The sequence below is a fragment of the Anabrus simplex genome, chromosome 1 (genome assembly GCF_040414725.1).
Source record: "Anabrus simplex isolate iqAnaSimp1 chromosome 1, ASM4041472v1, whole genome shotgun sequence".
In the NCBI taxonomy this organism is placed as follows: Eukaryota; Metazoa; Arthropoda; class Insecta; order Orthoptera; family Tettigoniidae; genus Anabrus; species Anabrus simplex.
Window position 1 is genome coordinate 517,629,574 of NC_090265.1, and position 256,658 is coordinate 517,886,231.

Here is a 256,658-nt window from a genome sequence, read left to right on the forward strand (position 1 = left end):
ATGTTCGCCTGAAAAATCGTTTGTTCATTGTTTACGGCACGGCTTTGTTGGGATTAAAGTTACTTTGTGGGCAAATTAGGTGTCCCATTGTCGTCCTGGTGAAACTCTGTCATGGTAGGTAGTTCATGGCATTGAACGACACATACGCCCAGTCCCCATGCCAGCGAAATTAACCAATTATGGTTAAAATTCCCGACCCTACAGGGAATCGAACCCGGAACCCCTGTGACCAAAGTTCAGTACGCTAACCATTCAGCCATGGAGCCGGACAATGTTTCTGATGAGTACAGTATCTGTTACCCGTGTCATACCTACAAACTGCCGTCACTTCTAGTCAGACGCAGATAGTAATGCTTTGATCTACGGTGTTTTGTAAGAAAGAAGTCAACTCCCGGACGAAATTATCTTCACATACAGTAGTTCTGTTTTCAGACCGACTTTACAATACGAGAGTTGAAAGCTGGGTGGACTCAATATACCCTATTCATAACTTATAAATAACGGACATAAACGTAGCGAGAATGATTGCTGATACAAACAGGTGGAAACAATGACTGGAGGGTACTCGAATTTAGAAAATAAAGACAGAGTTAGGAATGAACTCTATATGAAGCTGTGTGTATGGAACAGGTTTCGGTGGAGGGGTCATACGTACAGCTTCATCCATAGAGTTTATTCCTAACATTTATCTCCTCGTTTGAAAGATATTGTTAATGTATATGAACTAATTACACAGCTCTTCATACACGCACAAAAAATCTTATTACCAACCACCACAGAAACATGCAATAGCGAATACGTACCTTCACATAAGGTTGTCGTCAGGAAGGGCATCCGGCCGTAAAACTGGGTTTAGTGAAAAATTACAGGCAGAAAAATAAGTCATACCATGGCCTTGACAATCGAAATGCAAATATTTTAAGATGACACTACCATAAGAGTAAATTAGATCCTGTTCTAATTATTTTGTGCTCTTCTGACTGGTGCTTTTAAAACGTAGGTTTCATACGCTAAACTCTTTCGTTACGAATTACTAAGTTTTAAGAGATGCCATGCCCCTTGTGTTGCAGAAGACCAAGGAAAAGTTGTTCCACTTCCATGTTTTCACTCTACTGATCTAACTAAATGCATCATATAATGGTTGCGAGCCCGCCTGTTGGCCACGATCGTCAGGGCGTTGAAGTCTAAACGGTCTGACACCGTGGTTAGCCGGTTCAGTCAATCAATCAGTCACTACTGATCTGCATTTAGAGCAGTCGCCCAGGTGGAAGGATCCCTATCTGTTGTTTTCCTAGCCTTTTCTTAAATGATCGCAAAGAAATTGGAAAATTATTGAACATCTCCCTTGGTAAGTTATTCCAATCCCTAACTCCCCTTCCTATAAACGAATATTTGCCCCAATTTGTCCTCTTGAATTCCAACTTTATCCTCATATTGTGATATTTCCTACTTTTAAAGACTCCAATGAAACTTATTCATCTACTGATGTCCTCCCACGCCATCTCTCCACTGACAGCTGGGAACATGCCACTTAATCAAGCAGCTCGTCTGCTTTCTCCCGAGTCTTCCCAGCCCAAACTTTGCAACATTTTTGTAACGCTACTCTTTTGTCGGAAATCACCCAGAACAAATCGAGCTGCTTTTCTTTGGATTTTTTCCAGTTCTTGAATCAAGTAATCCTAGTGAGGGTCCCATACACTGGAACCATACTCTAGTTGGGGTCTTACCAGAGATATATATGCCCTCTCCTTTACATCCTTACTACAACCCCTAAATACCCTCATAACCATGTGCAGAAATCTGTACCTTTTATTAACAATCATATTTATGTGATTACCCCAATGGTCTTTTCTTATATTAACACCTAGGTACTTACAATGATCCCCAAAAGGAACTTTCACCCCATCAACGCAGTACTGTAATTAAAACTGCGAGGACTTTTCCTATTTGTGAAACTCACAACCTGACTTTTATCCCCATTTATCATCATACCATTGCCTACTGTCCATCTCACAACATTATCGAGGTCATTTTGCAGTTGCTCACAAACTTGTAAGTTATTTATTACTCTGTACAGAATAACATCTGCAAACAGCCTTATCTCTGATTCCACTTCTTTACACATATCATTGATATATATAAGAAAACATAAAGGTCCAATAATACTGCCTTGAGGAATTCCCCTCTTAATTATTACAGCGTCAGATAAAGCTTCGCCTACTCTAATTCTCCGAGTTCTATTTTCTAGAAATATAGCCACCCATTCAGTCACTCTTTTTTCTAGTCCAATAGCACTCATTTTTGCCAGTAGTCTTCCATGATCTACCCTATTAAATGCCTTAGATAGGTCAATTGCAATGCAGACCATTTGGCCTCCTGAATCCAGGATATCTGCTATATCTTGCTGAAATCCTACAAGCTGAGCTTCAGTGGAATAACCTTTCCTAAACCCAAACTGCCTTCTGTCAAACCATTCGAGTCCGTTGGTCGAAAAAATGTTCACCATCACAATGTTGGCCGGCAGGGTAGCAGAGGTATACAATTGCTAATCACTAGATTGCGTGCCCAAAGCCTGGATTAAATTCTGAATCTCTCCGCAGTGCTCATATGCAGTAAAGGTAAATTACACTGTTGATGGTGATTCGTCCGCCGAATGGAGACATTAAACCTTCAGCAGACTCCTTGGTGCTATACGACAGGAGTAGGCTATGTGCCAGCACTGGATTTCACGCTCTTCCTTCCTTATATAATGTATTCTATCTCATTAATTCCTCTTATGAGGTTGTCGTCAGGAAGATTCCTCTCACTTCAGCCCGACCTCTTAGAAGAACGGGACAAAAGTTGGACGCAATGGAGCCCATGTATGGGAGAATTTAACTTTAAATCCATTAATGGCTTTCCTTTCGGAGTGTACTAATGCACTGGAAACATCCTGTTTTTAGATTTGCATTTTAACGCCATACTGAACGTAGTGTGTTTTTAATCTTTTACCAATATCCCACGTCTATGAGACGGCTGCAAAATTGTTTATACCCATCTCTCTCTACCTCCACACCCAGAATCCTTTTTCCTCTCTTTCTCTCACACGTGGCTGTCAGTTTGCATTCGGGGTATAGTGCATTCGAGCCCCACTGTCGGCAGCTCTGAAGGTGGTTTTCCGTGGTTTCCCATTTTCACACCAAGAAAATGCTGGCTGGGGCTGTACCTTAATTAAGGGCACGATTGTTCCCTTCCCACTGCTAGCTCTTTCCTATCCCATCGTCTCATCCCCCTGTGGGTGGGGGCGGTAGAATAACACCCACGGTATCCTCTGCCTGTCGTAATAGGCAACTAAAAGGGGCCCCAGGGGCTCTGAACTTTGGAACATGGGATGGCGACCACGGGGCCCTTAGCTTAGTCCTGGCATTGCTTCCACTTACTTGTGCCAGGCTCCCCACCTTCATCTATCCTATCCGACCTCCCTTGGTCAACTCTTCTTCTTTTCCGACTCCGACGGTATTAGGTATCGTGGCCTAGGGAATCTTTAATTTTCATGCCCTTCGTGGCCCTTGTCTTCTTTTGGTCGATACCTTCAGTTTTCGAAGTGTCGAACTCCTTCCATTTTTTTCTCTCTGATTAGTGGTGTATAGAGGATGGTTGCCTAGTTGTACTTCCTCTTAAAACAATAATCACCACCATCACCACCATCGCCGCCATAAAAACCTAGCTGTGTCGGTGCGACTAAAAAAATTGGTTAAAAAGTGGTTCTTAAATTATCCATCAATGTCACTATAAATAAATCTACAAAAAATCACTTCACACATAATCAACAGGTAATAAAAATCCTAAAACTAAACGTTCAAAATAGTACCCAAGCAGCGCCTGGGCATTTTATTGATTGTTTACTTGTATGTATTTCATTACCTCTTAATTTTGTGTGAAGCGAATTTTTGTAGATTTCTTTATTGCGACGTTGACTGATATTTTAAGAACTATTTTGTAGAGTCAGAGTTATTGTTAGGGCAAGGTTGCCAATATCGCACCAGCTCTTAAATCGCACCACCACGTTTTTAAATAGACCGATCGTACTTATGCACTATCTAGTGATAGCAGGGCCGGATTAACGGGGGGCTAAAGGGGCTGCAGCCCCAGGCCCTGCGTGCCAAGGGGCCCCGGCCCTTGGTCGAACCTAAGATTGTATAAAAAGGCCTGCTGCTCCACCTCCGTGGATGTATATGAATATTTACGCTCGCAAAATATCGAACACGCACTCTTCCTTCTTTCTTATCAGCTGTCGGCGTTAATATTTCATCACTGCTAGAATCAGTTACCGTCCGGAGACACGAATCATCGCTACTTACGCGCTGTAATTATTGTAAACGTTGTTGTTGACGAAAAATTAAATCTGGCAACTTGCGAGTACGGGCAGAGGGGGAATGAGGAAGACGTCTAGGAAGTGAGCAGGAGGGGACAGGGGAAGCACGGTGGAATGCGCATGCTATACTATATCTTTGCATCAGGAAGAGAACTTCCAGTTCATCTCTGATTATTGAACCATTCATAAGTTACAAGTGTAATGTTCTTGTAAAATGGATAGAAAATATCCTAGTGGTGCCAAAAACGTAAGTTCTGTTTTGTATTGAACCCTTGAACTTACCATTCCATCGTTGGTCGGCCACGGCTGCTACAGTAGAACAATCTAGAACTCTTAAATCATGGGTCGTTGCGGGAATAAATTCGGTCACGATCTTAACCAAACGATGGGGTTAAGAAGAGAGCCTAACTACTTGAAATGAGGAGCAAAATGTGCTTACTAACTTTTATTAAATTGAAATAGCACGATAACATTATGAATTTAATATGCATTCTTGAAATTAAAAAAAATTATAAATTATTGATTTTTGAACGTTTCAAACACAGTCACATTACATAGCGTTGATTTGTTTCTTACACTATCGAAGAGTTACTTCGGAGAAGTTAATATGTTAGTGGACAGCGAAACTGAAAAACTGAAAAGGGGAAGACCTGAAAACCGGGCACCTATTATTCCAAACGAGAACTGAGAGTTAATCCACACGATCCGTGGAAAATCTGACTTTCAACAAGTAGAACGCCTGATTTTCTCTCAATTAAGTTTATCCACCAGTCGAATACCCTTAACGGATACGGAACACCCGCCGAATGGACCCTTAATCGAACCAAACTGACTATCAGTTGCTTTGGATAGGTTGCGAAATATTATGGGAAAGCATGGTGTTCACTACGAATTAACAGCATCATTCACAATTGAAATAAAATTACACCATGTATTTGTCATTCATGACACCCTTAAGTGATAAGGTAATCCCGATGCTAAATGTGCATCACCCCAAAACAGCTGTTCGGAAGGAACCAACAACAACAGGATCCGTGAGGATCTTACGTTATGTCGTTCTAAAGGAACAAAACTGCGAAATGCAGGAAACACTTACTAATCATGCATTTTGAAGAAATGCCAAACACTGAAGTTAATTAAAAAGTGGAAAGTCACTTGAAAAATATTATTATCGAACCGATTTTCAGGTTAGAAATGGGTTTGTTATGCTTAATAAAATTTACCAGTCCACGCTAAAATTTACTACAACTTTAAGGAATTCTTTCCCTTGAAAAACAATGCTACCCGTACAGATCTATCTATTTACTGTCTGTCCCAACACACTACTTATAAAGTGATACCTAATTACTTCAACTATGAACAAAACGACAGTACGACAAGATTGAAAATAAAATACTGTTACTGGCTGACGAATCGAAACCGCATTCGCAACTCAAGTCTCACACTAATACACTAAGTGTCAATATGCACACTATCAAACGAAACGGACGTCAAAACGAGAAAACAATAAAGCCCGTAAAAATAAATTAACATCTCGAAGTCATTAAAGCTTAGCACGCACGGAGAATCACAGTAAAAATATTTAATCTATATCGGGCCGATATCCAACATTTGGACAACCCTCATTCGCTGATAGCGGTCCCGTTATCTCAAGGAGAGCAACGCATTGACCCTCTTCATAAATCATATCATACTGTAGATGCTACCTTCGTCCAGGCCACTTCAACAACAAAAAAAACAAACAAAGGAAACATCTAAACTGAGACTTGAGTATGTACAGCTGACATCCCAGACCTATCGTCGGGCTCACTTGAAATCTGTACATCCTAACGCTAATCACTATGTACATGATACCTTCCAAATTCTATCGTCGGGCGTGAACTAGGACGTCTCATCATCAGTGACACCAAGGATAACATGTGACGTCCTAAATCTATCGTCGGGCGTCAAAATGGGTCGTACCACGCATCCCTTAACATATCAGGCGAACTAGCAATTTCAAACAACTCCGACATTTAATACTAAATCTGGTTAGACAAATAACGCGCGACGGAACCAACGTCTCTTACCATCAAATGAATGCAAGTCGAAAAATACAGTAAGTCTCTACCTCATTACAATACGTGAACTCAAAAATAAATATACGTGACGAACGATTCTCCACCTCGAACACAATCTCAGCCTGTGCATTGAAGTTTTAGGGAAGCAATGATAATTCCCAACACATGTTTACCATTTAGTGGATGCCTACAAAATAATAATCATCACTACCGCATTCAAAACTCTCCAATCGCCTATCATCAATTCCAACTATTTATATCAATGACATATCCAGTGAACAAATTCAATACAACACCAACCGTGTGTCCAAAGTGCTCCTTTTATCCTTGAGGTCGCATCATTTTAATATTCATACAGGCTTTACGTAACAAAATCACTGGACGTTTACTACCAAGATTTTAACCTTTTACTAGAATCGTTTTCACTTGGGATTTTACTAGAAAATTTTACGGTGCTTCACACAGTAGTCGTCTCAAATTCGGATTGGTAGCGGAAAACAATACAGCCTGCCTCAACACAGCCTGTTTCCTAAATACTTCCTCTTCAAAAATATAGCCTGTCTCAAACTCATTCTCCTCGCTTTATTCCAGCGGTATCACTTAAAATCCAGGCTTCATTTCATCCATCTCTCTCATCTCTACATACATATAAATTCGTCGCTCTCAATCCCTTTCTCTTATATTTCCAAGACCCTTTTTCATAATTCAATCCGCTGGTGAAAACAACCATTATTAAACACATCTCTTACTTTACTATTATTACGACTTTCAGACCTCGAGAATCCAAGAGCACACAGCGACTTTTCGTATCATTGATATACACGATGTCTCAAAATTTCCTTCCCATTAATAACGGTAACTCTATCAAATTTCACCGAAATTATCTAAATATACCTGCGATCCTTGAAAAAAAAAATATACTGGAAAAATGCACTTTAACATAGAAAAATTTCCTTATCCCGCGGTAGACATTATTATTATTATTATTATTATTATTATTATTATTATTATTATTATTATTATTATTATTATTATTATTATTATTATTATTATTATCGACAAACATTTCTGAATTCAACTGATATTTGAAATTTAGATATTCGCCACGACTAATTTACACTTATAACTTTCCAAAAATCCACGCTTTGGACACTATCTCATCGAACATTTAACACCAAAATTTAAACGTCGCATTTTACCGTTCTTGACATGAAATTTACACACTGAAATTTTCACACGCTGACCCAAAATTACAACACCTTTCGCCTGATAATTACGAATATCAACCCGACAATCATCTTGAAAAATTTGTTGGGACAGAACAATTTAAACTAACTACAACATAATATAAATATAGACAGACCTGCACATGGTACCATTCCCAGCATTCTGGTCACATTGTCACCAGCAGACCTCGTGCTTAGCCGTACATTTTCACAGATAACATTTTCATTTCCAAAATCTCACTCTTACAAACACTACCCTTCTCACACACGATATTAAAATTACCACATAAATCAGGCACTTTCTCTGTAATTTGCACCACGAACTTCCCTCGTTCTGCAGTCGGCTATGACTGTCTGACTCGTTCCCAGAGTTGTCTCTCTCCGTTACTCCAATAAACAGGTGTTCAACAGATAAAGGGAGCAGAACTACTCTGAATAGCTTCCCCAAACCCTCTTCACTTTCAAGCGTACATGAGATGATATAAATAAAACCTGCTGTGTATATTTCAACCAGCCTACACTTTCCTAGTTCGTCGGCAAACGTTCAGAACCTTTCCAATCACTTTCTCTTCTTACCCGAGTATGTGGACCTTAGCCACGGACATGTATTTAATTATTTGTCGATTAATCTGGCGCGAATTTCCAATGACGACGGGCACAAGCTCCCGCGGCTTCAAGTTCCAGATCGACACTGAAAAATATACGGTGGGGGGTTTCTTTTATAATCTCAGGAGGGACGCTATCCCCACTATGAGGCTTGATTGTGTAATCTGCTAAATTTGCGTCTAATAGACCGATTTTGATGAGACTTGTCCCAGACTTCCGGACAGGCTTGCACTTATTTTAGATGTTAATCTTATAATTTTACCACACTCACAACAGGGGAAATAAATTATTTCTGCCCGTGCGTTTCGCGCGTTTTCTTCATCCCCTGACCTTGGCACGTGTAGCTGGTTCACTGATCTGACGCTAACACGTCCTTAGGCTTAACTGCATTTAAATTTTTCCCTGGGGGCTCTGTCTTCACGTAGGGTGTACGAATGATTTAACTTATTTATTTCTTTATTTGCTGTATTGCCAAAATCCCTCGTTATGTAGAATTCCATGAATTTAAAGAATTGTCGGGCACTTGAGTTCCACCGAGGTGTCCCGGTATTTCACGAGCTTGCCGTGAGATCCTTCCCACGCGACATCGGGGCTCTTAGGAGCGCAACATGGCTGCCCTCAAACATAAAAGTAGTTTCTTGATACCAAATAAATATTGCGAAAAAATATTTTTCTCACCGTAGAATTATCGGTTCAGTATGTCGATTTGATAGTGATGATGAGACAAATGTAAAATATGTTTTGGCATTATGAAATATTAACATGAAAAATAGAGAAAAATTGTAGTCTATTTCAACACTTCCCTATTCATCAATTTAAGTGGAAGTAGTTCTATAACGACTTCAGTGTGCTAGTCATACGTGATGTTACGAAGAAGGGGCCCCACATTTTTAAATAGCCCAGGGCCCCCAAACACCTTAATCCGGCAGTGAGTGATAGTAATTTGAACTAAGGAACACTGCCATGATGCCATAGTGGTTTGGTCTCCATGTGTGTGCTAGTTTGTGTTTTATTTGTGTTACAAGAAAAGTGACCATTTGTATGTAAGATTTGTGTACTTTACGCAAGGGACCTGATATAGTATCGGGAAATTATTTAATGATAAGCCACGACTAGTTATTTCGGAGAGTTTAAGATATCTCAACCACAGGGCACACTGGGTGTAGACCTGGAGTTGGGCGCAGAGGGAGGTCCTAATTACAGTAAGTTAATTGTTTTTATAAGTTGAATGTATTCATATAAGGTTCACCTTACAATTGTGCTGGTTACAGTGAAGTTATCTCCATAGATCCTACTTGTTAAACAGCGACCCAACCATGGAAACACGATCCCTCGTGTTCAGCAATCAAACCATGGAACCACGATCCGTTGTAAGCTGGTCGTTGTTGATTCTAGAATGTCTCGGCGCGGGATAACCACTCACTGATCATGATTATGTTACGCGAGTGTCCACATTTTAAGTCCCCCGAGTATTAGAATGATTTCACGTAAACCACAGCACTTCGTAATCGTTAATATTTAATCATTGACTCAGCTCTGACTTAGAGCCAGAATGTTAGTTTGGTAAAATAATTTGCACTTATGTGAAAAAATTGTGGTTGTTTCCCCCCCCCACACACACACACACAAAATTTCACCTGCGTGATGTCTTCCCAATAAACTGGAAATTAACACTGTTCCTTTGCACTAATAACTGTATAGTTTATTCCTATTCGCAAAAGAAAATATGTCTGATGGAATAACTAACTTAGAATGATTCCTAAATGTTCTATAATTTGTAATGAAATTGAATGTCTGCGGCCACCTACCAAAAGCACTTGTGAGATGAAGTGTCAATTAGCACATCACAGTTCAAATGGAAATATCACTAGTAATTCTACAGGAATGTCTGAAGCGATCTACGACTGCACTTGTGACATCAAATGTCTATTCGCAAAGTACAATTCACTTGGAAATAGTATTTATTATTACTGCATTCTACACGAAACTTATTATTATTATTATTATTATTATTATTATTATTATTATTATTATTATTATTATTATTATTATTATTGTACCAGTTGGTACACCTATACGCCGCAAATTTGAATTTTCCGCCTTAAAGTACTTCTCTACAGCTGAAACTCTGAACTTTAAAACTGAATTAATTCAACCATTTATCAGAAGATGTCACTGTGTTAATTTCGAATTGTGTTTGTTTACTAATTATCAAGAAGTGTGGACATTCTCTCATAGATGTCTCTACCAAAAACTATGATCATGCACCCTGGTGCGAAGTGATGGAACTTTTCTTGAAGATATTTTATACTCATAAGTTTTCCTATAACTAAATTTCGTTCTTTTATTTGTAGGTTGGCAATATAAATCTTTCTTTCCGCCAGTTTTGAACTTAGCCAATCCCGAATTTCTTTAATTAATTTTGGACCAATCGTGTCCTTCTTCTTCACATTTGATGTGTAAACTTTAGCCGACCAATAAACGCATGTGGGTGTGTCTTAATTATTCATGAAAGGTCTCGAATCTTCCCCGAAAGTATAAATACTGCTGATTTTCCGGGCTCTCGGCCATTCGTACAACATCTAGCTTAGTGTATAGCAGGAGGCGGGAAGCGCCTCTTTCATCCGCCAGCAGCTCTTCAACAAGGTAATGGCCGTTTAACATCTTTCTTTTCCTTGCTAGCTCAGCAGTTTAACCCGCGGGGCAGGCCCGAAACCTTTAATATGTAACCTATAACTCAAAACATGTAAATTCTTTCCATTTTTGTAAGACTTCATATATCTTTAAATGTAAATCGGGGATAGAGAGTGCTTTACCCTCTCGAGCTCCCCTTCATTTCTGAATTGAGGAGACTATGTTTTCGTAACTTATTTTCTACTTTTCCCTAATGTGTTAAAATCTTTCTTATACGAGTCACCTCTATAGTATGGGAATAGCCCATGTGAATCGGCCTAGCGCCACTTAGGTTTTAACAAGCTTTCATGTAGGAGTGCAAGTACTCGCCTCCATTCAGCTTTGTATTTTGATCCATTAACTTAACCCGTTTTTGTTTTCCTTCCTGCGAAGGCCCAGTAGATTGGGTACGGGGTACCCCTGTTCCATTATAAGTTGTGCCTTGATGGCAGTTAAGTGTAATAATCTGGTATTGCCTTTAATAGGCTTGGACGATTGAGAGCAGGTCAGCTCTTTCTGATATTTTGGAAGGTGCCTCTAGGAGGCTTGACATTACGAAGTGAGAGCAAGTGCTCCATGTATTAGGGGTTTTCTGCCCTTTGGTAATTTGTGGTTGTGAGCCGAGAGCTCAAGGATTGTCAAATTGGGGCTCGAAGCCCAGGATTTGTAAAGACACCTTAACTTGTGTTTTCGCTTGTAAAATTATCATTGTACCTGAATATTCAATGTTATTTCACCTAGTGAAAAAATTGTTAAATCTTGTTGAAAAAAACCTACAACCTGTTTTCCAGTCTTTGACCGGGTGAGGGATGGAATGAATGAAGCAGATATAGGCTATTAGTACGATGGGGTCGCCACTCCCAAAGTGATTTATTAATGAATGATAGATGCTACGAAATGAGAATGGAGAGTGTTGCTGGAATGAAAGATGACAGGGAAAACCGGAGTACCCGGAGAAAAACCTGTCCCGCCTCCGCTTTGTCCAGCACAAATCTCACATGGAACGACCGGGATTTGAACCACGGTATCCAGCAGTGAGAGGCCGACGCGCTGCCGTCTGAGCCACGGAGGCTCCTTTAAATCTTGTTATCTGTTGAAAATATAACCTTTATTTAAAATTTAAATTCATCTTTCGGACTTGTAGTTAGACCCATTCCAGCCCGCACCTTCATTCACCTCTGTTGATTCACCAAAACACGGTAACAAGTGGTAGCAGAGCATGCTTGAATGGGTCTCAATTTAGCCCCTTTTGACGGCTAAACTTTGCTTTTGTTTTGAACTCTAATAATTTTCTCCGTCGCTGGAATCTTATTTTCTAAATTTGTCAATCTTTTGTCATCATGTCCGGCCCTCGCGATGACCTCCATCCCGGCCATTTGCGCAAGGAGGAATTAATTTATGAAATAACTATTAGAAATGTTCAATCTGGAGGCACGGTTGCGGCCGATACCACTAAACTTAAAGATTCTCTGGATTTGCCGATTAGTATCCCCATCTTGGGGGGAAAAGATATTGATGACGCTCTCTCCACGATCACGGATAATGCTACTGAGCTAGCATCAGTAGTTAGTTTTTTTGAAGGGGTGATCCATCACCTAATCAACTTAAACGTGTGCAAGCTAGATTGTTCCATTTTTACAATAGGGTTACTGATCTATTGTCTCTTAAGTTAAATGACATTCAAGGGAAGGAGGCTAGTGCTGTTCTCGAAAACCTTTCTAAATTGTCCAGTAAGGTTAACCTATTGTTAACTGGGGCAGTCCCCACCAAAACCAACCAACCCACTCTGGTAAACGTAGTTAGCGAGGAGCATTCTCCCACGGGGGAAGAGAATAGGAAATCTGTAGGATTCCAACAAACATCTGTCCCATTAGAAACTGAGTCCGGTCGTCGCACATCCATTCCACCCTTTGTGTTGAATAATGCACCCTCTGAAACCGCCTCTCCGCCCCTTAGGCCTTTACCTACTATGTCACCAGGGTTCAGTAGTTTGCCTCATCCTTTAACGATGTTGCTTAGGGGTACTTCTAAGTTTCCGTTAATTCTACGAATGACGTCATCACATTCTTAAGGTTTTTAGTTGAATTCCAAGATCACGCTCTTGTATTTTCTCTTTCTCCGTGTCAAATCCTACAGATTATTTACCCCTATTCCATTGGTGTTCTCTCAGACAAGGTAGTCAGAGCCATTGCTGAACAATCATCTACTGAAAACTTCCACGCCCACCTGCTAACTAACTTCATCCCGGCTCGAGCTAGGTCATCTCTAATACAGAAATACTACTATAGGGTACAGCGATTAGATGAAAACCTGGCAGACTTCATCCAAGACATTAAATTCTATACTAGGGTATTTGCTCTACATTTCCCTGAAGATCAAATTGTACAGGCTATTGTGGAAGGAATTTCACAATCTTATAGGTCATAATTGTGTTTTGCGTCGCGTCCGCAAACTTTTGCCGAATTAGAAGCTATGGCTGTCTCAGCCGAGGGAGTTAGATATGCGGACACATTACGTGTCGCGAAAGAGCCCCCTCCATTTTCTGGTAATGTTCGACCTCCACCTCGCCGAACCCTCACACCCCGCAAATGTTATGCTGTTGGGTCGTCTGACCGTCTCCGGAACAAGTGCCCTCCGATCAGATCCAACGGGACAAAGAATGGAGCAGGGTCATCTCGACGCTGTTTTAAATGCGGCGCCTTTTCCCATATTGCCAAGAATTGCCCGAATTCTAATAGCACTCCCTCCTGCTCAACTTCGGGTGCAACCTCCACCAATAATCAAAAGTGACTAGTGGCATCGGCTGAGTCGGCGTGCCCAACTTTTTCAGGCTCAGCCCCGGTTAAATTCGACCAAATCTCAGGGAAAACTCTGTCTTCTAATTTATCTTTTGAAGTTCCCAAAGAGTGTCTTAGGATTGCGGCGGATACCCCCACACCTGTACCATTTCTCAAAATTGAATTGAATAATGAACCGGTAACAGCTCTATTAGATTCTGGCAGTGTGTGTTCCATTATTTCGGCGGAATGGTATTCCAAATTAAAATCTGTTTGTAAATTTTCTGATTTTTGTTCGTCTTCGGTTCAATGCATTTCGGCTAACACTTCTCCATTAGAAATTTTAGGTCTTCTGTATGCCAAAATTAGAACTGCTAAATTTACTTGGAAAGTTAAACTGTTTGTGGCGAAGCATTTGTCTTGCCCCATTATATTAGGAGCGGATTTCATGTCGCACACCGGTCTAGTGCTCGACATTCAGAGCAAGTCGTGCACTTTCAAGTTTGCGAGTAATTTCAAAATCCCCTTACTTAAATGTAGTTCTGTGTCATGTTCATCTGTTTCGCCTACCCAGGATGAGATGTTGTTAGACCGTAGACATCTACCTGAGGAGCAGGCCGATAGTATTCGTAAGTTGTGTCAGTCGTTTCCAGAAGTTTCCTCCGATACTCTTGGTGTTACTGACCTTATCGAATACAAGATTGAGGTTACTGATGCGATCCCTGTTAGGTTTCCACCTTATAGGTTATCTCCACCTAAAATGAAGGCTCTGAAAGAAATCATAGATCAGATGTTGAAAGATAGTATAATTCGGCCCTCTAAGTCGGCGTATTCATCGCCTATTTTCCTAGTTCCAAAACCCCAAGGTGGCTTCAGGCCTGTGATTGATTATAGGGCTCTCAATCGGAAGGTGGTGTTACAATCTGTGCCCCTTCCCGACCTTCACTCTTGCTTTTCATGGTTTTGAAAAGCTAAGTTCTTCACCATCTTAGACCTCAATCAGGCGTATAATCAGATCCCTCTAGCTGAAGAATCCAAACATTTTACAGCGTTTGCCACGGATTGGAACTTGTACGAATACAACCGCGTGCCTTTCGGGCTCCCCACGGGAGCAGCTGTACTTACGAGACTGCTAGACAGGGTCTCCTCCGACATCAAATTTGAGTATCTATACCATTATCTTGATGATGTCGTATTTTCTGAGACCTTTGAAGAACATCATATGAAGATCATATGAAAGAGGTCCTGAGTCGCCTTCGTAAGGCAGGGTTAACGGTGAAGTTGTCCAAGGTTGCCTTCGCTAAGCCTTCCATGTCATTTCTAGGGCATATTGTGTTACCCGATGGTGTCGCTGTGGATCATTCTCGAACACATGCCATCCGTGATTTCAAACCTCCTACGGACATCAAAGGAATTGCCAGATTCACTGGCATAGTGAATTTCACTTTACAAAGGTGAAAAATGAGAGTATCCTCCTAATTCAATACAATATCTTGTAATGGTGAATTTCTTCAGGAAATTTATTCCTAACTTCTCTAATAGAGCGGCGCCCTTGAACTTACTTCGTAAGAAAGGCGTCAAATTTGAGTGGGGGCCTTCTCAACAAGCCGCTTTCGAAGATCTCAAATTAGCTCTGGGTAATGCCCCCGTTCTTGCCATGCCTGATTTCTCGAAGAAATTCATCGTCCAAACCGACGCGTCGTCGTCGGCAGTGGCTGCAGTCCTTCTTCAAGAGTCTGAACTAGGGAGGCGACCCATCGCCTATGCGTCTAGAACTTTATCGGCTCAATAAGCCAAGTATTCAATTTATGAACTTGAAGGTTTGGCAGTCTTATTTGCTCTAGAAAAGTTCCGCCTCTATCTGGAACATGTCAAGTTCGACTTGGAGACAGATAACCAAGCCTTAAGTTGGGTCTTAGGTAGGCCGCGTCGCACTGGTCGCATAGCCCGCTGGGCCATCAGAATTTCTGCCTTCCAGTTTGATGTTAGACATATAAGAGGCTCTGAAAATGTTGTTGCTGACGGACTAAGCCGTATGTTTTCCAATGAGGTAGAGCCCCTTGAACAGGAAGACAGTTCTTCACTTCCCGAGTCCATATCTCCTGGTGTTAATGCCATTCTAACTGATGCTCCCATGCTATTTATAGATATTGAAAAATATCAACGTGAAGATCCTCTGCTGGCTCCTATTATGGAAACCCTTTCTTCTGGGGAACATGTCGTCCCTTATGTATTGAGGTATGGTGTTTTATGTTGCCCGTCGGGGCATGATAAGAAGATGAAAGTTGTGGTTCCAGCTGTCCTTGTACCTATGATCTTCAAATACTACCATAAGACCCCATTAGGAGGGCATTTAGGCATCTTTAAAACTCGAGAAAAGATCCGAGAAATGTTCATATGGAAAGGTATGGACGGTGAAATTCGTGAATTGGTAAAAGCTTGTAAAACTTGTTGGCTGAGTAAACCTACCATGTCCACTAAGCTAAGTTTATTGTCTTCTCACCAAGCGTCGCGCCCCATGGAACGTCTTTACATCGACTACGTAGGACCCTTCCCCCAATCTAAGGGGAACGCCAACAAATTCATCCTTGTGTGTGTAGATGGTTTCACAAGATTTTCCTGGTTATTTCCGACTAAGCTTGCTACCACTCAGTCCACCATTTCGTGTTTAAATTCCATTTTCGCTTATTTTGGATGGTGTCAATATATTGTTTCTGACAATGCTAAAGCTTTCACCTCCAATCTCTTCCGTAAATTCTGTTTTCATCTGTCCATCTCTCATGTGACTACTTCTGCATACTATCCTCAATCATCTCTAGCTGAACGGGTCAATCGTAATCTTAGGTCGGCTCTAATTGCCTATCATCATGATGATCATTCCAGGTGGGACACGTCCTTGCATTGGTTAGCTTTTGCTTTGAATTCGGCGGTTCATGAATCTCATAAGTTTACTCCAGCTTCCTTGATGTTTAAGTTTGTACCCAACACGCCGCTCTCTAACCTTTGGTCTCTTAGTGATATTCTACCTGAGACAATAGATCCAGATAATATTAGAGATCTTTGGAAGAAGGCTAAGGCCAACCTTAAAATTTCTCACGAAAAGGTTAGGGAAAGATATGATCGTGGACGGAGGCCCAAGTTATGGTCAAAAACTTTGTTCCCGCGGGCAAGCTTGCCCCTAGATTTCATGGGCCGTGCACCGTTTTGGATTTTTTTTAAACCCCGGTGACATTATTAGTAAGCAATCCAGCCACTGAGAGGATCTTTAGGGTTCACCTGTCTCAGGTGAAACCTGTGTAATGTAATTGCTAACTTGCCATCTGTGTCTTCCAGCGGTGTAAATGTTATATCTTCTATTGATGTTAGGCCTTCTGCCCTTTGTTCCCTCATCTACCTTGTATATGTATGTAAAACCTTACCCGCCGGTTATTCTGCTGTCCTTTCCCGTACGGCCATTACCAAGCTCCCGTCTCCTGCTAAACCATACCAGTGGTTTAAAGAAAAAACATTTCTACGCCGCTGGCCCCTCAGCCTCTCCTCCAAGATAGTACCCTAAAGAACTAGTTCCAACAACAATTCTGCCGCCGAGATTTTATTGTTTCAGCGCCCCGCAGCCGTTCGGCGCCTTACCGCCACAGTGGTGAGGCAAGGGCCCACTCCACTACCGTGATGACTTTCTGTGTACGGCGCGCCGGAGTCTATCTCCCGGCACAGGCTGAAGTGCGGCGCACCAACCGCAAGCTTATCTGGGAACTGTAAACAAACTTCACATCTGCGGCGTCCTTCACCACGACTACCCCTCTCATAGTGCGGGAGAACGGTATCTCAGGGTACTTGAGGGGTCCGGGCAATCTCGACTGGATATTGGCAGCGGCGACTGGTCTGGCCGTCTAAATTAGCAACATCTACTTGGCAGCATACAACAAAAAAAGACGCTCTAAGTCTGGAATTTATCTAGTCATCCACCAAATGGACCTGGAAAAAAAATTGTTTTCCTTCTTCAAAATTCTGCTTCCATTCAACATTAAGTAACTATTTCATCTATTTATGTTTCTTCCATGTACTTCAACAAATCTATCACCAGGGAAGCAAAAACAAATTTTCTTCAAGTTGGGTTAAACAAACTTGGACTTTTGTTTTGGAAAATTATTTTCTTCAACATTCTTCTGTGTCACCCCTTCGAAGGACTTTTGGGGGCGGTCTGTACCAGTTGGTACACCTATACGCCTCAAATTTGAATTTTCCGCCTTAAAGTACTCCTCTACAGCTGAAACTCTGAACTTTAAAACTGAATTAATTCAACCATTTATCAGAAGATGTCACTGTGTTAATTTCGAATTGTGTTTGTTTACTAATTATCAAGAAGTGTGGACATTCTCTCATAGATGTCTCTACCAAAAACTATGATCATGCACCCTGGTGCGAAGTGATGGAACTTTTCTTGAAGATATTTTATACTCATAAGTTTTCCTATAACTAAATTTCGTTCTTTTATTTGTAGGTTGGCAATATAAATCTTTCTTTCCGCCAGTTTTGAACTTAGCCAATCCCGAATTTCTTTAATTAATTTTGGACCAATCGTGTCCTTCTTCTTCACATTTGATGTGTAAACTTTAGCCGACCAATAAACGCATGTGGGTGTGTCTTAATTATTCATGAAAGGTCTCGAATCTTCCCCGAAAGTATAAATACTGCTGATTTTCCGGGCTCTCGCCCACTCGTACAACATCTAGCTTAGTGTATAGCAGGAGGCGGGAAGCGCCTCTTTCATCCGCCAGCAGCTCTTCAACAAGGTAATGGCCGTTTAACATCTTTCTTTTTCCTTGCTAGCTCAGCAGTTTAACCCGCGGAGCAGGTTCGAAACCTTTAATATGTAACCTATAACTCAAAACATGTAAATTCTTTCCATTTTTGTAAGACTTCATATATCTTTAAATGTAAATCGGGGATAGAGAGTGCTTTACCCTCTCGAGCTCCCCTTCATTTCTGAAAGTGGTGGGGATGTTGGCTTGGGAAGCAAAGGAAATAGAAGATTGGAGGAGATCCTGAAGTGAATCAACTGTGGTCTGGTCGGTCAGGGGTAGGGAAGATTGTGGGAGCGTGTTGGAGAGGGCGGAGCGATATGAATGCCAATTGGCTTGAGCAAAATTGGGCTATGGTTGGGGTGATGGGTTTAAGGAGGGTTGGTGAGTGGGGATTTGTAACAGAACAGGGAGATGATCACTGCCATTGTTGGGAAGGAGTGTAATAGTGATGAGATGGGTGATAGAGTTATGTGTGATGATTGCATCAGGTGTGGTCTTGGATGAGGGGCGTGTTCTGCCAGGAAGGGGGAGAAGGGAGGAATCGATGTCACTGAGGAGGGAGTGGAGGCTGACAGTACCCTGAGTGGTGCCCTTTTTATATAGAACTCGCTCTAACGTGGGGGAGAAGGGAGGAATCGATGTCACTGAGGGAGTGGAGGCTGACAGTACCCAGAGTGGTGCCCTTTTTATATAGAACTCGCTCTGACGTGATATTTTACAAAGTATTGAATATCTCCGTAATCCCTGGATCAGTTTTTGAAAAAAAAATCAACATAAGGAGACGTTTGGAATGTGCACTATAAGATATCGTTGTTTTTAAATTGATATCTCAATTGGTTTAGGATTTGGAAAATTTTCTTGAATGGATGTTTCGAGAATGTATGATGCAACCTGTCCGAGCGCTGGCTAGACGATGACGCAAGCAGCGTTCTGCGGGTCGACTACTTGCTCCCGTGAGACTTTGTTTCTGTGAGCGCTCGAAAAAACACACACGCCACTCTATCAGTTCATTATGGTGTATAGTATTTAAGAAATACTTAATGTATGGTCAATCCCGGTACAATTAAGATGAGAAACATTCGTACGTTTACTTCTATTACATATAATTAGGATACATTTAGGTACTCTTTTTTTGATCAATCAATCAATCAATCAATCAATACTGATCTGCATTTAGGGCAGTCGCCCAGGTGGCAGATTCCCTATCTGTTGCTTTCCTAGCCTTTTCCTAAATGATTTCAAAGAAATTGGAAATTTATTGAACGTCTCCCTTGGTAAGTTATTCCAATCCCTAACTCCCCTTCCTATAAAAGAATATTTGCCCCAGTTTTTCCTCTTGAATTCCAACTTTATCTTCATATTGTGATTTTTCCTACTTTTATAAACGCCACTCAAACTTATTCGTCTACTAATGCCATTCCACGCCATCTCTCCGCTGACAGCTCGGAACATACCACTTAGTCGAGCAGCTCTCCTTCTTTCTCTCAGTTCTACCCAGCCCAAACTTTGCAACATTTTTGTAACGCTACTCTTTTGTCGGAAATCGCCCAGAACAAATCGAGCTGCTTTTCTTTGGATTTTTTCCAGTTCTTGAATCAGGTAATCCTGGTGAGGGTCCCATACACTGGAACCATACTCTAGTTGGGGTCTTACCAGAGACTTATATGCCCTCTCCTTTACATACTTACTACAACCCCTAAACACCCTCATAACCATGTGCAGAGATCTGTACCCTTTATTTACAATCATTTATGTGATTACCCCAATGAAGATCTTTCCTTATATTAACACCTAGATACTTACAATGATCCCCAAAAGGAACTTTCACCCCATCAACGCAGTAATTAAAACTGAGAGGACTTTTCCTATTTGTGAAACTCACAACCTGACTTTTAACCCCGTTTATCAACATACCATTGCCTGCTGTCCGTCTCACAACATTTTCGAGGTCACGTTGCAGTTGCTCACAATCTTGTAACTTATTTATTACTCTATAGAGAATAACATCATCCGCAAAAAGCCTTACCTCCGATTCCACTCCTTTACTCATATCATTGATATATATATAAGAAAACATAAAGGTCCAATAATACTGCCTTGAGGAATTCCCCTCTTAATTATTACAGGGTCAGATGAAGCTTCACCTACTCTAATTCTCTGAGATCTATTTTCTAGAAATATAGCAACCCATTGACATCGTTATATTTGTGATCCGTCCAAATGTTTGGGTTAGGGCATGAAAACTCACAAAATAGCTTGGTTGCTGAAATCGCACCACAATTGAGTTGCCTAAATAGCGCACCATTGAGGTGCGAGTTAGGAATCTTTACTGGTGCGATTTAGGAATCTTAGTAAATAAAGGTGCTTAGTCTACATGTTTGCCCACGGTACATTTACAGGATAAAATCATTTCAATAGTGGCCGTGAAAGTCAACGTTTCACATTGAGTTCAGGCCTAAAGTTTTTGTTTCTTTCTTTCTAGAATTCGGTTAATATGGCAGGGAGGCAGTACGGGAAATGGCCTCCGGAAAACATAACACCTGCATTGGTGGAGTATAAAGATGGGAATAAATTGAATGTTTGTTGCAGAAAATATGAAATACCAAAGGAAACTTTTCTAAGGCATATCCGAGGGGAAGTTAACCGTCGCAGCAACGCGGGAGTGAATGAAAGACAAATAGCGTACCCACTCGCAGCTGAAGAAGAACTTGTCAGTGTAATTTTAGAGTTCGAAGAGAGCATGTTCGGTCTTACGGTAACTGGCGTCAGGAAGTTAGGTTTTCAAATATTTGAGGCTAATTCCCGTCTTGATAATGCTTTTACCAAGGAGAAAAAGAAAGGCTGAAAAAATGGTTTTACGCTTTTATAAAACGTCACCCCACACTAGTTTTACGACAGCCTGAAAAATTGTCTATTGCTAGGAAGAAGCAGAAAAAAGCAGAAAAGCAACGAATCTACCACTTGCTCATCGGCATCATTTTCTCAAAATGTTGTCGTTGAAATTGCTGCAGATGACTGGTTCTGCATCATTTGTGAGGAAACTGCGATAGAGGACATGGTGCAATGCACAGTCTGCAGAAAAATGGGCTCATGGAACCTGCGCTGCTATTTTAAAACATGAACAACATTTCAGTGTGAGTAAGACTGGACCTTAACATTAATATAATTATGTTCCTGCTTTCAGTGGACTGATTTATGGACATTTAATCGAATAGCATTTTTGAATATATATTTTTAGGTTATGTTGTTTCATATTTAGTGCAATACATAGTGAGACCACTTGGGAGAATATTTTGTAAAACAAGTTTTCATCTGAAAACCACGTTATGGTTGGCATGAGTGCAATTTTGGAAACCTATGGTGCAATTTAGAAAACCAGTAGCCTAAATGGCACCACTCATAGACCTTTAGAAAAAAGCACCAAAATAGTATATGTTATAGTAAAAATTACTTAAAAGTCCTTTGGATATCCAAAATACACATAATCATTTCTATATATTTATATTACTGAAATAGAGCACTTTAAAGCTTCCATTACAATTTTTATGAAAAGTGGTGTGATTTAGGCTACCTTACCCTACGTGTTTAATTTCAAATTTTTAGTTATATATTATTCTGTTTCTCGGTCATTTTGGACATTTTATTCATCAACACTTCACACCATGCCAGCACCTGAACAAGTACTTAAACGGCATTCATAACGTCACAGTAAATCTCAGCGATCTCGGAAATTATGGATTCGACACTAATGTTATTCTTGTATGTCATTCCCTCCCCTAGGATTGCTAGGGGTGTCTAACCCCTCCAGCATCTTTTCGAGATAGTAAATCGTATTTGTACGAAGTTCGGTTGAGAGCTATTCTGAATGATACTGTAGACACATACATCTACAATCTCGGCCATTTTCGTCATTTTTTCTTTCACACCTTTTACTTTTAGGATTTGTATTACCTGTTTGAAGTGATTTTTTAAAGCTTTCTTTATTGTGACGATTAATAGTTCATGAGCTCTTTTCTAGATTTAGAAATATTGTTATGTGTATAATGTTACATTTTAGTTTGAGATTATTTAGTACCGCATTAAAGTATTTCCTATTGCCTTATGGTAGTGCAGATTTTGTGGGAAATAGTTGATCCTTTCAAACAAATAACAAAAATAAGCTATAACGTAATGTATTTACGCATCGCATTTTAAATATGATATACACGATTCTAACTGTCACTGGGACTGTCAGCAGTCAGCCAAGGGCCCCAAGAAAGTGTGTAATGAACACTAATCTCGGACAATTTGGACATTTTTCTTTTTCACCCCTTCCGAATCACCATGCCGATGGGTGCCGAACTTGGACTCAAATGACATCTGAAGTGTCCATTTGATAGGGTGGATCCTGGAAGATTACTGGCAAAAATGAATGCAGTTAGACTAGACAAAAGAGTGACTGAATGGGTTGCTATATTTCTAGAAAATAGATCTCAGAGAATTAGAGTAGGTGAAGCTTTATCTGTCCCTGTAATAATTAAGAGGGGAATTCCTCAAGGCAGTATTATTGGACCTTTATGTTTTCTTATATATATCAATGATATGAGTAAAGGAGTGGAATCGGAGGTAAGGCTTTTTGCGGATGATGTTATTCTCTATAGAGTGATAAATAAGTTACAAGATTGTGAGCAACTGCAACGTGACCTCGAAAATGTTGTGAGATGGACAGCAGGCAATGGTATGTTGATAAACGGGGTTAAAAGTCAGGTTGTGAGTTTCACAAATAGGAAAAGTCCTCTCAGTTTTAATTACTGCGTTGATGGGGTGAAAGTTCCTTTTGGAGATCATTGTAAGTATCTAGGTGTTAATATAAGGAAAGATCTTTATTGGGGTAATCACATAAATATGATTGTAAATAAATGGTACAGATCTCTGCACATGGTTATGAGGGTGTTTAGGGGTTGTAGTAAGGATGTAAAGGAGAGAGCATATAACTCTTTGGTAAGACCCCAACTAGAGTATGGTTCCAATGTATGGGACCCTCACCAGGATTACCTGATTCAAGAACTGAAAAAAATCCAAAGAAAAGCAGCTTGATTTGTTCTGGTTGATTTACGACAAAAGAGTAGCGTTACAAAAATGTTGCAAAGTTTGGGCTGGGTAGAACTGAGAGAAAGAAGGAGAGCTGCTCGACTAAGTGGTATGTTCCGAGCTGTCAGCGGAGAGATGGCGTGGAATGGCATTAGTAGACGAATAAGTTTGAGTGGCGTTTATAAAAGTAGGAAAAATCACAATATGAAGATAAAGGTGGAATTCAAGAGGACAAACTGGGGCAAATATTCATTTATCGGAAGGGGAGTTAGGGATTGGAATAACTTACCAAGGGAGACGTTCAATAAATTTCCAATTTCTTTGAAATCATTTAGAAAAAGGCTAGGAAAACAACAGATAGGGAATCTGCCACCTGGGCGACTGCCCTAAATGCAGATCAGTATTGATTGATTGATTGATTGATTGATTGATTATTCATCTCAGTGACCGCGAAAGCACGTTATGGTAGGCAACAGTATATTTTCGAGATAGTAATTCATATCCGTACCGAGTTTGGTTTAGAGCTATTCTGGAACATAATCATATACATACAGTACATCCATAATCTCGGATGTTTTGGTAATTTTCTTTATCACACCTTGTCACCCCCTTGACTATATGGGACGACCTTCAAGGCACCCGAAAACTATGGATTCGACGGTAATATTCGTCGTTTTCGATCATGTCTAATGTCATCCGCTCCTCTAGGGGTGGTAGGGATGTCTTACCCTCGATTTTTATTTTTCCAGATATATGGTAAGTCATGTTTTTACCAAGTTTAGTTGACATCTATGCTGGAATATAACACATACAGCCATAATCTCGGCCATTTTGGACATTCTTTTTCACCCCTTCTCAACCTGCTTTCCGACTGGGCCTGTCCAGGGGTGGATCCAGGATTCCCTAAAGGGAAGGGCTAACTTAAAACAATACCATACCAGTAATAATTGGAACATTTTATTTCCGTGGTGATGAAATTTCCCAAGTTTATTTTAAAGAAATTTTTACAGTAAGTTATAGTAAACACTAATGGATCCGCGAAATTCAGCAAGATCTGACAGCAGTTGGACTCGGGGTAGCAGATGCAGAGAAGAAACAAAATTAACACCCTTCTTAAGACACACATTTTCAGCAGATATGACACATGGAAGGGTTATAGCGATTTCAGACGAAATGAGAAAATTACGATCGGAACGAATGAAAAGGTACCGGGCAGATCACAAGAATCAAACAGTACAACCTTCAAAGAGAGAGTGAACGTGGAACGACTCAAGTGGTCCAATGTGGCCAATAAAGTTAATAATAATAGTAAATGCTAATTAATGTAATTCATTTATTTCACAACAAAAATTCATTAAATAATGTCTATAATACATTAACTTTACCTTGTAGAGTTACGTATTATTAGTTCACATCAATCAACATTTGACCAGTTATAAATATCCACCCTTCGTGGTTTCGACTAAAGAGATATTCCTTATGGCTGTTTGGTAATGCAAGGCCATTAAGCCGGTTTTATCCCATTGTACTTGTAGGTTTTTAGCTTACGTAGGGCCGAGAAACTTCTCTCTGTAGAGGATTTCATGACTGGCAAGGGGCAAATATTTGTAGCAATGGTCTAATATTGGTAAAGAAGTCTTTGTTACATAGGGCTAATAATGCGCAGTTTTGGCCTTCCTTCTGGATGAGACGTTGTCCAATATCTCTCCATAGTGATACTTCTGCTCTTGTTCCTGTGTACTCTGTTTCACACATCTCTGCTGCTTTAATAATTTTGTCTACTGAAAACTTAGAATAATAACCGGGAATTACCCTTGTAAAGGGGTCACTTTGTTACCATTATCACAAAGTTGTATTAAAAGGTCGACGAAAGACAAGAATAGCTTACTACCTTCCTGAAGTATTCATCAGGTTCCTTAGCTGACACATTCGTTCTTTGCGTTTGCCTGCCACAAATACATGGGAGATGGATTTCTTCACCCATTGAAGCAGCCGTGCCACTTGTTACAATAAAATTCCTTTACTTGGGTATTTTTTCTCGTTATATTCAACCTTCCTATTACGGCGGAAATGTAAGAAAATGAAGATAGCAAATATGTTTGGATCTTGCAAGAACTTGCTTAGTTTCACAGTGTGGGTCGAAGAGTGAACAGCTGTTTCCAAACCAATGATAAATTCACTTCTTCTCAAAGCTGCGCCTAAGGCAACAGCTCTACTTAAAGTCTCACTATCTGGATCTTCTTCTATTTGTTCAATAATCTTTACAACATGTAATATAAGTTCCTGATACAATGAAGTTATCATGTCTTTCCACCCAATGAGTAGGACGAAATGCTTTTTACTTGGTGTTTTTGACGCACTGATATGAGGTTCACTGGTAACTCTCTTTGAAGAGTAGCTATTCTTTTCTCAGAAGCAGAGACAGACGTTGTCACTGATGAGATAATCCCTAACATATTATTAATTCTTCTAATATCACAGCTTTTTGGAATGCGCAAGTTCAGTCGATGGCTGAAGCAGTGTATATAAAATGCCATAAACCAAACCAAACCAAACCCCATGGCACTACAGCCCTTGAAGGGCCTTGGCCTACCAAGCGACCGCTGCTCAGCCCGAAGGCCTGCAGATTACGAGGTGTCGTGTGGTCAGCACGACGAATCCTCTCGGCCGTTATTCTTGGCTTTCTAGACCGGGGCCGCCATCTCACCGTCAGATAGCTCCTCAATTCTAATCACGTAGGCTGAGTGGACCTCGAACCAGCCCTCAGGTCCAGGTAAAAATCCCTGACCTGGCCGGGAAGCGAACCCGGGGCCTCCGGGTAAGAGGCAGGCACGCTACCCCTACACCACGGGGCCGGCATGTAAAATGCCATAGGATGCTTATTTAAAATTAGTGCTTGGATTCCAATAAGTTTACCTGACATATTTGATTCGACATCAAAACCCTGAGCCCAAACATCGTGAAAGTTTAATCGAACTTTTAAACTTTTAACTGTTAAATATAACCAGAGGAGGGGGCTAAAGCCCCCCTTAACCCCACCCTGGATCCGCCTCTGGGCGTATGTGTACTGTGTTAGGTTGAGAGCTATGCTGGAATATGCACACATTCATCCGCAATCTCAGTTATTTTGGATATTTTCTTTTTCACCCCTCTCACTCCCGAGCCAATGCAGCTGAAATTGGACTTAAACGACATCTGTAGTGTTACTATTCATCTCAGCGACCCCGAAAGCTGTGGATTCGCCACTATTTTTTATTATTTTCATATGCCACCCTCGTCACTCCTCCACCTACAGGGCTGGCATACCCCCACAGTGGATTTTTCCAGACAGTCATATGTGTAGCAGAATCTCTCCTTGGGCTAGCCTATATTTACGCACGAGCCTACTTCGAACACCAGGCCTGTATTCTACTGCACCGGGCGAGTTGGCCGTGCGCGTAGAGGCGCGCGGCTGTGAGCTTGCATCCGGGAGATAGTAGGTTCGAATCCCACTATCGGCAGCCCTGAAGATGGTTTTCCGTGGTTTCCCATTTTCACACCAGGCAAATGCTGGGGCTGTACCTTAATTAAGGCCACGGCCGCTTCCTTCCAACTCCTAGGCCTTGCCTATCCCATCGTCGTCATAAGACCTATCTGTGTCGGTGCGACGTAAAGCCCCTAGCAAAAAACAAAACCAAAAAAAAAACCAAACAAATATTCTACTGTAGAATCCTTGAGCTGACGTTGCCACGGTTACTGCTGGTCATTTCTTCATCCAGTTCCTAGAGCGGGGTAGTGTGATGCCAGTATCTCCATAATGGTTAGTTTTAGGCCCTTAAAACATGGTTTTCGAGGGCTTTGCAGAATTTTGTTCTTAGCATCGTGGGACTTAAAATGAGCTTTGTCTCGTCTTTGTAGTACGACAAATTCGATATTTCGCCTATATTAGCCTATGTTAGATGTGTCAAGAGCCCAAATGTAGCGATTGGAGAGGGCCGTTAAAATTTCTTGTAGATGGAGTTACCCGCAGGATCCTAAAAGGTAAGTATACAAAAGTTGGTTCAGATTGGTGGAGCGGTATGGATTTGTATAAAGAACAGACGAACAGACAGACATTCTGCTTTTTTATGGGGGGGGGGGAGAGGGGGAGTTCGTTTTGGCCTACTAGGGACCACGGGGGTCGTGTTAACTCGTAGCTATGGTCTTCTGACTTTTCTTGGCCCAGTATGCTTTCATTTTCTGGTTGTGTGCCTGCTTCCTTCCATCCGTCCACTTAGGTCTGGTGGTCCCTGTACTCTTTTTGCTTGTGAGGGACAGTGGTAAGACTCCCTGTAGGATGGCTTGTCGGTGCTGAGATCGGTTCTCTGTGGTCTCTGCTTTATATAGATAGATAGAAGATTATGATATTTTCAATTTAACGTACAGTAATTATTTATTTATTGTTTATATTTCTCTTGGCTTATTAAAAGATTACTTTTGGATATTTTAATAGTGTGTGGTAGGAATAACCATTTCATACGACTATAAAGCGATATTTACATGGTTATTAAAGTTTATGATATTTTGTTTACAAGTGCATGGCCACGATATGTTATGTTACTGCGTGTGACCGTGTGGCTTAAGGTAGGTAGCCTATACTACATTACTGACAGTACATGGCATTCATGAGAACCTCAGTCCGGCTCCATGGCTAAATTGTTAGCGTGCTGACCTTTGGTTACAGGGGTCCCGGATTCGATTCCCGGCAAGGTCGGGAATTTTAACCATCATTGGTTAATTTCCCTGGCACGGGGGCTGGATGTATATGTTGTCTTCATCATTATTTGATCCTCATGACGACGCGCTGGTCGCCTACGGGAGTCAAATCAAAAGACCTGCACCTGGCGAGCCGAACCCGTCCTGGGATCTCCCGGCACTAGAAGCCATACGCCATTTTTTATGAGAACCTCTGTTTTACTTATAATATTATTTAATTACAATAGGGTAGGTTACGTAACCCGGATATATAAGCTTACATCTACGTGTACGACATAAGAGATTTTTCTTACTTTTTGGCCCTCATCAACCTCATTCGTAGAGGAGTAGTAAAATGTCCATTTTACCCCGTCACCATCCTCATTCTTGAAGTAGTCGCAAGAAGTGTTTTCATTTTTTACCCTCTCACCACCCTCACTTTTCGAGGAGTGGTAAGACATGCTTTTAACTTTTGACCCCTCACCACCATCATTCTTCTAGAAGTGGTAAGATATATTTTTGATCTCTGACCCCCTCACCACCATTATTCTTCAGTAGTGGTAAGTTAATACAGGCTTTTTTATTTTTCTATTTTTGACCCCCTCACTACCATCATTCTTCGAGGAGTGCTAAGGTATGCTTTTCATTTTCGATCCCCTTACCACCATCATTCGAGGGAAGATCTTTTTAATCCCCTCACCACCATCATTCCTCGAGGAGTGGTAAGGTTTGTTTTTAATTTTGACCCCCTTATCCCATCGTTTTTGGAGGAGTGATAAGATATATATTTTGTTTTTTACATTTTTGACCTCCTCACCACCATTATTCTTCAAGGAGTGATAAGGTATTTAAAATTTTTGACCCCCTCACCACCAATATTATTCGAGGAGTGATAACTTGATAAGATATGTTTTTAATTTTTGACCCCCTCACCACCATCGTTCTTTGATGAGTGGATAGATACAGTCTTAATTTTTGATCCCCCTAACTAACATCATTCTTCGAGATGTGCTAAGATATGTTTTTTATTGTTGATCCCCCTAACCACCATAATTCTTCGAGGAGTGGTAAGATATACTTTTAATTTTTGATCCCCTCACCACCATCATTCTTCGAGGAGTAGTAAGATGTGCTTTTAAAATTATTAAGAACATAAAAATTGAGAATGTAAATAGAAGAGAAACACGAGGTTTGATCTGGTAAATGATGGGAGTTTATAAAATTTAGCGATGGATTAGGGAAAATGATACATTTTTTGTTTACATTTTTTGTTTTTCTTACGAGTTGCTTTAAGTCGCACCGACACAGATAGGTCTTCTGGTGACGAAGTAATAGAAAAGGGCTGGGAGTGGGAAGGAAGCGGCCGTGGCCTTAATTAAGGGACAGTCCCAGCATTTGCCTGGTGTGAAAATGGAAAACCACGGAAAACCATCTTCAGGGCTGCCGACTGTGTGGTTCGAACCGACTATCTCCCGAATGATGGATACTGGCCGCACTTAAGCGACTGCAGCTATCGAGCTTGGTAAATGATACAGTAAGATCTCTTCTCTGTGGTGAGAATAGGCAAGAATTTCACTTGCTGAAATCTTGTAAAGCGACCCTAGCGGTTAGAGGGAACTGTATGAATAGTAATGAACGACATGTGTTAAGTCAGGATGAGAATGGCTATAGCATCCTCAGAATGATAAGCAAGGAATGGACCAAGCCTAGTAATCTAAATCAGTTATTATTAGTAATTGGAAACATATACACAAGAAAGTTGCAAGATCTTGAAATACATACAGGGCAGATTACAGGTAGATAGGTAGGTTTGGGTCATAAATCTGTTTATAAGAAAGAATGGGTTAATAATGGCAATTAGAATATTGATTATTCATTTTTAAATGTAATTAATTGTTAAATTGCATGTGAATTTGTTTAGGTTCCAATAGATTGAATGCTCCTTCCTCAGGTTTTGGAGTTCCATAGCTGTAGGCTGATAATATTTATTCATTCATTCATTCATTCATTCATTCATTCATTCATTCATTCATTCATTCATTCATTCATTCATTCATTCATTCGACCTGTTGTATTTATCTTTCAAATTCTGCGCCTTGTTTGTTCCCAGCGCAGAGCTATATATTTTATTTATTATTCATGGCTGATGCTCAGCTTAAGTACCCGCCATGTTGGTTTCATATTTGCGCATGGACGTACCTATTGTATTCTTTGATCTGTCTTGGGTTTGATTGGTCCATGGAGGCTGTGCTCAGTCTCAACTGTCGTTATTCTTATCTGCCTTTTGTTCTCCGGCACGGCTTATTGTTGTGCTAACGTTTCACATTGTTAGTTGCCTGATGTAATATGTGGTGCAGTGCCTTGGATATGTAAATCCTGGCAAAACGGGCGACCTGCTTGAATAGTTTATGATGAAAGGAAGGTGCTGGTAATGTAATAGCGATGTGTCGAGGTGCAGCGAGCATTTTAAATTACGTATCAACATTTTTTTTGAAGAGTATTAGTTTGAGTTCACGCCATGTTTCAACAATGTGAAAAAGAACAAGGTATGTCCATGATTATTACGATTAATTTCCTTATTTATTTTGTGTGATTTTCTTCTCTTGGTTTAAAATTTTTTTCTCTCATATTTATTTAATAAATCCCCTGGTTTAAACCATTTCTTCTTTTATTTCAAATAGATGTAGTCTTGCCCTTCAGAAATGAAGGGGAGCTCGAGAGGGTAAAGCACTCTCTATCCCCGATTTACATTTAAAGATATATGAAGTCTTACAAAAATGGAAAGAATTTACATGTTTTGAGTTATAGGTTACATATTAAAGGTTTCGGACCTGCTCCGCGGGTTAAACTGCTGAGCTAGCAAGGAAAAAGAAAGATGTTAAACGGCCATTACCTTGTTGAAGAGCTGCTGGCGGATGAAAGAGGCGCTTCCCGCCTCCTGCTATACACTAAGCTAGATGTTGTACGAGTGGGCGAGAGCCCGGAAAATCAGCAGTTTTTATAGTCTCGGGGAAGATTCTAGACCTTTCATAAATAATTAAGACACACCCACATGCGTTTATTGGTCGGCTAAAGTTTACACATCAAATGTGAAGAAGAAGGACACGATTGGTCCAAAATTAATTAAAGAAATTCGGGATTGGCTAAGTTCAAAACTGGCGGAAAGAAAGGTTTATATTGCCAACCTACAAATAAAAGGACGAAATTTAGTTATAGGAAAACTTATGAGTATAAAATATCTTCAAGAAAAGTTCCATCACTTCGCACCAGGGTGCATGATCATAATTTTTGGTAGAGACATCTATGAGAGAATGTCCACACTTCTTAATAATTAGTAAACAAACACAATTCGAAATTAACACAGTGACATCTTCTGATAAATGGTTGAATTAATTCAGTTTTAAAGTTCAGAGTTTCAGCTGTAGAGGAGTACTTTAAGGCGGAAAATTCAAATGTGCGGCGTATAGGTGTACCAACTGGTACAATAATAATAATAATAATAATAATAATAATAATAATAATAATAATAATAATAATAATAATAATAATAATAAGTTTCGTGTAGAATGCAGTAATTATAAATACTATTTCCAAGTGAATTGTACTTTGCGAATAGACATTTGATGTCACAAGTGCAGTCGTAGATCGCTTCAGACATTCCTGTAGAATTACTAGTGATATTTCCATTTGAACTGTGATGTGCTAATTGACACTTCATCTCACAAGTGCTTTTGGTAGGTGGTCGCAGACATTCAATTTCATTACAAATTATAGAACATTTAGGAAACATTCTAAGTTAGTTATTCCATCAGACATTTTATTTTCTTTTGCGAATAGGAATAAACTATGCAGTTATTAGTGCAAAGGAACAGTATTAATTTCCAGGTTATTGGGAAGTCATCGCGCAGGTGAATTTTTTGTGTGTGTGTGTGGGGGGGGGGGACAACCACAATTTTTTCACATAAGTGCAAATTATTTTACCAAACTAACATTCTGGCTCTAAGTCAGAGCTGAGTCAATGATTAAATATTAACGATTACGAAGTGCTGTGGTTTACGTGAAATCATTCCAAGACTGTGGGGACTTAAATGTGGACACTCGCGTAACATAATCATAATTAGTGAGTGGTTATCCCGCGTCGAGACATTCTAGAATCAACAACGACCAGCTTACAACGGATCGTGGTTCCATGGTTTGATTGCTGAACACGAGGGATCGTGTTTCTATGGTTGGGTCGCTGTTCAACAAGTAGGATCTATGGAGATAACTTCACTGTAACCAGCACAATTGTAAGGTGAACCTTATATGAATAAATTCAACTTATAAAAACAATAAACTCACTGTAATTAGGACCTCTCTCTGTACCCAACTCCAGGTCTACCCTCCTCAGTCCTGATGTCTCCTGTAGGAGACACTAACAATGCACTTTTGAAATTAGCGGTAGACCATCAAATAATTATTATAATAGTTTGGTACCACTGCGTGATAATAACAACAGTTGGCGCTATTTTCTGAGAGTGAGTTGGACATCCTGGAGGTACTGGCGAAGTGATGCCAACTGTTTGAAAATGGCGGTTTCTAGGAGGAAGGATGGAGCAGAAGTTCGTGCTGGTATGTAATTATTTTGTTGGCAATTTCTCTTCATAAGATCTGATTTCCACCAAATATTTAACCTAAGATACTGATAATTATAAATACCATATTACTTTTGCGTTAGTCTTATCCTCTAGGCTAGAAACATTCACTTTTGTCTAGTGTAGGAGTGTGTAGGAGACATTAGGCCATAAGCTAGTACGGTTTGACTTTCATGAATGTAAGTTGTGTGTTCTATCATTTGGTCCTCAACAATAACATACATTGAAGAATACGTCATTATAGGCAACAACAATTCCATCAACAGCAATAATAGTAATAATGGGCATGACTGAAGTTACAGAGGCAACAATAATTCCAATATTATTAGTACTGTTATGTTTGATATATTACTCCTTTCTTTTCAAATTATGCGGTAATTTGTCTATTAACTATACTTAATCCCCTTATTTTTTATAATTGTTATGTTAATATTTCTTTATTATGTTATTAATAGTATTATAGAAATTGCAAACAAACATCTGTCAACAATTAACAAAGTCTGACTTTACTTTGCAGACGACCCACACTTCAGTGAGTTTGTGATGGAAAACCTGAATGGAGATGTCTCTGTGATCTATTTTCCGATGGCGAGGATATAATAGATCCAGCTTATATTACTCAGGATGACGCTTTATCACCTTCTACTGACGAAAGTGAAGATGATCTAGATTCTTGTGAAACATCTATCATGTCCATAACTCCGACTACCACACATAGTTCACTATCGAAGGATGCATTTCGGATATGTCCTGAGTCATCAAATTCTTGTCCTTCTTCACCCCTCAGGACCTCACAAAGGAAGCTAACATTTCCACAAGAAACATCTCCTCCTGCAGACTCTGTTTCTCCAGCTATGGATACTAATACATCTAGAAGAACTTACTGGAAGAATGTGGCATCACGTGCTTTCAATCCTTTACCCCCAGCTCCTCGTTTTGAAGACAACGCTGTTATCGGCATAGAATTACAGCCACAGGACTACTTCCATAAATACATTCCAGACGATCTCATAAAAACACTAACACAACACACAAACCAGAGATATCTAAGAGACACCGGCAGGAACTTAGGTCTAACAGAAACAGAAACAACAACTTTCTTAGGAATTACAATAGTTATGTCCTATCTGAAGTATCCCAGGATCCGCATGTACTGGGCCCGGAGAACTAAAGTTCCTGAAATCGCTGATAACATGTTGAGCCACACCCACCCCATCTATCACTACATAAATCAGTGATCCAAGCAATACCTTAGTGAAATATTCATGGGGAACAACATTTGAGGGCCGGATCGTGCCAACTGGGCAAGGCGCAGACATAACCCTGAGCTGAAATCCCCCCTTGTAATCAGGTAACAAGGGCCTTCATATTATGGAGGAGCCACTCGGTTTGGGGAAATAGATGGAGGTTTACACCAGAGTGTCAAGAAGGAAGTTGCGCGGAAATGTAAGGTGGTGAAGTGTTGAAGCGATGTGATAAAGTACAGTTATGAGGTGGGAGATGTGCAAAGGTAGGCAGGGAGAGATTAGCAGAGGAAGTAGGTGGACGGACATGGAAAGAACGTTGAAAGCGTGGATGATCTGGCCGGGTATGGCGACGAGATGTGGAGGTGCGATGGCTAAGGCGGGGAGGTGAGCGAGAGGGTTAGACGGTATGATGACGGCCGTAGAGAAGTGCTCCGTTGGAGATCAGGTGGGCGACGGCTGCTGCGCTTTGAAGCTGAAGTCTGAATAAGGATGTCGGGCCGGTGGAGTTGTGGGTACGGAACTCCCTCTTGACGGGTATGGCATGAAGGCGGAGTTGTTCTTGAATGTCGGTTGCTTGGATGAGTGGGCTTACGCCGCGGACGACGCAACTGAAGACTTCGTTTGTGGCTGTTGTTGCTGACGGTGATGGAAGTTGATGAGCGGCTGCTGCTGGTACGCCGGATGGTGGTGGTGACGTAGTGGTTGGCAAGGCAGATGTAGACGGTGTAAAAGGGCGGGTGAAGTAGCGGGCAGGAATACGTAATAGTCGAGGTGGATCAACAGGAGGTAGCGCGGGAAGAGAGGTGGACAGAAGCGGCGATGAATGGGACGACGTAACAGTTGTGACGGAAAGGAAGGAGAAGGTGTGAGCAGGAGTCGCAAAGGTAGTAGTGATGGTGGTGGTCGTCATGGTGGTTGATGGTAGGGAGGCTGACATCCAACGAGGAATCGGCCTATATGCTTTGTTGGCTCGGCGCGAGCGGATAGTAAAGATGTGCAGCCACCCGGCCGATCAAAAATAGCAGGAGAGTCTTCTGCGACGAGTTGTGTAATCCACTTGAGAGACGTCGATGTGATGTGTGTTGTACACATATAGCGGCCACGCGTGTCCGTTTGCTTCATCTCTGGCAGCACTTTGGTGATGTGTTCTATCTTATTTTGTTCCCGTTGGCTGGCACTGATGATATTGTTGATTGATTAAAACAAAACTCGGCTTCAGCCAGCGAATTCATTGTAGCATGTTTCACCTTCTCTATTTGTCCGTTTGAATGACGTCCCACGAGCACCCAAAAGAAAGCCGCGTACCTTCAAAGCCTGCTAGGTACCTTCCATGTAAAATCAGCTGTGGATGGAGATGATGATGATGATGATAATAATTTCGTTTGGTTATTTCTAGCCGAGTGCAGCCCTTGCAAGGCAGACTCTCCGATGAGGGTGGGCGGCATCCGCCATGTGTAGGTAACTGCGTGTCATTGTGGTGGAGGATAGTGTTATGTGTGGTGTGTGAGTTGCAGGGATGTTGGGGACAGCACAAACACCCAGCCCCCGGGCCATTGGAATTAACCAATGAAGGTTAAAATCCCTGACCCGGCCGGGAATCGAACTCGGGACCCTCTGAACCGAAGGCAAGTACTCTGACCAATCAGCCAACGAGTCGGACATGATGATGATGATAACATAGGACTATGCGACGCAAGACACTCCTTGGCAGCAATATACAATATCGGACACGTCGAGGCATACCTCGACAGGTAAACTCACTATAGGGAGATTTCACGCTCCTCTATGAATCCGTAGTCAAAATATAAATAAAACATTGACTGTTCAATTTTAGGTCCCAATGCGACACTGGGTCTACTGTAATACAATGAGACATTAGCCTAAATCGACAATGAAAGCTTGTTGACGTCTCGTGCAATTCGTAAACAATATTCACTGAACTTTAGCTGATGACTCAAATATGTACTATCAACACAATACCGCGACGATCCACACGCCCTATATGATATTTCTACCCACGATTTGATATTATTTTGTTTATTCTCAGCTTGAAGTGATTAGGCTACATGTAATGTGATTACATGTTCCAGCGACTGGTCTGTGTTTATTAATTTAGGTGTGTTTTTCAGATGTGTTTTTAATTTAAGTGTAAAGTAAGTGGCTCGAATCTACGAGTGCTATAGGCCCTATTTGAGATTTAATCATTTGATTTATGAAGTTTAAAGGAATGTATTTTAAGGTTCATTATCGACCCACTCATTTGGATAGCAATCTTGGTAATGGGTAATCCCCTAGGTGCGTCAAAAAGCATGGCTATTATTCCCACTACGATGTTACACGGAAATGGGATAGAATATTCATCCAACATAACTTAGAATAATCACCAACTCGCCAGTTACCTGAATACTTTATCACTTATCTTGAGTGCATCTGATTTAAATCAATACAATTTCTGTGTATTAAACCTGTTTGCCTGATTGAGAGTTTATTTGTACCTGTTATTATGCATCTAGCTGTTTCCCATTTTAGACATGTTCCCCAGCTTAGCCAAATTACTTTTTTTAGTTTGAACTGAGCACGCCTGAGTTTTAATCTAGACCGGAGCATTAGCAGGTTTTAGAGATATACGGAGACAGTATATATCGGGCTATGATTTTTCTGTATACAGTATTAGAAGCAGACTTTTGGAAAAAAAAAAAGAAAAAAAAAAAAGGATATGGGATGAAATTCTACAATTGCCAGAGGAAAGTAAACTGCAAGTAATATTCCCAGTACTTGGGTTATTTCTGTATATTCTACATAAATAATCAGGAAATAATTCACTAATGTTATGTATTTCAACTTGACCATTTTTCTCGCCATTTAAAGACAGTTAATAATAATTCTATTGATTTTACGTCCCAGTAACTACGTTTACGGTTTTCGGAGATGCCGATGTGCCGGAATTTTATTCGCTGGAGTTCTTTAACGTACCAGTAAATCTACCGATACGAGACTGACGTATTTGAGCACCTTCAAATACCACCGGACTGAGCCAGGATCGAACCTGCCAAGTTGGGGTCAGAAGGCCAGTGTTCTACCGCCTGAGCTACTCAGCCCGGCCTGAAACTCTTCTTGGACGCGTGCACACGGATGATCTTAGGATTGCAGAATCATGGGTTACCCCACAGTATAGAGGTTTCTGGCTGATACTTCACTAGACCTAGCTCTTTCGTAGGTCTCGGTTATAGGTAAGATAAAAACAATAAGCTTGACACAAGTAAATACTGCTAGACTCATCACAAGACTCCGTAATCACAGCCTCACACATTCAATCTGAGAGCCTCTTGAAAGGGGTTCCGAGGGCTTTAGAACGATCGAAGACGAGTACCCAAATCAATCACAGCATAGAACCAAATCAAACTCCATGGTGTTACAGCCTGATGTGCCTTGCCTTACCAATCGACGATTGTCCAGCCTGAAGGTCTGCAGACTACGCGATGACCCGTGGTCAGCACGACAAGTCCGACGAATCATCTTTGGCGTTATTAGACCGAGGCCGCTAGCTCCATTGCTTCTCAATTGTTTTCACGTAGGCTGAGTGGACCTCGAACCAGCCCTCAGATCCAGGTGGAAGTTCCTGAACTGGCCGGGATTCGACCTCGGGGCGCCCGTATAAGAGGCAGGCTCGTGCGTTGTACAAATTTACGTACAGCCAAACGTATAATATTCGCAATGTAGAGAGAGTGGTCTTTGTTTGGTTCTGTCATAAAAACCGACTGCAAGAGAATTGTGTTGTGTTGGAATGTTCTAGAGATAAGTATTAACAACCTGTGTTCACGAGCATGTATAGCTAGAGTCTGAAGTATGTTTAAAACAAGATAAGATAACATAGTTAAACATCATTCAGTGCACTCAAGACACCATCGTTCGTGTGTTACCCTAACTAGGTCTGCGTGATGTTAGCCATATTGAACATGGTTTATTGATACCTTCTAACCTGTTGCATCTCTCGTAACTTGTTGCGGGCTAGGTAAGGACGATCACTCCCGAACTTGAAGCATAATAATGGCATGTGTCCTTCGGAGAGGCCTGTTTTGACGCTCGTAGGCGACCTGCACGTCGTGAAGAGGATGAAATGATGATGAAGACGCACATACACCCAGTCCCCGTGCTAGGGAATTAACCAATTATGCTGAAAATTTCCGACCCTGCCGGGAATCGAACCCGGGACCCCTGTGACCATAGACCAGCACGTTATTTAGCCATGGAGTCGGTCACCTTAAAGCAGGTTAAATGCTCAAATGTCAAATGTATTTAGCGTATGGCCTCTTTCTTAGTGCCGGGAGTGTCCGAGAACACGTTCGGTTCGTAACAGGTTCTATATGAATAATAATAATAATAATAATAATAATAATAATAATAATAATAATAATAATAATAATAATAATAATAATAATAATATACCGGGCGAGTTGGCCCTGCGCTTAGGGGTGCGCAGCTTGCATCCGGGAGATAATGGGTTCGAACCCCAATGCCGGCAGCCCTGAAGATGGTTTTCCGTGGTTTCCCATTTTCACACCAGGCAAATGGTGGGGCTGTACCTTAATTAAGGCTACGGTCCCTTCCTTCCCACTATTAGCCCTTCCTTATCCCATCGTGGCCATAAGACCTATCTTTGTCGGTGCGACGTAAGACAGATTCCTAAAATAATAATAATAATAATAATAATAATAATAATAATAATAATAATAATAATAATAATAATAATAATAATAATAATAATAATAATAATAATAATAATAATTGTACCAGGCGGTACACCTCCACGCCGCTAGTTCAAATATTGCGCCAATTTAAACTCCTCTACAGGAGAAGTTTGGAACCTTGAAAACTGAACTAATTCTACTATTTCTTAAAAGATGTCACTACGGTAAATGGTGTAATTTGGAAATTTTCTGAACTGTGTCTATTCCGACGTGTTTTTGTTTACTATCTAGCAAGAAGTGTGGACGTCCTCTTCTAGATGTCACTGCCTAAGAACTATAATTATGCACCCTAGTGCGAAGTGAAGGAACTGTTTTTTGAAGAAATTTGGTATTCATAAGTTTGTTCTTTGTTAAATTTCTTTCATTCATTTTTTGGGTTGGCAGTATAACCCTTCTCTTTCCGCCAGTTTTGAATTTAACCAATCAGTAATTTCTGTAATTAATATTCCTCCAATCATAGCTTTCTTCCTCAGGTTTCCACGTGTAATTCCTAGTCTACCAATAAAGTTGAAGGGGTGTGTCTATTCATTCTTGAAAGGTCTCGAATTTTCCACGAGGGTATAAAAACTGCTGATTTTCTTGTCTCCGGGCCACTTCATCGACAACTTGCTTAGTGTGTGATTATGTAGCAGGGGGCGGGAAGCGCCTCTTTCTTCGGGCAGCAGTTCATCAACAAGGTAATGGCCTGTTAACATCTTATTTCTTGCTAGCTCAGCAGTTTTAACCCGCAGGGGAAGGTTCGAATCCTTTTCAATGTAAACGTTACTATATTCATGTAAATTAACCGCAATTTGGGATAGAGAGTGCTTAACCCTCTCGAGCTCCCACTCATGTTGTTTTGAGGTGACTACGTTTTCATACCCGATTTTCTTCTCTTCTTAGTGTAATAAATTATTCTTCTACGAGTCACCTCCTTAGTATGGGATTAGCCCCTGTATAACTGGCCGAGTGCCACCTAGGTTTTAAGAAGTTTCATGTAGGAGTGCAAGCTACGTCTCCAGTCAATTTGCTTTTTTGGGCCATGTAATTAACCCAGAGTTTGTTTTCTTCATGTGAAGGTCCTGTAGGTTGGGTACAAGATACCCCTATTTCACTGTATGTGTGCCTTAAGGACAGTTAGGAATGAAGTTTGTTGTAGCCTTTGATAGGCTTGTAAAATTGAGAGCTGGTCTGCTCTTTTTCTCTTAACATTGTAATTAGGAGCAAGTGCTCCTCGTACTTAGGGGTTTTCTGCCCTTCGGCTATGGTGGTTGTGAAGCTGAGAGCTCAGGAATTAAACTTGGGGCTCGAAGCCCAAATCTTGTAACGACTGTAATCTGTAACTTCTTAAATTGTTGATCTGCTACTTGGCACCTGTTACACTTTTGTTATTTGTTGTCATTTGTTGTTTTTGAAAAGAAAATATAACCTTTGTTAAAGTTTTAAATTAACTTTAATTCTGTAGTTGAGACCTATTCCCGCCCGAACCTTCTTTCACCTCTAACTACCACGGATAACTCCGTAACAAGTGGTAGCAGAGCGTGGTTGAATGGGTCTCATTTTAGCCCCTGTTGATGGCTAATTATTGCATTTATTTCGAACTCTAACAATTTTCTCCGTTGCTGGAAATTTTTCTTTTCTAAATTTGTAAATCATTCGTCATCATGTCCGGCCCTCGCGATGTCCTCCATCCCTTCTATTTGCGTAAGGAGGAATTATTTTATGAATTATCTATTAGAAACATTCAATCTGGAGCCACGGTTGTGGTGGATGCCAACAAACTTAAAGATTCCCTCACTTTGGCAATTAACTCCCCAACTTTGGGAGAGAAAGAGATTGACGACGCTCTCTCCACGATCAATGACAATGTTACTGAACTAGCATCCGTAGTTTGTTTTTTGAAGAAGGGATTCCATCACCTAACCAACTTAAACGTGTGCAAGCTCGATTATTCCATTTTTATAATAGGCTTCATGATCTATTGTCTCTCAAATTGAGTGACATTCAGGGAAAGGAGGCTAGTGCCCTCATTGAAAACATTTCTAAATTGTCCAGTACTGTTGGTCAATTGTTATCGGGGGTAACGGCTCCCAAGACTGACCCGCCCATGGCGGTAAACACTGTCAGTGAGAAAACTTCTTCCAAAGGGGAAGAAAATGGAACATCTGCAGTTACTCAAAAGACACCTGCCCCTCTAGAAACCGAGCCTGATCGTCGGCCCTCAATTCCGCCCTTCTTTTTGAATAATGCTCCCTCCGAGCCTCCGTCACCCCCTAGGCAGTTCCCTACTATGTCACCTGGCTTCAGTAGTTTGCCTCATCCATTATCAATGTTACTTAGGGGTATTTCCAAGTTTTCGGTTAACTCTACCAGTGAGGTAATTTCATTTTTGAGATTTTTGGTCGAGTTCCAAGATCATGCCCTAGTATTTTCCCTCTCTGCCTCCCAAATTCTTCAAATTATTTATTCGTATGCCATAGGTGTCCTCTCAGACAAAATAGTTAGGGCAATTGCTGAACAGTCATCTATTGAAGACTTTCACGCCCACCTTCTCGCAAACTTCATTCCGGCTCGAGCTAGGTCATCTCTTATTCAAAAGCACTATTATCGTGTACAGCGTCTGGACGAAAGCCTGGCCGACTTCATCCAGGATATCAAATTCTATACCAGGGTGTTTGCTCTTCATTTTCCAGAAGATCAAATTGTTCATGCTATTGTGGAAGGAATATCACCATCCTATAGGTCATATCTGTGTTTTGCGGCGCGCCCGCAAACCTTTTCTGAGCTTGAAGCATTGGCCGTATCAGCCGAAGGGGTTAGATATGCTGATATATTACGTGTCGCGAGGGAGCCACCTCCGTCATCAAGTACCTTTCGGTCTACTCCTCGCCGAACCGTCACAACCCGTAAATGTTATGCTTGCAGGTCGCCTGACCATCTTCGCAATAAATGTCCATTGATCAAATCTAGTAGGACAAATAATGGAGCAGGTTCATCCCAAGGCTGCTTTAAATGCGGCGCGTTTTCACATATTGCCAAGAACTGCCCTAATGCTAGTAGCACTCCCTCCTGCTCAACTTCGGGTGCAACTTCCACCAACAATCAAAAATGACTAGTGGCTCCGGCTGAGTCGGTAGATTCATCCTTTCAAGGCTCAGCACAAATTAAATCTGACGAAAATGCAGGAAAAAGTCAGAACAATTTTACATTACCATTTGAATGTCCCATAGAATGTCTTAGGATTGCGGCGGATTCACCCGTACCGGTTCCCTTCCTCAAAATTGAATTAAATAATGAACCTGTAACAGCTCTGTTAGATTCTAGTAGTGTGTGTTCCATTATTTCGGATGAATGGTATTCGAAATTGAAATCTGTTTGTAAACTTCCTGACTATTGCTCGTCTTCGGTTCAATATGTTTCGGCTAATTTTTCTCCATTAGAAATTTTAGGTTCCTTAAATGTCAAAATTCGTATTTCTAAATTTACTTGGAAGGTTAAACTATTGGTGGCAAACCACTTGTCTTGCCCCATTATATTGGGAGCAGACTTCATGTCCTATACTGGTCTAGTGCTCGATCTTCAGAGCAAGTCGTGCACTTTCAAATTTGACAGTAATTCCAAAATCCCTTTGCTAAAATGTAGTTCTGTGTCATGTTCATCTATTTCGCCTACCCAGGATGAGATGTTGTTAGATCTTAGTCATCTACCTGAGGAGCAGGCTTATAGTATTCGTAAGCTGTGTCAGTCGTTTCCAGAGGTTTTCTCGGATACTCTTGGTGTTACTGACCTTATTGAATACAAGATTGAGGTTACGGATTCCATCCCCGTTAGATTTCCACCTTATAGGCTATCTCCGCCTAAAATGAAGGCTCTGAAGGAGATCATTGATCAGATGTTGAAGGATGGCATTACTCGGCCCTCTAAGTCGGCGTATTCATCGCCTATTTTCCTAGTCCCGAAACCCCAAGGTGGCTTCAGGCCCGTGATTGATTATAGGGCTCTCAATCGGAAGGTGGTGTTACAATCTGTGCCCCTTCCCGACCTTCATTCTTGTTTTTCATGGTTTCGTAAAGCTAAGTTCTTCACCATCTTAGACCTCAATCAGGCTTATAACCAGATTCCGCTAGCAGAGGAATCCAAACACCTGACAGCTTTTGCCACAGATTGGAACTTGTACGAATACAACCGCGTGCCTTTTGGGCTCCCCACGGGAGCAGCTGTACTCACTAGACTGCTAGATAGGGTCTTCTCCGACATCAAGTTTGAGTACTTGTACCACTATCTTGATGATGTCGTATTTTCGGAGACCTTCGAAGAACACCTAGATCATCTGAGAGAAGTTCTCAATCGCCTTCGTAAGGCTGGGTTAACTGTGAAGTTGTCCAAGGTCGCCTTCGCTAAACCTTCCATGTCATTCCTAGGGCATATTGTGTCGCCCGATGGTGTTGCAGTCGATCACTCTAGAACACAGGCCATCCGTGATTTCAAGCCTCCCAAGGACATCAAAGGTATTGCTAGGTTCATTGGTATGGTGAATTTCTTCAGGAAATTTATTCCTAATTTCGCTAATAGAGCGGCGCCTTGAACTTACTTCGTAGGAAAGGCATCAAATTTGAGTGGGGACCTTCTCAACAAGCCGCTTTTGAAGATCTTAAATTAGCTCTGTGTAATGCCCCTGTTCTTGCCATGCCCGATTTCTCGAAGAAATTCATCGTCCAAACCGACGCGTCGTCGTCGGCAGTGGCTGCGGTCCTTCTTCAAGAGACCGAACTAGGGAGGCGACCCATCGCCTATGCATCTAGGACTCTTTCAGTTCAAGTAGCCAAGTATTCCATCTATAAACTTGAGGGTTTGGCTGTCTTGTTTGCGCTAGAAAAGTTCCGCCTTTATCTGGAACATATCAATTTCGACTTGGAGACTGATAACCAAGCCTTAAGTTGGGTCTTAGGTAGGCCGCGTCGTACAGGTCGTATAGCCCGGTGGGCCATCCGAATTTCTGCCTTTCAATTTGACGTTAGGCATATCAGAGGTACTGAAAATGTTGTGGCAGACGGACTAAGCCGCATGTTTTCCAATGATGTAGAGACCCATGAACTGGTCGATAGTTCTTCACCTCCCGAGTCCATACGACCTGAGGTTAATGCCATTTTAACTGATGCTCCCATGTTGTTAGGGATCTTGAGAAATATCAACGTGAAGATCCGACGCTGGCCCCTATCATGGAAACCCTTTCTTCTGGGGAACATGTTGTCCCTTATGTGCTGAGGAATGGTGTTTTAAGTTGCCCGTCGAAGCATGATAATAAGATGAAGGTGGTGGTTCCAGCCGTTCTTGTGCCCATGATCTTCAAGTACTATCATGAGACCCCATTATGGGGGCATTTAGGTATCTTTAAAACTAGAGAAAAGATCCGGGAGATGTTCATTTGGAAAGGTATGGACGGTGAAATTCGTGAACTAGTTAAAGCTTGTGAAACTTGTTGGATTAGTAAACCCTCCATGTCCACTAAGCAAGGGCTTTTGTCTTCTCATCAAGCGTCGCGCCCCATGGAACGTCTTTATATCGACTACGTAGGACCGTTCCCCCCGTCAAAGGGGAATACCAACAAGTTCATCCTTGTGTGTGTAGATGGCTTCACTAGATTTTCTTGGTTATTTCCGACTAAGCTGGCTACCGCTCAGCCCACTATTTCCTGTTTAAATTCCATTTTTGCTTCTTTTGGTCCATGTCAATATATTGTGTCGGATAATGCTAAAGCTTCCGCATCCAATCTCTTTCGTAAATTCTGTTTTGATTTGTCCATCTCTCATGTGACTACTTCTGCTTATTATCCTCAACCATCTCTAGCTGAACGGGTCAATCGTAATCTGAGGTCGGCTCTTATTGCCTATCATCACGACGATCATTCTAGGTGGGACACGTCCCTGCACTGGTTAGCTTTCGCCTTGAATTCGGCGGTTCATGAATCTCATAAATTTACTCCAGCTTCTTTGATGTTCAAGTTTGTTCCCAACACGCCGCTCTCTAACCTTTGGTCTCTTAGTGATATTCTACCCGAGACAATAGATCCTGATAACATTAAAGATCTTTGGAAGAAGGCTAAGGCCAATCTTAAAGTGTCTCATGAAAAGGTTAGGGAAAGATATGATCGTGGACGGAGACCCACCCATTTGAAGGTAGGCGACCAGGTTATGGTCAAGAATTTTGTTCCCGCGGGCAAGCTTGCCCCCAGATTTCATGGGCTGTGCGTCATTTTAGATTTCCTTACCCCGGTGACGTTGTTACTAAGCAATCCAGCCACCGAGAGAATATTTAGGGTTCACCTGTCGCAGGTGAAACCTGTGTAATTTCCGTGCTAACTTGGTCCTTATAATTTTGTAAGAATCCTGAAGGTTATATTTTTAATTTCATTTTAAGGCCTTCTGCCCCTTATTGTTTTACATTTGCTTGAATCTGCCTTGTATAAATTGTGTGAAACCTTCCCTGAGGTTACTCTGCTGTCCTCTCCGTAAGGCCATTACCAAGCTCCCGTCTCCTGCTAAACCACACCAGTGGCTAATTAAAATGAAATAAAAACTTCCACGCCGCTGGCCCCTCAGCCTCACCACAAAGACTGTACCCTAAAACCATTATGGTCCAACAAAATTCTGCCGCCGAGATCTTAATATTTCAGTGCCCCCGCAGCCGTGCGGCGCCGTACCACCACTGAGGTGGGGTACGGGCCCGCTCCACTCCAGTGGGTCAACCAGTGTACGGCGAGTCGGAGTCCTCCTTCCGGCCAAGGCTGATGTGCGGCGCACCACCTGCAAACTGCCCGCGGACTGTAAACAATCGTCGCGTGTGCGGCGTGCTTCACCACCACTACCTCTCTCATAGAAGCGGGAGAGGTGTATTTCCGAGTACTTGAGGGGTCCGAGCGGCCTCCTCTGAACACAAGCAGCGGCGGCTGGTCTGGCCGTCAAACTTAATCAACAGCTAAAGTTCTTCTTCAGCTACGTGGAAACCTTATTGCTACAATTAATAATTTTCTGCTTCAAATCAACCTTTGGTGGACTTAAAAAAGATTTTTTTCTTTCGAAAATTAAAGTGTTTTTTGAATTCAACTCCTACAAACATAGAGACCTTTCATCAAAATCTACTACAAAAGTTTAAAAACTGGACTTAATCTAGTCGCACCCACCAATATCAAATCTATTAAGAGATCTCTGACTACTGAAAAATTGGTATTTTCTCAGCTAAATTTCTCTTCATCCAATCTGCAAAAGACTTGGACTTTGTTTTAAAACAAATATTTTTGTTTTCTTCGGTGTCACCCCTTGGAAGGACTTTTGTTTTGGGGGGGGGGGGGGTTCTGTACCGGGCGGACCTCCACGCCGCTAGTTCAAATATTGCGCCAATTTAAACTCCTCTACAGGAGAAGTTTGGAACCTTGAGAACTGAAATAATTCTACTATTTCTTAAAAGATGTCACTACGGTAAATGGTGTAATTTGGAAATTTTCTGAACTGTCTATTCCGACGTGTTTTTGTTTACTATCTAGCAAGAAGTGTGGACGTCCTCTTCTAGATGTCACTGCCTAAGAAACTATAATTATGCACCCTAGTGCGAAGTGAAGGAACTGTTTTTTGAAGAAATTTGGTATTCATAAGTTTGTTCTTTGTTAAATTTCTTTCATTCATTTTTTGGGTTGGCAGTATAACCCTTCTCTTTCCGCCAGTTTTGAATTTAACCAATCAGTAATTTCTGTAATTAATTTTCCTCCAATCATAGCTTTCTTCCTCAGGTTTCTATGTGTAATTCCTAGTCTACCAATAAAGTTGAATGGGTGTGTCTATTCATTCTTGAAAGGTCTCGAATTTTCCACGAGGGTATAAAAACTGCTGATTTTCTTGTCTCCGGGCCACTTCATCGACAACTTGCTTAGTGTGTGATTATGTAGCAGGGGGCGGGAAGCGCCTCTTTCTTCGGGCAGCAGTTCATCAACAAGGTAATGGCCTGTTAACATCTTATTTCTTGCTAGCTCAGCAGTTTTAACCCGCGGGGGAAGGTTCGAATCCTTTTCAATGTAAACCTTACTATATTCATGTAAATTAACCGCAATTTGGGATAGAGAGTGCTTAACCCTCTCGAGCTCCCACTCATGTTGTTTTGAGGTGACTACGTTTTCATACCCGACTTTCTTCTCTTCTTAGTGTAATAAATTATTCTTCTACGAGTCACCTCCTTAGTATGGGATTAGCCCCTGTATAACTGGCCGAGTGCCACCTAGGTTTTAAGAAGTTTCATGTAGGAGTGCAAGCTACGCCTCCAGTCAATTTGGTTTTTTGGGCCATTTAATTAACCCAGAGTTTGTTTTCTTCATGTGAAGGCCCTGTAGGTTGGGTACAAGATACCCCTATTTCACTGTATGTGTGCCTTAAGGGCAGTTAGGAATGAAGTTTGTTGTAGCCTCTGATAGGCTTGTAAAATTGAGAGCTGGTCTGCTCTTTTTCTCTTAACATTGTAATTAGGAGCAAGTGCTCCTCGTACTTAGGGGTTTTCTGCCCTTCAGCTATGGTGGTTGTGAAGCTGAGAGCTCAGGAATTAAACTTGGGGCTCGAAGCCCAAATCTTGTAACGACTGTAATCTGTAACTTCTTAAATTGTTGATCTGCTACTTGGTACCTGTTACACTTTTGTTATTTGTTGTCATTTGTTGTTTTTGAAAAGAAAATATAACCTTTGTTAAAGTTTTAAATTAATTTTAATTCTGTAGTTGAGACCTATTCCCGCCCGCACCTTCTTTCACCTCTAACTACCACGGATAACTCCGTAACAATAATAATAATAATAATAATAATAATAATAATAATAATAATAATAATAATAATAATAATAATAATAATAATAATAATGATAATAATAATAATAATAATAATAATAATAATAATAACTGTACCGGGAGGTACACCTCAAATCCGCTCATTCAAAAGAAGCGCCTTAATAAACTCTATCTATCCAACAAAATTTGAAACTGCTACTACATGAAGTTGGGACTTTCATCAGAAGATGTCTCTACTGAAGTACTGAGTAATTGTGTTATTGTGAAGTTGCCTAAACTGACTGGATTTAGTTGCTTTGTGTTTGTTTACTTCAAGAAGTTTGGACATTTCTCCATAGATGTCACTACCAAAAACTGTGGTCATGCACTCTGGTGCAAGTTAAAAGAAGTTGTTATTAAAAGAAATGTTGTGTTCATGGGTTTTCTCAAAAAAATCATCTTTCATTTGTTTTTCTTAGATATTTCAAGGTTTGCAACACTTCTTTCTCATTCCGCCAGTTTAAAATCTGGCCAATGGCAATTTTCTGTAATTATTTTTCAGCATATCAAAGGCTTATTTTTGGCTCTTTGGGCGTAACTTTTGAATTTGCCAATAAAATTGAGAGGGTGTGTCCGGATTAGTCCAGAATCCTCTCGAACCTTCCCTTCGGGTATATAAACTGCGGCTGCTCTGGCTACCTGGTCTCATTGATCGTCGTCTTTCTGAGTGTGTGTGTTGAGACAGGAGGCGGGGCGCCTCATCTTTGGCAGGCAGAACATCGGCCAGGTAATGGCCAATCATACTCTATCTTTCTAGCTGTCTCTGCAAACGTATCCGAGGGGAAGGTCCCAATTTCTGACTATGTAACCGTTTGGTGTAAACTTCTTCCTTTTCATGTAAAAATTTCATAAATCTTTGACTGTAAATCGGGGATAGAGAGTGCGTTACCCTCTCGAATTCCCCTTCATCTTGGTTTGAGGTGACTACGTCTTCGTAACTGGTTTCTTTCCTGTAATGTATTAAATTAACTTTCATTCGAGTCACCTCAGTAGCTTGGGATTAGTCCCTGTATCGTCGGGTCGAGAGCCCTGTTAGGATTTTAATACTTCATTATCTAGGAGCGCAAGAGTACGCCTCCATTCAGTTTGTGTTCGGGCCATTTATTTAACCTATTCTTTTTCCACAAAGGCCCAGCAGTTTGGGCACTAGATACCACTCTGTACTGACTTTTGTTAGGTGTAAATGGCGCCTAGGGAGGCCAGAGATTGTAAGGTTTTGTAATGTCGCCTTAAGCGGGCTGGAAGAAATTTGGTCCTAAATTTCTGTTATATTGAGGAGTGCCTCTGGAAGGCTGTGATTTGTTGGAGTAAAGTGCTCTTAAATTGGGATATTCCTGTCCTTGTCCAAACAGTGAGTTTTTGCAAAGTTGTGTAAACTGGATCCGGTATCTTAGAATTTGTAAACTAAGGGCTTGAAGCCCCAAATCTGTAAAATTCACTAATCTTGGATTTTCCAAGTCTTGTTTCAAGATTGCTATTTGTACCTGTCATGTTGCTATGTTCACTCAGTGAAAAAGATTGATAAGTTTTTTGAAAAGAAATATAGCCTTTTAAAGTTTTAATTCAATTTTGATATCGTAGTTAGACCCATTCAACACTATCACCTTCATTCTCCTCTTTCTGCTCCACGGATAAACCGGAATAATAATAATAATAATAATAATAATAATAATAATAATAATAATAATAATAATAATAATAATAATAATAATAATAATTGATTTACGTCCCACTAACTACTTTTGCGGTTTTCCTAGACGTCGAGGTACCTGAATTTAGTCCCGCAGGAGTCCTTTACGTTCCAGTAAATCAATCGACACGTGGCTGACGTATTTGAAACACCTTCATATACCACCGGACTGAGCCAGGATCGAACCTGCCAAGCTGGGGTCAGAAGGCCAGCACCTCAACCGTCTGAGCCACTCAGCCCGGCCTTTCTATTTGACGCCCATCGGTGACCTGTGCGTCTTGTTATCAGATGATGTAGGGATAGGGATGGAACCCGGTGCTGGTGCATAGTTTACTTCTGTCGAACAACACTAAGGGGGCTTCACAAGGCTTAACGTCTCCATCCGATGGAAGAATCATGGTCATGATCAACAGCATCATATGCTCTCACTCCATACAAACACTGCGGAGAGGTTTAGAATTGAATTCAGGTTTTTGACATGCAGTTAAGTGATTAGATTGATTAAAAATTGTATACCACCACCTGTGCTATCCTACCGGCCAATATTCTGATGGTGAAAATTGTTTCCACCGATGGAACTCGAAGCCGGCCTTGTGGTGTAGGGATAGCGTGCCTGCTTCTCACCCAAAGACCCCGGGTTCGATTCCCGGCCAGGTCGAGGATTTTTACCTGGACCTGAGGGCTGGTTCGAGGTCCACTCAGCCTACGTGATTTCAATTGAGGAGCTATCTGACGGTGAGATAGCGGCCCCGGTCTAGAAAGCCAAGAATAACTGCTGACAGGATTCGTCGTGCTGACCACACTACACCTCGTAATCTGCAGGCCTTCGGGCTGAGCAGTGGTCGCTTGGTAGGCCAAGGCCCTTCAATCACTGTACTGCCATGGGGTTTGGTTTGGTTTTGATGGAACTCGAACAGGCTAATCACGGTTGTCGGACCGAATTGACTTCACGCCTCAACGATCATAGCCACCACGCGGTCTAACATGTCATATAAATTAGCTCAAAGAAAATATCTTATCATTTGAAATCATTATTACCGGCAGGCATGTGGGAGCCATGTTGGCTGAATGACTTAACTGCTGGCTTTTCATCTGCACGACAGAGGTTCGGATCCTGTTCCTGGTGAACTTCAGCTGGGGCCGATGACCTAGCTGTTAGGCCCCTTTAAACAACAAGCATTGTCATTATGAAGGGGCTGCCTGGCCGAGGTGGTAAAGGCGTGCTCGGTTCGCCCAGAAGGAAGTCGTAAAATTTAAGAAACGAAATTTCCACTTCCGGATGTGCACATGGCCCCGAGGTTCACTCAGCCTACACCAAAAATGAGTACCAGGTTAATTCCTGGGGGCAAAGGCGGCCGGGCGTAAAGCAAACCACCCTACCCCACCAAGAGCCGAGGTTACGGATAGTGGAAGCCTTATCTTCCACTCCTCCAAGGACCTTCATGGCCTGTACGGAGATGGCTTTGCTTTTTATCATCATCATGAACTTCAGCTGAATAACATGGAATGAAATCTCAAACTCCTGGCAAAGGCACAAACTGATCTAGGGTGACAGGTGGTGGTGATTATCGTTTCAAGAGGAAGTACCACTAGGCAACCATCCTCTATATAACACTAATCAGAAAGAAAAAAAATGGAAGGGATCCGACATTTCAAAAAATGAAGATATCGACCAAAGAAAGACAAGGGTCACGAGGGGCGTTAAAATGAAAGACTCCCTAGGCCTCCATACGTAACATCGTCGGAGTTGGAAAAGAAAGAGTTGACCAAGGGAAGTCGGATAGGATAGATGAAAGTGAGGAGACTGGTACAAGTGGAAGCAATGCCAGGGCTCAGCTAGGGGGACTCCAACGACCCCAGAAATAACTGAGATTAGAGGAGCTGAGAGAACCAATACCCTCCCTTGTTTATACCAACATTTATACCAGATTATACAATCTCTCTTCTTGGTCAAACTTTGGTGATCCAGGTGGTATTGCAATACAAGGGCTGGTCTCAACTTCTCTTGGTGGTTATTATTTTAAGAGGAAACATCCTCTCTTAACACCAATCAGAGAAAGGAAGAGGTCCGACACTTAGAAGAAGGAAGGTACTGTATCGGCAAAGGAAAAGAAAGGACGCGAAAACCGTGAAAATGGAGGACTTCCTAGGCCTTGCAAAAATACAATCGGACTCATAAATGAATAAGAATTGGCCAAAGGAGGTCAGACAGTAAAGATGAAAGTGAGCAACCTGTCACAAGTAGGGGAGCGTCAACCCAGGCTCCCAAGTAAGGAATCCTTATAGTCTCCTTTCGGTCCCCTTTTACGACAGGCAGGGGATACCGTGGATGTATTCTATTACCCCTACCCATAGGTGTAACCCTATTCCTCCCATTTTTCTTCGTTCATCACCGCCAGTGGCGGTGTTGATTGTTTTTAATGAGGAACACAAGGGGATTATTTTTCCCTTCCCCAACACGAATAATTATAGAAAAAAACTTCTTCATGATTCGAGAAATATATGCTAAATAGGAGAGATGGGCGCGGTGGTCGCCACTTTATGCTCGCAAGTTGAGAGCCACGTCTCTTACAACAGGCAGGGGATACCGTCGATGTGGTCTATGCTCATACCCATATCAAAGGACATGAACACAACTATGTTCATTTTCTCGTAAAATGAATATAAATAGAAATGAAGCCCGGGGCGCAGCAGCCTATTAGGACAGTTGCCATCCAGATTGCGTGCAGATGCCGGAGTTGCATGCGGTCAGCGTGTTGACAACCTCAGTCGTATTGCTTGGCTTTCTTGATCAGGTCCACTGTGTCTTATATCAGAAAACTCCTCACTTACCCTTACGAAGCTGAGGGAACCCTGTTCCAGCCCTTAGTCTCGCCGGGAATTGAAATCGGGGCTTCCGAATGACAGGCCGGCGCGTTACTTGTACACCACGGGGCTCTAAAATATAACTATTCTCTACGATTATAAAAGAACGGTAAGATCTATATATCAGTTCACCTTTATTTTAGAAACACGAAAAGATGGGTCCTCAACCTCCCCTAGAACAGCTGAAAGACATGCAAGTGTAGAAGTGTTGTGTCCCGATTAAGATGGCGACAAGAAAGAACCTCAAGGAAGTAATTATCATATTCGACCCGCTGTATAAAATCTAGGCTGTGCATGTAAGCAAGCAGAACTTGACGAACTTATTTCTCGCGACTGCAATCGATAAATCTTAGAAATCGCTACTGAGGAAAAGAGAGAGAAACAATGTAATGTGGGCGGTGACGACGGGACATACAGCGCCACGGACATTTTAATCACAAGGTTGCACTAGAAGTAAAGCCAGTTTCTACTTTTACAAGTGTGTTGATATAGTTTTAGTTTTATGCTAATAATCTGAACGCCAAGGAGATGGGTTTTGCAGTCTTACCAGAGACTTACACGCCCTCACTTTTACATTCCTACTACAACGCCTGTATACTCTCATAACTATGTGAAGAGATCTGTGACCTTTCTTAACAACCTCGTCGATACGATTACCCCAATGAAGATCATTCCTTACTTTAACACCTAGGTACTTACATGGTTCCCCATGAGTTCCCCATCAACACAATAATTAAAACAGAGGGATTAGGTGATTAGCGGAGTGAAGGGGCGGGGGTGTAGTCGCCCCCGCCCAGTTTGTGGAGAAAACATTACATTTTTATTCCATATCAGCCGACTGAAACTAGGAACTATATTTAAACAAAGGCAAATTGTACAAGCCCTGTTGTCTTATCGGCTAATTTTTTCCTTTATTTTCTTTAATTATTAACAATAGACTATTATTTGCGGTAATACGCACAAAATGTCGTTCGTCGCGGCTAATCGATTTGTATAGCGCCACAGCAAGTAGTGGAGACTGTAGGCTATGTGCTGTGAGGAAGGCTAGCAGGGGTGTATATAAATAAATTCGTATGTTCCTCATCGCCAGAAGTTTCATTCCAGGTTTGTGTCAATGTCATACACCTGTCAATGTTACATACACATGTTATGTGAACCTCTTAGACTGATTCTGATGGTTCGGTCAGCTTCCGTTTCGAACGCCAGCGCTTTGCCACGTCCGGGGAGCCATCTGGTGGCGAATGCACGTTTCATTTCCACTTCTATTATAACGTCTAAATTTAAAGAGTCATGGTTTAAGAAGCCTTTCTCGTGGACAGTCGAGATTTTCTTCTGATGACGCAGAGCACAGTTTTCTGCAAAACGTAAAGAATTTCACGTTATTTTCTTGACACAGCATAAGCCCAAAAGCCTATACAGTATCATGTCTATATATATTTGCCAAGGTCGTGGACACTGAGGTTTGATTCACTCACTTACCGCGCGCATTCGTCAGTCTGGCAGTCTTTACAGTTTGTTAGTTTCTAAGTGTGTAGTCAAATACTAAATAATTTAATTGTATAATCACGCCGTACTTCTATTTAATCGTAATACATGGGTAATATTGCTCCATTGATGAAACTTTTATTGTATAGTATTATATTAAAATCTCAAAAAAAAAAATATTATTACTGCATACGTATACCCCCCCCCCACCCCCGGCCGTTATATCCTACATTTTTGTCCCCCACCCCCTTCGAATTCCCTATCGCCGCTACTGCCTCTTGGTAAAACTTACAACTTGACTTTTCATCACATTTACATTCATACCATTTGCTGTCCTCACAACATCATAAAGGATGTACAAAAATAACAATAGGTGAGAATGTATTTTAATTTTACCTTAGCTTAAAATAATAATACTGCAGGGGATATCAAACCGAGGTGATAAAGTCGTGCTCGGTTCGTTTGAAAGGACGTAGATTCGATTGCCCGTCAGAAAATCGAAACATTTACAAGAGAGATGTCAACTTCTGGAGAGGCACGCTCCTTGAGGTTCACTCAGCCTACACCGAAAATGAGTAGGGGCATAAGTTGGGCGGGCATAACATAAATACCAGTGTCAAGGGCGCCGGGTTTTGAATATCAGTAGGGGTGCTCTAACTCACGGTCTAAAAGAGGAGAGGCCAAAGCATTTTTCAAAAGTTTAACTCCCATGAAAATGAAGTTTTAAGTGCTTTTGAACGAGCAATACTTGATGGAAAAAACAGTTTTATTATAATGAATGAGTACAAACAAAAGTTTACCCACATAAAAGGCAAAGGTATGTTTTAATAATGAAAAGTAAGAGATTTTGCATATATATATATATATATCACTTAAAAGGATTGAATCTAAATAAATAATACTTGTGTCTCTAAAATCACAAAAATGTTGCAAAGTTTGGCCTGGGAAGACATGGGAGAAAGGAGACGAGCTGTCAGTGGATAGATGGCGTGGAATGACAGTAGTAGACGAAGTTTGAGTGGTGTCTTTAAAAGTAGGAAAGATCACAATATGAAGATAAAGTTGGAATTCAAAAGGGCAAATTGGGGCAAATATTCGTTTATAGGAAAGGGGAGTTAGGGATTGGAATAGCTTACCAAGGGAGATGTTCAATAAATTTCCAATTTCTTTGAAATCATTCAAAAAAAGGCTAGGAAAACAACAGATAGGGAATCTGCCACCTGAGCGACTGCTCTAAATGCAGATCAGTAGTGATTGATTGTAGTGATTGATCTTCAGGTAAAACACATAGTAGACTAGTTTTGTCTTGTACGCCAAATTGAGTTAAATATAAAGTAAACTTTACCTTATTTTCACACCAGAGCATGTGATCACTGATCATTGCCATCAGGATATTTCCCAATTACGATGTATTTGTTAATACTACTACTAATACTCAAATATGGACCTTGTTGTTAATTTAAAATTGAAAGAGAAACTGAAAGTCGTATGTCTTTAGTACAAAATTTAAAATCTTTGCGAAATTTTTGATTCTGGCCCATAAAAAAAAAAGAAAATGTTCGCGCGAACAGTCAGATAAAAACTTTCACCACAGTTTCGAGGTTCGTTTTATTTGTGAACCATTACGCAGAAAGGGACCCAAAGACAGCAATGGAAATTTTACAGTAGAGTAGAACATAAGTGTATGGGTGTAAACATTGTATGTCTGTGTTTTGATTTCTTGCGCTACCTATGGGTCTTCTTAACAAACTAAGTTACGCGGCACTTTGAGTCTTCACCACTCGATGACATGAAAACTTGGTACAATTGCTAAGAAAATTAGGGAAAGCTGTAACTGAGTTTTTCTCAAAATACAGTTTTCTTAATAGCAACATCTTTCTTTCTGAATCCGCTTACCATCTAGGGTTAGTTTTCCCCTCGGATTCAGCGATGGATCCCATCTCTCCCGCTACAAGGGCAGTGTCCTCGAGCGTGAGAATTTAGAACAGGGATACAACTGAGCAGGAGAACCATTACTTCGTGCAGGTGTCCTCACCTGCTATGCTAATAGGGGCTTTATCAATCAATCAATCAATACTGATCTGCATTTAGGGCAGTCGCCCAGATGGCAGATTCACTATGTGTTGTTTTCCTAGCCTTCCTTAAATGATTTCAAAGAAATTGGAAATTTATTGAACAACTCCCTTGATAAGTTATTCCCATCCCTAACTCCCATTCCTATGAATGAATGTTTCCCCAGTTTGTCCTCTTGAATTCCAACTTTATCTTCATATTGTGATCTTACCTACTTTTTTTTGGTTGCTATTTTCTTTACGTCGCACCGACACGGATAGGTCTTATGGCGACGATGGGATGGGAAAGGCTTAGGAAGTGGAAGGAAGCGGCCGTGGCCTTAATTAAGGTACAGCCCCGGCATTTGCCTGGTGTGAAAATGGGAAACCACGGAAAACCATCTTCAGGGCTGCCGACAGTGGGGCTCAAACCCACGATCTCCCGATTACTGGATACTGGCCGCACTTAAGCGACTGCAGCTATCGAGCTCGGTTTTTCTACTTTTAAAGACGCCGCTCAAACTTATTCGTCTACTAATGTCATTCCACGCCATCTCTCCGCTGACAGCTCGGAACATACCACATAGTCGATCAGCTCGTCTCCTTTCTCCCAATTCTTTCCAGCCTAAACTTTGCAACATATTTGTAACGCTACTCTTTTGTCGGATTTCACCCAGAACAAATCGAGATGCTTTTCTTTGGATTTTTTCCAGTTCTTGAATCAGGTAATCCTGGTGAGGGTCCCATACATTGGAACCATACTCTAGTTGGGGTCTTACCAGAGATTTATATGCCTCCTCCTTTACATCCTTACTACAACCCCTAAATATCCTCATAACCATGTGCAGAGATTTTTACCCTTTATATACAATCCCATTTATGTGAATACCCCAATGAAGATCTTTCCTTATATTAAGACCTAGATACTTACAATGATCCCCAAAAGGAACTTTCGCCCCATCAACGCAGTAATTAAAACTGAGAGGACTTTTCATATTTGTGAAACTCACAACCTGACTTTTAACCCCGTTTATCAACATACCATTGTCTGCTGACCATCTTACAACATTGTCGAGGTCACGTTGCAGTTGCTCACAATCTTTCAACTTATTTATTACTCTATAGAGAATAACATCATCCGCAAGAAGCCTTACCTCTGATTGCACTTGTTTACTCATATGGGATAGGAAGGTTGGACGGGACAGACAACGAAGAGAGAAGGAAGTGGCCGTGGCCTTAAGTTGGGTGACATATCGGCGTTTGCCTGGAGAAGTGGGCAACCGCTTCGAGGATGGTTGAGGTAGGAATCGAACGTCCCTCTACTCAGTTGAACTCCCGAGGCTGAGTGGACCCTCCAGCCCTCGTACCACTTTTAAAATTATCAAGCTCGATAGCTGCAGTCGCTTAAATGCATCCAGTATCCAGTATTCGGGAGATAGTGGGTTCGAACCCCTCTGTCGGAATTCATGAAGATGGTTTTCCGTGGTTTTCCATTTTCACACCAGGCAAATTAATTAAGGCCACGGCCACTTCCTTTCGTGTCCCATCGTCGCCATAAGACCTATCTGGATCGGTGCGACGTAAAGCAACTTGTATATATATATATAAAAGAACACTTTTCAAATTTCGTAGCAGAGCCGGAAATCGGGTGGCAGCCAATCACACTAACCACTACGTCATCGAGGCGAACTAATAGCAACATTCAATAATTCATATCTTCTTAAGACCGAGCTCGATAGCTGCAGTCGCTTAAGTGCGGCCAGTGTCCAGTATTCGGGAGATAGTAGGTTCGAACCCCACTGTCGGCAGCCCTGAAAATGGTTTTCCGTGATTTCCCATTTTCACACCAGGCAAATGCTGGGGCTGTACCTTAATTAAGGCCACGGCCGCTTCCTTCCCACTCCTAGCCCTTTCCTGTCCCATCGTCGCCATAAGACCTATCTGTGTCGGTGCGACGTAAAGCAACTAGCAAAAAAAAAAAAAAAAAAAAAAAATCTTCTTAAGCATTGCACCTAGAAGCTCGAGCTGTTTCTTTTAAATGCCAATTTCAGAACAACAAAAATCTCAAAAATGAAACATCCGATTTTAGATCCCTTTCCGGGCAACGGATTACATTGCACGATAGCATTGTCGTTCAATTTTCCTCGCGTCATGGTGCTGTGCAGGTAAGTGTTTAATCTTCTCAGGGAGGAAAAATAACGTTATGATGTACATGTAGAAACGGATATACTTGAAGCTGTCTTTATCAATTTAACCACTTCTGGAATCAATTCGCCGAGACGTGTTTATTTGAGGGAAAGATGTGCCTGTCATAAGATGCAACTGAAAGGGGAGTCGCTAGGGGCTCTCATCTTGATAGCGTGGGTTGGCCCCTGTTGAAGTCTGGTATTGATTTCTCTTACTTGTGCAAGCATCTTCCCTTTCCGACCTCTCGTAGTCAATTCTTGTTCTCTTCCGACCCCGCCGGCATTAGGTTTACGAGGCCTAGGGAGTCTTATCATTGTCAAGCTCGTCGTAGCCTTTCACTTCCTTGTGCTGAAACAGTCATTCTTCGAAGGGTCAGACCTCCTGTATCTATTCCTCTGGTTAATGTTAATGTTTGCTCACTTGTACTCTTGTGAACTGAACTCAAGTCATCTTTACTACTCGGCAATTAGTGGCTGAATCATCGAACTTCGGATGCCAAGCCCCCAGACCACTGTCTCCATATCAACCATATCAAACCATCAGTTGCTATGTTGATTGCCATTTTTTGAAGGCGAATGCTCAAGTCTTCCGTTTAGGTACTTCTAAATCTCATGTTTTCTTTTTAAAAAATGATAGTAGTTTATGTCTAAAAAAGAGAGACAAGTTCAGAGAATAAACCTACTGAGTTAAATTCTGAGATACCGTACAAGTGCTTTGTGAATGTACAGTACAGTATGACGGCCATATAAACTCGTTGGCACTTGAAGTGAGTTCGCAGGCAGCCAGGCCAGGCGCGCGCATCAGTTTGGCTGGCAGTGCTGTATCGGGGGCCGTGCTTGCCTGTTGGTGTGTGAAGAGCCTGCTAATAGCTCGGATATGAGTGACAGTGGGTCGTGAAGACTACAATAGATCAGTAAACGGTTCGGGAAGGGAAGTGATTGGATCAGTCTTCAATAGACACAACTTTCTGCTATACAGATCAGGTCAGTAATACAATTAAAGCTTCTTGTTGACTTTTTGCATGACTGACACGATTGTATTTTAATTTAAATGGATGGTCTTTTAAAATGTACTGATTTAGTCGCTAGAAGGCGACAGTTTTGATCATCAAAATGAATTTCACACCCCCTCTTGATGTGGGGTGGTCTGCGACCAATCGATCGGTCGGTACGTGCCAAGCGAGCAGGCACCCCTGCGACGCACGCCCGTGCCGTGCGTGGAAGTGTCCGTACTGCTTAGAGCATTGTTAGATAAGTTTGAAATCATTTATATATTGTTACAGTCTGTTTATCCTTCCCCGATACTGAGCTTTATCCATGGAGAAGTGCCAAATGTGCGGATGCTTTGCCAATAACACTGTCACGCGATTTCGTGTCAAACCTCGGAGTTAAAAAGTATTTTTATACTAGATCTGAGATTTACAACATGCGAACGTCATGAGCCTTTTCATTTGACGTAAGTTGTACTGACCGATTTTCTATTGTTATGACTGGGCTAGATTTGTATAACACAACAGGTATTTTAATTTACCATTGTCACCAGTGTTTTAACTACAGTAATAACTTTTTTTTTTCATTATCGCTACAGTAATTAACAATCCAGTACGTGTAGGAATCTTCTACGAATTGAAAAACGCTCTTGAACCGATATGTTGTGTAAATGACAAGAATTACTTGGAAGTAGACATTTAAATCAATATAAGTCTGCAATGTTGTCATATATCAGTGTCCGTTCTAAGATGCCTGCAAGTATGCACTCCCGTCGTATTCTGACTGAAGGTTTTCAGTGTTTAGAAAACTGCCGTAAAGTCCGTTATGTAAGACAAAGTCAGTAGACCATTCAGAAGTCGCGCTCTTTTCTTGGCACTGATTTCGGCAATTTGTTTTTGGCTGTCTTTGATTTGAAAAATGTTGGGAAATCGTGATCACTAACTTCGTTAACTTGACATGTGGAATTAGTACTGATATGTGAATTACTGATTCTTTTTTTGAATAAGGGTTTGTCTAGCTGAGACAGTAAAGGCGAGAAACGAGACCATCACTTCTGGAGTGAAGATCACTCAGCCTACATCAGAAAAGAGTATCAGGTTAATTCATGAGAACGAAACCCGCTGGGCGCAAAACTACCACTCTTTCCCGCTGTGTACTAGGGTTGCGAATAATAGGAACCTCCGAAGATGGCTTTGTCCCTTCTAAAAATAAAATACAAAATGTGCAGTCGACACACTGGAGATTGTAATTTGATGGGAACCTCTCTACTGTATGTGTCTGGATGTTTGTTATGATACTTTACCTGGGGTGGTTGTCAGTAGTGTTACTTGATGTCTACTTGACTCAGATAAAAATGTATTCTTCACTGATTTAAAAAAAAAAACCCTGCATTTTAAATGTGCAAATTCGAACATTTCATTCGTGACGAAGTAGCAGTTCGTTCTTCCCAACACGAAGGAGCGAATTGGCTGCACAGTTCGGGTCGTGTAGCTGTTGGCTTTTATTCGAGAGATGACAGGTTCGACCCCCACTGTCGGTAGCCCTGAAGATAGTTTTCTGTCGTTTCCCATTCTCTTACGGTCGTTTTCTTCCTAGTCGTATGCCTTTCCTATCACTGAATCAATCAATCAATCAATCAATCAATCAATGATCTGCATTTACGGCTGTCGCCCAAGTGGCAGATTCCCTATCAGTTGTTTGCCTAGCTTTTTCTATCCCATCGTCGCCAGAAAATCTGTCTATATTGGTGCGACATAAAATTACTCGAAAATAAATATATTACATTCGGTTCATAATAAGCTTGAAATTGAGTAAAAACTCGGGACGACCGGGCGAGTTGGCCGTGCGATTAGGGGCGCGTGGCTGTGAGCTTGCACCCAGGAGATAGTGGTTAGAACCCCATTGTCGGCAGCCCTGGAGATGGTTTTCCGTAGTTTCCCATTTTCACACCAGGCAAATGCCGGGACTGCACCTTAATAGAGGCCACGGCCGCTTCCTTCTCACTCCTAGCCCTATCCTATCCCATCGTCGCCATAAGACCTATCTGTGTCGGTGCGACGTAAAGCAAATAGCACAGAAAAAGAAAAAAAAAGAAAAAAACCTCGGGACGAAGAGGACTATTTGTGTTAACACAGCAATCCTCTGTTAGACCCAAAAGAAAAGGGATTTTTTTTTCCGCATTATTTCTTCCGACTTAGTTTTATATCTGACACACGATTGCTGTTTGGTGACTTTGGCGTCTGAACAGATTCCTATTTTACAATTTTAAATCGTATTTGAATGTTTATTTTCCTGCCGTTCTTTACGACCAGCAAGGTTGGCGACATTACGCTGTACGTTAGTAGCATTTCATATTTTATTACAGTATTGCTGGGATAGTATCAAGCATATAGATTACGACTATTTCCTCTCCTAATCGTTATCATTTTAAACTCCACATCAACGCAGGTTATCTCTAGAGCCTTGCGCGGATATACAAAATAGGTAACATGAACATGGAATAAATGTACCGTATTATGCCTTTGCTGGTGAGATGTAGTGTTTACAATGCACTGCGTCTTCTGGTATGGGCTATATCAAATTTGTTACTTTCATTGACCTGTCTCAGTCTCATCCTTGGCTTTGACAATATGAAAGTGAGGTATGCGTGATGCTAGTAATACCATTCCTTATGCAGCCAGTCCCTGTTATGAATGGTGTGAAAGTATCGCTCAGGGTCGGTTCGTGCATGTATTTCAGTGGGCTTGGCAGACTGAGATGTAATAGCAACATGTGGTTCAGTGAGGAAAGCAACGGGAAACTACCTCACTCCTCCTTTCCCTGGTACGCCTCTTCAGTGACGCCTAGGCTATTATGACAGCCTTTGGTGGAGCTGCAGAGGATCAAACCAGCCTTCGTGCTGAATACCCAACATACACATACATTTCATAATTATTTTACATGTTGGGGGTAATACAGCATAACCATATTATTTTTTGTATTTTCCAAAACATTAGGTAATGCACTGTTTAGAAACAATTTGAATCACCGGGCGAGTTTGCCGTGCGGTTAGGAGCGCGCAGCTGTGAGCTTGCATCCGAGAGATAGTGGGTTCGAATCCCACTGTCGGCAGCGCTGAAAATGTTCAAAACTACTATCTCCCGAATGCAAGCTCACAGCGGCGCTCCCCTAACCGCATGGCAAACTAGCACGATAGGAAAAAATGAAGATGAGAAGTCGGGGCTTAAATAAGCCAACCCACGTCCCCGAGTTCAGGATACTGCGGATTTATTCTGTTACACCAATCAGAAAGAAAGAAGAAACAGTGAAAGCAACTCAGGATTTATCTACTCACCTCACCGTCACAACTGGACTAGCAAGATGCCCCTGTTCGAGAGATTCGAGATTCGATTCTGGGCACAGAAAACTACTATCATGAGAAATAAGAAAAAAAAAAAAGTAATTTGCCTAAATTACAGTTACCTGAGAAATATTTTACTCAATTAAAAATTACATCTTCAACCAAGTCAGTAAAATTACATTTACTCTACAGAAGGAAATCATTGATTTTTTGGAATGATACCAAAGTTCACAAGGAAAAGTATATTAGTTCATTTTGTGTGTTTGTTTTAGCTCTTACTCTAAGTGGCTATCACTAAGTGACACAAAACATGATACCTTCCAACTTTCAACATGAATTTTCTTCTCCTTCTTCTTTATCTGTTTACCCTCCAGGGTCGGTTTTTTTCCTCGGACGCAGCGAGGGTTCCCACCTCTACCGCCTCAAGGGCAGTGTCCTGGAGCTTCAGACTCTGGGTCGGGGATACAACTGGGGAGGATGACCAGTACCTCGCCCGGGCGGCCTCACCTGCTATGCTGAACAGGGGCCTGGTGTGGGGGTGGGAAGACTGGAAGGGATAGACAAGGAAGAGGGAAAGAAGCGGCCGTGGCCTTAAGTTAGGAACTATCCCGGCATTTGCCTGGAGGGTAAGTGGGGAACCATGGAAAACCACTTCAGGGATGGCTGAGGTGGGAATCGAACCCATCTCTACTCAGTTGACCTCCCGAGGCTGAGTGGACCCCGTTCCAGCCCTCGTACCACCTTTCAAATTTCGTGGCAGAGCCGGGAATCGATCCGGGCCTCCGTGGGTGGCAGCTAATCACACTAACCACTACACCACAGAGGCGGACATGATTTTTCCCGTATTTGTAATACTTGAGTTAGTGACTTTTAGCTTTTCAAATAATTTACCAATTCTTTCTTTCTTAAGCCGTTTACCTTCCAAGGTTGGTTTTCCCCTCGAATTTAGCGAGGGATCCTACCTCCACCGCCTCAAGGGCAGTGTCCTAGAGCATGAGACTTTAGGTCGGGGTATACACTGGGGAGGCGGTCTCACCTGCTATGCTGAACAGGAGTCTTGTGTGGGAAAGGGAAGATCGGAAGGGATAGACAAGGAAGAGAGAGGGAAGGAAGCGGCTATGGCCTTAAGTTAGGTATCATCCAGGCATTTGCCTGGAGGAGAAGTGGGAAACCACGGACAACCACTTCGAGGATGGCTGAGGTGGGAATCGAACCCCCTCTACTCAGTTGACCTCCCGAGGCTGAGTGGATCCCGCTCCAGTCCTCGTACCATTTTTTAAATTTCGTGGTGGAGTCTGTGGGGGTGGCAGCTAATCACACTTACCAGTACACCACTGAGGCGGTAATTTACCAATTACATCAGAAAATAACTCATTGCTAAGGTTCGACCTCTTGGGGGAAAGTACAGCACTTTCTGGCCCAGCGAGGAAATCAATGGCAAATCATCTTGCTTAGTAGGTCACATATTGGCCCCACCCTGAGGATCCAAGCGCCCTTCGGACTGATGACCTAACAGACACCAAGGTCAGAAAGGGATATGAACAGCGAGACGTTAGAAGTCAAGTCGATTATGATTACTCTTTATCCGGAAGCTGTGCCGGCCGCGCGGTGTAGGAGTAGCGTGCCTGCCTCTTACCCGGAGGCTTCGGATTCGATTCCCGGCCAGACAGGGATTTATATATGCATCAGAGGGCTGGTTCGAGGTCCACTCAGCCTACGTGATTAGAATTGGGGAGCTGTCTGACGGTGAGATAGCGTCTCCGGTCTAGGAAGTCAAGAATAACGGCCGAGAGGATTCGTCGTGCTGACCACACGGCCCCTCGTAATCTGCAGGCCTTCGAGTTCAGCAGCGGTCGCTGAGTACGGGAGTTGCGCCATGGGGTTTTGTTCTGTTTTATATCTAGAAACTAGATGTTAGATATGGCAGCCTTGTTAATGCCATTAACGCCCAAACTAAGTGCATGGAGTTAATTGAAGCTAACAGTTTGACATGTGATCATAACCACGGGACATACAGGTTTCGTGAATCCGAATCACAGGGACAGACTTTCATTTCAAAAATCCCACGCGCATTGGCAGAGGTTTGAATCGTGGTCATCTTGGTTAAAGCTGAGTAGCTCAGACGGTTGAGGCGCTGGCCTTCTGACCTTAACTTGGCAGGTTCGATCCAGTCCGGTGGTATTTGAAGGTGCTCAAATACGTCAGTTTCGTGTCGATAGATTTACTGGGACCTGAAAGATCTCTTGCGGGACTAAATTCCGACACTTCGGCGTCTCCACCGTAAAAGTAGTTAGTGGGATGGGACGTAAAGCCAATAACATTATTATCACTATTATAATGTCAAAGTGCTCAAATGCATCAGTCTCGTGTCAGGGGATTTACCGGGCACGTAAATGAACTTCTACGGAACAAAATTCCGACACCTTGGCATCTTCGAAAACCTTCAGAAGTAGTTAATGGGACGTAAAATTATTATTAGTTCGTGAGACGTTAAACTAATGCACTAATGCATGTGTGCACTAACGGAAGAACGTCATGAATCCCTAGTCTCATTACATGGAAATTTTATTCAGTTCACACATTATAGGTACTTACCGTAGGCCTACATAATAGTTCTCCCAAGGCTACACCCGTTGAATCCATGACTGTCTAATGACTGCTTCAGTGCTTTGTATACGCTCATGCAGGCCACAACTCTCGCTTGGAAACGGTAATAGAAGTGACGAATATAATCCTGTGGAACGGAGTTCCATGGACACATGATGATACTACAGGGTGTCCAGAAAGTAACTATGCAGTACAGTGTAGAGAACGTTTAGAAAGGACATGATGGTTTCATCTGTCCGGCTACATTAACAATCAGAATACTCGTGTCTGGAACACTGACAACCCTCACGAGTAGAAGGAAATGCCTCTACACTATCAGAAGAACAGGGTATGGTGTACCTTAAGTCGGCGACGTGTTATTGGGTCTTTACTCCACGACACCATCAGCGCACTAACATTCTGGAACCTTTCGTGGCTCAATGTAATGAGCGTGAGATTCAAGAAGGCTGGTTGTAACTGCATCCTCCAGAAAGTGTTCAACAATATGCAGAGTCATGTGTAGACATATCTGTGGGGCGCAGGGCGTTTCCAATATCTCCTCTAGGGAAAGTACACTACCACTTCAAATTTCAGATGTCAAATTTCGGCTGCACAATTACAGTATGTTTTCGACACATTAGGCAAGGGTTGTCGTCGTGTCGAAGACTGGGTAAGATGACGTCCAGTCCACTTCTACATATGGTCAGTGGGTTTGTGCTGGCTAGAACATTCGATTAACATCTTGTTGAGTTTACTAGGTTGCACAAGCATACTGTGGACGAATATTATCCTATTGGGATATCATAACTTCCTTGTATTGCTCGAATGACAGCAGAACGATTTGAAGACGTTCTATGTATACTGTGTAATGTTCAACACCAGAAGCGAAGGGCTCCTTGCGTCATAATTGCTGGCGTTAGTCCTGGGTATCGCTGCCTTATACATTATGGAAGGTATCATGTTCACGCATGCAAATGACCTTCATTAGTATCACGGCAGAATCCTCTCTTAAACACAAAGCTTCATCATTCGTTTCTCTAGGCGCTTTTTTCGCGACGTAACTGGAGGAGACCTGTGCTGTAGCGAGGCGGAAATGGAAGTTTGTCTTTCGTCATCCTTGAGCGTCGCCCAGCGAGGCAAATGCATATTACAGCCTTCAAACTGCACCATCATCATCATTCGGCGCTCAGTCTGCAAGCCTCTGTGAATTAATTATGCGCCTCCACAATCCTCTGTTTGCAACTATGTAGTTTCGTGGTCTCTTTTATAAGCACTTGTTTGCCACATGTCCTTCCCAGAGCCAAGAACAGAAGAAAACACTCGTTTGATTTTAAACAAACCTATGAAACTCACTACACCTTACATATTTCGTGTTGTATTTACAGATGCTAGTGTTAATCTATTCTTTCCCTCTGTTCCTTGGACTAACACAAGAGAAAACACCCTCTCTATATTCGGATTATGCTCAGGAACAGACAAATAATACCCTACAGTTGTTAGCAGTTCGCCAGGAGCATAATAATACCCATTTTTGTTGTTGGATTTAATATTCTCAAAATTTTAAACCTGTGTGTCTGCTAAACAACATTCTAATTTTACATCTTGGTCAAAGGGAGGTCTCCCATCTAATTTGCAAGCTATACTTTTTTCTACAATTTAATATCGGGGATTTTTTCATTTTGGCCCGGACATTTTTCTTACTGTATAAAATCGCGGACTGTCTGTGAAATCCGCGTTAGGAAATGAGAATATCTGTTAAGATGAAACTAATACTACAATTTACAAGTAGTGATCTATATAAAATAACAAGTCCTGACTGACTGACTTGATTCATCATCGCCGAGCCAAAACTACTGGACATAATGAAATGAAATTTTGAGGATGCATTTATATTACAATGTAGGTGCTCGCTAAGGGAGGATTATTGGATATTTAAAAGGGGGCTGAATTTTAAAATGAGTGTTTCTATATCTCAAAATTTAAAAGTTTACAGATGTAAAAATTGGTATTTAGAATCTTCTTTAAAAATAAAGAAATACGTATTTTTTGTTTTCGGAAAATTTTTAATAGGAGGGGTGGAAAAGGGTGAAAAGGGGGTTGAATACCTAACGAGGCTACTTATATTTCAGAAACTGAAGATATTTCAGACATGAAAATTGGTGTTTGGGATCTCCTTTAAAAATAAAGGAGCTCGCATCCTTTTGTTTTTGGAAAATACAAATAATGGGGGTGAAAGGGGGGGGGGGGGTGAATTTTTAAAATGAGTGTATCTATATCTCAAAACTTTAAAAGTTTACAGATGTAAAAATTGGTATTTAGAATCTCCTTTAAGAATAAAGAAACACGTATTTTTTGTTTTCGGAAAATCTCAATAGGAGGGGTGAATAAGGGGTTGAATGCCTTTAATGAGGATATTTATATCTCAGAAACTGAAGATATTACAGACCTGAAAATTGGTATACGGTATCTCCTTTTTTGTTTTTGGAAAATTCAGTTAATGGGGGTTAAACAGGAGCGACAAATTGGGGTGAATTTTTAGAAAGACTATATCTATAGTGTCCCGGTCCAGAAAGCCAAGAGTAACGGCTGAGAGGATTCGTCGTGTTGACCTCACGACACCTCGTAATCTGCAGGCCTTCGGGCTGAGCAGCGGTTGCTTGGTAGGCCAAGGCCTTTCAAGGGCTGTAGTGCCATGGGGTTTGGTTTGGTTTATATCTATAGAATATCTCAGAAGCGTAAAAAGTTACAGACGTAAAAATTGGTATTTGGAATCTCCTATAGAAGTAAAGAAACATAGGTGATTTGTTTTTGCAAACTCCACTTAAGGGGAACTAAAAAGATGGTTAAATTTTAAAATAAGAATTTCTACAGTATATCTCAAAAACTTAACATCTTACAGAAGTGAAAAATTGTATTTTTTCTCTGTATTAGCCAACGGCCGTAGCCGTGTTGAAACACCGGATCCCGTGAGATCTCCGAAGTTGAGCAACATTGGGCGTGGTCAGGAGTTGGATGGGTTGCCACGCGCTGTTGGTTGGGGGTAAGGGAATAGAGGAGCGGAAAGGAACTGGCCACCCTACCGCACGTAAACACCGGCTCAGGAACACCTCTGCGGAGGTTCGGACTTGCCTTCGGGCAGAACAACCCTTACCTTACCTTCTCTGTATTAAAAATAAAGAAACGTGTATTTTTAGATTTCGGAAAAACCACTTGGGTGGGGGTGAGGGGTAGAAGTGACTGAGAATGGGGTTGGATTCTTTTAATTAGGATACTGATATCTCAAAAACTGAAGATGTTACAGACGTAAAATTTGGTATTCGGAATCTGCTTTAAAAGTAAATAAACGCGTATTCTCGGAAAATCCAATGACCGGGGCGGGGGGGGGGGGGGGGGGATGGGGAGGGAGGGAGGTGAAAGAATTGAAAAATTAATTGATTTAATTGTATGAGGATACTTAAAACTAGAATCTAAAGTTGTTACAGACGTGAAAATTGGTATTTGGATCTCCTTTAAAAACAAGGAAAGACGCGTTTGGGGGGGGGGGGGCGGGATCATCTTCTGGGGCGGGAGTGAAAAGGAGTTGAATTCCTTTCATGAGGACACATATCTCAAAAACTGAAGGAGTTGTGATAATTGGTATTTAGAAGATCCTTTACTATTAAAGAAACAACCATTTCTTGTCGGAAAATTCACTTAAGGGGGGGGTGAAAGGAAGTGAAAAAAAAAAAAGCACTCCATTGGTGTGCTGGACAAAGCGGAGGCGGGACAGGTTTTCTCCCGGTACTCCGGTTTTCCCCGTCATCATTCATTCCAGCAACACTCTCCAATATCATTTCATTTCATTTGTCATTCATTAATCATTGCCCCAGAGCAGTGCGACAGGCTTCGGCAGCCGGCACAACTCCTATCCTCGCCACCAGATGGGGGCTTTATTCATTCCATTCCTGACCCGGTCGAATGACTGGAAACAAGCTGTGGATTTTCAATGTACTTATCATTTTTAATCTTTCCTGGGTTCGCTTTTCAAGAGCCACCTTTTCCTTTGGAGAACGTTCTTAGATTACAGTAGATTCTCCTGGCATATAAATACAAATTTTAACACATTTGAAATAAAAGATAAGAATGAGATTGACCGTGTAATTGTTCACCTCTATAATAAGGTCAAAATGCACGGAAATATGTCATTCGCATCGCCAGAAATCCCGCGCACTTGCCTACGCGCGACAATGGTGCTGGTCACATTGTCAGCAATGACAATGGCAGCAGATGTAATTTACCGCCAAGTAGCGGTCTTGCATCTTGCTGTGGGGTCCATAAAACCAATAATAATAATAATAATAATAATAATAATAATAATAATAATAATAATAATATTCTGGCCCGTCGTCAAAATGTGCGGACCGCGCTGGAAACGGGTCCTGGCCGTGTAATGACTAAGAATGCAGTCCGGCCGCGGTTTCAGGACCGCCAAGGCACCCAAGACGACACCACGCCGGATCTCCTCAAGGATTTGATCCATATTAAAAATGCTTATAGGAAAAGATGGCAAAGATTTAGGGACCCAACTGACCGCGTGGAATACTTGGACATAGCCCGAGAAGTACGGAATCGATTGCTGGAAAGAAAGATGGAAAAATGGGAGGAACTTTGTCGTAATCTCTCAGAAAACGAGTCAGATCGCAAATTTTGGCGGATTCTCTCAGAAAACGACTCAGATCGCGAATTTCGGCGGATTATATATAAAACGTTAAGCATTCAATTATAAATTTCAGTATAATACCGTAGCGAAGCACGGGTATCTTGCTAGTAATTATTATATTACAAGTTGCTTTACGTCGCACCAACACAGATAGGTCTTATGGAGACGATGTGATAGGAAAGGGCTTCGAGTAGGAAGGAAGCGGCCATGGCCTTAATTAAGGTACAGCCCAGCATTTGCCTGGTGTGGCATGTATGTAATCCATATTTTGAGACTTTTTAGTCCATATGTATGCATTTAGCCGTTTTATTACATAATTCCTAATCCTGATTCTTCTTCTTCTTCTTCTTATTATTATTATTATTTTAAGGTCGTAGACAAACTGACATATCAAGTTAGTTTTAATAAATTTATTGTATGCTATTGTCAAGGCAAGGTCTGCACTTCTGGACTGTATCACCAAAAAAAAAAAAAAAAAATCTGAATTTTAAATCTACGAGAACGATATTCAGGAAAGATGTAACGGCACACTCAAAACAATTCAGCTGGTATGTAACGAATAAACTGGAGTTTCTTTCAAGAAGTTTTGTATTCTCACTTCATATGTCGCGGAAAAATAGTTTGAAAATGGAATCGACGTCTATGGTCCATTATTTTGGAATAATATACTGTTGACTCCAGTACCCTGACGGTCAATATTCCAGCTTGGGAAAATAATGTCTTCACAGTTGGCAATTAAATAACTAACTTCCTGGAAGAATATTTCTGTTTTAATAGTCTGTGTGGTTTATTATTGGCAGTTTTCTCGGCGAACAATTATCTCTGTTGCCACATAGTTTCTTAATGTCCTTGCTCGTCGTATGCCAGATTAAAAATGGTTATAGCCTTTTCTTGGAATTCACTGCGTCGCATTGTCGAGCAACGTGGGTAAGCTACGGTTATCATGTTGTAGCCGTTGAGAGATATGAGTGATTAGGTTCAGATAATGATCAGATCCCAGCCATCTGTTAAATTTTGATGAGGTTTCTCCTACTATATTCTGGTTAGAAATGTAAAGCTTCCTAGAAATATCACCACAGAGGGTTGCATTATCGAGCGAATTAAAAGAGTATGCTCGGTTTTACAAAACACAATTAACATTCCGTAAAGGTGCATGAAATTAAACAGTCTACCTTCAGTGCAGCGAGGTCTTGAATGATCCTCTGTCCACCTGGTGGCTATGATCGTTATGGCGTGAAGTATAACTGGCACTGTGGTTGTTCAGTTCGAGTCCCCTTGTTGGAAAACTTTTCACCATCCGAATGTTGGCCGGCAGGGTAGGAGAGATGGTGGTATGCAATTTCTAATCACTAGATTGCGTGCTAAAAGCCTGGATTCAGTTACAAACCTCTCCACAGTGCTCGTATGGAGTAATGGCATATGACGCTGGTGACAGTGATTCGTCCGTCGGATGGAGACATCAAGCCTTGAACAGACCCCTTGGGTGTTATTCGACAGGAGGAGGCTATGTGTCGACACGGAACTTCACCCTCTCCCTACCTAATCATCATAATCTCACATCCAGATGCTGAGGTCGCCCATGGCTGTCAAGTAGAAAGACTTGCACCAGGTGAGTAAAACATGTCCTCGGACACTCCCAGCACTAAAAGGCCTTACGCTAAACAAACAAACAATGATCCTCAGAGACACTTAGGGTGGTGGTTGTTATTGTTTTAAAGGAAAGTACAGCCTCTTAACACTAATCAGAATGGTATCCTCCGAAGGGCCCTAGATCACGTAAACCTCAAGCTGCCGGGCCGAAAGCGTACAAGAGTTGAGCAAGGAAGGTCTGATAGGTAATATGAAAGTGAGGAGCCTGACACAAGTGGTCGTCAACCAACGCTACCAAATTTAGAGCCCCTAGTGATTACCCATTTAAGTCGCCTCTTACGATAGGCCGAGAATACCGTGTATGTATGCAACATGCTACCGCCCCTATCCACTGGGAATCAATGACACTTCAGTAAAAGTCGAAGTTTATATTGAGATTTGCAAGGGATTCCCCAGCACCTCGAGGAAAATACTAAACCAAATACAGTAGAGATAATACGCGAGACTTAGGGATTTCGCCTTGCTAAAATGGGAGACAATTCGATGGTGGCGCTCCTAGTGACTTGACCTGAACAAATCGCGCTAAATTCAAATATCAATGGAAATGTATATACGGAAATGGATAAATAAATTACGTCTAGAAAGAAAGTGTTATTGAGATATTAACTTCGAAGTTGCTAAAGCAATTCTGGATAAATGAATGAAGAATTATTTAAAAGGTTATTATTCAAAGACTGAAATTAGACATATAAACAAGAAGTGAAATGGACTGGTGTGAAATGGCTTGATCTTTCATTTATGCATTACTTTTTTAGCTTTAGCATTCCTGCCTGAACTCTTACGGTTGGATTTGTCTTTTTTCTCATTTAAAAACAATGTATCATCACATTAAGACACTTGTCAATAAAAATATCGGCACATTCCTTACACATATGATGCAATGAATTAACATTTAATAATAATAATAATAATAATAATAATAATAATAATAATAATAATAATAATAATAATAATAATAATAATAATAATAATGTTTTTGTTTTACGTCCCACTAACTACTCTTTTACGGTTTTCGGAGACGGCGAGGTGCCGGAATTTAGTCCCGCAGGAGTTCTTTTACGTGCCAATAAATCTACCGACACGATGCTGATGTATTTGAGCACCTTCAAATACCACCGGACTGAGCCAGGATCGAACCTGCCAAGTTGGGGTCAGAAGGCCAGCGAATTAACATTTAATAGCTGGACAATTTTCCTCCTAACATGAAGCCTACTAACAGAAAGATAATCTATAAAATCCCGGCTTTAATCTGAGAAGAGGGATAAAGAAAGGAAAGTATGAAAATGTTGTCGATAGTGAAGCTTTAAAGAATATTTACGTACAATTAGAGCAAAAATGTAACATACCCTTGGCTGTATTGTCGAGGATTTCTAAAGTCGTTGGCCTGGAAATGATCTGAACAGATCTTATAATTCTTATATAAGCGTAACGTCCCTTCTTTCTTGTACACTTTATCCAAATCGCTTCTGTGACATTTCAAAACCCACAGATCACACCTACAACAACACATCAGTATTGAAGGTTAACTGCTGCACTATAGAATAAAATATGCGTATTACATTTTATGCCAGTTAAAATATGGGTCGAGCAGGACAGAAGATTATGAAGTACTATAAAAATCTCTTTGTCACTGGAAGAATATTATGCAAACACAATATTACTTACATGTTCTTGTCACGAGGGAACCTGAAGAACGACCGCGCATTTTTCTCTACTTCGTAATTACTGCAGCCAAACACAGCACATACCTTTCACCTCATGTTGAGAGAAGATATCAAGGAATGACACACACTACTATTTATTTATGTCAACTCACTGAAAACGCATAAATAACACCAAAAACTTCACACAAAAATACACGTGCTCTTATGAGAGAATGAGTACTGTTCAGGTCTATCCGCTAGAGTGAGCTCCAGTAGCTGTCGCTCGATATCTCGCTCAGTGTCGCGTATTATCTCTACTGTATTTGACTAAACACACCTGTTAGAGTCTGGGGGCCACTATACTAGTGACGCAGTTTGTCATCTCCTTTCAGATCAGAAACAACCCTGAAGGGCCTTGGCCTATCAAGCGACTGCTCCTTAGCCAGAAGGCCTGCAGTCTATGAAGTGCCGCGTGGTCAGCTCGACAAACTCTCTAGGTCATTATTCTTGGTTTTATAGACCGCGGCCACTGTCTCACCGTCAGATAGCTTCTTAACTGCAACCATGTCGGCTGAGTGGACCTCGAACCAGCCTTCAGAACCAAGTAAAAATTCTTGACCTGACCGTTAATCGAACTCACACCTCCGAGGACGGCAGTTAATAGCACCAACAGTTACACTTTCTTCCTTAATCCATTTACCATCCAGGGTTGGTTTTTTTTCCTCGGACTCAGCGAGGGATCCCACCTCTACCGCCTCAGGGACAATGTCCTTGAGCGTGAGACTTTGGGGTCGCGGGGATAAAACTGGGGAGGAGGATCAGTACCTCGCCCAGGCGGCCTCACGTGCTATGCTGGGCAGTGGCCTTGTGGGGAAGATATTATTATTATTATTATTATTATTATTATTATTATTATTATTAACAAATACATTGCAAATGGGAAGTATCCCGGTGGCAATAGTCACTTAGAGTAATGTAATAATAAAGTAAAGTGAACATAATTACCCAACAACAACAAACAAACAACAAGAGTACAACAAGCATATCCATGGAAAGAAAATATTACAATAATTACTACTAGTTTAACATTCTAAATCCAGCATCACGTACAGTTTCATACACAACTTAATTATTTCCAATACTTAACACTATGGCTTACAAAACTATAGATTGAGCTTACTACTAGCTTAACGTTACAAGTTATAATATAGTAAGGTTAAAACAGAACTACCCAACAACAACAGAGTTGAAGGAAGGGGTAGATAAGGAAGAGACAGGGGGAATGAAGTATAAAGTGGTGGAACTCTTGTAGTTTAGGGTTACCGCCGCAAGGCAGTACCAGTGTCAATTGGTCTTAACGCGACTTTATAGCGCAATAATTATGAACCAGTTGGACTTGCTGCTTGTCGGCGCTATATTGCTCGACTTCTTCACACAATTGAAATGCAGATTAATGCGCCTATTATTGAGTAGTCTATATAATGTACTGCAGTACTGTTTGCAGGAAGAAATGAACAAAAATATATGCAGAGTATACACAGTTATTGAAAATTATCACTTCCGGTTGGAAAGAAAAAACCTTTTCTTGCTGTTTTACAAGATGACCTGGACTTCGTCTGTTTTGATATTTCCTTCACCCGAAAAATAAATCTGGAATTAATGTAATACAATACCATTTTCGGTAAAAGATAACATGATGGCAAGCATAATTGACAGTCATACAAATGTTAGTGACAAATGGAAGGGTATGCATAGATACTATAAGGCAGAAACGGGTTCCAAGGATGACTTTCCAGGAATCATTAATGCACAAGGGAAGTGCGTATGCGAGGATCTTCAAAAAGCAGAAGTATTCAGTCAGCAGTATGTAAAAATTGTTGGTTACAAGGATAATGTCCAGATAGAGGAGGTGACTAATGCTAAAGAAGTATTAACATTTACATTTACCCATGATAACAGTGATATTTACAATAAGATACAAAAGTTGAAAACTAGAAAAATGACTAGAATTGATAAGATTTCTGGGGATATACTAAAGACGATGGGTTGGGATATAGTACCATATCTGAAGTACTTATTTAATTATTGTTTGCATGAAGGAGCTATACCAAATGAATGAAGAGTTGCTATATTAGCCCCTGTGTATAAAGGAAAGGGTGATACACATAGCTGAAAATTACAGGTCAGTAAGTTTGACATGCTTTGCATGTAAGCTTGGGAACGTATTCTTTCTGATTATATTAGACATGTCTGCGAAATTAATAACTGGTTCGATAAAAGGAAGTTCGGGTTTAGGAAAGGTTATTCCACTGATGCTCAACTTGTAGGATTCCAGCAAGATATAGCAGATATCTTGGATTCAGGAGGTCAAATGGACTGTATCGCGATTGACTTATCTAAGGCATTTGATAGGGTAGGTCATGGGATACTACTGGCAAAAATGAGTGCAATTGGACTAGACAAAAGAGTGACTGAATTGGTGGCTATATTTCTAGAAAATACAACTCAGAGAATTAGAGTAGGTGAAGCTTGATCTGATCCGGTAATAATTAAGAAGGGAATTCATCAAGACAGTATTATTGGACATTTATGTTTTCTTATATACCAATGATAGGAATAAAGAAGTGGAATCATAGATACAGTTTTTGCGGATGATATTATTCTGTATAGAGAAATAAATAAGTTACAAGGTTGTCAGCAGCTGCAAAAAGACCTCGACAATGTTGTGAGATGGACAGCGGGCAATGGTTACGTAAACGGGGTTAAAAGTCAGGTTGTGAGTTCACTAATAGGAAAAATCCTGTTAGTTTTAATTACTGCGTTGATGGGGTGAAAGTTCCTTATGGGGATCACTGTAAGTACGTAGGTGTTAATATAAGAAAAGATCTTCATTGCGGTAATCACATGAATGCGAGTGTAAATAAAGGGTACAGATTTCTGCACATTATTATAAGGGCATATATGGGTTGTAGTAAGGATGTAAAGGAGAGGGCAGCGTGCGAGTTGGCCGTGCGGTCAGGGGCACGTGGCTGTGAGCTTGTATCAGGGAGGTAGTAGGTTCGAATCCCACTGTCGGCAGCCCTGAAGATGGTTTTGCGTGATTTCCCATTTCCACACCAGGCAAATGCTGGGACTGTACCTTTAAGGCCACGGCCGCTTCCTTCCAACTCCTAGGCCTTTCCTATCCATCGTCGCCATAAGACCTATCTGTGTCGGTGCGACGTAAAGCAACTACCAAAAGGGGAGGGCATATAAGTCTGGTAAGACCCCAACTAAAGTATGGCTCCAGTGTATGGGACACTCATCAGGAATTTTTGATTCGAGAACTGGAAAAAATTCCAAAGAAAACAGCTCGATTTGTTCTGTTTGATTTCCGACAAAACAGTAGCGTAACAAAAATGTTGCAAAGTTTGGGCTGGGAAGACTTGGGAGAAAAGAGACGAGCTGTTCGACTAAGTGGTGTATTCCGAGCTGTCAGTGGAGAGATGGCGTGGAATGACATTAGTAGACGAATAAATTTGAGTGGTGTTTGTAAAAGTAGAATAGATCACGAAAAGGAAATAATGTGATAGATGATTCTCTGAAGAGCAAAAATTTTCGAAATACTTTTAAGTTCATACGTCATATCCATGCAGTCTAAAAACGTATCACCCCACAGAGGGTCTTATCACTTTTAGCTTTTTTTCCATTGTAACGTCTGCAGGTTTCTCCACGTCATAGAAGGCTAACGAAGGATATGAGACGTTTGGAGGTACTACCGGCAAAATCTCCTAATTTGGAAGAAACACTTGCATCACTAATGACACACTGACTTTCAGAATCATATTCTCACACACCCATCGCTCGGATCAGTTTTATTTACTGTTCTGTGAATCAAGCAGCCACATAAATAAAACACTTGATTATCGCCTGCTCTAGCTGAACCGTTATCATTAACCGGCAAATCTATAGGATTGAGCGTGGTCAATGAAATACTGTCTTTTATCTGTTCATGAATACCTTTACCTCCGTACTTTACCGTCTTTTATCCTGTGCCATTGATCCTATATTTTGCGTCACCATCTTGTGGCCAATAACAATGAACTCGGATCGAATTCATTTCATGGTACGTAGTCCATATAGGCCGACACAAAAGGAGATTAAAAAACTAGAAGTGGGTTGGTCATCACTGATTAAGCCCCGTATAAGACCAAAAGAAGTCGGTAAAATCTAGTGTGTGTTCTTAATGGTGACTCCTCGAGTTACATTAGATGTAACTGTTATCACTACGTTGGATAAGTTCGTGGACCATTTTCAGTGTGTTTTGATGTTTGTCGTCATTTTAGACCCCCTCAATCGACAATTTCAAGTCCATAGCATCAAAAATGTTGCTTATATCACGTGTAAGTTTCTTCTCTGTTTTCGAAGCCCTACACACCAAGTGCCTTATACCTATCGCAACTGACCTGCTAAAAAGCTGCATTGCCTACTTGACATTCATCTTTAGAAAAACCTTAGGATTGATGTGTCTTAACTTTTAGATCCTGGCACAAAACAGTCCGGCATGATGCTGACTGCATTTAATAACAACACTCAATTCGCACGCAAACAATATTAAACTGTGCGTCGTGCCTACACAACATTGCATTCAACTGCTACTCGTTCAGACCAAACGATCTGTGTGGTGCATGCTGTTGGAATATGGTACTAACTTCTCTGGACTAACACTAATTGTTAATCTACTCGCCCTGGAAGAGATAAGGATACCATCCCCGGCATTTTCCAGGAGGAGAAGTGGGAAACCACGGAAAACCACTTCCAGGATGGCTGAGGTGGGAATCGAACCCCCCCCCCTGCACGTACCACTTTTCAAATTTCGTGACAGAGCCTGGAATCGAACCCGGGCCTCCGGGGGTGGCAGATAATCATGCTAATCACTACACCACAGAGACGGGTATGTGTTCGTTTATTAGTAAACTGCCTCGTAGTCAATGACTGCTAAACGCTCTACTACAGGTAGGGCATTCTCACTCTTGATTGACATTAATGTTCCCTGTAATCAGCGCCACCACAATTGATTTAGGTTTCACGACTGTATTTGGCCGCCACGGTGACTTACTACTGCCAGGCTGCTGTCTTTAATCTCTACTGTTTGACGTCCCTTGGTTTATCTTAGTGTCTTATGACACCGGCACAGGCCTAGAAACTCTCTCAAATCCTTACCTTTCATGGTTCTTAAATACATTCGAGAAATAACTCTTGATCTGTGTCGCGAGGGATTGAGAACCAAGTTCTTTTACCACTTTATAAAAGTACATTCACTACCACTGATTCCTGCTAACCTTTAAACCCCTGATCCAGGTAACACTTTGTTAAGACCTAAATATTCCTCCAAATTCCCTGTCGTATTCGCATTTCAACAGACAAACCTTCATCCTGTCTTAAAATATATGTTGATAGGGAGAACATTAACCTAGTTAGCCCATCACCCTTCGTGAAGGATGACTTAACATTAAAAGGAAATTTCATTAATTATCGTGGGGCATATTTTTAATTGTTGGCACTATTTTATGTTTAGATGTAAAAATGTTCTATTTGTTTCAACAATGTAACATTCATTAGTAGTCGTGTCTGCTGCATGAAAAATATAGCGTGAACTTCATTGCAATATACGTCAGGATTATCTGGGTTAAACACAATGTAAACATCTTGGCCCGCTTTCTCCTTCGTAGGCCTGTGTTCTCGTGTTTTAGCCTCATAAAATAATAGCTGGAGCTGGACAAAATAGAACATGTATTCAGTGACAGCTACAGAGGAACTGTAATTGTGTCAGACATGTTTATTACTAATGATAGTAATATCGAACAGAAGCAGGGTAAGATTATCTCCTTTGGGGAGGTGTATTACAGTTCTGAGAATCTTGGCTGCTGAAAGAGCAGTGCAGTAGATAATGTGAACTCCCACACGCCGAACCTCTTTGGCCAGCCAGGGTGTGGAGTGGCACGGAATACTAGTCAGTCAAGTGGTGACCACACAATCAACAGTGAAATATAATACAGGAGTATATATTTCTCACAAAAGAAGGAGGCTAGAAGAAATCTACACCCTAAAGCTCCGAAGGCTCTATCAAAGTTTCTGTTCTCTAGAGCAGTCCCCTTTAGCGTCTTTTCATAAATGTCGTTAGTCCGTACATTAAAAGAGTTTACTAAAAGCAGCTTTGGCAAATCCGTCCGTTTGTTCTACTGGAACGATTTGCTTCACTTCTGTTTTATTCTCTCCGGAATCACCTGCCGGTGAATCACGAGACATTGATAGGTCTCTAAGTTCAGTCAACTTTGAGTAATCATAAAATCAAGTCATTAAATAATGATCACTCCAATAATTGCAGGCGAAGGCTTGCTCTGACCCGCAATACCTACATTCTCTACTTAGCAGGTTGCTAGGCGACTAACACATTCATATTCTGACATATGTGATTTTGAACCTACCGAGCTCGATAGCTGCAGTCGCTTAATTGTGGCCAGTATCCAGTATTCGGGAGATAGTAGGTTCGAACCCCACTGTCGGCAGCCCTGAAAATGGTTTCCCGTGGTTTCCCATTTTCACACCAGGCAAATGCTGGGGCTGTACCTTAATTAAGGCCACGGCCGCTTCCTTCCCACTCCTAGCCCTTTCCTATCCCATCGTCGCCATAAAACCTATCTGTGTCGATGCGACGTAAAGCAGCTTGCAAAAAAAAAAAACGAAAAAAGAAAATAAAACAGTCTACGTACAGACGGGAAGATATCAAGTCGACTAGCCTTCTGTATGCCCATTAACAAAGCGCAGCGACAAACTCTTGAAAAAGTGGGTAGTCTACTTACCCGAACCAGTATTCAGTCACGGCCAATTGTATGTTGAACTATCTCGGGCAAGATCGGTAGAAAATGTTAAGATCCAGATACGGCCGAATGGTCAAAGCACAGAGAATATTGTATGGCAAGAAGTGTAATAAACTATACATTGCCGGTATTACATGTTCATAAATCTATTGAAAAGGGCATGCAAAACAATATGACTGCGATACGCATGTCAAGACGAGTTATCTGACCTATTTATAAGAAACCACTACTAATTTGATTAATTAATCAATTTCTTGGCCTTCAAAGTCTTTACGTTCATTCACGAAACGACCGTCGTTATTTGTTTTGAGCTAGCTACCATGACGCCCAGGTCCATTTCTGGTGAAATCCAGTGTACAGAATGTACTTTGACTCCTGGCATGGGCTAGACGAAGCTTGTTACTTATATTTTTCTGTCTTTCTCAATCTCGTCCTTCGCTTTGACAAAAGTGAGCGATAACCGAGCGAGTTGGCCGTGCGTTTAGGATCGAGTAGCTGTGAGCTTGCATTCGGGAGAGGGTGGGTTCAAATCCCACCGTCGGCAGCCCTGAAGATAGTTTTCCGTGGTTTCCCATTTTCACACCAGGCACATGCTGGGGCTGTACCTTAATTAAGGCCACGGCCGATACCTTCCCATTCCTAGCCCTTTCCTATTGTTGCATCGACGAAAACCTTCAGTTTGTTAGTGCGACGTTAAACCACTAGCAAAAGAATGAAAGAAAAGAAAGCAATACACGTAATGATATTCCTTATATCGCCATCCCTGTGATGAGTGATGTAAAACTGTTCCTCATAGGGTCAGTGGGGTAGAAAGACTGATACGCAATAGTACTTTCTGGTTCAGTGAGGAAACCAACGGACTACTTCACTCCTTATTGCCTTAGTGCGCCTTCTCCGTGACACCTTGACTCAGATCACGGAATCTGTGAAGTGGCAGTGAGAAAACAAGTCTTCTGCGCAGCCAACGCCATAGCTAGCTGGTCCAATGAGTAGTCAGCGCGAAAGGAATAAGGTGGGAAAGGGAGCGTCACGTTGACGCTGACTGGCTTGGAGAGAGTAAGGAAGCACGTCCGCGGTCAGGCTTCACCCTCACCTGAATGATATCATGCACGACCTTACTTCACAGATTCCGATCGAACCAGCCTTCAGGCTTGGGCTCAACAACAGCTATCATGAATATATATATATATTAGGAAATATTTCGATTCCCGATAAGTTACAGCCACGGTATCTTATTTCTCAACCCTTTGAATGTGACATTTCGTTCCTTTTTATATCTCTTCTCTTGAAAACTATTCGTAATTTCTTCTTCTTCTTCTTCTTCTTCTTCTATGGCACTACAACATTATAGTCTTCGCCTTTTCAAGAATCTTCTTCCTCTCATTCCTCCTGTTCCATCCTTTCACTCTCAGAACTTTCAGATCTTCATCTACATTATCTAACCAGCGTAGTTTTTGGTTTTCCCTAGAGGTCGATGGTTTTTGCTTTACGATTTCAAATTAAGAGTTGTAGGACTACGTAAATTCGAGCCCTCGTCCCAAGCTCTTTTCAGAGACACCTACAATGGAGGTGAGCTGCATGTACTATTCCACATACCAATCCTCCTGCCATTCTTAAATATGGCATTAACAGGACTCGAATCCCGGCCTCCGAGAAGGCCGATAATAGTGCTATAACAGTTACGCTTACAAAGGCGGACGGATTAGATGATACAGTGCTGGTTGCAAATAGAGTTAGTAAGGCACTTAGTTCATTTACACAGGCTCGCAGACTGAATACTGGAAGGATAACAGGCCGTGGTTATTGTTTTAAGGGGAAGTACAATTGGGCAACTATACTCCCTTGACAACAATCATCAGTCTGGAAGACATTTGGCTGATGTTTCTAATCCTCGCCATTTCACTCTGTCCATCCCTTAACTCGGAACTATATATTTGTGCTGTCCCGAACATTTCTGCAATTCACACATCATCCTCGTTGCTACCTCCCACCACATTAACATGCTCTTTACAATACACGGCAGAAGCCGCCGACCCTCGCAAGTGCTGTACCAGGCTAATAATAGATAATAATAATCCGGAGAGGCCTGGTGCAAGTCTTTTGATTTGACCCCCGTAGGCGACCTGCACGTCGTGATGAGATTGAAATGATGATGAATACGGCACATACACCCAGTCCCAGGGCCAGGGGAATTGACCAATTATGGTTAAAATTCCCGACCCTGCCGGGAATCGAAACCGGGATCTCTGTGACCAAAGGCCAGCACAATAACCATTTAACATGGAGCAGGACATAATAGATTATTATTACTACCATTATTGTATTAAGCAGGCTCTACGGAATACCATACGAGCCAGTTTTTCCTTTAACAAAGAATAAGGAGGGATTAAAGCGGCACCCAAAAATTATGTTTGTTTGAGAACGTTTACCAATCACTGCTCTACATAAATGTGATACATCCAACGCGTCATAGAGTTAACCAGACATATATCACTTCCTCTCTGTTGGTATGACCGAACAAGTGACTGTGTGGTGTGGGTCACGTGGCTATCAGCGAGAGATAGTGGGTTCGAACCACACTGTCGGCAGCCCTGAAGACGGTTTTCTGTGGTTTCCTATTTTAATACCAGGAAAATGCTGGGGCTGTACCTTTATTAAGGCTACGGCCTCTTCATACCCACTCCTAGCCCTTTCCTATCGCATCGTCGCCATAAGACCTATCTGTGTCGGTGTGACGTAAAGCAAGTTGTAAAAAAATCTGTTGGTATGAACTGTATATTGATTCGTAAGAAAGCTTAATGTATTCTGGACTACGACACTGAAGAGTGCCTGATTTCATTCATAAGTTTATTCTCTTTCGCCTGGGTGGAGCTGCTTGCTATTGATCTTGTGCCATCAGCTGTTATCACGGCCTCACCTTTACTTTCCTTACGTCACCACCACAAATATTCCTCTTCACGTCGAGAGGAGTGGCTTCCAACATCAGCTGCGGCCTGTACCTTTAAATATCACTTCATCATGAGCTCATACTCCCACTTCCTATAATAGCGCTGGATGTATTCTTCTACACATTCATTTGTATTTCATGTTTCTACGAATGGTGCGAGTCGGTAGGCAAATAGAGTTGGTAAGGCCTTCCGTCTCCTGCGCTCGAGGTTGCAAAATGAAATCCCGATACAGGTAATCGGCATTTAAGGGGAGTTTGAAAGGCAAAAATGAGAATTTTTTAACATTTTACAAAACATGCCCTAAAGTATTTATTAGTGTTTCATTAATAAAATGGTATATAATTTATCTCTGTGTAACTGCCAGAAGTATTTTATTTTTTGTAAAAATTCAGAGTTGTATCTTCATTGGTTCCAAAAATATAGGAACATAATCTTGGCTTATTTAAGAGTGTCAGTCCCGTTGGTCGGATACAAAAAAATCACCATCAGAATAGCCAATTTCGTTTTGGACTAAATTATGTTCATTGTTTATATTTAAAGCATTAAGCCAAAAGTATTAGTGTGTGTGCAAGCACATCGTGCACACCCAGCAGCGCAAATTTATTCAACCGCCGAAACTGAAAGCATTGAAGTATTCAGATATTACATTCCGCAATAATAAAAATAACGTTTTAATGATTACTTCAAAAACACTAGGAACAGTCCACAATATTTACATATCATTAACACAAATCCTAATTTTAAATTTATGTCTATCTCTAAGGATAACAGGCATACGGGCCGCGGAAAAATAATATTATATGATAACGTTAGGGTCTTTTTGTATGGCTGCTATTACAGTTAGGATTTTTGTACAAAATCCTGATTTTTAACGCTTTTGTACATCTAGTTTAATTTTTTCAAGCAACAGTTAAAAAACCCACTAAAACGAAAATAGTTGAAATAATGTGGGCATCAGTTGGCCAAAACGAGAATTATTATTATTATTATTATTATTATTATTATTATTATTATTATTATTATTATTATTATTATTGATGCGGAAATTTCATGGCTTACAGAGGTGTAAGAAGGTGCTGGGGTGAATGGGTGGTCAAGGAACTGACCAGAGCGTAAGTTAGTGCACTAAGTTTTGAAATTGTATTTCTTTCCCCTTTTATTGACTTTAAAATCTTATAAATAGATCTGAATAAACAATAACAATATAACAGTGAGCTCGTCAGCTCCAACAACAATGACTTAAAAGTCCAACAATCAGGTACAAAACTAGAGAGAATTATCAACATGAATGTACGAAGGAATGAGCATTATGGCTCTGAAACAGGCGCACTATTTTATAAGAGAACATTTGCTCCCTTTACTTACATAGCCCAGGAGTCTGAGATCCAAAATTAATACAGTCCAGCCTGTCAGAGGAATAAGCTCTTAATAGCGCTCTTACAACCTGTAGATTGTTCTAAAGGTGTATCCCGGTACAATTACTATTATTATTATTATTATTATTATTATTATTATTATTATTATTATTATTGTTGTTGTTTTACGTCCTACTGTATACTTCAAAGGTTTCTGGAGACGCCGAGGTGCCGGAAACTTTGCCCCGCACGAATTCTTGTAAGTGCCAGTAACCCTATCGCCACGAGGCTGTAGTTCTTGAGCCTCTTCAAATACTACTGGACTGACTCGGGATCGATCGAACCTGTCACCTATTATTATCAGCTGCTTGCTATTTTAGGCCCATGGGCTGCTCTGAGATCACTCAACAAGCTTCTTCGAGAAATATGTGAAAACCACTAATGAAACTAGATTTTGTTATATTCATTTCCGTAATTATTTTTCTTAGACGAGGATAAATATGTACCTAACACTTTTTAAGTCTCCAATTACCACTTCCATGGTTCTCCGGACAGACTTCACGCATTGTGATTTATCACCAATGAGGAATACAAATTCATTCTTTGTTAACAATAATTGAGGTTTATAAGATCTGGGATGTTGTCGGTTCATCCCCCTGTGGGTGGGGGCGATGGAATAACACCCGCGGTATCCCCTGCCTGTCGTAAGAGGTGACTAAAAGGGCCCCAGGGGGTTCTTAACTTGGGGAGTGTGGATTGGCGACCATGAGGCCATTATCTGAGTCCTGGCATTGCTTCCACTTACTTGTGCCAGGCTCCTCACTTTCATCTATTTTATACGACCTCCCTTGGTCAACTCTTGATCTTTTCTACCGGGCGAGTTGGCCGTGCGGTTAGGGGAGCGCAGCTGTGAGCTTGTATCCAGGAGAGAGTAGGTTCGAACCCGACTGTCAGCAGCCTTGAAGATGGTTTTCCATGTTTCCCATTTTCACACCAGGCAAATTCTGGGTCTGTACCTTAATTAAGGACACGGCCGTTTCCTTCCCACTTCTAGGCCTTTCCTAATCCATTATCGCCATAAGACCTACCTGTGACGGTGCGACGTAAAATTATAAAATTATAAAAAAGAAAAACAAACCAACCTTTTCTAGTTCCGACGGTATTACGTATGGAGGCCTCGGGATTTCATTTTCACGCCCTTGGCGGTCCTTGTTTTCTTTGGCTGATATCTTAATTTTTTGAAATGTTGGACCCCTTCAATTTTTTCCCTACTGATGTTTGCCCAGTTGTACTTCCTCTTAAAACAATAATCACCACCACCACCTGTTGTCGGTTCAAATTTACATATAACGTTATAAACACTGACATATTGATCATATGATTTTTTCTTTTAAAAGGAATGTAGTATCAATATTTGTTGATCGGAATTCATTTATTTCTCGTTAATGTAAAACTTACAGACATTTGACGAAATTTTATTGGAATAAAATACATTATTTAATGTTAACGCTTTCATCACATGAAAAACACATCGGTCAGTGCCACCATAAATTAAAATGAAATACACATTACGGTATTTATACACCAACACTTAGGTAAATACAATGTTGACCTTTAGTGTATTTACAGTACATCCTATGTGCTATAGGAGAAGTCTAGCGACAGAAACATTGCTATCATTTTCGTTGTGGTGTAGTGCCATGTAGTGTTACTAAACAATAGTGACTTGTTAGTCTCTCTCTTCACTGCGGTATGAGTGGTCGAGGGTTGTTGAGGGAGCAACGTCACTTGATATTCCTGCCTGACTCACGGGGATGGAAATTTAGGCGTACCCTCGTGATGACGTCATTTCGAGTAATCTAATCTTGTCGGCCGTGACAGTCAAGATTTATCTTTGGACTATCCCTTTCCTAAGGTAGAAGACGAGATAATTAATTGATTACAGTCCAGAAAAGCTGAATACAAAATAGTGTACGTATTTCTTGCAGGCCGAGAAAACGTAGAATAAGTAATCTGGTATTGAGTAATAATATACATTATACATATTCATTACTGTTATGCCTTTCAGCGTTCAGCCTGCAAACCTCTGTTAATTTACTAACTACAATTCTCTAATAATAATAATAATAGTAATAATAATATATGTTCCTTTTTATACTTAAAAATTAGGTTAACGGAATCGTAAGTACTATATTGTTGGCTCAGATTTGTAATAATAATCTATTACACCAGGCGCTCTCAAATTGGTGTTCTTTAAATTACATCTGGTGCTCTTGTCATGCGAGTAAGTAGAGTTGGCAAAACTTTTCAAAATATCGATATATCGGCTTTTCGATACATCGGTGTTAAAATATCGATGTCATTGAAAATATCGGTCTTCAAAATATCGATATATCGCCGATATATCCGTTTGTAAAATATTGGTGCTGTTATCCATTATTGTATGTCTAGTTTTAGATTTAACACAATGATTAAATGATGCATTTAGGTTTAATAAGTCTTGACACAGATCAGAAAACAAGCTTAAAACAATGGCCAAGTAACATGACTTTTTCACTACAATGACACATTATAAAAACATTTACAGCCGAAAGATGTTATGATACATAGAAAAACAGTATATGAAAGGTGTCTAGTAACGAGCTAATAACTTACACCGAAAAGCTATAAGAAAACACTACAAACGTATAATTTGTGTACGAAGTACATCTGATAATTATCAGAGCTCTATAAAATAATAAAACATTTTCTTCCGAACTTCTTCTTCAGCACTGCAATTCCATTTGTTCGTGAAAAGAAAAAAACGTGATGATGATCTTAGTTCAATTTCCAATACCTTTTAGGTAAGCCATTTAGAAAAAGCAGCTTGGATAACATTTTGCCATTTAATTGGCTTCTCTTTTCCGTAATGGTGTTACCGGCCTTTTAAAACAGTCCCTCTGCTGGGACAGAGGTCGCTATAATACTTAAGTATTGCCTAGCTAACGCGTAAAGCTATGCATATAAGGTGTGCACGATAAATGAGTCGTGATATTATCACTGTTTAGCTGCCACTCCCGGAGGCCCGGGTTCGATTCCCGGCTCTGCCACGAAATTTGAAAAGTGGTACGAGGGCTGGAACGGGGTCCACTCAGCCTCGGGAGGTCAACTGAGTAGAGGTGGGTTCGATTCCCACCTCAGCCATCCTGGAAGTGGTTTTCCGTGGTTTCCCACTTCTCCTCCAGGCGAATGCTGGGATGGTTCCTAACTTAAGGCCACGGCCGCTTCCTTCCCTCTTCCTTGCCTATCCCTTCCAATCTTCCCATCCCTCCACAAGGCCCCTGTTCAGCATAGCAGGTGAGGCCGCCTGGGCGAGGTACTGGTCATTCTCCCCAGTTGTATCCCCCGACCAAGAGTCTGAAGCTCCAGGACACTGCCCTTGAGGCGGTAGAGGTGGGATCCCTCGCTAAGTCCGAGGGAAAAACCGAACCTGGAGGGTAAACAGATGATGATGATGATGATGATGATATTATCACTGTATTTACTGAAGTGAATTTAGAAATGAAAATTCAAATTTCGTAACTGTAGCATGCAAATATTGAAAGGGTCTGACAAAGAATCAAATCGTAGCCAAAAGTATTGAATTAGACAGAAATATCGATATATTGGACACAAAATATCGATATCGACAATATATCGGACCTCAAAATATCGATGCCGGTATGTCGATACTTCTATCTCAAAATATCGATATTCGTTTGCCACCTCTACTGTGTTCGTGAGCACGAACGCCTCCGAGATCCTCCACTTTTCATTCGAACATTTTTGTAAGAACCGGAATAATAGTGTTACTATTCATCCATTATATTTTTTTTAGCATTCAGCAGCTTTAAAGTTGTTAAATTGGTTGTGTTAACCATGAAAAAATTAAATGGCGTATGGCTTTTAGTGCCGGGAGTGTCCGAGGACATGTTCGGCTCGCCAGATGGAGGTCTTTCGATTTGACACCCGTAGGCGACCTGCGCATCTTGATGAGGATGAAATGATGATGAAGACAACACATACACCCAGCCCCGTGCCAGAGAAATTAACCAATGATGGTTAAAATTCCCGACCCTGCCGGGAATCGAATCCGAGACCCCTGTGACCAAAGGCCAGCACGCTAACCATTTAGCCATGGATCCAGACTATGTTAACTATAATCTCATCTTTCCTATAGCTCTATATTTTGAAATTTGACACAATTCGGCTGTTCGTGCGGAACCTATTTGTAGATTCCCAGTCCTCCTGGACGCTGTAATAATGGCAAGTGCCTCCGGAAAGGCCTGGTGCAGATCGTTCGAGTTAACGTCGATGGGCGACCGGCGTGTCTGTGAGGATGGAACCCTACCAAGGATGAAGTCTACTGTTGACGACAGCACAAATACCCGCTCCCAGAACCGGAGACAATAACCAGTTATGATTAAAATCCCTGACCCACTCGGAAAAGAACCGGGGACCCTCCAGCATGCTAACCGGTTAGGCACGATCACAGTTAACTCATTCATATCTGACGGAATGTTTGCATGTAACTGCAGACAACTTATCCCTGAACATAACAGCAATTCTGAGTAGCATTTAAGCTCCATGTTCGCATGAACTTCGTGAGAGTTTTAGTATACAGTATATATACATATAAATGGCGCTCTCCAGGAAACTATACCTTAAGTCGGAAAATCTCACTTTTAATTTATTTTATAATTTGATAGTAGGTAAATTTGCGATAATTTTCGTGAAAACCAGAAGTCTCTAGCTTAAGAACTGATCACTTTATGTAATTTTGAAGTTGTAAGACAGAATTTATTGAATTTCGAGAAAATCAGTTTGAAAATGGGGTATAGTACTCCGAAAATATATTAAGGATTTAAGAAAATCTGACTGTTTCACTGAATAAAGGAATATCAGCTCTACGTATTAAAATAATTTTCATAAATATTTGGGAGTTTTATTCTCCGGAAATTAAATATGTAAACATTTTCAAATTTTGAAAAAAAGTGAAAAAAGGAAGTTTTAGTCTTGCCTTTTTCCTTCGGAGCGTAAAATTTTGTCACTCGACTTAAGGTATGGTTTCCTCTTTAATTTTTTATTAAAGCTATTCAATTTCACGGTGCTCGGATACTTGGTATAACATGTATGTAGTGCTCACTGTCTTAAGAATATTGAGAACCTCTGTGTTACAGGAAAATTTTGAATATTATCGTTTAAAAAAAGAATATGCCTCCGTGCATCAGTAGGAGTGTCAGGCCTCCGGATTTGCAGATCACAGAGGTAATCGGATTGTTGATGATGGGCTGAAGAAGTCAATTCGCCACTCCATGTCGTACGACGTAAGGCATTCAGATCTCTGGCGACACATTCGGTGTTTACCCAACACAATTTAAAACTCAACCACAGGTCGTCGAACAGAGTCCTGGTTACTCTGATGGAGCTGGTGGAGTAAGAGGAAACGTCGAACGTTTTACAATTATGCAACCTGAATGACGTCAAATCAATGTCTGATCACAGATTATTATTATTATTATTATTATTATTATTATTATTATTATTATTATTAATGTTATATGCTTTACATCCCACTAACTACTTTTACGGTTTTCGGAGATGCCAAGGTACTGCAATTTAGTCCCGCAAGAGTTCTTTTTCGTGCCAGTAAATCTACCGACACGAGGCTGACGTATTTGAGTACTTCAAATACCACCGGACTAAGCCAGGATTGAACCTGCCAAGTTGGGGTCAGGAGGCCAGCGCCTCAACGGTCTGAGCCACTCAGCCTGGTTATTATTATTATTATTATTATTATTATTATTATTATTATTATTATTATTATTATTATTATTACCATTATTATCGGATTTACGTTTCACTAACTACTTTTGTGGTTCATTTGTTATGTGTCAGAAAGTTGGAATATTCAATCACGCTGTCCGAAATAACAAATTATGAACAGCAGTCTGTATTTAGGGAAATGGTTACTTTGGAAGGAACTACGTATTTACGGTACTGTAGTTAATTCTAAGTACCGTAGGAAATTGTCTGGCTTCGTGGCTAAGTCCAAGACGTCCCACGTTCGATTCCCGGACAGGTCGGGATTATTGACCTTCAGTTAATTCTTTTGCCTCGGGGACTGGGTATGTGTGTGCCATCTTCAACATTAGCATTCGTCCTACGTAGAGCCCCATCCTCATAGACACGCAGGTCATCCATGGGAGTCAACTTGAAAATCTTGCAGCAGGACCCTCCGCAGGCCATACGCCATTATTATTATTATTATTATTATTATTATTATTATTATTATTATTATTATTATTATTATTATTATTATGTAATTTTTCGATCCCTCGCAGTAAAGGCTCTATTTCATTTTCAAAATTAACGGTTCCGTAAACATACTTTCGTACTAACCGTGAACGAGGACAAATAACTAAACTGGAAATTCTTCTTTTTCTTCTTTTCCCCCCCACACGTTGTTGAAGTCGCGGGTGCGAGTTGTCGCAATATATGGACTCGGCGCAGTTTTACATCCCTTCCTGACGTCAATTCTGAGAGGAGCGATGTATTCTCCATTACGTATTTATGTAATGGTTAGTTCGGCGCAGTTTTACATCCCTTCCTGACGTCAACTCTGAGAGGAGCGATGTATTCCCCATTACGTATTTATGTAGTGGTTAGTAGTGTGATGGGTTTGGATAAACACAAACAGCGTATCAGAGGAATTAACCAGACGCGGCTAAAATCGCTGACCCGGCCGGGAATCGAAACCAATACCTTCTGAACACGAAGGCTACTTGACTGATCATTTTGTCGAAGAGCCGGACAAAGAACTAAATTGGAAATAATGTATACAAATTACTGCCGAAGGCGGTAGTGAGATGCGACTTGTATCCATGCCGTAGAATGTTCAATGCGCGTTGCTTCATGTTGAAGTGGAGAAGTAATGTACTGTAAGTATTTTTGTTCTTTATTCAGGAAGTCTATTCTAACTGAGTGAAGGCCACGACAAAAAGAGTCAAGATAAACCGGAGTTCGTCGTCACAGTGAGGATATGCATTTACACATAGCGGCGTTGTTTACAGTGAGGCTTATGTCATAGCCCCATATACCTGATGTCGTCATGACGCGCAACGCTTATCTCATACATATCGCGAAAGTGGGCCACAGGTCATTTAAAATCAGCCAGCACCCAAGCTAACCGCGTTAAAGAGGAACGCACAAGACATCGTGCGTGCGTGCGTGCGTTTAACTCATACTAGGATGTTTCTGTCGATGTAGTCATCATCATGATAATTTTCAATCTGTAAGCCTTTGTGAATCAACTAAGGTCCTCTACAACCCTCTATTTGTAGTTCCACATTTCTTATCGTCATATCATTAAAAATTCGAACCATCGTTCTCCCATTGGCCCCCTCTACTTCTCTTACCCTTCATGGTCGATAGATTATTATCCTGAGTAACCTATCCTTCTCCATTCGTCTCATATGATCCCACCATCGAAACCAGCTTATATATACAGCCTTATCCATCAAATGAATTCCGAAGTTCCTAGTACCTTCCTGCTGTTGTACCAGCAAGCATTTTTGCTACCTTCACGTGTGTTACTTTCGACTTATGAATAACATACCCAGAGACCACCCAGCTTTTAGGCCCGTATAATAAAATTGTTATGAAGACTGACCATTGTAAAGATAATTTCGTCAGAGAGCTGACTTCTATCTGACAGAATACTGATGATCGCAATGCGGCATAATGTCCGAAAATGATATTACGCATCATACCATCTCAGTTTATTGTTTGAGCCCCTTTTCGATCATAACAGAAATGTATGTTAGACGGAGCTGAACTAGGAGATTGTCCGAACCCTCAAAGAAGTTACGGTGTCTGCTAAAGAAAGTGTAGGGATATAAAGATACAGTAGTGATGATTAGGGGGGGGGGGGCGGCGTGGTGGGGGAGGTACAGTCACCCTCTCGCTTTCTGGAGAAAACCTTACATTTTATTCCATTTTAGTTAGCTGAAACTAGGAATTATAAAAAAATAAGCAATTTGTACAAGTCTTGTCGTAATTTTTTCGTTTAATTTCTTTAATTATTAACATTTTTTGCGGAAATACCCACGAAATATAGTTCGTCGCAGCTAACCGATCTGCATAGCAGCCAATCTAGCAGTTACTTAGCGTGTAGTCAAATACTAAATGATTTTTAATTATATAATCACGCCGTAAATATATTTAATTGTAATACATGTGTAATATTGTTCATTTGGTGAAAGTTTTATTGGGGCCGATGACCTTCGATGTTAGGCCCCTTAAAACAACAAGCATCATCATCAAAGTTTTATTGTATGGTATTGCATCAAAATCTCAACAAACTATTATTACTGCACTTAAGTTGGTAAACTGTCTACCTTCATGCCTCTGTCGAAATTCGTTCAGAGAACATCAGAAAACTTACAGTTGTGTAGCTTCTTTTTTATGTATATACCCCACCCCGCCCCCGCCCCCCCCGTCTGTAAAAGTTTTTCCCCCACTCCCCTTCTAATTCCCAATCGCCGCTACTGTAAAGACACGTGAAGATGGAAGATTTCGTAGGTCTCATAAACCAACCACTGTCAGGGTTGGGGAAAAGATCAAACGGTAAAACGAAAGATCGAACAGGAAAGGTGAGAAATAATAATAATAATAATAATAATAATAATAATAATAATAATAATAATAATAATAATAATAATAATAATAAAGGAAAGCATAACCATCTCCGTACAGGCCACAAAGGCCCTTGGAGGCTTATTCGTAATCATAGCACAAAATGGGATAGAGTGCTTTTGCCTCTAGAAATAAATCTGTCATGATACGGTACTTTTATGTAGGCTGAGTGCAACCCAGCGTCATGTGCTCTCGCTTCTGAATTTTTCGACTTCCTTACGGGGAATCGAACCTATGTCCTTCCGATGTAGGCTCTGTACTCAACTAGGAGGTTGACAGTTCGAACCTCTATTGTAATTTAATGCACGATACGATACTTTGCCAGAGGTTTCTTGCCACAATGTGGAACGCGTACCCACCTCCATATTCGAGGTGTTGTCAAACTTCGACGGCCCACGGCGTTCAAATCGTGCATTTCCGGACATTGGTTCCCGGTAAAAAAAAAACAAAATGATCATTTTGTCGTTTCGCACAGCATACTAAGCGTCATCTGTGTTGTTTTGAATCATCCTGTATACACATGTTAGACTCATCAATACTGCGTCGCCGGGATGAGTGACTCAGACCGTTGAGGCGCCGGCCTTCTGACCCCATCTTGGCAGGTTCGATCCTGGCTCGGTCCGGTGGTATTTGAAGGTGCTCAAATACGTCAGTCTCGTGTCGATAGATTTACTGGCACACAAAAGAACTCCTGCGGCACTAAATAACCGCACCTCGGTGTCTCCAAAAACCGTAAAAGTAGTTAGTGGAACGTAAAGTCAGTAACATTATTATTATTATTATTATTATTATTATTATTATTATTATTATTATTATTATTATTATTATTATTATTATACAAGTTCCATTACGTCGCACCGACACAGATAGGTCTTATGGTGACTATGGGATAGGAAAGGGCTAGGAGTGGGAAGGAAGTGGCCGTGGCCTTAATTAAGGTTCAGCCCCAGCGTTTGCTAGTTGTGAAGATGCGAAACCGCGGAAAATCATCTTCAGGGCTGGCGACAGTGGGGTTCGAACCCACTATCTTCCGAATACTGGATACTGGCCGCACTTAAGCGACTGCAGCTACCGAGCTTGGTGGCTTCGAGATCACTTATACCATCTATCACTTCGGTTTCTCTGTAGAGCTCATCTGGTTTTATTATCGGGCTTTCAAGGGTGTAACGTCCGACTCGGCTGAATGGTCAGCGTACTGGCCTTCGGTTCAGAGGGTCCCGGGTTCGATTCCCTCCTGTGTCGGGGATTTTAACCTTCATTAGTTAATTCCATTGGCTCGGGGGCTGGATGTTTGTGCTGTCCCCAACATTCCTGCAACTCACACACAGCACATAACACTATCCTCCACCACAGTAACACGCAGTTACCTACACATGGCAGATGTCGCCCACCCTCATCGGAGGGTCTGCCTTACAAGGGCTGCACTCGGCTAGAAATAGTCACAAGAAATTATTATTATTATTATTATTATTATTATTATTATTATTATTATTATTATTATTATTATTATTATTAAGGGTGTAATAATGCATTTTGAAGAATAAAATTTGAATCAGCACACTAGCCTGCGAGGTAGCCTATTTTAAGGCTGAATTGTTTTGAGTATACTGGATTAACTGTTGTGTACCGTCGTTGACGGGTTAGGTTTTGAAATCGCATCAATAATGTCGTCTAGCAGAGATGAGTGTCAGAAGATATAGAGCACACTTCAACTAACGGCGCTGGCCTTCTGACCCCAACTTAGCAGGTTCGATCCTGGCTCAGTCCAGTGGTATTTAAAGGTCAGCTCCGTGTCGATAGATTTACTGGCACGTAAAAGAACTCCTGCGGTACAAAATTCCAGCACCTCGGCGTCTCCGAAAACTGTAAAAGTAGTTAGTGGCACGTAAGGCAAATAAGGTATGTTACAGAAGGCATCACGGATGAAGCTGGTTCAGTATTGTATTGCGGGACAGGTTCCGTTGTAGGCGCCGTATTTATTCCAGCTTGGAGCTTTTAAAGGAAACAGACTCGTCCGTGCGCTAGGGGAGCCGTTGTGACTTGCGCAGTGTAAATCGGATCTTGCTGTGATACATCTAAAATATTAAGGAGAATTACCTGAACATCAGATTGGGACTGAGCTAGATGGAAGTTGAGCACATAAATAAATAAGTAAATTAAAAGGAACCATTAGACATTGGGTTCAGAAGGAATTGTAACAGAGAACCTCTTTCGGTAGCATTTATTGATTACGGAAAGGCTTCCTACTGAAGACAAACGTTTGACACACACAGACCGTATCCTATATCCGTTTAACTGCTGTTGCCGTTGGCGCTGGGGGCTTTGTGTGTGTGTGTTAACTTTTATTGTAGTGTGTGGAACTGTGATTAATTGACCTAGTTTGTCTATCAAATCCTGGTTTCGTCCCTTGGTATTTGGAGTACAATAACTCACTGTTATTCGGCGAAAATCAGTGACAATCGTGGGTATTCAAGTACGAGAACTCCTATCTTTATCTTGCAGCAATTTAAGGGACTCCTTCAAAACAAAATTCAACTCCACCATCTTTTATAATCTGTAACAATTAAAGGGACATTAAATACTTTATTATTATTATTATTATTATTATTATTATTATTATTATTATTATTATTATTATTATTATTATTAAAGCAATAGCTGGCCGGTAGGAAGAAAATGTATCCTAAAGGGAGGACTTGGCTTTTTGAGGTATAGAAAGTGTCGATAAGACTTTGTCTGCAAATCAGTGCAAGAACGTTTATTGCTATGCACACTACTTTGACGTTAGGGCTTAAAATCTTTAACGAGGGAGAATTATAATTTCTCTTAACATACGTTTCAGGTTCATTTTCTCACATATTAGTTTCTCTAAACCGTTTATCTGATACAAAGTTTTTTAAAAACACTAGAATTAAATTTTACATGCATGTATTCATCTACAATAGGCAAAATAATTCTACTTTATTTAAGGGAGAGAGTGTTGGTTTAAACTTTATAGCTGCTTCTGTTTAAAAAACCAGATTAATATTTTGCTGGAGTTTAATTTAGCAAAAACATCTAGCCTTCGAGAATTTCAATTAGGTTTTCAATTTGTAACTACAATATTAATTATCTTAGGAAATGTTAATCATTGAAGAAGATTGATATTAGTGTTATAAATCATCAGGAAAAGGCGAAGCAGTGTACAGTAAATAGCTGCCATATTGAATACCTAATTTTGTTAAGGCAGAGGTTTTGTTATATATACATGAATACAACATACAGAGAGAGTGGTGGTGGTGGAAGTACAACTGGGCAACCACCCTCTATACAATAGGCCTAATAATCAGAGAGAAAAAATGGAAGGAATACGACACTTCGAAAAATGTGGGTATCGATCAAAGAAAGGCAAGGACTACGAAGGGCGTGAAAATGAAAGACTTCCTAGTCCTCCATACGTAATACTGCCGGGGGGAAAAACAGCAAGAGTTGACCAAGGGAGGTTGGATAGGATAGATGAAAGTGGGGAGCCTGGGACAAGTGAAAGCAAAGCCAGGACTCAGATAACGACCCCGTGGTCGTCAACCCACGCTCCTAAGTTAAGAGCTCTTACGACAGGCAGGGGATACCGTGGGCGTTATTCTACCGCCCCCACCCACAGCAGGTCATATAGAGATGGTTCTGTGTTTTAGCTTACCAAATTGAGTATCAAGATTGCAATCTGTTTAGGAAGAAAGATAGTAACAAACAAACAAACAAACAAACAAAAATTAACTAAGTTCCTCCGCTACACGGAGAAACATAGAAGCATGGATATTATGCTTTTTTCGTGTCCTAGTATACAGAGATGGCGTACATTGATTGCCATGGTTACCGGAGTGTCGGAAAAATGTTTACACTAATTCTACGTATAACTCCAGCCCAAAAATATATCCATGTTTAAAAATAAACAAACTAACTGTAAGCGCATGTGGAAGAAAAGTACTTTATCTGCGCTATTTCGACTTCTGTCATTAATGTTTATTTAATCTTCCCGAGTCGTTTGCTCCAATGGACGAAGGCATAGAATACATTCATGGCATCCTCAGTCTGTTGTAAGAGGCGACTAAAAGGGGAACCCTACGGGCTTTCAACTTGCGAGCGCCGGGCTGAATGTTTCTGACGGTAGAAGCATTGGCCTTCTGAGCCAGAGGTGACGAATTTCATCTCAGCTCTGTCCAGTGATATGTGAAAGTGCTCAAATAAGCTGTCAATAGATCGTCTGGTGCGTAAAAAATCTCCTGTGGGACAAAATTCCTGCACCTCGGTGTCTCAGAACCTGCGAGCGTGAGTTTCCAATTGCAGGCGCCCAGCTGAGTCTGGCATTACTTCCACTTCTGCCAGGCTCCTCACTTTCATACTTTTTAACTTTTTATTAGTTTATTATTGTTATTATTATTTACAATTTGCTTTCCGTCGCACCGACACAGATTGGCCTTATGGCGACGATAGGATAGGAAAGAGATGGGAGTGGGAAGGAAGCGACCGTGGCCTTAATTAAGGTACAGCCCCAGCATTTGCTTGGTGTGAAAATAAGGAAACCATGGAAAACCATCGTCATGCTGCCGACAGTGAGGTTCGATTCCACTATCTCCTGAATGCAAGTTGAGACCTAGGGAGACTCGTTTCACGCCCTTCGTCTCCTTCCCATCCTGTTTTTTTCTTTGCTATTTGCTTTATGTCGCACCGACATAGATAGGTCTTATGACGATGATGGGACATGAAAGGGCTGGGAGTGTGAAGGAACATCCCATTCTTTTATCGATACTTTCTATTATTCGAAGGATACGAGTTTTTCGTATTATTATTCTGTTTAGAGGTAAGAGGTGCAGGTTGCCTTGTGCTTCCCCCCCCCCCACGGCACCTAACGCCCTTGAAAGGGCCTTGGCCTGCACAGCGACCGCTGCTCAGTCCGAAGGCCTGCAGATTACGAGGGGTCGTGTGGTCAGCACGACGCATCCTCTCGGCCGTTATTCTGCGCTTTTGAGACCGGGGCCGCCATCTCACCGTCAGATAGCTCCTTAATTCTAATCACGTAGGCTGAATGGACCTCGAACCAGCCCTCAGGTCAAGAGAAACCTCTGACCTGGCCGGGAATCGAACCGGAGGTCTCCGGGCGAGAGGCAGGCACGCTACCCCTACACCACGGGGCCGGCCCTTAAAACAATAACTCCACCACATATGAGCGAGATCCTCGGCTTGAAGACTAGATTCTTATTTTATTCTCGTGTCAAAGTGGGTAATGTTTGTACCGTATCAGTGGATGTAGATCGAATTTCCTTGGAGCAGAACGTAAGCGATATCTCCTGCTAAGGTATCAGCTTACATCTCCCTGCAGAGAGAAAACAAACAACGTTACGGCTACCGATATCTGTGGCGCACTTTTGAGCCAGACAACGTTCTTATTACGTTCATTCATGCACCATATAAGACATAACTGCAGTATGAAATTTGAAGTTGGTAATAAAGGGGCACGGTGCTACGGCGCATCTTGAGTGAGGTTAAGGAGATAATTCTTGTCATGGGTCCACGGTCACTCCCTTCCCACTTCTAGTCCCATCCTCGCCATATCACCACCACTGATCTGCATTTAGTTCAATCGCCCAGGTGGCGACTTTTCTTTTCTTTTCTTTTCTAACCTTTTCTTAAATAATAGCAAAGAATTCTGAAATTTGTTGAACATCTCCCTTAGTAAATTATACCACTCCCTAACACCTCTTCCTATAAACGAATATTGCCCCAATTTGTCCTCTTGAATTCCAACTTTATCCCCATACTTTGATCTTTCCTACTTTTAAAAACACCACTCAAACTTATTCGTCTACTAATTTCATTCCACGCCATCTCTCCACTGACAGCTCGGAACATACCACTTAGTCGAGCAGCTCATCTTCTTTCTCCCAAGTCTTCCCAGCCCAAACTTTGAAACATTTTTGTAACGCTACTCTTTTGTCGGAAATCACCCAAAACAAATCGAGCTGCTTTTCTTTGGATTTTTTCCAGTTCTAGAATCAAGTAATATTCGTGAGGGTACCATTCACTGGAACCATACCGGTACTCTAGTTGGGGTCTTACCAGAGACTTATATGCCCTCTCCTGTACATCCTTACTATAACCCCTAAATACCTTCATAACCATGTGCAGAGATCTCTACCCTTTATTTACAATCCCGGTTATGTGAATACTGCAATGAAGCTTTCCTTATATTAACACCTAGCTACATACAGTGATTTCCATAAGGAACTTTCACCCCATCAATGCAGTATTTTAAACTGAGGAGACTTTTTCTATTAGTGAAACTCACAACGTGACTTTTAACCCCGTTTATCATTTTACCAATCAGTTCCTGCTGTTCATCTCATAACTTTATCGATGTGTTTTTGCACTAACAATCCTGTAACTCACTGCCCTATCATTTTCGGTTTTATGTTTATCACCCTTACCTTTATACACAGGGACTACCATACAACTCTCCAGTCATTTGGTATAGCACCTTAATGCCAATAATAATCAAACAACCAAATATGGTACTATATTCCAACCCATTGCTTTTAGTAGGTATATCCTCAGAAATCTTATAAAGAGATCTATCTGTGTAGTAAAGAAAACATCACCATCTCCATCTATAATAAACATTTATGGAGCCTGGTTTCCAATCCAATGGACTCGTGGTCTATTTGAAGTCTCTTAGTGATGTTTGTTAATTGTGTCAGAGGTGTCACACATTGACCTCCATCAACACCATCCCACTGCCAGAGGCAGCAAATGTAATAATGAAGGTCACATCCTCTGCTTGGATACCACAGGAATGACAGCATGCTACCATACTTCTTACATCACATAATTTTACCTCGTCCATCTACAAAATAATGTACGTCAATTTAAAAGAAGATTGAGAATTAGGACTAACTAAACCCGTGGACAATTAAAGAGCCTTGTGCCTGCCAAGACGATGACTGACAGATATTGGGTGTTCCTCGTCAGCTCGAGGACTTTCTCGGCCACATACCTTGACTTTCTTGACCAACTTCATGGCGTCTCTTAACAGATAATTCCTCAAGTGGCATTGTTAGGTTGAGTGAAAGTCGTTACAACTCTCGGACTCAATAAAAACTCTCGTACGAAACGGAATTGAACGCTGGGCTCCGGTTAAGAAGCAGAATGCTACCCTACACCATGGAATTGACAGACTGAAGGGGGGAGCGCGATAGAGATATATTTCGTTATTGGCTTTTCACGAAAGCGACCGTGGTATAGTCAGTGCTTGTGGATTTATTTCTGCTAGCGGCTTAGTGTCGTGATAACATATAGAGGTTTTGGTGGCAATGGGATAGGAAGGAGTCAGGTTTTGGAAAGACCGGGCCGAGCAGCTTCAGCATTTACCTGATTTGAAAATTGGTTACCACGGAAAACCATCTTCAAGACTGCCGACGGTGAGGTTCGAATTCACCAGGTCCCGAGTGCAAGCTCACAGCTACGCGAACCGCTAACGCATATCTGAATTTTTAAAATGAAAAATTATGTCCTTTTAGTTCGGACTCCACCTAAAAGCCCCATATTTATGATCTCGATGTCAACAGTCACGTAAAACTACAAGCCGTTTAACATCTTTATTTCTTGCTAGCTCCGCAGTTTAACCCGAGGGATAGGTCCGAAACTTTAATATGTAACCAACTTCTCTAAAGTGTAAAATCTGCCGGCTAATGTGAAAATTTCATAAAATCTGTAACTGTAACTCGGGGATAGAGAGTGAATTACCTTCTCGAGCTCCCCTTCGTGTTGATTTGAGGTGACTACGTTTTGTAACTGGTTTTCTTCTTTTCCTTTATGTATTAAATTATTCTTATACGAGTCACCCCCATAGTTTGGGAATAGCCCCTGTTTCATCGGCCTAGTGCCTTTTAGGTTTTAAGAATGCATATTTAGGAGTGCAAGTACACGCCTCCATTCAATTTGGTGTTTCGGGGTATTTACTTAAGCTGTCCTTTTCTGCTAAGGCCCAGTAGGTTGGGTACAAGATACCCCTGGGTTTTTTGTAAGTTGTGCGTGGATGGCAAATAATTGTAAGTTTCTGGTATTGCCTTAAATAGGCTGAAAAACTGAGAGCGTGTCAGCTCTTTTCTAATGTGGTAACTGTGCCTCTGGGAGGCTCGATATTTGAAGTTGGGAGCAAGTGCTCCAGGGATTAGGGACTTTCTGCCCTTTGAACAATTTGTGCTCGTCTGTAAAAGTTGAGCTAGGAGCTCAAAGTTATAATACTAGGGTTTGTAGCCCAGGAGTGTTAAAATTCTGAAATCTTGGATCTCTCTAAGTCTTGTTTCCAAATTGTTATTTTACCAAGTGAAAAGTTGTTATAATTTTGTTGTTTTTTCTGAAAATATAACCTTTGTTAAAATGTTAAATTAACTTTGACTTTATAATTAGACCCATTCATCCCGGCACCTTCTTTTACCTCTGCTGGTCCACCAAACCGCGGTAATAATAATAATAATAATAATAATAATAATAATAATAATAATAATAATAATAATAAAAAAAATCATAGATTCATTCCATCGAAATATTATGAACATTAATCATTCTATTTCTCTTCTCAGAATATTATTTTGCATACTGCGTGACGCCCATTTCGTACACTGTCTCCTAAGACTATTCTTATAATTTAACTTCATAACTAAATAGTTGTATTACTTAATATTGTGCACCACTGTAATAATCAGTTATTGCAGTAGATTTATATCTGTATTGTACTACCAACTTTTTCTTGTCTGGAATACTTAAATCTACATTGTATACTTCATTATATTCTGCACTTCAAGTACTGTATTCAGTTTGTATTTTCACAATTTAATTGCTTAGATATTATAAAGGTACAATTTTAACGTTTAGTAATAAAATTCTTACTTGTTTATTGTGAACATTGTAATTGGCCGAAAGCCTGTTACGTTCATCATTCATTCATTCATTCATTCATTCATTCATTCATTCATTCATTCATTCATTCATTCATTCATTCATTCATTCATTCATTCATTCATTCATTCATTCATTCATTCATTCATTCATTCATTCAATAAATAAATAAATAAATAAATAAATAAATAAATAAATAAATAAATAAATAAATAAATAAATAAATAAATAAATAAATAAATAAATAAATAAATAAATAAATTTAGAGTTTTACAATTTGTTTTACGTCGCACTGGCATAGATAGGTCTTATGGCAACTATGGGATAGAAAAGGTTTAGGAGTGAGAAAGATGCGGCCGTGGCCTCAATTAAGGTACAGCCCCAGCATTCGCCTGGTATGAAAATGGGAAACCATGGAAAATTAATATAGTTGTATACGCAGAAAGGCGAACACACCTTATCGGAATAGCTATCTACTCACGTTTCAAATTCATGAGCAGTGTGTTGCCGTCTTCCGTGTCTAAACAACGCCGAAATGCTAAAGCCATGAAACAAATAGTTTTCTTTATGGGCTAGCACACGACAGACTTCGGGGAAATAAATGCCTTACTTCAAATACAATTTTGATATTGCAGTCAATTGTGTTCCCTTTTCAATGATGCGTTTTATTCCACTGTCGACGGATATGGAAAAGTAATTATGGAGAATCGATTGTAGTGACTAAGTTATGCGACAACTTTTAGTGAAATAGGTATTTGTAAAAATATCGAATGACTTTGTTCATGAGTTTGGTTTTCCCGAAGATAAAACTAATGCTATTGTTTCTACGTTCCACTAACTACTTTTGAAGGTGTTCGGAGAGGCTGTGGTGCCGGAATGTTGTCCCACAGGAGTTCTTTTACGTGCCAGTAAATCTACCGACACGAAGATGACGTCTTTGAGCACCTACAAATACCACCGAACTGAGCCTAGGATCGAACCTGTCAAATTGGGGTGAGAAGGCCAGCGCCTCAACCCTCTCTGAGCCACTCAGCCCGACTTTCCCTGAAGAAAACTGGGAAAGACCCGTGTAAATCGGAATACTTGACAATCTTAACGGAAGCTCTGATTTTTTTTCAGACGCAATGCAAAATCGAATGTGAAGAGTTGCGGGGGTACCTTTTTTGAACATATATGATCAAAAATAAGCGCAGTGTTATTACCTTATTACAGTATATCCTAGATGCCATAATCGGCGCCTGGAAGGTATGCTGATAGGCTACCCAATTTACTTCCCTGTATACTGCTGCAGCTGGTAGATCGGACCCATCACGTTAGATTAAAAACTGTACCTGGTACACAAATACTACCCAACAATGTCTCCTGTGAAGAAGACGCCACCACCTGGTTTCAATCTTCCTCGTAGACTGTGGTCCACATTGAACAGAATTCGAACCAACCACGGGAACTGTGTAGACTTCCACTACAAGTGGAACAGAATTTCAACGCCTGAGTGCGACTGCCGTGCTACACAACAGACGATCGAGCACATCATCACCGATTGTAAGACAAGAAAGTATAATGGCAGTGCTCGTGACTTCGCTCTCGCGACCCCAGAAATTATAGACTACATCCAAATTTAGATAAACGTGTATAGAAGTGTAGATCCTACCTAAGAGAGACACTGTATCTCTAGCCATACGCTAAAAAAGTAAATGATGATGATGATGATAATAATAATAATAATAATAATAATAATAATAATAATAATAACAGAAACCATAAGAAAAAGAAAGATTGCAATTTTTCGGACATATTTACAGAATGGATGATTCCAGATTAACAAAAAGGATTTTCCAGTACCTTTGGGACAACAAGCTAGATTCAAGAAGTAAAGAAAGATTTAGAAATAAATAATATAAGAGAAGAAGAAATTATGGACAGAGACATTTTTAGAAAGAGGGTAGTAAGTATGGAAGGATTCCAAGGAAGATTGAACAAGAAGCCTGGTGCGAAGTGGTCCGAGGACAGAAGGAAACAGCATAGTGAAAGGATGAAAGAATATTGGAAGGAGCGGAAGAGAAAACAACAAAGTATGAAGAGCTGAAATGAAATTCGCACGTGGTCCTTAGCAGGCCTCACTGGAAAGAATAATAATAATAATAATAATAATAATAATAATAATGTTATTTGCTTTATGTCCCACTAACTACTTCAGCGGTTTTCGGAGACGTCGAGCTGCCGGAATTTAGTCCCGCAGGAGTTCTTTCACGTGCCAGTAAATCTACCGACACGAGGCTGACGTATTTGAGTACCTTCAAATATCACCGGACTGAGGCTGGATCGAACCTGCCAAGTTGTGGTTAGAAGGCCAGCGCCTCAACTGTCTGAGCCACTCAGCCCGACAATAAGTAAATGTACATGGTATGAACATACTGTAGTTCTAGAATGAGAGAAAGTGAAGTGTAGTGTTCTTTGACAGTATAGGCCTACTCTTATTACATCTAAAATTAAAGTATTATCAATGTGTCAGAGCAAAACCTGACCAATCCAAAACCAACCAAGTATTTTAGTTTTATATGACTGTCAATGATGTTATTATAGCTCGGGAATTCTAGCTTTACTTCAAACCCGAAGAAAAAGAACACCGGGCGAGTTGGCCGTGCGGTTAGGGGCGCGCGGCTGTGAGCTTGCACCCGGGAGATAGTGGGTTCAAACCCCACTGTCGGCAGCCCTGAAAATGGTTTTCCGTGGTTTCCCATTTTCATACCAGGTCACCTTAATTAAGGCCACGGCCGCTTCCTTCCAACTCCTAGGCCTTTTCTATCCCTTCGTCGCCATAAGACTTATCTGTGTCGGTGCGACGTAAAGCAACAAAAAAATAAATAACCTGAGTTCTCATTTCGGAAGCTCCTCATGCATTACCAGGCTTTGAACCGAGAAGGCCTTAGTGAGAAACTAGCGTTCTTTAGATGGCGCTGATTCTACTACGTTTATCTATTGTTATTTGTTTCACATGCTTTTGCTGGCAAGGAATAGTGTTCACAGTTCACTGCCGGTATGTCTTGTGGTATAAACTAGAACAAATACTGTATGTTACTTTTATTGAGCCTGCCTCAGTCTCTCTTTGACTTTGACAAAATGAAAATTCGGGGCGTCGACCCATGTGGATCTTTTGCCCCTACTGGCACCATATTGTAGAACCTGAGTGTAATTTGAATAGCGGTAGTGTGGAATATTGTGTGTGAGGAAAGCAAGATTAAGGACGTCACAAACACCCAGTCCCCAGGCCAGGGATATTAATCATTACAATTAAAAACCCCTGACCCGGCCGGAAATCGACCCTGGGGCCGCCGGGTGACAGGCGGACGCGTTGCCACATACACCGCGGAGTCGGACGAAAATGAAAGTTACTGAGATACGAGTGAGCCATTCCTTATACAACTAGTCCCTGTTATGAATGGTTTAAATATGTCGGTTTGCGCATGTATTTCAGTGGGGTTGGCAGACTGATGAGTAATAGCAACGTCTGGCTCGGTGAGGAAAGCAACGGGAATCTATCTCACTCCTCATTTCCTCATTATACCTCTTCAGTGACGCATAGTCCATCTATGATAGCTGATGGCTGATCTGTTGAGGATACAACCGACCTTCGGGCTGAATATTCATCATACATTTGTTTCACATCGCACCGATACAGAAGGTCTTATGGCGACGATGGGATAGGAAAGGAATATGACTGAGAAGGAAGCGACCGTGGCTGTAAGTAAGTTACAGTCCCAGCATTTTCCTGATATGAAAATAGGAAACTACAGAAGAACAATCTTCAGGACTGCCGACAGTGGTGGGGTTCGAACTAAGACCTTGGATTAAATTAAATAGTTTGACGCCCGACTACATCGACAAACAAACAACCAAACATTTCTGTGAAGCAGTATTCTATACTACAACCGAGTATGAAAGGTCTGGCCAAGGCTGTTTATGTTCTGTCCTTTCTGCCTGTGTCAAATCTGTCACTTCAGGTAACCCTTTGTTTGCCGTTTGCCGTCAATTGACCACCACCACCACAACAACAACATATTCATCGGTATGGTGTATTTTTCTGTCTTAATTTATATTATGGAGAAAATATTTTTGTTTGCATTATTATACACTAGTCGTTAATTAAAATAATTATTTTTGTTAACACAATAAGGATACAGTGAGAATACGAGAACAAGAATAGTTCCTTACTTACTTACTTTATCTGTTTACCCTCCAGGGTTGGTTTTTCCCTCGGACTCAGCGAGGGATCCCACCTCTACCGCCTCAAGGGCAGTGTCCTGGAGCGTGAGACTGTGGGTCGGGGGACACAACTGGGGAGAATGACCAGTACCTCGCCCAGGCGACCTCACTTGCAATGCTGAACAGTGGCCCTGTCAGGGGATGGGACGACGAGAAAGAATAGACAAGGAAGAGGGAAGGAAGCGGCCGTGGCCTTAAGTTAGGTACCATCCCGGCATTTTGCCTGGAGGAGAAATGGGAAACCACGGAAAACCACTTCCAGGATGGCTGAGGAGGGAATTGAATCCCCCTCTACTCAGTTGACCTCCCGAGGCTGAGTGGACCCCGTTCCAGCTCTCGTACCACTTTTGAAATTTCGTGGCAGAGCCGGGAATCGAACCCGGGCCTCTGGGGGTGGCAGCTAATCACACTAACTACTACACCACAGGGGCGGGCAAGAATAGTTTCTCCGGTTATAACACTAACCTGAGAATAACAAGTTAGGAATGGCAACTTCCTACCGACAGTTTATTATGTCGTCTCGGAAGAACTACGAGCCACGTAAGGCCCTTTTTTTTTCTCTGTGGTTTAAAGTTGTACTAACCATCGAAGGTTTTCGGCGTTTCCAGTAAGGGGAAAGGTCTAGGATTGGAAAGGTAGCGCCCGTGGCCTTAGTTAAGGCACAGCCCCAGCATTTGCCTGGTGGGTAAATGGGAAGCAAGACTGCCGACAGTGTGGCTTGACAGTGGGAGTCCAACCCACTACCTCCCGAATGCAAGTTTACAGCAACGCAACCCTAACCGCACGGCGAACTCGCTCGGTGATTCTAATTGTACACCAGAATGAAGTATATAAAAATGGTCCAGAAGACTTAGGAATTTGTCTTTTATTAATGAAATAGCTCACATAATTCGTAAGAGAAACGTGTACAAATATTTACCCCTGTTAATTAAACCGCTATATTGACTGTGTTCTGTTAGCTACGCGGTGGTGTTATGCGATGGAGTACTCAGGGCAAACCCGGTCAGATATGAAATGTGTGGCCGAGTAGAGCGATCTCATTGATTTGCTGACCGGTCTCCATGTAACATGATTTAGGGATGTAACCGATCCCTCGATGGATCATTGGCAAAGTATCGACTTCTGGATTCCAAGACGATAGGCTCGAACCCGCAGGAGGTAGCTGAATTTTTGGGCGCAGCGGAATAATCGTCCATTCCACAGTCCATGCCGTGCAATGTCGGCGTGTAAAACATCTCTGGAGACACATTTGGCGGTTACCCGACAAAATTGATTAAAACTTAACCAAGGTCGCCGAGGTACAAGTCTGGTTTCTTTGCCATCTGGGAGTGAAAAACGGAACGTTCAAATTGATAGACAGGCAGCCTAAATGCCCTCAGATCAAAATGTTTACACACGGTGGTGGTACTTAGTAGTAGTAGTAGTGGTGGTGGGACCGAGCTCGATACCTGCAGTCGCTTTAGTGCAGCCAGTATCCAGTATTCGGGAGATACTGGTTCGAACGCGTTTGTCGGCAGTCCTGAAGGTGTTTTCCCGTGGTTTCCCATTTTCACACTAGGCAAATGCTGGGACTGTACCTCGGTTAAGGCCACGGCCCTTTCCTTCCTTCCTTCCTTCCTTCCTTCCTTCCTTCCTTCCTTCCTTCCTTCCTTCCTTCCTTCTTTCTTTCCTTCCTTCCCACTCCAAGCCCTTTCCTGCCCCATCGTCGTCATGTGTCGGTGCGACGTAAGACAACTTGTAAAATACATAGTAATGCTGGTGGTGCTGAAGTTACAAACTTTCGTGAGATTCTTCGTTTAGAATATTTAGTTCTTTAGAACACTTCGTGCACTTTCTAGGAGTACTACCTTTGCCTCATGAACATCATAAACCCACCTTCCAAAATCGACGTCTCTTTTCTTTCTCCCTACGTCTGTTCTTCAAGCACCATTGGCCGAGCAGTAGCAATGCGCAGTTCGATGGTCACTGCTCCTAGCAGATAGGATCTCAAGTGGGGGACGATCGATGCTCAGTAGCTAATGGGGGTCAGAGGACAAGGAACTCGGCCGTTCAGTGAGCTAGTAGTCAGTATTGCTACGTATTCAGATATAGGTAATCTATTAATAATAATAATAATAATAATAATAATAATAATAATAATAATAATAATAATAATAATAATAATAATAATAATAATAATAATAATAATAATAATAATAATAATAATAATAATGAGCTTCTGTGGCTCAGGCAGCAGCGCGTCGGCCTCTCACCGCTGGGTTCCGTGGTTCAAATCCCGGTCACTCCATGTGAGAATTGTGCTGGACAAAGTGGAGGCGGGACAGGTTTTTCTCCAGGTACTCCGGTTTTTCATGTCATCTTTCATTCCAGCAACACTCTCCATTATCATTTCATTTTATCTGTCAGTCATTAATTATTGACCCAGAGGAGTGCGACAGGCCTCGGCAGCCGGCACCATTCCTATCCTCGGCGCAAGATGGGGGCTTCATTCATTCCATCCCTGACCCGGTCAATGACTGGAAAACAGGTTGTAGGCTTTCATTTTCAATAATAATAATAATAATAATAATAATAATAATAATAATAATAATAATAATAATAATAATAATAATAATAGTAATAATAATAATAATAATAATAATAATAATAATAATAATAATAATAATAATAATAATAATAATAATAATAATAATAATAATAATAAGTACACAACACATCAGAAAAATAGGTCATGATTTCAGAAAAAAGAATATTAATGTTCTTTGGTAACCTGTAGAGAATGGGCAAAGACACGTTAACTAAACATATTTCTGAACACAGTGCAAATAAAAAATCTAAACCAAGATTTTTTAAAAAATCCAAAGAAGATTTGGAACTACTCAACATTAAAAAAAGAACAATTTGAAAATAGGAAAAATTAGGAAAGCCATGTTTATTGATAAATTTTCAGAGAAAGCCAAGAAGAAATCAGGTAGTAAATGGACGGAAGAAAGAAAACAACACATATTCAGGATGAATACATTTTGGGAAGACAAGAATAAGGAAACTGTTTCATCTAGTCGTAAGGTGGCCTAATCGAATGAATAATAACAATAACAACAATGTTATGCCTCAGCTGCCAATTTTTATTCTTTTATACAATTTTCTTTACGTTGCACCGACACAGATAGGTCTTACAGCGACGATGGGACAAGAAAGAGCTAGGAGTGGGAAGGAAGCAGCCGTAAACTTAATTAATGTACAGCCCCAGAATTAGCTTGGTGTGAAAATTGGAAACCACGGAGAACCATCTTCAGGGCTGCCGACGTTGGAGTGCGAACACACTATCTACTGGATGCTGGCTGCAGCTATTGAGCTCGGTGCAGGCATTTTTATTTGATGCCATTTAGGCTGCCAGTGCGTCAGTTTCGAACGTTCCGTTTTACTGTACCAGGTGACAGAGTAAACTAGGTCTTTCCTGGCTGAGTTTTAATTTTTTCTGATGAAAATGAAAATCCACAGCATGTTTCCAGTCATTCGACCGGGTCAGGAATGGAATGAATGAAGCCCCATCTAGCGGCGAGGAGAGGAATTGTCCCGGCTGCCGAGGCCTGTCGCACTCCTCTGGGGCAATGATTAATGGCTGACAGATGAAATGAAATGTTAATGGAGAGTGTTGCTGGAATGAAATATGACAAGGAAAACCGGAGTACTCGGGGAAAACTTGTCCCGCCTTCGCTTTGTCCAGCACGTATCTCACATGGATTGACCGGGATTTGAACCACGGTATCCAGCGGTGAGAGGCCGGCGCGCTGCCGCCTGAGCCACGGAGGCTTCACGACCTGGAATGACGTATGATTTTTTTTTCCGTCCTTCAAAAGTCCCACTACCTCTGGCAGGTTAAACCTGTGAGCTTTGTCTCCTGAGGCCGACGTTCTACCATTGATCGGGAGAGGAAGTCCTCCATCATTGATAGCCCAGGACATTACGATCACCAGTCCGGGATACTTCATGCGTGATCATCTTGTCCCATGATCGTTTGAGCGGTGCAGTTCAAACATTCATCTTCTATGCTCAAAGTTGCAGGATCGTCGACATCAGTAGCGCGGGAAGTTAGTTGTTGGACTTTTGTTTCCAAGATACCGGGTTCGATCCCAGTGGCATTTCAACATATTCAAATCAACTACTCTGCGTCGATAGTTGCCGTTACGTTAAAGTACACCGAGCGAGTTGGCTGAGCGGTTAGGGTCACGCAGCTGTGAGCTTTCATTGGGGTTCGAATCACACCGTCAGCAGCCCTGAAGATGGTTTACCGTGGTTTCCCGATTTCACACCAAAAATGCTGAGGCTCTACCTTAATTAAGACTACGACCACTATCTTTCCAATCCTAGCCCATCCTTCCGTCGCCGAAAACCTGCGGTGTTTTAGTGCGACATTAAACGAGTAGAAAAACGCAAAAGAAAACGTACCGAGCATATCTTTACCGCCTCGTCTTGGCAGCCCCTAAATAACAGAAAAGCCCGGTTAACTCTACAATAGCGCGCGTGGAATGCCTAAAGTATTAGCTATTCTATCTTTTTCTCTATTTATTAAGATCCTACTTCAATGTGGCTTTGTCGCAGTTTTATGTCCGGATGATCTTGACGCCAACGCTATATGAAGAGGGTGTATTCACTATTGCGTGATTCTGCGGTGTGTGTAGATGAAGTATAAAAACAAATATCTACTTCCCGACCCAGATAAATTAACTACCGTATTTGCAATTAAAATGCCGGGCTCTACCGGTAATCGAACCCTGATCGGATATAGAAATAAAGAGAGCAAAATTGTTATTTGGTAAATATTTTCAACCTACACAGCTGAATAAATGAACGAAAGAATGGCCATTAAAAATCAAATTATGATTAATATATTAAATAAAAACATAGAAAATTGATGGATTTACCCCACTTTTATCAGATATAAAAGAGTGGCAATTGGATGTTCTGTAATTTTTGTTATGTATTTATTTATCTGAAAGTACACAGGTTTTGCACCCAATTAAGTACCTTCTTGACATTCAGTAACAATCTGTATCTATGAAGTTAAAGTTTAACAAAAAAAAAAAAAAGTAAAAAATCAACAAAAAACAAAATAGAATAAAATTAACATCATATATGTGATACCATTTACAATTTAAAAGAAATGAAACATTCACTAAGAAATCACGCGGTAATACAAAGCAAAAGACAATACAAAAAACAAGGAAACTCAAAACACGAATGAGTTCACTGGGAAATATGGTGAATACCAAAAAGAAGGAATTATCAAAAAATTTACAAATTGTAAAGGCAGGCTTCTAGTGTAGTTTCTTATTGAATTCATTATCCGATTCGGTGAATATATCGACTTCTTTTGTTATAGTATTATAAAGCGTTGTCATTTTTAGGAAAGATAATGAAATGTCGTATGGCTTTTAGTGCCGGGATATCCCAGGACGGGTTCGGGTCGCCAGGTGCAGGTCTTTCTATTTGACCCCGTAGGCGACCTGCGCGGCGTGATGAGGATGAAATGATGATGAAGACAACACATACACCCAGCCCTCGTGGCACTGGAATTAACCAATTAAGGTTAAAATCCCCGACCCGGCCGGGAATCGAACCCGGGACCCTCTGAACCGAAGGCCAATACACTGACCGTTCAGTCAACGACTCGGACTTTACGAAAGGTGAATTTGACTGATGCAATGTTATGTACACTATTTAGATATAACTAATATTTCTGAAGATATTTGTTAGTGAAAAATGTAATAATCGCGAATATCTCCACTATTATTTATCGTACGGCAACAACATGTCAAGCAAAAAAATCAGAAATTGTATTTTCTACTACCTTAGTAGCCAACGGCCGTAGCCGTGTTGAAACACCGGATCCCGTGAGATCTCCGAAGTTAAGCAACATTGGGCGTGGTCAGGAGTTGGATGGGTTGCCACGCGGTGTTGGTGGGGGGTAAGGGAATGGAGGAGCGGGGAAAGGAACTGGCCACCCTACCGCACGTAAACTCCGGCTCAGGAACACCTCTGCGGAGGTTCGGACCTGCCTTCGGGCAGAATAACCCTTACCTACCTACTACCTTAGTTATGTAGCATTTATCGATAGGGCCGGTATCAACGGAGATAAAATACTATTTCACCCAGCTGGAATGAAGATGTTTATAGCATAGATTTTAGTGCCTCTTCTCTCGATTATAAATTTTATTAAATTCTGTTCCGCCTTTTTTTTAACCATCTGCTCTACGTCGCACCGACACAGATAGGTCTTATGGGGACGATGGGATAGGAAAGGGCTAGGAGTGGAAAGAAAGCGGCCGTGGATTTAATTATGGTACAGCCCCAGCATTTGCCTGGTGTGAAAATGGAAAACCACTTTCAGGGGTGCCGACAGAGGGGTTCGAACCCACTATCTCCCAAATACTGGATACTGTCCGCACTTAAGCGACTGCAGCTATCGAGCTCGGCCAGCCGTTTTCTATTGATGAGCGTGCACATACACACAGATAGACAGACTTGGCAGAAGTTTAAAAATTGCACTTCCTTCTTATTCTGGATATGATCAACCAACAAATACTAATTTTGAACAATTCTGACCGAAGTACAGACAAAACTCTTTTATCTTAAGATACATTCCCTTCTTTTTTTCTTCTTCTTCTAAGAATAACGGACGATTCGTTTATATATTATCGACTTTCCCACGTTGAATGGAATCTATGTTCTTCCAGGTGAACCAAGTGCGCATTCCTTGGCTACGCAGCTTTCATCTCTGATTGAGGCGCTCATAAATGTCAAACGAGTACACCCGCATCCTATGTCATAAATGGAGCATATTCGCTCCGTGAGAGATAGAAGTGGTCTTGAAATGAAATAAAGGTGCTCGGTTAGGAATGAGAATTCCATGAACTACATGTACACTCTCGTTAGTAAGTCGATAAACAACAAAGGTACGAGATGTGAACGCACAAATCCCCGTGGCGTGTATATTCCATTAGTCCGCCCGGGAGGCCCGGGTTCGATTCCCGGCTTTGCCACGAAATTTGAAAAGTGGTACGAGGGCTGGAACGGGGTCCACTCATGTGAGTAGAGGTGGCTTCCATTCCCACCTCAGCTATCCTGGAAGTGGTTTTCCGTGGTTTCCCACTTCTCCTCCAGGCAAATACCGGGATGGTACCTAACTTAAGGCCACGGCCGCTTCCTTCCCTCTTCCTTGTCTCTCCCTTCCAATCTTCCCATCCCCCGCAAGGCCCCTGTTCAGCATAGCAGGTGAGGCCGCCTGGGTGAGGTACTGGTCATTCTCCTCTAGCTGTATGCTCCGACCCAGAGTCTGAAGCTCCAGGACACTGCCCACGAGGCGGTCGAGGTGGGATCCCTCGCTGAGTCCGAGGAAAAAACCGACCCTGGAGGCTAAACAGAAGAAGAAGAAGAAGAAGAAGAAGAAGAAGAAGAAGAAGAAGAAGAAGAAGCAGAAGAAGAAGTGTTTATCCCATTAAGGCCTGCCAAGACGAGTGCTACCCGGTCAGATGACCTATAGATAAGAGAGTGCATGTGGTCAGCGTACAACGTTCTCAGCCGTATTACTTGGCTCTGGGCTTCTAGGTCACGAATCTTGATATTGTTAAGTTATACTTCAGTACATGAAGGAGCACAAAATAAGGAGGCTTCTATTTACGATTAAAAATACCACTCTTCTAAACTAAAAACAGTTGAAAGGCCAACGCCCTCATCTCTCTATCAGTGACAGTCCGATAGAAGCAGACACTCATTCCAGTCAATACAGCGCTCATTCATTGTTCGCTCGGCCCTGAGCTTTACTGCGGCAATAAAAGAGAAAGAACAATCACATCAAATCACATCAACTACTCATGATTAAAAGTGGCTGCAATAGAACAATGGGAGTGACAAGCTTCACCGCGTGGTTAACAGTCGATATCTGAACTGCTCTCGACTGAGATAACTGTGCAGAGCAGCGTCAACTTTGCTGATTCACCAGATCCTTGTCCTTTGGGAGTAATTTACGTTTAAATGGAAAGGCTGTGTCGTAGGCATGGCCGCAAGATTTACGCCGTAGATGACATATTTCCGATAAAAATGTAGAATTAGACGCAATAACAAATTTAAAAGTGCTTACAAGCAGCTTGCTAAATCCTGCCAAACTCAGCCGCCCGACGTGCTTCCTCCACGAGCTGCTGGTCGTCCAAGATGATCTGCAAGAGGTCCCCAGCGACTTCTTCCTCATCTACAGCTGACGCCTAGTTCACAGGCTCCACAAGCGTGGTAGAGGTGCTGGTCGTGTTCTCTGACATGTACTGCTGAAGACTTCTTGGAATCAGAATCCTCACATTACGCTTTATCCCAGGGGCCACCAACTTGTAATTTCTTGAGGACTACATTGGAAACTTTAGGGCCGTAGTTTAATAAAAACTAGGCCAATAAAATTCTGCAACTAGAACAGAGGTACCAGCATGAACTAATATGCATACTTCAATTTAAAAAAAGAAGGTTTAATCATTTTAACTGCCTAAAACACTAGTTTATAACAGCAGAAAAGAGTGAAATTAAAAATAAACAATAACTCATAGCCTACCCAGTACAATTACATTTCTAAGAAGAACACTCAACAATGCCAGTTTATTTAATTTAATATTTGACAAGTACCAAAAAGTCAGCCTCTGTGGTGTAGTGGTTAGTGTGATTAACTGCCACCCCTGGAGGCCCGAGTTCGATTCCCGGCTCTGCCACGAAATTTGAAAAGTGGCACGAGGTCCACTCAGGCTCGGGAGGTCAACTGAGCAGAGGTCGGTTCGATCCCACCTCAGCCATCCTGGAAGTGGTTTTCCGTGGTTTCCCACTGCTCCTCCAGGCAAATGCCGGGATGGTACCTAACTTAAGGCCACGGCCGCTTCCTTCCCTCTTCCTTGTCTATCCCTTCCCATCTTCCCATCCCCCCGCAAGGCCCCTGTTCAGCATAGCAGGTGAGGCCGCCTGGGCGAGGTACTGGCCATCCTCCCCAGTTGTATCCCCCAACCCAGAGTCGGAAGGTCCAGGACACTGCCCTTGAGGCGGTAGAGGTGGGATCCCTCGCTGAGCCCGAGGGAAAAACCAACGCTGGAGTGTAAGCAGAAGCAGAAGAAGAACCAAAAAAGGAAACAAACAACTTAAAGACAAGCTGAATTTAATAATGTAGTCAAAACAAAACTTCGAAAAGGTGGTAGGAAGTACTGTGGCAGATGTTCTGCATCTACCAATGAACAAATGTCCACGTAACCTCATAAGGTGGAGCAGGGAAAGTTCTGCAAGTCGACTTCTATACTGAATTTAGTGAACTTAATAGAAAGGAAAAAACCGGGCGAGTTGGCCGTGCGCGTAGAGGCGCGCGGCTGTGTGCTTGCATCCGGGAGATAGTAGGTTCGAATCCCACTATCGGCAGCCCTGAAGATGGTTTTCCGTGGTTTCCCATTTTCACACCAGGCAAATGCTGGGGCTGTACCTTAATTAAGGCCACGGCCGCTTCCCTCCAACTCCTAGGCCTTTCCTATCCCATCGTCGCCATAAGACCTATCTGTGTCGGTGCGACGTAAAGCCCCTAGCAAAAAAAAAAAAAATATATATATATATATATATATATATATATATATATATATATATATATATATATATATATGTACATGCTCCCAAACATTGAATTCATTTTTAGTCTAAATTGTCAGTTTGGATAATTTCGCTGGATACCAGTTTAAACACATGTGATCCCTTTTCTTGTCGCTTCAAGTCCAAAGATCTTGCTTGTGGAGAGAACATTGATATTCAGTTGCAAGAGCCTAAAATCCCAGCAATGTACTTCCAAGAGCACTGCCCAGAAAATTTCTTTGGAAGAGCAGTACTGTGTACCAGCCAGTCTTATCAAAAAGAGAAGAATGAAGAACTTAAACCGCCCCCTACACCAAAGGAAATGAACGGTGTTTACTGCACGCTTGGTTGCATAAAATGTCCATGGCTGAGGTTGGCATTGTGTTCAGGCTCTGGAATGGATCCCGTAGCCATTTTTGTAATGGTTAAGACCTAACGCTGACATTTATGAGGGCTCATACCCCCCCCCCCCTCCCTCCCAAATATTGGATTTACATATAAAATCAATCAAATGTACTCTATTTACATCAAGTAAGTAAATACATAAAAAAGGAAATAATATTAAAGAATTCATTACGGCAATTGTCAGTCGTGTCTGCAATGAGTATAAAATTAATAATTTTTTGAACAAGCTACCAAATATTTTTCGTAAATTTTCTTCATATTTTAAAAAATATTTTTTTCAAAAAAGCTTTCGCGAAACACAAATTGTGGGCCTCGTATGGCCTGCAGGCCACCAGTTAGAAACCCCTGCTGTATCCTCCTCAACACGTTTACGGTAGTTTCTCATCTATTTAGGCCGAGGATATTTACACACTTTCCAAACTGAGCACAATTTTCAACTTTCTAGTAGCACGGAATCCTCTGTGGGTGGGGTGGTAGAATACATCCACAGTATCTCATCCCTGGCGTAAAAGATGACTAAATGGGGACCAGAGGTCTGACTTGTGGGAGCGAGAGGTTAGCAACCACGGTTCCCCTAGCTGAGTCTGCCATTGCTTCACTTGTGTCTGTCTCTTCATCTTTCTCTTTCCAATTCGACCTCCCTTGGTTAACTCTTGCTCTCTTCCGACTCTGACAGTATTAGGTTTGCAAAGCCATGGCAGTCTTTCATTTTCACGTTCTTCGATGCCCTTCTCTTTCTTTTGCTGATCAGACCTCTTCCATTTTATTTTCCCTTCTGATTAGTGTTAATGGAGGATGGTTGCTCAGTCGTGCTTCCTCCTAAAAGAATAATTATCACCACCATGCAGTCGCCAGTTGTACTCATTTTACTGCATCGCGAAAATCTCGATTTGAACACAGAATGGCGGACGGCCCCACCACTCACAATATTATTGACAGTAATTTCAAAGGATTAGTTTCATCCTTCACCTTTCTAACTGTATATTATCCAATTTGATATAGTTTAAAGGTGCCAAGTTGCACGAACTAAACGAAAGATGGATTCTGGATCAAAACCTACAAATATGGCCTTCATCTTGCAAACATCCGCACGTATCTGTGGTGCAGTTTTAGGCTTTTTTCTTCATTTCACGAAATCAGTACTCGACTAGTGCGTCTAGTTGCACTTAATGAAAGGTCCTACTCGTCGGACCGATCGTGCTGAAACAGCATTTTCTGGCTCAACAAGGAAAACAATGACAAACTACTTTCCTCCTCACAATGCCTTGTACACCTCATTATGACAACGCCAGCGCCACCAGGTTTTTGGTTTCTCTACAACAATAAACTTTGTTGGTGTTTTATGAGGATCCAACCAGTCTCTGGGATGAAGACTTAAGAAAATGTTTGTTAAAGCCCTCACTTCAGTAAAGAACATGTTCATTTTCCACCTTAATCTGTATCCACACACCGGGGTAAGTGTCCTGCTTCATGGCTAAACAGTTAGCGTGCTGACCTGTGGTCCAAGGGATCGCGGGTTCGATTCCCGGGCGGATCGGAGACTTTAACTTGAATTGATTAATTCTACTGGCTAGGGAACTGGTGTGCCGTATCTTAGGTAGGACCCCACCTTCACAGACACGTAGTTCGCCTATAAGGCGTCAACTTGGAAGACCTGCCCCATGCCTCTCACAAGGCCAGGTGAAAAAAATTGTTGGTCACAATTATTGAAAGCATTGTTTCATCCTTCACCTTTTTAACCATATATTAACCTTTTGATATCGTTAAGGTAAATGAAATGAAATAGCGTATGGTTTTTAGTGCCGGGAGTGTCCGAGGACAAGTTCGGCTCGCCAGATGCAGGTCTTTTGATTTGACGCCCGAGGATGAAATGATGATGAAGATGATACATAGAAAGCTCCGATGCCAGCGAAATTAACCAGTTATGGTTAAAATTCCCGACTCTGCCGGTAATCGAACCCGGAAGCCCTGTGACCAAAGGCCAGCACGCTAACCATTTAGCCATGAAGCCGGACATCGTCAATTAGGTGCAAAGTTATGAAGCAATCTTACTCTATATGTTTTATGATTAATCTATCACTAAGAGTTCACTACAGGGTAGAGAGGGCGATGACCTAGCTGTTAGGCCCCTTTAAGCAACAAACATCATCATCATCACAGGGTAGATCGGACAGTTTTTTCCTGCTATTGGTTTTACGTCGCACTGACTCTGACAAGTCACAGCTGCGATGGGATAGGACTGGGAAAGCAGTGATTATAGTCTTTATTGAGGTAGAGTACCACCCTTTGCCTAGCGTGAAAATGGAAAATCATGGAAAGCCATCTTTATGGCTGCCGGCACTGGGGTTCGAACTCACCACCTCCTGAATGCAAACTAACACAGCCACACGGCCCGAACCGCGCAGTCAACTCGCTCTGTGTCTAAATCGGAATGGAGCTCTGTCAGTTGAACTTAGTTTCTGAAGGTGTAATCTGATCCTGACTCATGAGAAGTAAAGGTAAGAGTGCTGAAGCAGAGTTACATCGTCACACAGTGGTGAAGACGCCCACAGTATTAAACAGCAGCGAGGAGCTGTCATCATGGCTTAGGAAATTTAAAACTGATAACATCTCCTTATAAATCAATGGTAAGGTCATCATCATCATCATCTGTTTACCCTCCAGGTTCGGCTTTTCCCTCGGACTGAGCGAGGGATCCCACCTCTACCGCCTCAAGGGCAGTGTCCTGGAGCTTCAGACTCTTGGTCGGGGGATACAACTGGGGAGTATGACCAGTACCTCGCCCAGGCGGCCTCACCTGCTATAGTGAACAGGGGCTTAGTAGGGGGATGGGAAGATTGGAAGGGATAGGCAAGGATGAGGGAAGGAAGCGGCCGTGGCCTTAAGGTAGGTACCATCCCGGTATTTGCCTGGAGGTGAAGTGGGAAACCACGGAAAACCACTTCGAGGATGGCTGAGGTGGGAATCGAACCCGCCTCTACTCAGTTGACCTCCCGAGGCTGAGTGGACCCCGTTCCAGCCCTCGTACCACTTTTCAAATTTCGTGGCAGAGCCGGGAATCGAACCCGGACCTCCGGGGGTGGCAGCTAATCACGCTAACCACTACACCACAGAGGCGGGCCCAATGGTAAGGTAAGGGTGTATTCTGCCCGAAGGCAGGTCCGAACCTCCGCAGAGGTGTGCCTGAGCCGGAGTTTACATACGGTAGGGTGGCCAGTTCCTTTCCGCTCCTCCATTCCCTTACCCCCACAAACAGCACGTGGCAACCTATCCAAATCTTGACCACGCCCAATGTTGCTTAACCTCGGAGATCTCACGGGATCCGGTGTTTCAACACGGCTACGACCGTTGGGAGAAATCAATGATGTGAAACTATTTATAAGAAGTGTTTATAAGGACCATGCACCGGTAATACCGCATTGTGCTTCGTTAAAAGACAAAACGAGCGGTCGTATACAGTATGAAGATTGTTTACGTGTTATTACTTTCGTTGATTCGTTTCGGCGGTCGAGATACGTCTATGCCTCATTTTGTAAGATATAATATAATAATCTGGGCTTTTCAGTCATTCAGTGAGTGGCCAAGAATGGGTGCCCGTAAGGTGATTTTGGTTCTAAGACAAGACCGTACCTACATAGGGGGGCTCAAACCCCCTGCGAAATAAAAGTAAACTTGATAAATTTAAACAGCACAGGGTATACGGGTTTTGAAATAGCCTACAATAAGTGAGAAATATTATAAAAGCAAGCATTTGCAATTGAATATAACCTATTAAATCTGTGCCATCTTTAAATGTTTCTCTATGAATATAGTTAACAAGTTTACTGAAAACATAAATGGAAATTTTAGTTTTGATGAGATACACGGAACTTCGTTTTTTTATGTACTTAATACATTTTGCACCATAAAAATTAATTTCAATAAACATATAGAAATATATTATTGTTATCGAGCAGCTAGAAGCCATTTTAAGAAAGTAATCAAAACTCTCATAAATATTTTTAATACAGTGAAACATGTCCGCTTCTGTGGTGTAGTGGTTAGTGTGATTAGCTGCCACACCCGGAGGTCCGGGTTCGATTCCCGGCTCTGCCACGAAATTTGAAAAGTGGTACGAGGGCTGGAACGGGGTCCACTCAGCCTCGGGAGGTCAACTGAGTAGAGGTGGGTTCCATTCCCACCTCAGCCATCCTGGAAGTGGTTTTCCGAGGTTTCCCCCACTTCTCCTCCAGGCAAATGCTGGGATGGTACCTGACTTAAGGCCACGGCCGCTTCCTTCCCACTTCCTTGTCTATCCCTTCCAATCTTCCCATCCTCCCACAAGGCCCCTGTTCAGCATAGTAGGTGAGGCCGCCTGGGCGAGGTACTGGTCATCCTCCCCAGTTGTATCCCCCGACCCAGAGTCTGAAGCTCCCGGACACTGCCCTTGAGGCGGTAGAGGTGGGATCCCTCGCTGAGTCCGAGGGAAAAAAAACGACCCTGGAGGGTAAACAGATTACGGTACGGTACGGTACGGTACAGTGAAACATATTGTTACCTCCATTTTTAAACAAATCTTTGTGGTCGCAATCACGCACGTAAAGCGTGTTTTGCCCAGCAGACCGCTATGAATTTACCTTTCTACTCCACCCGTTGAGTTGTATGAGGTACTGATTTAAAACTATTTGAAAGTTTTCTTTCTGTAAAATCTATTTGAAAGTAAAACAAAACCGAAAAAAATTACTATAGATTTTGTTTCCGGAAACATTCCCCCCCCCCCCTTCAAATCCTAACCCCCTCCGAAAAAATTCCTAGGTACGGGTTTGCTCCAAGGATTTTGGAAGTCTTATTCATACCTATGGCAAATAAATTCATGGGAAACAAGACAAAGATTTTTTTTTTTTTTACAAGTTGCTTTACGTCGCACCGACACAGATAGGTCTTATGGAGACGATGGGACAGGAATGGGCTCGGAGTAGGAAGGAAGCAGCCGTGGCCTTAATTAAGGTAAGGCCCCAGCATTTGCCTGGTGTGAAATTGGGAAACCACGAAAAACCATCTTCAGGGCTGCCGACAGTGAGGTTCAAACCCACTATCTCCCGAATACTGGATACTGGCCGCACTTAAGCGACTGAAGCTATCGAGCTCGGTAAAACAAAGATAACATGAGCATAAGAAAATATATTTTAAATTCACATGAGAATTTCTTTCAATGTTCAGACTTAGTCTGCAGACTCGTAAGAAATATTACAACATGCCAAGAAGCGAGGTGAATTAATTCATCTGATTCTTCTTCACCGCTGCTAACACATTGTGAGCAGCAGCACTTGAAATGGAGTCTCTGTAGTTAACAGTAGGACAGGTGGTGGTGGATATTATTGTTTTAAGAGGAAGTACAACTAGGCAACCAACCAACCATTTGCCTAGTGTGAAAATGGGAAACCATAGAAAAACCATCTTCAGGGCTGCCGACAGTGGGGTTCGAACCCACTATCTCCCGAATGCAAGCTCATAGCTGCATGGCCTTCCTTCTCCTTCTGGTTCGTGTTAAGAGAGGATAAATCTATCTTTGTATTTCCCCTTAACGGTGATCGATCACATTGCTGGCAGTACGGGGATTCGGCTCTAATCATTGATTTATTCTTTCCTGCATCACACTGACAAGTCTTCTTCCAGCTGTTGTGCGTATTTATAGCGAGCTCGTTCCATGTGATCCATGTCTTTGAGCTCCCTGCCTCAAGAGAAAAGGCAGAACCCATCTATTTTAAATCCTTGTCTCTGACAGAGCGGTGTTTCCTTATGATCCATAAGTGAACACACTCACTATCAATGGTGATATGTTAATTGGGATTGCTCTCATAAGTGGTTGTTTTTTTTTTTTTTTTTGCTACTTGCTTTACGTCGCACCGACACAGATAGGTCTTATGGCGACGATGGAACAGGAAAGGTCTAGGAATGGGAAGGAAGTAGCCGTAGCCTTAATTAATGTACAGCCCCAACATTTGCCTGGTGTGAAAATAGAAAACCACGGAAAACCATCTCCAGTGCTGCCGACAGTGGGGTTCGAACCCACTATCTCCCGAATACTGGATACTGGCCGCACTTAAGCGACTGCAGCTATCGAGCTCGGTCATAAGTGTTCTATAAATTATGGCCTTTCATACCGCTGCGATATAGAAGTTACCTTGTTAACTTTCTACTGGATTCGACCATGTAATTCAAGACCCTACCTCGAATTTAGGCCAAGTTTTAAGCGTAATTTACCCGATGCCGATTACTGGTATCCCATTTTGACAGTGGCTCAATGTGTGTCTGGAATCCAGTTATTGGAAAGGCAGTCACTGTCCATCGCCGTTTACATGTTGCCGGTGAGAGAGCCATATTATCAACATCGTGAGAAATATAAACGTTTAACATGCTCTGAATGTCGGCAAAAACCTGTCACTGCAGCAACAATATGTGCAGCAAGATGTAGTTACAGTACATCCCACACCGCGAGGGGTACACTTGTTCTTCTGCTTCAATGTTTTGAAGATCACTTAGTATTATGTAGAACGAAACTCCCGTACCCTTTACACCTATGAATGTTCTGGAATTACGAAAGAAGATAGTCATTTCCTTTGGCCTTGTGGCAACCTGCGCACATCAACATGTTCCACAATGTACAGGACCGTTATGGACAATGCAGGAGACGTGAGACTGCACATTTTGAATACATTTTGAATACATGCTGCACCGAGGAGCTGAATACGTGTTGCTGTCGTCACCTTCCGTAATATAATGACGTAGCTGATGTTCAGAGTTTATTGTTTGTTTTCCCGCATACTACTACTAAAAATGTTTTTAGTCCTCCGCTGAAAGGGGAGGCGGGCCTCTTAGACGGTGACGGCGTCTCTCAGGTCCGGAGATTTGGTACGGTGAAGGAGATGCTCGGACTATACTGGGAACTGTCCCGGCATCCGCCTTAGTGCAGACTAATGGAAAACCATGGAAAACCATTCTCGGGCCAGCCGTGAGGTCCAGCCCTGTCCTGTCTCCCGAACATAGAGGCGAGTCACGGTAGAGCCGTGGCCACCCCTCCTCTGCTCGGCTGGCCGGTCAGAGTGTAGAGCTGTCGGACCACGGACCAACTGCGGCCACCTATGGGCCGAGACCCACTGTGCATCTACCGACCTTCTCGCATATGTCTGTCTGTCTGTCGAGAAGTTTTCATTCCCCACCCGTCGGGCGGGGCGGGCCCCCTAGATCGTTACCGTATGCGATCTCTCGAGCCGGGAGAAGTGAAGAGATCTGGTAGGTGTGAGAAATGAAGAAGATGTGTAATGCGAATTGATATTAGGTGGAGAAGTGATGAGGGCCTCTTGGTTGAGGAGATGTGGGTTAGGGAGTAGTGAGGGTTCAAACTGGAGTTCCGATGTGTGAGATGAAGAGGTGAAGCGTGGCTGAGATGTTACATAGGGAGGTGGTGAGAATTCGGAGTAGGTCAGCTGTTAGAGGTCATGGGATGAAGGAGGACGTTGAAGGAAGGGGTGGACTGACTGGTGGTGGAGGTCGATATGGGGTGGCAGCTCGGGGTCGATGACGTGAGGTGTGTGAGGTTCTGGGAGGGAAGCGGGAAGGTTCCACGGTGAGTTGTCGACCATAGAGGCGTGCGCCGTTGGTGATGAGGCGTTAGACGTCCTCTTCAGTTTGCAGGTGAAGACGGATTATGTTGGTCTCGAGGAATTCCAGATGCGGAAGGCTCGCCGGACAGGGATACCTTCGTGGTTGAACTCGTAGATGACCGCCGCGGAGGACACGACTATACATGATGTTGCGGGTTGGTTGCAGCTGAAGCGATGGTGATTGTTGTGTGGCATCTGCTTGAGGCGGTGGCTGCGTTGCTGGTGGCGTCGTAGAGCTTTCTTCGGCGGTGGTTGGCGAGTGGTTAAAGTAGCAGGGAGGGATGTAAAGAAAACTGGGGGGGGGGGGGTCAGGATATGTTGGCTGAGGAAGTGTCGAAGTAACAATCGGTGAAGGGTGGGAGGACGTAACAGTTGTGATAGGAAGGGGAAGAAAGGTAAAAGCGGAGGTTGTGGTGGCGGTAGTTGTGGTGGTGGTGGTCATGATGGGGAGGCTAACTTCCAGTGCGGAATCGGCCTATATGCTTTATTAGGTCGGCGGGGAGCTGACAGTAGAGATGAATGAAGAGCCACCCAGCCGATTAAAAATGAAGAAGTGTTGCGTCGGAGGTCGGAGACGTCCAGTTGCAAGAGAGATCTCACCAAAATCAGAGATGCGATTGCCTCTCCGGCATACTGCACATGTTCAGATATTGCGATGCGCAGTGCACTGCCAACAAGAGTGATTTTAGAGATCACACCAGCTTTTCTTGCTCAGGAAACAATTTTCGAATATTATCAGTATTATTTGGTGTCTCCAAATCCTTCATATCAAATGTAATTCCTGTTCTGTTTGGTCTTGAAGAATTTCATTAAAGTAAAGGGTGTTAACACTAGGCCATTCGCGGGCATGGGCTTCGGGATCAGTATTGCGGAAACACCAGTTGCCAGTCAGTTCAAAGTCCGCCTCCACGGCTAAATGGTTAGCGTGCTGGCCTTTGGTCACAGGACTCCCTGGTTCGATTCCCGGCAGGGTTGGAATTTTAACCATAATTGGTTAATTTCGCTGGCACGGGGGCTGGGGTGTGTGTCGTCTTCATAATCATTTCATCCTCATTGCGACGCGCAGGTCGCCTACAGGAGTCAAATCAAAAGACCTGCATCTGTTAAGCCGAACTTGTCCTCGGACACTCCCGGCACTAAAAGCCATACGCCATTTCATTTCGGTCAGTTCAAACATGTTTGATTTCACCGGCCTGGACAGCTGCTGGCATGCTGGCTTATCCAGCGACTGGAGGCCGGATTTACACATTGCCAATGGCTGGCATGCTAGTTGAGAAGTTGGAAAGTGACTGGCACGCGGCGACTGGAATTTCAGCTTACTGGCTCTTTACCGACTACACAATGCCAGCTACTGGAACAATCCGGTTATTGTGCGGGCGTAGCGCAACGTGGTGAGTTGTATTTTAGTGTTAACAAATCACCTTCTGTGCTACTTTACAGATTATTTATTTTAATCAGGAAGTTGCTTTATAGAACTTTCTTCTGTTGACCTTACATAAAATCTTAATTTTTATTTTTTGAATTAGAAATGTAATAAAATACCCACGGTATGTTATTTTGATAACTTACCGAATGTCTGCATGTTTCTTTCTCTTTGGCATTTGCTGTTTTCATGATGTAGCCATATCATTGAACCACAGCATTGAATGCTTATAAACAAAATCAGTTCCCCCGCCAAAAAAAAAAAATAATATGTTGACCACAAAGCTTTTATCTTTTTTTGGTACATCCTTTACCGTCACAGTTGGATCGTTAGTTTCATCCACAATAGCTTGCATCGACGCACTCCCCGCTTCACGATTTCGGTATTCACTTGCTCCAAGGATGTTCACAGTCTACAAACATTTCAGAGTTTTTCCCTCCAGCGATTTTTCCATTTTGATATACAATACACCGTCCGGCCTAGCAGCTACTCTATGTGCCACGCACGTGTTCACTCGGATGGAACTTTCCAACGACTGGCGGGTGACAGTTACCGTACACGACGCCACTCAGCTGGCGCCGTTGTAGTAGTGTTCAGGAGGGGGGGGGGGGGTGAGGAGGCGAGTTGTCACGCCAAGTAACCAAAAATATAAGGGGAGATCGAAAAGTTTCCGTTTGAGGGCGTTGCTGCAGCGGACATGCGGGTATATAAGCACGCCGACATGTAAGCGAAACGGATTAGTGTGGCAGTCGTGTTATTACCAAATGCGTCCAAACACGACCAATGTACTGTTATTCTGTTCTTGGCTGCCGAAGGACAAACACCGGTGGACATCCATCGTAGAATGAAGACTATGTATGGAGCAGCATGTCTGTCGAAAACCACCGTTGTGGAATGGTGCACCAAGTTTCGTTCGGGTCGCGTTTCGACACAAGACACCGATCGATTAGGGAGGCCAGCCTTATCCATTACGGGCAACAACGAGCAAAGGTCGTCACACAAAAGGTACGCCAACTCAAGTGGGAGACACTCATATACCCGCCCTATAGTCCTGATCTCTCCCCATGCGATTATCACGCCTTCGGTCCCCTCAGAAAGGCCTTGAAGGGTTAACGCTTCCTGTTGGAAGAGGATGTGCAGCAGGCGGTTACGGGGGTCTTCAAGCTGGTGCGTCGGTGAGATGGATGCCTCATTGCACACGGCGATTTTGCCTGGTTGGCACCCCGATTCAGGACTGTACGGCCGTCGAACGGAAAGTTGTGGTCGCCCCTTATATTTGTTCTGCTGGAGATGCCACCTATTGGCAACTCTATGGCACGCTGGCCGATCCAGTGATTAGTCGCTGGCACGCCGACTGGCATTGTGTACATTAACAATAGCAAACACTCGAACACGATTACGTTGACATTCCAACTTCATCTGTGAGCCTTGAGATGACTGCTTAACCGAATGTAGGAAGAGCAAAATTTGCCGCAACGAGCGCAGATGTAATTGCAAAACCTTACGGGTTTTTAATGAAAATGAAAACCTGCAACCTGTTTTCCAGTCATTGACCGGGTCAGGGATGTAATGAATGAAGCATATATATAGGCTGTTAGTACGATGGGGTCGCCACTCCCAAAGTGATATATTAATGACTGATAGATGCTATGAAATGAGAATGGAGAGTGTTGCTGGGATGAAAGATGACAGAGAAAACCGGAGTAGCCGGAGAAAAACCTGCCCCACCTCCGCTTTGTCCAGCACAAATCTCACATGGAGTGACCGGGATTTAAACCACGGTATCCAGCGGTGAGAGGCCGACGCGCTGCCGTCTGAGCCACGGAGGCTTCACGGGTTTTTAATAACCGGTGTAAATAAAGCATTACAATATTATCCCAAGTGAGGATTTCGAATTTAGACACAACAAACACGACAGAAAAGGCAAGGAAGAAGAAGATATCGTGATTCTTTTTCATATAATCGTACTTAATTGTTAATTATTTTGCACTCACTTGTTATGTTTCTCATACACCAGTGTTGTGGATTGCCGTATGATAATAATACGTTGATCACAAAGCTTTTAACATTTTACATTTTGAGCTCGTTTCGATTAACACGTTGATCAAGTAACTTTGGCAACGCTTTCTTTCTTTTACGTCGGGTATTTTAGAAGTGGTAAGTCTTTGACTTTTAGGCCTATAGCGTATTATCTGACCCTCAGTGTATAAGTGAAGCCATATGCTAGACGGAGCGCTCAACTACCTCACGTATAAACATACAGTGTAGAGTTGGCACGGCCCCATTCTCTAGTTGGAACACCTTGAATCTCTCACATTCCACGTCAGAATCTAGCAAACAACTGGCAACACTTCTCGTATCTTCTGATGCACCTTCATGAGATTCTTGAAGGAGCTCCTTAACCAAATATAGAATCCAAATTGATATCTTAGAACGAGTTTGCTTTAATTAACATTTGTTAGTGAATTTGACGTAGTTCTTGCAGTACTTACGTAGTACGTAGATTTCATTTTAAAGATCTGTTACCATAGAGCAGAGATCCGCTGTTGTATAGCATTCCCGACTAGAATATAAGATTTTTCGTGACTTTCTCCCTGTTCTTTTATTTCCTATCTTTCACAGTTGTACTGCACTTGTTTACAAATAACCTGCTCGCCAACTGTTATATGTACTGTTTTTTTCCACAACGCTGTGCCCAACTAAGGAGCGTGACTGAACTTATTTCTTCTTCTTCTTCTTCTTCTTCTTAATCTGTTTACCCTCCAGGATCGGTTTCTCCCTCGGACTCAGCGAGGGATCCCACCTCTACCGCCTCAAGGGCAGTGTCCTGAAGCGTGAGATATTGGGTCGGAGGATACAACTGGGGAGGATGACCAGTAACTCGCCCAGGCGGCCTCACCTGCTATGCTGGACAGGGACCCTGTGGGGGGATCGGAAGGTCGGAATGGATAGACAAGGAAGAGGGATGGAAGTGGCCGTGGCTTTAAGTTAAGTACCATCCCAGCATTTGCCGGAAGGAGAGGTGGAAAACCACTTCGAGGATGGCTGAGGAGGGAATCGAACCCCCCTCTACTCATTTGACCTTCCGAGGCTGAGTGAACCCCGGTCAAGCCCTCGTACCACTTTTCAAATTTCGTGGCAGAGCCGGGAATCGAATCTGGGGATGGCAGCTGATTATTATTATTATTATTATTATTATTATTATTATTATTATTATTATTATTATTATTATTTGCTAGTTGTTTTACGTCGCACCGACACAGATAGATCTTACGGCGACGATGGGACAGGAAAGGGCTAGGAGTGGGAAGGAAGCGGCCGTGGCCTTAATTAAGGTACAGCCTTAATTAATTCGCGAATTGATGGCCGGCGCTTAGGGTTACGTAGCTGTGAGCTTTGCCTGGTGTGAAAATGGGAAACCACGGAAAACCATTTTCAGGGCTGCCAACAGTGGGGTTCGAACCTACTATCTCTCGAATACTGGATACTGGCCGCACTTAAGCGACTGCAGCTATCGAGCTCGGTATTATTATTATTATTATTATTATTATTATTATTATTATTATTATTATTATTATTATTATTATTAAGTAGGCTATCTATGACAGCTGTTGGCGGAACTGAGGAGGATCAAACCAGCCTTCGGGCTTAATATCCAACATACAACATAAGGGGACGTGATTAATGCAGTGACTTAGTTGCTGGATTTTCCATCTGGACGACTGAGGGTTGAATTCCGCTCGATCCTGGAGTGGAATTTTCACCTGAAGAATTTACGAGGCGTCAGGAGCGGCTTCTAGCTTGAAACCTCTGTCAAATGCAAAAATTAATCAGGGTGATACCAGAAAAGAATCTAGGATAAGATGCATTTTTATTATTATGGTTAACTCAAAGAAGAAAATTTTCCGACCTCTACGTTATTAAAGCATTTGAGGCCTAGGGAGTCTCATTTTCCCGTATCGTGCGAATTGATGGCCGGCGCTTAGGGTTACGTAGCTGTGACCTTACATCCGGGAAATAGTGGGTTCGAATCACACTGTCGGCAGCCCTGAATATGGTTTTCCGTGTTTTCCCATTTTCACATCAGGCAAATGCTGGGGGCTGTACCCAAATTAAGGCCACGGACGCTACCTTCCCAATCCTAGCCTTTCCGATCCTTGCGTCTCCGGAAACCTTCGATGTGTTAGTGCGACGTTAAACCTCCAGAAACAAAACATTATTTTCATGCCCTTCGTGGCCATTGTCTTTGGCCGGTACTTTCATTTTCAGAGGTGTCGGATCGTGTCCATTATTCACCTCTGATTAGTGTTAATAATAATAATGTTATTTGCTTTACGTCCCACTAACTACTCTTTTACGGTTTTCGGAGACGCCGAGGTGCCGCAATTTAGTCCCACAGGAGTTCTTTTACGTGCCAGTAAATCTACCGACACGAGGCTGACGTATTTGAGCACCTTCAAATACCACCGGACTGAGCCAGGATCGAACCTGCCAAGTTGGGGTCAGAAGGCCAGCGCCTTAACCGTCTGAGCCACTCAGCCCGGCTGAATTGTGTTAATAGAGGATGGTTGCGTAGTTGTACTTCCTGTTAAGACAATATAAGGAATTAGTACTTCGACTTCTTTTCTTCTCTTTCTTTTTCCTTCTCCGTTCTTCCCACCTTCTGGTCGGGTTGTATATGACACATGTAAACTTTATCCAGTTTTACGAACGAATGCCAATCCTATCCGGGGGGATGTTGTCGCTGTGGTGCATTGTGTGTAAGGGAAGAAGTGTGTGTTAAGGTAACCACAGATACCTAGTCCCCGTGCCAAAAGAATTGCACCAGACGCGAATAAAATCCCGGGCTAGCCGAGAATCGAACGTGCGATCATCTAAACTAAAAGCCGCCACGTTAACATTTCAGACAAGGAGCTAAACAGTGCTTCGAATAAATATTAACTTCAGCCACATAAAACAATAATTTTGTGAAATACTATCATTTATTAGTCAGTCATCATCTGTTTACCCTCCAGGTTCGGCTTTTCCCTCGGACTCAGCGAGGGATCCCACCTCTACCGCCTCGAGGGCAGTGTCCTGGAGCTTCAGACTCTTGGTCGGGGGATACAACTGGGGAGAATGACCAGTACCTCGCCCAGGCGGCCTCACCTGCTATGCTGAACAGGGGCCTTGTGGATGGATGGGAAGATTGGAAGGGATAGGCAAGGAAGAGGGAAGGAAGCGGCCGTGGCCTTAAGTTAGGTACCATCCCGGCATTCGCCTGGAGGAGAAGTGGGAAACCACGGAAAACCACTTCCAGGATGGCTGAGGTGGGAATCGAACCCACCTCTACTCAGTTGACCTCCCGAGGCTGAGTGGACCCCGTTCCAGCCCTCGTACCACTTTTCAAATTTCGTGGCAGAGCCGGGAATCGAACCCGGACCTCCGGGGGTGGCAGCTAATCACGCTAACCACTACACCACAGAGGCGGACATCATTTATTAGTATTACGCAGTAAAGTACATTGTACTGTACATTAAAATTACTTGTAATAATTATATTCCACCTGAGAATAATTAAATTGATACCCTTCATTAATTTTATCATTTATTGGTTCTACAACTATCACGGAAGTTGACTAAACGGTACGAGGCATGTAGTTGTAAGCTAGTATTCGGGAGATGCTGTGTTTGTATAGCACCGCTCTCGATGTATTTTCCGTTGCTTCTCGATTTCACAGGCAAATGCCACATGTGTGCATTAAAAAAATCCTAGCCTTTTTGTATCATAGCGTCCCTGAATACTTGTTAGTGTGATATTAACAGATGAACAATGTATATTTTTAAACGCTTCTGTATTTTACTTGTTAACCTTTTGAACCCTTCCAAACCAAGCTCGATAGCCGCAGTCGCTTAAGTGTGGCCAGTGTCCAGTAATCGGGAAATAGTCGGTCCGAACCGCACTGTCGGCAGCCCTGAGGATGGTTTTTCCGTGGTTTTTCATTTTCTCACCATGAAAATGCTGGGGTTGTACCTTAATTAAGGCCATGGTCAATTCCTTCCGACTCCTAGCCCTTTCTTGTCCCATTGTCGCCATAAGACCTGTCTTCGTCGGTGCGACGTAAAGCAACTTATTTAAAAAAAGCCTTTCGAGTTCTGTTTTGTCATTTATGAACCAGGTGATCTAATATTCAAGGATAAAGAGAAAAAACACATTATTTAAAATGAATAGGACCCCAAATTTTCTTCTTGGGCGTTTTTCCGAATTACTTGGGGTCGGCATTATATAGGCCTATGTCCCCATGGCACTGCAGCTCTTGAAGGGCCTTGGCCTACCAAGCGATCGCTGCTCAGCCCGAAGGCCAGCAGATTGCGAGGTGTCGTGTGGTCAGCACGCCGATTCCTCTCGGCCGTTATTCTTGGCTTTCGAGACCGGGGCCGCTATCTCACCGTCAGATAGCTCCTCAATTCTAATCACGTAGACTGAGTGAACTTCGAACCAGTCCTCGGGTCCAGGTAAAAATCCCTGTCCTGGCCGGGAATAGAACCCGGGGTCTCCGTGTAAGATGCAGGTACTCTACCCCTACACCACGAGACTGGCTTCATTTATGCATTAAGCTCAATTAACGACCGACTTTTCATCTGTGGATGTCATGTGAAAGAACACCGAAACTAGTAAATATAAATGCCACGCCCACCCTACAGCATGAAAGTAAAAGAGCCATAACAATAAAACTAATGGAGATATTGTCATGAAACAAGCTCATGTTGATAAAGCAATAAGGTGGCCTTTAAAAGAGCCAATAAAGTTTTTACATGTTTTTTGACCTGAAGCTTGTTTAACGCCCCCTTAAGGTGCTGGCTTTCTAAGCCTAACTTGGCAGGTTCGATCCTGACTCAGTCCGGTGGTATTTGGAGGTGCTCAAATACGTCAGCCCCGTGTCGGTAGATTTACTGGCACGTTTCTTTCTTTCTTTCTTTCTTTCTTTCTTTCTTAATCTGTTTACCCTCCAGGGTTGGCTTTTCCCTCGGACTCAGCGAGGGATCCCACCTCTACCACCTCAAGGGCAGTGTCATGGAGCGTGAGACTGTGGGTCGAAGGTTACAACTGGGGACAATGACCAGTACCTCGCCCAGGCGACCTCACCTGCAATGCTGAACAGTGGCCCTGTCGGGGGATGGGACGATGGGAAAGGATAGACAAGGAAGAGGGAAGGAAGCGGCCGTGGCCTTAAGTTAGGTACCATCCCCGCATTTGCCTGGAGGAGAAGTGGGAAACCACGGAAAACCACTTCCAGGATGGCTGAGGTGGGAATCGAACCAACCTCTACTCAGTTGACCTCCAGAGGCTGAGTGGACCCCGTTCCAGCCCTCGTACCACTTTTCAAATTTCGTGGCAGAGCCGGGAATCGAGATAAAATTTAGGCACCTTGGCCCTTCCGAAAACCGTAAAATAAAAGTAGTTAGTAGGACGTAAAACCAATAATATTATCATTTACTCCTTCAGATATAATAGATATGTACACGAAACAACAATATTCCATCATTTGTAAATAACTTTATCTAATGTACAGGAATCTGTTTGTTATTGCACGCAAACGGTAAATCGCTGCCTTTAATAAGCTCTTTGTTAATGAATGTTGCTGCTCTTTGACCTCTCATCACATAACTTAATGAGAGAACTGTTAGCGCCAGTCACCACTATATTTAGAGCTGGCGATCACGCTATATGAAGGGCATTTGGTGCATCAAAGTGTATCTAGATAAACTAATCTATGACTGACGAGGATAGTTTCCTATGTGACAACAAAGTCGTCAAAAATGTAATGTCTCGTGCTTGTTTACCTTCCAGACAGACCTTATGAAAATGATATTCCACAGTCTGTTTGCAGTCATTTGTCTGGGTCAGGAATGAAATGAATGAAGCCCCCGTTTAGCGGAATTGTGCCGGCTGCCGAAGCCAGTCGCACTCATCTGGGGCAATGATTAATGACTGACATATGATATTAAATGATACTGGAGAGTGCTGCTGGAAGTAAATATGACAGGGAAAACCGGAGTACCCGGAGAAAAACCTGTCCCGCCTCCGCTTTGTCCAGCACAAATCTCACATGGAGTGACCGGGATTTGAACCACGGGATCCAGTGGTGAGAGGCCGGCGCGCTGTCGCCTGAGCCACGGAGGCTCTAATAATAATAATAATAATAATAATAATAATAATAATAATAATAATAATAATAATAATAATAATAATGTGCCATAAGGAATTGTGTGCAGTCATTTTGATTTGATATATTTAGGCTGCCTGCATGTCAGTTTTGACTTTCTAATTTTGCTCTACCAGATGGCAGAGAATCGGACATCTGTTGGGCGATCTATGGCTGAGTTTTTACTGGTTTATTATGGTAAATACCAAATGTGCCAACGGAGATCTTTTACGTGTCAACAACGAACGATATAAAGTACCGAAGGGGCGGTTTGTCTGTCCTTCAAAAATCTGACTTTCTCTGGCGGATATGAACCCGCGAAATTGACATTCGTATATCGACACTCTACCACTGATCCACAGAGGGAACATGAAGGGGAGAATTGTGAACTGGACGTGCGAACAACTGAGAAAAGTGGGTTCGTATCCCACTATCCTATTGTCAACTTCACGATCTTATCCTACTAGAGGCTCATTATCGCTAAAGGCCCATTCGCAATGACCATTCAACATAACATAAACATATACTGTATGCAACAAACATAAGAAGTCAAGAACCATACACAATACTGTTTTAAACATTAACATGGAGACAATCCAATCTTCCCATCCCTCCACAAGGCCCCTGTTCAGCATAGCAGGTGAGGCCGCCTGGGCGAGGTACTGGTTATTCTCCCCAGTTGTATTCCCCGACACAAAGTCTGAAGCTCCAGGACACTGCCCTTGAGGCGGTAGAGGTGGGATCCCTCGCTGAGTCCGAGGGAAAAACCGAACATGGAGGGTAAATAGATTAAGAAGAAGAAAAACATGTGTGTGGAAATGGACAACAAATGAACAAAACCTTTTTTCTTAATCTGTTTACCCTCCAGGGATACAACTGTGGAGGATGACCAGTCCCTCACCCGAACGGCCTCACCTGCTATGCTGAACAGGAACTTTGTGAGGGATGGGAAGATTGGAAGGAATAGACAAGGATGAGGAAAGGAAGCAGCCGTGGCCTTAAGTTAGGTACCATCCCGGCATTTGCCTGGAGGAGAAGTGGAAAATCAAGGAAAACCACTTCGAGGATGGCTGAGGTGGGAATCGAACTGCCCTCAACTCAGTTGACCTCCCGAGGCTGAGTGGACCCCGTTCCAGCCCTCGTACCACTTTTCAAATTTCGTGGCAGAGCCGGGAATCGAACCTGTGCGTCCGGGGATGGCAGCTAATCACACTAACAACTACACCACAGACTCGGACAATGAGCAAAACAACAGTCTATAAACATGGAGAACTGGGCAATTGCAGCTGTTCAATTTGTGTTTCTACTACCTACAGTGGCTTCGTTATATAGTTTTCGATATATAAAATCAAAGAAACGTTGACTTGAACCATGCTGGGGTTCATCCCTTCAATCAAGGAAGAATTCAGCAGGGGGACTTTTATAACCTCTTGAAGTGTTGCTTGGAGGCACAACCCTTGAGACTGTAAACGAACAATCAGTATACGCTTTCCTATTAGGCGATGTTACCAAAACACGTTTACATAAACTTGTGGATGAGTTGGAGTTTGCAAACTTTCATGGTATCGTCTAATGGTAATGTTAAATATTAACACTGAAAATGGATATCCGCAGGCTGTTTACAGTCATTTGACCCGGTCAGGAATGGAATGAATGAAGTCCCCATCTAGCGGTCAAGATAGGAATTGTGCCAGCTGTCGAAGCCTGTTGCACTACTCTGGTGCAGAGATTAGTGACTGACAGATGAAATGAAATGACATTGGAGAGTGTTGCTGGAATGATATATAATACAGGGAAAACCAGAATATTCGGGGAAAAACCTGTTTCGCCTCCGCTTTGTCCAACACAAATCTCACATGGAGTGACCGGGATTTGAACCACGGAAGCTAGCAGTGAGAGGTCGGCGCGCTGCCGTCTGAGCCATGGAAGTTTCACTAAATGTAAACATTGATTAACATTAAACTAAACTTAGGGCACTGGAAGTAAATCTTTTGAGTGATAATTCAACCAGCATACAGCCAGAACAGTTACTATCCCTATTAAGAGAAACGTAGAGCAAGGTGCTCCTCTTTCTTCTATACTGTTCAATGCAGAAAATTTGACAGTACTTGCCTTTGCAGATGATCTGACTCTTATATGCAAGAACAAAGGTTCCACCGAGCACCTTGCAGATCTGACCACAGCTTCCGTAGCAAGAATTGGTCTTCAAACAAAAAAAAGTAAAGCTATTTCTATTTGTAAGGGTCAGCTGAGTCCTACTGCTCTCACTACTCTAGACGGAAACAAAATTACATGCATTTACTCAGATGAGACCATTAAATAACTTGGTGTAACTTTTCGAGACGAAATTAAATGCAATCCCTCTACTGTCATTGAACAGCTCATGAAGAATTTAAACCAAATGGTTAGCTCACCCCTTCTCATTCCTGATCAGAAGCTCAATGTACTCAACCAGTATATTTGGCCACAGTTACTATACCCATTCTAGTGTGCAACTCTTAAAAACCTAATAGCCAAATTTCTCAGTGACAGTGACAAATTCATAAAGAGCTGTGTTAAAGAAATTATCGGTTTACCAACAGATACCCCAGACGCTATGATCTATGCACGACACAGCTTCAGAGGACTTGGTGCCTTTAAAGCGCAATGGAAAACCTTCATCATCATCATCATCATCATCATCATCATCTGTTTACCCTCCAGGTTCGGTTTTTCCCTCGGACTTAGCGAGGGATCCCACCTCTACCGCCTCAAGGGCAGTGTCCTGGAGCTTCAGACTCTTGGTCGGGGAATACAACTGGGGAGTATGACCAGTACCTCGCCCAGGCGGCCTCACCTGCTATGCTGAACAGGGGCCTTGTGGAGGGATGGGAAGATTGGAAGGGATAGACAAGGAAGAGGGAAGGAAGCGGCCGTGGCCTTAAGTTAGGTACCATCCCGGCATTCGCCTGGAGGAGAAGTGGGAAACCACGGAAAACCACTTCCAGGATGGCTGAGGTGGGAATCGAACCCACCTCTACTCAGTTGACCTCCCGAGGCTGAGTGGACCCCGTTCCAGCCCTCGTACCACTTTTCAAATTTTCGTGGCAGAGCCGGGAATCGAACCCGGGCCTCCGGGGGTGGCAGCTAATCACGCTAACCACTACACCACAGAGGCGGACGGAAAACTTTCATTCAACATATAAATACTGTATATGCAAAAGACTGATGAATGTAAAGAACCAATACATAGACGCGACCAGAGAGATTCAAACCGAAATTAATCAATGCCTCTGACGCTTGACGCTCACCGAAAAGTAAACTGAATCTCTTGGAAACTCTAATGCTAAATTTATCCAAGAATTGCTTCGTAAAGATTATTTCAGGAAATGGAAGTTACTGCCATCTAAAGGAAAATGAGTAATGTTATTTTCTCATTGAAAGAAAGTCAACTCCCGTGTAAACAATAAGAAAGGACTGCCATGTGGGCAATGGATGGAAGCATTTAAATGAGGTGCGATGTCATCCCTATTCGAACTCTTCCTGGAAGGAGCCTTAATATACCTCGTTGGAGAAGATGTGACAAGTTCGAAACCCTTCTTCATGTATTAGGGTTATGCCCCAAGGGAGAGCTAATGAGAGTCACCGCCACGATGTTGTGCGTTCTGTGTTCGCTGGAAGCCTTCGTAGACAACAACATCTGGAAGTATATGAATAAGTCGGAATTGCCTCTCCGAAGACGAATCAACACGTCGAGCTGACATCATGGTGATTGATCCGACTGTGAGGTTTAAGGACAAGGAACACCAACCAAGAACGCCACCTATGAACCATGCTGTGGGAACCTTAAAAGAAAAGACAAAATGCGAAAATGGGAAATGGTTGGTCTGATGATAGGCACCAGTGGGACTATACCTAAAGTAACTGGACTTCTTGAGAATAAAACTTCTGAATCCACCATCCAAGCTATAGCAGACTCGGTACTAAAACACACGTTGTCAATTTCAGACATAACCTATATTCCACAAGATGACTTGTGAAATTGCTTAAAATGTTAATAAAGTAAAGGACAGGAAATCCAACAGATGTAACCATATAACCTGCTTGCTGGAAAAGTAGCAATAAAACATAGTACAAATAAAATCACTGTTTTAAATATTGTTCTGTGTGAACTGATTAGGAGGCCGATCGGTTAGGTGGCAATCTGTTGGATATTCTCTCTCTCTCTATTATGTTTATGTAAGTCAGTGTATTTCCTATCTGGGAGCACTATGCAGCGTTAAACATAACAGAATATCCCGTGGGTACTTCTCCAGTCATAAACGACTTCCATATCCCACCCCAAAGCTCTGAATATTCCATGTTGTTGACAAGATTCCATATTTCCCTGGTTCTCCCTTTTTCTGCACGCTGTCTCATCATTACGCACATCCGTCAGTACAAGTAGTCAAGGCCGGTGTAAACGCGGCCCCGCCTCTATGACGTTCGTTTCGCTGCTATTTTGAGACGCCGCGCGCCGTCGTCTCCTCCAGACCACTTCCGCCATCCGTCCCGCTGTATTAGATCGTCCAATATTCTCCCTCGGGCTGAAGGGCGCGAGCGTTCACAAAAATAGATTATGTTCTCCCAAATACGGACGAAATAAGAACGCCAGAAGACAAGAGATTTAAGACAGTCACAACATTGAGTTCATGCACATGTACTGGAATCATGATCCTGTTTGGTGAAATACCGGAGAGGAGTTTGGTAGCTAACTTGTCTGGACATCTCTCTTTAGAACGTATGTTTACACGCAGGAATTTCATGTTATTTGGATTTCCGTGTATGTACATTTAGGGACCTCTTTTCTGAGCCTGATCTTCATTTTTAACATTGACCTCCACTTAATTTGCTGCTTAATTTCACGCGCAGTTGGTTATCAGCGACGCTGTGATGGGACAGGGCAAGAAGTGGGAAGGCCTTAATTAAGCTCCAATTCCGACACTTTTCTGGTGTAAAAATGGGAAATTATGGGTAACATTCTTCAGAGCTGCACATAATCTTAGACCATTCCCATTGTCGTTCTTTAGATCACACGTTGGCTTCTATATCATCTGAATGTATGTTCGATCTTCATTTAGGAGTCCCCATGATAAATAAAGACTTCACTTTTGACGACGCTTCACTGATGATTAATAGGCAAGATGTCAAGGTAATGGCAGAGGCCTAGACCTACTAACTGCACTATTCAATGAAATATATAATCCTGGGAGAATTCCATCTGACTGTATAAGAACAACTTTTGTTACCATAGGTACCTAAAAAGGCTAATGCATCACATTGTGATGATTATCGCATGATCAACCTAATGTCCCAGGTCTTAAAGGTGTTCCTACGTATCATCCACGCGGAACGTGAACGCCAAGTTGGTCTTGTTCAGTTTGGCTTCAGAAATGGGATACAAACACGAGAAGCCCTTCTTTTTTGCCTTTGAATGGTTTGACTCATAGATGACTGGCTATCAATGTCGACGTGTACATGTGCTCCATTCACTACCGCAAAGCTTTCGATTGCGTATCTCATGTAAAACTTGCTGAAATTTTAAAAACTCCTGGTGTTGATGCTGGTGATATGCGTATCATCACTCTGCTCTACTACTGGAACCTAAGAGCAGAGATTAAAATAGACGTAGCCACAATTGCGGACATAGTTATACGAAGAGGCGTAACACAGGGCTATATCATGTCCCTTCTACTTTTTAACATCTATTCTGAGGCTGTATTCAGAGAAGCTGTCGAGGTAGACATCAGGATCAGTGGCAGTGTCCGCTTTGCCAGTAGCCTTAAAAATGGTTATTTATAACATTGTAGCAGGTCTCGCGGTGTACGGGTAGCGCGTTTGCCTCCAGGCCAGGTCAGAGATTTTTACCTGGATCTGAGGACTGGTTCGAAGTCCACTCAGCCTACGTGATTACAATTGAGGAGCTACCTGACGGAGATGGCAACCCCGGTCTAGAAAGCCAAGAATAACGGCCGTGAGGATCCGTCATGTTGACCACACGACACTTCGTAATCTGCAGGCCTTCAGGTTGAGCAGTGGTCGCATGGTAGGCCATGGGTCTGTTGCGCCATGGGGTTTGGTTTTTTCATAACATTGTAAAGATCAGTGCAGAATTTCGTCTGTTCGTGAATATTGACAAGAACAAGCCGATTGTATTTTCGAAAACACAAAAGCAGGCCTGCCTGCACATCAGCAAGTGTCATCCCGGAAATGTCTTGGGACTATAGTAAAGGAGCATTGCGATTCCAAGAATGAAATCTTATCCCGGATCGGGCAAGCCTAAAATATTTTCAGCGATATGAGAGTCCTGTTCAACCTTCAGCTCTGCGTTTGGATGTTGCAATGTTATGTTTTCCCTGTCCTTCTGCATGGTTTCAAAGATTGGACGCTCACCCTTTTGATGGAAAGGCGGACTGAAGCTTTCGAAATGGACTTGTACGGAATACAGTGCTTGAAATATCCTGGGTAGAAAGAAATGTTAATGAGGAAGTATTATTACGTCACTGAGCCAGAAAGTGCTATTGCAGCGCGATTGACTCTGTAAGTTAACACATTCCATGACATCCAGACGTACTGGTCGTGCTCTTAAATGTTATTACTCACCATAAGCCATGCCTCAGCAGCGTATATACTGTTACAGCCATAAATGAGACTGAAACTGCAATGGAAGCTGCATTTTGTTCTAGCCTGTGCCAGGAATACTGCGTCCATCAACAGGCACGACGGAAAGAACATTGTACCTCAGTTCTGTGGAAGTAACTTTAACGGCTACAAAGCAACCCAGATGTTAATATTTTTATCCCTCGTAGAGCCCCTAAATCATCAACAACTACTACCCGCCATACAACGCCTGAATGTCACAAGGTGACTACCAGCTTTGCAATCTCAAATCCTGGGACTGCGTCTAATCCGCTGTGCATACTCCCAATAGGTTTAGAGGACGTTTTGTAAGCTTTAATTCTCGATGAATTTGTCTCTCATAGAACAAGCTACGAGATCTTTGATACTGGCCGTTCGCCAGAGTATCCAAAAGTCCTGAGAGGAAGAATTCTCACCGTATACTCTCGAATGAAGAACAACCAGTATTTCTCTTCCGTCTGTGGAAACAATATTTAAGATGTTTCTATAGTAGATCAGGGGCTGCCTGGCCGAGGCGGTAAAGGCGTGCTCGGTTCGCCCGGAAGGACGTGGGTTCGAATCCCCGTCAGGAAGTCGTAAAAATTTAAGAAACGAGATTTACACTTCCGGAGGTACATATGGCCCTGAGGTTCACTCAGCCTACACCAAAAACGAGTACCAGGTTAATTCCTGGGGGCAAAGGCGGCCGGGCGTAGAGCTAGCCATTCTACCCCATCACGTGCCGAGGTTAACAATGGTGGAAGCCTTTACCTTCCACTCCTCCAAGGGCCTTCATGGCCTGTGCGGAGGTAAGTTTTTGTTTTTTGCCTATAGTAGATCTAACACAGAAATATCTATAGCTGTAATGCGACGAACTACTTTCACCTTATATTATTGTACTTGGATAATAGCTATTTTTGTGGAGAGTATATTTCACTGATAAGAACTTTAATATACCACATTACGTACTGTATACATCCTCGCATATTCTTCTGGCTTGGGGACTGGGTGTGTGTGTTCGTCCCAACACTCTTCTCTTCATATTCAGATAACATACCACACTACCAACCACCACAGAAACACGCAATAGTGATTACATCCTTCCATATAGGGTTGGCGTCAGGAAGGGCAAATGTGCGACGCAGTTCGTACCTGCGACCCCACAGGTGTGGGAAAAGCGGTAGGAAAAGAAGAAGAAGAAGAGGAGGAAGTTTGTTCAATATCATTGTACATATATTAGTAAAGTGTGTTTCATACCATTGTGCATGACTCTACTAATAATGTTTGTTCTGGATCATTGTATTATTGAAGTTACTGTGAGTAAATAACAGCACTATCATTATTTCTTTTATCCCTTAATAAATAACTGATGGTAACATGTTCAGAACCGATGATGACATATATAATGGACCATAACTCACAAACGGTAAGAGATATGAAAACATTGATAAGGACTAAATTTGTTCGTCGGATCATGGACAGCAGAAAATGTTCTATGCACATTTTGCATATGAGCACTCTGGAAGGAGTTATTCTTAATATAATGAATATATGTCACATATGGTGGCCATCTGGGATTTATGACGTCCTATAAATCAAACAGCGCGATTTTAAGGTGAACACCCGGTACTACACCATTGTGTAGCATTCAATGAAGAGATTCCACATAGTCGCACCTTCCCTTCACAAAAATCCCACGGATGCTTTATGCTCCTGGACTAGTATATATGTATGACGTATTTGCGTAATCCTGCAGTACAATGCATTTAAAGTTCATTTTCCTTTACACATAAGCATAGGAAAATGAATACAACGAAAAGTGTTCTGATGGATTGCAAATCCATATGTGACTGGGAGGCGTGACCAGTCTTAAGGAAAATAATGGGAAGAAAGAGCATTGTTATTATTGTTTCTTCAGTGGCAATATACAAAAATGAAATGACATCTATATAACTGCCGTCCTTTGGATAAGACATCACATTTAAGGTATGTTTTAACGTTTCCAAGGAAAATCCGAAATTCTTAACAGATTTTTCTGAGTTTCGTACCATAAAACACAAAATATTAGACTTACAATTTCGTATGATGCAATCAATCTTTTCTGCCTTATCTTCACCCAAAAATTATGTTTAATAAAAAACACTAATTTTCAAAAAGTCATAAAATTTCCAAAAATGTCATAATCTTGAATTTTTTCACCAAGTCGAAGTATTTAAATCATGGAATGTTGTGAACTAGGATTTTCTAATTATCAAAAACAGAAAGGGAGCTAGACATCAATTTTGACAAAAGTTTGAAAATAATTAATCATCCTTGTTAAAATGCTTATAATAATAATCATAACAACAATAATATCCACAATATTAACAAAGCACCAGTTTACAACATTGCCACATTCATTAGCTTTAATTTAATCTATCATTGAGTTTTCTATCTCAATTTTAAGGATATTTAAAATTATTTTAAATTAAATTACATTCAAGAAAAACAGCACTGAAGTTTTACAACCAAGTTGTGAACATAACCTTTTTACTTAGGCACCTTAAAACTTGCCTGATTCATAGGTTGGACCCTCTTTTAGAAGTCTTTCGTCTTTTTTTAGTTTTCTTCTGCCTCTCAAGTACTGCCTCCTCTGCTTTTATTCTGCAGTACTTTGATTTGCACCTTTGTGCAACCGTACTTCATCAGCTTCAAGTACACCAGATGATGTGTATTTGCCAGGAGCAATTCCTATCCCCTCCATTATGTCTATTTCCACTCTGTTTCCCCAGTTGAAATGGCAAACAATATCTATCACTCCTAATTTTATGGTATCAAGCCCTACATTTATGCTCCTTAGGACACCTTCTCCATATCATGGCATCGAATGACTCATTATTTTGAGTCAATCCATGCAAGGACTTAGAAAGCATTTCTGTGTGGGTGAGTCGCTCATATATAGGCTTTTCTGCTTGAAGAATGTCAAAAGACAGGCCCGGTTTGAATTTAAATGTTTCTATCTCATTATTTACTTTAGTTCGCTGATAAGAACACCAGTTGTCAGCTCCTACAGGACACCTATGGTGGGTGGGACGGTCCTTTGTTGCTGTCAGATGGTACAATGTGACCCATATGCCATTTGGCATGGCGTGGATACTGCTTGCGTTGGAACGTAAAGCAATTCCAAATAATTTTGCATCTTCTCAATGAGTGCTCCTGTCAGTTGGGGAATTCATAATCACAGTTGCTGCAGAAAAATGCAAGGCACATTTCCCAACCAAATCTCAGAATTTCTAGGTTTTTACAAAAACTGTATAACAACTGAAGCAACTAGGGCAAGGTAATGCAGATAATATATGTGTAAAGAATTATTTCTCAATAATGATATTGTAAATGCCACTAACACTATCAGATTCAATATTTACAGACGAAAGTTTGGACTGAGAAGCACTAGCAAATGATTCCCTTACATTAGGCCTACCTTCTGTCTCATTATTTATACTGACAGCACAAGTAACACTGGCATTCACCTCACTATGTCTATTTCCATGAAATTTTCTCGTTTTCTTTGCTCCACGTCGGGTTTTAGAACCCATTTTATACACACTCACAGAGGAATTCTTTGGTCACAATGTGAAAGACCACTTGGCCACAAGGAAGCTGACATATTTGTTTATATCTGTTCCCTAGCAATGGAATAAAAGTCTTTGGAATACACAAGTATTGACATCTGTTGTTCAGAACTATGAACTATATACTCAGGAGGCATGTCGCACAAAAGAGGTAAATTTGAATAAGAAAATTTGACGAGATGTTTACATCTAAGCAGGATACTGCAGCCACGCCCCTTATCACGCAAGCACGAGGCCATTTAAATCTTATTTCCGGATACTTACAGTTGGAATATATGTATGAATTATATCTCATTTTGAAGTAGAGACTTCGAGCTTACATTTCCAGTGAAAAAAATTAAAATGCATTTTTGGGCGAAAAAGGCGATTTCGAACGTTAATACATACCTTAAACCACTGGGCGGAATTTCATGAAATTTTGTACAAAGATTCTCAGATGTAACAGTCACATGGTTATGTTTCGTTTCATTTCAAAATATTGACCTGAGGAATATTTGCGAAATTATTTTTAAAATAGGGCAATCGCTTAAAATGAGATGCAATTGCACCAAACTTATAGGATCGTTTGAGCTGAATTTTCATTAGGATATATATCACACATTCAGTCAAAACACTGACCAATTCTGATATTTCAGTAATTAACCATTTCAAAACGGCGTAGGTAGGTATTTAGCCTACTGAACTGGGCATGTTTTATACGCTAAAAACCAAAACAATGGGCAAATGGCCAGGCCTATCCCAAAATGAACACCGCCACGTGTACTTAGAAGTCATTATTCTACAACAACAGCAATTCACATGCATTTCCTTTGTAACTTTAATGATTCTCCAGAAAATTACGCGTTCACGCATTAAAGGGCCGAACGCTGCTCACCTGCACGGTTTTTTCTTTCCTCACACTGGAACTTTACACTCACTTAGCATCATGAGTATTAATGGAATGATTACGTTCACAAAAGTTTCAAGCAACTAGGCCCTATATTTAACCCTAATGGCAAACAATACATGATCACTCCTGTGGACAAATATCCCATTATTTGTTTTACGGCATTAGAGAGACATTAAACATAAACGTATACAGAAAATGTCGAGAGAATCACAGAAAGGACAGATTGATATAACAGGAAGATTTTCTTAATTATTCACTATAGAAGTCTACCGTTATTGAGTACAACTGCGGGTTATATTCCCATGTGGCCGGCACTAGATAGGTCCTGGTATGTACAGGCTGGATACCAGAGTATATGCATGTTGTAATTTGAGACCAATAATTTAGTACTTTAATAATCCGCAGCCGCCGAGCGCTCTTCGACGGGGTATTTGGCGTTTTAAGTAAATTCATTTCGTTGCCAGCGACGGAAAAAGTGGCACCTTATAATACACGTCAACGATGGGTATAAACGGAAGTCACTGACACTACCGACAATCGGTCCTTCAAAGACGCGAAGTCTACGTTCTGCTAGTAATGAATGAAACAACGAAAATATTGAAATAAGATATTTAGTTCACCGATTACTCGCTGTCTGCGATAGCTTTCATTACATAAAAAGAGGTACGGTCTTATAAACTACCAAACTACACTATAGTCTAACTAAAAAATTACATTTGCGCTGCACTGCACACACAACATTAAACTGCACTTTACAAGATTATTTTTAAAAATATAAGCGTGACAAAAAAAGAATATTTAACGCTATATTTCATTTAGGCACGTCCGGCTCCATGGCTAAATGGTTAGCATGCTTGGCCTTTGGTCACAGGGGTCCCGGGCTCGATTCCCGACAGGGTCGGGAATTTTAACCATCATTGGTTAATTTCCCTGGCACGGGGGTTGGGTGTACGTGTCGTCTTCATCATCATTTCATCCTCATCACGACGCGCAGGTCGCCTACGGGAGTCAAATCAAAAGACCTGCATCTGGCGAGTCCAACCCCTCCAGGGATATCCCGGCACTAAAAGCCATAGCTACGCCATTTTATTTCATTTAGGCACCAGACATTAAAAAAAATATATTTGCTTATCTCAATAATATTAATCAGTTTGATCTCTCACTTACTGAGCGAGCTGACTGTGCGGTTAGGGGCGCGCAGCTGTGAGCTTGCATTCGGGAGACCGTGGGTTCGAATCCCACCGGTGGCAGCTCTGAAGGTGGTTTTCCGTGGTTTCCCCATTTTCACACTAGGCAAATGCTGGGACCGTACCCTAAGGACATGGCTAGTACTTTCACATCCTTGCGCCGAAAACATTCATATGTTAGTGCGATGTTAAACGACGAGCAATATAAATAATGGGCTCAAATGTACTAAACATCGAGGAGTGCTTACTACATAGTAGTGGAGTATACAAAGAACATAACGTAGAAAATCTGGCGCACAGACCGGCCAAAACTGAAAGTTTAGCTTGTTGATGTAATGTTTACGAGCGATCACGAGATATATCGAACGCTCGTGTCGATTCAACGTTCAGATGTAGCCGATGCATATAACCGCTTCTAAAACTCATACTCTCCGTCTGTAGATACGCTAGAGAGACTACAGTAACATCAGCATCAACAACAAAAACAACAACAACAACAAAAGGAAACAAAACACCTTAAGAACGAATTTTTCTGTCGAGTTTTTTAAATGCCATCCAATTAATTTTCTATGCGTTGTTATTTCCATGGTGGAAACAATTTCCGAAAATATTGCTTTTTATAAGACTGGAATTTAGCAGTTACAGTTTGAAAATGTTAGGCACCTGCAAATTTATTTTCGTCGCCATGGCGACCGGACGCTTGCGATTTGTCCAGCCCTGTTGTACAGAGGACTGTATTTGGGTGGCGGCTCTTCGAGCTCGTTAACAGCGCCTACTTCCTCTGCAGTTTCATAGTTACTGTTACGAATTTCTTTTCGAGCATATATTGGTTTAAGTAAACATAACACGAACAATATTAATAGAAGAAAAAAGTTTTCGTGCACATTGTGTGCACTCAGTACCAAGTACAGGGTGAGTTCGACTAGGGCTGCCATCCTTCCACCAATACCGTGTGTCAGTAAATTAGACCACGGTCGTCGTCACACTGTCCCCGTACGCCTGTGACAACCATCTCTATCCCTCTTCTTCTGGCTCTTTTGCGTCATCATGTGTCAAACACCCTAGGATACAGAGTATTGTTGTCTGACTTCCCGATCCTAGAGTGCTTCATACCTTCGTTTCATCGCTCGTCCCTTCCGTTAGCCGTTTTTCTCAGTATTAGGAGAGGCTAAAAGTTACGTTATTTTCCCCTTAAGACTACAATTACCAATACCACGATACTTAATCGGGATTTATTTATTTATTTATTTATTTATTTATTTATTTATTTATTTATTTATTTATTTATTTATTTATTTATTTATTTATTTATTTATTTATTTATTTATTTATTTATTTATTTATTTATTTATTCATTTATTTATTTATTAATACAATTTCCCCTATGAGGAGGCTGCCACGGGGACAAAATATATCGACTACAAAATAATATGTCTTAAGAGTCATTGGTGAATTTGCTAGAATGTGCCGGATAGAAATAACAATAATCACAAGCCACTGAGCTAAGTTTGGAAATATCGTAGCACGATGTACAGTTCGTAAAAAGCTCTATAAATGGTTGCGGAGTATTGTTATTGAACCTCGTATTGCGGCAATAGCGATGTCGTGAAGTCGTGTCCGGTGGAGTCTAAGAGAATCCCACAGCTGTACAAGAAATGTAGGGATTCTGTACCGAACATGAGTCCATGGACGAAGATGTTATCTAGGTGCTATTCAGAACCTGGATATTCCCATGGCAACCATATTTTTCCACCACTGATTTTCAAGCGATTTGACTAAAACACCACTAGAACTAAATTCTCCATCAAAAACGTTTCCTTAATGTTGAAACGACTTCAGTATTCTTCTTCGATCTGGAGGGCATGATGGCCATGTGGCTTAGTAAATAGCTTCTCACTTAGCATCACGACAGTTTGAATCACAGCCAATTCTTGCGACATTTTTAAAATGAAAATTCACTTCCATATGATTTAGATTCCATGTAATACTGGAGATAACTTTTGCTATGATCTCGATATCGACAATCACTTAAAAAACCACGAACTTGTTTTTTTCTTCTTCAGTTTTGACTTTCTAACCACCATATCCCGAAGGAGAGGTCGGGCAGGAGGCTTCAGCAACAAATAATTGGACGCAGTGCCCCCTTACGCCGTCTCTGTCTCCTTTATTTAATTTTGATTCACCTTCTCTCCTCTTTTATCTCTAAGAAACCGAGCGAGTTGGTCGTACGGTTGGGAGCGCGCAGCTGTGAGCTTGAATTCGGGAGATAGTGAGTTCGAACCCTACTGTCGGCAGCCCTGACGATGGATTCCTGTGGTTTGCCATTTTCACACCAGGCATATGCTGCAGCTGTACCTCAGCTAAGGCTACGGCCACTTCCTTTCCACTCCTATCCCTTCCCCATCCCATCATCGCCATAAAACAACTTGTACAATATATCTCTAAGAATTGGTCGTGACCGCGATTGTTCTCTGTTTCAGCTTACTGTGTGTTGCGAGATGTCAGACTCCGGAGACAGTTGTCCTGGCGCCGTGGCGGCCGCTGCTGTGTCTGCAGTGACGCTAAACTCTCATGGCGAGGGGGAGATGTCTCCAGCCAGTACCCCCGGTACCCCCAGTGGTTCTGGAAGCTCCTTCAAGGCTCAATTCCGAGCTTTTTCCAAATTCGGTGATCCCAAGAGTGATGGTCGACATATCACCTTGTCTCAGAGCGATAAGTGGATGAAGCAGGCAAAGGTCGTAGACGGAAAGAAGATCACCACCACTGACACGGGCATCTACTTCAAGAAACTCAAGTAAGTAGCTCACGTAAGAAGTGTACCTTGGAGAAACGTAGACAGCTGAAAATCATCTGTCCTTCTTAGATTGTGTAGTTTGACTGTACTTTCTGGGGAAGGAGCAATTGCACAAGACAATGAAAACAACTCTATCTCCTTAGAGCCGATGAGAGTCCCTGGAGGTTTACCATTCGTAACCTTAGCAGTAGTGAGATAGAATGATCAGCTCAATGTTCGACCGACTCTGCCTCCAGGAATTAACCTGGTACTCTTTCCTGTCGGAGAAGGAATGAGCCCAGAGTCCATAAATAATTCTGGAAATGGTGATCTAGTTCGTACGAGAAAATAATATTAATACTTATTTAACGGCCATTATAATCTGATGGTCTTAAAATACACCAGATGTCGGAACTGATACAAAAATGAGCACCAGGTTAATTCCTGTTTTGTTGTTGGCTCATATTAGCGGATGGGATATCACTGACCATCAGTCACATGTGCATTAGGAGTGTGGCGTTTCACCTAGGTCAGCATTGGCGGCTGTAAGGGGCATCACTGCTCTTTAACTGCTCTACTAAACTCTTTCCGTGGAAACAAACTTTACAGAAACACCGAAGTATTCTGAATGAGTGGCTTCAAATTGTTTTAGGACTCAAACTTACGGTCTTAAGATTTCTAGCCGTGCGCACACCAAACCTCTTTATAAGTTATGTAATTTTCTGATCCTTGCTAGTTGTAATTTGTTTCTTTTTTTGACACTTGAAGAAAGTGACTTGGAATTCCACACAGTTCACATTGTGACTGTCTTCATGGTGTATTTGCAATGATTTTACAATAACATGCTAATGTTCCTTGAAAACGCCTTCTTCTTCTTCTAAAGCGATGTACTTGCCAGTAAAATTTGCGACTTAATGTTAATAGAAATGGAGCCTACATTGACGCTAATTCTGTGCTAGAAATGTAAGAGTTCGAGTCTAATTTACCTACACTCTGGGAAAGTACATTGCGGCGGTGGTGGTGTTTCTTTTATTGAGTACAAGTAGAAATCCATCTTCTCTTAACACTAATTAGAAGTATAGATACAATGAGATTCGGCCCTTGCAAGAGCCAGTCAAGATTCGATAAGTTTTTCTATGCACAGAGTATCCTGATTTCAATGTCACCAGTAATATTTCCTCCTTAGAATTTAAAACATATATTTCTAATCACGATTTGTTCAAGTTAATTACAAAGACAAAGACACCTCCGCACAGGCCATGAAGGCCCTTGGAGGAGTGGAAGGTAAAGACTTCCACCATTGTTAACCGCGGCACGTGATGCCCCTTACAGCCGCCAATGCTGACCTAGGTGAAACGCCACACTCCTAATACACATGTGACTGATGGTCAGTGATATCCCATCCGCTAATATGAGCCAACAACAAAACAGGAATTAACCTGGTGCTCATTTTTGGTGTAGGCTGAGTGAACCTCAGGGCCATATGCACCTCCGGGTTCAAGTTAGGCCTAATTATAGGTCCAAATTCTCTTGGCAAATACAAGATGCTTTGCGTTGACAATATACCGTTAGCACAATGTACATCAAGTAATACATAATAATTATTCGCTAACTCCTAAATTCGCCATCACTGATTTTTTTTTTTTTTTTTTTAACGAAGTGCAATTTCTTGCAGATCTTTCTTGCTTATCCGCAGTAGTGACAACAGATTTGTTGTAGTAAAAGTGAACTTACACCTTTCCTCTTGACCCCATGTCCTCGAATATAAATACGGTAGAATTTCGAGAATTTGAGTGAGAGGGGACCAAGGCTATCTAGAAATTAGGATTATCGAAAACTTGTATTATACGGAAAAGTAGGCAAAATTTCAAGTATTCACTATACACATATTACACCTCCTTTGTCCGGCAGTCTCCTACGATCACTTCACCACAGCTTTCTCAGTGGATTAGTAATAGCGTGTCGGACTCATACTTCTTTCACCCATTCGATCCTGGCTGAGGTTGTCGGATTTTGAAGGAAGGTCAAAATTCTTGGTACTCCACGTCATTGTTTTTGGCATGTTAAAGATCTCTGGTGGCACACTCCATTGTCAAGCGATAAAATGAAATTAACTCAGCCGTAGTGTCCGTCCAGTAGAATTCCGTTTTCGTTGTCGACAGCAGTACAATCGAAATGTTGAATTGATAGGCAGCCGCCTAGTTGGCACCACTTCAAGAGCTCTGCAACTCGGAACCTGATGTCATATTATTATTATTATTATTATTATTATTATTATTATTATTATTATTATTATTATTATATAGGAGAGCGTATCTACACGATGCCACAGAAGATGACTACCGCAGCAGTAGTCGAAACGTCTGGGAGAAGCGAGAGGAGTGGACCACGGCATAATAGCCCGGAAGATTTTTATTATATTGACACCGGCCGTGAAAGCCCTCATACTCTATTATTATTATTCATAACCTTTCCCCAGTTACTTGGGATTGGCACTATGTGTGGTTAAACCCCAATTAATTCATATCTATTTTCGTTTTTATGTATATTGCTACACACTGACTTCTATTTATTACTGCATATTGCCTCCTTAATATATATTTAAAACATTTCCTCAACACTTTTTCGGGGTTTGGTGGTAAAATTAATTTGGCCTCTTTCTTCTGAGCTCCAATTTCGTACCCGTAGTTCCTGTCACCTCGAACCACTAGGGGAGTTTTGGCAATTTGAACATTTTCTAGGGATCTTGGAGGTATGGGGTTCTATACTACTACTACTACTACTACTACTACTACTACTACTATTACTACTACTACTACTAATAATAATAATAATAATAATAATAATAATAATAATAATTTCGTGTGGCTATTTTTAGCAGAGTGCAGCCCTTGTAGGGCAGACCCTCCAATGAGGGCGGGCGGCATCTGCCATGTGTAGGCAACTGCGTGTTATTGTGGTGGAGGATAGTGTTATGTGTGGTGTGTGAGTTGCAGGGATGTTGGGGACAGCACAAACACCCAGCCCGCGGCCATTGGAATGAACCACTGAAGGTTAAAATCCCCGACCTGTCCGGAAATCGAACTCGGGACCCTCTGAACCGAAGGCCAGTGCGCTGACCATTCAGTCAACGAGTCGGTCATAGGGTTCTATGGTATCAAGTTTCTAAGTTTCTAGATTGCCTAGAAGTGCCTCTACTAACGTCTGCCTCGCCTATGGTTTTAACATGGCGGCCAGCGCTGAGTTTGTCCGACTAAATTTTCCAGGAGTCAGCTACCATTTTAGGTACTCTGATGACAATGCGCAGTTTCTTTTTCTGGTATTTGAATGAAATTAGCAGGGGAAGCCCGAATTGCAGAAGAAACGCTTTGTCCAGCACACATTTCGCAGGGATTAATTTATATTTGAACTCGATTTGCAGCTGCGAAGGACTAACATTTACCGCCTTCGCAACTCCCCCTGAGGATCAGTGGTTGGTGTCGACCTCCGGACCTCAAGATCACAAGCTTAAACCCGAAAGAGGTAGTTGGATATTTGAAGGCCGGAACGAAGTCCATTTGGTAATAATATCGTACGATTTCGGCATGTAAAATATCTCTGGTGACAGATTTGGTCGTTTCGTCATCATATATCTATTAGCCTGGTCACTGCAACGATTCTTCCCTCTCTGCTCCGCCTCTCTTCACCTCTTTGTAGTTCCTGTACTTTATCATGTACTTTAGGTCTTCAAAGTAGGATTTTTCTGGGTTCTCTCACTGCCTCTCTTTTTTTAAAAACTTTTCATTCAAAAATGTTTGTCAAGAATTTAACGTATCGCAGCAGGTGGCCTACAAATGCTATTCTCCTTCTTTCAATCTCTTTAATTAGTGTCCGGTTTTCATTGACCTTTTTCTTAAGCTTCAATGTTTGATTTCTTATCAGTCCAGCTCATTCTGGCGATTCTCCTCCATATCCACATTTCTGTTGCCTCTATTTGGTGTTTACTAACAAAATTAAAACTCATCCATAGATCGCCCAACAGAGATCCGGATTCCGTGCCTTCTGGTAGGGTAAGCTGGAACGTCAGAATTCACACGCAGGCAGCCTAAATAACATCTAATTAATATGCCTCTACTTGATAGTTGAGGTCATACGATTATTATTATCATTATTATTATTATTATTATTATTATTATTGTGTATGTTTAGTCCTTAGCCCGAAGGCTGGTTGGATCCTCAACAGCTCCGCCATCAGCCGTCATAGATGGCCTAAGCATCACTGAAGAGGCATACTAGGGAAATGAGGAGTGAGATAGTTTCCCATTGTTTTCCTCACTGAGCCAGACGTTGCTATTACACATCAGTCTGCCAAGCCCACTGAAATGCCTGCACCAACCGACCCTATGAGCAACATTTTCACACCATTCATAGCCGGGACTGGCTGCATAAAGAATGGCATTACTAGCAACGCTCATTCCTCAGTCACTTTCATATTGTCTAAGCCAAGGATAAGACAGAGACAGATCTATGAAAGTAACAAAATTGCTGTAGCCCTCACCAGAAGACATAGTGCACTGTAAACACTAGGTCCTGTCAGCAAATTCTTATTATTTACCACCTTCCTCACCTTAGTCATATTCGTCTGCATATGCTATAAGTGAATTTTATTAAAAGCTGGTTCCTTCTTCTTCATTGAAGCAAATACCGCTGAAAAGATCGGGTCATGCTCTAGACTACTATTGATGTCGAACTGCTCTCGCTTGTTGGAAATGCCTGCTAACTTACTTGCTGTGATCCAATAACTTGATAAATACATAGGCTTATGTCTATCATCATAGGAGCTTAATTTCCTGTCATTGTTCTATGTCACTATTGTGCAAACTGTTCGGGAAACTGGAATTAGACGTGTTCTCGATAAGAACTACTCCACTGAGAGCCGCACCTTGTATCATCCTCTTTGCCTAACTGGATGTTATATTAGTCTCTGACATTCACTTCCTCCTTACAGCTTGCTTGACTGGGAGAACTGTGAGTGAAGCAACAGAAGAAATTCACATAAAGCAACAAAATGTGGTGTTGCTATTCAATTCTTCTTTACATTTGTGACCCAGAAATGACATCTTCAGTTGGAATAATATAATTTTGGCGTAGAATACGTCCGCTGTATCGTTCCAATACCGGGGCCCTCGGTAAAACTCCATGTCTCCGAAAAAAATGTACCCACACCAGTAATTTCAAAACTATGTATGTATGTATGTTCATTCCTCAGCCCGAAGGCTGGCTGGATCCCCAACAGCCCCATCATTAGCTGTCATGGATGGCGTAGGCATCACTCAAGATGCGTGCTAGGAAAATGAGGAGTGAGGTAGTTTCCCGTTGCTTTCATCACTGGGCCAGAAGGTGCTGTTACATATCAGTCTGCCAAGCCCACTGAAATGCATGCAGCAACCGACCCTATGAGCAACATTTTCAAACGATTCATAGCAGGGACTCGCTACATAAGAAATTGTATTACTAGCATCGCTCATACCTCAGTCTCTTTCATATTGTCAAAGCCAAGGATAAGACAGATCATTGAAAATAACAAAATTGCTCTAGCCCACACCAGAAGACATAGTGCACTGTAAACACTAGATCTCGCCAGCAAAGGCATTTCAAAACTATAAAAGCTAATAAAAAAAAGTAATCACCGACTTGAATACAGGAAGATCCAAAGTTTCCACCGAAATAGCTTTCAAGGTCAGGTAGGGCCCCATCCTCAGAGACGCGCAGGTCGCCTCTACGGCGTCAATTCGAAAGCCCTGCACCAGGCCTCTTTGGATGCCACACACCATTATTATTATTATTATTATTATTATTATTATTATTATTATTATTATTATTATTATTATTATTATTATTACGATAGAACACTCCCTACCCTATTTCCGCAGAGGATGGTTGTCCAGTTATGCTTCCTCTTAAAACAATAATCACCACTAACACCACTCCCCTATTTCTGGATCGCCAGAAATTGAGTAGAGAGTATTCAGTTTATTGGCAATTGGGTATATATATGTCTGTTGTAGCCAAAACAAACAAATATAATTTGAAAGAAATACACTACGGAGTACATATCAATGAACATCAATACTACCAGCTAGATAATATACAATATATAAAAGAAGACTCAAAATTGGACAAATATTAAAACAGAACAAGAGGATTATTATTATTATTATTATTATTATTATTATTATTATTATTATTATTATTATTATTATTATTATTATTATTATTTTGCTAGTTGCTTTACGTCGCACCGACACAGTTAGGTCTTATGGCGACGATGGGACAGGAAAGGCCTAGGAATGGGAAGGAAGCGGCCGTGGCCTTAATTAAGGTACAGCCCCATCATTTACCTGGTGTGAAAATGGGAAACCACTGAAAGCCATCTTCAGGGCTGCGGACAGTGGGGTTCGAACTCACTATCTCCCGAAAGCGAGCTCACAGCTGCGCGCTCCTAACCGCACGACCTTAATCATTATTGTCTTTGTCTCCGGTTACGAAACCTCGCTTTTACTTTCCCATGCAGACATGATAAGAAATGAGCAATTTTTCGTATATTTATTTTCAACTCAGGTTATTATTATTATTTTCCGTCTATCCTATGAAGACAGATAAGCCCGAAAACACCCAAAAGATGTAATCGAGTAGGTGGAGATTGGCAATAAAGTCCATTTACGGAATCTCTGAAGTGTGGTCGCTCAAGACATCACTCTGGAAAGAGCGGAGGCTGACTTTTTTCCAACGAGCCTCAAGAAGGGAGCAGACAAGATAAAATCGCTCTGAGGGTCTCACGCTCCGTTTCCTGCATAACAGATTTGCCGGACACATACCTAAACTGTCGTGTGATTCACCTGACTTCTCCTAGGCTACCGTTATTTAAAATTATTAGTATGCAGATTTTCATTTTCACCATAAAACATGTATTATTTTCACATTTTGACATGTTCTTTGCTTCTAAACCATCATCATCATCATCATCATCTGTTTACCCTCCAGGTTCGGCTTTTCCCTCGGACTTAGCGAGGGATCCCACCTCTACCGCCTCAAGGGCAGTGTCCTGGAGCTTCAGACTCTTGGTCGGGGGATACAACTGGGGAGTATGACCAGTACTTCGCCCAGGCGGCCTCACCTGCTATGCTGAACAGGGGCCTTGTGGAGGGATGGAAGATTGGAAGGGATAGGCAAGGAAGAGGGAAGGAAGCGGCCGTGGCCTTAAGTTAGGTACCATCCCGGCATTCGCCTGGAGTAGAAGTGGGAAACCACGGAAAACCACTTCCAGGATGGCTGAGGTGGGAATCGAACCCACCTCTACTCAGTTGACCTCCCGAGGTTGAGTGGACCCCGTTCCAGCCCTCGTACCACTTTTCAAATTTCGTGGCAGAGCCGGGAATCGAACCCGGGCCTCCGGGGGTGGCAACTAATCACACTAACCACTACACCACAGAGGCGGACTGCTTCTAAACCAACAGCCAAAATATGTACCATCAACGTGTTTGTACTGCACTATTCCTCACGCGCTGTCTACTCGAACCAGCCAGCTATGATGTCGCTCGAGCAGAAGGCTTTTTTTTCTCACTGCCACTTCACAGATTCCATATGTGATTTCACAACATTCGCAAAATGAGAGACCAATTAATTCTCTCTAACCTCATTCGTGTACATCTTAACACCTACCCAACGCCCACGTGACGTATTCTGCACCAAAAAGACCTGTGCGTAGACACAGCCCCCGCACTTGTTTTTATTTTATTGCTCGGTAGTGCACAATATCGTTTTCTTGAAAACCAGGCATATCTGCTGTAGTTTGAAATTGAGCGTTTGCGTACGTGTATCGATGGGATGAGCCTCCGTGGCTCAGGCGGCAGCGCGCCGGTCGCTCACCGCTGGTTCTGTGGTTCAAATCCCGGTAACTTCGTGTGAGATTTGTGCTGGTCAAAGGGGAGGCGGGAAAGGTTTTACTCCTGTTTTCCCTGTCATCTTTCATTCCAGCAACACTCTCCAAGATCATTCCATTACATCTGCCAGTCATTAATCATTGCCTCAGAGGATAGCGACAGGGGTCGGCAGCCGGCACAGTTCCTATCCTTGCCGCTAGATGGGCGGCAACCTGACGAGTCGAATGACTGGACAGGCTGTGGACTTTTTTTCTGTATCGAGGAGCTTTTTAGAGACTTTCCACTACACTGGCAGCGCTGTCGATACTACCGTCATATTGCTGAAGAATCGGGCTAACAGATGTCGCTAAAATAACAAGTCGATATTTCACACCGCGTCACATTTGTTTTCTCGTCTTGTAAAATCTTGCCACGCAACTTATGAAGTGGTTACCTAGAGAGTGTCACAATTTTGATGTTTACGCTGAAGTGCTATTGTAACTCTGCGAAATACATACGGGCTTAATTATTGTCTTGGAAGTCTGTGCCTAATATCTGTGATTCGAATACCATTTTATGTAACATTCACTTTGGAAATCTTCCCAGCATGTCATTGTAAGAAAACTTTAAAAAGAAAAAAATTGAAGCAATCCACATGGAACTGTGCTACCTGAACTTATTGGAGTTAGAAATGATGTGGATAAATAGGTAAGGTAAGGTAAGGGTTATTCTGCCCGAAGGCAGGTCCGAACCTCCGCAGAGGTGCTCCTGAGCCGGAGTTTACGTGCGGTAGGGTGGACAGTTCCTTTCCGCTCCTCCATTCCCTTACCCCCCACCAACAGCGCGTGGCAACCCATCCAACTCCTGACCACGCCCAATGTTGCTTAACTTCAGAGATCTCACGGGATCCGGTGTTTCAACACGGCTACGGCCGTTGGCTGGATAAATAGAAATATGAATAATTTGAAAAATGCCAGAGTGAAACGTGTGCCAAGTCCATAAGTAACTCATTTCTCTGTTCATCGTTATAGTTGATAAATAATAATAATAATACAACAACAACTTTTTTACAACTTGCTTTACGTCGCACCGACATAGATAGGTTTTATGGCGACGATGGTATAGGAAAGGTCTAGGAATGAGAAGGAAGTGGCTGTGGCCTTAATTAAGGTACAGCCTCGGTATTTCCTGGTGTAAAACTGAGAAACCAAAGAAAACCATCTTTAGGGCTGTTGACGGTGGGATTTGAACCCACAGTGTCTCGAAAGCAAGCTCATAGTTACGCGACCCTAACCGCACGGCCAACTCGCTCGGTAATAATAATAATAATAATAATAATAATAATAATAATAATAATAATAATAATAATAATAATAAGATGATGATGATGATGATGATGAGAAGCTACAAGGTATTAGTCACCAGGTAAAATAGTAAGTGGAGTAATTTAAGTACCTTGGCAATTGGATTGAACCCAACTTGTCAGAGAAATCAGCCTTCTCCGCAAGAGTTAACAAGCTGAAACGGGTCTATCGACTGACTCTAAACACAACAAGTGATTGCTGTCATGAAATCTGAAGCTAAAACACCACAATACAGTCATGCGCCTGGAGGCCCTGTACACCATGGAGTGTCTGTCACTAAACAGAAAAGGCTTGATTGAAAAACTGAATGTCAGAGAGAGAAGAATATCACAAAGATCCTAGACCCGCTACTGGAAGATAGGAAATACCGGAGGCTTCACAATTCGGAGTTCCACTCCCAGATAGACAGGCTTTCGGACTGTGCCAGGAAATGTAGGGTAGCTTTCTGCGGTCAAATGACAAGATTTCTTTCAACAGACTGATCAAATGTCTGTTCACTTTCTGGCGAAACAAGGAAGTCTGTACCACCTGGATGACGGAGACTGCGAAGGACACAGAAGAATTGGGGCTGACAGACAGGCTGTGAAACAGATCCAGAAGAAAATCCGTGGTTTTCAGGAAAAACCTCTGAAGAGGGAAGGCACCGCCCGGTCAGAAAAGACAAAGGAGCTTCACCGGGAGAAGATAGGACAATACAGGGCAAGGATGAAAGACCGAAGGTTGAATGAGCGTGGTCCCAGGCAGGCCTATTCGAAAGAAGGAGAATGTGTTCCCTTCAGCTATAGTGGTGATTATTATTTTAAAGCAAGGATGGGCGTATTTACTGGTTCACAAATACAAGCGGTTCATGACCGCGCAAACTAAAAGTGGTGGCACTCCAGGAGGTCAGTGTTCATTCATGTGTCACTCTTCTGTATCTAGCAAATATAAAAGAAATGTAATGTCTTGTAATTGATTATTTGTTTATTGTAGTCAAAAGTTCATAGCTGTTATGTCTTCAGTCCCGAGGGTGACCGGATCCTCAAATAACACTATCAAACGTTATGCGGTTATACGGAAACCGCAGAAATTGCCGGCGGTGCTATAATAAGGCATCATGAGGAGTAAGGTAGTTTGCCATTGCTTTCCTCACTGGGTCAGAACGTGCTATTGCAGGACGAACGGCCCTACATAACATTCAGCTGCCCTACTCATACTCTGAATGTCATTACTAGAGCCCGGAACTTAAGCCTTATATATATCTGGGTGTATATATCGAAATCCTGCCTGCTGTCATTTCTTGATGGATACAGTACTTTTGCATCCATCTCTTGGCAAAGGCCAGAGTAAAGTGTAGCTTCCACCGAAGTCCCAGTCTCATCCATAGCTGCGACAATATGGAAGTTGCTGGGGTATGGGTGGTGCTGAGTAATGACATTCGGAGTACTACTAGTGCTTCTGAGTGCTATGAAAGGTGCTGCTCATAGGGTCAGTCGTGCTGCAATAGCACTTTCTGACCCAGTGAGGAAAGCAATGGCAAACTACCTCACTCCTCATCTTGCCTAGTATGCCTCATTTTGGTGCTGCCATCGGTTTTTGGGGTTTCCTTATAACCGCATAACCTTTGGTGGTGCTATTTGAGGATCCAATCAGCCTCTGGGCTGATGACCTAACAGACAGATATCGAAATATGACACAGAAAGAAACATGTTTCCATGCTTTTAAAACGTTGGGGGCAGTTCTTATTTTGCCCTTTAAGCCTATTTTAGCTTCCGTAGCCTATTTGATAATTTAATATCTTTTTTAAGTTGTGGGTATTTTCTACTGTTATTGATTTGACATTAATCAATGGAAAGAAAAAATATATAATTCCAATGTACTGCATTAATAATAAAGACAAATCATTTTAGCTTAATTGTCCGATTCGTTGGCTGAACGGTCAGCGTACTGGCCTTCGGTTCAGAGGGTCCCGGGTTCGATTCCCGGCCGGGTAGGGGATTTCAACCTTAATTGGTTAATTCCAATGGCACGGGGGTTGGATGTATGTGTTGTCTTCATCATCAATTCATCCTCATCACGACCCGCAGGTCACCTACGGGAGTCAAATAGAAAGACCTGCACCTGGCGAACCGAACCCGTTCTGGGATATCCCGGCACTAAAAGCCATACGACATTTCATTTCATTTTTCATTTTAGCTTAATAGATAAAAAATAGCATTTACGTAAACGATGCTTCTTTTTACAATTTGTTTTACGTCGGACCGACATAGATAGGTCTTATGGCGACGATGGGATAGGAAAGGCCAAGGCGTGGAAAGGAAGCGGCCGTGGCCTTAATTAAGGTACAGCCCCAGCATTTGCCTCGTGTGAAAATGGGAAACCACGGAAAACCATCTTCAGGGCTGCCGACAGTGGGGCTCGAACTCACTATCTCCCGGTTGCAAGCTCACAGCTGCGCGCCCCTAACCACACGGCCAACTCGCCCGGTAAACGATATTTTCATATTATAGATATCTCTACTTTTTTGAATGATTTTATTTCTCACAAATAACAAGATACATTATTAACATACAAAAGTAACACAACAAGCAAAGCACTCAATCTCTTATTACAGTATAATGTTCACTTGTCACAAGTGTCACAATACATTTTCTCTCGTATCTTATTGTTCTAGAGAATAGTCATTTCAACCGAGAAAAAAGAAAAAAGAAAAAGGAAAAAAAGCCATTGGCACATTGCGTGAAAAACTATCCACTATCCACTGCACGACCATTCGACTGTTATAATGAAACACTCTCGTGATGTTTCTCTGTCGGTGGCACATGTGTTGTTTGGCATCTTTTAGAAGTCGGATGAACGTGTTCAGGGAGCACTGTTCGTTTTTCTGGACATAATAAAGATACCCCTTGACAAGCCAGGTTTACGCAAATTTCAAGTGCTGCGAACCGAAATCTAGCTCTAAGGCTGCTCTGTAAACTGCATTAGGATTAGCTGATCCTGTCATCTGTCTTAGCACAGAACAAAACCATTCCCAGACAACTTTGATACTTCCACAGGTAGTAAGTTTATGCCTCTGTGTGTACTGAAAACTCCACAAGCCAAATGGTCGAGAGGGTTGCCAGGTCCCGTCCTTGCTACGTAAAATTAAGTGCTAGTGGTGATTATTTTAAGAGGAAAATCAACTTGGTAACCACCCTCTCTTAATACAAAGCAGAAGGAAAATAGAAGAGGTCCGATACCTCGAGAAATGAAGGCATCGGCGAAAGAAAGGGAAGGGCCACGAGAAAGTGAAAATGAAATACTCCCTAGGCCTCGCAAATCTAATACCGTGGGGGTCGGAAAAGAACAAGAGTTGACCAAGAGAGGTCAGCAGGAAAGTTAAGAGCGAGGAGCCTGACACAAGTAAGTAAAAGCACCGCCAGACTCAGCTAGGGGTACGTGGTCGCCAACCCGCACTCCCAAGTAGAGAGGCCCGAAATCCCCTTTTAGTCGCCTCCTCTTACGACAGACAGGGGATACCGGTGGCGTTATTATATCATCCCCACCACAGGGGGATGTAAGATTAAGTACTAAAATGTGATACATATGTGTGTTACGTAACTTACATTAAAGCATCTTTGTTATTTTAGTGCTCATTTTTACCATTATACATGCCTATTTCCTAAAAGTGCTCATTTGCCTGCCTATTTTAGCAAAAATAAATGCCTGAATTTCCGGGCTCTAGTCATTTCTGAGCACTTCCATAGACTCTCAGCCATAAATGATACTGGAACTTCAGTGAAAGCTACATTTTGTTCTGGCCTGTTCCAAGAGACAGATGAAAAATTACTGCATCCATAGAGAGAAAGCAATATGCAGTTAAAGTATGTACGTATAGATCGTAACCAGCAACCACCTGTGCCTGCATCTACCACTTCATTCTGAACTACGTGGTGCTTTCTGTCTTTGCTTATCAGATGATTCGGAGTTTGCCCATACATGTTATAAGGAGACATCTTTTATGTCAGTTCGAAACCAAGCACCATGGTGCAACAGTCGCAAAGGACCATGGCCTACCAAGCGCCCGCTGCTCAGCCCGAAGGCTTGAAGATTACGAGGTGTCGTGTGTTCAGCACGGCGAACCCTCTCGGCCGTTATTCTTCGCTCTCCAGACCGGGACCGCTATCTCATCGTCACATAACTCCTCAACTGTAAACACGTAGGCTGAGGGGACCTCGGACCAGTCCTGAGATCATGGTAAACATCCCTGACCTGGGCGAGAATCGAACCCGGGGCACCCGGGTAAGAGGAACGCAAGCTATTCTTACACAGCGGGGCCGGCCTTTATGTAAATATTAAGGGGAGTCGTAAAGCTCGAGATTGCCAATGTTAAAATGACAACATAAATGCCCCATTTTCTCAGCATCTATTAGATATATTAATTAATTGTTTTACAGACTGTTCACTGGTTCTTCCTCAGTGTACTGATCCTGATTCATGCGGAAAACTTCAATAGATTTTTCAAAATATTTTTTCGTTGAAACTAATTTTTTTCATTAAATATTTGAATATTAAAAAACTATTTACTTAAGCAAATTAACTCTTCGAGGATCCACAGTATCAGCGTGCAATAGACATTATATGGCAAAATAATTGTGGAGATACCACCAATAGTTCCTAAGAAAACGGGAATTTTATTTTAAAAAATGTAATTTTGAGAAAATTGATGTTAAAGTAAGAGTTCCATATAAACATATAAACTCGCGAAATCAAAAATGATTTACTTCAAAATCCTCCTAGGTGGTGTAATCATCATCTTTTCCATCTTTATCACCAACTGAATCTCTCCTTCTTTTGAGTCTGGCCTGTTTGGCCATGTTTGTTGCAGCAATTTCCGCCTTCATAATAATTCTCTCTCTGTCCAACGCCCTGACATTGTTTACAGTATTTAAACCTGCTGGCAAACCAAGATCTTCCAGTACTTGTAGTCTTGCAGTATATCCATCATCAAATGTAAGAACTACATCATACACACCCAGCTGCAGTGTTGGCATACCCACAAATACATTTTTGGGGGATTCTAGACCATACAATGTTATTGAAAGATTCATTTGTGTTTTGAGTTTTTCCTTTCAAACACTTCTTTAGTAACTCTGGGTGGACTAGATCTTTAAATAAAGGCCTGATGGCAAGCATAACAGCTTTTGCTATTGCTTTTTTGTGTGTAAATGTACCCAATGTACCAGCTTATTTGACCTTCAGGTATTTACACCAGTTCTGAGAACAAAAGTTTGAACATTTTTATTAGAATTTTTCAACATAACATTTTCACCTTGTCCTGTAGCTACATCATACTGTACCCGTGGATATGTTCTATAATGCTGATTGCCTTTGTTCTTTCTCTTTATAACCACACCTTTAGGTTTTGTCATTGTGAAAACAACACGAAATGAGGACACGATGTACAATGTACAAAAATATTACCACTTGTTTACATTCAAACACATGCTAACTGCTCAAAGCCGACGCCCTATTGATTTGACAGAATAGCCAGCTGATGTATCAGAATTTCCTTTGAAATACAAGCCAAACCACAGCCTTCTAGGCCAAATAGTTCGTAAGATATGCTGTTTATAAACCTTTCCAGGATTTTAAAGAAAAATTTTGATTACAGTAATATATATATAAAGAAATTAAAAATAGTAAATATTGGACTATTATAAGAAAACACATCCCAAATTAATCAGAATGAATCATATATTATTAATGCGTAAAAACGTGAAAATGTCAAAATTAACCGATCTGGACCTTTACGACTTCCCTTAAAGTAAATACGGTATTAGACTCCGGATTTTTAGGGTTACATGATGTGGCGAGAGTAACATAAATTCTAGGGGTTATGATAGGCCTTATCCCTGATGTTTATGCAAAACTCATAGCTTAATCGTTGTGCAGGCTAGATTATATTTGTTACCGGCTTCAGTAAGTTTGTATTCTAACCTATTTCTACCTAAATATCCGGGCTTTAGTAATTATTAATCCGGAAAGCTGGGTTATCCAGATTAAAGAGAGTTCGTGGTTTTTCTGTATCTCTTGTGCTTGCTTGCTGATGATGCTTGTTGTTATAAGGGCCTAACACCAAAGGTCATCGGCCCTATCTCATGTGCCACGATTACCATTATTAGAAGGGGCCATGACAGGTGCAGAGATTCACTACACAAATGAAACAAGCTGCTTGCTCCAGACTGTGAGTGCGGAGCTTCGCGCCAAACCATTCACCACATTGTCACCGACTGGAAGATTCGAGACTAGCATGGTAGTGAAGATTTCCAGCTGGCAACTCCAGAGGCTAGGTTATGCTGTGGATTGAGGGACTAGACATTCAGTTGTGAAGCACATGCAGCCGTGCTGAGTTCATTGTTTCTCAATTGTAAATATGTAGCCTATATGACACGGCAAGCTTTGAAATAGAGATCGAAAGACGTATTGTTCTAGGTCGTGCTGCAATGGTTAAACCCACTAAGATCTTGCAGATCCGGGCAATATCAAAAGCTACGAAGACGCGCTTGGTGGAATCACTAGTGTTCTCAGTCTGTTCGTACGGCTGTAAGACCTGAGCCATGAATGGTAGAGAATTGGTGCCTTTGAGATGTGGTGTTGGAGGAGAATGCTGCGTGTACTCTGGACGGAAAGAAGAACCAAGAACCAATTTTTTTCATTCTGAACCAACTGAGCATCAAGAAACGTCTATCTTCCCGTGTGAGTGAGTGTTACCTCCAGTTCGTTGGCCACATTCTCGGAAGAGAGGGAGAGAACGTGGACAAGACCATTTTGCAAGACGAAATTGAAGGCTGTGGACCACGAGGAAGAACAGCAAGTAGGCCCTAGATGGTTATATCAGGCAAAGAAGATCACTGGCCTACCTCTTCAGATCATGTTAAGGAAAGCTGAAAACCGCTCTGGATAGAGACATCTCATCAAGCCTGCAACGCAGAAATGTTAGAGGTCTCGACGCTCAGCAATGAGGAAATGATGATGATGATGATGATGATGCTTGTTGTTTTAAGGGGCCTAACATCGAAGGCCATCGGCCTGTATCAATGAGGAAAACGACTAATGATGATATATTTGTATGCAATTATTGTCAAAAATGTTTATTAGCTATCCGCTAAACAAGTAATCAGTCTAAATAACTCACTTGTCTAAAATGATGACGAGTTACAAGACGGACTTTTTCTGTAAATGATTTTGAAGATTAGGTCGACGTAGGCCTACAGGGAGTTCTATGGCACACTAATCTCGGTCTTTGCGGAGAAGACTATTGCAGTACCTGCAGCACCTACAACGGAAGTGAGCTTCTGGTAGAACGTTCCTGTTAATTTAATTAGAGTACTTTCGACTGCGCTAATAGTTCGTGATGAAGTTGCTTGTTTACATCGAGCAGCAGTTCACTATCTCTGAACATGTTATTGTAGTGAGGGAATGGTACTACTGTTTCTTGGTTCTCAATATTGATACCAGATTTTAAACGTCTAGACTCGATACTACAACCTTAAAAGTAAAAACGTACGGTGGCTGCAATTGTTTGTGGCATAAGGCAGTCTGAGCTAAAATGATACTTCGCTAATTATTAATTAATTAATTGAAGGTCCCCCCGGAATAAGGGTATATGCCACAAAACTAAAATGTTCAGGAAACAGAAAAAAACGTCTGAATAATGAGAAAATGAAAAATATATATTTTGAAATAAATCAGAATGCTTAAGGACGACTTGAAAACCGAATTATCACAAATTAACCTTATTAATGTAGTAAAAAAGCACTTTCTCATTTTGAAATCATGGAATAAGGGTCTAAACCACATTTTCACAGTTTAATACAGTGTTACTTATTGCGAGATGAATCACTTCAAATCACTTGAGACATATAGTCACACATCTTCAGTAGGTCATTCTTTTTTCTTTCTTAATGGGCAGTGTTGAGCCGTAGAGTTGTGGCAATTCTTGAGGCAGGAATAGTAGCTGATTCCGTCTGTTCTTGACACCTTTAACTAAGGTATATCTTTCCCGAGGAGCAATCAAATTGTGGCATCTTCGCATAAACACAGGTGTGGGGTCGTTCTTCAGAAAATTTCAGTCACATTGCTTCAGTAACCTTGAATTTAGGGTCTTTGACCAACATTTCGCGTGTTTGAAGTCAGAACTCTGGACTGACAGACTAAACATGTCTGAAAAAGTTATTTTACAAACCTGCAGTGAACTACTGTCACTACCTTTTGCTGGAACGTGGTATTCAAAAGATGGTTTCCGACGTGAAGTTCTCTGTTCTCTGATTACACCTCCTTTTCGGTTCAGAGATTTTGAGGCACTTATTCACAAGAAACAAAGACTGCTCATTAGGTCCATGGTATAGTATTCTGTACATTACTCCTCCTTTTCACAGCCAGTGAGCTGAATCCACCCATTCTTGTTACAGAACTCTGGATCATACACACGGCCCCGAAACAACGAAGAAGCAGAAAATTATTAAAATGTTATACCCTATACCATTTTTTTGTTATTTACTTTACATCGCACCGACACAGGTAGGTCCTGTGGCGACGATGGGATAGGAAAGGCCTAGGAATGAGAAGGAAGCGGGCGTGGCCTTAATTAACTTACAGCACCAGTATTTGCCTGGTGTGAAATGGGAAACCACGGAAAACCATCTTCAGGGCTGCCGACAGTGGGGTTCGAACCCTCTATCTCCCGATTACTGGATACTGGCCGCACTTAAGCGACTGCAGCTATCGAGCTCGGTCTATACCATTTTACCATAATGATAATTAAATGGATGGTTTGTATAATGCATTATGTAGCAATGACCAAATTTATTCTAAGGACCTTCCTTAGCACAACATAACCCATTTATTATAGACCCTTATTCCACTCGCCAGTTGTGGCCTCGTTTTTGCTTCTTTTATAACGTCCTTCGTTTTTGTATAAGCCTCGCCCCTGTTTCGTTTCCTTTTACGTTCATTATCCTTCCAGTCATCCATATTTATCTTAGTTTTTCTGGTTTTATTCAAGTTTTTTAACTCGTTGGACGAAACATTCAACACACGGGCAGCCATCTTGAATGAGTGGCATATACCCTTCTTCCAGGCAAAGAAGTGTTTTAACAGATAAATGACCTATTTCTGTTAAAGTTATGACTATCATAGTTCGCATGGAATAACCTGAGATGATATAGACCCTTCTTCCGCAATAAACTCAACTTGCTGAAAAATGTGGCTTAGACCCTTCTCCGGGGGGGGGGGGGGCTTCAATTATTAATCCGGAAAGCTGGATTGTCCAGATTAACGAGGCTTAGTTCGTGGTTTTTCTGTATCCCTTATGCCACAATTACCATAATTATCAGAACGGGCCATGGCAGGTGCAGAGATTCACTACACAAATGAAACAACCCGCGCCATACTTGAAACCTATTCAAGAAACGGGGAAGACGCGGTGTTTCTGAGGAATGCGGAACGTGTCAGATTTAGCTGTGATTCAATACAAAATGAGGGCGGTTAAACTTTGGAGGTCACTGATGCTATAAAGCTTTATGAACAGGGTAGAAAAGAATATGTTGAATGCACAAGGAAACCTGAGAAATAACGATTATTATTATTATTATTATTATTATTATTATTATTATTATTATTATTATTATTATTATTATTTCGTGTGGCTATTGCTAACCTCAAACAGACCTCGTAATGCAGACACTCCAGCGTGGATGAATGGCGTCTACAGTGTATAGGAAAATGTGTGTTAGCGTGGTGGAAGGTAGTGTTTGTCTGGTGTACGAGTTGTAGGAAATTTGGAAACGGCACGAACACCCAGTCCTCGATCCTAGGAAATTACGATTAAAATCCCGAGAACCAGCCAGGAATCGAACCATGGCCCCGAAGATTGAAGGACCAGACGCTAGTCACTCGGCCATGGAGTCATACAAATCCATGTCCTCATATTCCTCACTCATATTCACTCAACGAAGATGAGCTCTTTAAACAATCTTAAATCTCTGGTAGTACTGGGAATCGAACCCGGGCCTCCGGTGACGACAGCTAAGATCACTAACCATTACGTTATGGGGTGGACTTGAATTGTAATTTTAACATTCCATACCGGTCACTGGTACGTGGAACAGAAATACTTGTTGATGATCTGTTAGGGGATAACGGCTGAATGTAATTTCTTGAAGCTGTAAGTTCAGGGATAGCCGGGGCGTGCTATAGGTTACACGTCATTTGATCATTATACAGTGGCGTTAGCAGCGGCCTGACCGACGCGGTAAAGACGTGCTCGTCTCACCCGGAAGGACAGGGGTTCGATTCCCCATCAGGAAGTCGAAACATATAAGAAACGAGATTTCCACTTCCGGAGGTGCATGTAGTCCTGAAATTCACTCAACCTACATCAAAAATAAGTACCTGGGGATAAAGGCCGGTCGTAGAGCTGAGCACTACCCCCACCAAGTGCCGAGGTTACGGATGGTGGAAGCCTTAACATGTACGGAGATGACTTTGCTATACAGCGGCATTACAAAACTTAACAGGAAATATCCTGTTTTCCCCCTGTTAATATTAGCAGTGCCGGACAACTAAATATAGTGAAGATAGTGTAAAACATTGGTGGGCAATGAGAAGGCCCCGCTCTCTGAACTAACTGCATGAGCGGGGGAAGAGCCGAGAACAGATTTCTGATAGTTTGTGCTGTAAAGACTAGAGGGTGGTATGTGGAGTCAAGGCGCAAGCAAAGCCACAGCATTGTAACTGGCTGAGTATATTATGTGTACGAAATGCAGTCGTGTCGTTCATTGTTAATGTTGTATCCTAGACGATATTTTATGTTGGCTTGCAATATTTCTACGAGTACAGGTAGTAATCAAAGGAGTATTTAATTATCACACGTCAAAATAATTAATGTTGCTTACTACCCGTAACCTAATGAAACTAATAGAATTAAATGTTTTACATACCACAAGGCGTCTATTTACAAAATAACGTATTTAATTTCCTCACCATAATCTAATACACTGAATAGAACGAGACATCAGGGACAATAAATCTGTTAAAAGTTGTAACTGAGAGCCGTGCAAGCAGCTACTAGTCTGTACCTTCCGTCAGAGCACATATTCTGCTCGTGTGTCTACCCGAGCTGGAGCGCTGCTTACTGACCCGAATCGTGCCCGCCTTTGGTGCGAAATATAATGTATCGAAAAACTAAACATGGTAAAGGTAGTATAAAATACAATAATTTCCGAGCTTTTATGCTTTGGTAGGATTTTGCCATGAGAGAAATAATAACGGAGATAGTCGCGATTATTATATTTTCCACATACTTTCAAATGGCTACGAAAATATTAGATCTATCTAAAGAGTGTACAAAACAATAGCTGTAGAAAACGTAACTTTCAATCATTTATATCTAATACATTTTTATCATATGAGTTACAATAATGGAGATATTCATGAATTTAAATTTGCAATACCAAGTCCATCAAGGGCGAGTTTCGCTAATGTGAAAATACTGTTTAGTCGTCATGGTATCGAACTAACTGGCGATAGTGCTTGTCGTCGTGATTCCTTTTATGAGCCGTAAGACCGCGCGATCATTAGCCCCTATTCATCAGAAAGATAACGATGACCATGGAAATGAGAAGAAAATCGTAATCACGGAGCCGTAAGAAAAAGAAAGATGGTTTCCAATATCCCAAATTCCTAAAACTTATCAGTAATAACATTACTGACTATTGTTGTTAGTTGAGGTGTACTTTGTCGCTTTTGTTGTCATTCTTCTCTGTTACTGCACTACTGCTGCATATTAGAAAATTTAACATGTCAACGATGAGTACACGTCGACTAATTATAAAATAATTATGAATTAGTAGACAAATAAAAAGCACTGGTTTCCCATTTTCACATTAGGCAAATACTGGGTTGTATCTTAATTAAAGCCATGGCCGCTTCCTTCCCACTCCCAGCCCTTTCCTATCCCATCACCGCCGTAAGATATATCTGTGCCGGTGCGACGCAAAACAAATTGTAAGAAAATAAAAATCACATGGAATTTCAATGTTTCTGCTAAATTACACGTTATTCTTTTCCTTTCCCTAAAATTTGAGTGTTCGATAGTTCATTGTGACTTCGATTCCTTCTAGCTCAATCTATCGTGACTCCACTGCACATTGGAAGTAATAATAGAAGTGCATGCAACAAAGCTAGCTACGCTTCAGGTTTCCCTAAGTACAGTACTGATTTAGAAAATTTTTAATCAACTAATCAATAATGGCTACTTTGTGTGAACTCTTCCATCTTCTGTTGGATCATATGCTCGTTAGAACCACAGGATTTATACTGAAATTGTTATGAAATGCGGAATTTGAGTAAATGACTATGTTGCAGGCAACAGAAGCTGACGATGGAGGACTACAAGAAGTTCCTGGAAGACCTCTGCAAGAACAAGAAGGTTGATCTGGAGGGGTTGAAGAACAAGATGTCGAGTTGCGGTGCACCGGGTCTCACCAGCTCGGGGGTAAGTTTGATTGCTGTCTTCTCTTAGCGTCCTTCTCGACCCACCACACAATGACTCAACTAGTATTTTCTTGTTAGCAGGCCAAGACGAGTTCCTCTCAGGTAGGCTGACTACAGCGGGCCAGCCTGTTGTAAGTAACATGCGGGTGTGTTGTGACGTGTGTGTGCCTTGCAAACCACCTGAACTCGCTGTATACTGCAGCTTACAAGGAAACATCGGCAATGGGTTAGTCGCCGATCGCGATGAAACTTGGAAAACACATTGAGGTACACGTAAAAATGATGTCGGCATCAATTTTGGGTGCCAACATTCATTAGAGCGTTAACTACGGGGCCTAAAAGTTGCGACATTTCAAATTCCGCGCGATCAGCGATGAATACCTGCTGGCCAATGTTAAGCTGGCACACTGCGTACTTGGAGACACGCCTCTGCACCTCCTCCCCTCCCCGCTCCAATTGATTCACCGCCGCAGCCGTCAAGAGCGGGGAGAAGGGAAACGTGCGGTGGCGAACCAATTGGAGCGGGCAGGGGAGGAGGTGCAGAGGCGTGTCTCCAAGTACGCAGTGTGCAGGCTTAGCATTGACCAGCAGGTATTCATCGCTGATCGCGCGGAATTTAAAATGTCGCAACTTTTAGGCCCCGTAGTTAACGCCCTAATGAATGTTGGCACCCAAAATTGATGCCGACATCATTTTTACGTGTACCTCAATGTGTTTTCCAAGTTTCATCGCGATCGGCGACTTACCCATTGCCGATGTTCCCTTGTTAGAGATATCATTGCGTTTTTCTTCATGACTGCCACACCTTCCGTTCGTTTATTCAATTCCTCACTTTTTTTTCCTTTCTGACGTGGAATAATTACGGAACTAGACTGGTGGGCGTTACAAAAACGTGAAATTTTTACCCCATAATTGCACAGAATTTCATAATATGTGCAAAAGAGAGTTTACTTGCTTGTTATAACCGCTTTACGATTTTACACGTGTGCATTTTACTTCTACTCTATAGACGAACTCGCTACGTATCGCTAGTGTATTAAAAATGAAAAATCTTATTTTATAATTTTTCTTGCTAATTGCGTCGAGTGAAGCGTAAAGTTTAAAATTTTTAAAATTTTTTTTCTGGAATTACTTACTTCTGGAATGAAAAACCACCATATCTGAAATAAATATGAACTTGCGCATTTAAAGGTTAAAATTCAGATGATTTCTAGACAACATGAGTGACGACAGTGTTTAATATTTGACTTTAAAGGAGAAGAGCCAGTGTAGGAGCAGCTAGAGTCTGGTCTCGAAATGATGTAACTGTGTGATGCAACAGTGCCGTCTTCTTGAGGTACTAAAATCGCCGCGCCATGCGGCTGTTAGATCTGGGCACCGGCGTGAGTTATAGCAAGTATATGGCAAAATAATCAAATAGTCCGACTCGTTGGCTGAATGGTCAGCGTACTGGCCTTCAGTTCAGAGGGTCCCGAGTTCGATTCCCGGCCAGGTCGGGGATTTTAATCGCTTCTGATTAATTCTTCTGGCTCGGGGACTGGGTATTTGTGTCCGTGTTAACACGCTCCTCTTCATATTCACACTACACTACTAACCACCACAGAACACGATATAGTGATTACATCCGTCCATATAGGGTTGGCGTCAGGAAGGGCATCCGGCCTTAAAACGGCCAAATCCACATGTGCGACGCAGTTCGCACCCGCGACCCCACAGATGTGGGAAAAGCGGTAGAAAAAGAAGAAGACGAATAAGGTGGCAAAATAATCAAATAGTGAACACATAAGAATACCTTGATTTTACGTCCCACTAACTACTTTTACCGTTTACGGAGACGCCGAGGTACAAGAATTTTGTTCCACAGGAGTTCTTCAACGTGAATCTACCGACACGAGGCTGACGTATTTGAGCACCTTCAAATACCACCGGACTGAATTAACATCGAACCCGTCAACATGAGCTCAAAAGGCCGGCGCTGAAGCGCCTGAGCTTCTCAGCCCGGTCGTTTAAGAAAAAAATAGTGGTGCGGATAATTGATCTATTTTGCAAAATGTCAAAATGATCAGGCGGATTATCAAAATGTAAAAAAAGTCCAAACTCAGCAATGCCTTGCTTCGAATATCTTACTGGTAGCGTCTCAGTTAAGACGACCGCGCGACGTAAGGTGAGTTTCGCACTACTGGAGTCCCAGCCGATCACATCTGTTGCCCCAGTGGTAGAAAACGATTTGGAATTCGTGGATGTGAATAAGTTGCTGATTTTTAGGGAGTTGATTTCCGTGTAGTGACAGGTTTTCAATGAATAGAAAGCTTTTTCTAGTCCGCTCGAAGTTCGGTAGGAAGGTTTACATACATAGTGGTGGTTTTGAAGGGCTGTGCCCCTTACGTTTATGCTACTCTTTAAACATGACCGTTGTGCGGCCTTGGAGAAGCTTTCTACTCATTGAAATCTAAGCTATTATAACTTAAAAATCCGCTCCCTACTGATCACCCTAGTATGACGAAGAGGCTCCGGTGTAGCTTAGTTATCACGAACGTAAAAGTTGTTCAGAATTAAGAAATAAAATGCCAACAATAAAGTTTCAAACGCATACAAAATAAATGGCGTATGGCTTTTAGTGCCGGAAGTGCCCGAGGACAAGTTCGGCTCGCCAGATGCAGGTCGTTTGGTTTGACTCCCGTAGGCGACCTGCGCGTCGTGATGAGGATGAAATTATGATGAAGACGAGACATACACCCAGCCCTGTGCCAGAGGAATTAACCAATTATGGTTAAAATTACCGACTCTGGCCGGGAATCGAACCCGGGACCCCGTAACCAAAGGCCAGTTTGCTGACCATTTAGCCATGGAGCCAGACAAATGCATACTAATTAGATACAATAGCTTACCCATCACGGGGTTCGTACTTGCAGCTGTGACCGCGACACAGCGTTGACCGAAATTCTTACTACACCCCATAGAGAGAGCTATTTAAATTATTATCAGGGGTAAAAGAAAAGTAACTATGTGTCAGTGCTCATGGCCGCGGGTAGCCAGCCAGTGCTTTCCTCTTACACATCATCACCACGAGATGCCAAACAAGCGTTTCAAACTCTTCTAAAACAGCTCAATCTTATATATAAAATTGGATGTTGGTATATTTGAAGCTAATACACTCAAAAACTACTGGACTGATATCTCTGAAAATTTCACAGTTTGTTCTTATTACATCTGCGAGGGATTGTAAAGTGGTTTGAACGAAATCTGATTGGTAATTTGGCACTAAGGGGTGAAAAATTAAAAAAGGGGAAAGATAAGCAAACCGCAGGACAAGTCTGATCAGCGGGTTGCCTACCCAACAGTATGTGAAGATTATGGTGTGTTTCTTAAGACTTATTAAAAGTCAAAGATCTGTCCCCATGACACAGGGGGTGAGAAGGTGAAAAAATGTCGCAAACATAAAAATACGAAAATGACGATATTAGTGACGAATTCATAGTCTTTGGGGTAGCTGAGATGACCTGTGACACTCTGAATGCCGTTTAAGTCAAAGTTCGTTCCCAATCGGTATGGTAAACATATTATGACTTACTGTTTGGGAAAGAAAACTGTAGTGTAAGACACACATAAGGGCGGGATCGTACAGTATATGAAATGACTGTCATGACTGACTGACTGACTGACTGACTGACTGATTCATCATCGCCGAGCCAAAACTACTGGACATAAAGAAATGAAATTTTGGGATATTCCGCCGCTAAGGGGGTGAACAGGGGAGCGAATTTTTAGAATGAGTATCTATATCTCAAAAACTTAACAGTTTAAAGATGTGAACATTAGTATTTGGAATCTCCTTTAAAAATAAGGAAACACGTATATTTTTGTTTCCGGAAATTCCTTTTAAAGGGGGTGCGGTGAAAAGAGGTTAAAAATAGGTTGAATACTTTTTACGAGGATACTTATAGTTACAGACGTGAAAATTGGTATTTGGAATCTTCTTTAAAAATAAACACATTTTTTATTTTTTGGAGAATCCAGTTTTATAGGGGTGAATGGCATTTACAAAGGGGGTGAGTTTTTTTAAAAGACTGTATATATATCTCTACAGTATTTTTCAGGAAGGTAACATTTTACACACGTGAAAATTGGTATTTGGAATGTCCTGTGAAAGTAAAGAAACACAGGTAATTTGTTTTCGGAAAATCCGCTTAAGGGGAACTGAAAAAGGGGATAAATTTTTAAAATGAGCGTATCGACAGCACATCTCGAAAACTTAACATGTTACAGACGTGAAAATTGGTATTTTTAATTTGTTTTAAAAATAAAGAACCCCATATTTTTTCTTTCCGGAAAAACTCTTAAGAGAGGGGGGGGGGGGGGGGTAAAAAGAACTGAAAAGGAAGTGGAATTCGTTTTATTAGGATGCTGATATCTTAAAAATTGAAGATATTACAGATGTGAAAATTGATATTTGGAGACTCCTTTAAAACTAAAGAAATGCGTATTTTTTTGTTTTCGGAAAACCCACTTAAGGGGGTGAAAGAATTGAAAAATTAGTTGAATTCTTTGTATGAGGATTTCAAAAATTAAAGGTGTTGCAGACGTGAAAATTGGTATTTGGAATCTCCTTTAAAAATAAAGAAACACGATTCTTTTGTTTTCGGAAAAACCACATAGGTGGGAATAATTGAGACATTAGTTGAATTATGTTTTACGAGGGTACTTGCACTCAAAAACTGAAGATGTTATAAACGTGAAAATTGTTATTTGAAATCTCATTTACAAATAAAGATGTATTTTTTGTTTTCGTAAAATCTACTTAGGTGGATTGGGGGTGGGGGTAGGACTGATAAAGGAGTTGAATTATTTTTATGGGAATACTTATATCTCACAAACTGAAGACGTACTGACGTGGAAATAGGTATGTGGAATCTCCTTTAAAAATAAACATTTTTTTACGACTTGAGAGAAGACTATTTCTCACACCTTCAGTTCTAAGTCGCATCTTAGCCCTAAAAGGCAATAGAACAAACGTGCTTTACCAAGACTTTCCGGGGTAAATGAAACTCAATTCTTCGGTGAGTTTTTATACTTTAGGGATTTTCAGGTAATGTCTTAGTACAGTACCGAGGGAGGATTACTTTTATCAGGTGACGAAATACACGGGAGCGAAGCCGCGGGTAACTTCTAGTAATCTATAAAATCTGTAAAACTGTGACATAGGGATACAGGAAATGTGAGTGGACAATATCTTTTCATATCAGAAGAATATTCAAGAGTCTCTCTTGCTACATTAATACCATAATTGCAAATTGTATCTGTTCCTACATTCTTTGGAGGTGTGAGTCGTAGAAACACATTCCACCTTTCCCGCTCTTTGATGTGTGGCTGAAGCAATGCCTCCTGGATGATTTCTCCGCTACATGACGTTACTTATGCACCAAGTTGTATGCAGACTTCTACATTCTCCAACACGACACACCACGATAGCTGACGGCAGATGACCACATGTTTCAACCACTGTGCATGGCTAGAACCATCTGGGCAACTGTACAGTAGTTACGGAGCGATATTAAACAAGCATGCACAGAAGCTGAAATATGCTCTAGTCACGCACTATTTTTTTTTGCCACTTTAACGATTTTGTAGCGTTAGGAAAGTGTTCCTAAAATTCACACATTTCAGGAATGCCAGAGTAAATCGAAAAGTACAGCAAATATAGTCTACTTAAAAGAAAAAAAATCCAATCAAATAATATTAAAATACAGTGTCGAAGATCGTGTAATCAGTAAGGCCTGGCTTTTTATGCAATAACAGGTTAGATTGCAAACTAATTTGGTTTGTAGGAAGTATCAGCCACCCGCTCTTCCATAATGTTAGCAAGAGTAACATAAATAAGAGGGGTTCTAATGGGCCGTACCCCTCATGTTTATGCAAACCCCAGAGCATAATCGTTGTGAAGGTAGACTATACTTGCTACTCGCTTCAAGTAAGTTTGCATTCTAGCCTATTCATGCATAAAAATCCGGGCTCTAGTAACCAGTTATCGGACATAACGAGGAAATTATATACAACGTTGCGTACTTAAACGTTTTAAAATACGGTACATACCGAATTGTATGTTAGGTGAACATTCACCAATGGGAAAAGTCGATTACAGAATCATTTTAAAATATTTGGAGTAAGTCAAACAGAAATTGTTACCGAATTTTAAGCGGAAATATTGTGAAATGTGTTTCTTACTTTGAAAAGCAGTTTCAGAGTGCACCAGTACAGACAATACATATAAACAACTCATCAACAGTTTAGGTGAGGCTGACAATGTTCCAAACACCACCCTGTCTCTCGGGCAACTTTTCTGATCTCGTCGATATTAAGATTGCGAGGCCTAGAGAGTCTTTCTTTCGCATCTTCATTTGGCCGATACATTCGTTCTTCGGAGTGTTGGACAACGTAATCTCTCTCATATCTTTAGTGTTAATAAGAACTCTTAAGTCACTTACCCAATCAATAATCATTACGACCAGAAGCAAAGTAGAATCCGTTTTTAATACTGATATTATTCGTGTTCGATTTCAAAAGTCGTTAAAAAATGTTTAGCACAGTTCATAATTGAATTACGATATCCATTGATCGCATTTCTTTCTTACTGGTTTGTTTGGGAAAATAATAATTCAATACCCATCGGCATAGCTCATGTGTTAAAGATGCATATGTGGAGAATGTCTGAGTTCTGGTACCCGAGATAGGAACCATGGTGTTGCCAGTTAACATCATAAATGCAGTAAACCCTATAGCTCTATCCACGTAATCTTAGAAAATGATGAGATGACACACCACGGTTAAGACCGACACGTTACCATATTATTACCCAGACTGATACTGTTACAGACATCGACATTACTACATCAGTATTGTACCTACTCCCTCTGTAAATTAATGATTTTTTGGATCTCAAGATCGTATGACGTGGGTTTAAACCGAGCAGATGTAGCTGGAATTTCGAGGGGCGAAAGTAAGTAATTCGGCATTCCATGCCGAAGGGTATTAGCATGTAAAAGATGTCTGGTGACACGTTCGATATTTAGCCTACACAATTTATTAAATCTAATACATAGGTCTCCCGATTGAATTCTGGCTTATCTGTCACCCAGTGGAGTAATGCCGAACGTAAAAATAGACATGGATGGGACCTAAATGCTTGCATACGCTGCTTGAGACCATTCAGTTATTATGAGTAGTATAGCATCACTTCAATTTATGAATATCTCCAGTAAAATGATAGATTCGAATTCCCACAGAGACACCTGCGTGAGCCATTTTAAAAAGCTAACCCCTTTTACTTTGTGTTAAGACCTATGTTTGAAATCACACAAAATAATTTCCTTCTCAATTAAAAGCATGGTTTGTGGAATTTGGCTGTTCTGCAGCAATGCTTATATTTAACTCAGTGGAGTAAACAGAGGATATGTGTGCGGATACCAAGATGGACATAAATAGATGGAAAATATTTAATGTACTTCGTACTTGGTTAATAATAGTCTTTCAATATGTTCAGGTCTTTCCAATCGTGAAATTACCAGCGTTTCGCCCCAATCCAACTGACGAGCCCACTGCTACACTTGGTCGAAACGCTGGTAATTTCACGATTGGAAAGGCCTAAAGTGCTTTAATGTTTTTACATTTACAATCGATGAAATAAATTATGGTTTCCTTCTTGGAACCTAACTTTTGATACAGTAGTCTTTGTTGAAGATTTCCGTACTATATAATTTTACGTCTTTGTATGCTCTTTACGCGTATTCTATGGTTAGTATTTAGAAGGTGAGGAAAAATGTCATATAAAACAGGCCGCGATAAATTGATCAGGACAATTAAAACGAGGATACGAACCAACCTTATTAGTCGCAATTTTTATCCAGTTTCAAACTGGACTCGTAACGTTTTAGACGAGGTCTGCAGCCCAAATGCCTAGAAAGGAATCCCTAAGACGTCTTAAATCACAGTTATATTGCTAAACCCACTTTCGATGTTTAGAAGTCATGAAACGTCAAGATCCGTCAAAAGCCTGGTGTCAAATTGTTGAACGAATACAATATGGTACTCCCTTCGAAAGTAAAAATCGAATTGAGAACAAGCAGACCGACTGCGGAGACTCCCGCCTGATAAATTATAGAAGCAAAATTACATTACCTTACTATCCTTTGGATGAAAACTACGAGTTAGAGGGTTGGATTCTTTCTGATCCCCTTTTTCACAACCAGTGATTATTGTAGAACATATGTATGTCGGGTAATCTATGTGGTGTCGTATGATGAGCTTATGATCCCTGAAACAACAGAGGCGAGAGGAGTTGGCTGTAGACACTTCTGACAACGAATCCGTCCCACTTCGAGGTCGGGAAAGCACGGTGTCGTAGGTGTCGTTGAAAGCACTCACAATGAAGAATGTAGAACACTAACTACTACTGAAGAACTTCGTCCTCGCGAAAACAATGGAAAGTTTACCTTTTAGTGGTGCAAAACAAATATTCCTTAGAATAGGAAGAAGATCTTCGGAGATATAAGTTACATTTCACAAATTGATCATCGCCAGAGTTCACAAGATGGTCAAAAGTAAACTTTTAACTTACACTATGAGTAGCTAATAAAGACCGACTCAGTACAAAAATCACAGAAGACCTTATTCTTCTTCAGTCTGTGGTCATATATCTCCTCAAGTATTTTCCATGCTGTTCTTTCCTGTACAGTTTACATCGAGTTTACTGCAGTGTATCTCCTTTATATCATCATGCCAACGGATTTGGGACCGAGCTCGATAGCTGCAGTCGCTTAAGTGCGGCCAGTATCCAGTATTCGGGAGATAGTGGATTCGAACCCCACTGACGGCAGCCCTGAAGATGGTTTTCCGTGGCTGTATCTTAATTAAGGCCACGGCCGCTTCTTTCCCACTCCTAGCCCCTTCCTGCCCCAACGTCGTCATAGGACCTGTCTGTGTCGGTGTGACATAAAGCAACTTGTAAAAAAAAAAAAAGGAATTTAGGGGCGTCATATAGCCTACTCCTCAAATATGCTCTGAGACACGAGCATAGGAGTTACTTCCCTGAGGTCCTGCCCACATGCCTCAGTGTTGCCAGCCGCTTCTCACGACTTCACTTCTCACACAGTCCTTCAAGCTGACACCAAACATTCTTTCCGCAGCTCTTTGGCTGACACGTACTTTCTCAGCACTGTTTCGAGGCAGCGTGATGGTTACAAAACCGTAAGGCCGGCCGCAAAATGAGACCCACGTCCCCGTGAGGTGACTCAGAGTGATTCACGGTAGAGAGAGTCACGACTATAGTCATCACAAGTCGAATCGCAGTTCCAATACGCAGTTTACTGCGGAGTTCAGCTGTGGCAAAATGGCGAATACTTCTGCTACTTTAATAGATTTCAGTTCAGAATCGGATTCCGAAACCGAGTTTGTGTTCGAAACGGTATGTTAGATCACTCTGATGAAATAAAAGAGGAAGAAGTGCACACATGAAAAAAATAAGACTGAGGCATGTGGAATTTGCTTCAACTAAAGAATTTGTTCATGAAAAATTCATGAACAACTTTAGATTCAAAGAAGTGCATGATCTCATCAAGAATGAAATTAACTTCGCGAACACGCACAGCTCCAGTTTCTTCCATTTCGAACTACAAAATATAATATGAACAACCAAAATCACTGGCAACCTTGCAGAAAACTGCGGAAAAGAGATGCGGTCCTCAGGATCACCACGGGCAGCAACTGCGTCACGTCACCATGCGTTCTAACGTGGTCGAGTGATTCGCAGAAACCCGCCGTGAATTAAGAGTCACACTTCGTCACCTCACGGACCTGCGTCTCATTTTGCGGCTGGCAGTATGCATGTCTCATAATCCTTATACTTCGAGTTGCCTGGAACGTTTGGGTTTTTTAGAACCTGGCTGGATTTGCCAAAGGCTGCCCAACTCACCCTGACCTGCGTTTGAGTTCTGCTGTTTGATTTTGTAAACCCAGCTTTTCCAGGTAGACAGAAGAATACTCCATCTAAATCTAAATGGGTGTAGTAAACTAATGAGGACGATCGTATTTATATTGTGAGATGATTCGCTGTGCGTTCTTTAAGAGCGGTTATGCATCTGACCTACCTGATCAGTCTACTACACCGAAGGAGACCTCGTTTGATTTAGATAAAGTGAACCTTTGTAATCAGTCGGATCGGATTGCTGACCAGCAACGAAGAGGGTTAGAGCATCAACTTCGCGTCATGGATATACGGAAGCTTTGATGGACTACCGGTATTTCACAGTTGGACCACCTTTACTACGACCCAGGCAAGCGACGAATGGGTATCACACCAATGAATGGAAAAATGCGCGAGAGACGCCTCCATTTGTACAGCTATGTCAAACGTGCTGCACATTAAACTGTCGCCGGTACAACGTTAAATTTTTAAGTCAATGGTCAACGCCCACGTAGAAACACTAAGCAATGATGATTATAATCTAAACTTCTGCAAGTTACACCCAGCTGACGTGGTTGATAGACCAAAGTAGCGTTCTGCGATTCGAAAAGCAGACCCTGCACTTGCGGGGAAATGTTAGGAGGAAGAAGAACCTTTGTGAGATGTACATTGTTTCTCTTCATTCGCTGCACTTGTTCTGATTATTTTGTGAGCTCTGACAATGAATATTTTGTGAAATGAAATTCCAATCTCAATTTTTTCAAAATATTTTGGACAGAGGAAGATGTATACTAGAAAATGTACGAATATTGTGCTAAGGAGAGAGAGAGAGAGAGAGAGAGAGAGCAGGGATTATTCGACGACAGGTATCACAATTATGTAGCTTTTCTCTCGCATCGGATTTTATATTTAATTTCACTTTCCTACGAAACAACTGATGTGATTAATACTGTTTTACTTCTACCTGACGTGTGCTTCCACATTTTTTAAAAGCTGACCGGCCACCCATTTAATGCGAGTATTTGTCAAATGTTCATCATCACTATCTAAAGACTTCGCCTTGTCGCTGCAACCATTGATCTCTCCTCTCTGCGATCCTTTTCATCTCTGTATAACCTTGGCATCTTATCATCTCAACTACCTCTTCAGTGATCTTCTTCCGTGGTTTCCCTCTGCCTTTCCCATCACCTTGCCTTCGAACATGTTCTTTGTGAAGTCATTATGCCGGAGAATGTGACCAAAAACTGATGCTTTTCTCCTTTTTATCGTTGTTATTAAATGTCTCTGGGTGTTTATTTCTCTAAGCACCGCTTCATTAGTTTTCTTTTCAATCCAGCTAGTTCTTGTCATCTTCCTCCATAGTCACATTTCCACTGTCAAATGTTGACCGACTTAAAAGCCCAAATTATTTGATATATCTATAAATTATATCTGAACCAAAGTGGGCTTTGCAAAATGATAAAGAAAAGTAGTACTGTATATTATTTTAGAGAGAACCTTATAATAATGAAGTTAGTGCTAACATTAAGTAAATCATCGATGTAGAATCCGTACAAAGAATTCCTCAGTATAGCTACCGAATTCTTTACAATGGTTGGTTCAATGTTCTGTTGATCACGCCTTTCTATTTTCCATTTAAATACATTGTAATTGTTCCCCGTAAACTAAACACAGTAAGACACCTTTAATTTGAAATCGATCCATAAAGTATGATATTTATTACTTCATTTTACTTCTCTTTAGAAATTATTCTGCTATGTATTTAAAGTTCCACAACTAACGGCCGGATCTATGATTTCACTTTTTATCTCTGTTGATGATAGTTTTGTCAGTTCTTCTAGTTCTCTCGTTCTTGGCAATGCAATGAAACATTTCATTGACCTGTAATGCCTTACTCTGGAGAACGATGGCTAGCCAGTGTTCTGTCAATGAATCTTGGCATTTCTACCCTAAAAACAACTACTGGCAATATGAGACTGCAATCTACCAACAACAAAAAGTCCATAGCTTGTTCCTTGGGTCCTGTGAGGGTGATTGCAAGAGGATCAATGTCCTCTTGAGTTTGGTAACCAACTGAGAGCCAACTAAACTTGATGTTTCTCTTGCAGGCAGCAGCGAAGGCGATGGCTACAGTGGAGCGGCTGACGGACCCGTCACGATACACAGGGGCCCATAAGCAGCGCTTCGACGAAACCGGCAAAGGAAAAGGAATAGCTGGTCGCAAAGACATCCCCGACAGCTCTGGCTATGTGCAGGGTTACCAAAACAAGGACTCGTACGACAAAACACACTAAGTGTTCCTTCGCACATCTCTCTACTGACAGGCGTCGAAAATAGGGACAAGTATTTTTATTAAACTAAAGTTAATGTTCAAGGTGATAGAGAAACTTTTTGTCAACGTACGTGAGAAACATACTGTTCTCCAGTGAAAATACTGTATGATCCTAATGAGGTGTGAATCGAAAACGTCGGACAAGGAGGGTTATCTGGAAGTGTGCTGACAGTGGTTCTTCGAAAGGATCGTAAGGAGCTGTTAGGACCTGAATTAATGTAGAACGTAAGGAAGTAAAAATGAGAGAAAAAGAGTCAAAGAATGCATGTATCAGGTTCCTGATTAATTATATTTCATTCATGGATATGTAAATGACATAATTCTGAATTTAGATTTACATTGAATGGGATAAACTTTAAACTTGAACATGTTAACATTTAATTGTATAAAATATCTTCAACATTAGTTACTACTTCATCAGTATTTACTACATAAACTTTGGGAATAATAAATGTTATGATAATGCTTACAGGAAGTATTTGAGCTAAATCTAAAATTGGGAAGAGATCAGGAAGAAGATTTGAGTGTAATGTATATGTACTCGAGATCTAACAATTTCTTCAGCTCCTTGTTGCCGTATTGTCCACGTAAACTTGAAATGTTAGAATTTTGCTCTCCTGTTAAAGTCATGATCTTCACTTAACCTCACGCTCCTAGCATGTATCTCTTGAATAAGCAAGAGTTAGCAACAGAATTTGCAGATACAGTCAATAATAAAAATCCTGGATAAGCACGCAAGAACACTTGGGAACAGTACGTATCACAGAAAGAGTGGCGCACGAAAAACCCATCCGGCTCTCTTGGCTGGCTCGTCTGTGTCGTTTACCAGGCGGGCGGGTTTCTTGAGCCACTCTATATATTAATGATCAACTCGTGTATTTTTGTTTGTCATAATACATCATCTGACAGTGCGACATCTTTGGGAAAAAGCGTTTCCTCTAATTAGCATTCAGATTAATGTCGGAATATTCTAATTAATATAAGAAGTTTTCTATTGCCTAGATATGTTTAAGTTAATGACCGTTAAACATAACTGTATGTCTACTTTTTCATTTTTACTGTATAAGTACCTAACGAAAGAATATGTAAAATGTAACGTTTCACAGAGAATTGACATGTCTTCATATCGGAACACAAGTAATTTGAACGATATATTTTAGGAATATCGGTTTATTAATAATTTCGAAAATTCAGAAAACTATTACACTTGTAGTTTCTTTTGTAACTAAGCACTGTAACCAACTTTCCATGATAGGATTGGGAGGATAGAGTATTCAGAGCAGAAAGTACCCAGTCTTGGCTCAAATAATTGCAAATATTACCTTAAAAATCCCTGTTAGAGACGCACCGAAGTGCACGAATTAATGATCTTGAATATCCATACCTCCTAAAATCAACCACCTGAAAGATTAACAATAGCAAACAGTGCTAAAGGTGTGAGATACAATTATTCTACGAATCGTTCAGAATGTCTTATTTTCTGGAATATTGACGCGGTAAAAGGCAAATTATATATATTCATATTTTGGCATTTTGGGCGTCAAGTGTCCTAATTAAGGTGTGTTTTTTAACACATGGACTACCCATCTTCATGAGCGTTTACCCATTGATATTTTGTTTTATCATTTTTGGAGTCGAATATAAGGTGTTTATCGTGTTGCTCCCGATATACTAGCGTGCTTCTCTCGAGAGCCCACAAGTATTATGTAAAGAGAATGCCTACTCGTGTGGAAAACAGTGGTTTTTTATAATAATGTTTTTGCTTTACGTCCTACTAACTTCTCTTTTACGGTTTTCGGAGACTCCGAGGTGCCGAAATTTAGTCCCGCAGGAGTTCTTCTACGTGCCAGTTAATCTGTGGCTTGGTTGTAAAAGGGCCAATGCCATTTTTTAAAATCGAAATTGAGATATTAACTGATACAAACGCGTTTTATTCTGGCTTTTAACATGTTAAAAGGACCAGTGGCTCTGTTCAGTACTAAACGAACAGTTAATGTTTAATTAAATAAGCCCTTGCCAATAATGTTAGATTACCAATAAAGATTAGAGACCTGGCAATTTTTAAAGAATACGATAGAAAAAATTAGCATTTAATCAGGTGAATTCCACAAAGAAAGTATAAAGTTATTTAAAGTTAGTTGTTGAAAAAAATAATTGGAAAACTATAAGCAAAACTTCAAATGCTCATAGCTCAAAAACAGGTCTTTTTGACATTAGCCCTTTTAGAACCTAGCCACTGAAATATATCGACACGAGGCTGACGTATATGAGCACCTTAAAATACCACCAGACTGAGCCAGGATCGAACCTGCCTAGTTGAGGTCAGAAGGCCAGCGCTTCAACCGTCTGAGCCACTCAGCCCAACATGTTCCCACACAAACAAAGGTTATGAAACTTGATACGTTCAATAGCAGACAGACAAGGTGATATATTATGTAGATAAAGATGTGATATGAGTGTATATCCAGAATTTGCTGTTAAATATTTTATCTTTCGAGGTGCTTAAAATACTTCAAGAAATCCTGGATTTCACAGAGTAAAAAAAAAAAAAAATGATGCCTCGTTATCTGCGGAGAGCGTTGCCATGATACATTCTTGCGGCACGTGAAGAGGAAGGCGGCACTTATCCGCGGCTAATATGTGTAATGTTGTATTCAAGGGCAATGGAATAGAACAATAAACATAAAATATATTAAATACATTAATTTTAAGCTGATACATGTTCTGTAACTCTCTTTTAAATGATTTGTCCATCGGAACTTCAGTGATGTTAGGTCATTTGCTGTACATTAAGTAATAATAATAATAATAATAATAATAATAATAATAATAATAATAATAATAGCGAATAAGTCCGTTAAGACCACATTTCTTTCATTCTTTTGCCGTGGGCATCTTTCTTCTCCTTACCGCAGATGGTTCCGGTAGTTTTCTTCGGTTTGTTAATAATAATAATAATAATAATAATAATAATAATAATAATAATAATAATAATAATAATAATAATAATAATTTAAGTTTACATATCAAAGATAAGAATATGAAACTGCAGTAATTATGTCTAACCATCACTGTGGTTATTCGACCAATTTACCTTCATTTATCATAAACCTATGTTGCTAGAGCTAAACATAAACTATAATCTGTCCTATATTCTGCATAGAAGTAATAAAATACTGAATCTTACTTTATTTTGTTTTCTCAAACACTCAAATATTTTCATTAAATAACCTTATGCTCTGTATGTCCTTGACTTCATCCGAGATTGAACATTAACATGATCCGGCTTTTCGGCTGAATGGTCCTTTTAACTTGGGGTATGGGCGTTTGTGTTCGTCTTAGTTCACACCCTTGCTTACACACAACACACCACACTACTGTCCGGCTCCATGACTAAATGGTTAGCATGCTAGCCTTTGGTCCAGGGGGTCCCGGTTTCGATTTCTGGCACGGTCGGGGATTTTAACGTTAATTGGTTAATTGCGATGGCTCGGGGGCTGGGTGTGTGTGTGTTGTCTTCAGCATTAGAAATCATCCTATGTAGGACCCCATCCTCGCAGATACGCAGGTCGTCTATACGGCGTCAAATCGGAAGACCTGCACCAGGCCTCTTCGGAGGGCACACGCCATTACTGCCACACTACTAACAACCATTCCATAGTGAATACGATTGGCGTCAGGAAGGGCACCCGGCTGTAAAACTAGGATTAATCCATTTTGGTGCCAACCCCAGATATTTGGAAATAAAGGCCAGGAAATAAGAAGAAGAAAATTGAACATTCAAAACCTGTGGGCTCTGGTACAAATGCTCCGCTGTGTTTGTTATATTACGAGTAGGAGACAGGGATTTTTATAAATATCTTGAACAAACCCTATCTGATGCACATGGATTTGAGATGATATTATTATTATTATTATATTTTCTTTATGTCGCACCGACACAGATAGGTCTTATGGCGACGATGGGATAGGAAAGGCCTAGGAATGGGAAGGAAGCGGTCGTGGCCATAGGGTTCGAATCCACTATCTCCCGGATGCAAGCGGACGGCCAATTCGCCCGATATTATTATTATTATTATTATTATTATTATTATTATTATTATTATTATTTCTACTTATCAATAACTTAGCAACACAATTAAATGAAAACGTAGGGTGCGTAATAGCAACAAATAAAACAAAGTCATTATGTGAAAACCTTATGATAAATTACTTCAAGGAAATTTACATGATAATCAAAGAAGAGCAATAAAAATTAAATACATGAAAATTAAATAATAGTTACAATTAATAATTACAATTAATTATATAGTAGTTCACACAAAATGTAACTTAAAATATTCCATTACAAATAGAGTAATGTAATTGAAATATAATACTCGTAATCTCAGTTGTTCTAAATTACTGATGAGAATAATATTGTGAAGAAAGGAACATGGTATTTGTGCTGTATGCTTAACAGATTGACATGGGAGTGTAAGATTGTTAGGAATTAACCTCGCATAGTCGTCATGAATATTGCGGTGTAGAAAATAAGTTCCATGAAATTTATGATGAAGCCTTGAATTGCTAAAATGTAAGAGTGGGGTATATCCACACTTCTATGTATGTATTATTCGTCAATGGAAACAGAACGTGATCAATTAAAAAAGCAAATGTTAAGGATAGGAATCGAAATATTTACCAGTGTACTGGACAGACATATTCACTGTGTTATTGTGGCTTTAGTGGCTTTTGTTATTCGTTCTACATATCATTATCTGCAAATGGAATGCACGCCTTTGCTCAATAATTATTTGTATTTGTGTCAATCAACATCTTCGATGCTTACATATTGGGCTAGGTTTCTGAGTAATTGCTTTTAAATAATTAATTCGCTGTACTAACTGTAAAGTAACTTCAGGTATGACAGGTTTCAAAATACTTATGATTAGTTGAAATGTCTCCATATGTTTAAGGAAAGAAGGATTATAATTTCTCTGAGCATAACAACGTGCAAGTTCATCACAAGATAGTAAGAGATAGTAGAAGTGTTCTAAGTACCACAAATACATTCTAATAAAAATGACCTTGACATATATTATAAACTAAAACGTAAAGAAGATATCGCAGATATCTAGAACCTTACACATCCTATAACTTCTTTCAATGACTACTTTTGACCTAGATCTTTCGTTTTATTCACGCAATTCCACTCTTGATTTGTGTATTTTACTTTAGCACACAACCTAAATATTCTATTTTTAAAACTTTGCAATTATTATTTCCTGGACATAACACTGTAATTTTTGAAAATAAGAATTCATATCTATGTTAATTCGCACAAATACGGAAAGAGAAAAACACGCACAAAGTAAATATGAATTCGGGTACCATATACAGAGTCACTCAAAGAAAGAATTGAATGAACGCATGGTATTTTATAAATTCCTCACAGGTACACATTTGTCAGAAACAATTGAACCTACAGACATAAAGGTTGTTGTGGGTATCCACAGGATTTGTATCTTCGTGGAAGGTGAATTATATTTTGATAATATTTAATTTTGAATTTTAAATAAGTCTGATAAAAATATTAAATGTGAGGAACATGCAATAACGGTCATTCTTTGTTTGAGCGATAACAGATACCCACAAATAAAGAATAAAATATTCTGCAAACATATAATTAAATTTTCTATAATAGAATATGGAAAATAAACTCATTCAGTAATTTGAAATGATCAAGAAGTGAAGTTTACTAGAACCCACCGGCAGGTGGAATTTAGCTGGTATACAGATTGTCACTCTTTTCCTACTCCCGAATTTCTTTAGTATGGAAATAACAAGTGGCTTTAATCTGAATATTAACTACCGTGTTTCGATTATGAGAATTAAACAAATCTTTGTAAAGAAGAAATAATTCTGTTATTGTCCCATTTTAATGGTGTGTTAAAGATATGATTGGATGGTAAGCTACACTGTACGTTGCCAGTGAGGTCATAAAGGTTTTCAAGATGTGCTCCATTTCTACTACAGAGCTAGTATCTCTCAAATAATTCACCCTGCTTTCCAACGTGAGACTTCTGGTGACCAGTTTGCTTTAACCTCATGTGTACATAAATTGTCCACCTTACATAAATACACATCTGATAAAACAATTTTAGATTCTTACACTGTAATTCGGAATGTAACATGCCACATGGGTAAATGTTAATTTAGTGACTGTGACAATATTGACACTTTGATTTTAAGTATAATATTTGTTGAAATATAGAGCTATAAAAGCAATTGTTCACGTAAGGATTTAGATAAGTAAGAAAGCCTTCCTCGAGATATCCCTTCAAAAATTACTCATTATAATAGGGAAGGGGTGATAAGAAGCGCCATGTGCCTTAAAAACTGAAATAATCCGAAAAGCAGACCCAAGGCCGTACCCAGTGAGGTGTTAGGGGTTCACACACCCCTCCCCAAAATACAATGGAACTTTGCACATTTAAACAGTAGGCCCTACATAAGTGTTTTTAAATTCAATTCACTAAATCAATACTATAAAAAGTGCGTCGTCTTTAAACACTTTTCTATGGAAGTTTTATTTTTTTTACTGTAAAAGTAATTGTTTAAACATTTTGGTGAGAAATATGGACTGTTGAGTTTTCATCACGTTTGAGGTTCTCTCTGCAAGCTTTATTTTTGTTTTTCTGAGTCAGGGTTTAGCCACATGATAATCGCCTGACTCTGACAAGGGTTTTACAAATGCAGTTACTCAAAGGAAAATTCAAAATTCAAAATGACGAAATAATAGCTGTAAAGTGGGCGCTATACCGCGTGTATGCAATGCGAGACAAGATGTTCTGTCATTTGTTTAAACATGATAACCAAAATACTTGTTCTCTATAATTATTGATGATGCTTGTTGTTTAAAGGGTCCTAATATCTAGGTCACCGGCCCACTATAATTACTAAAACTGTGTACAGGTTTGATACACTTTTGTAAAATCTTCCAGAGGCTGGATAACATGAAAACATTTCTATATGTTTACTGGACATTTTTTATTTAAATTAAGAAAATTTTTAAATTGGATAGGTTAGTTCATCCCTGTTTATATATTAGGCTTCTATGTGAATTTAATTCATTTACAACGTACGTTTATGAAGTCGTGTATAAAAATACACCACAAAAATTAATTTATGTATTACTTTGACAATATTCTGATTTTTGTTGTAAAAAGCATTGTGCTGCTCAAAACATGTTTCAAAATTATTTTATTGGATAATACCTATTTTTTAAGTCCGAGTTATTGACCATTCAGAGGGTCCCGGATTCGATTTCCGGCCGGTTCGAGGATTTTAATTACCTCTGATTAATTCTTCTGGCTCAAGGACTGGGGGTTTGTGTGTGTTACAACACTCTCCTCTTCATATTCAGACAACACGCCACACTACCAAACACCACAGAAACACGCACCAGTGATTACATCCCATCATATAGGATCGGCGTCAGGAAGGGCATCCGGCCGTAAAACCGGGCCAAATGTGCATGTGCTACGCAGTTCACACCCGCGACCTCACAAGTGTGGGGAAAATGGAGGAAGAAGAAGAAGCCATATTTTAAAACTTGAAATATAACGTTTTTATTTGAATGTATAATTTGTCGTTTCTTGAAAGTCTTCCCTCAAAAATTCTACCCTCTCCTCCTCCCCTTCCCGAAAAAATAAATCGAACTCCTGGGTACGGCCTTGTAAAAGCAGGTCTACTCTTTATATAATTTTGTCATGAGTCTACATGTAATTGTATTTTTAAAATAATACTTTGAGAATGAAAGACCAAAGCTTTCCATCAATATAAAATTCTTTGTAAGGAGAGACAAGAAGTTATGTAGCCCGCCGAACGTTCCCGGAGGAAGGTATGCATAAGAGATAGGTGTAGCACGGTTCAGAACTCCTGTTGGCAGTACAGTGCATGGAATTCATAACGATAAGGTTTAATGGTTTTAAGTCCCATCAACTACTGATACAATTTTCAGAGAGCGCATTCAGTGTAGATTACAATAGAATTTTCCGATGCCTAATTAACTATTGATATTTCTCAGGTTACAGATACTTGTGTAATCATCAAATTAAACGTCTCCCTCAGTAGCCTGGCAGCCTGTACTTGTGTTAGAAGTGCAGCATACATTTTCTCTTTCCCTTCAATCAACAGTGATGAAAATGTACTCATGTTTTGACTTGGCAAGGCAGACATACTGTAGGTGTTGAGGTTTAGACAGGGTTGGAAACGAGATCCCTAGAGCTTAAGAATTTGCCCATTTAGCTTGTTTTGGTGAAGTAACGTAGGATAGCAAGGGTATATTGATTTGACATCGAAATGCAGGTTACTTTAGTACAGCAGAGTCACCCAAAGTGCAAATGACTTAATGATTTAATGCAAGGTGTGTAGAGCTATTAGTAGAGGAGAAAGTCCAAATATGGGCTACCACTTCCTTTCTGTGACATTACTGGAAAACCATTGTAGTCACAAATGAAGAAGTAACTGAAAATGTTTAGTGGATCTAAGTACAAATCAAGATTTAATAAAATGTGTCACTTTATTAGTTTTTCATTCAGTAGTCCTTTAAAATTATTTTAAAATAACATGAAATCAAGACATTAAGCACAAGAAAATGAAGAATCACACTGCGTACACTATTTACGAAAGTCACAAGTGTGTTGTTCCTTTTCTGCACCCTCACAGTCACTGTGTGCCCGCATGCAGCACATAACACATTATCCACAATTCACCGAAAGAGTCATCGGAAAATTTTCCCTCTCAAAACACGCATAGTGCGTCATCATCTTGCGGACTTGCATCTCCCAGAGGATAATCCTGATCACTATCTCCATCAACATCCAATTTCATCGATATGTCTACAGACTCTTCGGAATCAGAATCTGAACTCCGTTCTCTAAGTTTCCGTTTTACTTTTCTTTGGGATGTATCTCCGCCTTCTCCAGATATGCTTTTCCCTGCCTTCCTCCTTGTTGTCGTTTGGACCCTCATTTTTCTTCCTTAATCTTATTTTCCTAGATCAACCTCGAGCGTCCTGCTGCTCTTGTTTCGCTGTGATTTGGCTGTCAGCTTCTCAACTAACTCGGGACAATCGAGACTTCATTATCCCACACCTTTCTAAGACCCTTTGGCACATACTTGGACCTTGATCTAGGCATTCTGTAACAAAAATAGCCTCCTTAAACCACTTCACTCACTGGTGTGAAATACAGTCCGAATACGGACCATGCACGGTAGCCCATATTTAGACCACGACGTCAATGATGTTTGGACAGTTGTGGTGGCCTACAGTTATTTAAAATAAACGCATGTATTTCTCTAACTGAAAGTACTGATATTTAAGAGCACGTATCATATACCTTGATATCTTGTATTACGATGAATGACAAGCAAATTAATGTTTCACTCTTATCTGTAAAACTTTTAACAGCGGCTGGGGTGACTCCTATGCTCTGTAACACAAGATGTACGAATCACTTCCTCCGCCAGACTGACGCATCTTGCATTCCTGCCTTGTGGCGTTGAGCCTCTTACCCTCTGCCAGGCTACAGCATCGTACAGCCCCAATATCAGCACTAGCCCATATTTGGACCTTCTCCTCTAAGAGTCGCTTTAACTGAAACTGGATTAAAGAAATAAACTTTTTATGTCATAGACTGTTTAAAAGGTCATATTTAGTTTTAAAAACCATTATTAGAGACAAAATAAAAATATATAGTGATATTTAAATATTCTAAGTTAGAGCAGAGCTGTTAGGCCCCTATATGTAACCGTTGATAACGTGATCATAGCCTGTATACTTCCATTCTTATGTAGAATAGAGGGAAGTAACTTTACAGTTTTTAAATGTAATGTCCATCAGTTGGGATTCGAACAGCGGCCACCTTAATAAGAAGCTGGTAAGACTGTTACTCAGGTATGACCTTCTCGCTTCCGAGTTCCTTCCCTCTGTAATCAGAATGAATACTCTAATAAATCTCAAATGTTCTCCAAATTATTGAGTTTATATTGCCTAGATATCAGAAATTTTAGACCGATTTTTTGCAATGATGTAACTACCCATGGGTTGGGAATTCGAAGAGAGGTTTTCAGCGCAATATCCTGCCACTTGACCTTAACACTTGTAGGTATGCGCCATTACCTGTGGACTAGCCAGTTTTGTTAAAATGTACAAATTTCTAGTGGTCAAGAAATAAATGTATAGTGCGTTATAGAAGAAATGAAAACAGTTAATGAAAGTTTAAACTTCGAACTTAACATGTGCTACTTTTGGTAACAGCAACATTAAAACACTGTGCAGGAATTTGGTTTGAAATGATTGAGAAGAGAGCTCAGTATGCATCACAAATCAAGAATATCATTCAGTATGTTCTCTAATGGGTCTTACTTAGAAGAATTTACACAAGAGAAAAAAAATGCAAAATAATTCAGAATGAATAAGATAACAACAATATAGCATTGAATACAAGTCAGTCGACACAAAGATAACAATGTTGCTTGGTATTACCTCTCACTGAAAGGTAAACAATAAATCGACATGTAGTGATATTTGTTGATGTATAAAGTGCGTTGTCTGAAGTAACGTTTTGGTTTTGCAGGAGCAGTAAACTTACGTTCAACACTATAAACTGCACAACGTAACATCACTGCGTCGGCATTTCCTCGTTTTCCGCAACGTAATATTACTATGTTCGTTCCGTAAGTGGTAAATTCGTTTCTGTGTGTAAATTAAACACTTTATGTATAACGAAGCGCTACAAGCTACCAAGGTAAATTTCGAGAATTTCAGTTATCAAAATAAATGTTTATTTCTTTGTTTGGAATAGAAAAATGTATTACGACATTACAATGTGTGTGTTATAAGAAGATGAATATAGTTAAGAGAATGGATTATTGGTCAAAACATTGACATAAATCGTATAAACTTTCCTTATCGACAATTTAAATTTTGGTATACTTTGGACTAGGCGGTAACATGACATATTGCTCCGTTCCAACCGAATGATAGTTTTCCCTTACGAGTGTTTGGCGACTGTGCATAGCGCTGTATCGTTCCTTGATAAAGCGAAAAATCAATGGGGAAAATGCTAAACTTTTGTGTACATGGACTCCGTAAATGTTTTATTCAGAGAATTTCAGTTTGTCCCTACTCACTGGCATCTGTAACTCCAGATTCTACAAGCAAATAATTCGCAATTCTTCACTCTTTGGTTATGACTTAAGTTCATACTTGGTAACATTCATTCCTTGGCTCAGTATATGTCAGTATGAGCTAATATGAAGAAAAATGGACTATTTTCAAGAGCAATGGCACATTCTTGTAGCAATCTCTGATGAGCGACGGACATTTTGAACGCAAGTTGCTTCGTGCAAGGTTCAAAAAATTATATTTAATATTCGTCTTGACAAACGGTATGTAAGCTGTTAAATCAAGTAACATGGTTAATCTCTATTAGATGTATAAATATGTATATTTCTTGAATTGAAATTTACATTGAGTCGAATCACTGTCATGCAGCTGTTTGTTTTCTTCCATTACATGTACCTGGTGTAAAAGTTCATATAGCATATTCATTTTAACCACAAGATCGTTGATCTCACCTAGTAGATACCGGTATTTTGAGTAGTATCAGATGCGAAAATTCTTGTTTCTGCTCTCACTTGAATTTTTAACACGAATAAGTACGAGGGTCTAGCAGATATGAATGAGACTTTCTTAAACTCTTTATTAGTTTAATGTTTATCAAACCAGACAAAACAGTTAGGCTATTTATGCTACTCGTGAGCAAAGTGGACCGTTTCTTATGGGCGAAAAATGCCGACTGCAAATAAGTTCCACCACACAACTTGCATATTTAGTTTTACAGGTGTAAAAAATATCAAATGTATGGAAAGAAATATATTAAAAGTTTATGTATAACATATTAAAATTGTTGGGATTTCTTCATTTATGTTGTTGTAGTAAGCGTGTATTCGCTGTTAATTGAGTGTATCTAGTTGAAATTACCGCCTTTGTAAAGCAGATAGAGAAAGCTATGATGTTTAGCATGCTATGAAATTTCGAGGGGAACAGAAGTATTCTGACATTGAATTGTTCATTTTTTTCTTCATTGCAAACGATTCTTTAAAATAACCTGAATAAAGTTAAAAACACTTAAGCTCTTTAGGACTTTTTAATCGTGAAATTACCAGCGTTTCGCCCCAGTGTAGCAGTGAGCTCATCAGTTGGATTGCTACACCTTTCCAAGACGCTGGCGGCTTGTGCGCCGTTGAGACACCACAACAAGCCTCTTATGTACTTCTGAATAAAATTATTTATATAATACAATGAAGTTGCTGAAATATCTTCCTTTATGTTATAGCAATAAAATTAGCTAACTTCGTGATGTAGGAACATTCTGAAGGCAGAGATGTAATGCAGTAAGCCATAGAATGTGTGATGAAGTTACTTTATCGAACACACACGATAAAATAGGTAACTTCGTTTCACAGTGTCCAGAAAATTTTTTTGAAAGGCAAACTTTTTAAAAAACGCCTGTTTTTGTTTTAGTTGTACATGAAGTATTTTTCTACAAAATCCACTAATGTGTACACATTTTTCTATCGCACTAGCTGCCTCTGTGGATCAGTGGTAGAGTGTCGGCCTCCGGATCCCAAGATAGCGGGTTCAAACCTGGCCTAGGTAGTCGGATTTCTGAAGGGCGGAAAAAATTCATTCGACACTCCATGTCGTACGATGTTGGCATGTAAAAGATCTCTGGTGACACATTTGGTGTTTACCCGACAAAATTCATTAAATCTCAGCCACAGACGCCCAAGAGAGTTTCGGTTTACTCCGTCAGCCATCTAGTGGGCCTAGAGTAAAACGAAACGTCGAAATTGACGAGCAGACAGCCAGATGGCGTCAACTTGAAATGTCTGCACACGGTAGCTGAGGCCATACGATTATTTTTTTTTTCTATCGCACTAACAGTTCCGTGATTCCTTCTTCACAAAGAGATACTGGACGAGTTCGTGGTATTGTACTTCGTCGTGATTGATATTTCCCCATCAGCTTCTTTTTCCAAGAGTCCAAACAAGTTTTTTGCTATTTGTTTTACGTCGCACCGATACAGATAGGTCTTATGGCGACGATGGGATAGGAAAGGCCTAGGAATGGGAAGGAAGCGGCCGTGGCCTTAATTAAGGTACAGCCCCAGCATTTGCCTGGTGTGAAAATGGAAAACCATCTTCAGGGCTGCCGACAGTGGGGTTCGAACCCACTATCTCCCGGATACTAGCTCACAGCTGAGCGCTCCTAACCGCATGGCCAACTCGCCCGGTTCCAAACAAGTGATAGTCACATGGTGAACAGGGAGGAGTTGTCTAATCTGGTTTTCGCAGCAGTGCGGGGCCTGGCCTAGTGTTGTCATGAAGAAGCAAAACGCTGTGGATACTTCTTTTTGCTATTTGCTCTACGTCACACCGACACAGATAGGTCTTATGGCAACGATGTGATAGGAAAAGCCTAGGAATTGGAAGGAAGCGGCCGTGGCCTTAATTAAGGTACAGCCCCAGCATTTGCCCGGTGTGAAAATGGGAAACCACGGAAAACCTTCTTCAGGGCTGCCGACAGTGGGATGAACCCACTATCTCCCGGATGCAAGTGGATACTTCTTAATGGCTGTCTGTACACTTCCATAACTTACTCTACATGCTGCACTAAGTTAACGAACACTTATTCGTGTTATCGTGAAGTAAATAATCAACTCTCGAAAAATTTCTGAGGCGTAATACTGATTCTGGGACGACGTACGTAAGATTAAAAGTTACTGCTCAACCTTCACGAAAGAACTTACTCCACTTGTATACTTCGGTGTATGAGTACCAAACTATGCCCTCAATCCACGCAAGAATTCTGCAGGTTTAACATCTTCACTTGCTAAAAACAGAATAATTATGAGTTCGTAACAGACGCATGTATTCACTCATCGTGATAATAAGATAAGCGACTGTAGTAGCAATAGCAAGCGTGCATTGCTGAGCTCGCCTATTATGTATACTGTATACTGCTACCACTGTGCTGCATTTTTTCGAGCGTTAAAGTTTAGGCTATGTACGGTACGGTACCAGTTTTAAAAAAATCTTCGTATTTTATTTACCTTCGTACATTTGTAGGATTAGTTTCTAGAGTTGCTGCTGAGGTGATGTTACTGACAGATTCGACCCGAATGTAAATAGTCAAAAGACTTGTTGGTTTCTGATGAGAAACTTGCACAGACTGTTTGACGACTAGTTTTCCACCAAGCTTGGGGTATTATCCTTGTAACAGTTAACCACTAGGCCATTAAAGCCCATTTAAGACAGGCCCTTAATCCTATTTTAAAAATTATATCAAGTTCTCAGTTATGAAATTTACCACTGATTTGTTTAGTATAATGTACTGATGCTATTTTGACAAGAAATGTGTTTATCAATAATAGGTAGGCAGAGTATTAGTAATGTATTCGTCAACTCATCAACAGGTTGGCGCCTTCTCAGTTTCCTGCCCCTCGTCCATACTTCCAGCAGTGCCGGTACGCATTCATTTCTTGTTCTCTGGTATACTTGGAGATTACCATATAAATAATTCCATAAACAAAATGATTTGTGCTTCCTGAAATAAATAACAATAACGTCCTCAACAGAGACATCCTGTTATTGATAGAAATTGATACAGACTTCCATATCGCGCGAACTGAACATATTACTTTACATTTTTTTATATTTTCTTATGTGCTTTTCACTAAAACATTAATATATCGTAAAAATAATTTGGGCTGTATTTGATTTGAGTGGCAACTGAGAGAAATTCATGTAAGGTAGTCACTCCAGATGCACTAGTATTTCAGTTTAACCAGTAAACCTATGAAAATTCATGTTCAGTCTTTCTCTCGCAACTACCTGGTTTTATTCTAACTTAACAGAAGAACGTTGTAATTTTAACAGAAAGGATGCGTTATACATCTAATAAACTTTGCTCGCACTCTTTTCAAGATACAAGGGCTGTTCGTTAAGAAGAAAGTGTATTTTAAATTATGTAATTTTCTCGGTTTCACTTGGTGTGAATACTTCAAATTTTAGTCGCCAACAGTCTCTGCAGACTATTTTACCTGACATTTTTACTAATAATTTCCTTACGAGTTACCTTGTTGTCTCCCACTCACGTAAGCTGTGTATATTCCCTTCGGCAGGGCTTTCTGCCTTTTGTAATAATATAAGGTACATATTCTCAGTTAGGTCTCCGAATGCACTGGAACTCCAGATGGTACAAAAATGAATTCAGGTCTCAACCTTCGACACCAATATACTACAACAACAATGTGTGTTCATCGTTTTCACTGCGTTTGGTTTTTTATGGACTTCTTCGACACTTGGTAGCAATTATACTCACATTATGCAGATCGTTCCAAGTACAAAGGACTGACTGGACATTCCTGAAACGCAACAACTAGTAGTCACTTGTACGATCGACTACATGAGTAAGAACAATCACCGAAACTATACACGTAAATATCCTTATAATTGTTAACACATACAACATAATACTTTAGATCAACATATAGGTTTATTTCATACGGAATGACCAGAACAGATGCAAGCCTAAGGTTTTTGGCATTTGTGTTTTCATTATGTATCACAACACCTAACAATCGTAGAGCAATAATTAACATTAACAAAAGGCAAATTTAAAATACAGTATCTGACAAAAATATGTAATCTCGTTAAGAAGGAATGATTATTAATCATGTTCATAATTTTCGATCTTTGACATTACTAAAGTACAATGCAGTATGCTTGTTCTTCGACATACATTGTTGAAAGTAACTCATAGTTTCGAACGGGTCTTGACCCTGTCTTTACTAAATTTCATGGAGAATAGACAAGAGAGTACGTAAAATTGTATTTCGCAAGAACTTTAGCGGGATGATATTACACTCAGCTTATTTTTAAGATATTCAATAATTTAAGCGGACCGCAGGATGGGAGCATCCTGAAAATATTAGGCCAACTTGAAAATAATTTTATTACGACTTGAATTAATGTTGTTTGATATAACTCATTGAAGAAGTTAGCAGAACAGGGATAAGGTAGGTTATTGTACTTATAAGAATAAAAGTAACATTGATGTTCATTGAGGTACATTGTAACAATCTGAAACAGACCTATGAATAAGTAAGTCAATTGATACCAACAATGAATCATTTTACTCAACAGAGCAAAAAAAAAATGCTTTGAGTGAAATCATGAGGAACATAGTGTGTTATATACTCTGAATAGGCCAGATACTTGGATACAAAATCCTATCAAACATAAAAGTAAACCTTAATGTGTTATATTACATGTCGCGCTTTGTGTTGTTGTTGTTGTTTACTTTTTTCATGAAAAGGCGAAGATTTTCATGGAGTGATCGCTATCCCTACAAGTCTAATCATACTGTAAAACGAAAATTGAGGAACAGAAAATATGTTCATGGTTAGTCTATTAATTCTTGTTAACAGTAACATTCTTGATTTAAATACATTATTATTTAGAACCATGGGAAATAATTATCTGTGTCTGCTAAAATATTGCTAATAACATCTATCAACATACAATTATCTTTAGAGTAAGCACTGAAAGTGCCGGTATCTTATTATTCGTCACCTTTGTACTGTTCAGTGTGGAAGTGAAATTTGCGAATAAGTTTACGATAGGACCTATTCGTGTGCAAGGCCATTCCTTTCACCGATAGCATTCGGTAGAAGTAGTCTGAATGTTCCCTAGATAATTTCGCTTAATAATCACTCATAATACTATTTGTTGGTAAATATTGATAACAATAGTATGTATAAACCACACAGTACTGTGCAGGCTCACATGCAGTGGAATACTAGCATTTTGTACTCCCATTAAACCAGACTTTATAAACATACTGTGTATGAAGTAAAATAAAAGTATAATTCTAGCGCGTTTTGATAAGAAGTGATATTTCTGATTGCCTTATTCAACTTCATCAAACACAGTGACAACCAATATTTTCCTGCAGTGACTTAAACATTGTTGCTTCTAAGGTTTGAGATTATTTTTGATTCCTTGATCAAATTGAAATATTATAAACATGGCATTTCCATTCGGAGTTCTAATCTGGGAACAAGCTTTTTATATATCGTATGTCTGAAATTAAGGCTATATTATTATATATATAAAATGTGTATATTTTGTGTACAATTTTAATTTATTTTAAAGTAATAAAGATTGTACAAAAACCTCTTGTTGCTTGCAGTACAAAGATGAATGTGTCTTGTAATATGTCACTGCCGCTTGTACACTTTGTGACTGGTGCACCATTGTATAAATATCTCAATAAAGAATATTGCTCGGTGAAATGTATCCTCTTCTATCCAAATTTCTGTAAGCAACCAAGTAGTAGCTGGATGCTAATTTGTATATCTATCATAATCATCATCATCATCATCATGTATTGCTCCTTACAGGCCTTTAAGACTTACAGCAGAAGACAAAGGAAAACTGTATAATATAAAACATGTTACAAAAATAGTTGTCAGTCACTCAGGAGGTAACAAATTCGCAGTTACAGAGAGATAGCTAGGGCAGATGTTTGTTTGTTTCTCACATCTTCTTCCGTGGCCGTCGGCCCCATCTGTTCCGTAGTTGTCATCACACGATCTCTCCACCGTGACCTTGGGCGTCCTCTTTGGCCATTTACCATATGGTTGAGAGTGAAGCGCTCGATAAGGAATCCGTCAGCACTGATGACATATCCGAACCACTGCCGCCTCCTCTTTCCTACCATCCTACCGATATCTGGCTCTCCAAAGCATTGGTACGTTCCGATATTTTATATTTCATGCGCTTTCCCGTTCGAGACATAAAATTGAAATATTCGCCATTGTTACGTTTTTCATAATCTCTGGAAATATTAGTAATCTAAAAGGTATGCATGACAAAAATTATAGAAAATATATTTCCAATCATTCTAATAGGCTTACATTTTTATCGCACGAGCTATAATAATGGAGATAGTCATGACTTTAGATGCTTGTTGTTAAGGTCCGACTCCTTGGCTGAAGCGTGTTGAAACACCGGATCCCGTGAGATCCCTGAGGTTAAGCAACATTGGGCGTGGTCAAGATTTGGATGGGTTGCCACGCGCTGTTGGTGGAGGTTAGCGAATGGAGGAGCGGAAAGGAACTGGCCACCCTACCGCACAAACTCCGGTTCAAGCACACCTCTGCGGAGGTTCGGACCTGTCTTCGGGCAGAATACACCCTTACCTTACCTACCTTGGCTGAAGGGTCAGCGTTGAGGCCTGCAGTTTAGAAGGTTGATTCGCGGCTGGGTCGGGCAATTTAATCTGGTCTGTTTAATTCTTGTAGCTCGGGAACTGGGTGTTTGTGTTTGTCCTAACACGTTCCTCTTCATATTCACAACACACAACCAACCACCATAGGAATAGTCAATAGTGATTACATTCCTCCACATTGGGCTGACATCAGGAAGGGCACCAGCCGTAAAACAGGGCCAAAGCCACAATGTGACCGTTCGCACCCGCGATTCCGCACGTGTGGGGAAAGCGGTAGAAGAAGAAGAAGATATTTGTTGCTAAGCCTTTCAACGGCAAGCATAAGCGATGTGAAACTATTGCTCATTAGTTAGAGTAACGAACTGGTGATGGTAGTAGTTGTGGTTGTTTTTATAAACAAAAAACGCGTGGTCATTAGCTACCATTGACCAGAAATGAGAAGAAAAACATGACTGAACGATCACCCGAAGAATGAGGGGAAAGAGAAATTATAACATGGAGAGTTGAAAGCCTGCGCCTCGAATTTTCTAATATCGCCGAACAGGCAGAAAATATACACTTTTCTTTTACACTTTGCTTTACGTCGTACTGACACAGACAGGTTTCATGGCGACGATGGGATAGGAAAGGACTAGGAGTAGGAAGAAGCTGTGACCTTAATTAAGGGACAGTCCCAGGATTTGCCTGGTGTGAAAATGATAAACCATCTTCAGGGCTGCCGACAGTGGGGTTCGAACCCACTATCTCCCGAATGCAAGCTCACACGTGTGGGCCCCTGACCGCACGGCCAACTCGTTCGGTGGGAGAAAATAAAACGTAATGACCAACGAAATCTCAACAATAACATTTCACTGACTGATTAATCTATTGGTGGTTGAGATGTGCTCTGTCTCTTCTGGTGCCATGCACCCCGCCAGATGGCATTGCTGCTGCAATTATAAAAGCTAATACTATTTGATAGATTAGGATAAAATATGTGAGAAGCGGAAATTCGGTCCAGAATGATCTCAGCAATTAGTACGGTGTGTTTCTAATAACGCTGATATTGAAGCTTCTGTAGTTCTGTTCACACAAATGTGCTTTCCTTTTCAACTTAGCTCTCAGCTGCCAGTACCGCTTTCAACACCAGGTGAAAAATATCCAGACGATGTAGCATCCGAACTAGCAGAAGAATCCATCCACTTCCAGGAATTTCTGAACGACTTACTTTTTACTGAAGCACGTGATGATGATGATAATGATGAAGTTTATTCTTCTCGTGACTATTTAAAACATAGGCCTACTCGTGAAACACTTTTAACAGTTCTTTTCCCAAATCTTGACATTGATCTGAGAATGTGTATGAGTACTCTCCCATCAAGTGTCAATGGAGATCATTCAATGTTTTAAAAATAATAATAATAATTGCCCTCAGAAATTCAGCAACGGATAGAAGACTTCTAGTTTGGTGTCCTTCACAGTGAATGATGACTCAGTTGCCAGAAAGTCCAAAAGAGCAGAGCTTCAGGTGAGTTAAAAAAATGTTTTATTGAAGCTCATGTCTGAATGAGGTGATGTATGGAATTCCTCCTTTCAACAAATTTTGCTTTCTGAGATATTTTTTTATATGTTTTTAAAAGTCTTATAGTATTCCGGGTTTGAGTGAATTATATATTTAGAAGTGTATATTACCCTCTCTTCATAAAACTAAGACCTTATTCGATAATAAAGCTCTCTCAAGACTTTCCCTGCAAACAATACCACTTTCCAATGTAAGAATAGTTCCAATTGAAGATTTACGAATGAAAGAAAAAAAAAGAGTCCGCCTCTGTGGTGTAGTGGTTAGTGTGATTAGCTGCCACCCCCGGAGGCCCGGGTTCGATTCCCGGCTCTGCCACGAAACTTGAAAAGTGGTACGAGGACTGGAACGGGGTCCACTCAGCCTCGGGAGGTCAACTGAGTAGAGGTGGGTTCGATTCCCACCTCAGCCATCCTGGAAGTGGTTTTCCGTGGTTTCGCACTTCTCCTCCAGGCAAATGCCGGGATGGTACCTAACTTAAGGCCACGGCCGCTTCCTTTCCTCTTCCTTGTCTATCCCTTCCAATCTTCCCATCCCCCACCAAGGCCCCTGTTCAGTATAGCAGGTGAGGCCGCCTGGGCGAGGTACTGATCATTCTCCCCAGTTGTATCCCCCGATCCGATGTCTGAAGCTCCAGGACGCTGCCCTTGAGGCGGTAGAGGTGGGATCCCTCGCTAGTCCGAGGGAAAAGCCAACCATGGACAATAAACAGATTAAGAAAGAAAGAAAGAGAAAAAAGAAACAAATATTTAAATTACAAAACTACCTCAAGCAGCTGTACGAGAATAATGACGTAGGTTTTGATATGCGTTGCGATATTTCAAGACTTCCGAATGACAAGTAGGACTTGAGACTCAGTGACAGTGACATTTGTAGCTAGTAATGACAGGAAGCAAGAGTAGGGGACTGTCTGTGGTGGTGAAGTACAGTAAGGACTTCCTGGGCCCCGGGACCGCTACGGTAGTTGTGAAGGCCCTAGACAAAGGAACCCTGAAAAGTGCCGGCTATATCCCTGAAAGAAGGGAACAAGACGGTACGAAACTAACATCAGAAGAGTCAGAAATAAATTCTGTAAGAGTAACTGATCAAGCAGAGCCTCCGAAGCTCAGGCGGCAGCACACCGGCCTCTCACCGCCGGGTTCCGTGGTTCAAATCCCGGTCACTTCATGTGAGATTTTTGCTGGACAAAGCGGAGGCGAAACAGGTTTTTTCCGGGTACTCCGGTTTTCCCTGTCATATTTCATTCCAGCAACAGTCTCCAATACCATTTCATTTCATCTGCCATTCATTAATCATTGCCCCAGAGGAGTAGACAGGCTTCGGCAGCCGGCACCATTCCTATTCTCGCCGCTAGATGGGGGCTTCATTCATTCCATTCCTGACCCGGTCGAATACTGGAAACAGGCTATGGATTTTTTAAACTGATCTGGCAATGAATATCGATGACGAATTGGAACAGAGAATGCGACGTATGGTAAAAATAATAATTGTTCTGAGCTATGACCGCTTTTCATAGTTTAAAGCGCTTTCCAAGGCTTGTTTATATTTTGTTTTTCAATAGTTTTGGAATATATAAGTCTCATGTCAGTGTTTAAGAAAGTGTTGATGTTTTCATAGGCATGAATATTTACAGTACGTTGTTGAATTTTTCTAGACACGACCGTACATTAAATTAATGACATTCCGAACTGACACATATATTGTGCTATGGATTGTGTACGATGTTAATGATATCCTTTGAAAAGTATGGTTTAGAATTGTAGTATGAGTGCTTTCACTTGAGTAATGAAGCTGGTACTACTGCAGAAGGTCGCTTCCTTCTAATTCCTAGCTCTTTCCTATCCCATCGTCGCCATAAGACTGATCTGTATCGCTTATGAGCTATTTTCGTGTAAAACCAACCGTAAGAGATACATAGTGTTTTATGCTTTATACTCCTTCTGAAGCATCCCCTCCCGGTGAATTTCCTTGGACAACTTATAGCTAAGATCCTACTCGACCTTATTCTAAACTGAAATACCAGGTTTCATTAAAATCCACTCATCCATTTTCCCGTGATGCTGTAACAGACACGGACGTTTTCCATTAATTGTGCGCACTGCTCATTCATATCCGTGCCTCAGAGCAAGGATACAGTAGCTGGAATACTATGATGAGCCAGTGTGTCACGTGCCAGTAGTATCAGAACATGAATGAACCAGAGGAATGGTATACTAAAAAGAAAGGTATCTAACTCCCCAGCTACTTCCCGCTAATATTCAGGCAGGCAGTAATCCCATCTATCGGAGATGAGTGGCGGCAGAAGAGACAAAAATAATGTTATTGTTGGTCAATTTTATGGGCGTTCGATATTGTAGGCCTTCATATTTAGTCTTCTTCCAACTCTGTGATATTAGAGCATCTGTGTATGGGAAGTCCTTCCCTCATAATCTTCACAATTTTCCTGGTCGATATGGGCTGATCACCACGCGGTTTGTCCCCTTAAGACAATGATGACAAGAACCACCACTATCGCCAGTTAACACGATTGAACAATATCCCCATTTTAGCGATGCTCGGCGTTGATATGGACTAAGCAACAAAAGTTTGAATTCATAAATTATGTTATTATAGTCCGTAGGGTAAAACTGTAAAGGGCACAAATTATCGGAAATTGTATTCTGTATAACTTTCGTTATGTAGTATTTATCAACAGGACCACTAATAACATAGACATATATGAAAACAACATTTCAGGCTTTCCCCTAAACTACCATTTCAACCAAGGTGAATGCAATTATTTATAGGCTAGACTGTGGTGCCTTATTCCCCGGCTTTACATACCGATTTCCATTCAATTCTGTTTCTTTCTCGTGACGTGGCGTTAGCATGAACTAAGCAACGGAAGTCTAATTTTGTGAATATCTCTGTTGTTATAGCCGGTATGGCAAAACTGTATAAGACACAAATTATCGAAAATCGTATTTTATGTAGCATTTATCAATAGGGCCACTAATAACACATATTTGAGACTTAAATGTGAGGCCTTCTCCTAAACTACCCTTTCAGCCAGCGTGAATAAAATTATGTATATTTAATTTATTTTCCGGGTTGAACCGTGTTGTACTTGTACGCATATCACGTACAGTTTGCCGACGTTTCGAATACATTGCAGTATTCTTTGTCAAGGCGACTGAAATACCCCTACTCGATCCGAGGTAATCAGTCTCAACACGTACTGCATGTACGTAAACACGACCTAATACGTTGAAAGTCTGTTTCGATTACAATGCGGTCGTGAAAATTCAATATTCATTGACATGCCCCACAACGGGCGACTTAAACGCACTCTACAGTGTGCTAGCAGCAGTGCCAGACCTGTAGCTCAGATCCTTTCAAACAGAACAAAGATGACCTAGGCCACCATAGCTCAATTGGTAGAGCAACCGACGCGAAATCGGGAGGTTGTGGGTTCCGATCCCACTGGTGTCCGGCTGGCCATTTTTATTCTTTACTTAACATCTCTTCAACACGTACTACGTGTACGTAACATGACCTAATACGTTGAAAGTCTGTTTCGATTACAATGCGGTCGTGAAAATTCAATATTCATTGACATGCCCCACAACGGGCGACTTAAACGCACTCTACAGTGTGCTAGCAGCAGTGCCAGACCTGAAGCTCAGATCCTTTCAAACAGAACAAAGATGACCTAGGCCACCATAGCTCAATTGGTAGAGCAACCGACGCGAAATCGGGAGGTTGTGGGTTCGGATCCCACTGGTGTCCGGCTGGCCATTTATGTTCTGTACTTAACATCTCTTCAACACGTACTACATGTACGTAACACGACCTAATACGTTGAAAGTCTGTTTCGATTAAAATGCGGTCGTGAAAATTCAATATTCGAAGCGGAGATTGTTATCAGTGGAATACTGTGTAGGAGGGATACTGACTGGAAGGTGATTGGGGATTTAAATGAGACTATGGAGTGGGTATGTGGGAAACTGGGAGTGAAATTTCTAGATCCTAATGGGTGGGTAGGAGATAGGGATCTGCGCTCAGATGGCCTACACTTAAACCGCAGTGGTACATATAAGTTAGGAAATTTATTTAGAAGGGTTATAGGGAGGTACATTCAGGGAAACAGGGTGCGCTAGGCAGCGGTGTTAAGGGAACAGGGAACTGGAAATCAAGTAGGGATGACATAAAACTGTTAGTGCTCAACTGTAGAAGTATTGTAAAGAAAGGAATAGAATTAAGTAATTTAATAGATATATACTTACCAGATATTGTAATAGGAGTTGAATCATGGCTGAGAAATGATATAATGGATGAAGAAATTTTCTCACGGAACTGGAGGGTGTACCGTAGAGATAGGATAGGAAAGGTAGGAGGGGGAGTATTCATTCTCGTGAAAGAGGAATTTGTAAGCTACGTAAAAGTTAAAGATGACAAGCACAAAATTCTAGGGGTAAGGCTCATTTCTAAAGATAATAGGCAACTAGATGTCTTTGGAGTGTACAGACCAGGAAAGGGTAGCGCAGATGCTGATTCAGAATTATTTGATAAGATAATCAGCTATGTGGGAAACGATAAGGAAAGGAACGTGATCGTAGCGGGTGATCTCAATTTACCAAATGTCAATTGGGAAGGTAATGCGAACGACAGGAAGCATGACCAACAAATGGCAAATAAGTTAATTTGGGAAGGGCACCTGATTCCGAAAGTGATGGAACCAACTACAGGGAAGAATATTCTGGATGTGGTGCTGGTAAAACCAGATGAGCTCTATAGAGAAACCGAAGTAATAGATGGTATTAGTGATCACGAAGCTGTTTTTGTGGTAATTAAAAATAAATGTGAAAGAAAGGGAGATATTAAAATTAGGACTGTTAGGCAGTACCATATGGCTGATAAAACAGGCATGAGGGAGTTTTTAATAAGCAACTATGATCGATGGAAAACGGTAAATAAAAATGTAAACAGACTCTGGGATGGAATTAAAGCAATTGTTGAGGAATGTGAAAATAGGTTTGTACCTTTAAAGGTGGTAAGGAATGGTAAAGATCAACCATATTATAACAGGGAAGTAAAGAGACTAAGAAGGAGGTGCAGGCTGGAACAAAATAGAGTTAGAAATGGCTGTGGAAGTAAGGAGAAATTGAAGGAACTTACTAGGAAATTGAATCTAGCAAAGAAGTCAGCTAAGGATAACATGATGACAAGCATAATTGGTGGCCACACTAATTTTAGTGAAAAATGGAAGAGTATGTATGGGTACTTTAAGGCAGAAACAGGTTCCAAGAAGGACATTCCAGGAATCATTAATGAACAAGGGGAGTGAGTATGCGAGGATCTTCAAAGGGCAGAAGTATTCAGTCAGCAGTATGTAAAGATTGTTGGTTACAAGGATAATGTCCAGATTGAGGAGGTGACTAATACTAAAGAAGTATTAAAATTTACCTATGACAGCAATGACATTTACAGTAAGATACAAAAGTTGAAAACTAGAAAAGCAGCTGGAATTGATAAGGTTTCGGGGGATATACTAAAGACAATGGGATGGGGTATAGGCCTAGTACCATATCTGAAGTACTTGTTTGATTTTAGTTTGCATGAAGGAACTGTACCAAATGAATAGAGAGTTGCTATAGTAGCCCCTGTATATAAAGGAAAGGGTGATAGGCATAAAGCTGAAAATTACAGGCCAGTCAGTTTGACATGCATTGTATATAAGCTTTGGGAAAGCATTCTTTCTGATTATATGACATGTTTGCAAAATTAATAAATGGTTTGACAGAAGGCAGTTTGGGTTTAGGAAAGGTTATTCCACTGAAGCCCAACTTGTAGGATTCCAGCAAGGTATAGCGGGATATCTTGGATTCAGGAGGTCAATTGGACTGTATTGTGATTGTCTTATCTAAGGCATTCGATAGGGTAGATCATGGGAGATTACTGGCAAAAATGAGTGCAATTGGACTTGACAAAAGAGTGACTGAATGGGTGGCTATGTTTCTAGAAAATAGAACTCAGAGAATTAGAGTAGGTGAAGCTTTATCTGTCCCTGTAAAAATTAAGAGGGGAATTCCTCAAGGCAGTATTATTGGACCTTTATGTTTTCTTATATATATCAATATGTGTAAAGAAGTGGAATCAGAGATAAGGCTTTTCGCAGATGATGTTATTCTGTACAGAGAAATAAGTTACAAGATTGTAAGCAACTGCGAAATGACCTCGATAATGTTGTGAGATGGACAGTAGGCAATGGTATGATAATAAACGGGGATAAAAGTCAGGTTGTGAGTTTCACAAATAGGAAAAGTCCTCTCAGTTTTAATTACTGCGTTGATGAGGTGAAAATTCCCTTTGGGGATCATTGTAAATACCTAGGTATAAATATAAGGAAAGATCTTCATTGGGGTAATCACATAAATATGATTGTAAATAAAGGGTACAGATCTCTGCACATGGTTATGAGAGTATTTAGGGGTTGTAGTAAGGATGTAAAGGAGAGAGCATATTTGTCTCTGGTGACCATAATCACCGTTTCAGTCTTCTAAAGTACACCTAGAAAGTTTGAAAACTCAGTAGGTTCCACCATGCGGGCATGGGTTAGATTCTCCACCTGGAATTAGAGAAATGTATAAATGTTACTTCCGCTTCTCAAAGAGTAAATTGAACATGGTATTCCTACAACGTTAATCAGCAGCTAGTTGATGGAAGATGTGGGTAACCAAGTTCAGTGGCTTTCATCGTTCAGTGTGTCAACGCCGCAGACGGGTGGAATTCAGGCGCTCACCTAGCCTCCTTGTACGCAACACATGGCCATCACTGGCACCAATGCAGAACCGACTTTTATCGGTGAACACAACGGACCTCCATTCCATCCTCCAGTGAGCTCTCGCATAACACCGCTGAAGTCGCATACGGCGGTGGTTTGGGGTAAGTGGAATGTACGCCGCAGGGCGTCTGGCTCGGAATTATCCTTCAAGTAACCCATTTCGTTGCGTCACTGTGGTGCTAACTGCCGCTACAAATTGCTGCTGCAGACGCAGTCCGCTGCGCCACAGTATACGCCGAATACGGCGGTCCTCCCTCTCGGTGGTGCCACGGGGACGTCCGGAGCCCGGTCTTCTTGCGAGTGTATCTTCTCGTGACCACTGCTGCCAGCACGCATGCATAGTGGAGACATTCCTGCCAAGTCGTTCTGCAATAGCGCGGAAGGAAAATCTACCTACACGTAGCCCTATTATACGGCCTCGTTCAACCGCAGTGAGCTGTTGATACTGGCCTCCTCGTCGTCGTAAAGGCATTCTTGACCCACTCACAGTGATTCCGTCCAATCTCACACGTAACTAACGCTCTCGCACAGTACAGCCCGTATTTAAAGCAAACCTGATGTGGAACGTCACGGGGCCGCTACTAGCGCCACGCTAATGCGATTTGCGGGAAATTTGAATCAATGTCATCTTTTAGATGTATAAACACGCTTACCAACGTTCGTTAATCTAGCACAACCCCTTCTTGGCGTGTGGAATTTTCTTTCCCGCCAGTGCATATGGATATAGATGTTAGATTTCAACAGTATAAATCAAATTACAAACCAGTTTTAAACAAGGCTTCTTCGCGCCCATCAACAGAAAGTATGCTGGGTGGCCAATCAATGACAAATATTCGTATAACACATTTCAAACACATATCACGTCACGAATTTCCCTCCGGAAGTGCACACGTTAACTTCTCTACTGATGATACAACAGCAACAATATGGGTGAGTTTTAAGGCTACCAGTGAATCAGCAATCTATCTACAAACTCATCGGTGATCCAGTAATGAAAAATTCACTGCATTCACTGAACTCATTATTTATTTTCTAGTGGTTTAACGTCGCATGAACACACTGAAGGTTTTCGGCGACGCTATGTTTTTCGTTGGCCATAAAACAACTGGCTGATAAAAACATTTAAGCTCTTTAGGCCCCTTTAATCGCGAAACCACCAGCGCCCCGCCCCAGTGTAGCAGTGGGCTCATCAATTGGACCGCCACACCCCTGCAAGACGCTGGTGGCCAGTGTGCCGCTGAGGGACATACATCAAAAGTTTTCATTCCCCACCCTGAAGAGATGGGGTGGGCCGCCTAGAGGGTAGCCCTCTCTCTGGCCAAGAGATGTGGGTGAGTTGGGGAGATATGATGGAGGAAGGAGGTGGGTAAAGGATGTGAAGAAGGAGGAGATGGGAGTAGATTTGGCATCTTAGTCAAGGGGTTGCAAAGAAGTGTTTCCTCTTTTTTACAGAAGAATGGAAAAACAAGTTGAAGCTGAGTTGGGAGAAGATCAATTTGGCTTCAGAAGAAATGTAGGAACACGTGAAGTAATCCTGACTTTACGTCTGATCTTAGAGGATCGAATCAAGAAGGACAAGCCCACGTACATGGCATTCGTAGATCTAGAAAAGGCATTCGATAATGTTGATTGGAACAAGCTATTTATGATTCTGAAGATAATAGGGATCAGATACCGAGAACGAAGAATCATCTACAATCTGTATAAAAATCAGTCTACAGTGATAAGAATCGAGGGCTTTGAAAAAGAAGCAGCAATCCAGAAAGGAGTGAGGCAAGGCTGCAGTTTGTCCCCTCTCCTTTTCAATGTTTATATAGAACAGGCAGTAAAGGGAATCAAAGAGAAATTTGGAAAGGGAATCACAGTCCAAGGAGAGGAAATCAAAACCTTGAGATTTGCCGATGATATTGTTATTTTATCTGAGACTGCAGAAGATCTCGAGAAGTTGCTGAATGGTATGGATGAAGTCTTGGGTAAGGAGTACAAGATTAAAATAAATAAGTCCAAAACAAAAGTAATGGAGTGCACTCGAACGAAGGCAGGTGATGTAGGAAATATTAGATTAGGAAATGAAGTCTTAAAGGAAGTAGATGAATATTGTTACTTGGGTAGTAAAATAACTAACAATGGCGGAAGTAAGGAGGACATAAAATGCAGACTAGCACAAGCAAGGAAGACCTTTCTTAAGAAAAGAAATTTGCTCACTTCAAACACTGATATCGGAATCAGAAAGATGTTTTTAAAGACTTTCGTGTGGAGCGTGGCATTGTATGGAAGTGAAACATGGACGATAACTAGCTCAGAAAGAAAGAGAATAGAAGCTTTTGAAATGTGGTGTTACAGAAGAATGCTGAAGGTGAGATGGATAGATCGAATCACGAATGAAGATATACTGAATCGAATTGGTGAGAGGAGATCGATTTGGCTAAATCTGACGAGAAGAAGAGATAGAATGATAGGACACATCTTGAGACACCCAGGACATGTTCAGTTGGTTTTTGAAGGAAGTGTAGGTGGTAAGAACGGTAGGGGTAGACCAAGGTATGAATATGACAAGCAAATTAGAACAGATGTAGGATGCAATAGTTACGTCGAAATGAAAAGGTTAGCGCAGGATAGGGTGGCATGGAGCGCTGCATCAAACCAGTCTATGGACTGATGACTCAAACAACAACATCAAAGATCTACAGTTGGACAGTACTTGGGATATGAACATCATTTACTTTTTACATTCATGCACGAAGTTCAAAAGTTTAACATAGTACTGATAAGAAATTTCACATTGGTTCCTTTACTGGGGTGTTGAAGCTGAGTTGGGAGAAGATCAATTTGGCTTCAGAAGAAATGTAGGAACACGTGAAGCAATCCTGACTTTACGTCTGATCTTAGAGGATCGAATCAAGAAGGACAAGCCCACGTACATGGCATTCGTAGATCTAGAAAAGGCATTCGATAATGTTGATTGCTATTTATGATTCTGAAGATAATAGGGATCAGATACCGAGAGAAGGAGCTAACCCACAAAAATTCAGAAATTCATTTCATCGTGTTCTTTCATAGTGCTGTTATCTCTGGTCTGGGGAGCAATTTTCTATGACAGCAGGAGCACTCTCGTGGTTATCCCACGCACCTTGACTGCAGAGGTGATTCGACCTGCTGTGCTGCCGTACATGAACAGCATTCCCGGGGGTGTTGTGTATAAAGGAAAGGGTGATAGACATAAAGCTGAAAATTACAGGCCAGTAAGTTTGACATGCATTGTGTGTAAGCTTTGGGAAGGCATTCTTTCTCATTATATTAGACATGTTTGTGAAATTAATAATTGGTTCGATAGAAGGCAATTCGGTTTTAGGAAAGGTTATTCCACTGAAACTCAACGTGTAGGATTCCAGCAAGATATAGCAGATATCATGGATTCCGGAGGTCAAATGGACTGTATCGCGATTGACCTGTCTAAAGCATTTGATAGGGTGGATCATGGGAGACTACTGGCAAAAATGAGTGCAATTGGACTAGACAAAAGAGTGACTGAATGGGTTGCTATATTTCTAGAAAATAGATCTCAGAGAGTTAGAGTAGGTGAAGCTTTGTCTGACCCTGTAATAATTAAGAGGGGAGTTCCTCAGGGCAGTGTTATCGGACCTTTATGTTTTCTTATGTATATAAATGATATGAGTAAAGGAGTGGAATCGGAGGTAAGGTTTTTGCGGATGATGTTATTCTCTATAGAGTGATAAATAAGTTACAAGATTGTGAGCAACTGCAATGTGACCTCGAAAATGTTGTGAGATGGACAGCAGGCAATGGTATGTTGATAAACGGGGTTAAAAGTCAGGTTGTGAGTTTCACGAATAGGAAAAGTCCTCTCAGTTTTAATTACTGCGTTGATGGGGGGAAAGTTCCTTTTGGGGATCATTGTAAGTATCTAGGTGTTAATATAAGGAAAGATCTTCATTGGGGTAATCACATAAATGGGATTGTAAATAAAGGGTACCGATCTCTACACATGGTTATGAGGGTGTTTAGGGGTTGTAGTTAGGATGTAAAGGAGAGTGCATATAAGTCTCTGGTAAGACCGCAACTAGAGTATGGTTCCAGTGTATGGGACCCTCACCAGGATTACCTGATTCAAGAACTGGAAAAAATCCAAAGAAAAGCAGCTCGATTTGTTCTGAGTGATTTTCGACAAAAGAGCAGCGTTACAAAAATGTTGCAATGTTTGGGTTGGGAAGAATTGAGAGAAAGAAGAAGAGCTGCTCGACTAAGTGGTATGTTCCGAGCTGTCAGCGGAGAGATGGCGTGGAATGACATTAGTAGACGAATAAGTTTAAATGGCGTTTATAAAAGTAGGAAAGATCACAATATGAAGATAAAGTTGGAATTCAAGAGGACAAACTGGGGCAAATATTCATTTATAGGAAGGGGAGTTTTGGATTGGAATAACTTACCAAGGGAGATGTTCAATAAATTTCCAATTTCTTTGAAATCATTTAGGAAAAGGCTAGTAAAGCAACAGATAGGGAATCTGCCACCTGGGCGACTGCCCTAAATGCAGATCAGTATTGATTGATTGATGATGATGATGATTGTTGTTTAAAGGGGCCTAACATCTCAGATTATCGGCCCCACAAGATTATGCACTCTCCCATGCCGCTGTTGTAACCCAACATGCTCTACAGAGTGTCGACATGTTTCCTCGGCCTGTCGATAACCTGATCTGTCCCTAATCGAACAGGTATGGGGCATCATTGGACGACAACTCCAGCGTCATCCACAACCGGCATTGATCGTCCCCGTATTTACCGACCAAGTGCAACAGGCATGGCACTCCATCCCACAAACTGACATCCGGCACCTGAACGTTTGCATGCCTGCATTCAACACCTAGGGTGGCAAATATGTGAAAAATGACATAATATCTCTGGTGCACTCACAAGCCTACGTTTAACAGGATGCAAGTCCGTTCGGTGAATACAAGGACTGTAGAGGATGCGATTTTATGATGTAGTTGCTTGAGCTGAGGGGGCTGTGAATGTGTTCAAATAAGGGTTTCTAATGGTGTAAAGTAAAAGTGCAAATTTAGGCCAGAATGGGTGCTTAAAAAGTGAAGATTGAATGTTTGATTGACTGCGGTTTGTAAGTGAGTGATAACTAAGTGTCTTTGTAGGGATGGATATTAATAATGAAACGGTGATAAAGCGAATTAAGTCCTTGAATGAAGATGACTGAAAAAGGGAACGGCTAGGTGATGTACGTGGATCAATGGTTCTAATAGGGGCTATGAGTTCTGGTTGATTTTGAGGAGGTGCAGGGCGACGATGGCAACAGCGAGAATACACTGCGTGATTACTTCCACACGTTTGGCACTGTGGGGTATGATGCGTACTGGGACACATGGGTGTAGAGTGATCTTGATTGCAATGTCCACATTTAGGAGTCTTGGCGGTATGATTATTTCAGATGAGACAGCGCTCACGCCGTTATAGCTTGCAGAGGTGGTGCGTAATAGATGGTTCCACTTTATGGTGTTGTCTATGTATGGAGGCTCCGCTGGCCAAGACTCAGTCGACATCTTCGGGCGATAATAGAAGAATTCTCACCATATATGTGGGACGCGTGGAGTTCTTGATTCTGAATGCCTTCCGCGTTGAGTTCTGAGGTTATGGTTTTTTCTATCATAGAGGGGTCAACACCTCTCATTACACAGCTGAGAAGGCGGTAGCGCGGTGGGGAGGGTGGAGTTTTGATGGATTGAAGTGGGAGTCGTTGAAAAGCGGTACTGGATCCAAGTTGGTGAGCTCCTATTGCAGTGGTGAGTTGAGTGGCCGCGGTATCTCCATTAACTTGAATGATGACTCTAGTTGTTGTTCGTCGTATGCCCGCTGTATCCTCACGGCTCATATTAAATCTGAGCAGGGTGGAGAAAATGGCGTGGAGAGATCGGGGGCAGGGTTGGAGAGTAGAAATGATTGGGTTCCTGAGGGAGTAGGTTGTACAAAACGGGAATGATTAATGGGACGTCTTGTGCCAGATACTGATGAAAGTGCGGGCTTAGAGGGGTGGTGGTTGTAGGGGTAGAACTGGAGGAATGTTTCAATTGAGGACGTGCATCTTTTATATCTGTCGATGGGGCAGGTTCCGGGTCCAAAGCAAGGCGTCGTTGAGCTTGTTCTTCTTCCGGAGCAGTCTGTGGAGAAAACTTCTTTAACTGGGACTGAACTCTGGTGATGTTCCATTGCGGAGCTGGTGTCATGGGAAGAAATCTGGCCGGTTAGTCAGGAGCGGCGAAACTAGGCATTACGGCCAAGTGATAAGCAACTGCGGCTCTTTGACCGAAATCAGTGGCGGTGGTGGTTTGTAGTGGTCGTTGCGGTAGTGGTAACCGGACAATAAGGGGAATGGTGATACATGACGGCGATGATCGTCCTGAAGATTGTGGAGATTCCTGAATATGAGCTCGTCCTGAGGTGATACCTCTCGGATTTTCTTTTGTCCACCTGTTAGAACAATTTAAAGAGGGAATGCCCTACGTGCCTGAGTTACGGTGTAGAAACACCGTTGGACGGCGAAGGGTGAAGGATGGCTCCCATGCCTCAAGTCTCAAGCAGAATACGGACACACCGTTTCTGTTGAAGATTTTAGCCCTCCGACCGTAATTGGGTCTTGAGTGCTATTTCTGAATCATTTAAGCTAGGACTGCATTGATGTATGAAGAAGAGGACATGCTGGAACGGAATCGGAACTGGTCAGTGTATGACCTGCACCCTGTTTAGGGGTGACTAATTTAAGATAACTTTGAGACGCTTATAGCGAATACCAAAGATATCATAATTTCCCAACGTGTATATGAGGGCGTTGGGATTGTGGATTAGTCCCAAATAGAATTTCCGGGACGTCTTCTTTATTCTGGTGCTAATTTCATCAATCTTCTAGGATTAGTGGATGCCCCGATTCCGTTCATACCAGTGCGCACCAGATATGAAATGAAGGTTGAGATCCTCTGTACTGGCTGTTGATATGTAGGAAGGCCTGCTTTCCGATGACACAGTCAGCTTGCTGCACTGATCCTCACAATATTGTTAATAAGAAGAAGGATGCTGGCTAACACAACGGTATTATTTAAGAATGGAGATGAGCGCACAATTCTGTATGCCCTACACGTTATCTAGATAGATTTTGGCTTCCATTCCCCAAACTGGACTGATATATCTAGGATTGGTCTGAGGGAGATCTTGTACAACGTGAGCCTGTTTTCTAGATTGAGGCCTTGATCGGCTTTCATAAGAGGTATAATTTCAGATAAGCGTCTGTTCACTTGGGCCGAAATCAAAAGTATATCTTCCTTGAATGCGAGTCCTCTGTTTAGTGTAACTCCCAGGTATGTATAGCATTTCTCCAACGGATCACTTCGCCAAAGAAGATCAGTGGGAGGAGGTCGATCCTGGTACGTTTAGAAAATAAGGTTGCATTACTTTAATTTTACATTAATTTTGATTCTGCAATTTCGGAGCAATGGTTCGAAGGTGAATAGGGCGTCTTGAATGTAATTTCGTTCTCTGTGTGGTTGCCAAGAGCCAGGGGAAATAGCCGTTTCATCAGCATATATAATTGTAGACTTTCGCATGCGTCGGCTTAGGTATGTCGACCAGAAAGAGAACTCCAACTTGGGGAACCCTAGCCAAGAGAAGGGCGGGGGTCCGACAGGGTTTTGCTAACTTGTACCTCGAATTTCTTATCAGAAAGGTGACACCAATACAAGCCTCATACGCAGGACAATGCAGTCACGGTGCACTTGAGGAAGGATGTGCCTCCACTTGTATAAATGCCTGCCTTTGGCCTTTGTACAAAAAATTAAGATCCCAGAAGGAAACCATAATTTAATTTAATCGATTGAAAATGTTTAAAAACATTTAAGCTCATTAGGCCCCTTCAGTGGCGAAACTACCAGCGCCCCGCCCCAGTGTAGCAGTGGGCTCATCCCTCCAAGACGCTGGCGGCCAGCGTGCCGCTGAGATACTACTACAAGCCTCCTATGTAGGACAATACAGTGACGGTGCATTAGGGGAAGCACGTACCTCCACGTGCCAGCGTCTTGGAGGAATGAGCCCACTGCTACACTGGGGCGGGGCGCTGGTAGTTTCGCCACTGAAGGGGCCTGAAGAGGTTAAATGTTTTTAACATTTTCAATCGATGCAGTTAAATTACAGTTTCCTTCTAGGATCTTAATTTTTGATAACTGACTGATAGTCCATAGAAATAATGTTTATCTTCGTTCGAAAATTGCTAGAAGGATGATATAATTTTGTTTAAAAATTCGATAAGAAGAAAAATTTAAACAAAGCAAATTATTCAGTTAGTGTAGCATCAAAAATAGAGCGAAATGGATTTCAAGCAGCATTTCAGCTGCAGCATTTCAGCTCGAGTTCCAGTTGAGTTTATAGGTGTTAAAACCACCGGAAAAATAACATTTTTCTCGCAAAAACACCCCTTTCTTTCTTTTTCTTTTTTGTGGAACATTTATGATAAATTCACACAATATTATAATTCCAAATTTTCAACTAAATATGAATTGCATTTATGCAATTTTTGGAGACAATTGACCTCAATTGAAGTGAATATGAAACCGAACTTCCTCAGAAATATAAAGTCAGCGATAATCAGAATCTCACTCGCGCTCTGCATATTTTATCTCAGGTACTTTCTACTCTAGTTGTACGTGAAAAGAGAGCACAGAGCACGAAGCTGAGCATCCTCATTGGGCCTGGCAGGTATGGAGTAGAGCATTGGAGCCCACTTAATCGGCATTGATCTGGTTACGAGGGTGGAGTATTAAAGGAGATGAGGCTGTCCAAGAACGGGAAGAAAGTTCCTCTAAGTCGACCAACATGGAAATTTTTAGGTGGACCACGAATGAACAGGTACGGTACTGTGTAATTTCAAGTAAGATGGAGGGAGCTCTTGGTTTTTATTTTCGCTTACTGAGTTTCAAAATTGCACCGGTTCTGTTACACTATAATGATGTTATTTAGTATCTCCAGGATGTTTCAGGAAATATATTCTGGTGCGAGTTCCGCACCTTACTGTTACATCAACCACAGAACATAATAAAATGGAAAAGGTTCACGTGTTCTATGTCGTATACATAACAATGAATTTTTCAAGGACAAAAATGAATAAACAGCAGGGTGCGAAATCACGGGAGGGGGGGGGGGGAAGGGAGGGATTCCCCCCATCCCATCGACGATTTTATCTCAAAAGTTTCCCTCCAATAAAATTGCCCGGGGGGAGATTCTTTCATTATAAAATGAACACGAAAATGTAGAACACATATAATGTATTACTGAAATTAATTATTTTACTGGGAATATTTTCATAAAAACATCAGCAATAATTCAAATGACTGCCAGACCTTGAGCAATAAAACAACGTAGCAGTGGCAACCTATTGTTCATGTTTCTCTTCTGGCAAGTCCATCTGAAACCCGGACAAAAATGTAAATTACCGGGCGAGTTGGCTGTGCGCGTAGAGGCGCGCGGCTGTGAGCTTGCATCCGGGAGATAGTAGGTTCGAATCCCACTATCGGCAGCCCTGAAGATGGTTTTCCGTGGTTTCCCATTTTCACACCAGGCAAATGCTGGGGCTGTACCTTAATTAAGGCCACGGCCGCTTCCTTCCAACTCCTAGGCCTTTCCTATCCTATCGTCGCCATAAGACCTATCTGTGTCGGTGCGACGTAAAGCCCCTAGCAAAAAAAATAAAATGTAAATTACTTGAAGCTCTCCTCCCTTGTCATTGCTATAGTTTACACCACTCCTGTACTTCTTGGAGGGAGTGTTTCCTATAGGTATCAGTAGGACAATATTCACTTAAGCAGGGTACAAACCGACAGTCAACACTTAGCCCTGGTAGAGGAAGGTTCCACTTAGAAAGCAATAAATCAGGACAAAGCGCGCCTCATCTGGCCTTTCTTAAGAAAGAGACAGTCTCATAAACTTCTCAGCTGATCGGAATAACGTTCTAGTGTTTATCATTCTCGTTATAACAACAAAATTCAAACAAAAAGATCTGCAATTTACATTTTTCTGGGGGAAGGTAAAATTAAATTACAGGGAAGTTTTATACCCCCTCTGCCCGCCAGATACTGTCTGAAAGAAACACTAGTAGCTAAACCCTATGTTCGTTCTCCCCACCACCACCACTTCTTTCTGATTTCGCACCGTGATAAACGGTTAACTCTTTGTAGTGTTAAAAAAGTGCAATAAAATTATCGATTACCTTTTCTAATATTAGACGCTATAGTATTTGTGTCTACATCATATAAATGGGACCAGTGGTTCTTTTATACTGTACTTCTCTGAGCCCTATAAGCCTGAGAAGAAATTCACAAAAGCACGGGGATGTTATTAAGTTATATATTACTCTCTAGTAGAGCACTGAGCCTGGGGACTTCAGTTAAACATATTAGAGCATTGACCCCGGAGGATCCGTAGTTGAGACAGTAAACGCCTATTCAATTCACCCAGCAGGACATGCGTTCTAATCTCTATCAAGAATTGAGAAATTTGGAGATTTGTGGGACTTCCACTTCTGGAGAAGCACATGTTCCTGGATTAAATCCAGTCTGCATTATTATTATTATTATTATTATTATTATTATTATTATTATTATTATTATTATTATTATTATTATTATTATTATTATTATTATCATCATCGACCCCGTGGTCTAGCGGTAGCGAGCTTGCCTCTTATCGGGAGGCCGCGGGTTCGATTCTAGACTAGATCACGTAATATTACCTGCTCTGAGGGCTGGTTCGACGGCTAGCGGTTCAATGTCACACTAACACCACATACGGGTTTTGTTGATGTCGGGGTAGGATAGAAATATGAATAGGAAGGCATTGACCTTGGCCTTCTCAAATCTCTGGCGTGAAACAAGGAAAGTACGGAAAATCGTATTCAAGACTGTCGGAGGTTGAGATTTGAAGCCATTATCATTATCTCAGGTACACTCTTCACTAACAAACTTTCCATCTTATTCAATATATATTTGGCACTTCACAAACGTTCCTTGTAAGTGAAATAGTATGTTTAACCCTCTACCCTGTCGCCTTTGTCTCGAGGACTTGGTTCTATTAAAGGCTGAGAATCACGTGCCTTTACGCAAGTGGAAATCTTGCTCCTAAATTCCTCGATATATTGAAGGGAAATCGATATATTTCTCTTCCATATCCTTCGATATCTTTTCCTTGTATATATAATTTTATTTTGATAAATCTATTTGATGACACTTAAAATACCGACAATATCATTCTGCAACCTTTTCACAAATTTTACTCCACTTATAACCACAACATATTACCAATAGAGCTGGATGATATATATATCGCCCGCGCGATTAGTAGCGTAACAATCAACCGCGCGGTTGTTGCAGTGTTACTGTTAAATTAAGATATTTTTACAGTATTCCAGATCTGTGCACCGGAGGGAAATGACGCTATACCCATTTTTCACGAAGTTCAGGTTTTGGCATATGTTTACTGTATTTTATGCGGCCTTTTTCCGGAAAGCAAAACACCATCTATACACGATAATACACAATCTAGCCAGTGTGAGGTAAAAGGCACCAAGTCCAGTATACAGTAGATACTTCCAAAACAAATTAAATATTTTAACAACAATTAGAATAGTTGAAAAATATTTGTATTATTATGTAAAAGAAATTTACGAAGCTTTTCATTTTAAAAATCGGATAAGTGAAACATGGTCACCCGCAGGATCTTTTCCAGGGTGGCGGGGGCACATTAACACTTCTCCAGATCAATTTTCCTGCTATAAAGATATATTATTTCGTGATTACCTGCCTAGATGATGATCATGCGCACCCTCCCCCCTTTTTTTCGTTGCATTTATTACTTGCTTCGTTAAATACAGCACTTCGCTGCTCTGAAATTTTTGGCTACTTTATGACCAGAATGGATGGATATTTCGCCTTTAGTGCAGAGATTTTGACCACAAAAGTTTGCTTTTCCTCTGCTGTGATTCATTATCAAAAGTTTCAGTTCTTAAAATGATTTAAAATAATAAAATATTGTCATTGATACTTTCATGGCTCGTACTTATAAACATGATACTCTATAGGCTTTTGGGCTTATGCAGTGTCAAGAAAATAAGGTGAAATTCTTTACATTTCGCAGAGAACTGTGCTCTGCGTCATCAGAAAATCTCGACTGTCCACGAGAAATGCTTCTTAAACAATGGCTTTTTTAAAATTTAGACGTTATAATAGAAGTGGAAATGGTACGTTCATTCACCACCAGATGGCTCCCCGCGCTAGCAGTCGAAGCGGAAGCTGACCGAACCATCAGAATCAGTCTAGGAGGGTCACATAACATGTGTACGTAACATACGACATTGACACAAGCCTGGAATGAAACATCTGACGATGATGAACGTACGAATTTGGAAAACACCGAGACGAAATAACAACAGTGAAGGGACAGGGAAGGGAACTACCTACGTAAGTCCTTAATGATCATATTTCCAAAAATTAGAAATCAAGCCTATTATTAAAATGGTAATGTTAACCCACTTGGCCGAGTTTCTAAACAACTGAATATATTTTGAGATAACCCCAAGTCACTATGTTAAATTAAACTGTAGAAATATCCCTAAAACTCGACCAGGCTAATAATTCGAACAGCACACACAATGGAATAATTTGTCAGTTACTTACAACTAATGTTTACAAGTGTTTTTTTTAAATATCTGGTTTGTACTCACCATTAAAGTGAATCACCACGTTTCTTCCTTTTCTTCACAGCCAATCATGAATACTTTGCAGTGCTCTTGTTGGAATAATGAAACACGTGTACGGAGTGACAAACTTTGCAATGTTCATTTTATTTCATCACACACTTAGTTTCACGGCAGTGGTAAAGAAGCACTGGCTAGGTAAATGTTGTCTACTTTGAATGAGAATTTTTTAAAAATATGTACGAATCAAAAAATTTAGCAGCGTTGCAAATACAAATGGAAATTAATGCTTAGTTTTGTAATGCGATCTCTAGCGCACACATTCATTCAATCAAAACATATCTAGCACTTGACAAATATTATCCATTAATTGTATATAAATGGACGTAAACCAGGTTTAAACCTGGCAAAAATGGTTTAAATGCATTTGTTTTACATTATATGTTCTTAAACATCGGAGTCGGGTAAGAGAAGTTGAACTCTTCTATGAGCTTCTCTAGAAAATCGTGTAAGATTGTTTTCAGTAAACTTCTGCCACTCTTTCACGATGCAAAGGCAGCATGCAGAGCCCACTAAGTCGATCGTTTGTCCTTGTTGATCTAAGCCAAGATTTTACGCTACGAAGCGTGCTGAAACTCCTCTCCCCTGTTCACGTTGGCGCGGGCAGGGAAATACAAATTTCTAAACCACCGCCAACGCTTGGGTAAAAATCCTTACTTTCTTTCAAAAGTTCCAAAAAATTCATATCTAGTTTTGTAGATATTAGAAACAACTTTCATGGAATGCAAAAAATCTTCCTTTTTTAATGTTTTCATAACAGAAGGATGGAAAGAATACAGCATCAGTATGGTGTTGTTTTGTTCTCCGAAACGCGATTCTAGAGACTGTATCAGTGAGTCCATGTAGGGAATGTAGATTGAAACTCTGTAATACATCTACCATTATTCTTTGAAAGTGGGTAATTGTGTCTGATACGTTCTCTAACCTTGAAGACCTCCAGTCCTTCCGCTTGAAGGGAGTTTGTTACGGGTACTAAAATGCCACTGTATTTTGCCATTACGTGCATTACAACAATAAAGGCCGAGTTCGATACTGGTTATGTGCACGTTGTCGAGTCTTGGAATTGAAAATTCGGCAGTTAGAAATAGTTTCGAGAGCCTTCACGATACTGGAAAAGTTTTCTGAAAAGAGCCTGATGCTTTTGTACTTTGAGCACCATCTTGTTTCACAGAAAAGAGGCCTTCTGCTTTCTTCGGAGTGGACTTACACGAAAAAAATGAATTATTTCCTTGATGGTACCTGCCGCATTATTAACAACATAGAGTTCATTGAGGTCGTTTATTACCAGGTTAAGTTTATGACTAGCACAGTAACAGAAAATATCCTTTGATACCTATCTTGTATTAATTTTGCAACTCCACCTTCACGTCCTGCCATAGTAGCACAACCATATAGTTTGGTTAAATTCAGACCAGAGCTTGTTAAACAATTCAAAATTGAGTTTGCGACTGACTTGGCATTCATTTCTTCCAAAGGCTGAAACCCAAAGAATTCTTCACATACTTTCAAATCATAACTAGATGTAATCTTGACGAACCGAATTCCAATAGACAGCTGCTCGGTTACAGATGTGTCAGTTGTCTCGTCAGCAGTAATAGAGAAGGCACTGCGTGAATTTGCTTTCTTAACCAGTATCTCTCGTAATTCATGTTCAAAAATTCTTATAATTTCATTTTATATTCGATGAGAAGTGTACTTGCATTTTTTGCAGAATTTGAGAGGTGTTCTTGTAGTACAGTATCTCCCGCCTCCAGACGCAATTCCAATAAATCATGAAAAACTCGCTGACTGACGTTTTCCCTCGAAGTGAGATATCATAGCTGCCACAGAAAATGATAGTTGACAAAATTGGTTCCAGCTTCTTTCTATTTTGTTCATTCTGATGGTGGAGACTGCTATTGATTTGATCAGCTACCGTGAGTTGCCTTCCTTCACAGATATCCACAATTTTTCTTCTTTGCTGATGATTCTCTATGCCAATTTGATTTTATATGGTCTTTGGTGCTGGAATTGAAGTCCTTATATTTTGTGAAAGATTTCGTAATGAATGAACCTTGAAGACCTCTTTTAACGCTCGACTTAAACAGAATACGCGTTCGGCATAAAGCGTCCTTCAGTTCACGAGAATAGCATAGCCACGTAGAAAAATCCTTCAACCACATGTGTCTGAAAGCGCGGCTGGCTCCAGCTCGCAAACCACTTTTAAAATCGTACGTTACTTGTGGAACCCATGGTTTTAACAATAATTCGTACTTAAGAGTGCCGCATATACTTTCCTGCGTTAAGAACATGCCAATGTCCTTTCTGTCACTTTCATCCTTCAGAAACACTTCAACAATCCCCCTTTAAATTCCACTTTATCACAGCATTGTTCTATATCTTGTGAAGACTCCAGTTCGCGAACACTGCACTGTTTGTTCTGTTCAACACTGTCACTTGGCGCACTTATTTCCTCAGAACTTCCAACCACCTCACTTAAGTTATTATGTTCAGCCTTTTTCAAAAACTGTCTTATATCCATTTCTATAACAGTAATATACTCATGTACAATAGGGTGGTCGCTAGCCGAAATGTAACGTGAGTGGTCGCGCGTGAGACTTTCTCTCACATTAAAATAAATATGACATTTTTCACAGTTTTGTGGGGCGTAAGGGTGAAATTTACTACTGAAATGAAACGCAAGTTCTACCATATATGTTTTAGATAAAAATGAAATGATTAGCTGTTGATTAAAGACACAAATTACTACTTAAAATAACACATGCAATGTACATAAAAATAACTTCCGTCCTGAAGTTATAGAAAATAAAAAAATCTCACACATGCATTATATCTAGTAATATTTACGTACAAAGCAAGGTTTCTGAACACAATAACATTTTCAATAACAAGAAGTGCTTATAATACAGATACTAACGCGTACAACAGGATTAAGTTTCCCGCTCCACTTCAACATTACACCAACGTCATTATTCGCGCGATGAGAGAAACTCTCACGCAGCGCTCACGGACACACAGGAACCTTTGTTCTGACTAGGGGGAGTCGATGCTTACCCTTCAAATGTGAATCGCTCTACTCACGACAGTTATAAACTCAGCTAGAAGAGGGAACAGTCACTTCCCTTTCATCTCTGTGAAGTAATATTACAATAAAAAATAATGTGAGAGAAAATATCATATTGCGACCACTCTAGGTTAATAAATAAATATATCCATTCCTAATGCATAAAAGTCGCTAAATCGCTTGATTTTGTTAGTAATAATGGTTTTAGTATTATTAATAACCGCTATGTTAAACAGATACAAATCACTAAATCACCTCTCACTATAATAGCCGTTTTGTTAACAACACAAACATCGCAGGATCGATGAACTATTATACAATGATTCGATTGCAGATGATTTAACACATAAGTAAAGAACCTACAACAACAATGGCAGTCTGCCGTTCTATTATAGTAATCATCACTTTGATCACAAGAATTTAGCCACCGTATTATTGCATGCCTTAACAATAACAATATACATCATTTCGCAGCACGAATAAAGATTGCGGTAAGATGAAACGGCGTAAAATTAGGTGAGAACACAATAAATAATCCGCTTTGTAAGCACGACCTTACGGGACTAATGTCTTACCTGTCAGCAAACACGACTTTGGTTTAGTGGTTGAGCTTCACTAGAGGTGTGGTAATGTATAAAAATATCTCCAGAATGTGCTTTCCCTTATAGTCACTGGCGAGGGTGAATTCCTGAAGTACCGTACGAGGGGCGGCAAAAGTAGGTAGTCGCCACTCAGGATGATGATGATGATGATGATGATGATGATCAATACAGTGTAATGGAAACATACCTAAAACTAGGGTATCGTAACGATATTGGAAATTGAAGCAATGTTTCCATTATTGGTCTTATGTATGACATTATTAGAGTATTTTTTTAAATATAAAAACCAATATAACGCCAGGAACATTTAATTGTTTACAGGAATGTCCGATTATAACAGGCGTCGATGACTGCCATTAACTTCAATGATATGATGGTATGATATTAAACAATTGAACATCACACCTTTTTAGAATTCCAGCGGGGGAGGCCATGAAGTGAAACAATGAACAATATTATTTGGGCACTCCTTTAAAATTGCATCGGTCCAGAAAGTCAAGAATAACGACCGAGAGGATTCGTCGTGCCGACCACACGACACCTCGTAATCTGCAGGCCTTCGGGCTGAGCAAAGGTCGCTTGGAAGGGCATGGCCCTTTGGGGCTGTTGAGGCATGGTGGGGGTGAGGAGGAAAATTGCGTACGGTATCAGTGACACACCTTCAGGGCACAGCACTGTGTGTTTAAATTCAAATTGTAAGCCAACACATTTTTATTGTATTCTGGATCTACATGGTCACGGATGATTTATTTATTTATTTATTTATATATATATAATTCGCTGGGGCCATCAAGGACCACGTTAAGTCTTGTTGCATTTGACACTGAACTTGGCCTTCTTTAGAGCCCAAATTTCCCTCATTCTTTGTGAGTGGGCCTGCTTACGCTCCTCTGTCCAAGGGGCACCGTGTCTTCTCTTCGGTTGCTCGTCTCGGTTTAGCCCGTTCGTCAATATTTTCTTGCGGAAGAGATCTGTTAAGGGCGCCTTCAGCTGAGATATGTAGCATTTGCAGGTCTTCTTTGGTATTTCTAAACCAGGGAATTGTGGTTTTGGGGTTTGAATCAAAAAAGTGAAAGATTTCTTTAGTTAACTTTCTTCCGTCCATTCTTTTCAGATGACCGTAAAATCGAGCCCGTCTTTTTCTGATTGTGTCGGTAATTTTCTCTATTTTGCTGTAGACTTCCTTGTTGGATCTCTTTTGATGGGTTCCATTTCGGTACTTTGATCCCAAGATTCCTCTCACAATTTTGCGTTCTCTTTTCTCCAGTTCTTCAAGGAGTCCTTTGTTGGCATTTAGAGACAAGGTTTCGGCTGCATATAGAACTACTGGCTTCAGAACTGCTTCATAGTGGCGTATCTTGGTGTTCTCGGAAAGGCATTTTTTTGTTGTAGATTGTGCGGGATGTTTGGTAGGCTATGTCCAGTTTGCGTACTCGCTCCTGAAGTGCTTCTTTGTCCAGTCCATTTTTCATGATGATCTCACCCAGGTATTTGAATTTGTCTACTCGGGTGATGTCCCCGTATTTTGTATGGAGTTTTGGTGGAGCCTCTTTGATGTTAGTCATTACTTCTGTTTTCTCAAACGATATCTGCAAACCAGTTTGTTCGGCAATTTCCTTTAAAATTTCAACTTGAGCTCTAGCGGTTTCTATGTCGTTTGAGAGAACAGCAATATCATCGGCAAATGCTAAGCAGTCTGTTGCGATCCCCTTGGATTTGGTTCCTATTCTCAATGGACTGTAGTTGGTTTCCTGTAATCTCACCCGCCAGGTTCTGGTGATCTTTTCAAGAACACAGTTGAAGAGTATCGGGGATAGCCCATCACCTTGTTGGACTCCTGTTTTGATGTCAAAGGAATGCGAGAGACATCCGTGGAACTTCACCTTGGATTTTGTATCGGTCAGAGTGGCTCTAATTAATGCCAGCAGTTTCAAATCAACTCCAAATTCATTTAAGATGTTTAGCAGGACTTCCCGGACAATGGAGTCGTACGCTTTCTTTAAAGTCCACAAAGAGAGACACATAATATCTGATGATCGTTTTGAGATTTTGGATCTGTTCAGCTGTTGAGCGACCTTTTCTGAACCCTCCTTGGTATTCACCTATTTGATGTTCGACTTGTGCTTCCAAACGCTCCAGGATGGCAAGTGATAGAATTTTGTAAGTCACGGGTAGCAAAGATATTCCTCTGTAGTTGTTGATGTTCTTCATGCTGCCTTTTTTGTGTAATGGATGGATCAAAGCTATTTTCCAATCTTCGGGTAGGGTCTCCTTGTTCCAAATTTCTTCTATTTGCTTTTGCAAGATATCAAGTGATTCTTCTGGGGCATATTTCCATAGTTCTGCTACTACTGAGTCTTCCCCCGGCGCTTTGTTATTTTTGAGACGGGCAATGTGGCGCTTGATTTCATCTCTGTCGGGTGGTCTGGAATCTGGGTATCTGAGTAAGGGTTCCTTGGTCTCAATGGCGCTTTGTGGTTTAGAGCAGTTAAGTAAATTCTTGAAGTAATCTGCCAGAATGCTGCAATTTTCTTCATTTGACGTCGCCAGTGTCCCGTCCTTTCGCTCAAAGCATAGAGATGGTGGTTTATAGCCAGTGAGTTTACGTTTGAAGGCTCTGTAGTACTCTCTTCTTTCATTCTTCCTAAAGTTTTGTTCTATATTTTCAATGAGAGATTTTTCGTATTTACGTTTCTCAGTTCTCAACACCCTAGCTGCTTGGGCACGTTGGGTTTTGTAGGTTTCCCAATCATTTTCTGATGTCGTAGAGTAGTACTGTTTCCACGCATTGAGTCTTTCTTGGAGGACTGATTCGCAGGTACCATTCCACCAGGCATGCTTTTTGCTTCTCTTGGTTTCTGCAACGTCTTTAGCGGCCTCAACAAGGAGACTTTTGGCGTTGTTAAAGTCACAGTCATTTGGTCTAGCCTTCTCCTGGAACTCCTCGACCTTTTGCCGAAGTTTATCATTGTCAAAGCGTGTGATCTGTTTGGTTGTCTTCCTTGTGTTTGCGGGAATTTATTTATTTATTTATTTATTTATTTATTTATTTATTTATTTATTTATTTATTTATTTATTTATTTATTTATTTATTTATTTATTTATTTATTTATTTATTTATTTATTTATTTATTTATTTATTTATTTATTTATTAAATCTTGGTGGTAAGCAGACTCTATGTCTTCCTCTTTGCTGGGCAAAAAGTAGTAACATGTGAGAATGACATTTTAGAACTTCTGGCAAATATACTCTCTGTTTTCTTTAGTTAATGTCTAATGGACAAAAGAGGAACAGTTTTAAGTACAGACAGAGAAATCAATAGTAAGTGTCCAATACAATATCATTTTCATAAATATTTGACAGGTGTCAAGAGATAAGTTGCTGAAAGAAATAGATTCTTCAGTGAAGTTATTTAATCACAGAATCCGAACAAAGATCACAACCGCCTTTTTTCAGTAAGGCATGGAACTGTATGAAGTTCCAGTAATCTTCCGCCGCAGGAGGGAAAAACAGACAGATCGACATATTCCCCATCGACCGTAGAAAGGACAGCGCTGTGATCTTAATTATCAGATTTGAAGCGAGATTCAGCCAGCCTGAGGTGTCACATTTTTTTATAATTTTTTTTACGTCGAACCGTCACAGACAGGTCTTATGGCGACGATGGGTTAGGGCAGGGTTAGGAGTTGGAAGTGGTCGTGGTCGTGGCCTTGATTAAGGTTCAGCCCCAGTATTTGCCTGGTGTGAAAATGGGAAACCACGGACCATCTTCAGGGCTGCTGACAGTGCCCACTGTCTCCTGAATGCAAGCTCACAGCTGCACGCCCCTAACTGCATGGTCAACTCCCTCGGTCTAAGGAGTCAGACCAAGGAAGGGAAGCCATCTATGTGCCAAGAATAGGTTATTTCAAATACGTCTACATAATTTCTAGCGATAAATTTTTTTGACTGTTAAAAGGCTATAGAGCTGGGCCTCTCAGGGTGCATGCACTGTGCACGGTGCAAAAGACGACTTCACTGGGTTGCTCAGAGTGCAGACCCCCCACTCCTCGATTTGGAGCAATAGCGCTGTCTCTCTCTTTCCCACGCCTGTCTCGCTCGCTCCCCCTGTCTCCCTCTTCCACACTTGCTCCGTAGCGCTCCAAATCCGAGCCGACTTGAGCCGAGGTTGGCCGAGTAGCCCAGAGACGAAGCGTTGGTCTGAGCCGAGCCGAGTGGAACCGACGCACTGTGCACAGGAACTCTGCGCCGCTGTTTGGACGCGTGAGATTTTGGGCGGAGAGGCCCTGCTATTGAGGAAGGATGACAAAATTTTATGTGGAACATCTTCGGGACTTCCTAATAACATCTTCCTAGATGTATCAATATTGTGTCATAGGAGCACTTCAGATTAACCGACATCACATATACAACCCAGTTTTTTCCTTTTTGCTTGGGATTTAACGCTGCACTAACACATTGAAGGTTTACGGTGACATAAGGATGGGAAAGAGCCAGAATTGGAAACTTAGTGGCTGTGAATGAAAATGGAAAACTACGGAAAACCATTTTCAGGGCTGATGACGGTGGGTTTCTTCCGAATGCAAGCTTACAGCTACGCGACCCTAACCGCGCCGCCAGCTCACTCGGTCAACCCACTTTTACACTCTTGATACGGTAAACTTTGTCATGTTCGGCAACTCATAACTTGGTAGGTATCAAAAGAAGGATGGAGATTCTAATGATGAAAACTGTCAGAGTGAAAACAATGTTAGTAATGATGAATAAACCAAGGCATTGTAGCTGTTACCTTATGTTCGAGAGATGTTGGGATTGAACCCATCTGGCGCCAGCCATGGAATTGGTGTTCATGGTTTACCATAGTTTCCCATCTTCACATCTTCACACCAGACAAATGCTGGGGCTAAGGCCATGGTCGTTTCCTTCCCAGTCCTAGTCCTGCCCTATCACATCGTCCGTAAGTATGCAGTGCAAAAGAAAGCAATATGAAAAAGGACGAGTAATAATAACGTAATCTGAAACAGATATAAATGGTCAAATACTTTTTTGTATATAAACCATTGTTTTTTGTCTGTTTTAAATCAAATGCTATAATAATTACATATCACCCCTCCACCCAGGGTAGGGGGTCAGAAAGAGCCAGCCGCAGAAGTGTACAGGCAGGACTGGCTATGCACTGCGGGGGAGGGGGGAGGGGGGAGGGTTATAGTTACAAAATTATGATAGAATATAATGAAGGTGCTTGCGCGCATACTCGATTGTCATTGTGATACAAGTGAATCATGTTGATATTCAGATTGCAGTACAGGACAGAATCTTACATCAAAGTACAGAACAAGAAAAATACGATCAAGGTCAGTTTACAATCTGAAATCCAACTTTCGAGGCTTCTTAGAAAATAGATTCAACAGATCTGTTGATTTTACAATTATGTCTCTGTGAATGTCCATTTAGTTAATTGTTTATTGTCAGTTTATTTTATTTTTGTAAGAGTTCCATGGGGAGGTCCTCAACAAGTATTGAACTCCATATCTTGGGAAAAAGGACACGAAGGAAGGAATAATAATAATAATAATAATAATAATAATAATAATAATAATAATAATAATAATAAGAAGAAGAAGAAGAAGAAGAAGAAGAAGAAGAAGAAGGAGAAAACTCCAAAAATTAAGAAACTACATATCACCCCTCGTGACAAACTGGTGAAACTGCAACTATGCAGTTGAGGTCTATATTTTACTATTTACTGTATACAAGATCCACCCTTAAGCAATGTCTCGCATCTGCAGTTCATTGTGCATAGCTAACTCACTAAACAAACTACACAAGTAATAAAATGGATTTAATGAGCAATCATAAATTCTTTCAGCTCTCCTGGATAAATTGAATTTTTTTTTTTTTTTTAGAGTGTGGCCGATATCGTAAATTTTGGTCGTGGAAAATTGACTGATACAAGTTGTAAGCTGTTGTACGCTACGGGTGGTTTTGTTTCCTACTGTTTTAAGGTCACGCTAACATATCGTAGGTTTTCGGCGACGGAAGGATGGGAAAGGGCTAGGATTGGGAAGGTAGCGGCGGTGGTCACATCACTAGCATTTGCCTGATGTGAAAATGGGAAACCACGGAAAACCAACTTCCGGGCTGCTGACGGTGGGATTCGAAACCACGAGTGTCCTTCTTTCCTGCCTGTGAAATATGACCACTCTAGATAGGTCTTCCAAAAAAGAAGAAGAAATATCTGGGAGGGAGGGGTTTACACTCTGTTTAGCTCTGAATAGTACAACCAACCTGCTCGAATTTCTTGGACGAGAGCAAGTTTATGCTGTGTCTCTCTACATGAAGTCACATCATTACGTCACTGCTTCGCCACACCCACTCATCTTTTGTCGTGCCTCCGAATATTGGATCTTGTATTTTGGTCAATATATCGCAAGGCATACAATGTAGCACATCTCGATCGCAGCAATCTCGACTCTAATTTTGCTCACGGGCTACAAGTTCGACCACAGTGCTCTCTTTGGAAAGATACTTGAACTACGTTTACAAAGCTTACGTATTTCGCTGGATAGATGGCAGCAAAATGCACACATTTCTACTTTATGCCGAAGTGGGGAACCCCTGCTTATCTCGTATTTCTGCCGAATGGGGGAACCCCTATGTATCTGGCACAGTTAAGATACGGTACTTGCTTCACTATTCAGCTTGACTGTCTCATATTATTGCTCCTTCTCGAAGCAATTGGACGAATACACTCGGTGGGAATAACAATTGTTAGAACGACGTTCTTCCATATGAAATTGTTAAAAATAAAATAAAAATCTCCTGTTAAAATCTCAACTTCCAAAGAAATACCACGAATTCAAAAGACAAAAACAAAGAAAATACAAGCAAATAAATAGGCCTATGAGTGCGATTAAAGATTAAAATCCTCAAAAATAAAAACCAAGCTAATAACAAATCACCAAAAATTAAAATCACCCCCTTAGCCAAGAGGCCAACATTTTTCCCCTTAAAAAAACAATCCCTCTCAATTCCCATTCCCAAATGAAAAATTCTCCAACACCTAACCTTCCCCTGGCCAGAGAGAAAGCGACATTTTTTAAGTGGCTCGCCTCACTTCAGTGAGAAATGAAAACGCCCCACCACCCACCAGGTAGGCTTCTTCTTATTCTTCTTATTCGGAGCCGGCATGTTTATGTATTTGGGTCAGTTTTACGGTCAAATGCCCTTCATGACTCCAATCCTATGTAAAGGGATGTTTTCACTATCGCGTGTTTCTATGGTGGTTATGGTTGGTAGTGTGTTGAGATGTGGTGTATGGAAAATAAAGAGGAGTATTAAGGCGAACACAAATATCTAGTCCCCGAACAAAAGAAGTTCATATAATATGCAGTTAAAATCCTGAAATCGGTCGAAAATCGAATCGTGGATCCTCTGAACCGAAGGCCACTACGATTATCAATCAGAACCAAGGATAGGATTGCAAGATTTATAAAATCAAAAAGGAGGATACCTTGTCTACATTCTTCTTCTTCTTCTTCTTCTCAATTATACTATTGTATGTTTCTGTGGTGATTTGTAGTGCAACGTGTTGTATCCAAATGAAGATGAGTATTAAGACGAACATAAACACCACCAGCGTGGAATTTAGCCCGGAGCCCTCTGAGCCGAACGCCACTACGCTGACCATTCAGCCAAGCAGTTGCTCGTTGCTGATTCAGTATGTTACTTCAAGATTAGTATCAGTTACCCTGTTATATTAATAACACTTCCAAGAAAATAAACAAAAACTGACAGGTGGTGATTGTTGTTTTAAGAGGAAGAACAACTCGGCAACCATCCTCTATTAACATTAATCAGAGGGAGAAAAAGGAAGGGGTCCGACACTTCGAAAAATGAAGGTATCGGGCAATGAAAGACAAGGGACAAGAAATGCGTGAAAATGAAAGACTCTCAAGGCCTCGTAAACCTAATACCATCGGGGTCGTAAAAGAACAAGAGTTCACAAAGGGAGGTCGTATAGGATAGACGAAAGAGAGGAGCCTGGCACAAGTAAGTGGAAGCAATGTCAGAACTCAGCTAATGACCGATGGTTGCCAAACCATGCTCCCAAGTTGAGAGCCCCCGGTGGTGGTGATTATGGTTTAAAAGGAAGTGTTAGGCAACCATCCTCTATTAACACTAATTAGAGAGAACTAATTGAGGGGGTCCGACACTTCGAAAATGAAGGTGTCGGCCAAAGAAAGACAAGAGTCACAAAAGGCCTGAAAATGAAGGACTCCCTAGGCCTCGTAAACCTAATACCATCGGGGCGAGAAAAGGACAAGAGTTGACCAAGGGAAAGCAGGACTGAGCTAAGGGCCCCGTGGTCAACAACCCACTCTCCCAAAATAAGAGCCCCTAAGGCCCCTTTTAGTGACCTCTTACAACAGGTAGGGGATACCGTGGATGTCATTCTACAGCCCCAACCCACGGGGGCATTGGCGTAATGCAGTGGCGTGCGGTGAACACAGTCGTTACCCCAGCTGCAAAAATGTTTTTAAAATATAAGCAATCGTAGCCCCACCACACTCTCTAAAGTCAACGTTACTATTTTAAAAGGCTGCATTTTTCGTGGAAAAGTCTACCTGACAAAGGTCTTTCAAGAATATTTTCAACCACACGCTCGCACATACTTCCAAATTGATATTCACGGCAGTGATGACACCATCATGACTTAATCTAGAGCAGATTTTAAACAATATACTTACATTTTCACCCGGTGACGCTTCGTGATAGTACAGTCATGGTTTTCACAAAAATACACTGAGACTAAATATTTGTTTTTAACTTAAAAAGCCTAACCTAAACTGAATCAGCAAAATTTAACTGGCATTTTACTGTCGCTTACTGAGTATACGTGCGTCAACGACAAACGAGGGAAAATATTCGTCACGACGTATAACGCACGTTATTTTCATGAAGAATTCCACAGAACTCACGAAAACTTCACTTATAATCCAAGAGGAACGCTACAAAACTTCACTATATACCACTACACAAAATCCTTATACTTCGCGCTTAGCTCTGTATCCATGTTAGGCAACCTAAGTATTTTTCTGCGGCTATCGAAAAACATTCTCTACACGTGCCCGCAATGAATTACAAAAATATATATATACATATGCTGAAATCCAAAAATAAAATATATTCTTCTATACCGGTATTACAATTGATTTCATAAACCGGCTCTATTTTTATTAGCAAGACGACGTTCAAGTGGCTATACTGTTAACCTGTTGATATTCTTCTTGTAGTCTCTAGTGTGTGGCGCTGAACACTTAGAGTGTCAAGTATTAAAACTAACATACCTTACCTAAGCTAGCTGGCCTGTCGCCGTAATTTGCTGTCGGGGAAGGACCCACAGCCGCGCCCCGCTCCCAGGACAAGGAAGCTTCAAGTGCATGCGTCAACCAAAGGACTTAAATTTCGCTGGGGTAGTTCTCTTTCGCGCCGACAAGGAAACCCAGCTCGCTAGAGAAGCTGAACTGCGGGAGTGCGAGCGAATTGTCGAGACAACTATACTTGGCTTGGCTTATATGTTTGCATTTTTTAAACTTTGTAAAAAGTGTTCTAAGGAATAGCCTGGTAATAAAATGTAAAGATAAAATTATTTACCCCAGCAGCACTGGGGTAGATGGGAGTAGTATAATGGGAGAGTTCGGCGGCCTCCTCCTCCTCCGGCTCTCGGAAGAGGCCTCCTCCTCAGCCAGTGGCCTCCTCCTCCTCCTCAGCCAGTGGCCTCCCAGTGGCCACCTCCTCCTCCTCCTCAGCCAGTGGCCTCCCAGTGGCCTCCTCCACCTCAGCCAGAGGCCTCTTCCAGTGCTGCCAACTTAACCTAACTAGCGCGAGATAAACAAAGCCACGTGCTTTTTGACAGACAACAACGCACCGCTAACCTCAGTACTGCCATCTTGACGGGCCTAAACCTCAGTAGTGCCAACTTAACCTCACAAGCGCGAGGTAAGCAAAGCCACGTGCTTTTTGACAGCCACGTGCTTTTTGACAGATTTGTAAACAAAGCCACGTGCTTTTTGACAGCTGTCATCGACAACAACGCATCGCTAACCTCAGTACTGCCATCTTGACGGGCCTAAACCTCACTAGTGCCAACTTAACCTAACTAGCATGAGGTAAACAAACCCACGTGTTTTTTGACAGCCACGTGCTTTTTGACAGACAACAACGCATCGCTAACCTCAGTACTGCCATCTTGACGGGCCTAAACCTCAGTAGTGCCAACTTAACCTCACAAGCGCGAGGTAAACAAAGCCACGTGCTTTTTGACAGCCACGTGCTTTTTGACAGATTTGTAAACAAAGCCACGTGCTTTTTGACAGCTGTCATCGACAACAACGCATCGCAAACCTCAGTACTACCATCTTGACGGGCCTAAACCCCAGTAGTGCTAACTTAACCTAACTAGCATGAGGTAAACAAAGCCACGTGTTTTTTGACAGCCACGTGCTTTTCGACCGATTTGTAAACAAAGCCACGTGCTTTTTGACAGACAACAACGCATCGCAAACCTCAGTACTGCCATCTTGACGGGAATAAACCTTAGTGGTACCAACTTAACCTAACTAGCGAGAGGTAAACAAAGCCACGTGCTTTTTGACAGCTGTCATCCGCCATCTTTAAACCACAAAGCACTGTGCTGCCCTCTTTATCGCAGTAGCTGCAAAATTCGTCACCTGTCATCCGCAGTGCTGCCATCTTGACGGGTCTAAACCTTAGTGCTACCAACTTAACCTAACTAGCGTGAGGTAAACAAAGCCACGTGTATTTTGACAGCTGTCATCCGCCATCTTTAATCTATAGAGCACAGTGCTGCCCTCTTTAGCTACTTACCTTTGAAATGTGGTGGCGGATAATTTGAAAAATGCTTTTTGACAGCAGCCATATTTGTACACCGTGCTGCCCTCTTTAGCTAGATACCTGTGGTGGCAGACAATTTCACGTGACAGCAGCCATCTTTAATCAAGAGAGCACCGTGCTGCCCTCTATGTGGTGGCGGCAATTTGAAAAATTCTACATTCTCTTGTTTGGAAACAAACCCATGCGCTTTTTTTTTTGACAGCTGTCATCCGCCATCTTTAATCCAGAGAGCACCGTGCTGCCCTCTTTAGATACTTACCTTTGAAATGTGGTGGCGGCAAATTCTACGTGCTCTTGTTTGGAAACAAAGCCATGTGCTTTCTTGACAGCTGACATCCGCCATCTTTAATCTATAGAGCACAGTGCTGCCCTCTTTATCGTAGTAGATGTAAATTCGTCACAGCTGTCATCCGCAGTGCTGCCATCTTAACGGGCCTAAACCTTAGTGCTACCAACTTAACCTCACTAGCGTGAGATAAACAAATCCACATGCTTTTTTGACAGCTGTCATCCACCATCTTTAATCTATAGAGCACAGTGCTGCCCTCTTTAGCTACTTACCTTTGAAATGTGGTGACGGATAATTTGAAAAATGCTTTTTGATAGCAGCCATCTTTGAGCACCGTGCTGCCCTCTTTAGCTAGATACCTGTGGTGGCAGGCAATTCCGCGTGACAGCAGCCATCTTTAATCATGAGAGCACCGTGCTGCCCTCTACGTAGTGGCGGCAATTTGAAAAATTCTACATGCTCTTGTTTGGAAACAAACTCACGTGCTTTTTTCTGACAGCTGTCATCCGCCATCTTGCATCACAAACCTCTGTGCTGCGCTCTTTAGCTAGATACCTTTGAAATGTGGTGGCGGCAATTTGAAAAAATCTATGTGCTCTTGTTTAGTAAACAAAGCCACGTGCTTTTTTTGACAGCTGTCATCCACCATCTTTAATCAATAGAGCACTGTGCTGCTATCATGCGGGTAATTTCATCACCTGTCATCCGCCATCTTTAATCTACAGAGCACCGTGCTGCTCTCTGTAGTAGCGGGCAATTTGAAAAGTTCTGTTAGCTGTCATCCGCCATCTTTAATCAAGAGAGCACCGTGCTGCCATCTATGTGGTGGCGGCAAATTCCACGTGCTCTTGTTTAGTAAACAAACTCACGCGCTTTTTTGTCAGCTGTCATCCGCCATCTTACATCGCAAACCTCAGTGCTACACTCTTTAGTTGAAATATGGTGGCGGATAATTTAAAAAGAAAAATTCTACAGCAGCCATCTCTCGGCGCTAATTGCACAAGATGGTGGCTATACATGACTCCTTAAAGGTGCTTATGCAAGATGGCCGCTATACATAGACTCCCTTGGGATGCTTGCGCAAGATGGCGGTTATACATGGCTCCTTTTGAAATATGGTGGCGGATAATTTAAAAAGAAAAATTCTACATCAGCTATCTCTCGACGCTAATTGCACAAGATGGTGGCTATACATGACTCCTTAAAGGTGCTTATGCAAGATAACCGCTATACATAGACTCCCTTGGGATGCTTGCGCAAGATGGCGGTTATACATGGCTCCTTTTGAAATATGGTGGCGGATAATTTAAAAAGAAAAATTCTACATCAGCTATCTCTCGACGCTAATTGCACAAGATGGTGGCTATACATGACTCCTTAAAGGTGCTTATGCAAGATAACCGCTATACATAGACTCCCTTGGGATGCTTGCGCAAGATGGCGGTTATACATGGCTCCTTATGAGACGCCCTAGAGATGCTTGCGCAAGATGGCGGTTGCTCTTATGAGGTGGCTTAAGGGTCCTTGCACAAGATGACTAGAGACGCCCTAAGGATGCTTGCGCAAGATGGCGGACACAAGATGGCGGCTATACACAACTCCTTATGAGACGCTTTAAGGGTGCTTGCGCAAGATGGCTGCTGCTCTTAGCTTAGAGGCTAACGTGTCGTGCTAGTTCGATTCATTATATTTGGGGCTTAAATGCAAAATGTTAAATATCTCGAAAGCAGTGCATCGTAGAGCAAAACGGACAAAATTTTTCTGACCAATGATTTAACAGCTGCTGTTATGCATGCGGTGGAGGGCAATTTGAAATTCTATGTGCTTAATCAACAGAGCACCCTGCTGCCCTCTTTAGCTGAAATGTGGTGGTGGATAATTTGAAAAATTCTTTTGACAGCTATCATCCTTAAACAATGGCGACTATACATAGGCTGTTAAGGCCTTATCATGCTCCTCCTCCTCCTCCTCCTCCTCCTCCTCCTCCTCCTCCTTCTCTACCTCCTCCTCCGCCTCTTATGTCAAGGCATAGCTTTATATCGAACAAGTTTAAACCTGCATCGCGAAGGCAAGCGTGTGCAGCGATAACATTATTGTGCATGTTTAGACTTTCGAAACATAAGAAGAGTAGAATCAAACGCTGTACTAGATACGACATGTGATCAGAACATTGATTGATGCGTTCAGAAAACAAAATAAGTGATCAAGACTAGAATCGAACACTGTACTCAATACATCATGTGTTTAGAATATGTCATGGGATACCCTTGATCAGATTGAAACATAACAAGACTAGAATAGAACACTGTAATCGATGTTGTTAACTTCAACATGTGATCAGAACATTGATTGATGTGTTCAGAACACAAAATGAGTGATCATGACTAGAATTGAACACTGTACTCGATACAACATGTGATCAGAACATTGATCGATGTGTTCAGAACACAAAATAAGTGATCAAGACTAGAATCGAACACTGTACTCAATACAACATGTGTTTAGAACATGTTAGGGGGTACCACAACCTCATCGATCGCTATCAGCAAGAACGCTTGTACTTTGTTAAGTGTAGAAAATTAATCTTTATTGGTAAATGGTTTTATGTTCAGAACAAGGAATGGAACCTAGGGGTTACGTCTTACCTAATAAAATCCCTGAGGTGCGATGAGTTACGTTTTTCGAACTAGTGTTTGGAACACTGAACTTTTCAAGATGGCAAGAGTGAGGTTAGCAATGTTCTGTTGTTGGATTTTAAATTCTACGCTATAACATGCATAAGGTGGCAGCCTTGAGGTTTACCGCCGTAAAGATGGTAAGAGTGAGGTTAGCAATGTTCCGTTGTTGGATTTTAAATTCCTCCGCTCTAACATGCATAAGGTGGCAGCCTTGAGGTTTACCGCCGTAAAGATGGCAGCAGTGAGGTTAGCGACGCTCTATTGTCCTCTAAAGTGAGGTTAGGGTTCGTCAAGAAGACAGCTGTCAGAAAAAAGCACGTGGCTATGTTTACCAAACAAGAGCACGTGGCCGTGACGTCACGGTCACGTAATATGTTGCCTCAGCATGCAAAGTTCAATGTCTACACCTACGTAGTAAACATTCTGCTATGTTCACAAGATTTTTTACACATAACTATTCTTTATTCTTTAAGTTCATGCACATAGGCTATGCTAAGATAGCAGCACAAACACATGCGAACTTTGTACATTCTAATGGAATAAGTTTAGTACTGTGTGCATCATGGATACATGATGTGTGCACGCATTTAAACTTGACTATACGTAATGCTGCTGCATTGTTTACAAGATTTTTATACATTGCTATTCTTTAAGCTTTAAGTTCATGCACACACAAGCGATAGTCGTACGCTCTGGCAGGAGAAGTATAGTACGATAGTCGATGCATACATTATCGATAGGTGATGTGTACACGCTTTAGAACATAACTCTTCTTTGTGCATTAAGTTCGTGCACATAGGTTAGGGGTACACAAAAGCGATTGCTACATGCTCTAGCGGAAGAAGTCTAGTACGATAGTCGATGCATGTAAAATCGATAGGTTATGCTATGATAGCAGCACACTAACACGATTTTAGCACAATCTAGTGGAAAAAGTTTAGTATGATAGCCGTTTCATGCAAAATCATTAGGTAATGTGTACACGCTTTGAAACAAGGCTATTCTTTGTACTTTAAGTTAATGCGTCTTAGTTATGCTAAGATAGCAGCACAATTTACCTGAAGAAGTTTTGTACGAGAGTCGATACATGCAAAATCGATAGTTGATGCGTACACGCTTTGAAACATGACTATTCATTGTACTTTAAGTTCATGGGTATAGGTTATGCTAAGATAGCACCACAATCTAGCGGAAGAAATTTAGTACGATATTTGATGCATGCAAAATCAATAAGTAATGTGTACACACTTTGAAACATGGCTATTCTTAGTACTTTAAGTTCATGTGTATAAGTTATGCTAAGATAGCAGCACAATCTAGCGGAAGAAGTTTAGTACGATATTTGTTGCATGCAAAATCGATAGGTGATGTGTACACACTTTGAAACATGGCTATTCTTTTTACTTTAAGGTCATGCGTATAGGTTATGCTAAGATAGCAGCACAATCTAGCGGAAGGAGTTTAGTACGAGAGTCAATGCATGCAAAATCGATAGGTAATGTGTACATGCTTTGAAACATGGCTATTCTTTGTACTTTTAAGTTCATGTGTATAAGTTATGCTAAGATGCCAGCACAATCTAGCGAAGAAGTTCAGTACGAGATTCGATGAATGTAAAATCAATAAGTAATGTGTACACGCTTTGAAACATGGCTATTCCTTGTACTTTAAGTTCATGTGTATAAGTTATGCTAAGATAGCAGCACGACCTAGCGGAAGAAGTTTAGTACGATATTTGTTGCATGCAAAGTCGATAGGTAATGTGTACGCGCTTTGAAACATGGCTACTCTTTGTACCTTAAGGTCATGCGTATAGGTTATGCTAAGATAGCAGCACAATCTAGTGGAAGAAGTTTAGTACGAGAGTCAATGCTTGCAAAATCGATAGGTAATGTGTACACGCTTTGAGACATAGCTATTCTTTGTACTTTAAGTTCATGCGTCTTAGTTATGCTAAGATAGCAGCATAATCTACCTGCAGAAGTTTAGTACGAGAGTCGATACATGCAAATTCGATAGTTGATGTGTACACGCTTTGAAACATGACTATGCATTGTACTTTAAGTTCATTGGTATAGGTTATGCTAAGATAGCAGCACAATCTAGCGGAATAAATTTAGTACGAGATTCGATGAATGCAGAATCAATAAGTAATGTGTACACGCTTTCAAACATAGCTATTCTTTGTACTTTAAGTTCATGTGTATAAGTTATGCTAAGATGCCAGCACAATCTAGCGAAGAAGTTCAGTACGATATTTGTTGCATGCAAAGTCGATAGTTAATGTGTACACGCTTTGAAACATGGCTATTCTTTGTACCTTAAGGTCATGCTAAGATAGCAGCACAATCTAGCGGAAGAAGTTTAGTACGAGAGTCGATGCATGCAAAAACGATAGGTAATGTGTACACGCTTTGAAACATGGCTATTCATTGTACTTTTAGGTTATGCTAAGATAGCAGCACGATCTAGCGGATGAAGTTTAGTTCGATGGTCGATGCATGTAAAATCGATAGGTGATGTGTACACGCTTTGAAACATGGCTATTCATTGTACTTTAAGTTCATTGGTATAGGTTATGCAAAGATAGCAGCACAATCTAGCGGAATAAATTTAGTACGAGATTTGATGCATGCAAAATCAATAAGTAATGTGTACACGCTTTGAAGCATGGCTATTCTTTGTACTTTAAGTTCATGCGTACAGGTTATGCTAAGATAGCAGCACAACCTAGCGGAAGAAGTTTAGTACAATATTTGTTGCATGCAAAGTCGATAGGTAATGTGTACACACTTTGAAACATGGCTATTCTTTTTACTTTAAGGTCATGCGTATTGGTTATGCTAAGATAGCAGCATGATCTAGCGGAAGGAGTTTAGTATGAGAGTCAATACATGCAAATTCGATAGTTGATGTGTACACGCTTTGAAACATGGCTATTCTTTGTACTTTTAAGTTCATGTGTATAAGTTATGCTAAGATAGCAGCACGATCTAGCGGACGAAGTTCAGTACGAGATTCGATGCATGTAAAATCGATAGGTGATGTGTACACGCTTTGAAACATGACTATTCATTGTACTTTAAGATCATTGGTATAGGTTATGCTAAGATAGCAGCACAATCTAGCGGAATAAATTTAGTACGAGATTCGATGAATGCAGAATCAATAAGTAATGTGTACACGCTTTGAAACATAGCTATTCTTTGTACTTTTAAGTTCATGTGTATAAGTTATGCTAAGATAGCAGCACGACCTAGCGGAAGAAGTTTAGTACGATATTTGTTGCATGCAAAGTCGATAGTTAATGTGTACACGCTTTGAAACATGGCTATCCTTTGTACCTTAAGGTCATGCTAAGATAGCAGCACAATCTAGCGGAAGAAGTTTAGTACGAGAGTCGATGCATGCAAAAACGATAGGTAATGTGTACACGCTTTGAAACATGGCTATTCATTGTACTTTTAGGTTATGCTAAGATAGCAGCACGATCTAGCGGATGAAGTTTAGTTCGATGGTCGATGCATGTAAAATCGATAGGTGATGTGTACACGCTTTGAAACATGGCTATTCATTTTATTTTAATTTTATGGGTATAGGTTATGCTAAGATAGCAGCACGATCTAGCGGATGAAGTTTAGTTCGATGGTCGATGCATGTAAAATCGATAGGTGATGTGTACACGCTTTGAAACATGGCAATTCATACTGCTGCTCTGTTCCCAAGACTTCTAAGCATAGCTCACCTTAATGCTGCTCTTAACGACGTCGAGCTAAGGATTGATTACGTGACCGTGACGTCACGGCCACGTGCTCTTGTTTGGTAAACATAGCCACGTGCTTTTTTCTGACAGCTGTCTTCTTGACGAACCCTAACCTCACTTTAGAGGACAATAGAGCGTCGCTAACCTCACTGCTGCCATCTTTACGGCGGTAAACCTCAAGGCTGCCACCTTATGCATGTTAGAGCGGAGGAATTTAAAATCCAACAACGGAACATTGCTAACCTCACTCTTACCATCTTTACGGCGGTAAACCTCAAGGCTGCCACCTTATGCATGTTATAGCGTAGAATTTAAAATCCAACAACAGAACATTGCTAACCTCACTCTTGCCATCTTGAAAAGTTCAGTGTTCCAAACACTAGTTCGAAAAACGTAACTCATCGCACCTCAGGGATTTTATTAGGTAAGACGTAACCCCTAGGTTCCATTCCTTGTTCTGAACATAAAACCATTTACCAATAAAGATTAATTTTCTACACTTAACAAAGTACAAGCGTTCTTGCTGATAGCGATCGATGAGGTTGTGGTACCCCCTAACATGTTCTAAACACATGTTGTATTGAGTACAGTGTTCGATTCTAGTCTTGATCACTTATTTTGTGTTCTGAACACATCGATCAATGTTCTGATCACATGTTGTATCGAGTACAGTGTTCAATTCTAGTCATGATCACTCATTTTGTGTTCTGAACACATCAATCAATGTTCTGATCACATGTTGAAGTTAACAACATCGATTACAGTGTTCTATTCTAGTCTTGTTATGTTTCAATCTGATCAAGGGTATCCCATGACATATTCTAAACACATGATGTATTGAGTACAGTGTTCGATTCTAGTCTTGATCACTTATTTTGTTTTCTGAACGCATCAATCAATGTTCTGATCACATGTCGTATCTAGTACAGCGTTTGATTCTACTCTTCTTATGTTTCGAAAGTCTAAACATGCACAATAATGTTATCGCTGCACACGCTTGCCTTCGCGATGCAGGTTTAAACTTGTTCGATATAAAGCTATGCCTTGACATAAGAGGCGGAGGAGGAGGTAGAGAAGGAGGAGGAGGAGGAGGAGGAGGAGGAGGAGGAGGAGGAGCATGATAAGGCCTTAACAGCCTATGTATAGTCGCCATTGTTTAAGGATGATAGCTGTCAAAAGAATTTTTCAAATTATCCACCACCACATTTCAGCTAAAGAGGGCAGCAGGGTGCTCTGTTGATTAAGCACATAGAATTTCAAATTGCCCTCCACCGCATGCATAACAGCAGCTGTTAAATCATTGGTCAGAAAAATTTTGTCCGTTTTGCTCTACGATGCACTGCTTTCGAGATATTTAACATTTTGCATTTAAGCCCCAAATATAATGAATCGAACTAGCACGACACGTTAGCCTCTAAGCTAAGAGCAGCAGCCATCTTGCGCAAGCACCCTTAAAGCGTCTCATAAGGAGTTGTGTATAGCCGCCATCTTGTGTCCGCCATCTTGCGCAAGCATCCTTAGGGCGTCTCTAGTCATCTTGTGCAAGGACCCTTAAGCCACCTCATAAGAGCAACCGCCATCTTGCGCAAGCATCTCTAGGGCGTCTCATAAGGAGCCATGTATAACCGCCATCTTGCGCAAGCATCCCAAGGGAGTCTATGTATAGCGGTTATCTTGCATAAGCACCTTTAAGGAGTCATGTATAGCCACCATCTTGTGCAATTAGCGTCGAGAGATAGCTGATGTAGAATTTTTCTTTTTAAATTATCCGCCACCATATTTCAAAAGGAGCCATGTATAACCGCCATCTTGCGCAAGCATCCCAAGGGAGTCTATGTATAGCGGTTATCTTGCATAAGCACCTTTAAGGAGTCATGTATAGCCACCATCTTGTGCAATTAGCGTCGAGAGATAGCTGATGTAGAATTTTTCTTTTTAAATTATCCGCCACCATATTTCAAAAGGAGCCATGTATAACCGCCATCTTGCGCAAGCATCCCAAGGGAGTCTATGTATAGCGGCCATCTTGCATAAGCACCTTTAAGGAGTCATGTATAGCCACCATCTTGTGCAATTAGCGCCGAGAGATGGCTGCTGTAGAATTTTTCTTTTTAAATTATCCGCCACCATATTTCAACTAAAGAGTGTAGCACTGAGGTTTGCAATGTAAGATGGCGGATGACAGCTGACAAAAAAGCGCGTGAGTTTGTTTACTAAACAAGAGCACGTGGAATTTGCCGCCACCACATAGATGGCAGCACGGCGCTCTCTTGATTAAAGATGGCGGATGACAGCTAACAGAACTTTTCAAATTGCCCGCTACTACAGAGAGCAGCACGGTGCTCTGTAGATTAAAGATGGCGGATGACAGGTGATGAAATTACCCGCATGATAGCAGCACAGTGCTCTATTGATTAAAGATGGTGGATGACAGCTGTCAAAAAAAAGCACGTGGCTTTGTTTACTAAACAAGAGCACATAGATTTTTTTCAAATTACCGCCACCACATTTCAAAGGTATCTAGCTAAAGAGCGCAGCACAGAGGTTTGTGATGCAAGATGGCGGATGACAGCTGTCAGAAAAAAGCACGTGAGTTTGTTTCCAAACAAGAGCATGTAGAATTTTTCAAATTGCCGCCACCACGTAGAGGGCAGCACGGTGCTCTCATGATTAAAGATGGCTGCTGTCACGTGGAATTGCCTGCCACCACAGGTATCTAGCTAAAGAGGGCAGCATGGTGCTCAAAGATGGCTGCTATCAAAAAGCATTTTTCAAATTATCCGCCACCACATTTCAAAGGTAAGTAGCTAAAGAGGGCAGCACTGTGCTCTATAGATTAAAGATGGTGGATGACAGCTGTCAAAAAAGCATGTGGATTTGTTTATCTCACGCTAGTGAGGTTAAGTTGGTAGCATTAAGGTTTAGGCCCGTTAAGATGGCAGCACTGCGGATGACAGCTGTGACGAATTTACATCTACTACGATAAAGAGGGCAGCACTGTGCTCTATAGATTAAAGATGGCGGATGTCAGCTGTCAAGAAAGCACATGGCTTTGTTTCCAAACAAGAGCACGTGGAATTTGCCGCCACCACATTTCAAAGGTAAGTAGCTAAAGAGGGCAGCACGGTGCTCTCTGGATTAAAGATGGCGGATGACAGCTGTCAAAAAAAAAAGCGCATGGGTTTGTTTCCAAACAAGAGAATGTAGAATTTTTCAAATTGCCGCCACCACATAGAGGGCAGCACGGTGCTCTCTTGATTAAAGATGGCTGCTGTCACGTGAAATTGTCTGCCACCACAGGTATCTAGCTAAAGAGGGCAGCACGGTGTACAAAGATGGCTGCTGTCAAAAAGCATTTTTCAAATTATCCGCCACCACATTTCAAAGGTAAGTAGCTAAAGAGGGCAGCACTGTGCTCTATAGATTAAAGATGGCGGATGACAGCTGTCAAAAAACACGTGGCTTTGTTTACCTCACGCTAGTTAGGTTAAGTTGGTAGCACTAAGGTTTAGACCCGTCAAGATGGCAGCACTGTCGATGACAGGTGACGAATTTTGCAGCTACTGCGATAAAGAGGGCAGCACAGTGCTTTGTGGTTTAAAGATGGCGGATGACAGCTGTCAAAACAGCACGTAGCTGTCAAAAAGCACGTGGCTTTGTTTACCTCGCGCTAGTGAGGTTAAGTTGGTACCACTAAGGTTTAGGTCCATCAAGATAGCAGTACTGAGGTTTGCGATGCGTTGTTGTCTGTCAAAAAGCACGTGGCTTTGTTTACAAATCTGTCAAAAAGCACGTGGCTGTCAAAAAACACGTGGCTTTGTTTACCTCATGCTAGTTAGGTTAAGTTGGCACTACTGGGGTTTAGGCCCGTCAAGATGGTAGTACTGAGGTTTGCGATGCGTTGTTGTCGATGACAGCTGTCAAAAAGCACGTGGCTTTGTTTACAAATCTGTCAAAAAGCACGTGGCTGTCAAAAAGCACGTGGCTTTGTTTACCTCGCGCTTGTGAGGTTAAGTTGGCACTACTGAGGTTTAGGCCCGTCAAGATGGCAGTACTGAGGTTAGCGGTGCGTTGTTGTCTGTCAAAAAGCACGTGGCTTTGTTTATCTCGCGCTAGTTAGGTTAAGTTGGCAGCACTGGAAGAGGCCTCTGGCTGAGGTGGAGGAGGCCACTGGGAGGCCACTGGCTGAGGAGGAGGAGGAGGTGGCCACTGGGAGGCCACTGGCTGAGGAGGAGGAGGAGGCCACTGGCTGAGGAGGAGGCCTCTTCCGAGAGCCGGAGGAGGAGGAGGCGGCCGAACTCTCCCATTATACTACTGATGGGGTTCAGTGGAGGTCACTGGCCGCAACGTTAGGGCCTGCAATGCAGGCGGGCTCGGGGCTTAAGAGGTCGCAGACTTCCCCAGAAAATATAAATAAATGAATACTGTTCATAACTTTACCCAAATGCCACTCTGCATGGCAAAGATGACATCGTGATGTAATTTTAAAATGGGCCGAGAAAGTTTATTTTTACAGTGCTTATTTAGAGTACGGTAATACATTCTTGAATGGTTGCATCTGGTTGTAAATTATTGTTATTGTGTTGACTCTTCAGACCGCTGTTTCACGCTATCTCACAAATGTCTGCGCTGTGTTGTCATTAGAGAAACAGTGGAAATTGGTACCGAAATATCAAATTTTAGACCTAATTATTCCTGTTGCTGTTTCTTCCGCAAAACGATCATTTTTTAAACTGAAAATTATGAAGAACTATCTGCGAAAGGCTCACTTGATATTTTCGTTCATGTGACTTTGATACATATGAAAATGGATAAAAGAAGTGTGAGAGAAAAAAATTATTTGCGGGAAGTGCTCGAGTTAAAACGTCAGTTATTCGCAGCCTATTGCACACTCTATAACTCTCCTTGTTCTTTTTACGTTTTTATTTTATGTGCTTTTAACAATCTCTTTTAATCTTGGTTTACTGGTGGTATAAGCCAAGATTTTAAAATATTTTTCGTGTATCCCAGCAGATCTGCACCAGGGAAAGGTATACAACCATTAGCCATCTTATTGTGCAAGTCACTTAGCCTTAGAATCCTAGCACTGCTGACACTACCTGACCAATTCGCACAAACATAGTAGAATTCTAAATTTGGTCTACATACGAGCATTACGTTCAAGGAATGTCCACATCGATCAACAAATGCTGCTCCATATGCACTTATCACAAACACAATGATACTATGTATCACTACCAACTCGTGGAGTGCAGTCTGAAACTGCTGGTTTGAGGTTAATGCTTCATTCCTTGCAGTAGGACATTCTATTACCAATCCTGTCAAGAAAATAATCAAGAGTTCTGTAATCTAACATAAAACTCTCATTGTATTCGTATGTTTGTTACATACTAGTACAGCCTGTTTTTTCCTAAAATTTATTGAACGGTGAATTTATTTATTTATTTATTTATTTATTTATTTATTTATTTATTTATTTATTTATTTATTTATTTATTTATTTATTTATTTATTTATGCTATCTACTATAAGTCACATCGACACAGATAGGTCTTATGGCGTCGGACGGTGAATACTTACACTCGCCCCTCATAACTATTTGAATCAGAGTCGACCATTTCACGATTTTATGCCAACATATTAAAATTCACTCATTTTGGTTTCCCTAATAATATGGATTATGAGTCAAAATACACTCGAGGAAATAATCCCAACAATATGATAAACTTTTTTTAGTCATGTTGTCTATGAAACAATTTACTAATATTATTAGGAATATCTACTAATAATGTTGACTCATAAACTAATCACTAATATTATTATCTAATAATTCTATGAAACGTAGTACTAATAATAATAGTTAATATTATTGGTTTATTACTAACAATATTAGTGAAACCGGGCGAGTTGGCCGTGCGTGTAGAGGCGCGCGGCTGTGAGCTTGCATCCGGGAGATAGTAGGTTCGAATCCCACTATCGGCAGCCCTGAAAATGGTTTTCCGTGGTTTCCCATTTTCACACCAGGCAAATGCTGGGGCTGTATCTTAATTAAGGCCACGGCCGCTTCCTTCCAACTCCTAGGCCTTTCCTATCCCATCGTCGCCATAAGACCTATCTGTGTCAGTGCGACGTAAAGCCCCTAGCAAAAAAAAAATATATATATTAGTGAAAACTGTTTTATGAAACAGAGCCCTGGCCAAGGAGTTGAAGGGAACCAGGGCAGAGGAATTAGTTTAGACAGATGCTGAGGAAAGTATGAGTGAAGGAGGGAAATGAGAAGGTGGTAGTGTTTCACGTTGGTCCCAACAACGTAAAGCAAGCAGGTATAACTACTAACGTAGTGGGGGATGTGTGGGATCAGGTAATTGCAGCACGGGTGAAGTTTGATCTAACAGTCCAAAGTTCTAATGCTGGAATGGCCAGGCAGCAGACAGCCGCGGACACTCATCTGCCATTATTCGTTAAATGTGCACACTGCTCATTCTAATTAGTGCCTTAGAGTAGGGATTGAATAGCTGGAATGCTGTGATAAACCAGTGTGTTTTTCGTACCAGTAGTATCAGAAAATTTGTGAACCAGAGGGTCATGCTAAAGAAGAGAGAGGTCTAACTCCCCACCTACTTCCCGTCAATATTCAGGGAGGCTGTTATCCTCGGTACGCAGCAGTAATCCCATTTAACGGAGATGAGTGGTAGCAGAAGACATAAAGCACATCATAACAAACAGTATGGTCAATGCAACGTTGTTGTTGATCAATTTTATAAACTTTATACATTGTAGGCCTTCATATTTAGTTTTCTTCCGACTCGGTGATATTAGGCCATATAATAAAATTATATTATAGCGTAAAGCCGTAGACTGTAGTTCCTTATTCCCCGACTTAACATGCCGATTTTCATTAAAATCTGTGTACCCATTTTCTCGTGACTCGGTCCTGATAAGGACGTAGCAGCAAAAATCAAAATTCATGAATATCTCTAGTTATGTAGAATTTATCGATAGGACAAGAAATAACAAAAATCTGAGAATTAAATTTTAGGCCTTCCCCTAAACTACCATTTAATTCAACGTGAATAAAATTATTTATGACCTAGATTGTAGCGACTTATTTTCCGACTTTACATTCCGATTTTCATTAAATTCTCTTCAGCCGTTTTATTGTGATGACTGATGAGCGTACAGACAGACAGATAGGCAGACATTATGGAAAATTAAAAAGTGCATTTCCTTGTTATTGTGGGCTCGACCAATAAAGAAATAAAATTCTCTTTAAATTTGGAGCAATGTACAGACAGAACTCTTACTATATATACATACCTCCCAGATATTGTAATAGGAGTTGAATCATGGCTGAGAAATGATATAATGGTTGCAGACATTTTCTCACAGAGCTGGAGTGTGTATCGTAGAGATAGGATAGGAATGGTAGGAGGGGGAGTATTCATTCTGGAGAAAGTAGAATTTGTGAGCTACGAAAAAGTTAAAGATGACAAACATGAAATTCTAGGTGTAAGGCTCATTTCTAAAGATAATAGATAACTTGATGTATTTGGAGTGTACAGACCGGAACAGGGTAGCGCTGACGCTGATTCAGAATTATGTGATAAGATAATCAGCCATGTGGAAACGATATGGAAAGGAATGTGATTGTAGCGGGAGATCCCAATTTCCCAAATGTCAATTGGGACGGTAATGCGAACGACGGAAAAAAGTAGTTAATATGAGAAGGAGAGCTGATTCAGAAAGTGATGGAACCAAATAGAGGAAAGAATATTCTGGACGTGGTGCTGGTAACACCAGATGAGCTCTACAGGGAAAGCGGAGTAATAGATGGTATTAGTGATCACGAAGCAGTTTATGTCGTATTTAAAAGTAAATGTGATAGAAAAGAAGGTCTTAAAATTAGAAATATTAGGCAGTACCATACGGCTGATGAAGCAGGTGTGAGAGAGTTTAAAAAAAGTAAATATGGTCGGTAAAAAAATGTAAATAGAAATGTAAGCAGATTCTGGGGTGGGAATTGTCGAGGATTTTGAAAACAGGTTTGTACCTTTAAAGGTGGTAAGGAATGGTAAAGACCCACTTTATTATAACAGAGAAGTAAAGAGACTAACAGGGAGGTGCAGATTGGAAAAAAGTACAGTTAGAAATGGCTGTGGAAGTAAGGAGAAATTGAAGGAACTTACTAGGAAATTGAATCTAGCAAAGAAGTCAGCTAAGGATAACATGACCGGGCGAGTTGGCCGTGCGCGTAGAGGCGTGCGGCTGTGATCTTACTTCCGGGAGATAGTAGGTTCGAATCCCACTGTCGGCAGCCCTGAAGATGGTTTTCCGTGGTTTCCCATATTCACACCAGGCAAATGCTGGGACTGTACCTTAATTTCAAGGCCACGGCCGATTCCTTCCAACTCCTAGGCCTATCCTATCCCATCGTCGCCATAAGACCTATCTGTGTCGGTGCGACGTAAAGCCCCTAGCAAAAAAGGATAACATGATGGCAAGCATAATTGGCAATCATACAAATTTTAGTAAAAATTGGAAGGGTATGTATAGTTACTTCAAGGCAGAAACAGGTTCCAAGTCGGACATTCCAGGAATCATTAATGAACAAGGGGACTATGCATGTGAGGATCCTCAAAAGGCAGAAGTATTCAGTCAGCGGTATGTAAAGATTGTTGGTTACAAGGATAATGCCCAGATAGAGGAGGTGACTAATACTAAATAAGTATTAACATTTACCTATGATAACAATGATATTTACAATTAGATACAAAAGTTGAAAACTAGAAAAGCGGCTGGAATTGGTAAGATTTCTGAGGATATACCGATACTAAGGACAGTGGGTTGGGATATAGTACCATATCTGAAATACTTATTTTATTATTGTTTGCATGAAGGAGCTATACCAAATGAGTGGAGAGTTGCTATAGTAGCCCCTGTGTATGAAGAAAAGGGTGATAGACATAAAGCTGAAAAATTCAGGCCAGTCAGTTTGACATGCATTGTATGTAAGCTTTGGCAAAGCATTCTTTCCGATTATATTAGACATGTTTGAGAAATTAATAACTACCGGTAGTTCGATAGAGGTTAGTTCGGGTTTAGGAAAGGTTATTTTACTGAAGCTCAACTTGTAGCATTCCAGCAAGACATAGCTGATATCTTGATTCGAGAGGTGAAATGGACTGTATCGCGATTGTCCTGTCGAAGGCATTTGATAGGGTGGATCATGGGAGACTACTTGCAAAAATGAGTACAATTGAACTCGACAAAAGAGTGACTGAATGGGTTGCTATATTTTTAGAAAATAGATCTCAGAGAATTAGAGTAGGCGAAGCTTTATCTGATCCTTTAATAATTAAGAGGGGAATTCCTCAAGGCAGTATTATCGGAACTTTATATTTACTTATGTATAAATCAGTGGCGTATACTGAGGGCTACCAAGGCTATCAGTGAAGCCCAAATTTCAATTGAGAATGATGTAAGTCTAAAGCACATTGTAATGTAAGCATCTGAAACATTGTTCCATTTACAAAACTTGAAAGCAGTGAGAAGAACGTCGCACATATTTCTGAGAGCAAGGCATCGGAGACTGATATTGCAGCCCAGACTCTCACCCCTTTCCCCTCGACTGGCTACACGCGGCTTGCTGGTGGATATCGGATAGGAGCGAGGACCGGCGAAGGATAGGTGTGCTAGGCTTCGGTCCGTCTGATCGCCACTGCTATCAACTTTTTTTTTTCGGGGCGGCCCCGTAGCCCGCTCCCCCCACGTGACCATCGACTCAATCTACATGGCCTCCGGCATGCTATTAGTTCCAAGAAGAGAAAGATAGCAGGGAGGAGTGGAAGTGTGATACTACAGGAGTATCTGCCTGTCCCCATGCTCAGCATGCTACCAGGCCAGATGTGGTGGTGGGTATTAAATAGCGGTGTGATCGGGTGATAAGGGTCAGGACAAAACCACATAGGCGGAAATAGAAAGATGCCTACATGTAAAACCTGACATGTTGTAGATAGCACATGCAAGGATGTGGGCTGGACTTTTCCAGGTTGTGTTATTGAGGAGTATGTATCATGCACAAGTCATGTCCATTTTCCTGCCATATTGTTTGTTATAGGGGATCAGCCTTCTTGGCACTGCGGGATTCCATGCGCGGGTCCAATGGCATCTGGGCTTTGGGACTACAGGTAAAGTCCCATTGTCCAGCCGCCACTGTTCCCTGGTGCCAAGCCTCCGTTTGCGGAGAAGGGATAAGCCAAGCCTGTTGTGTAGCTGGGGCTAACGTCTTCTTGAAGAACGTCTTCTTCTTCTCTCATCCCTTGGGTGTGTCCCGGTATTGCGGTGGTATTCACTCATGTCACTTCTAATCTAAAAATAAACATAAACATACAAGAACATACATACATGCTTGATATTATAATGATTACTGTACACTAAGTTTGAGTGCGGGCTCGGGGTTCCGCTCTCTTGTCGCTGCAGCCAATCTTATGCGATTGTTGTCCGTGTACGCTTCTTGAGGGGCAGGTCTCCTGTTTACCCCTCGCGTTACTGAAACATGGAAATACATGGATATGGAAAAACATATTATGTACATTTTATATACAGTAATTTTTTTTAAAGTGATGTTTGAGTGGTGTTCGTATGTATAGTTGTAGTGAGGTGGAAGCCGTAGAAGGATTTGGGGGAGCCCCTTTATCTTCTATTCCTGTGGCTGAATAGTATTTGTTTTGGGTGGGGTACCTTTTGTATTGGTCTGGGTCGTACCTTCCAATCTTCCTGATTAAAGGATTGATCCTGTTGCCCCACGCCTTGGTGTACATTCGAAGTGCTTGCTTTCTGATGTGGTGTCTTATAGAGCGAGTGTTTGTTATGGTGCGTAGGTCCCTTGTTGCCGTTCCGTAAGGGAGTTTCGCCGCTGCTCGCAGGCATTTGTTTTGTATGCACTCGAGGCTGTTTATGTTGGTTTTGGCCGTATATCCCCATGCTGGGGCAGCATACATGATTATTGGCCTGATCAAGGCTTTATACATGTAGACTGCTACCTTTGTGTTTATGCTGGATTTGCTGTTTAGTATGGGGTAAATTTTGACAAGCCGTATGTGGACTTTTCGCCTTCTCTTACCTGATGTAGCATCGTCAGCTTTTTGTCCAGGATTACCCCTAGATATGTAGCTCTATCGTGCCAGTTTATTTGTTTGTTGAATAGTGTAAGTGGTTTGATGTTGGCGGGTTGATGCGTTACTCATCGTATATACCTCCTCACCTCATACTTCTGAATGATGTAGATAAGAGTGTGTGGGAATTCTTCACTCCCGTTTACTTCTATATCCTTGTAGGAAGAGACTGCCTGCTGTTAGATGAGCAATATTTTCATTGGTAGATCTGTTAAAATGAAATGCCATTTTTCAGGTTTAGTGTTTCCTTTTGTTGGTTGGAATCGAGCCCATGATCATGGGTCGGACACCGCCACTGATCTCCTGAGGAAGCTAATTAACCAGTGAACGATGGGCACGACCGCTGTAAAATAATAATAAATAATAATAATGGGACCGGGCGAGTTGGCCGTGCGGTTAGGAGCGCGCAGCTGTGAGCTCGCATCCGGGAGATAGTGGGTTCGAACCCCACTGTCGGCAGCCCTGAAGATGGTTTTCCGTGGTTTCCCATTTTCACACCAGGCAAATGCCGGGGATGTACCTTAATTAAGGCCACGGCCGCTTCCTTCCCATTCCTAGGCCTTTCCCGTCCTATCGTCGCCATAAGACCTATCTGTGTCGGTGCGACATAAAGCAAAATAGCAAAATAATAATAATAATAATAATAATAATAATAATAATAATAATAATAATAATAATAATAATAATAATAATAATGGGGGCATTGCATCTATACAGGCTCGGTGTTGACTTAATGGGGATAAAATGAATGGCGATGACGCCATAAACAGCCAGTCCCCAAGCCAGGGAAATTAACAGTATGAGGGGGTTAATTCTGGAAACTGAACCGGGGCCATCGGACCAAAGGCAAACATTCTATCCATTTAGCCACAAAGCCGGACTTTCATTTGCTAAACCTTAGGTTACCATCTCCACTGATCAGGTGTTTTGAGCATTGGCAGTAGCAGAGGCTGGGGCAGTAGCTTGTAAAGCAGCCTTCACAACACAGCAGGCTTCTCCGTTGGCTACTGGCTGCAGCTCAAAACGCTGAAAGCTTGACGTTCACTAAACCAACCATCGAAAAGAGGTAGCCTAAGTGTAGTGGTAGTCCATGTCTTAATCCCAGCATACGCCACTGGTATAAGTTATATGAGTAAAGGAGTGGAATCAGGAATAAGGATTTTTGGGGATGATGTTATTCTGTATAGAGTAATAAATAAGTTGCAAGATTGTGAGCAACTGCAAAATGGCATCGATAATGTTGTAAGATGGACAGTACACAATGGTATGATGAAAAACGGGGTTAAAAGTCAGGTTGTGAGTTTCACGAATAGGAACAGTCCTCTCAGTTTTAATTACTGCGTTAATGGGGTGAAAGTTCCTTTTGGCGATCATTGTAAGTATCTAGGTGTTAATATAAAGAAAGATCTTCATTGGGGTTATCATATAATTGGGATTGAAAATAAAGGGTACAGATCTCTGTACATGGTTATGAGGGTGTTTAGGGGTTGTAGTAAGGATGTAAAGGAGAGGCAATATAAGTCTTTGGTAAGACCCCAAATACAGTATGGTTCCAGTGTATGGAACCCTTACCAGGATTCCTTGATTCAAAAACTGGCAAAAATCCAAAGAAAAGCAGCTCGATTTGTTCTGGGTGATAACCGACAAAAGTGTAGCGTTACAAAATGGTTGCAAAGTTTGGACTGGGAAGACTTGAGAGAAAGAAGACGAGCTGCTCGACTAAGTGGTATCTTCCGAGCTGTCAGTGGAGAGATGGTGTGGAATGACATTAGTAAACGAATAAGTTTGAGTGGTGTCTTTAAAAGTAGGAAAGATCACAATATGAAGATAAAGTTGGAATTCAAGAGGACAAACTGGGGCAAATATTCGTTTATAAGAAAGGCAGTTAGGGACTGGAATAACTTACCAATGGATATGTTCAATAAGTTTCCACTTTCCTTCAAATCATTTAAGAAAAGCTAGGAAAACAACAGATAGGGTATCTGCCACGTGGGCGACTGTCCTAAATGCAGATCAGCAGTGACTGATTGATTGAGCCGGGCTGTAGACGTAATAGAGTACATTTTTTTACGATTTGCTTTACATCGCACCGACACAGATAAGTCTTAATGGGATAGGAAAGGGCTAGGAGTGGGAAGGAAGCGGCCATGGCC

General features: G+C 41.3%; 1 protein-coding gene across 3 annotated transcripts; it reads left to right on the forward strand.

Moving 5' to 3' along the window:
• Window positions 1-58,802: 58,802 nt before the first annotated feature.
• On the forward strand, window positions 58,803-199,881 carry LOC136868809 (tubulin polymerization-promoting protein homolog). 3 transcript variants are annotated; one of them, XM_067144803.2, is made up of 5 exons: window positions 58,803-59,012; window positions 148,107-148,420; window positions 170,052-170,181; window positions 170,259-170,282; window positions 182,244-199,881. In XM_067144803.2, the coding sequence occupies exons 2-5, from the start codon at window positions 148,125-148,127 to the stop codon at window positions 182,427-182,429; spliced, it is 636 nt and encodes a 211-aa protein (XP_067000904.2). In that variant the 5' UTR covers window positions 58,803-59,012; window positions 148,107-148,124; the 3' UTR covers window positions 182,430-199,881. The 3 variants fall into 3 exon arrangements, with proteins under 3 accessions (XP_067000904.2, XP_067000905.2, XP_067000906.2); XM_067144804.2 differs by having other exon boundaries at window positions 170,262-170,282; XM_067144805.2 differs by lacking the exon at window positions 170,259-170,282 and having other exon boundaries at window positions 58,809-59,012.
• The last annotated feature ends 56,777 nt before the right edge of the window (window positions 199,882-256,658 follow it).

Excerpts from the sequence above, each read along its gene's own strand:
- LOC136868809 (XM_067144803.2), top strand. The coding sequence starts at position 148,125 with ATGTCAGACTCCGGAGACAGTTGTCCTGGCGCCGTGGCGGCCGCTGCT. Across the intron at positions 170,182-170,258 it reads CGGGTCTCACCAGCTCGGGG|CAGGCCAAGACGAGTTCCTC; the intron begins GTAAGTTTGATT and ends TTTTCTTGTTAG. Across the intron at positions 170,283-182,243 it reads CCAAGACGAGTTCCTCTCAG|GCAGCAGCGAAGGCGATGGC; the intron begins GTAGGCTGACTA and ends TTTCTCTTGCAG.